Raw genomic sequence first — 288,358 nt, 5'->3', positions numbered from 1 at the left:
ACCTGCAAACTCACCTACGTAGCGCCGTAGTCAACGGGCCACAAGACCACCTCGGCGACTTATCGAAGAGATGTGATCAGGGATGGGGAGGGACGAATGTGGTGATCTGGCCTCCGGTTAGCTCTTTGGTTTTATAACATTTAAAATTCAATGTCATTCTTATGATTGTCAACGAAATGCATATACAAAATACATGCATGGCACATGCATGGTTATTATAAATTGAGTTTATTTCATGTACTTAGAATATTATACATATAGAAATAATATTCTAGGAAAGAATCCTCGTTTTCACTAGAGATGCATCAACGGATAGTTGTTTGGCCGGATACCGGATATTCGGCCTGACCATCGGCCGAATATCCGGTATCCGGTCGCCGAATATTCGGCCAGCGGCGCTTAGACCTGCATTTCGGTTTTTCAGGTGTGCATTCTGCAGGTTTGACCTATTTCCTAGTGAACGTTCGCGCGGACACATTTCTAGGTTCGAAATGAGTGCGCGTGCAAGTCAGTGGAATGTTTAAATTGTTTTAAAATAATAAACAAGTACGATTATGATCAAGACTGTTTCTTAAATGCAATTAGTTTACTCCGAAATCAAGCAATGTTACAATCCGGTATCCGGCCGGATAGTAGGTGACTATCCGGTATCCGGCCGAATATTAAAATCATGGCCGGATAGGCCGGATACCGGATAGTAACCGAATATCCGGTGCATCTCTAGTTTTCACCCGTGCGATATACCGGGTGTGGCCTGTAACACGAGCAAATAATTAAAACGTAGATTGTACTCCTCAAACGGTGATACTTTTGTTCGACAACTTTTAAAAATTATTAAGTCTTTAGACTCCCTATTTTTCATACAAAATAAATATTATCTTCAATGGACGCCATTATCACTGTGATTGACGTTGCTTGTCACGCCTTAAACATAACACAATTCGCAATACATTGCGTCTTAGAATAAACTTTAAAGTGTATTAAAAATCAAAATGCAAGTTATTTTTAAAAGTCGCTGAACTAATGTTGGTCTATAATTATGAGGAGTTCAGCCTACAGTTTAATTTTTTGCTCATATTACAGGCCACACCCGGTATATTAAAAGTTATACAAAAAGGTAAATTATATTCAAGTTTGCGGTTTAGTGGTTGGTCCCATTAGAAAAGTTGCTCGGTATCAGGGATTTACGGATGCAGATTTTTGACATCCGCGGATGCGGATTTCAAGATTTGGTAATACTTAAAAAACGTCAAATGACGAAATTACCTAGCACTTACGCCGCCTCTAAGACGTTCCTGTTACCGACTTCGTCGACATCCGCATCTGCATGAGCTCCGCATCGATTTATGCGGATGCGGATGCAGATGTTGAAAATAATGCGGATGCGAATATTCGCAACATCCCTGCTCGGTATCACCTATATATTCACGTCGTATAATATTGCAGGTCATTAAAAAAGCGGCCAAGCGCGAGTCGGACTCGCCCATGAAGGGTTCCGTAGCAGCAAGTACCTAATAATACATAATAAATTTGCGATTTACGATTTATGACGTATTCAAAAAAAACTACTTATATACTAGATCTCGTTCAAACCAATTTTCGGTGGAAGTTTGCATGGTAATCATATATATTTTTTAGTTTTATCATTCTCTTATTTTAGAAGTTACAGGGGGGGGGGGGGGGAGACACACACATTTTACCACTTTGGAAGTGTCTCTAGCGCAAACTATTCAGTTTAGAAAAAAAATGATAGAAACCTCAATATTATTTTTGAAGACCTATCCTATCTATTTTTGAGTTTCAGTTCTAACTGTTCTAAGTATGGGGAACCCCCAAAATGTATTGTTTTTTTTTCTATTTTCGTGTGAAAATCTTAATGCGGTTCACAGAATAGGTACATCTACTTACCAAGTTTCAACAGTATAGTTCTTATATATAGTTTCGGAAAAAAGTGGCTGTGACATACGGACGGACAGACAGACAGACAGACAGACATGACGAATCCATAAGGGTTCCGTTTTTTGCTTTTTGGCTACGGAACCCTAATAACCCCGTACGTAGGCAGAATAATAATATGAGCACTTTTCATAACAGTTTCGCCTCTCGCGCTGGTACGTAGTACATATAAGTCAATGAGTAAAACACACAGATCGTGTTACTATAGATTACGAGAAGTGATTTGATACATATGAAAGTAACTACAAGTGACTACAATTCATGATGGGAAGATTGTGTATTCTTCTTATTTTAAAAGTACTAATTTTCTCTCGTTGTTACTGAAACTTCACGTGTTAATACTGTTTTGCAAGATGATCCTTTGCCCTACCATGGACGTTGCGAGCCGATTACAATTCCACTCTGTCAACAGATTCAATACAATCAAACGATATTTCCGAATTCGTTAAACCACACGAATCAGAAGGATGCTGGAGCAGCAATTCATCAGTTCACCCCCTTGATAAAAGTGAATTGTTCATCAGATCTGAAGCTTTTCCTGTGTTCAATGTTTGCTCCAGTGTGCACAATTTTAGATACACCCATTCCGCCCTGCAGACACCTATGTGAATCCGCGAGGCACAATTGTGATGGATTAATGGCTAATTTTGGATTATCATGGCCCGATTACTTAGATTGCTCCAGGTTCCCTGTGGCAACAGATGAACACGTAATATGTGTGAGAGGTAACAATGCTACACATGACTCCACAGAGCACAAGCATCGCAAAGTTTACTATATATAAATCATATATTGAAAGATTTGAAAGGGACCCAGCTAAGTTATCGGGCGCAAAAGATTATGGTATTGTGTGCCCAAAATGTAGCATTTTAATGTTGGTATTAAATGGTATGATATAATAATATTTATATTTTTAACTTTTACAAATACATATAATAATAACTGGAAGTAAATAAATAAGTACATATCTTAAAAAGATAGTGTTATTTGGGTTTGATTCCATTTTCCCATTGATTTTAAGTTATAAAGGGGCCTACTGATTAAAAGTCCGTCGGACGGTATCGGTCTGTCAGTTGTTCGGAACTGTCAAAATTTTGTTCTGACAGGCCGATACCGTCCGGCGGACTGTTAATCAGTGGGCCCCTTTAGTTTACTACCTAAGGCATTTTCCCTGTTCTCAGTCTGGTGACAAACTGAATACAGTGAATACTGAGAGAATACCTATCTATCCTAATTGCACCCCAGAGTTGTCCTCCCATCTCGGTAACTAGTAACTATGGACTATTATGGTATAATTTTATATTTCATAGAAGTTTGAGAAGAAACTTGGGACAGCCTTAAGGGGGACACTTAAGGCTGTCCCAAGTTTCTTCTCAAACTTCTATGAAATTATTAGGGGTAGGGGTATATTGTAATCTTTAGATATGCACCGGATATTCGGTTACTATTCGGTATCCGGCCTATCCGGCCGTGATTTTAACATCCGGCCGGATACTGACCAACTATCCGGCCGGATTTCGGATATTAACTTTGCTTGATTTCGGAGTAAACAAATTGGATTTAAGAAACAGACGTCACCGTGATTATGATTTTCAAAATCATCCCACTCTCGAAGTTACCCCAAAACACCTTAGGGGTCATCCATTAATTACGTCACACGAATTTCTAGGTTTTTTGACCCCTCTCCCGTCCTTGTCACACTTGGTCACATTTGGCAAACCCTCCCCCCTAGTGTGACGTCACATTTTTTCTACGAAATCGCCAAATCGAATTAAGTAAGTACCTAAGTATTATTAATATTTTATCAAAATATTTTTGACGATATAAATATTAGTAATTTTATAACCCAAAACTGCTTAGGAAAGAAAATTATACGAATAAAAACGATTATCGTTTTAAAAACTTGTTATTTAAATGTACAGCGAATAAAATAATAAAATAAATTTTCGGTTACTGATGCATTTAAAGTGACGTCACAAAGTTTGTGACTCCCCCCTCCCCCATGTCACAATATGTCACATTTTCTTGACCCCCTCCCTCCCCCTAAACGTGTGATGTAATTAATGGATGACCCCTTACTAGTATTTATGTACCTATCAATTGTTTATGTACTTACTTATCTTCCCACACCCAATTGGTATATCACGCGAAGGCCATGCGCATTGAAATGGGCATTCTATTAGCTATCAGTAGCAACATTGTGTCAATTGTGTGCATTTATATATATTAACAATTTCAGTTAGGGGCTGTCCATAAATTACGTCATCGATTTTTGACGATTTTGGAACCCCCCCCCTATAATCATCCAAAAATCATGCTTCAAATGACCCCATTTCCTCCTACTTCATGCTACCGTCATCCGATGTCCAGACCCCCCCCCCCCCTAATTTGAAATGACGTAATTTATGAATAGCCCCTTATTGTGTGGTTTCTGTCATCCGCAAAGGGTCCTACGCCACGATGTTTTGACGCCAATCACCCAATTAAGATAATAAAGTCAAACGTGTATTCTTGTTTAGATAGATAAACGCGTTAACCTTTTGGACGCCAATGAATAAATATCCGCACCGCAGGTCCAACGCCAAAGACCGATTAATCGGTCACAGACCACAGAGCAACATAGACCTATTAGGTGCATATGCATAAAGTTCAAATTCAGTTTTGACACTTCGGTGACGTGGCGTCCGAGTGACACCTTTTGTGTTTGACACGGCGTAGAAAGGGTTAAGAGAAATTAAATTAATATCAAAAGCGTTATTGCGATAATGTTGTTTACGGTGTTCCTGTTAATATCTGCGAGCGTTCTTAGTAGCAACAGGTAAATAAAGTTTATTAGGTACCTACACACCAGGGTTGTTGCGAATATTCGCATCCGCATCCGCGGAACATCCGCATTATTTTCAACATCCGCATCTGCATCCGCATGATGCGGATGTCAACCAAGTCGGTAATAGGAACGTATTAGTGGCGGCGCCGGCGGCGTAAGTGCTAGGTAATTTCGTCATTAGATATAAGTAACGAAATATTCTAGATCCCGAAAAGTCGGCCTAGTTACTGTTTATTTAATAAAACGCACCTATATTCTTGCTCCCCAACACGATGGACAGACCTCATTAAGTCCATCACAGGAAATTCAGTCAACAATTGCTTCCACTCCACCAAAAACAGAGCCACATGGCGACGGATCGCAAGAGCTGCGGTGGCGCAAAAATCGACCGTGACATGACCACGACCACTCTGACAAGAGTGCACGACTAAGAAGAAGAAGAATATTCTTGCTCAAATACTAAACGTTTCGTTTATTTTAAAATAAAACATGCTAAAAATGTACTATTGACGTTTTTTAAGTACCAAATCATGATATCCGCATCCGCATCCGCATCCGAGGATGTGAGGCTCTAAATATCCGCTCCGCATCCGCATCCGCGGATGTCAAAAAATCTGCATCCGCAACATCCCTGCTACACACTTTTACTGTACCTACTTACTTTTGTTGTTTTTTCTATGTCATAAATTTATTAACATAAGTTAATTCCAAAATTGACTTTAGATTATTTTATTGCAACCAAGTTCCCAAATGGAACCACGACATACCGTGCCTCGGCCTATACTCTGTATCTTTAGGTACTTAAATAAAAGTAAACATATAATTCGTATATTTTCGGGTAGTTATAACATTTATTGATTAACCAACCAAATACAAAACCGCCTGAATCTGTCGCTGAATGACCTGACTTTAACCTACATTATTTGATCGTGTAATGTTTTTATCTACCATCAACTGGCTTATGGAGCCATTTGAGGGTAGATTTTGTTTACATTTATTTAAATAGGTACTTAAAGATACAGACCATAAGGAAAGATCAGTCATGCTCTGTAAGATAATAAAATCAAAAACAGCGTTTTACTTTATAAACAGCTGTCAGAAATACAGGTGTCATCTAGTAATGGCCAATGACAATTAGCTGTGAGGAAGTTCAAAATGAAAAAGGGGGTATAGATCTTGTCGAAGTTTTGGTTTTTTATTATTTTTAGGGTTCCGTAGCTAAATGGCAAAAAACGGAACCCTTATGGATTCGTCATGTCTGTCTGTCTGTCTGTCTGTCTGTCCGTCCGTATGTCACAGCCATTTTTTTCAGAAACTATAAGAACTATACTGTTGAAACTTGGTAAGTAGATGTATTCTGTGAACCGCATTAAGATTTTCATACAAAAATAGAAAAAAAACTAATTTTGGGAGTTCCCCATACTTAGAACTGAAACTCATTTTTTTTTCATCAAACCCATACGTGTGGGGTATCTATGGATAGGTCTTCAAAAATGATATTGAGGTTTCTAATATCATTTTTTTCTAAACTGAATAGTTTGCGCGAGAGACACTTCCAAAGTGGTTAAATGTGTGCCCCCCCCCCTAAAAAAATATATGATGTACATTACCATGCAAACTTCCACCGAAAATTGGTTCGAAGGCCGACTTTAGCGAAGGGGTGTTAGGAAAAAAAATGTAGGGGTTGGATCTAGGTAGGGCCAATCGGTAGTTAGGATAGAGTAGGATAGGGCGTAGTTTTGTGAAAGATAGCTGCCTCTTTCACCCGAGGAGGCGAGATATGTAAAGGTTTGCAACCTTTACAGCCTTTTTTAATCTGTGACTGGCTAGTCACGATATTCAAATTTAGAATATGAGCCGCTGTCAAATAGAACGCGGTGCGGAATTGGCATAGCTCTTCGAGCAACACCGGCTTCCGAAACATCGGAAGGGAGGGGCCCAAGCGATATGTCACCGTACAAATCTTTCTGCCATTTTTCGCGGGGGGAAAGGTGCACACAGTCGCACTTCTCACACACTTACATACAAAATCCAATCCGTAATGACGACACAAATACATAGAAAATGACACACGTCAAAGACAAATCTTGCAAACCTCGATCTCTTTTTGTGTACGGACGAGTGACAAGTGTCACAACATGCACACTAACACATTTTCGTTGAAGTATGTTATTGTATTCTGAGAGATGAGAAGTCGGATTTGTCGCTCGACCGATCCGCAATTTGCACTGAGCGAGCAAAATCAATAAATCCAACAATTACATCAGACTAAAATATAATAATTGTGTTTGAATGTAATTAAACGTATGATATGTAAAAAAAAATATTACATGTGAAATGTAACACTTTCTTTTTGTAAATTTGATGTCCCCGACCTCTTTTTATAACAAAAAACCGAGCAAACAGGCATTTTTGTGCAGCAGTGTTCACGCGCGCGTCTGGACTCGGTCTAGTGAAAAATCCAAGTGCAACTAGTTTTATTACCCGCGCTAGATTAGATTGACGCGCTAATCTTGTACCTCGGCAGAGGGGAAATAGTGCGAATGCCGCCTCCCTTCCGTGTTGCTCGAAGGCATAGCTACATATTAATAATCTGTGCATTCGATTAGAGGCAGCCATCGAGTGTAGATATTTAATTGTAAACTAGCTGAAAATATATATATAAAAGAAGTGATCTACTGTATTTCTATGCCCACAGCGTCCTCCCATTTAGGCCGTCCCCTTACAGTACATCAGAGAGTCATGGGTAATGGAAAAAAACTCAATTTTTAATAAGTTATTTTTTTTAGTTTTGGTGCCTTTTTAAAATAATAATAAATACCTGCCAAGCTTCGAGCAACACCGGCTTCCGACACATCGGAACTGCCAAGCAAATACCTATAGGAGGCACATCCTGGTTTTCTCGTAGTTTTTATTAACCTTGAAGTGACGGTGGCTTAAATATCAATGATAATAAATTATGGGTTTGGATATTTTAATTTGTATATATATTTTCGAAACCGAGACAAAAATTTAAGTATAAAAGGAAATAAAATAATAATATATTATTAAATACTCTGGCACAGCCACTTTGTCGGTAGAAAAAGGCGAAAAATTTATAGTTTGTAAAAGGACTGTCTAATTTCAATCATAGACAGAGAGAATCATACTATCTTTGTCTTACACTAGTACTAGCACCCAAAAGAAAAGGATGAGTATAGTTTTCCTGGTTCCTACTGACTGAAAAATAGGTTTGACCATGGTATAATAATATACTCCGCCTGGTACTCCATTCCGAGATTCGCGTATGACCTAACTGACACGCGCCTACGTCATCATGCTGTTTACAGGTTCTCAAACTTTGAAATGTGGGAGAATTTTAACCAACGGTGAAAATTATTTTAACGGCATTAATTTTAAGTTATTCATGTAGAAACATAGTAAAATAAAACAAATCTAATGTATTAAATTAAACTTTATTTATCTATACAAGACAAACGTTTAAAAAACTAATTCACAGTTACACATTAATTACCAAGCTTACGACGTGAAAAGTTTGGAAAACACTGCGACTGCTGACACTGAGCGAGAAGGAAATAACAATGGGGTTGGCAACTGTCAAAGGTTTGCCTAGATGGCGCCATCATAGCTTGCCCCTTTTTCTATGAGATTTGGCTTAAAGAGCTGGCATCCAGGGTATTAAAAAAACAAAAATTTGACACAATTCTAGGGATTGACGGGGCAAGCTATGATGGCGCCATCTGCTAAAAACTTCCACCGGCCAACCCCATTAACACGCGTTCGACAAGGAAGTTCAACAAGAATTGTCAAATGTGCACAGCGCTATCCTGTGTTGCCAGTAGTATAAACAGAATTACCCGAAAGTCTGAAATTTCTTTCGTGAATCGGAAGATATTGCTAACGAGTAATTAAAAATGACGTGTTATTGTAAAATTTAAGCTAAAATACATATAAATGAAAAAAAAAAATTATAAAGAAATATTTTAACTTATTAACCATAGGTATAATGTACCCATGTAACATGTTATGTTGAAATAAAGTGGCAATGTTATTGTGACGTAGGCCCGTGTCACTCTGGGAATGGAAGACCATGTTTTATTAGACCATGGGTTTGACCAAATATAAAAAACCGGGCAAGTGCGAGTTGGACTCGCGCACGAAGGGTTCCGTACCATAATGCAAAAAAAAAACGAACAAAAAAAACGGTCACCCATCCAAGTACTGACCACTCCCGACGTTGCTTAACTTTGGTCAAAAATCACGTTTGTTGTATGGGAGCCCCATTTAAATCTTTATTTTATTCTGTTTTTAGTAGGTATTTGTTGTTATAGCGGCAACAGAAATACATCATCTGTGAAAATTTCAACTGTCTAGCTATCACGGTTCGTGAGATACAGCCTGGTGACAGACGGACGGACGGACGGACAGCGAAGTCTTAGTAATAGGGTCCCGTTTTACCCTTTGGGTACGGAACCCTAAAAATGTAGGCGCGAAGGGTTGATCTCCTGTAGAAAATTTGAATTTCGCGCCTTTTTCTGCTGACAATTTGGGTGCGTTTAGCCCCCTCCACACTCGTGCGCGAATCACGGCGCGAAGCCGCGAACGCGAGCGTGGAGCAGGCTTTTGAGTAGGTATACTGGGTCAAGCAGATCTTGTCAGTAGAAAAAGGCGGCAAATTTGAAAAATGTAGGCGCGAAAGGATATTGTCCCATAGAAAATTTGAATTTCGCGCCTTTTTCTACTGACAAGATTTGCTTGACCATCATCTATATATTTTCTTCAACTTCTTTATCCTCTTGGGGTTCATTGTCCTCCAATGAAATTTAAATCTTAATGAAATGGAACAGAGTTGGTTTTATTTTGTTTCGTTCGATTTTAAAACAAAACAAATTCAACTCTATTTTCTAATACCGTTGATTCAAATTCGATTGTCAATTTTCCTTGTATGGTGGGCCGCTAGAGGTTATTGTCAACACCGTGTTGGATTATGTGCCGGGAACTCTATAGTGGTGATCGAGGCCTTCTCCAGCTCGATCACGGTGTGTTTCTCACCCAGCTGCACGTGGATCTTCCGCGCTTGCACCCTGTGAATACACAGTTAAGTAAGGGGTCATCCATTCATTATATCACACGTTTAGGGGGAGGGAGGGGGTCAAGAAAATGTGACATGTTGTGACAAGGGGGAGGAGGAGTGTGCCGTCACTTTAACTTCATCAGTAACCGAAAATTTATTTAAATTATTTTATTCGCTATACAGTTAAATAACAAGTTTTTGAAACGATAATCGTTTTTATTCGTTTAATTTTATTTCTTAATCAGTTTTGGGTTATAAAATTACTACCTAATATTTCTTTTATCAAAAATATTTCGATAAAATATTAAATAAATATTTGCCGATTTCGTTGAAGAAATGTGACGTCACACCAGGGGGGAGGGGTTTGCCAAACGTGACCAAGTGTGACAAGGAGGGGGGAGGGGGTAAAAAAAACCAGAAATTAGTGTGACGTAATTAATGGATCGTCCCTAAGGCTAGAGATCACTTATACATATACATACTTACCTACTAGATAGACCACATTAATGCGGTTATCTGTCAGTTATCACTCTGCTGAGAGATTCTTGGGATTAGTTGCCAAGCGGACCCCAGGCTCCCATGAGCCGTAGCAAAATGCCGGGACAACGCGAGGAAGATGATGATCACTCTGCTGAGAGCCTACCGCGACCCCCGTTCGACGTGTTGCCTCTCTGTCGCACTTGTAATTCGTACTTAAGTGTGAAAGGGAGGCAACACGTCGAACGTGGTTCGCGGAAGGCCCGCTCTCCGGTGTGCGAATGAGACAGGCCATGCAATGTAATGGCTCCTCTACACGATGGGCCAGCGCCGGCCACTCCAAGGGACGCAGCCATGCGGTAGAATGAGATAGCAATATCACTTGCTCCCTCTAACGCATAAATGCGGCCCTTGGAGTGGCCGGCGCTGGCCCATCGTGTAGAGGAGCCATAAGTATATAGCAATGTCCCGCTAGCACACCGGAGAGCCGTGCAAATCCGTATAGGTACAATGCATCCCATCTTAAGAGTTAATAGGTATCTGTAGTTTTTTTATTTTAGTTATTTATAACTATTATAAGCTATAGGTACTATAACCGAAGCGTAATCTTAATGGACTCGTGCAACTGGACTCTTTAAGAATCTAAAACTTTAAAGAAGAAGCTTTCCTTAAAAACTTACGTGTTATGAACTACAAGCACAACAGTATTCCTCGGCGTCAAGAACGCGACCTGTTCCACAGACTTCTCCAATGGTCCCTTGCTTTCCTCCACGCCCAGCCTCACGGAACCCCTCGGGATCCACTTAGAGAAGTGCCCCATGGCGTAGAACATGGGTTGCTTCACGAACTCATTGTTCTCCGGGAACACGATGATGGGGGAATCCACGAAGATCCCGGCCCAGTTGGGGCCGCCTGTCTTGTCCAGGCATAGGTTCCAGTCCATCCAGCCGACGAGTTCGTAGTTGAGATCCTGTTGTGAAATTTTATGATTAAGGTGACAGTCCATTTCCAACGACAGCTGCACTACTGTTCATTTTACTAGGGAAATTGACAATAACACCGACGCGTTCAGTACCAGTAGTGCAGCTGCGGTCAAAAATTGAATGTTACCCTTAATCGTTGATCCGTTTGTCGCAAAACGAAGGGACAATGTTTTTTTAATGTACCTAAATATAATAATGTTATCCTGCTTTTACAAAAGCAACTATCGCCTTACCTTTCCACCCAGCCCGGTTTCCTCACAAAAATCACAAGGTTTTATTTCGGCGAAAAGCGAATGGTAAATAAATGGTAAGTATTACTTAAAAAAAAGCGAATGGTAAGACTGTAATTAGACTTCAAGGGCTCTTTCACAAATCAATACCACATTTAAAGTGACATCATTCACATCATATAACGCTTGCATCATCTCTTGTAGTCTCCTATGTGGGGTTTTACGTGGCGATACAGACTGTCCTGGGGGCTTTGCCATGATGACAACCGTACATCGTCATACGCGAAACGAAAAGTAAAATTGTATCGGGACGACAAGCGCTACAAAAAGTCACGTAAGTAATTATTTTCATCAACAATTTTCATCTTGGCCAAGCCCTTTGAGCTGGTAGCAAGAATTTTCACGCAGCGTTATAAGTAGTTAGGGGAACCACGCACGCGAACGCGAAGCGAAGCGTGCGGCGCGGATGAAACAATCCTTTGATTTGATAGGTACCTAACCTTATCAACTCATAGTCCGATGTAAATTTGTATGTCCACGAATTACTATAATGTAACAATAGGCCTTATAACACTACAAAACAGACAGATAGAGAGATAATAGCGTTTCGTTTCGTTTTTCTGCAAACGATTGTAATCTTGGGTAGGCCCACAGTTATGATATGGTCGAGTCTATTTTTATGGGCAAAATGCGCCTAAGTTTTCACTCGTAACAATTGAGTTCTGGAATTTTTATTTATTCATTAGGTAATGCCGATGACGAAACACCCTAAGATTATTCAGCACTGGTAAAAGTAAGCTACGACATCCCTCCATTGACTATAATACATTCTAAAATAACATTTTAAACTCCAACTCAGAGCAATTTTAGGTACCTAAATGCAAGTACCTAAGTAAACAGTATTAAATTACCTCCAAAATGTCATGGCAGTAGCTCTGTGCTCGAGACCAGTCGCCAAGGGATACTTTTTCTTTTTGCGATAATTGACCCCCTGTAACATACAATTACGAAGTAAAGTCACCGACATAGCCCACAGGATTAGCAAGCTGAAGTGGCAATGGGCAGGCCACATTGCACGCAGAGAAGATGGCCGATGGGGTCGAAAAGTGCTCGAGTGGAGACCACGGACTAGCAAGCGCAGCGCAGGACGTCCACCCACAAGATGGACAGACGACCTTGTTAAGGTCGCCGGAAGACGCTGGATGCGGGTCGCTTCCAACCGTACGTATGGAGGTCCAAGGGGGAGGCCTATGTTCAGCAGTGGACGTCTTATGGCTGAGATGATGATGATGAAAATACAATTATACGTATTTACATAGGTACTTAATTTTTATTTTCTCTGCTGTTAGTAAATATTCGTACATGTTTGTGATTAAAATTATTTAAACCCGTTTAAGGCGAATAAACGCTCGACATGTTTTGATCCGATTTTGAGAATCTTCGACTAAGAGCACCGACTGTGTCGCCTCTACTAATCAAGCGCGCGACGTGTACCTAAATACTCTAAATAGTAAATACTGAGAGCTAGGGCCCGGATCGCACGGCTGCTCGCGACGAAAGGCGGCAGTGGTGGCGGCGACTTCACCATTCAGAGGGTGGACCTAATCTACCTACCCTCTTTGTTGTGTGCGACCTTAGAGCATTTATTATAGTAACTGGAGACGTCATGGCTGTCATTTTCTGTACAAAACAGTCTGCCGATTTTTGCGGGGAGGGGACGTCAAATGTATTGCTATTTCTACATGGTTTGTACGTAACGTACAAATAGCCATGTCAGTCCATACAAAAGTTTGCACAATTGTGTAAGTTTTTCGGCAGAGGGGTAAGCTCTTAAAAGGCAACTCCAGTTATTAAATGCTCTAAGCAGTGGCGTAGTTAGGCGTGGGCGAAGTGGGCCGTCGCCCACGGCCTCGAGCCCCAAGGGGGGCCTCGCGCGAAGCCCTTTCGGGCACAGTGAAATGAGTGAAAAAAAGGGGCTCGCAGATGTGACTTCGCCCACGGCTAGATTAATTCACGCTACGCCACTGGCTCTAAGTGTGCGACTTACTATCCGTCTTACTTACTTATACGTGAGTTTTAAAAATAATGTTAATATGTAGACGGTTAGAGTCTCACCGGAGTTTTATAGATGGAATGTTTGTGATTGTCAGGAATGAATTTATTATTATTCATATGAATTACCTTCGCAAGCTTCAGTGCCTATAATGAACTTGGTGGGGTAGTTCTTGGTGGCTATTTGAAGCAACGACGCGGGAGCGACCATGTCTCCGTACCAGTGCACGGCGATGCCGTCGATCCAATCCAACACGCTTGGGTCCGCGTTTACCATCTGTGTAGATATATTATTCAGCGATTTTATGGCGTTTCTATTTGTCCTGTTTATACCTCAGCGAATATTATTACGAGTACAAGAGATGTCGCGTAAATGTAAACGGCAGCCAGAAGACTAGGGAGGTGGGGGTTTAGTTCAAATGGATGGGGGCGGTGCGACGGCTCGAGGCACTGATGTCAACCAATTTGGGCCATTTTGAGGCACTTTTCTCCATGGAATGGTCGTTGGGACCCCCAAAACTGCTAGGGCTTCCACTCATACAACCAACTACAACTACCAAGTACCAAATGCTGCCATGGAATGTCTTCGCTTTGGACTGCAATGACGTTTTACCCGAGTGGTTAAAACGCTTGATAAATCGTGCTCGCTCGATGTGGTTCTAAAACGCCATAAAAAGATATGTGTACATAGACATACCACATTAAACCACATTGGAATAGTGTACCGCTGGTCATCCACCGTCAGTATCTTCACGTCACGGATGTCAGAGGAGTTCTTTATCGTAGGCCCCAAGTTTTTTTTTATCCACTGGCCCTGTTAAATGTAATACGGTAGGTACTTACATTACAACATCAATCATCATCGTAACTTAATAAGTCTTGTTTGGTCGTGTGTTAAGTATAAGTAGGAAAATAGCCAGTTCATCACCGTAATAGTAAATTAAGTATGTACTAAGGGCGTCCGCTAGCTGGCGCGGGTGCACAGAGCGGACGCACGCATGCGGGTGCCATTAAGTATACTTAAACTACTTAAAGGTGACAGTCCATTTCCAACGACAGCTGCACTGCCTGCACTACCATTAATTTTACTATGGAAATTGACAATAACACCGACGCGGTTCGTCTGTAGTGCAGCTGCGGTCAGAAATGGAATGTTACCATTAGGTAAAATCCGTCGCACGCGTCCGCGTTAGTTAACGTTAATCATAGTATTTTTCATTAACCCGCGCACCCACTCCATACAACCGCGCCAGCTAGCGGACGCCCTGAAGTACCTACATAAGAGCATTCACCTTAGGGGCTGTCCATAAATTACGTCATCGATTTTTGACGATTTTTGACCCCCCCCCCCCTATAATCATCCAAAAATCATGCTTCAAATGACCCCATTTCCTCCTACTTCATGCTACCGTCATCCGATGTCCAGACCCCCCCCCCCCCCCCCCTAATTTGAAATGACGTAATTTATGACAACCCCTTTAGACTAATTTACCTACTTAAAATGCTTAGTTATTAAGGGAAAATGCGGATTAACAGTGCGACATAAAATAGTAGAAAATAAATTTATTAATTTTAATTATCATTTATTTAAGGACCAACTGAGATCATTTTTGTTAGTACTTACGACTATGAATTATAAAATATTGTTAGTATTATGATATTTATGATCTTTATTCTATACAATGTCAGAGATAAATAAATGAATTGAAATTAAAAAGAAATGAAATTAAATTAAATGAGGGCGCCACTTCCTACGCAACTGTCACATTTTTGACGTAAAATGCTTAAACATGGCAACAGTGTAGTATGGATTTTTTTTAGTTCCATTTTATTTAATTTCTACTATTTTATGTCGCACTATAGCTAGGCCTGATTCTACTGAATCAATTAAAAACATGACCTTAATCCGGGAACAGAGAAACAGTCTATTTTGCGCGGGGCAAGAGAAACAGAGTGAGGATTCCCTATAAGTGTTTCTTTTGCTCCACTGTTTCTCTTATCCCACCTTACATTATTCTTCTGAGTTCAGAACGGGTATTTGGAGGTATCAAATCGAGTTAATTTTTTACCATTTTTTGGGGTGTCCAACCCAAATCTTGCATAGTGACTATCGGGTAGAAGGCATTCTGTGGCTCATTGGTTGTGGTGACAGCCCAGGTGCTTATTCCAAGCTTCTTATATTCCCGTATAAACCTAAACGAATTCATTCAATAAATTATAATAAGAATGGGGCAATTTAACACAAATCGACCTACCCCCACAATAAGCTCAATAGTAAATTTTTTTATTAAAGGAAAAATGGAAAATTTCACCACCTCCGGCAAGACTCGAACTTGCAAGCTCTTCGAACAACAGTCCATCGCAGCAACCAACTAAAACTAAGGTACGGTACGGACTACGGAGGCTTACCGAAGCGTGCGAATCTCTCTTCGTTAACTAGTTAGTTGCGTGTAGTTACACGCCTTAGAAACGCCTTGGTAAACGTCTCGGGAGTCCGCTGGATGCGGGTTGCGCAAACCCGGTCACTGTGGCGCTCTTTGGGGGAGGTCTATGTCCAGCAGTGGATGTCCTCTGGCTGATATGATGATGATGATGACACGCCTTAGGGAGGCGCTCGCAGATGATTCTGCTTGATAAAACATATTATAGCTCAATAGACGACGACATATTAATAGATAAATACATAGGAAATATCTATATCTCAGGAAGGAAAAATATTTTGGCCCTTTACGCGGTACACTTGGATTCTTCGTGTAGTCGCAGTTGACCCCTGAGACAACATGCTCTAATTGACCCTGTAAAATGCGATCTTACTTGACGATATACTCGGCGAAAGTCTGCATGAACTCCTGCTTGATCTCACTGAAGCCCGAGGGCTTCTCGTTCGTCTTCATCCACCGCGGCGGAGACCACACAGTGGCAATCATGTGGATGTCAGTCGTCGCCGCTTCTTGGATACGCTTGATCATGGGTATCTGTTCAGATATGACTGGCATTAGAGGAAATCATCATGGAAAGGGATTCAAGAGACATTGTCAAAAATGATACTAGAATTCTCTAGTGTCGCGACTCACGAAAATTGTATTTAACAACAATTTACAACTATGTAATTGAATAAATTTCGCGTTAGACCCGTCTATAAATGTGAGTTAATGTGTTCAAAACGCGAAAGTATTAAATATTATAATTTACAACTAATATTAAAAGCAAAAGTCGTAGTTCCGGATAATCTGGTTATAATATTAGCTGAAAATTGTTGAGCATTAGACTTTTCGGTCGGTGCTATCTATTGTTAAGTAGCAGTACTGATAATTCCGCTACTCGATGCTAGATGTCGACTATGAAAATAATAGTCTCTTTGGTACTAAAGCTGAAGTATGGAGTGAGCACTCTACTGCAAACCCGCAACATGGCGAAGGCTAAATAAGACCTTGTCAGGGTATTATGTTACTTTATACTTGAAGTCCTCCGGCGCGAGCGTGTAGTTGGTCAGCTCTGCGTCGTCCCACGGCAGCTCATTATACGCGTACTCGTGAGTTGAGAAATCACAGCCGCCGATGGGTACGCGCAGCATGTTGTACTCGATGCCCTTCTTGCTGAAGTATGAACTGGGAAGAAATCATTTATTCTTTATTCAAAGAAATAAGTATAAGTTTATAGCTACTTATGCCAAGACACTTATAGGTACTGAACTCAAAACAAAAACGGCCGTTTTAACTTTGGACGCATAGATTGACGAATCCAGCAACATAAAAACTAGTTTGATGTATTCAAAAGGTCGTCCTACCTGTCGTTAAATTTAAATAATCACGATTATTTAGCAGTGGCGCTGGTGTGCACGTTGATGGGCTCTTGAATTAAACATACGTATTACCAAGTATTACTAAGTTACATAGGTAGAGATTTAAAAAAAAATCTGATATATTTGTTGGTCAACTTTGAAGCGCCTCGACTGTTTCGTTTGAATTAAGTCCAGACGGGATGATCAAATCGACCGATTTGATCAGAAATGAAATTGGCGTCAATCTCCAATTTAATCACCAATTTAAGATTCATGGTGACATTCGAGCCCTCAAAGTTAAAAATGCCTCCAAACGAAAATACTAGCACATATTTAATCACACAAACGGGTCTACCGCGATATAATTTCATTGTTTTTACCTTTAATTCCGACGTTTCAGCTGAGTTGCACAGCTGGTGCAACGTCGGAATTAAAGGTAAAAACAATGAGAGAAAATACTAGCGTCACAAATTGGTATTCTTGCGTCCGCACCTCCATTTTATCGGTAATATCGGTCATAATCGGCGGCCTGATCTGATCGGACAATTTAATAATCAGATTGGCAAACAATTGTCCCGTCTGAACTGGGCTTGAGATTGAAGGCAAAGTGAATCTACTTATATATCGCCGACTACGAATACTTAGGTATCTTCTTGAGCGTAGTCAGCCGATGGCCGATCTTGAGTGAAAAATATGACATTGGGTAGTGGCTACAATTTTTGTGACGTCCTTGAATGTTCTACGTACGTCGTATCGAAATTTCAATAACTGCCTTTTTATCGCTCTTGCAAATTGGAGAGTGTAGCGAGGCAAAATAGACGAACATGTTTGATTCACGGTAGGCCCTCAGCTCTATGGGTTAGGTCACGTACTTAATCAAAAAAAGCGCTGGTGGCCTAAGTAGCGGTAAGAGCGTGCGACTTTCAATCCGGAGGTCGCGGTTACAAACCCCCGCTCGTACCAATGAGTTTTTCGGAACTTATCTACGAAATATCATTTGATATTTACCAGTTGCTTTTCGGTGAAGGAAAACATCGTGAGGAAACCTAGTTTCCCCTCCGGGTTGGAAGGTCAGATGGCAGTCGCTTTCGTAAAAACTAGTGCCTACGTCAAATCATGGGATTAGTTGTCAAGCGGACCCCGGGCTCCCATGAGTCGTGGCAGAATGCCGGGATAACGCGAGGAAGAAGAAGAAGACTTGATAAAAAAAAACCGGGCAAGTGCGAGTCGGACTCGCGCACGAAGGGTTCCGTACCATAATGCAAAAAAAACGAAAAAAAAAGCAAAAAAAAAACGGTCACCCATCCAAGTACTGACCACTCCCGACGTTGCTTAACTTTGGTCAAAAATCACGTTTGTTGTATGGGAGCCCTATTTAAATCTTTATTTTATACTGTTTTTAGTATTTGTTGTTATAGCGGCAACAGAAATACATCATCTGTGAAAATTTCAACTGTCTAGCTATCACGGTTCGTGAGATACAGCCTGGTGACAGACAGACGGACGGACGGACGGACGGACGGACGGACGGACGGACGGACGGACGGACAGCGAAGTCTTAGTAATAGGGTCCCGTTTTACCCTTTGGGTACGGAACCCTAAAAAGCGCTGGTGGCCTAGCGATAAGACTTTTACCGCCGTAAGAGCGTGCGACTTTCAATCCGGAGGTCGCGGGTTCAAACCCCGGCTGCTACCAATGAGTTTTCGGAACTTATGTACGAAATATCATTTGATATTTACCAGTTGCTTTTCCGTGAAGCAAAACATCGTGAGGAAACCGGACTAATCCCAATAAGGTCTAGTTTACCCTCCTGGTTCGAAGGTCAGATGGCAGTCGCTTTTGTAAAAACTAGTGCCTACGTAAAATCCCGTACGTAAAGACCCCAGGCTCCCATGAGTCGTGGCAAGATGCCGGGATAGCGCGAGGAAGAAGAAGAGTACTTAATCAAATGGCCTTGTAGGCGCGCAGAGAGATTGGTCCAATGGATGCCCGCAGAATCAGTGACAGCACCCCCGAAACCCTCGATGGTCTGACTCTTCCTCCTTGGATCTACCACTAGCGTGTACGAACTGTTCTTATCTAAAACAAAAAAAAAACAGATCAACAAGGATCTAACGCTAACGCCACATCCGTGATGCCCAGGCGCTTTAAAAAAAAAAACAACGGGTTGCACTCCGGGAGTGCCGACAGAAGTGAAAACTCAATGACTAGTCCAAAATGTCTGCATGTATGTATAATTGACCCATCCTTCTTTCTATTGAAAAACTTTAGTTCCGAAATTGCTGACCAGTGAGCTTAAATTTGTAGCGTTAATTGTTTAAAATTCGAATAGAAATTGTAAAGTTACCTTGCAGACCTCGCATCTAAATATATTTGGTCATGATATTTTGAGTTTTATTCACCAGTACTAGAGTTCACTTTTATTAGCGATTTCATCAAGATGTAGCTTTGTTGAATTATATTGGAGTGAGATCTGTGAGATCCTCGTATTTCAGCCCGTACAAGATTAGAACATTGAGCTTTATTGCTTAATATAAAAGTCCAGTTTTAAATAATTGACCTGATTATGATACGTTATGACTAAAGTTCTTTGGTGAATAACATTGTCCGTCACACATAACATAAAGTCACGCTAGCGCCCTGCGCCGCCTACATGAAACAGCAGGCTCAGGCATACATTTTTGCCGTGCGGTAGAAAGAGAGGAGAGACGCCTTACGCGTTACGCCTTACGCTGTCTCGAGTTTATCATTTTTTTCCCACTTCAAAAAGTGCTCAGCGCCGCTAAAGAAGTTTTCACTTCAAAAATATAGATTGGAAACTCCTTTTAAGCTTTAAAGCCTGTGCTAGGAGGTAACCGCTCTTCTCTTCCTTCTCTGGAGAATGTTAACAAAAGTGTGCTACATTTATGAGATATTTAATGTCTTTCTGTCGCACGAATACCTAAGGAAGAGCGAAAGAGAGATTACCGTTTCGTTCGCTACGGTTCCGTTTTTTTCTTTTGAGGTACGGAAGCCTAAAAATGGGGTTATCTGATGGTGGCGCGGTTAAGATACACTTTTGGTCGTTGAGCCAGACTAGTGCAATAAGTATAAATAGGCAGGGAGGACTTTATCCTGGGGGAGACTTGGTCCCCTAAATTATAAAGTTAAGTACATTAAATTCAAAATATTTAAAATGGGGCATTATCTATGAAAAGGGACCTTATTGTCGATGGCGCTTACTCCGCTCAGCGTCGCGTCGCGCGGCATTGTAATATATCGGAGGATCGTTAATAATGGCGTAGGCGCCATCGACAATAAGGTCCCTTTTCATAGATAACGTCACAAATGATCTACTCACTCCGCGTGTAGTACGAATGAAATTGTCCTTTTCGTTTCTTAAATCGCAATCCTGCCTGGAAAGTAAAATCAGGTTAATTATAAGACAGAATTGTAACATCCCTACTTATTATACTCAAACTTAACTAATTATAGAGATAATTAGGGACATTAATTATTTCGTATATAAAATACTACTACTACTACATGGCGCAGCGACCCAAACTGAGTCTTGGCCTCTGACACGAGTAAACGCCAGTTGTCTCGATCCTGCGCAATCTCCCGCCAGTTATCGGCTTGAAGATCGCGCAAGTCCGCTAACGTCACCAGCGATACCTGGGACGTCCGATCGGCCTTCGCCCTAAATACATACACATAATAAATATAGTAACGTAGGTAGTACCTCAGAGGAAGTGTAGGCGAAGTAAGAGCCGCATGGGGGCTCGTCCAGGTGAATCTCGTCACAGTAAGTTTCATTGCAGACGCACACCACAGACTTGCCCGGCATCTGGCGCGCTGCGCATGGCTTGTCATTGTCATCGTCACCTATTAAGAATAGGGTATTTGACTGTATTTAAAATAAATTATTTTACTCCATGCAATAAATAAAGCACCAGAAGATTTATAGAGAAACGTAGACAGCAGTTATTTTTAAACACACTTTATATTTTAAAACCCGTATAAAACTATAAAGAGCAGGTAATTTGATCGTGACGTCACATGCTAGTGTTTCATAATAGTTTCATATAAATTCCATAGTAGCAAATCGTTTTGACTATATATAGGGCAAACCTTGGCTTATCGGTGATACTTGGTAATTCGGTGATAATGCATTGTTATATTACGCTGAGCTCACAATGCTGAAATGTAAGCAATTAAATCGCTGCCAACCCGATTGCAAGCATCAAAACTGACAGCTGCCAACGACTTGATAGCTCGCATTTCCTCATGGTAAGAACTGTGTAAAGCAGGCCACTGACGAGCCTTCCAAATGGATGCCGTTGGATTCATCCAAATGGACGGCATCCTAATATTAAACATTGTACGTTTTTGACATTCACGGACCGATTTTGGATTGCAGCCACGCTATTTGGACTGTTGGAAGGCACGTCAGTGGCCACCTTAAGATTATAACGGAGTATCACCGAATTACCAAGTATCACCGATAAGCCAAGGTTTGCCCTACCTAGGTATATTTTTATTATGATTCCAGTAAGTGGCCCATTCCGGATATCCGGATACATAAGTGACGGCCTCCTAGCCTAGTACCTATCGGTACCTAGTGACTGTGCCTACGAAGCAGGAGGTCCCGGGTTCGAATCCTAGTAAGGGCATTTATTTGTTCCTGAGTTATGGTTGTATTCTATGTATATAAGTATATAAATATTTGTGTACTTATATTATATACAGTGTGGAAAAATAAGTCGGGCCCTGGAGGGAAACTACCTTAAATCCTTAAGTTGGCTCATTTTACTTAAAGGAGACATTCCTTTATTTTTAAACAGAAACATAACTGCATTCAAAGATTTTCTAAAACTCGGTTGCCTCGCCCGGGACTCGAACCGACTAAAAATTCCAAAAAATAAACTCTCGCTATTTTATTCTACTAGTCGATACAGTTAATGTTAATGATACATTTCTCCAAAAAACATTAGGTCTTACACTCGTCTGTCGTACAAAATATCCATAAAATCTATATTTAGTACTCAAGATATTTTAGACAAGCCAAATTGAAGAACAAAAGAAAAATCTTTGATGCAGTTTTGTTTCTTTTTAAAATAAAGGAATGTCTCCTTTAAGTAAAATGAGCCAACTTAAGGATTTAAAGTAGTTTCCCTCCAGGGACCGACTTATTTTTCCACACTGTATATCGTCGTCTAGTACCCACAACACAAGCCTTATTGAGCTTACTGTGGGAGTGGGACTAGGTCGATCTCTGTGTAAAGTTGTCCCAATAATAAAAACAAAATATATAAAGACCGGCATGAAAACCACGAGCATATAAAAAATGGTTTATTTTATCTTATACCTATTTCATGCTTACCAGCAGCGATTCCCGCTAATACCACCAGCACCAATGAGATCCCTATGACCACCATTTTGACGTGACTCCAGCCTGCTTAGCAGTGCTGGACTAACCCCATTGGACGCGCGGCACGCGGCATATTATTTGTATAGCTGCTATATTTACTAGGTAACAAAGAAATAGCTCGTCGTATACCGTAGTACAGTTAGCAGCAATAGTTGCTAAGCGGGCGAGGTGTTCAAAATGATCTTGACGCGACTTTATTGTTAACGCATTCACTGCCAGGGGGCGTGGCCTAGGAACAAACTTATATGACGCTGAACGCACATGTGCGTTGGGGGCAGTGAATGTGTTAAAGGGGCCCACTGATGATTACCAGTTCGCAGGACGATATCAGCCTGTCAGTTAAACGCAAAATTCGACAGCTCCGAACAACTGACAGGCTGATATCGTCCGGCGAACTGGTAATCTGTGGGCCCCTTAAGGCCCCCGTACATATTGGGCCAGCGTGGGCCAGTCTGGGGGACGCATTTATGCGTTAGAGGGAGCAAGTGATATTGCTATCTCATTCTACCGCATGGCTGCGTCCCTTGGACTGGCCTGCGTTGGCCCAATATGTACAGGGGCCTTTAAGAGAATAAGAGCGCGTCAGGGTAATTTTGAACACCTCACCCGCTTAAATAGCAACTTCTGTTGCTGACTGTACTTTTAGTCATTTATATTTATTTATAACAGTTATCACCTCTCTCGCTTTTGCATATACCTACGAGCTATAGAGAGACAAATAGGCAAACGAGCGAGTGTATTCACGTCAGACTCTCAAAACAATGGATGCTCGATACCGAATTATCTTCAAGTTGTTGGATCAACTGAGTAAACTTTTCAAACATGACGCAGTTTATTAAAAAAAACAATCTCTCTTCAGGGGTCTATAGTCAACTAGGAACCCAAAAGGCCTGTCCAGATGGGATGATCAAATTGAGGATTTGATTAGAAAAAAAATGAGCGTCAATCTCACCTGTAGTTAGTTTTTTTAGCATTAGAAAAAAGGTAAACAATCTTGACGACGTGTCTTTTTATTCAAAAACAGTTTTGAAAAATAAGTCACGGCATATAATGTAACAATTATACATCATATACGATTATTTAGCTACGTTATTTGGGTTTCATAAGTAATAGACTTTACTTTCAATTAAAAGACACGTCAAGATCGCGTACCGTAAAATGGGGTGAGTTGGGTGAAATTTGACTTTCAAACCTCGATAAAATTTTATTTTTACATGTGAAAACTGAATGGTGTATATAATAAGTGGTTCGGACGTTTGTATTTTAGTTTGTATTTTATTTTGGGTAGTTCCATTTCATAACTTTGACGATAAAGAGGAAAACCCACCTCACCCCGTAGTGCCTCGTATTTGGGGTGAGAGGGTTTTTCATACAAAGGTGATTTTGGAAGATTGTTGGATGATTTTTTTTATTATGAATATTACTATAGCTCATGTATAGCTCCATTTTAAATTGGAATAAGTACATTATTTTTGTAGCAGTAGCCTTAAAAACCCACCTTACACCCCTCTCAATCCTTCTCTCCCCATTCATAACCCATAGCTCCCCGCGAAACCTACTCACCCCGTTTTACGGTAGTCTTTTTCTAATGCTAAAAAACGAACTATAGCGTCCACACGTAAGTACACAATTTCATAGTGGAATCGGCGAGCCAATGCCCCTCAATTTCATTTGTGCGTTCACTTCACCTAAACTGACAATTTAATCAGATTAGGCGAAAAATTGTCACGTCTGGACTGACTATATAGTTACGCCCCTGCCACAGCGCGCGGATTTCCCAATTTTCACGCCGCCCCTGGGGGCCCTGGGGCGGCCTTTCAGAGGCCGAGGCAGAGGCGATTTTCAGAGGGCCTACCACGAACCACGTTCAGGTTTCATTATCCAGGACTAAAAGTCACATGGTTGAAATGCCTCCTATGAGAGTCACAGTGAAAGACGAGCGGCAAGGCACTGGTAACCCAGATAACTAGACACACTAATCTTTGACGAATCAGCAATTTTGTCACGTCCACCCTATCGGTCACACATGCCGTGCCCGGCGCTGCGTATTACTATCGCTATAGGTTATCACTACAGATTACTTGAGATAATTGATCGAATATTATAAGGCAAAGGTGAGATGAAGAAGTTTCATTTTGGAGTCTCCATGTGACCGCGGTGGAAAAATGTGGTGGAGGGCAGTTTTGGTTTTTAGTTTGGCGATAATAGACAATGTGAGTATTATTTTGTTATTCTTTTGGCCAGGGACGATCAATCAATCGTGCTGACATATTAGTGCGAGTGAGATGTATAGAAACTAGAAACTGAATTACAGTGGTTCCCAAAGTTAATTGGGCCGGACCCCAGCCAGACGACAAGAGTTGGGTATATGGCAATTATGTCAAATTCGGGACCCACCTCTTGTCCGTCTTCAATAGGGAGCCATATCGTCTTATATTTCAGGGCCCACTCAAATTTCGCTCGCGACCCACCAATGGGTCGCTCTCGCTACTCATAGTCTGGGAAATACTGCTGACGTAGACGTTAGCGTATATGTTGATACTGTCAGTGACTCGTGGTAGGGGTACTTAGAACCACTTACACCATTTATTAACGCGGGGTTAACCGGTTGAACCTGGAGTTACCATGGTTTACCAATACAATTTGACACTGGGTTAACCCCGAGTTAGTGGGATGGTGCACGTGGCCCAGGGTTAAGACGTTTTTGTTTTTGCAATAAGGTTATTTTGACGGACAGGGTATCTACGGAATCCCACGCTGAGCATGGCTCGACATGCTTTGGGCCGATTTTTTAGCATTTTGCATCGCACTAGCAAGTAGCAACTATAAGTAATTTTAAATACATAAGTATACTTACTAGACATACTCGTATCTACGATTTATTTTGTAAACACAAACATTTTGCTTACGTCTTTTTATTATCGAAGGTATATACTTAGGTGAGTGGCGTTCAAAAGTACATGGACAGATGTCGACCGTAATGCCTTAATATTACGGTTGAAACATCTCCATGCACTTTTGAACGCCAGTGTACATAGATCTACAATTAATACAATTTATTGGCATATTTCTATGTAATTAACACGTAAGTACCTACATATGTACATTGCATATAAATGAGCGATTCAATATGATTTCAACAAATCGTAATTAAAAAGTAGGTATGCAGTTTTTTTAAACCACGTCGGTGAAAAACTTCTGCTAGAGAAATTAAAGTTTTGTGTCATACTTAAGTGTCATTTAACCATTTTTGTTTTATGATTTTTTATGAACATAATGTAAATCATACGATTTTCTTTTAATTATAGACAGAGAACCTTTATTTAATTTTACGAACTTCGCCATGAGTCCATGATACATTGTAGATAGAGATAAAACGTATATCCCATGCAGTACATAAAAAATAAAATCGTTACAGTATCGTATATCGTATACAGTTTTCATTAACTAGAGTCGTGGAATGTATTGGGCCCCATACATTCCACGACTCTTCTCTTTCCGCACAGACTCTACCTGTCGGATTTATTCATAAACTTTTTCCTCTTGTAGTGTCAGGATGCTCGATGGGGGTGTATTGGTAACTGGTAATTAATTAATACCAAATACAGGATCTGTTAACGCGGGGGGGGACAGCGTTTACTAAACGCTGTCCCCCCCGCCCTCTCTCTCTCTCTTGGGGGATCAAATCTTTGTTCTAACTGACAGGCCTATATCGTCCGGCGGCCTGTTAGTCAATGGTCGGCTTAACAGTCCGCCGGACGGTATCGGCCTGTCAGAACATAATTTAGCCAGTTCCGAACAACTGACAGGCCGATACCGTCCGGCGGACTGTTAATCATTGGTCGGCCTCAATCAGTGGGCCCCTTTAGGTTTTTATGTTCTACGAGCCGTGCTCTATAAGAAACAATATCTGGGAGACCGAGCTTTGCTCGGAAAACATATAATTGCGATGATGCGATGAACTCTAATATGCGCGTTTTCCCAGAGATAATAAGTACCTAGCTAGAATGATGTATCGCCCCTGAAAACCCCCATATAGCAAATTTCATCGGAATCGTTGAAGCCGTTTCCGAGATCCCCGAAATAGGTATATATATAAATAAACATAATTGCTCGTATAAAGGTATAGATAGATAGATAACAGGTGACAGGTCTGCCGTGGCTGAGCATTTACTGGAGTCAGGACCAAACCACTGGACCGGAACCAGCTGAGCATAACCCTAAAATCCTTTCCACGGATCGCCATTTCTACAGTAGAAAAGTGCGGGAAGCCATTGAAATCAAAAAAAAACATTACAATTTCAATCGGGACGAGGGTTTTAAGATCTCATCCACATGGAATCCAGTCATTAGTAAATGTAAGCGGAAACGAATATCGACAGTCGATAAATCGAATATCGTTAGTGTTGTGTGTCGACAGAGTAACATCCCTATAATGCGAAAAATGATCAAACGGATAAACAAGACCAATTGCGGGTACGTCGAAGAACTCACGCGGCTAGAAGATGTTAATGTCAATTTAATAACGTATATTAAGGTCCACCGCAGGCCAATGAAAAAAAAATGGGACCGTTGCCCAGCATTGTACAAGCACAAGACAGGCTTCAAAAAGCAATTAATTAACACCAACTTTTCTTCACCAGATATCAGCACAAGATGACAACGCTACTGAAACACAGACTAAGTTGTGTTGCCCGTGTCCTCCCGGCGTCACTGGCGTCCCTATGGACGCCGCGGCGTCTACTCTTGCTCCGGGCGCCGTGGCCGTGGCGCGCGGCGCGGACGGCGTGGATGACTGCCCGTGCCGCACTCGCGACGCCGACTCCGAGGGCGCCGCATCGCTCTTCTTTCCTCACGCGGTCCGTCCTTTTGGGAATGTCGTGAGGTGAGTCACATGATACAAGGGTCTGTGCGGAAAGGGAAGAGTCGTGGAATGTATGGTGTTCTCCCGGCGTCACTGGCGTCTCTATGGACCCCGCGGCGTCTCTTGCTCCGGGAGCCGTGGCCGTGCGCGCGGCGCGGACAGCGTGGATGACTGCCCGTACCGCGCTCGCGACGCCGACTCCGAGGGCGCCGCATCGCTCTTCTTTCCTCACGCGGTCCGTGCTTTTGGGAATGTCATGAGGTGAGTCACGTGATACTAAAGTGTAATTTGATGGAACTTGCTAGAGTCAGACCAAGAAAACTCTGCAGCGGATTTGATAGCCCACGCAGTGCAAGTGTTGTTTTAAACGTCAAACTTCTATGAAATTATGACGTATAAATAACACTTGCACTGCGTGGGCTGTCAAATCCGCTGCAGACTTTTCTTGGTCCGACTCTAACTATGTAAACAAACCGCCATATTGAAATAGGCATGTTGACATGAATCGCGAATATATAACATGTTATGTTTTTACCATAGCAGGGAATATTAGAATGCTGAAAATCATATTTTGCAAGTGTAAATATGCCTAATAAATTAATTATAAATAATCAAAAGTATTTAAAATAATGCCCAGTATCACGTGACTGTAAACGCCAATCGGAGCGCGTGACTTCATGACATGAGAAACACCACAGACAAGTCGTCAAACCTGACCGTAATCCATACGACACCACCAAAGAGTTTGGATGTTCAAAAACTGTATATATTTTTTATTTCGACAATAGACATTTATTACGTACAAATAATATTATTACATGATATAAAGTATATATTTATTTGTTATTAAATAAATAAAATGTTATATAATACGATATTTCACCAAAATCTTTTTAATAATTTGGCTGAATGGAACTATCATTGGCACGTTGGCTGTCGGAAACAAAAGTATATAACTTTTAACTGCGCCCGCTATATTTGCATTCAAAATTTTAGTTGTATCATAATAATTCATCTTAAATTGTAACTGTAAGTGTTTTTGTGTGAAATCAGTTATCGTGATTCATTTTTGAAATGTTTTTATCATCGCTGAACGTAATATGTATATATATAGTGCGCAATTAACAATATCATTCAAGTCAAAATTCGTAACTGCAACGTAAGTATCATGTAACAAATATTTGTTTTATACTCTAGGGTCTTGATTGTTGTCCTTTTACACATAGGCACTGCATAAGACATGTAAAACTTGTTATTCATTATTTTAGCTTATATATTTACGTAATACTTATCTTTTAGAAAGAGAGATAAATTAAATACTACAGCTTTAATCTACGCTAGGATTTATCTGTTTGTGACGTCACGTGACAGCTTGGAGCGTTTAGGCTCCAACTTTAAACACTAAACTAATTAAGCTCTATTTAGTGTTTAAAATTAATGATTAAATTTTTTTTTGTAATAATTACGTGTCTATCTATAAAATGAATACAGTTCTAAAAAATTGTCAACATGCCTATTGTCAAAGAATGATGAATTGACTAGTGACTTTACATAGTTAGCAAGTTCCATTGACTGACACTTTAATAGAGTCTGTGCGGAAAGAGAAGAGTCGTGGAATGTATGGGGCCCAATACACTCCACGACTCTTCTCTTTCCGAACAGACTCTATAAGTATAGCTAGCCAGACATCAAGGTTGCAGCTTAAGTAGCTGCGAAAATGTTTGACCTCGCGCCTCACGTGGTATTTTCTTTTGATGAGGTAAAACATGTTAATTAATCCATTCACAGGTTGCAGCTTAGTTGAGAAAATATCTGATTTTACATCTGTTCGTATCCTTTGGGCTTTGTCATTAATCGTATGACCCCAGTATGGCCCATGATTAATATCACGATGGTTCAATGCATTTCGCTCTGGTAGCTAAGAATATATGCTCGCCAATCTCGCCATGCTTTTATAATTGTGAGTTTTAATTCATGTCATGATCTAGGCATGGGAAGAGGCTTTGTAATTCATAAACTTTAAGGCAGTGATCATGATGCTGACGAATTTTGAAAAAATAGATTTGTCCTAGCGCTTAAACAATCCTTTTTTTCCAGGCCAGACTCTAAAGAGGAATCAAAACCGCTTCTGCATCCGGAAGTCGGTCTCGCCTCATCAGTTCTGGAGACTCTTCGCGAGGCCACCGACGAAGAGTACAGAGACGCCCTCGAAAGAGATGCTGCTAGAGCAGCCGTCGACGTGCCATCACTAGCCGACCTCATCGATGGTGCACCAGAGGAAGCCAGAAACGTCGTCACAGTAATAGTAAGTCCCAGAGATATGGATGACAGTGATGCTATACCCGAAGCATCTCACGTACAAGAAACTAGATGTATACATTCCCTTTTAGGTAACCCTAGGAATTCTCTCAGTCATAGGACTCCAATTAAAGGATTGGAGGACATACTTAATCTACCTTTGCCAAGTGGCATGCTTCACCGACAACGTGACAGTGGTTTAGCTGCGAGTAATGTTCATGAAAGTGTAGTTACAGCAGACGATAATCTAAATACACTTTTGCCTGGGCTTAAGTTAAAAGCAAAACCTAATTTGCTCAGTTTAGACCCTAAAACAATAAATGAGAATATTAACAATATATTAAGTGGTGCGAACTTAGGCATTAAGGCAGGAAGTTTAAATCGTAATAATATGGATAATTCAGATGTCAGGACAGACTGGGTGAATGACCAAATCAGTAGTAAAGTTGTTGGAGAGAATAATGATATACTCACTGAGAATAATTTCAACCGTCAGTCGGATGCTCAAAATGATTTAGATTGCAACACATCTCCTTCCATTAACCGAGAAACGATAGCTGAGAAGAGCGCAAAAAATACAGGTCCGCTACAGTCTCTTTTATTTGGTCGAAATAATGATGTGAAACCTGGGTTATCTTTTCCACTTAAAAATCTGCTTAAACTAAGGGACGTGGAATTAGTTCCTTTGGATGTACTGAACAAGAAACCAAAAACAAAAATTAATATACCTAGCTTAAAATTACATCCATTGCAAAACACAGAAGCAAGAGAACCTGTAAAACTACCAACAAAACCGTCTAAAATCGCAACTGTCTTAGACAAATTAAATAAAGCCAAGACTGCCAATATACAAGTTATACCAAAAAGAAAACCGGTAACTACGGACATTTTAGACGCTGTTCCAAGTCCTTCCGATGATAACTGCGTGAGACTGAAACCAGAAACTGATACTCGTAAGTCAGTAGAAGTAGATATGGAGCAGCTGGAGGATTCACTACTAGATTCTAGTACTGAAACATCTGAAACTGGCAATGAACAGGCAGATGACTTAATAGCTAAGAGTACAGATATTTTACCTAGTAATAGCGCTGAAGATGTACAATTAAAAAGTAGTGAAACCTTTCAAGACGAAGAAGAAGTTGATGATTCAGTAGATTTTCAAATTATAGATGATACACAAACGCCAGAAAACGAGAGTGATATACAAATAATCTCTGAAGAAGATATTAGCGATGTTCCTCCTGGTTCCGTTGACTTAAGCGAAATAAACGAAGCTGAAGATAGAAGTAATTCTGAGCCAGTAACACTTCATCCACTTAAAACACTGGAGGAAATTAGGAGAAGTGTTGTACACAAATTGGAAGCTCTGCAAAAAAGTAACATAAATGCACTTGATAGCATAAAACACAATGTTGAAGAGATATCTCCTCATGGAGACTCTGTGGAAGCACAAAACCAAGATACAGGTTCTGAGGAAAACATCGACCAAATCTCTAACGTACAATCAACATCCTTATCTCCTACGTCTGGTAAATCCATCGAAGAAGAATTACAGGATACGAGTGCATCAGCGGAAGCAGTCAGTTTTCAAGATCTTCAAAATATGTCTGATTCTATTTTAATGGCCAGTGAAAATCATGAACAGAGAGCACAAGGGCAAAACGAAGAATTCCTGGAATCGAAGGAAGGTGACACCGTATCGGAAGAAGTGAATGAAAGTGACATTGATAACATCCTTGGTATGGATGGAAAAGAAACCGAGAACGAACTTAATCAGAATATTGATGAAAGCAATAAAACAGACAAAACATCATGCCCAAGCGATCTACATAAAACATCCATTCAAGTTAAGGTTGAAGATAGTAATTCTATAAATAATATAAATACTGAAAACGACTTAGAAACTTTGGCAAGTGATCCAATAATGGATATACTTCGACCGACTTCGTTAACAAGCGGACCAATTATCAATATACTTCGGCCCAATTCTAAATCCCTAGTAGAACATCTTAACGACTTCGGGACGAAATTGCGTCAAAGTATTGTGCAACCGGCGCCTTTGATAAACGCAAACGACTTCAACATATTTAGTACCCCCAGCTTCAATCTTCCAGATTTGTCTGGTTTAAATACTAATATTCCTACTTTAGATGACATTAGAACACGGGTCTCCGAAATTCTAAATGGCTTGGCTAGAACGGCGAACGACGACGATGGTTCTTCTGAATTAGACTCAGAAGATTTTGCTTCAGACGTTAATTCTGTTCAATCTGCCAGTCCGAGTTCTTCCGATCCTGTTTCTATTTTCTCACCATTGAAGCCATTAGAGGACATCAACTTAGATATCATCCAGTTAAAACCACTTCCATCATTACTTGGATCTAGTCCACGAACACCAGACCTGCCAGGGCTGAATTTGAACAGATATAAAGCTAAACTAGCAGTTCCTAAGTCATTAGATTTGAAACCATTAAATTTAGCTTCAACCTTAGGCAATAATGGTGGACTTGTTGGTACTACACTGACTATAGGGCCACAGATAAAAGAAAAGACGGGGGCACCTAAAGTGAAATCTAACAAAAACGCTCAATTTGTGTCGTCTCGTGGTGCATCAAATAGTAATCCGACCTTAGCTGACATAACTTCAACTATGCAAAATAATGCATTGAATTTATTGAATATTCCCAAAAGACCAACTTTACAATCCAGTAATATAGCAGGGAACTTAGCCGAGAGAATAAAATCTCACGCGGAAGACACTGTAAAAAGTATTCATGAAACACTTAATCCTTCTGCTTTAGCTGAAGTACACAATAATGTATTGAAAAATGCTAACAGTTTGTTAGCTTCCGGCAGAAACAACTTACAAAACACTCTACAGGCTCCTTCACACATCGATTCTGTTGTAGACAACCTTAGATCACAAACGCAAAACACGATCCAACATCTACATAACACATTAAATTCTCCCAGAGTCGTTAGTGATGTTCTAAAAAATACAAATAGTATTTTAAAATCACCGAAGAGTTCCTTGGATGCTGCAGTCGATAATCTTAAAGCTCAATCTGTTAATACTTTAAAGAATATAAAGCAAACATTAGAAACTTCTAGACTGGCTGACCTAAGTGATTCAATCCACAAAGGTACTCAACACATTCTAACGTCTTCTGCTGCTATAACTCCCACAGAAAATTTATTAGGGAACACTATGCAAGCCGTTCCTACTATAGACGAAGTAGCAGGTAATCTTAGATCTCATACTCAAAGTACATTGAGAAACATTCAACAAACTTTGAATACACCGACTCTATCTGATATTAGCACATCTATTCAGAAAAGTGCGCAGAAAGTGTTGGATTCTCCAATAACGAACAGCAGGCCACAAATCCTTAAAAGTACCTTACAGCCAAGTACTTCATTAGATACAGTCGTTGATAATATACGATCTCAAACTCAAAATACTATGAAAAATATTCAAAATTCTTTAAACGCCCCAACTCTCTCGGACATAAGTGCAACAGTACAGAAGCATGCACAAAATTTGTTAAATTTACCAGTAGCTTCTACCGGGCGAGACGCTTTCAAACAAGTATTACAACCCAGCAGCCTAATCAACTTAACACCACATGCAGAACAGGTTGCAAAAGATTTGCAGAAAACATTAAAAGCGACCCTTAAAAATAGTCCCATTAAAGACATACCACCACTTCCCCATCCAAATGACGTAATTCAGTCCTTAACCGATCATCACGCTGATATAAACGACAAGTTATATGCTATACATACGGATTTAAATGATCGGCTCGAATCAATTCACAATGAGATCACAGATCCTGCTAGACTGCGATCAATTTTGTCCCCTCCTGGTAATAGGAATTTTGAATTATTTGCTATACCGTTACCTATGAGTTCTAGGAGCAGTTTCCCGAAGCAAGCAAGACCAATATTACAAGCCAAGCAACCGGTACTTGCTTCACAAAAGAAACAGCCTAAAACAACTTCTACCGTAACAAAGTCTAGAACACAAATCGCAAAGCCAAATTCTATGCGAGACTCAAAAGGCAGAGAAAAAAGCCCCTCTAAATCCTTTAGAATGTCTTCGGCAGCGAGCTCGTCGAACCCAACTCGTATCGAACGCCCGACTCTGTCACTAACCTCTAAGAAGCCAATTAAAAGCTTGCAAGATCTAAAAAAGCCAGTCTTGCCAAAATTAAAACCTCTAACTAAAAATAAAGTTACGATTACTTTCGGTACTACGACGCAACGTCCGAGTCTTATTGGTAGATCCAAATCTCCGACGACTGTAAAACCTAAAGTATCCGGTAATAAACGTTTGAAGCCTAAGCCTCTTGTACGACAACCTACTCCATGGCATGGGAAGGGAGAGGCGAAAACCGCTCCGAAGCGATTAGGCGAACCTTTAACGTCTCCGAGCAAACCCGCTCCGACTCTCCGGACTCCTTCAAAAGCAAAATCAGCAAAACCAATTAGTAAACCAATCAAAACAGGAACGTCGCGTTTGTCCCCTGTATCAAAACTTAAATCCCAGTCTACACCAAAACCAATTATGAAAACAACTCCACGGACACTAGGTCGAGCGAGTGCCAGTAAGCTAGGTCTAAATAAGCCTAAAAGTCCTTTGCTGACAAAATTAACGGATGCATTAAAGAGTAAAGGTAAACCTCTCGGCAAGTTGAGTCAGACTCCACGAGCGAGAACTGAAGAAATGGCACCATCCGCCTCTGACCGTTTTGAAAAGGTTGTAGCTTTGGATGAACCCATGAAAGAAAATGTTTCGTACAAATGTAAGATGATGTGTGTAAAAGTTGATTTAAACGAGGAGTAGTGATGTAAAGAGATACAGAGATTTTTCAACGTATTTTCTAAATGCGCCACGGAGCCAACTGATGTATGTACCATTATTGTAATCACCAAAATTTATCAAAGCTGATAAACGAATTAAATGTTGTACCTATTTACTAACTTTGGTAAAAACTCCTATTTTGTAAGTCTAAAACATCTGTATTAAGAGTGGAAGAGATCGGAAATTTGTTTAAGTAAGATAGGTATGTAAAAAAAGGAACTTAATTTATTAATTCATGTAAGAATGTGACGTGTAAATAGAAATTTAGATTAAGTGGCAATTATTTTTATACGCTATTGTAATAAAATACAAGTAATTTATTATTCAATGTGTATTATTTCCGATACCAGTCAACATGATGATGTTTTTGATCTTCTTTGATGTTCTCGTAGGTAATTTCTTGCTGCTATCTGTTATTTGATATGGACACGGAATAATTATAAACTAAGTAGGTAATAGCTTTATGACCTGCAGACCTTGCAGGCCCCAATTGCTCCGTCATCATATTCCAAAACACTGAATCGACAAAAAATCCATAATACCTCTTTATCGAGCGTTTCTGAATTGCTATCAGAGGGCCTACCACGAACCAAGTTCGACGTGTTGCCTCCCTGTCACACTTACGTACGAGTTTACAAGTGCGACAGAGAGGCAACGCAATGCGAAATTCAAATCAGTAGTCAGTAGCGGTACCATGAGTCACTTACATATACGCCAACGTCTACGTAATTTACTTTCTATAATACATCTCGCTCCCACTTATATAATTTCAGTACGAACGAGATGCATAGAAAGTAAGTTACGTTCACGCTAGCGTTTATGACAGTGCCAAACTGGTGGTAGCCACACCTACCAATCAGATATTCCTGAAAAAGATATCGATGTCGGCTAGTAAAAAGGACGCTATTGTTTTTTTTTATAATGAGATATAGGTACCTACAGTACGGTTACCATCAGTTTGTCACTGACATAAACGCCGTCGAGAACGTAATTTACTTTCTATACATCTCGCTCGCACTCGCATATTAGTGCAAACGGGATGTATAGAAAGTAAATTACGTTCTCGACGGCGTTTATGTCAGTGACAAACTGATGGTAACCGTACAGATCAATCATGTATCGATAACGATAATACTTGCCTGAAAACAAAATGGTCTAATATTTGCCGGTACTGCGATCAGGGGGCCGTTACCGGTATAACTAAAAATCAAAATATCTCATACCTTTACCAATATTTTTTTTAAATTATAGAATAGTATTTAGAGGTGTATTCGGGTAATACTGAATGTCGGATAATTCCGAAATTCAGATGAAAATCACCCTTAATTCCATCATAATAAAAGTCTCAATTCGGAATTATCCGACAGTTTTCGACATTCGGAATTACCCGAGTAAACCTTAAGCGTAATGATTGATCACCTTAGCTAAATTAAGTGCATAAATATACGTAAACAACCGTGACACCGAAATTGAATACCGGTTTATTTGTACAAAAAATATACGGGTATTGGGTCCCTGACTGCGATAGGTTCGCATACTTACCTATTTAATATGTAGTTAAACTTAACTAACTAAAAATACCTAGAGTATTTAACAATTGAACAAGTGCGGCTATTGTTTTCGCAAAATTAAATTCGACGGTCAATGGTTATACAGCTGTTCCAAGTAGATAAGTAATCTGCGCCACGGAACCGGCAGAACGGCGGAACCCAGTTTGTTTCCGGCAGTCGGGCTGGAGAGACGTTAAAATGGTACCCGCTAAGATCACCGTGGCAGTCTTCACACTGATTACTTTGGGAATCGTCGGTACTGGTAAGAACCGTTTATGTTCTATAAAATTGAGTATTTTTAGGGTTCCGTATCAAAAAGGTAGCCTAAGGCCTCATTCGCACGAGCGGTTTTTCAACGCGCGTTAAAAATGCGTTTGAATGACACAAATGGATATATATATATATATATATATATACCTACATGTGTGTGTTTATTCACACGATGGCGGTGATGTTAAACCGTTAAGCGTGCGGACGGATTCAAGCGCTTTTTTAACGCGCGTTGAAAAAGCGCTCGTGCAATGGGGCCTTAGGGTCTCCCCAGATACATCGACGCGCATTCGGCAAAAGCTTTATTGTCTGCGCAATAAGAGCGAAAAAGCCGTCGACGCGTCGGCAGGCGCCGCGCCGGCCGTTGCGAGCAGAGCCGAACGACGACTTTTTCGCTCTTATTGCGCAGACATAAAGCTTTTTCCTATCGGTTATGCCGCGCGTCGATATATCTGGGAAGACCCTTATGGTACAACTCTGTCAGTCCGTCTGTCTGTCACATGGCTGAATATCTCGAGAACTACTTACGTTATCGATTTGATATTTGGAATACCTACCTAGTTAAAATACCTATAGACGCATTGAAAGTATTTTTTGACGCTTCCAAATTGAAGCGTCATTAAGGGGCTACCTGAGGTTTTCATAGATTTTTGACAAGTTTTGAATCGTATCTCCTTTTTTTGCACTAAGAACCGATAACCGTTTGCCTTATAATTATAAGGCAAACGGTTATCGGTTCTTAAATCTTTTATCTCCGTTTTGGTCTACGGATTTTGAAAGTAATGAATACTTACCTACTTATTTTTTTATGAAATTTTTAAACATTGTCTAAAAAAACACTTTTTTCGTATCTAGTCTGCTGTGAAGGATCTTACATTGTACGAAATCTACATATGTATTTTGGTTCGTCTGTGACGTCTCGAAATACATGTTTAGTGTTTTAATTTTAAACTAATTAACACAAAAGTTATGGCCAGAAAACCAGTTTTTTAGCCTAAAATTGTTCAACTTTGATGCCAAATATCTCGAAGGCAATGAACTTTGAAGTAAATATGGGATACTATATTACTTAAAGCCGTTGCTGTTAATACTCGTACATGATAATTGATAAGCTACAAAAAAACATTTGAAAACTATGGGATTCAGATCGAAGGTCATTGGCGTGGGGGAGCCCCTTAAGAAAGCTCATAAACATAGCTATAATGCTCCTTCGTTTTTTTTAGATTTTAATTAGGTAGGTATTTTAAGAGTTAGAAGCTTTTAAAAAATGGTAAGTACCTATGGCATTAGGCGTGAAAAAAGTTCACATGCTATTTAGGTCAACTATGGGCCATTACCTATTGATGATTATATTGTACCTACACCTAGTAAGGTGTAATAGGTGGAATAGGTATTCCATACATTGTAGGTACCTACCTATATAGTGATTCACCGACCACCGACGTGTATTCAATTCACCAGTTGAGTATGGTCGATATTACATTATTTGTTATCTAATGTACATACATGTAGGTACTTTTATTAATTATATTACAATTAATAAATTATATTAATTATCAAAGACAGACGAAAAAAATTACCCGCCGCAGTATGTATAACGTCAAAAATTAAGCTAATTCTACGGTTACTCACGTATTTTAGTCACTTAGTTCGCGCGACATGTTTCGGAGAGCCGCTAATAGGTAGTCTCCATTTTCAAGCACTAACAGTAGCGGTCACGATAATATTACGCGAGTTAAACAGTAAAGTTAGATTAGTGCTAGTATGACTCACGACAGTTTAAATTCGATTAGGTAACATCAAAAATAACATATGTACATTTTTAAATAAATAAAATTATATTATCTAATGGTATAATGAAGTTTAAAAGTTATTTTATTGCAAAATAAAATCTTATCTTATCTAATGGCTAAAAATCTTATCTAATTACCTATCTATTACCTAAGTATATCCTGCACATTTTTAAGGTTCCATAGTCTAAGATCGCCGTGTCCGTTTGTCTGTCCGTCCGCAGCTTTGCTCCGTGATCGTTAGTGCTAGAAAGCTGCCATTTGGCATAATGGATACATAAGATGATTCTCAAAATAGTGGCATCTTAACCTGTCATCGAGTTTTTGAATTGAATGTATCTTTATTTGCTCTTTTTCATATGAAACAAAAATGTAAAACAATGTTTATCGAGGCCAAGTCATTATTTTTATTTGAATTTAGAATAGAATATAATAGAATAGTTTTTTATTCGTAAACACACAGACAACAGACATACATAGAAAAAACATAGTGAAAAATAAAGTGTCACGAAATGGTCCCATCTCAGCATGTTGCTGGCGACTTCCAGCGCTGATCTTCCGATTAGACCATCAAGTGAGAAATAATCACGGAAGGTAACAGACAAAAAAATAAGTAAAGAAACATAAAATAAACCGAAAAATATTTAATACTTATATTTATAAAAAATAAAGAGTAGCCCTTTTCACTGTAACCTGTCTTGTCCAAGTTGTCCAAAAGCATCGCTCTTCCAGTTTTAGTTCTTTAGATTTTATAAGCACCAATTTATGTAAATAAAATATCATGCTATATACATAAACAATACCTTTTAAAATGTACTTTGCACAGGCCTTAAATATGTACATGTATATTTTTTACAACATTATTCACGCACGAAGTTTGTCCAAGGATATTTTCAGTGTTAACCTGTACCAACCTGTACATGCGCGGTATTGCATCTGACTCATACACAGAAAAAAACATTTAGATCATAACTATGGCAAAATATTAGGTAAGTATCAAGCTAACCACCGTAGGGTACCATTATGACCCAAGTGTCGTAGTTTCGTAGAGACAAGTGGTTAAAGGCAGAAATCTGGTTTTGTAACGGAATGTTAACTTTAACTTGTCTCGATTATTTTACGAATTTGGTATGGGGCCTAATGTAATAGTATCATTTTAATATTGTATGAATAATATGTAATTTATTAATATAAATTACTAAAAGACATAAACACGAATATAAAACTAAAACTAACTACAATTAAATTAACTAAAACTAAAAATTAAAAATACCTATCAAAATTTGGTGCCCTCGGGAGGGTGCCCAACACGCAGGCAGCGTTCCCGCGCTGGATTGCGATGGCAATTCTCTGCGCGAGAAAGCTGCCCGCGCGGGGGTCGCCCGTTGCCTCCCTCAGCCGTTTCCCGAGCGCCTTATGGAGCATCTGTGCACCTCTGCCCCACGAACCAAGCGTCTCGACGCCAAATGCGACGAATTCGTATGAAGGTTTATTCATCTATGCTAAAAGTGAGACATTCGTATTATTATCCGTTCAAGGGAAAAAATAAATAGAATGTATTTTTCACTGTAACCTGCTTAACTTTAACCTGTGTTCAATGTATAGGTTATTGTAAGTCTTGAAAATAACTTCTTCATTTTCCGTTCCCTTTTGAAAATTTGGGGTACTTGAAGTAGTAAAACATATTTTTTATTTTTAAAAGTACAAAAAATACAAAAAAAAAATTTCATTAACTTTAACCTGTCGATGCCACTTTCTTGAGAATCACTCATAAATCGTGTATGGTGACAGAACGGTAATATAAAACATACAACAACAATTTTTTTAGAGTAGGGTACCTCCCATACAGTATGACGATTATTTATGTGTTCACAGACAAACCATGTGCACCGCGGCAGATAAAGAAAAGGTCCGTAGTGTGTGTGTGCAACACGACCTACTGCGACGAGATCACACGCGAGGAGCCCGCGACCGGCAAATATGTCGCCTACACTTCTTCTGAGGTACTTTCATTAAGCCGCGGCCGACAGAGAAAAGATCCGTAGTAAGCGTCAGGACCCCTGGACCACTTGAGATATTTGATGTTTAGATAATATCAAAATACACTACCTTTTTGCTACTATTTGGTACCTAACTTCAAATAATTAGTACCTCGATTGACAGCGAAAACCCGAAGAACTAAAGTGGCCATACATTCTGACGTCAGGATGTCTGGACCATTTTTTTTTACATGGTTTGTGACAACACAACTACATGACATGTTAGTAAATATTTACTACCTTTTTAGTACCTCAACATATATTTTATTTTTATTTTTTTGGCGACCCAGAAAAAAGATACACTTTAAAAGAGAAATCTTATAATACTCATAATCTTATAGTCCCTGCCTCCCTGGTGTTCACTTAATTATACGGCAAATGATGATCATGGAATTTCCTTTTGCAGAGTTGCTCCTTTTGCCTCACAGACTGATTTGGGAAGGGGAGCCAATCGAATTTATGAAAAATTTTGACTAGAAAGGGGGGTGCCCCCCAAAATTAATAAAAAAAAAGTTTTGCTATGTGGTCAAGTTTGGTGTCATTTTCGTGTAACTCAAGGATGCTAAATTCGTTTCTGATATTTTATTTATACGGTTTCATACAGGGTGTCCCTAGCCATTGGACAAAGCCGAAATGTACATATGCATTAGGGTATTTAGAACTAGTATACAAAGTATCATAACAATCGGTGTAGCGGTTACGAAGAAATTAACAAATTACGATTTTTTTTATTTGGAGCAACCTGTATGTGTTAGTAGATCCTGAGGTAATAAATAGTATGAAACCTTCTCCGACCATTTTGATTATCTTTTTTATTTATGACATTTATAAGATTCTGACTTTTGACGAATGTCATCATTGCACCATTGCCGCACATTTTCAAAAGCACTGCCAATGATTAATACAGTATGTTTCTTTTTGTTGTCGATTATTGGAAATAACTTTTGTTTGATAATTTTTTTTTTCTTTTGTTCTAGTTTAAAAAATATTACCGCTAGAGCATTTCTTAGAAGTAACCCTACGTGGGATTTCAGAGTTTGTCCAATGGCTATACCCTGTATAAATAATTAAAAAAAAATACAAATAAAAATTTGGTATTTTTATTTTTTTCGAATAAAAGCCTGTATTTTTCTTATTTTTATATGCACACAAAAATAAAAATTTCATGAAAAAGCCCAGCAAGGCTATTTTTGTATAACGAATTTAGTAGACGTTATAAAAAGAATACATATGGCATATTTATGTTACATTAATGTGAAAAAAATAAATAAATAGTAGACCTACTTTCGACCACTCATTGAACAAGATAAGATACAACGATGTGAGCTACAGCTAATCGATTTACGGCGTTTGATGATAATGAGATCACTTTTTATTATACATAGTGAGTCCCTTACCCTTAGAACCCTTAGATCATTTTAGAAAGGAGAGCCACCTTGATTTTTGGTACGGTTGGTATGAAAGGTAGGGTGATTTGTCCCATACCTACAATCATAAATTTATGCAAGCACCCGTTTAGGTTTCTGCAATAAGTTTTGTGACATTTGCGAGTAAATCAAAAGAAAGAAATCATTTAGGTAATTAAATCTTCAAAGTACAAATTAATAATGTAGATATTGACTAATATTTAAATTCTTTTCTTCCGTATAGCTACGTCCCTTAAATCGGATTACGTTGTGCACGAGCATAAGCAATGTTAAAGAGTGTTTACAAATATATAGGTTCTAAAATCTTTAAAATACGAAATAATGTAATTATTAGTCTATTTCCCTTTTTTTTCTTTTAATTGACTCGATAATTACTTCAAACTTAATGCAGAAACCTAAACAGATGCTTTCATAAATTTATGATTATATGGGACAAATCATCCCCACCCTTTCAACCCCACCGCACCAAAAATCAAGGTGGCTCCCGTTTCTAAAATGATCGAAGGGTTCTAAGGACTCACTATGCTAAAGGGTATGTCATCATTATGAAACGCTGTAATTCTTATAGCTGTAACTCATCTTTGTATACTATTCAGTGAGCTGGTAGTCCAAAGTAAGTCTGCATTTTTTTTTTCTCTACATTTTTATAAATAAATATGCCATGTGTATACTTTTTATAACGAGAAATAGTAGAGCTTTTTCATGCAATTTTTATTTTATGTGTATATATAAAAATTAGAAAAATTTAGGCATTTATTCGGAAAAAAATAAAATGGCAAATTTTTAATTTTTTTTTTATTTATATGAAACCGTATAAATTAAATATCAGAAATGAATTTAGCATCCTTGATTTATCCGAAAAAGATACGAAACTTGAGCACATAGCAAAACTTATTTTTTTACAAATTTCGGGGGGCCTTAAGTCACCCCCCCTTAAGTCAAAAATTTGCATGAAAAATTTGGTTGGCTCCCCTTCCTAAATCAATCTGTTAGTCAAAAGGAGCAACTGCAAAAGGAAATTCCATCATCATCAATTGCCGTAAATAGCACTTTTTTGTCGTGAACGCCATGGACTATTAATATTATAATATCAAGTGCCAAGTATAAGTATGTAAACCGCGTTAAAATCACGCCAAGAAATGTGGTTTTTATTATTAAATCATGTACAAACAACAACACTCTTAACTGTATATTGTTGGACCTTATTACAAAGACATAAGGTCCACCGATGTACAGTTACCAGTGTGGGCGATGGTACTTACTTTCAATTCTAGTTAATAAAATGATTCTTTTTATTTAAGTGTATGATTTTATAGCCACAATCATAAATATATTATATTTACTTACCCCAAAAACAAATGCTATACATAGCAAAAAAAATCTAATATAAAATTTATTTTTTTAACATACTTTTTTTCTGGAATACCAAAAAGGATGGAAAAAAATATATGTTGAGGTACTAAAAAGGTAGTAAATATTTACTAGCATGTCATGTAGTTGTGTTGTCTCAAACCATGTAAAAGAAATGGTCCAGACATCCTGACGTCAGAATGTATGGCCACTTTAGTTCTTCGGGTTTTCGCTGTCAATCGAGGTACTAATTATTTGAAGTTAGGTACCAAATAGTAGCAAAAAGGTAGTGTATTTTGATATTATCTAAACATCAAATATCTCAAGTGGTCCAGGGGTCCTGACGCTTACGATCCGTAGTGTGTGTGTGCAACACGACCTACTGCGACGAGATCACACGCGAGGAGCCCGCGACCGGCAAATATGTCGCCTACACTTCTTCTGAGGTACTTTCATTAAGCCGCGGCCGACAGAGAAAAGGTCCGTAGTGTGTGTGTGCAACACGACCTACTGCGACGAGATCACACGCGAGGAGCCCGCGACCGGCAAATATGTCGCCTACACTTCTTCTGAGGTACTTTCATTAAGCCGCGGCCGACAGAGAAAAGGTCCGTAGTGTGTGTGTGCAACACGACCTACTGCGACGAGATAACACGCGAGGAGCCAGCGACCGGCAAATATGTCGCCTACACTTCCTCTGAGGTACCTACTTTCATTAAGCCGCGGCAGCCCGGCAGATAGGGAAAAGGTCCGTAGTGTGCGTGTGCAACACGACCTACTGCGACGAGACCACACGCGAGGAGCCCGCGACAGGCAAACATGCGCCTACACTTCCTCTGAGGTACTTTCATTAAGCCGCGGCCGATAGAGAAAAGGTCCGTAGTGTGTGTGTGCAACACGATCTACTGCGACGAGAACACACGTGAGGAGCCAGCGATATGTTGCCTACACTTCCTCTGAGGCACTCTCTGAGGTAATCAATCTGGGATCTTTTTAATACATCAGCAGTGATCGACACGGCCAGTGCCATACCGCGGGTTTCCGATTAAAATCTTATTCCAAAACTCTTAAAGATATTATTTAATAGAATTACTTTTTCGAACAAGATCGCTGCATTTGAATCATCTTCATTCATGTCCATATTAAGATTTTTGTTCGAAATCCCGCGGTGTGGCACCGTCCGTGCCGATCACTGTACATATGTATATCACTGGACGCACGCGACCCACTGGCACGGCGAGCGACAAATCAAACTCATTCATATATTTGGTCGAGCACAGTCGAGCATGATCGGCCTTGATTTGCCGAATAAATAATGGTACATAGGTAACTCCACTTTATCTACAGCGTTATTGGCATGGCAACAATAGCAACATATGTAAAGCAAAAAATATGTACCCATTGGTATTTCTCATGACGATGTTTCCTATAGTTGCCAGCTGTGTCAACAATGAAGTCGTTAGGTATATAACCGTCGTAATTATTGTGATGAATCAAAGTCATTCGTACAATCAATTACCTTTATTTTAATCCAAGTTCTTACTTCAACACTTTCTACATTCTTAACTTAACAATCAGTAAGCCTTCCTACTCAATGTTACCGGTTCAAGCGCCAAAGCGAGAATGCTCTTTCCACTCCATAGTAAGTTACATTTATACTTTTTCATCATTAGCAATGGCGGGTAGGAAAGAAGGGTAATTTTCGCGACTACCGACAGATTAATTAACAAATATTCGGGTAAACACAAATCACATTTGTGATCACTACCCACTGAATTAATACAGTAAAATTATACATTTTGCGTTTGCGTCAAATCCGGTAGTTCTGATTTTTTGCAGGCTTGTTTATGATGTTGGCCCAATGAATAATCCAAGTTTGTGACCTCGAGCGCCGAACGCAACTTTGTCAAAAATCGAATAAACCGCATTTTTTTTAGATTTTGGCGATTATAACCCTAAAGTACTAGTTTTTGATAGTAACTTCCAAGGGCGTTTTTAGGGCGAATTCATCACCGGCACGTTCTACAAAATATTTATTTTCCATAAAAAATGTATGAGTGCCTATTTTGAAAAAATATTTTATTTATGGAAAATAAATATTTTGTAGAACGTGGCGGTGATGAATTCCACATAAATTACTTACCTAACCCTAGCTAAGAACTGGCGTAAAATTATAAAATTTGAAAGGCTTTATCTCGGAAAATATTAGATGTACAGAGACAATTCTACTGTCTTATTGTAGCAAATTTAGTCTACTTTAAAAACGCCCTAGGAAGTTACTACCAAAAACTAGTACTTTAGGGTTATAATCGCCCAAATCTAAAAAAAAATGCGGTTTATTCGATTTTTGACAAAGTTGCGTTCGGCGCTCGAAGTCACAAACTTGGATTATTCATTGGGCCAACATCATAAACAAGTCTGCAAAAAATCAGAACTACCGGATTTGACGCAAAAGAGCCAGGTTACAAAATTCGACAAAGTTACTGGATTAAATGGCATAAGTTTAATATAACTCGCACAAAACAATTATAATTTATTCTTGAAATCTTATGAAATATCACATGATAATGCTATATCGATACCTCCAGTGTCAATGCGTGATAAGGCCCCATCGCAAAAAGAGGGATGTTATATGTTTGACGCCAATGTCTGTCTGTCTGTGGCATTGTAAGTAGCACTCCAACGGATGTACCGATTTAGATGCAGTTTTTTTTTACGTGAAAACGAGTTTCATTGCGGTGGTTCTTAGCTGTTTGATAGAAATCAATCCAGCAGTTTGAAGAGTATTAGCTCGTTTCCAAAACGATGTAGGTAAGGCATTTTTGGCATAAGTAAAATGGATTTTTTTGGCGTATAGCGTAGAGGGTTTTTAACTTCGAGCAACACCGGCTTCCGACACGTCGGAAGGTTTTTAAGTTTTTTGAATTAACTATTGTTACTTATATTGTTTCTGCTTTCATTATGACCTAAGTAACATGATGTTGCGTTTCAGGCTGGATCACGTTTCAAGAAACATGAAGGAGAGTTTAGGTCATACTACAAATGGAGTGAGTACCTATTAGAGATGCACCGGATATTCGGTAACTGTCCGGTATCCGGCCTATCCGACCATTATTTTAATATCCTGCCGGATACCGGATAGTGACCTACTATCCGGCCGGATACCGGATAGTAACCTTGCTTGATTTCGGAGTAAACAAATTGGATCTAAGAAACAGTCACGGTCATAATCGTTCCCGTTTATTATTTTAAAAGAATTTAAACATTCCACTCACTGAACCCAGAAATGAGTCCGCGCGAACGTTAACTACGAAACAGGTCAAAACATCCAAAAACACACCTGAAAAACTGAAATGTAGGTATAGTTCCGCCGGCCGAATATTCGGCGGCCGGATACCGGATGCGGCGGAATATCCGGTATCCGGCCAAACAACTATCCGTTGCACCTATATTGATTTGTTAAATGTTCGAGTCGAGTTCATAAATATGTAGGTAGGCAGGTACCTACATAATTTTGATATTTGGTACATCCTACCATGAATTATTTTTCACATACCTACACTTTTACGGCTGATGCTACATAAATTAAATTAATAAATAATTTCTTTGGACGCGCCTTTACACTCTGTCGCTTGCCAACTTGGACTGACTCAATTGGGTTAGTAAAAAGTTTATTATCTTATATACTTAACCTCCGACTTGCTTTTCAGACGAAGCAGCTTCGCATACTCTAGTGATAGATCCATCGAAGAAGAGTCAGACCATCGAAGGGTTCGGCGGCGCGGTTACCGACGCGGCCGGTATTCACTGGTCTAACTTCTCGTCTGCGCGTTTACAAGACTATTTGATCGAGTAAGTGTCATTTTTAACAAGGAGAAAACTTGGAGAAAACCCACAAATGTGTAGAAAAAACTTCGTTACGTACAACGTAGTAACCTACAGGAACTATAATATTATAAGGAACCGACACATTTATTTTTTTAACCAAGAAATGCAGCTACTGCACCGTATTGCCATACCTATCATGGAATCGGTTTCCCACCCTTATTTTCATGGTCAAAAAATAAATAAATCTTCTGTCTGCCTGTATATTTCTAAATTATGTGTATTTGCAGCAATTAAATAAACGCTTTATCTATCTATCTATCTATATATCAATCTAAATGTGTCGGTTATAGGTTCCTCTCGGTCACAGATGCAACGTTGAGGCTATATCGTCTGTCCTGCCTCTTTTGGAGTCATACCTAAGCCATTGCTTATAAAGGACTTATCCTTTGACCCTCTTCATAAAGAGCACTGAAGAGTCTGGAGATTCCTATAAATCCAATTGTTTTCTCCCAAACTAGATTCTTCACAGGGCTGCGTGGGCAAGGGGTTTCACTTCAGGGAAGGGATTAACATAATTTATCTGCAGTAGAGTATGGATACGACATCAGCAAATAATTCTATTCCTTCACTATAAAATTGCTCACGTCCTTCCTTACTCGTAGAGCTTAAGATTATATATAATATTATATTATTGGTTAATATATTAACCAATGCACACAGCTTCTTTTAAACTACTCGTTTTAACTGATCAATTCAATGTTGCTGCATCTAGATCATATTTCGGCAAGAATGGCCTCGAATACAACATGCTGCGCGTACCCATCGGTGGCAGCGACTTCTCGACGCACTACTACGCGTACAACGAGCTGCCGCTGAACGACGGACAGCTCACAAACTACACGCTCGCGCCGGAGGACCTCAACTATAAGGTCAATTTCCATTAAAATATATCATCATTCTCTTGCCCTTGTCCCATTCACTTGGGGTCGGCGCGTCCGGAGGTCCATTAAAATGCATTTTATGCAGATCCCGATGATTCAGCACATCAAGGATGTGGCAACGTCGGACATACACATCGTGGCCACGGTGTGGTCCCCGCCGAAATGGATGAAGACCAACGAGAAGCCATCCGGCCTCAGCTTCATCAAGAAAGAATACATGCAAACTTTCGCCAATTACATTGCGAAGTAAGATCTAGGTCCATTATTATAGATTTTAAATGCCCATAACCTATTTTGTATAACAGCTAATACGCGGCCAGTCACTGTAAGTGTAAAGATTTAGGGGATTTACTTCACTTATGGGTATGTACCCAAAATCTGGTCAAGATGCGCGTTAAGATGGTCTGGACCCTACCGGCTCTCTTGTCAAGAAGCCTACTGACCTTATCTAACTGTGTAACTGCAGTATCCATTAATATTATATGATCTAACTTCAGTAATAATAATAAGTAGGAGTAATAAGAGTACAATATTACATTAGGTATCTTATTTCAGATTCATACGTGAATATAAGAAGCACGACATCGACATTTGGGCAGTCACCACTACCAATGAACCTCAGAACGCGTTTTTACCATTCACGAGATTCCAAGATCTGGGTTGGACACCTGGATCAATGGTAATAAATCTTTTCGGTTTGATACCGAATCCTCTGAATCCTTTCATCATCTTCCTCGTGTTGTCCCGGTATTTTCCCACGGCTCGTGGGAATTAACCTGGGGTCCTCTTGACCACTTGAAATTTAGAACAATTAATAAATCAATACGGCCAAATCCGTTTGTAGAAAATTCCATAAACGAGTGGATTTTTCAATTGAAATTACACTATTGTTAACTTCATGAATGACGTTTGCTTTTTTAATAGTTCCATCCACGGATAACCTCAACTTAGTAGTTTAAGGTGGTTCGTCTAGTGATGATGCTCATAAAACGATCGAGGTTCTTCACACATAAGCGCTCCCGTACAAATTTAGTACGGGGGCGTGAACGATGATTGCAGTTGCCACCAGTAAGGATGACTCACGTTAGACCGGGCCGGAGCCAGGGGGGTGTCACTACGCAGTTTAGGTACATTTGGCCCGCGCGCCGCTCGGAGCGGCAGGCGTATGGCAGTGGGCTGCCGCTCGACCGCACGATACTCGTGTCACGTGGCGCTCGCGCAAAGAAGATTCATCACCGTTCGTGCGCGGTTATAAGTTTCAATTTTATTGCAGGCGGCGAGCATAGGTATAATTTTATACCTAAATCTGACTTTTGTGAAGGAGTGAATTTTCTGTATAGTTGAATCATCGAGAGCGTGGAATTGCATATGTAGTAGTATTGTTTGTTTACAGGCATTCTATATTTGAATTTTCTATTTTCTTGTACTATCAGCATACAACCACTACAAATGCAATTCCATCTTCTCGATAATTCAACTATACGGTAGTACCGTAGAGTTTCGTATCTTCGCCTGGATTTAGACACTTTTCCCAAAAAATCTCTCAATTTTGAAAGCATTTTAATCCGTTAAGACGAAACAATGATTTTTAGTACTCCCAACTATCAGTATACACCACTAAAACTTAGAATTTCATTGGTTAAGTAGGTAATAAATGGCCCCAAAGGCAATAGGCGATGTTTGGGTATTTTTCCCAATCTTCGCCTATGGCATGCCTTGCCGCTAATACTTACTTTTCTGTGACTTACACATGTTAAGTCGTATCTCCTTGGAATGTGCTAATATACTATGAACCTTAACTACACCAGACTAGGCATATTTTAAAAAAAACGGGGTAGTAGGCGAAGTTTGGTAACAGTCTGAAGTTGTTTTCATACATTTTCTATAATGAAGCTAGGGCTGCCAAAAATTAACCAACATGCCAAATAAAGGGGAGTAATGGTTTAAAAGTTTAAAAAAATATTTATTTTTAACAAAATTGTATAATTGTTGCAATATTGTTGTTATTATCGTAATTGACAGCAAATCAACCTTATTTACACAAAGTGAGACATAAAAATACCTATTTGGTACCTACTCAACATCGGTAAGAGTAGAAATAAACATTTGCATATAGCTAAACTAAAATAACCAAACGTAAGATAATATTTAATTTGGAAACAAGTAATGTCATCCACCAATGAATGTGGTACAAAAAAATTCTCAACCCTAGGGGTAGGCGAAATTTGGCAACAAGATGGACGCAAAGTACCCTCACCAATGTTTTATCCAATTGTGACTTCTAAACGTAAGCTAGCCATTAAATAATAGTTTCATATGGAAAAGAAATAGTTATAGGATATAATCATGTAAAAAATTTATCATTACCGGGTCCAAATCACCGTTTAAAACTGAAGTTAAAACACTGGTTCAAAAAAACGTGTGGTCGGTGTCACGAAAAAACCTCACTAAAGGTCAACTGTGTGAAGTTAGCCGCAGATTGTTCGAAGAATGTTGACACCCGTAAAAAATACTTTGTATTTAGCAGTTTTATGTAAGGCTTACATTAGAAACATATTGTTAATGGCAACTTATGTCAAACTAGGCGAAAATAGGTAGCACAGGCAAAGATACGAAACTCTACGGTACTATTAGTTATTCTGTGCCGGAGCTCCGTTTTCTATGGAAAGCACCACGTGATCACCGATCAGCCATTATGGAAAATGACATGTCGGACGCGTCGGCCCGGGCACGGCCCGGTCTAGCGTGAGTCATCCTTACCACTAACCTTCATCCGTCTTCGATTGGAGTTCATAGTACTTATTCGACAGTTAAAAAAATACGCTGGTGGACAACGGAATTTCCCTCAAATGGTTTTGACTGCATTGGTCAATACCTAAGTTGTGCCGGATAAGTACTTACATACTTTACTGGCTCAGTGACCCAAAAAGGCAAGATCCTATGACACAAGAGAACGCCACTCTGCCCCATTCTGCGCTACTTCACGCCAGTTGGGTATTCCGAGAGCAGATAGGTCTTTTAGGGCTTCGTCACTCCAGCGGTATCTGGGACGCCCAGACAGACGTTTTCCACCCGGGTGCCCCACATACGCTCTTCTCACAGCCAGTGGCGTAGCGTGAACTAATCTAGCCGTGGGCGAAGTCGCATCTGCGAGGCCCTTTTCTTTCACTGTGCCGAAGGCTCACAGCACGATCTCTTCCATCCTCTCCACTCGGAAGTACCTACTGAACGTTATTGGAATTTGTTAAATATTGATTATACGTTACTAGGGCCAGTGGATCATCAACAACTTGGGGCCTACGATAAAGAACTCCACTGATATTAACCACGTGAAGATTCTGACAGTGGACGACCAGAGGGTCACTCTTCCAATATGGTTTAATGTGGTAAGTGCAGTCACCACCCGGGATTGTTATGTCATTTAGGGTTCTTGCTAAATTGGAAATTCTATAGTAAGTAAGTAACGTAAGTATTGAACAACCACTTTGGATAGGACCTTAAATGGCGCAACAATCGCGGAGCTTGATGGTACATTGGAAACAATTGTAATTCGGGCAGCTGTTTCGTTTATTCATAAGAAACGTTAAACGTTTCGATCGCGACAAATTCACGAAATAACCTCCTGAAATAACTGTTGGTATACTGTGGGACAATATATTTTTAGGAAATGTTAGGCCACCGAAGATTTTGAAAAATACTTAATCTATGACCTCTCTAACTTGGACTTTATTGATCAATTTCCGTATTCTTACTAACTCTTAGTCTATCCACAAATTCCGCATTTGCTTAATTGTGTCTAAACGACTTCAAATTTGATTTAGTTACTTTATGTAGTTAAGACTATCGAAACGAAAGCTGAAATCTTGATAAGTAACACGAATAAACAAATTTTCATTTAATAAATTTCATGAAATCCGTATCAAATTTTATTTTATTTTAAAATATCTATCCTTTGGAGAATCATTCAAAGAAATATTTAAACAGACTTAAAAAATATTTAGGGACAAGAATTATATTACCTTATTTATTTTTAAAGATAATTACAAAATACCTTTTTAATCACCTCTATAACTGAAATATACTCTATTCTCACCTCTATTAATGGAACCCTCTGTAAATGAGACAGAAATTTATTTGTACCTGGCTAACTGAGAGCCGGGTAAGTGGAATACCTCTTTAAGTGGGACAAATCTGCTCGCCCCTTGAAGTCTCACTTATACAGGTTTCACTTTATATCCATGTTTGAACGAAATGCTGCTTATAGTGGGCTTGTTCGTACTTCTAGATAATAATAATCATCATCATCTTGCTCGCGTTGTCCCGGCATTTTGGCACGGCTCATGAGAGCCTTGGGTCCGCTTGGCAACTAATCCCAAGAATTGGCGTAGGTTTTACAAAAGCGACTGCTATCTGACCTTCCAACCCAGAGGGTAAACTAGGCCTTATTGGGATTAGTCCGGTTTCCTCACGATCTTGTTAACTTCTAGATAATAATGTAGAGCTAAAAATGGTACCCTCCGCTTGAACTGACAAACTTACGCTTTGTCTTTGGTTAGATTATTAATTATTATGTGTATTTCCTTGTAAATTTTTGAGGTTGTGCAATAAAGAGGATTATTATTGTATTCTGTTATGTATTATATTCTAATTGTATACCTAATATACTGTATACTAATTATTGCCCACAGATGGTACAGAAGTATCCAGAGGTATTGGGCTGGATCGACGGTATAGCTGTACACTGGTACACCGACAAGTTCACGCCAGCTTTCATACTCGAGGAAACCGTCAAGAAACACCCAGATAAATTCATCATTGCCACTGAAGCTTGCGAAGGTAATGCACACAAGGAATTTCAGAATATTCAATTACAAAGATAACTTATACAAATATTACAAAGTAATTATAGTTAAGGTGACAGTCCATTTCCAACGACAGCACTGTTCATTTTACTATGGAAATTAACAATAACACCGACGCGTTCAGTACCAGTAGTGCAGCTGCGGTCAGAAATGGAATGTTACCATTAGAGTTAGACCAAGAAAAGTCTGCAGAGATTTTGACAGCACACGCTGTGCAGTAAGGCTAAGATGGTCGGCTCTTTATCATTTTTCACCATGCCTGTCACGTTCTAACAAATATGTAGACGCGAAAGTGACGCATGGCATGACAGGTTAACAGGTGATAAAAATGCGACCATGATACCGCTTCTAGTGTTATTTTAAACGTCAAACTTCTATGAAATTATACCGTATATAATATAAATAACACTTGCACTGCGTGTGCTGTCAAAATCTCTGCAGACTTTTCTTGGTCTACCTTAGTAATAATACATTATCGTCATTTTTAAATGAATTATAACATTGAATAATAAAAACCACACAGTATTAATTTTACACATTGTCTACAGGCTCAATGCCTTGGGAGTTGGAAAAAGTATCGCTCGGAGACTGGTCACGTGCCCAGTCCTACATCCATGACATCTTGGAAGTAAGTTTATTTACTACATTATGATTATGATGATATGGGAGTTCCGTTCTGAATTGAAACATCAAAAGTACCTAACATGAGTAGGCTAACGCTTACAAAGGTAGTATAGAGTAGACCTAATATGGAAGAGTGATAGAGAGAGATAACTATACGCTACGCTACGGAGCGGAATGATTGGCATCTTGTCTACGCACCCTGGTGTCCGCTTGGTTGCGCAACTAATCGCCGCCGTTGTGGTGTCCGGGTAGCGGGGGCCTAGTCAAGATGACAATCGTTTGCGCTTTGACAACGAAACGCTTTGTCTCTCTATCACTTTCCATATAAGGGCGATAGAGAGAGATAATCAAACGATTGTCATAATGGCTTGGCCGGTCGCCGGCCGGCCGGTGAGATATATGGCCATATGAAGAGTTATCTATCTTCATAAAGTGTAGCTTGCGTACAGCTTGCGCAAGAGGTCGACTAGAGTCTGTTCGGAAAGAGAAGAGTCGTGGAATGTATTGGTCCCCATACATTCCACGATTCTTCTCTTTCCGCACAGACTCTATCCTCCTAAGGCCCAAGGTCCTACCTACAGTGCTTATTCATTTCGATGAAATTTAAATCATATTCAATTGGAACAGAGTTGCATTTGTTTTTCATTCAATTTTCAAACAAAACCAATATCAACTCTATTCCCTGCACTAAAGGTTCAAACAGTGGCAAATTCTGGATTTTTCATTTGTATGGCTGGGCCTTAGGAGGCTATATGAAACTGCGACAATACAATTAAACGAAAATGTTTTCTACAGGATCTCAACTACAACCTAGTAGGCTGGATCGACTGGAACCTGTGCCTGGACAGACAAGGCGGCCCCAACTGGGCCAAGAACTACGTGGACTCCCCCATCATCGTGTTCCCGGAGAACAATGAGTTCGTGAAACAGCCCATGTTCTACGCCATGGGGCACTTCTCCAAGTGGATCCCGAGGGGTTCCGTGAGGCTGGGCGTGGAAGAACAGAAGGGTCTGTTGGAGAAGTCGGTTGATCAGGTCGCGTTCTTGACTCCGAGGAACACTGTTGTTGTCGTTCTTCATAATACGTAAGTTTTTAGTGTTCCGTACAAAACTTTGTTCACGGAACACTTAAAATGGGATCACTTCGGTCTTGCAAATCAGTTATTTTAAATACATACAATCTTGAGATACCTACACGTATAGGTAGTCCGACAAGAAATTGTAGAAAATAAATGAGGGCGCCACATCCTACGTAACTGTCTCATCTTTGACGTAAAATGCTTAAACATAGCAACAATTTAGTAGGGAATTCTTTTAGTTGCATTTTATTTAATTTCTACTACTTATTTTATATCGCACTATAACTGACGGAGTTCGGTTCCAGCTCTAGTTATTCAAAAGTTGTTAGAGTCTTGGAAATTAAATAGTTTACTGAAAACAAAATATGTAATTTTAATATATACCTTATATGAGTCTTCTTTAGAGACATTGTACAGTAGCCATCAGATATATCGGAACGGCCAAGGTGCTCACAATAATCTGAACACGCACTCTAACGCCTTGACAATAGAGGCGTGTTCAAGGGGCTACCGCGAAAACCGAAATTCGCAAATTGCGGGGATCTTTCTCTTTTACTCCAATGAAGGCGTAATTAGAGTGACAGAGAAAGATGCCCGCAATTTGCGAACTTCGATTTTCGCGGTTATATAGCCCGGATATTTGTGAGCACCTTGGCCGCTCCGTTATATCTAATGGCGACTTTACCTAGTACTTTCTAGGAGAAATTCGAGTAAAACTTCTACTCCTCTTATTTTTGCACGTAAAGAATATTTTTAGTCTGACTGATAAGTATTAAGTATTAGTTTTCTTTTTAAGGCCTGTCCAGACGAGAACAATTTTTCGCCAATCTGATTAAATTGTCCGATCAAATCAGGTGGTGCCGACGCAAATACCAATTTGGCCACTTTCACCAATTTTAGATATATGGTGATATTTGAACGCTCTAAATTTAAAAAAATGCCCCAAATCGCGAATACTAGCATCACAAATGGTATTATTGCGTCCGCACCCCATTTCATTGGTAATATCGGTCATAATCGGTGGTTGAGTTCTGCATGCGAGCCAAATTGGCGTTTGCGTCCGCACGGCCTGATTTGATCGGACAATTTAATCAGATTGGCGAAAAATTGTCCCCGTCTGGACACGCCTTTACAATTCTGTTGTTTCTGCGCAGGGGCAACGCGCGCAACGTCCGCGTGCAGCTAGGCGAAGAACACACCGTTCTCGCTCTAGAGAAGGCTTCTGTCACCACACTGGAGTTCCCGGCTCCTTCTAATACCTCATCGTAGGACTCCGTTGCGGAGTGAAATACCTACCTATAAGAGCTCTTTCCCTCTGACGTCCAGTTTTTTGCGGGTACGGTTTTCTGCAGGATCCCGTTCTAGTGGTATACGTGCTACTATTAGTAAGATTCACACAAGCATTCTATTTGCGGGATACTGCACGCATACTACAGAAAACTGGATCCTGCAGAAAGCCGTACCCGCAAAAAACTGGACGTCAGTGGGAAGGAGCTGTAAATTTTTTCACCCCACCAACGTGACAAAAATACCTACTTACTAGAACATTACTAACAAAATCCAAGTGAACGTTATTAAATATTAATGACTTTGGCCTCTTGTGGATAAAAGCATCTTTTTCATCCATTTTTGAAGAATAAAAATACCTTTAAGAGCTAGTCTGGTGAACATTAGGTAAATTGTGATCGACTCGTGTTAACATAAATAGGTAGGCCGGAAGATAGGCCTGGAAAGAGTGAAATATTCCCAGTAACAGACATTAAATATGTTGTGGAATATGTTCGTTTTATTTGACCATCCAGATTTATAAACCTCCACGACCTCATCGAAGCGTTTTTTTAATACTATAAAATGATCGGCGATTGACTAAGGACAGACGGACGGACGGACGAACAAAGTGATTCTATAATGGTTTCGTTTTTTTTAGTTTTCCTTTAGGTACGGAACCTTAAAAATATGACAAAGATCTAGTTACGAAAGCCAAGCAGTAGTTCTAGCCATCTCGCTAGAGTACGATTCCGAAAAATGGAACGAAAAATCAGCCAAGAGCATGTCGGGCTATGCTCAGTGTAGGGTTCCGTAGTTACCGTTCTGTCAGAATAGGCTAAACGGGGGCTATTAGTAAGTATCATGTACATTACAAGCATGAGGGAGTACCTTCGCAGCGCTTTGTACGTCTTTTTACTAAGAAGAGAAGCAATAAAATAAAATACAAGCAATAATGGGGTCTCTCGTCTCTCTATGATGGCAGGAAGAGCGCAGTTGGTCGACGCAGGCGCATATCGTCGCGTCAATCGCAGCTAATGTTAGATTGTGCGCTCGGGTGACCATCTCACATTGAATAACACACCATCTGACACCGCTAGCCCGGTTAAAACTTGGTCAGATATGTTTATAATATATGCTGTAGGTACTTGGCTTTACCAGGGATGTTGCGGATGCAGATTTTCTGACATCCGCGGATGCGGATGCGGATATTTAAAGGCTCACATCCGCATTAAGCTCCGCATCGATTTAATGCGGATGCGCTGAAAATAATGCGGAAGTTCCGCGGTTGCGGATGCGGATGCGAATATTCGCAATATCCCTGGGCTCTAAGTACCAGATTAACTTTTCGTAAATTAATTTTGAACTATTGGAAACGTCTGCAAACGATGCCTTAAGGCTTAGAAATCAATTAAAAGTGACTCGTTTGAGAATATGTCAGGTCATCCCAGGATCCAGGACCATCAAAATACGTGTGACCATCACCAAGTCGCAGCTGATAGAACACCCTTAGAAAATATAGGAAACCCCAATACTGTACAAATGTTTAGCAAACAATTTAAGTGACACTAAAAAAAAGAAACCAGTACGGATATGATGGTCGTTGTATGTCTACGTGACAGCGTGATAAAACGGTGTCCGTCACTTTCCATCCCGCGTTGTTAAAAGGTGACAGTTATTTTATCAGGTGGATAAAGCCATCCATAATAGGCCAGCCTTTGTTATCCACGAATATACCAATAGAACGCCACTCTACCCACCACTACGGCTTCTCTATGAGTCATAAGTAGTAAATCGACTTACTCCTTCCTGCGCTCAAAACCGCGAATGTGCCAGATTCTGCTGAAGCCGCTATCGCAGCGAGAATTGTGACGGCAGTGAGCTTAGTCATTCATAAACGCGGTGTTTACCTTTGCACTGTCTGCGTGTGATTCATATTTGGGGTTCCGCGAAGGGAAACTAAATAAGTAGATAATGAGGTACATAATATTTACGTAACACCAAAAAAATCTCATTAAGAATTAATAAAAATATCTAACTAGAACGAAAGAAAGAAAACGCCACAACATATTATTACTGGAAAAAGAAGACACACAGACATAAAAAACATTGGACGCTGAAATAAGACCCCCACTCGGCATGATGCCGCGGCAATCCGTGGCGCTGTGCTGGTTTTCAGTGGGTAAGTACATAAACTTAAAACTATGAATTAGTGGCGTGACGACACATACGCCAACGACATAAAAAACACAAAAATTAATACAACAACAACTAAAAAAATCATTAAGTAAATGTCATCATTTTGTATCGTCGTAAAAAAAGATATTCTGGGATGAAATATGCCTAAAATATTATACTCGTTTGTATGAACGGAACCCGTTTATGTATTAAATCAAACAGTATTCAAATAGGTATGAAACTTGACCAATGATTTATTTTAAATTAAGTAAGTAGGCTACCGAATGTGTGCGTCAACCAAACATCTATTGTAATAATTGTTTGTTCATAATAATGATGACTTATGAACTTACTGTTTATTATAATGTGACAAAAGGAAAACAAACAATTAAATATTTAATGTTCTAAATCAAACTTTAATTGAATGTTTAATTGATTCGATACTTAGAAACAGATGTGGTGACAGTTATAAAACGTATTGACTCAGATGATTTGTAATCATGCATGTTTTGGATGTAGATACAGTAACTGTGGCCCTGATTAGCCTGTCTTTAAATTTGAACTTATGGGATTAAAATGATAAATCTCATATTTTGTTAGATTTCTATTTTTAATCAAAATCTATTGACTTTCTTGAAGTAATGTAACGTAATGGGTAGGGTAACAGCTTGTTAAATTCCACATATTTTCATTTTGCCTCAATGCCTGGCCTTTAGTACCAGGTGCATAGATTTCAAATTTTTTTTTTCTTAACATGGCGGTCCCCGGAAGTAAAATGATCTGGACATGAAAATGATGGGATCTGAAACATAAATAACATAATACAAATCACCTGCATATTGAAGTCGATGTGGAGGCCATTGCCTAGCACGTCTTTCTACGTTTCTACTGATATTATCCTTCTCCCGAACACTTCCTTCTATATTGCTACTCAGAGACCTAGTACTATTATTTATTCTGTGCTCAGAGAGACAGGGTAACAAACATACCTTTCTCGGCACCGCTCAACACCCTCAGCAGAAAGTGTCCTGAAAACTGATAGATGTTATAAGTATAACCCCATAAAGAGAGCACCGGACGTAATTGTCTTGTTAATCTAACACAAAGTCAACATATCCATTGTATGGACGTAAACTGATGCTCTACATACGCAAATGTGTCATATAAGAACAAACAGAATAAGAGGAAACAGCAAAACATATTATCCTACACTGTAAACAGGTAGAAGTATATATACAGGATAACCAATACCTAGGGACTCCGTGCACACTGAAGGAGGCAGTTAGCAACCTGAAGACACTCCTAGGTTTCATGGAGGAGCTGGGGTGGCTAGAGTAGTGCTACCTCGTTTTCACACAAAATAGGCACAATGGTTGTCGACTTGCGGAAAATGCCCAGTATTTTAACTAACTAACAAATGTGTCATACGTGATATATTTCACATTTGTGCAGATAATACGTTAGGAAGTGATGCAATAAGCTTGAAATGTATCAGGTATTGTTGTCATTCATTTACTTGTTTACCTTTAGGGATAGGGTCCGTCCACCAATCACAATGATCGGAGTTACAATAGACTCAATTATTGCCCTACATTAGGGCCTAATTTTCTGACATTGATATGACGAGGCTTGACACTTTGACATGTAATTTCACCGCGTTAGGTATTGGGTAAACTTCATTCGTAAATAAATAATTGTATGCTAAGCGTAACCATCTGCTGTACGAAAGTCTCAATGGAAAATTCTAGTGCCCCGGGCGACATACGAACCCGCGACTTTGGGATACCAGCCGGTCACTCTCCCAACTGAGCTACCAAGACTGGGAGACCAGCCCGGACCGGGGTCACAAGTTCGAGTCTCTCCCGGGGTCACAAGTTCGAGTCTAGCCAGTGGCAGTGAATTTCGGTCCTGCAGCATAATTTCGAAACAAGATTTTTTTTAATCAGTACCAACAAAATGCGGTCCGCTTGGTTCTGTCGTTACGTGGTCGTTATTGTTATGAGCTCAATAGCTGGTTAGGTTAGATAAGAGAACATTGTCTGCTATCTTTTGGTAAACAATCTTTGCAGATAAGCAATAGGTGGGCCAACATTGATCGCAGATCTCTACAATCCTTGTGGTCCAACAAAAATAATCGAGTAATGTTGCATTTCTCTGTTAAGAATAAATTGCAAAGCCCATTTTACCTCAGGCCCGTTTACCTTTACATAAATTGTGAGTAATAAGTTTAGCAGTTGGTCACATTGTTACAGTGTTTACGTTACGGGCGACAAACAAATAAGCCTACTAATGTTCTAAGAAACTCACATTCATGCTATTGACCGTTTAATTTAATTAAAACAGATCAACAAACACCTAGGAAACAACTAAAATAAAAACAATTTTCCAGAACTAGTTTAGCACATTCGTGGTTTTGCACGCACTCCAGTGTTGCCAGGGCTCTGGAGTCATAAGTTACGTTTCGTTTCCCTAAAAGTCACGTTTTTGCTGCTCAAGTCACATTTTTATATTATTGTATTGTATGGGTAGGTAAATCGATTTTGTTAGAAGAAATTCAGAAAATAATATATTTCACAAAAAATCTACTAACCTTTTATGATGTTTCCTCAAAAGGAAAAAACGGAACCCTTATAGGATCACTCGTGCGTCTGTCTGTCTGTCCGTCTGTCACAGCCTATTTTTACGGAAACTACTGGACCAATTAAGTTGAAATTTAGTACAAATTGGTGGAAATTAGTGACCCAAAGACGGACATGTAAGTCATGTAACGTAAACAAATGAATTTTAAGCATGGGGGCTACTTTTGGGGGCTCAATGAGAAAGTTAAAAAATTAAGATTTTCAATAACCCAAGCAAATTAGAAAAATCTGCGGAAATAATTCGTGTAATAGTTTTGAAAATTGCTTACAGGTATACCTTGTGGTGTCCAGATAAACATACTAAAAGTCCTCGAGGGTAGGGGGTGTGCTGAGAGTGCAGGGAGGGTTAAAGGTACCTTTTTTCTTCTTTTTGCTCATATCTCGAATATATGTACAAATAGCATTATAATTACTTCGGACAAAAATTTTATCATACAACAATTTCCTACAAATTTGGTTATGTTTATTTTTACTTTACGATCAATACTTTAGGAGCTTCAGGCTGTTAAAGTTAAATTAGAGCTAAAAAAAAACCGGCTTAGAGCATGTCGGACCATGCTCAGTGTAGAGTTCCGTAGTTACCCGTCTGTCAAAATAGACTATTCGCAAAAACTCTAAAACAGCTATACCGATTAGGTTCGCTATATTTTTCCTTGAAAGTCTTTACTAAGCTATGTTTTTATGATTTTTTTCATATTTTTTGGACCCATGGTTCAAAAGTTAGGGAAACTAAAGGGGAAAACACAACTTTTTTGCTTTCAGATTATTTCCGAAAATATTAAGTTGATCAAAAAATGGTTCTTGAAGACCCGTATCCGTTTTAAAAGACCTATCTAACGACATCCCGCACTATAGGGTGGAAGCGAAAAAAAATTCATCCCCACTTTAATGTAGGGCAGCCACCATAAAAAAATATATTTTTCTAGTTTCTATTATTAAATTTGGCTTGAATATATAAATTTGTTACACTGACAAAGTCGTAAAATATAAACTAGAAAAAATATTTTTTTAGGGTAACTCCCATACATTAAGTGGGGATGATTTTTTTTCTCGCTTTAACCCTATAGTGTGGGGTGTCTTGGATAGGTCTTTTAAAATGAATAAGGGTCTTTAAGGACCATTTTTGATCAACTTAATATTTTCAGAAATAATCGATCTGAAAGAAAAAAAGTTGTGTTTTCCACTTTAGTTCCCCTAGCATTTTAACCATGGCTCCAAAAAATATTTAAAAAATTGTGAAAGTAAAACTTAGTAAAAACTTTCAAGGAAAAATATAGCGAACCTAATCGGTTTAGCAGTTTTTGAGTTTTTGCAAATAGTCTATTTTGACGGACGGGTAACTACGGAACCCTACACTGAGCATTGCCGGCATGCTCTTGGCCGGTTTTTTTTTAATATTATATGAGCAGGTCGATTAGCTTGCTTATCCTAAACAATTTTTTTTTATTTATGATGAACAATTACGCAAAAAACGACGTTTTCTTAAACCGTCTATTTTTTATCTCTTATTTAACTTTAACAGCCTGTAGCTCCTAAAGTATTGATCACAGAGTAAAAATGAACATAACCAAATTTGTAGAAATTATTGTGATAAAACTTTTGTCTGAAGTAATTACAAATGCTATTCGTACAGATATTCAAGATATGAGGTTAAAAGAAATGAATCATACACAAAAAAAAAACTACTACTATCAAACTAAATGACACCGTCATGTCAAGGTAACAAGTCTCATCTTGCCACGACTATTATAATAAACATAATGGTGGATGTAACGTCAAGGTGTCAGTGCAAGTGTCAACTTGGGTGCGTTCACCGCGTTCCTAAATAATATAAATTGCAGAACTAAACTTGTCCAAAATTCGACTAGCTTAAAAGTCACAAAAATTGCCTCAAGATCGTAAGTCACGCACATGTCACACGAGAAGGCCAAAAGTCACGAAAAATGTGACTTTTGTGACCATCTGGCAACACTGACGCACTCTGAGGTCGGTTTAAATGACCGTAGAGCGACCGATCCAGTCAGTCAGTTGCGCTGGCTCGCGGTCGTCGTATTTTTCGAACGTTCTGAATTCGAATTTCGAAGACATTACGCGGTCTTCTTCGGCTGTGATCGTCGTATGTTTTAGAACGTTTTTAATTTGAATTTCGAAGACGTTTGACCGGTTGTAAGAATGAAGATGTATTGGGGATTGTTGGTGGTGGCTCTGTGTGGTGGTGCGGCGGCTCATACGATGCACTTGGGGAAATGTCCCGTCGTCGAGCCTATGCCAGGATTTGAAATGAACAAGGTCAGTTAAGTACCTAGTAGCTAAGTAAAACATAAGTTTATGCATAGTTTATGTAAACTTTTGTGCTAAAAATGATAAGACATATTTATAGAAGGTAAATAAAACATGGATGACTTACAATTGTTACTTAGGGGTCATCCATTAATTACGTCACACGTTTAGGGGGAGGGAGGGGGTCCAGAAAATGTGACATATTGTGACATGGGGGAGGGGGGAGACACAAACTTTGTGACGTCACTTTAACTTCATCAGTAACCGAATTTTTTTTTTGATTATTTTATTCGCTGTACATTTAAATAACAAGTTTTTAAAACGATAATCGTTTTTATTCTTTTAATTTTCTTTCCTAAGCAGTTTTGGGTCATAAAATTACTAATATTTATATCGTCAAAAATATTTTGATAAAATATTAATAATACTTAGGTACTTACTTAATTCGATTTGGCGATTTCGTAGAAAAAATGTGACGTCACACTAGGGGGGAGGGGTTTGCCAAATGTGACCAAATGTGACAAGGGGGGGGGGGAGGGGTCAAAAAACCTAGAAATTCGTGTGACGTAATTAATGGATGACCCCATTATGCTGATTTTAATAACTATGTGTTAAAACGATAGTTACTTAACCCTGTGCTTTGTTCATTAAAGAGAATATAATACCTATATAACTCAATTAACTGGTGTATTCTACATATGTATAAGTGAATAAAATTTTATGATAAACTGCCGCTCTGCACCGTTAAAATAAACTGGGTACTTAGGTATATTTACCTTTACCTACTTATTCTTAGAAATCGAGAACAACAAACCTACCTACTTTATCAGAGAGTGAATGTCAATGACACGGTAAATATACCAATCTACAAAAGTCAATAGGTATCTATTGTGTGGTAAATGTAAAACACTAACAAAAAACTTTAACTGGGTTATACACAATTTATAAGTTTTATAACAAATACGTTCGCGCCTTTCCTGTAGACATTGCAAAGCTAATTTTTACGCGGCACCTTTACAAGTGGGAATTAATTTTTTTTTCAAATAAGAAAAACGGGATATCTATTAAGTATGTACCAGAGTCGTTAACTTTTCATTTATTGTATTGTCCACAGAAGTAGCCTTTTTCTAAAATGTGTTTGACCGAACTATTGGGTCACAGTTCACAGAACTTCACGAGAATCGGTTAAAACGTGCAGGGCTATAACCGCGAAAATCGAAGTTCGCAAATTGCGGGCATTTTTCTCTGTCACTCTAATTACGCCTTCATTGGAGTAAAAGAGAAAGATCCCCGCAATTTGCGAAATTCGGTTTTCGCGGTAGCCCCTCAGGAGAACAACCGGACATTCGAAAGCATTAGTTTTCAAGCTGATAACGGAGTTCTTCCCTCCGCTCGGTCAATTAAAAATAAAAATGGTTGTCGTAAAGTCGGTTTACGGACGATAATTTTGCGTGATAACGTCATAAGAAAATGTGGGCGTAACGTTACCATGGAGATCTGTCCACAACGTGACACTTTTTCGTGCATGCTACCGGTGTTCATCGATTTATAAGACGTTATCACGTCAATAAAAAACTCCCTTTAGGTCAGGATCGAGTCTGCAAACCAAGCCTCGCATGCGGCTTTGCGGCTCTTTAACTCGTCACCCATTAATACTTCATTTAAGGATTTTAAGGTACCTATAACGACCACTCAAAATAACATTCATAATTCTAATGAAGATTACTCTTCAAAAGTTTATCGACCCGACATTAAATATCGAAATTAGTAAAGCATCTAAAAACAAATTCGATGGTGAAAGTCTTTTAAGACAGTCGTCATTATTTTATCTTCGAGTAGGTAGTCAACTGGTTAGTACTTTATCTTCACTTAACAGTTTCCAAGAACGTTAAAGTTATTTAAGACGAAGTTAACGGCACCGATGTGAGTCATCCTTTATCTGGACCAAAGTGACACTGAGGTCAAGTTTGCTTTGTGTGTTATCATTTATCATTATAGACGTCTCTATCTGTCGATTCATCTTTTATTCAGAACAGTTTGAATTTAGACGTGTCTTATTGATCGGGTGCATAAAGAATGCATTGTCTGAGCTAAAATAACATACATTTCTAAGCTCTTATACGAGCTTAGATAATAACGTGGGTCATGTCATCATGTCACATGAGGTAGGTTCACTTTATTCCGTTTTCAACTTGTTTTGAAAAACGTGGAAATAGAGCAAAACCTATTTTTGACTCAAAAACTATAATTTACCCAATTACCCGCAAACGGACTACTAGGCGTCGCTCGTCTTTCCCCTAACCCTCACTCTCATGTAGATCGTTTCGTAAATATTCGAACTGTTTCAACCTCGGGTTTCAACCGCACCCTGTTACAACGTATCCAGCCTCCCCAACGTGTTCAGTTCAGCTTCGTATAATGTCACAAGTTTTCCTCGCGGGCTGTTTAAAGAACAATACAATAACAAACGATCGCTGATATCTTTAACCTTTGACTCAAGTAGTTTCCAAGATGTAGTTTATCTATGAATGGAAAACGATAATAATATTATTTTATCAGCAAACTACTAGTTACTCGGTGGAACAAAAACATCAGAAGGAAAAAAATTACAAGTTTGCGCATCAGGATAGATCTACTTGTCAAAAATGAGTATATTTGGCATTCATGGCGCAGATAATCGTACGAGGACGTTTCTTTTATTTTTTGCCATTTTATAGGTATATTGTGACCTTTTTTGCCACTTTTGTGTTATTTCTAGCCAAGATCGCGAGCCCTTTTCATCCTTATAAGAGAAAAAAAAGTATCTTAATATTTCCATACATTTTTCAAACTTTCCTTTTTGTTATCGCCATACTAAGTGTATGGGGAAATGGTAACACAATAGGAAAAAAACTCTGGGACATTTTTTTATCCCATTAGGATCGAAAGAGCTCGTGATTCTGAGTAGAAATAACACAAAAGTGGCAAAAAAAGGTAACAATAAATAAAAATGGCAAAAAATAAAAGAATAGCTCACCAAATTTCGTTTTTATCGTTCACTGACCTTCTTGTGTATGTAAGTATGTCATAGATACTTTTTGCATATCGTCAATATTAGCTGATATTAGTAATATTAGTTGATGACTCATTCTTGGTTAAGTACATACATATTTCTGAGTAGGTATGCTTGTCATCGCACTTATCTCTATAAAAAGAGCATACTGCCATCTTAAAGGCCGGCAACGCACTTACAACCCTTCTGGTGTTGGGGGTGTCCATGGGCGGCGGTAATCGCTTACCATCAGGTAATGCGTCTGTCGTTTGCGTCCTATATCATAAAATAAAATGCTTCGACGGTGGAAAACAGGGGCACGGCCTGCATGATGGTAACACCACAGCTACACGTAGGTCTTATGTGCATAAGACGAAGCAACGAAGAGAAGCATTCCTGTTATAACAGTTAGGTACATAAACTTTATTGCACAAAAGCGAACTTAAGGCCATAAAAGGCATTCATTACCATTTAACCAGTCTCTATCAGTCAATTAGTATAACTTGGTTTAACTTTGTATACACATATATATATATATATATATATATATATATATATATACACTTTTTCCTATTTTTTAACTTTTTGGTGAGGGAAAATTTAATTCTCAACAATGATGGTCGCCCTACAGGACCTAATTAATAAACATAAAACCTCTTTAACCGTAATGACATTTTGACTACGAAGAAAATAAACTGTCAAACTTGAGTGAGATACGAGTTTTCAAAAGTAACCAGACCGAGATGACAGTAATGACATTCAATTTGACACAGAATATCGGTAGTTTAGTATTCTAATTTTAGGGTGACCATGCATGTCGTAAAAAAATTAATAACTTTTTTTTTCAACACGACTAGAAAATTAACGTTAACCTCACTAATACTGATACGAAAGTGTTGCTTATAATCTACGAAATGTGCAGTATAAGTCCTGCTCACGTCTCCTGAATCACCCTGTATATATAACTATAGTTCCTCATAATAGCCAACACCATATTGCTAATAATACCTATAAGCAGCATAGACTTATAAGTATATTTACTTCGTAAAGACGGTCAGACTACGAAGTGGGCCAGTTCGTTGGTGCGCAAATGGCGTTGAGTGCACATTTTCGTTTGTGCGCATATTCGCTCGGCATTATAAGAGGCGATTGTGCGGCACTTACACACTACACCAGCGGTCGGCAACAAGCGGCTCTCACTTGCGGCCCGCGAGGCCCCCTGGCTATTTTGTATGTAGGTAATATTGTCAAAAAACAATGTCTGATAAAGTCACACATATTAACAAAAGTGCGGCCCGCGTAATCTTCCTTAACTATCTACTATGTGGCCCTTGGCTGCTAAACGTTTGCCGACCGCCTGCACTACACAATCGAAATCAAAGTCATTTTTCTCTTCGAAATATCATTGTCATTCATTTCCTTTCCTCGCCACATTGGCGTTCGTGTGTGTTATAACTTGCTCGTAATGAATACAAACAGCAACACTCCTAACTGTACATCGGTGGACCTTATTATAAAAGGCATAAGGTCCACCGATGTACAGTTAACAGTGTGGGCGATGGTACAGTCGACGTCAAAGATATGTTTACACTTTTGCACGTTGCCTTTGTAATAAGGCGAAAAATGTAAACATATCTTTGACGTCGACTGTACCATTGTTTCATTCGCAAAGCGCATTGTTTGTGTTTGAACCAATGTTATTTAGGATCAAATTTAATAGAGTCAGACCGAGAAAAGTCTGCAGCGATTTTGATAGCCCACGCAGTGCAAGTGTTATGTACACGTCATAATAACATAGAAGTTTGACGTTTTAAATGACACTTGCACTGCGAGGGCTATCAAAATCGCTGCAAACTTTTCTCGGTCTGACTCTAGAGCTCAGACTCCTTTAAACATTAAAAAGACACGTTCATAAAGACACGGTCGTCTCTTTATTAACGTGTCTTTTTAATGTTTAGGTAGTTGTTTTATCCGAAAACATCAGGATTGGATTTTTGCTAAGGGTAAGCAACTATCAATGGGTCAAGCTTCGACTTACTAATAATAAGGTCTCCACGGTAATAGGTATAGGTTACCTACACGAGTACACTACCTAATATCTCAGAGGAAATCCCATCCCTTTATTATATAATCTATATACCTACTCAACATAATTTGAAAAATACTTACCTGTATGTACATATTTTACTGGAACTTGGACCATAGTTATTAGTTGCGGACTAAAAAGTTACCTGATTTTACGGTATGCTTGTTTGCCATCAACGTAGAAAAAATCCGCGAAAAAGACAGAAAATGACTTGTCTCTCGTTTCAGCTCCTCGGTGTGTGGTACGTCATCCAGAAGACCTCGACCGGCTCGAGCTGCATCACATACAATTTCACCAGGACCTCGGAGCCTGGCACTTACGAGATCGAGCAGGTCTCGCAGCATCTCGTGCTGGGGCTGACGCCGTTGAAGCATGACTACAGGTTAGTTTTAGTCCTGACTCCATCACATTATATTACTATGCCGCTTTCCCAAAAGAAGCTGACTTAGGTATTAACATTGACAGTGACAGAACTGCCCAACACACAAACTAATAGAGTTAGACCAAGAAAAGCCTGCAGCGATTTTGATAGCCCACACAGTGCAAGTGTTATTTTAAACGTCAAACTTCTATGAAATAGTGACGTGTAAATAACACTTGCACTGCGTGGGCTATCAAAATCGCTGCAGACTTGCCTTGGTTTGACTCTACTTTATTTGACACAAAACAACTATGGCCTATAAAAAGTTAATATAGGGAAGGTTTTAGGAGATAGCGCTAAAGAAGATACGCTTTGCACATAAATTTTCGTATATTGACCCGACTAATACTGTTACTAGTAGTCTGTTCGGAAAGAGAAGGGTCGTGGAATGTATTGGGCTCCATACATTCCACGACTCTTCTCTTTCCGCACAGACGCGCATATTCGCACAGTGACAAGACAACCGGCATCATGGGCGGGACAGTATTTTTATTATGTTTTATTTCCAAGCCACCTCCTTCCCGCCATTAACCAACCATTAACACACCGCCGTATTCCACTGCATAGCCCCGGTCTTTCCTACAATAGATGTTGCATTGCTGCAAATACCCAGGGAAAACGAACTAACGAGATATAATAATTATTTTCAGATACACTGGCGTGCTCACCGTGCCCGACCCTGCGGTGCCAGCGCGGATGAAAGTGCGCTTCCCTCTCAGTAAGTGCTGTGTTGTTTGTATTGATTATATCACTAAGAAGTTTTTGCAAGAATTTCATTTTTTGTACAAGCTTTTCTCGCTGACTGCAGGTACTTTTCTCAACTCAGTTTCAGCAATTAACTTAATATTGTTTGCAGGCGTGGCCGGCTCCGCGAGCTACGTGGTTCTCGCGACGGACTACGATACGTACGCCGCCATATTCACATGCCAGAGCATATTGTTCGGCCACCGACGGTCCGCCACCATCCTCTCGCGCACCAAGGAGCTGGACAGGATCTACGTTGATAAGGTTAGTGTAATGTTATACCTATACTCCTATACCCATTACATGTGTTACCAACGTACAACTGGACCAAATCATCCGTCATAGCCTCCAAAATGACCCAGATAATCTCCAAAAGTAACTCACCACGTTATATGCGAGTTTGATAACGACTAGAATTTGAACACTTCCCTTCGTATCTATTCTCGCCCTCAGGGGTGGCATTAGGCGTAGGCGACGTCGTGGGTCACCGCCTACACGGTCTCGCGGTCCGAGGTCCGAGTGGCCTCGCGCGAGTGGTTTATTCATAATTCGGCCACCAGAGGGCCTCGCAAAATGTACCTTTCCCACCTTAAATTTTGGTCTCGCGCCGCCACTGCTCACCATTGACCTAATAGTCTAACTTCGACAATTAAATATCACAAATACAATCTCAAGGCGCAGCCGATAAACCATTTCTTAAATAATTTACCTTGTCCACAGTTGCGCACCAAACTGTCCTCTTTCAACGTGAGTCCGTACGACCTGTCCATCATCTCGCAGTCCAACTGCCCGAAGCACGTCAACGGGACGACGGAAGGCGTCAACATCAACATCGAGCCTGACACGTTCTCGTCGCATAACATCGGAGAAGCTGTGCGGAAGACCGGCGGCGTCATAGGTAACATATAACCCTTGTTAGTCACCATCACCTTGAAGAAGAACTGCCCGAAGCACGTCAACGGGACGACGAAAGGCGTCAACATCAACATCGAGCCTGACACGTTCGTTCGTTTAAAATAAAGGGTTATATCTTACTCTCATCTAGCATAAGCCCAGAAAATATCAACGGTGCGACTGTAGGCGTCATTAAGATCAAATGTGACACGTTCTCATCTTACGTTGGCGAGGCAGTGCGAAAGACCGGCGGAATCATAGGTAAAATATCTCTTGTCACCTTGTCAGTCACCATCATCTTGAAAGCAAAATGAACTGAACTGAGTTATATCTTACCATCATCTTGCAAAACTGACCGAAATTTATCAACGGTGTGATTGAAGGCGTCAACATCAAACCTGAAACCTGACAGGCACCAGTAGGTAGTAGTAGGTACCTACTTACAACCTAAAACAGCCGAGTCTGTTTCTAAGAAATAATAGCCTACCACCTAAGCTTAACGTGATAATCATATTTAAGTAGGTAACCCACTCTTTTGGTGTGATCCATTTCCGTCAAGCTGTATTAAATACAATAGGAGTCTACATCTGTTCTTTGTCTAAATGTTCACCTTGAAAGCTCATTCGATTTTAAACTCTATTGCCCTAACAAGATGTATGATTCCTAGTAGATACTGGTAAACCAGTTTCACCAGACACTACCGCAATAACCAATTCAATCCTCTTGCGCTTTGTCTCATGTGCTCAGACTTATTTACATTGTGAATCACACCGTACCAAATGCATGGACACTTTACTATTGTGACTCGTCACGCACGAAACTACAAATCTAAGCGTGATTTAAAGTATTTCCGGCTTTGTACAATCTTCATTTCCATATTTGGTAGATAATTAATGATGTTCAGCAGTCCTATTATGGATGGCTTGATCCACGTGACAAAATATCCTTCACTTTTTAACAGAGCGCGATTGAAAGTGACGGATACGGATACCATTTTATCACGCTGTCAGGTAGAAAAGAACAACCATCATATCCGTACGGCAGTCTAGTCTATAGCGTAACATCCGACATAGGTTCCATTAAATTAAATTCAGTAGCCTTAGGGCAGCACACCAAATGCTACGACAAGTATGTTGTTTTGCGATGCTTCATTCTAAAGCATAAGTACTTAAATACTTACCTAGATTTATTAGCATGGTAATACATAATATAAGACTTGCTGTCAGAGTCGCTCTACCTGAGTCCAGTGATCCTAGAAAATAAAGGTCAGACTTCCTCATCCTTAAGATATTTTTTACCGTTTCAGCCGACGGCGTAGAATACGTAGTGGAAGCCGGCAAGAAGGTGTACCACAAGGTGGCGAGCAGCAAGGAGGATTTGACCGAGCCACCCGCCGGCGGCGCGAGGAATTATGACGCCGACGCCGAGTGGATGCCATGAAGACACAAGTTACTAATAAGCAACAAAAAGTTTCTAAATTTTAGAATCTTAAATATAGTTGGTCAAGCAGATCTTGTCAGTAGAAAAAGGCGGCAAATTTGAAAAATGTAAGCGCGAAGGGATATCGTCTCATAGAAAATTTGAATTTCGCGCCTTTTTCTACTGACAAGATTTGTTTGACCGTCTATAAATGACGTTCTAAAATTTAAAAAAAAAAAAAAACAGTTGGAAAATTTTTATAAAACTTCTATTTTCAAATGTCTGTTACTGGGGCAATCCAGAAAAGGGTAGCGTAGTCAGCAGCAGAAGTTGCTTAAGCGGGCAAGGTGTTCAAAATGATCTTTCCGCGACTTTATTATTAAGTGAATAAGAGCGTGTCAAGGTAATTTTGAACACCTCGCCCGCTTAGCAACTTCTGCTACTGACTACCTATTTTTACGTATTGGTACCAACGTGACGCTTTTTTTAAAGCTTCTGATATGTCTACGAACCCTGTTAAGAAAACCGAGCATGTGTCATACATAGTTTTAACTAAATACTCAATATTTTAATTTTTAAGCCATTCAGATGTGCCTCATACATTGTACCTATACCTATCCTCCTAAGGCTATATACCTACTTCTTCAGTTCAATGAAATTTCAATCATACTCAATTAGAACAGAGTCGCTTTTGCATTGTTTCGTTCAATTTTCAAACAAGGCAAAATCAACTCCTTTTCTTACACTGTAGGTTCAAATTTCAGTGGCAAATTTTGGAGTTTCAATTTGTATGCGCCTTAGGAGAATATTTAAATGAACATAAGGTGAATGTGGAGAAGACCGGCACAGTCGCTCAGAGTCAGAAAGGAAGAGCTTCACTCTTGCTCTACCGACCTTCCGTAAGTGGAGGATGTGTACAAACGCAAGAGGACTATTAAAATAGGTTTTATATAGTATTTATAATTTTATACCTTTTGTCTATTCGTCACTTTATTATATTGTTTTTAGTTGTCAGTAAATGCTTGACCGGCCCCAATTTCACATCGGTGACAGGTGCGACGAATTGTAAAATCACTGTTGCTGACGTCACAGGCATCCATGGGCTACGATTACCACTTACCATCGGGCGGGCCGTACTCCTGTTTGCCACCATCATTGTATTATTTAAAAAAACTTTATTATATCGGATAAAAACAGATATTTCTCCTGCGAGGTTTCTGACAATTGTCAAAGATTTAGAAGAATTGTAGGTAATTCTTGACAGGTAATGAGTTATATGTCGGAATTTCGTGACAATTGTAGTGTTTCTTGTGACAATTGTCAGAAACCTCGCAGGAGAAATATCTGTTTTTATCCGATATAATAAAGTTTTTTTTAATAATACAATGATGGTGGCAAACAGGAATACGGCCCGCCCGATGGTAAGCGGTAACCGTAGCCCATGGATGCCTGTGACGTCAGCAACAGTGATTTTACAATTCGTCGCACCTGTCACGTTGGTGAAACAGGGGCCTGAATGCCGGCTTTTTCGTTTCTCTCTCCGCATATTAGCTATGGAATGGTTAATGTCCTCAATTCATTGTAGACGGTCTTCGCCACATTGGCCTTACTGTTGTTTACCTTACGGTACTGAGACCAAAGAACCACGTGGGAAATAAGCAGTATCAAGAATATCACAGAATACATATTTAACTAGTGACATTATTTTTATACTATTTTTTGTGAAGAATAAAGAGTGAAATGTAATTGGCGTTTTTTTCAGTGTGAGATAGAAGTATAGAACTGTTTCAGTCGGATAGAGTAATCGTCTCGTATAGTCGCCATCAGATATATCGGAGCGGCCGAGTTGCTCAAAAATATCTGAACACGCACTCTTAACGCCTTAACAAAAAAAACCGGGCAAGTGCGAGTCGGACTCGCGCACGAAGGGTTCCGTACCATAATGCAAAAAAAAAAACGAAAAAAAAAAAGCAAAAAAAAAACGGTCACCCATCCAAGTACTGACCACTCCCAACGTTGCTTAACTTTGGTCAAAAATCACGTTTGTTGTATGGGAGCCCCATTTAAATCTTTATTTTATTCTGTTTTTAGTATTTGTTGTTATAGCGGCAACAGAAATACATCATCTGTGAAAATTTCAACTGTCTAGCTATCACGGTTCGTGAGATACAGCCTGGTGACAGACGGACGGACGGACGGACGGACAGCGAAGTCTTAGTAATAGGGTCCCGTTTTACCCTTTGGGTACGGAACCCTAAAAAAGGGATTGATATTTGTGACGTGCCCCATACTACTACATACATACTATTCCGACATTTTATCCTTTTTAGGGTTCCGTACCCAAAGGGTAAAACGGGACCCTATTACTAAGACTTCGCTGTCCGTCCGTCCGTCCGTCTCTCACCAGGCTGTATCTCACGAACCGTGATAGCTAGACAGTTGAAATTTTCACAGATGATGTATTTCTGTTGCCGCTATAACAACAAATACTAAAAACAGAATAAAATAAAGATTTAAATGGGGCTCCCATACAACAAACGTGAGTTTTGACCAAAGTTAAGCAACGTCGGGAGTGGTCAGTACTTGGATGGGTGACCGTTTTTTTTTTTGCTTTTTTTTTGTTTTTTTTTATATGGTACGGAACCCTTCGTGCGCGAGTCCGACTCGCACTTGACCGATTTTTTTTTGTTTGCCTGCACACACATGCCCCACTGCTGGGCAAAGGCCTCCCGTCTCCCTTTCCAATCCTCCGTGTTGAGCAAGATCCCGCCAATCCAATTTTATCCTTACATTAAAACAAATAAATCCTGAATAAATAAAACACTCTGTAACTTACTTAAACAAGCTGTATTTCATTTAATACATTCCGTTATTATCGAACTCTTCATAAAACACTTCCAGATATTATTTCCAATACCTATCATAAACAAAAATGCTTAGTCTTAAGTCAACACAAGAAATGGCATTGTTTGACTTCATGAATGAAGCTTGAATTTGAAATAAGAACTCTATAGTACTTACATTAGGGTTCATATCCCAAAAAATGTTTTGCATCATATTATTATCTAATAATATCCGACAACATCATCATAATAATGTCGGACCAAGATATATCTATATCTTTTGACTCTAGAAGTTCTAGAACTAGCAACCGTAGAAAAATGCATAATAAATAAATAGTATTTAAGGTAAATGAACTAGTGCTCGACATGCTAATGCCCAATAGATGACACCTTGCTGTCACCTCTATTGACAATGACTTAAGTTTCAAGATGTCATGTACGGGGACCGCGTCGAGCACCAGTACGTTTACCTTATGTATAAACAATATTTAAGACGATCAAATGCAAAAACACTGGAACAATTTAATTTTAAACAAACAACACTGGCATGAGTACACTGAAGTAACCGTTTATAAACCTTATTTAGACGACTTAAGGTCTCGTTTCGTATAACCCCTGGAAGAAATGGGTCAAGCGCCTATTAAAATTAACCACACGATTTTTTAATCAGACATATATATCTGTTAGTCAATCTAAATGAAGGTTTGACGATACGACGTGCGCGTTGTAATGTATGAATCTTCTTCTTTCACCGCATGCGTAGCAGTTGGAGGTCCCTTACTAAGAGCCAGTTGCGCCAACCACAGTTAACAGACTGATCAATGTCACGTTGCAGAGATCTAGGAAATTTGGCGAACGCTTTAACGGTGACAGACGGTTTAGTGCAACCGACCCTAAGAGTCACAACGCAGTTAAAGTTAGTCTAAGCTAACACTGCATCGATTTACAGCGTTTTCACACAGCTTGGGTACGGCGAAAGCTGTTATATCAATATAATTTTGCGATTTTTTGGTGTATTAAGGTTATAAATAATCTAATATATCCACGTGTCAGTGTGTATGTGGTACTTTAAACATCAAATGTCCTATGAAAATATTACATATATCACTGTAAAATCGGTGCAGAGTTACCCCCTTATTCATAAAACTTTACGGGCCTGATTTAGTAAAATTATGTTTTATCCTTTTCTCACAAATACATAAGTCAAAATTACAGATAAAGACAAACGATTCATAGCTAATTCAGGCCAGTAAAGACTAGTGACCTTTATAGTGGTATCTAAGGAGTGCAGCGCTCGAGGAAGCGCGGGTAGAGGCAGACCTCGCGGATGTGGTAGCGGTCGAGCAGCCAGCACAGGAAGCGCTCCAGCCCCAGCCCGTAGCCCCCGTGCGGCGTCGAGCCGAACTTGCGCTGGTCCGTGTACCAGTAGTAGGGGGAGGGGTCGATGCCCTCCCGCTTGTAGCCTGCGGACAAGTGTATTTATTAATAAATTAAAAGTGGAAGAATTCACTGTCTCGGGCGAGGCTCGAACTCGCGACTCTGGATCACTAGCCCATCGCTCTGCCAACTGAGCTGAGACTTCACTCGAGGACAGCAAATATTTCCACCATATGCGCCTTAGGGCACCTAGCGACATCTACCATAAGAGTTACACATATTACACATCTGAAACGGCTACTGGATTTCCAAGTCTTCCATGAGCTTGTAATTTGTAATACAAGTGGAAGTCCCGTTCTAACAAAAGCTGTCAAAAAGTGACATCCGCTTGTATTACAAGTTACAAACTTTTGAAAACGGCCCCTGGTCGTAGTTCCCCTCATGGGGCCGCCAACGATCTTGCCGATGCCGGGCACGAACACGTGTAGCGCAGCTATAGTTCGTTTTTTTGTAGCATTAGAAAGAAGGTAAACAATCTTGACGTGTCTTTTTATTAAAACATAAGTCACGGCAAATATGTAACAATTGTAAATCATATACGATTATTTACATTCTTTTGCTTTCATAAGTAATAGTTACTGAATTTTAAAAAGCGTTTTTCAATAAAAAGACACGTCAAGATAGTTTACCTTTCATCTAATGCTAAAAAAACGAACTATAGAACGTGAACTCACCTTCCATGAGCTGGTCGTAGTCCCAGGACCTCATGGAGCCGCCGACGATCTCCCCCACGCCCGGCATGAGCACGTCCACGGACTCCGTGAGGCGCGGGTCGTCGGCGCAGCGCTGCATGTAGAACGACTTGATCTCGGCGGGGAAGCTGTGCAGTAGTATGGGGACGCCGATCGCGTCGGTCATCTTGCGCTCGGGCTGCTCGGGGATGTCCTGCGGATGATAAGTTTTAGTTTATAACAAAGATTTATGGATTTTATAAGATGTAAGAGATGAAAAATCTTGCTATCGGGTTTGACAGCTGCAAATGATGGAGATGTACGTTCGTCTTAAGAAGCACATACGTCATACATTTTGTGTATGCTTACCCCCTTATTCATAAACGTCTACTAAAGTTGACAAGCCGGTAATAATTGTTTGTCCCTTTCCGACGTATTGGTATGATTAAAAGGGATAAACGATTATTATCGGCTTGTCAACTTTAGTAGACGTTTATGAATAGGGGCTTAATGTACAGAGCAGTGCGCATAGCTGTGAAATTCGAAGCACGAATGTCTTTAGAATACGGTTCATCATCATCATCATCATTTCAGCCTATATACGTCCCACTGCTGGGCACAGGCCTCCTCTCATGCGCGAGAGGGCTTGGGCTATAGTCCCCACGCTAGCCCAATGCGGATTGGGGACTTCACATACACCTTTGAAAGTCTTCGCAGATGTATGCAGGTTTCCTCACGATGTTTTCCTTCACCGAAAAGCTAGTGGTAAATATCAAATGATATTTCGTACATAAGTTCCGAAAAACTCATTGGTACGAGCCAGGATTTGAACCCGCGACCTCCGGATTGAAAGTCGGACGTCATATCCACTCGGCTACCACCGCTAGAATACGGTTAATGAATTCATATGAATACTGAGTGTTTTTTTTTTGGAAATGTAAGTATTTAACATGGCTTTTAGTATGGAAAATGTATACCTACACATAGATGTATTGTCACAAATCAAATAATGTTTAAATATCTAAAAGTATTTTGATTGAAGAGTAGAATCCCCGATTTTCGTAACAGAAATTTAAGATCAAATAATTATTACTGGTACTTATAAATGAAGATTTATTCAAAAGTTATTAACTTCAGCTGGAAACTTTGTCGATTTCTACACTTCAAATACGCTGCCATGAATATGCAAGCAGATTACATTAGGTCACTATTACAGATAATCTAGCCGTAAGGCCAAGCGTGGCGATTACGGCATTCAACCCCCATGGAAAAGGTAACCGATGTAGCCCTCCGAATCGCTAAACTTAAGTGGCAGTGGGCAGGGCACATTGACCTTGAGTGGCGACCACGTACCGGAAGGCGCAGCGTGGGTAAACCCCCCATAAGGTGGACTGACGACCTGGTAAAGGTCGCGAGAGTCCGCTGGATGCGGGTGGCGCAAGACCGGTCATTATCGCAGTCTTTGGGGGAGGCCTATGTCCAACAGTGGACGTCCTCTGGCTGATATGATGATGATGATGATGATAGCCGTAAGGAACTTACATCTCCGAACTCGTAGAAGGAGCCATCGTCCTTGGTGATGTTGTTCTCTTTGAGGTACTCCAGCGCCTCCGTGTACGCCATCCTCATGAACGGCCTCTTGGGCCTCTGTAATATAATAGTTATTTGTTTTACAAGGGGGCAAAGTTGTTGTTGTTTAACCGCTCGTGCTGATATTGATACCAGAGCAAGCGAAAGATTCCAAAATTGAACCACGAACGTAGCGAGTGTTTGGAAAAATGGAATCTTGAGCGTTGCGAGGGTTTCAAAGCACGAGGGTTAAACAAAATTTGCCCCCGAGTGAAACACAACATTTTTCACCACACCAACCCGAAGCATATATTAAATGTAAAATATCAAACAAAATCAAACCAAATCAAATTCAAATGAATGTTATTAAATATTTATCATCCAAAATCATCATTTAAAAGTCAATTTTACCAGCAAACATAAGAAAACAACTCAAATTTTGCATATGATTACTTTGCCTCACATGTGAATTACTGATAGCAAAGTGCAACTTTGCTATCCGTTTTTGAAAGTAAGCCTTTCCGAGCTGGTGTGGTGAAAAATAATATACACGTTGGTATTCAGATGAAATTACGCAGTACGCACATCCACCCTTAAATGATCTGGCGTCTGGCTATAATTATCTTAGCCGCTTTTTAGGGTCAATTTGGAGTTAGAAAAATATCACGAATGACCACGATGGCCGAGGGGGGATCCGATAAGACATCACGTGTAAATCTTTGTACTTTTTAGGGGGGAAAAGAACAAAGCGAAATTCAAGGAGTGCATGTAAAATTGCCCCTTGGGCAAACGTGGTGGGACTATAGCCCAATCGTGCATGACGCCTGTGCCCGACATTAAGATGTATCAGCTATTTTTGAAGTGAAAACTTCTTTAGCGGCGCTGTGCACTTTTTGTGATGGGGAAAAAATGTTAAACTCGCGACAGGTCACGTGACCGTAAGATCCGTAAGACGTAAGACGGACACGTGACCTGATCGAAAAACTGTTAACAGTGTCATTGAGTTTTCACTTCTGCCGGCACTCCCGAAGTGCAACCCGTTGTTTTTTTATTATTGAGCTGTGTGTGTGTGTGTGTGTGTGTGTGTGTGTGTGTGTGTGTGTGTGTGTGTGTGTGTGTGACTGACCTTGAAGTTGGGGTTGAGCTCGTGGACGAGTTGCGCGTCGGGCGAGGCAAGCACGCGGTCGACTACATCGACCACCAAGTCCTCCAGACGGTCCAACAAGTCCTCGAATGTGATGAACGGGCATTCTGCTTCCACGTGGCTGTATCTGTGTCACGATAACGATGCTGTTATTTATAATACAATACAATATAATACAAATCCTCGTTATTGCACAACCTCAAAAAACATTTACAGAGAGATACACATAATACATGAGTATTAGGAAATATTAGGAGTTACACAACAACTTTGTCCCCTTGTGCAACAAATAGCTATTTTGGCTTAAATTATTTATAGCTACTCAGCAAGATATCGTCTAGTGCCGGACTGCTCTGCGCGGTAAGACTGCGCAACGCAGTACACATCTCCTAACGCCGGCAGGCACGTTTCCAGGTACAGTAGCGAACTTTGAAATTATTTATACTTACTCAGCAAGATGACGTCTAGTGCGAGACTGCTCTGTGCGGTAAGAGTGCGCGATGCAGTACACATCTCATAACGCCGGCAGGCAAGTTTCCAGGTACAGTAGCGAACTTTGAAATTATTTATACTTACTCAGCAATATGACGTCTAGTGCGAGACTGCTCCACGCGGTAAGATTGCGCAATGCAGTACACGTCTCCTAACGCCGGCAGGCAAGTTTCCAGGTACAGTAGCGAACTTTGAAATTATTTATACTTACTCAGCAAGATGGCGTCTAGTGCGAGACTGCTCTGCGCGGTAAGACTGCGCGATGCAGTACACGTCTCCTAACGCCGGCAGGCAAGTTTCCAGGTACAATTGCGAGCTCTGAGTTAGGTATGCTTCCTCGCTGCAACAAGAAACAAATATTATTTATAAGGTCTTTAGACACATTTAACTATGGACCTGTTTAAAAAATAAGGTTTACAGTCTGTTTTAAGTCAAACCATTTAGTTATTCTCGTTTTACAGATTTTCGTTACTTATCACGTACCGTAAACAGTTGGTAAAGTATTTGCACGGTGGATTTCTAATAGGTTAATTCTAGTTCAATATTTTTTTCATAATACAAATCAGTCGTACGCATCTAAGGATTCAACCAATGTGTAGTCAACAATCAGAATAGTAACTTCTTATCTTACCAACCATATCAAGTGGAGTAGAAATGGTCACAGAAGGCGTAAGTGACCGAACCTTCGATGCCATTTCCGTGATCACGTGATGAAATGATCACGGAAGGCGGCGAGACTCTTCGTTGTGATCTCCGTATATAGTATTTGATATACTCGTATCCTACACCACCACCACCAAAACACAACCCCAGAAATCCTACACCAGAGCAGGTGACGCCGCAACAGAAAACTGCGTCACAAAAATATTTTTTTAGTATTTAAGATTTTTATTATTGTATATATACTCGTATGTATCTATGGGCCTTAGTAGCCTGAAAATAAATGCTTTGATTGATTGATCGATGTAATATAATATAACTTACCCGAAATAGCTGAACTTGAACAGCGTGCTGCCTCCCTCACACTGGGTCTGCACCAGCGTCGGTGGTGTGACCTCCGTGTAGTGGCGCGCGTAGAAATGATCGCGGAAGGCCCGTGTGACAGCCGCGCGGGCACGGAGAATCTTCGATGTGTTTTCACCGCGTATCATTATATGCCTGAAATTATTTATTTAAATTAGTAACCTTATTTATTTTTATAATTATAAAATTGTATATGATCGAATGTGTAATCTTCTTATTCCTGTAATTTATTTCGTGCACTACCTGTTTTAAAAGTTTTCTATTCTTTATATCCTGCTACCCCAAGGTTGTCTGGAAGAGATCGCTTACAGCGATAAGACCGCCTGTTGCTACCTTTATTTACACTGTAAATCTGTTTTTGTATTTTTTTCTTTGTGGTGCAATAAAGTGTATTTACTTACTTACTTACTTATTAAGGTGCAGTTCAGCCAGCAGTTTTTAAAAAATCGTAGCGCTTTTAGAGATCATAATATGGTTGCCAATTTAGGTGTAATGAAATCAATGCAATTTTACAGGGCTAGGTCCAGGGACACAGCATTTATAATAAGCAATATTCAGGGTTACCTGTTATCAAGCTGCACATCAACAAGGGCCTCTTCGTTGAGGATGGCATCTGCTCCGCCTGGAGGTGCTAGGCCCACCAGCTCCCAGTAGTCAGCTGTCAACTCATGCCCGCCCGGTGCCTGTGGGTAGAACAGTTTAATTTATTGGGCGTTGACAACAGTTATTCACACTATGAACATACAATGAGGTACAAACACTGATAAGATAATTATCAGACTCACTGCCAGACAACCGGTCAAGTGCGAGTCGGACTCGTGCAGGAAAGGTTCCGTACCATTACGCAAAAAACTACAAAAAGAATCACGTTTGTTGTATGACTTGTATGGGAGCCCCACTTAAATATTTATTTTATTTCGTTTTTAGTATTTGCTGTTATCTTCAACGGCAACAGAAGTGGCGGTGGACTGGCCACATCATCAGAGAATGGTACCCAAGGGGGCACAAAAGGAAGAGAGGAAGGCCTACTCTTCGATGGTCAGACGACTTTAAAAGGATAGGTGAAGTGGACTGGCCCTGGAAAGCAAGAGACCGCGGTAACTGGAAGGACTTGGAAGAGGCCTATGTCGGAGGACAAGCTGAAGTTGTCGATGGAAACTAGAAAATAGTAAATAGTAATACAATAATTGTATAGTGATAAGGTATATTTTTTACTGTGTGGATCATACCATATCCACACAGTAAAACAGGCCATCCAAAAATATAAAGAGTTCCGCAAGGCATTGTTTATAGCGTTTATAGATTACTCTAAAGCGTTTGATAGCCAAATCACACTAACATATGGACAAGCTTGAAACAACAGGGAGTTCACAACATGTATGTAGACATCATCAAGAACATTTATACTATTATCAAAAGTAGAATCAGGCTAGAATTGACCGGTGAAAAATTCCCGATACAACAAGGTGTCAGGCAAGGTGACCCACTATTTCCGAAGCTATTCTCTGCTGTCCTGGAACATATTTTCACCAAACTTGACTGGGATCACCGAGGTTTGAACATAAATGGCACATGCTTTAAGGTTTGCCGATGACATAGTCCTGTTTGAAGAAGACCCAAAAGAACTCGAATGCATGCTCAGAGAGCTAGCAAAAAGGAGCAAGGAAGTGGGCCTGGAACTCAACTCAAGTAAGACCAAGTTGATGACAAATTCAGACAAAACAGAAATTTTAGTTAACGGGTGCATATTGGACTTGGTCGAGGACTATGTTTATCTAGGCCAAATAATCTCCTTCAAAGACCAAATGGACAAAGAGATTGAAAAAACAATAGCTTCTGGCTGGAGCAAATACTGGTCTCTCAAAGAGATCATGAAGAGCAACCTAACCTAGGTATATGGATAAAAAGCAAAACTTTCAACACATGTGTCCTGCCATGTCTAACCTACGGCTGTGTAACTTGGTCCCTTTCTATAAAACAAAGAGACACACTTGCGAAGTGCCAGAGAGCTATGGAGAGGAGTATGTTGGGGGTTAAATTAAAGGATAAATGTCGCAGTGCCGACATAAGAAAAAGAACCAAAGTTAGAGACATCCTCCCCCACATAGAATTGCAGAAATGGAGGTGGGCAGGCCACACTGTAAGGTGTAAGATCGGAAAATGGAGCTAAAGAATCCATATGTGGCACCCAAGAGACGGGTCAAGATCTAGAGGCTCACAACTCAAACGATGGGAGGATAAAATAATAACTACTGTAGGACCATTCTGGACAAGACTGGCCAGGCAGAGGAAATACTGGAAAGAGTTGGAGGAGGCCTTTGCCAACAGGCACAATGAACTACAAGACTTCATTTAAAAATCAATCCAAGCAAACAGTTCAAAGTTCAGAAGAAGAGGCTATACAAATACAAAATTAAGTGGGTACCTTTGCACTATGTTTCTCTTATCTTCTTAGTCGGTTCCTCAAGGCTGAGGGTCGTGACCATCAGGAGTGCAGTTCCTCACCACCGCTCTCCAAACCCCCCTGTCTTGGGCCAGCTGTATTGACCCCTGGATGTTGACGCCCGTAGCGTCGCGTATGGCATCAGACCACCGAGTTGGAGCCCTGCCTCTACTCCTTCTCCATTCGACGCACCCAACCAGAACGAGCTTTTCAAAGCTGGACGGGTCTTGGCGGGCCACATGGCCAAAGAAGGTCAACATTCTCTGGAAGCATGTAGTTGAAAGCCGGGTGGTAATATGTAGCTCTTCGAGAATAGACGCGTTGGTGCGGCGTTGCGTCCAGGATATGCCCAACATTTTGCGCCAGCACCACATCTGGAATGCGTCTATTTTTGCTCTCACACGTGGCTTCCATACCCATGTCTCAGAGGCGTAAAGGAATATGGAGAAGATAAGGGTGCGCATAAGTCGGACTTTCGTGTGGCGGTATATATTCCTGTTTCTCCAAATCTTCTCCAAGCGCTTCACTGCTGCTTTTGCGATTTGTGACCTTCTTATGACCTCCTTCATGCAATCTCCGTTACTGGATATCTGCGAGCCCAAGTAGACAAAGTCTTCCACCAAGTCCAGGTCACGCAGTTCCCCCGTCCTCTGCATCTGCCCAGCTCTGTCGATGAACATCAGCTTTGTCTTCTTCCGGTTGATATAGAGGCCGTATTGCGCACTGAATAATTCGACCCTGTTCAGAAATGTGGCGAGTTCTGTCTCATTGGCGCCTATTATGGTCGTGTCATCGGCGAATCGCAAGTTACTGATTAGGTGACCACCAACACGGATACCACCCTGCCAACTTTCCAGCACTCTGCGCATTATGTGTTCGCCGACCAAGTTAAATAATTGCGGGGATAGTATGCAACCCTGTCTAACGCCTCGCCCGGATTTAAAGGGATTGGACTCCATGTCTTCCAGCCGGACACGAGATTGGCCGTCGAGGTATAGGTTTTGCACCAAAAAAGACAGATGTTCAGGAATACCCATTTCCTTTAGGACATCAAACATCTTCTGCCAGTCTATGCAATCAAACGCTTTGGCGTAATCGATGAAGCATAGGGCCATGGGTATGTTGAATTCTCTGGCCTTCTGAATTAACTGTCTGATATTTAAGATCTGCTCTCTTGTGCCTCTTCCCTTGACAAGGCCCGCTTGCTCTATTGCTATTTGTCCACTTATATAGTATTCCAGGCGCTTGTTCAGTATGTGCAATAGAACTTTACCAGCATGGGAGATAAGAGAGATAGTTCGGTAGTTCTCACATTTACGGGTAGAGCCTTTCTTATGAAGAGGGACGACAATGGAATCTGCCCAATCTTCAGGCCACTGGCCCGTGCGCCAGACTTTCTGGCAGACAGCGTGTAGTATTTGGATGCCTTCATCTCCAATCAGCTTAATAAGCTGCGCTGTAACCCGATCGCCGCCGCTAGCTCTTTCTTTTAGTTTGAGAACCGCATTTTCGACCTCGCAGAGGAGTATGTCGGGCTCTCTACAATTGTAGTCAAGCCTCTCCCGTACATTATCGTGCTCGGTTGCAGAGTAAAGCTGTTGGCAGTATTCTCTCCATCTCTCAAGTACAAGGTCCCTATCCATAATCATATTTCCCTTTTCGTCCTCTATAGTCCATGTTTTGGATTTGAATTCCTTGGCAAGCATTTTTACCTTCTGAAACATGTCCTTAGTATGAGCGGTATTTGCATGCCTTTCCAGATCGCTGCATATGCCGTCTATGTAGTCATTGCGGTCTTTTCTACATTGACGCTGCACACTGGCATGAAGTTGAGCGTAGTGTTCGCGGTCTATATTAGAGTCCAGACCTCGGGCTTTTATACTATTCCTTAGCTCTATGGTTGTCCAGGTTTCGTCGCTCATCCAGTGAGACTTAGGTCTGCTGTGCGCAGTACGTGTGGTTATCGCTTCAGCTGTTTTGATAACGACGCTCTTAAGCTGTTGCCATGTAGCTTCCGCGGAGTCAAATGGATCCAGTTGCACTTGGCTGAGATTCTGCCGCATAAGATCTTGAAACGGGCGTTCCTCGCACTTAGCAAGCTTTATGACCTTCTTTGCCTTAGTTTGTTTTATTGCCTTCAGCCGGACCCTAAAAGTGGCCTCCAATAGTTGGTGGTCGCTTCCACAGTCCGCACCGGGACGCGTTTTGGCTGAAAGTATGGAAGATTTCCATCTCTTGCTAATAAGCACGAAGTCGATTTGGTTGCGGTGACCGCTAGGTGATTGCCAGGTGTACAGTCGGCGTGGATGCTGCTGGTACCAGGTGTTCATGATCGAGAGGCCATTTTCAGCACAGAAGTCCAGCAACATTTGACCTCGTTCGTTTCGAACCCCTAACCCGAACTTTCCAACAATCTCTCTAAGGTCATCGTCCCTTGTCGTGTCACCAATCTTCGCATTAAAATCTTAAAAATTATATATCTAATTTCTTAACTAAGTGAATCGGCAACCGGTTTTCGTCTCTTCCTTTTTACATCTTGTCTTTCGACATAGGCCTCCTCTAAACCTTTCCATTCTATCCTGTCTTTTGCAGTTCGTCTCCATGTAGGGCCAGCTATCTATCTTATGTGTGAGAGGAGTACGTTGGGGGTTAAATTAAAGGATAAATGTCGCAGTGACGACATAAGAAAAAGAACCAAAGACATCCTCACCCACATAGACTTGCAGAAATGCAGGTGGGCAGGCCACACTGTAAGGTGTAAGATCGAAAAATGGAGCCAAAGAATCCTTATGTGGCACCCAAGAGACGGGTCAAGATCTAGAGGCCCACAACTCAAACGATGGGAGGATGAAATAATAACTACTGTAGGACCATTCTGGACAAGACTGGCCAGGCAGAGGAAATACTGGAAAGAGTTGGAGGAGGCCTTTGCCAACAGGCACATTGAACTTCATTTAAAAATCAATCCAAGCAAAAGCAAACAGTTCAAAGTTCAGAAGAAGAGGCTATACAAACAAAATACAAAGAAAGGTTTATTTTTTAAGTAGATACTCGTAGAGTATTAATGTTACAAAACTTCAGTATTAAAGGCTATTTTTATTTTATTTATTTGCTGTTATAGCGGCAACAGAAATACATCTGTAAAAATTTCAACTGTTACAGCCTGGTGACAGACAGACGGACAGCGGAGTCTTAGTAATAGTATCCCGTTTTTACCCTTTGGGTACGGACCCTGAAAATGATCAACACAGTAGTGGACGCCGAGAGCTCACTAGGCTGTTGCAAGTTTCATCAAACATCCTGTTACTTTTATTTGCTTTTATTACGGTACTCACAGTTTTTCCCTCAGGCAACACCTCCAATGAGCCATAGATAATTACTGAAGACTCAGTTGACAACACCAAAGCGTTGGTGGTCTGGCAGAGGAGGCCATGGAGTACACATTGCAAGTAGCCCGTGCCATCACGGAGTGTGAGGAAAATCAGGGATTTGCCTTGTCTTCGTAACCGGTGCACCCAGCCACGGACACAGATACGCTTCCCACGATGCTCAGGAGCTGAAGCGAGAAATACAAATAAATGACTCTTTCATATATGTTAGGTGTGCAATAAAGAGTATTGTATTGTATTGTATAGATGATAATCAGACGGCGAGGGTGAGCTATTTAACTTATAATTTGACATTTCTTAAGTCATATTAATCATTACACAATGAAATGTTATGCAACTTGTTATAAACTAGGGGATTCCCCACTATTGAACTTCCATTTTGTTTATAAGGACATTAGTGCAATATGACATAATGCACTATATTGCATCATGCAACTAAGGACATATGTTGTTTACCTTATGCTATCATAACATAACCTGTATTGCACCACATTTTCCAATTCAAACTCAAACAAATCAACTACATAGTTGTTACTACTTTGAAACAAAATCATAATTATCACATCTTGAACTGTCAAACAAAAAATGTACTGCCTAATTAATTATGTATGAGTCACATATGTTACTGTATTCAGCTTTGACTAGCATCACTAGCAGTATGCAATATGTAATTTTTTCAATGTAGATAGGTAGTAATAATTTAGAATAAATAAAAACTCGAAAAAGTGAACTTACTCTCATAAATCTTGACAGTTGTTGCGTTCGGCAAGTTCGGATCGTTCTTAATGACAATTTTCTTTGCTTCTTCCAAGTTCTGCAATCTCTTCTCATTGGTTTCCTCCTCAAGCTTAGCCTTATCCGCTGCCTTGTGGGCTTCTCTTACCCAGATCTTCTGAATTTTCTTAAGTTGAGACTTGGCAGCTACATCGTAAATTTTCCCTTCCTCTTTAGAGTCAACGTAGATCGTTGGAAAAGGCTCCTTCCCCGCTTTACGCATTGCCTGAAGGATCGTTTTAAACGGCTTTTCTTCAGTACCATTTCCAGTTTCATCATTACCTCTCTTATCCGACGTGAAAATCTCCTCTGTAAAATAATTTTAATTACAAATTTTGCATACGTGTGTCACCGTGCACTTAGGTTATATGCTAAATATTACTTACTTAAGGATAACTTTTCAATACCCGCCTGAGCCATTGTAAAAATTATTATATTGGACTATTTTATCTGATCAACAGTGCCTTACAATATAATCAATTGAGAAATAAATGCGGTGTGCCGCATTACACCGCACCGCGAATCGAATAACCACAGAAACAGAAAGTATGGGCATAGAGTCATCACGGACCTAGAGAGTAAACCGGACAGAGTACATTAGCCAAAAAGTGTGTCCACATGAGAAGTCAAGGTGGGCCGTTGCATCTCTTTCTAATTAGGGTGACCATAAGTCATATGTATGTGGGATATTAGGATAACATTGAATATATAGTTTGGCCAGGATCTTTTCTTATTCGTGCATAGTTATAGAGAATCATATTGTATTTTCGCTGTACTAGTATTATGGCCTGAAAAGGGATGGATATAGTTTTTTTTCTCTTCTGTAAAACGCTTCACACAACCTTAGGCACTTAATTTAGTTGTTCTAAAAGCTGTTGCTAATAGGCGCACTGGACCACGAACATGGTGGATCGTCAGGAATGTGGTCCGCCGTAACGTCTGTCAAGAACACGGGTATGAGTGACAGATATGGTGACAGAACCAGAGGGTCTACCGCGAACCAAGTTCGACGTGTTGCCTCTCTGTCACACTTACGTACGAATTTACAAGTGCGACAGAGAGACAAAATGTCGAAAGTGGTTTGGGGTAGGCCCTCAGGGCAGTGGGGGATTTACAGTATTTGCCGTCCTAGGCCCCAGGCCCTGTAGCAAGCACTAGACGCCCCTTTCTCAGCACCCATCATATAGACTGCCACCCTAGGCCCGGGCCTACTCGGCCTTAGAGCAAATCCGCCACTGCCTCAGGGTCGCGTGGATCCGCTACGCCCGTTTGTTATAGTTTTTAACTAGGACGCTTGTCACTGGAGCATAAATTAAATTAAAAAAATAAATATCATTTATTATCAGGCGACTAAGGCCCATAGATACATACCTTACAAACTAACATACGTACAATAGTAAAAATCTTACTTCAAGCTAAAAATTATTTCGGCGTCACCGAAAACCATAAACACCGAAGTTCGCAAATTGCGAGCATCTTTCGCTGTCACTGTAATTACTCCTTTAGCCCCCATTCTCACGGGAGCTTTTTCAACGCGCGTTAAAAAAGCGCTTGAATCTGTCTGCACTCTAAATTCGATTTAACGACCAAGGCTTAAAGTCGAAAATCCAACAACGTTTGATAAAAAGCGCCACCGCTGTCGTGTGAATACATACATGGTTATCCATTTGTGTCATTCAAACGCTTTTTTAACGCGCGTTGAAAAAGCTGCCGTGCGAACGGGGCCTTATAGGAGTAAAAGAGAAAGAGGCCCGTAATTTGCGAACTTCGGTGTTCACGAGTCGTGAAATGTAAAGAAACTAGTGATGTGCCGTTCCCTGTAAATTTTCCAAAGAGGGTAAGCCCTCATTCGCACGAGCGCTTTTTCAACGCGCGTTAAAAAAGCGCGTTAGAATGAAACAAATGGAAACATGTGTATTTGTTCACACGATGGCGGTGGCGCTTTTTATCAAGCCTTGTTTTTTTTTCGACTTTAAGCGTTGGTCGTTACATCGAATTTAGCGTGTGAACGGATTCAACCCCTTTCGTAAAGCCCCCTCCAGACTATGCGCGTGAATCGCGGGCGAAGCCGCGAACGCGAGTGTGGAGTAGATTTTCGCAGACAGCGAAATCGACTACACACTCGCGTTCGCGGCTTCGCCCGCGATTCACGCGGATAGTCTGGAGGGGGCTTTACGCGCGTTGAAAAAGCGCTCGTGCTTATGGGGGCTAAATTCCCAGTAACGTTTCTGGTATCGTCCCAAAAGTCAGTAAATTACGATAAACTTCTATTTTTCTTTTATTATCTATGTGTTTTTTTATTATTATAACAATTTATAAATGTGTCTGTAATGTTTAAGGACTTTGGATTTCAATTTTTGCAATTATTTATTCTGTATTGGCTCTCATTTCACCAATTTAAACATGCCGAAATAAATACATACCTATTTATGAAAACTTACGTTTAAGTACGTAATAAGAATTGTGTAAAACCATAAAGGAAGTGGTAAAACTGGTTCTCATCGTGCCGACATCATGGTCACCCTAATGAGTTTGACAATGTCAACTTGTATTTTTATCGTAAAATGTAATAATTGTGGCTTCCTTGTGAAACGATATTACACAATTAGAAATTATTTCACTCCCACAACCTTTAACGCAACATTTCTTCACCATTTTTAAGAAATTTTCACGAAATTTTGCATTCACGTGTTTTGTAAATATGTCATCAGGTTAGGGATACCAATTAATATTCAAGCTTACTACTACAATATCTACCATATCAAAATTAGTGTTTTTTATTGTTGTGCACATGCTTAGTTAAATCAGTTAATAATATTGACATCATAATTATTTACAAATTTCCTAAAAGATATCAGAACCGTACTCTGAATATAGCACTTAAATAATATAAGAAGGTATTTAATTTTAGTAGTATATTGATATAAATACTACCACAATGGTATATTTTTAACATTGGCAACATGTGCGAGTGAGACACCGCGGCCCACCTTTGCTATCTCAAGTGGACCGTTTTCTCTGTACTGGTACGAACGTCTTTTTGGCTCTGTGATAAGGTTCAATTTAGTATGGCAAAAAAAGTGACAGTTCACTCCTTCTTATAACTCCATGAGAGTCATAGACTGTTTGAGTTTGACATTGACACTGACAGTGACACGAACACACGAATGTTCACGTTGCAGACAAAAAAAGGATTAAAAACATTATTGAATTTTTAAAAATCTATCTTTAAATAAGATTAATGTTATAATTATGTAGACAACTATTGTATATTAAAACATATTTGAATTGTGTAGCAATCTTAATAAAAACTGGAACGGACCGATTCCCAAGAAGATTGCATTTTTTTTTATGCTGGTCACATTTATAGAGACATTTTCGGAAATGGATTTGAATGAAAAAAAATCGGGCAAGTGCGAGTCGGACTCGCGCACGAAGGGTTCCGTACCATATAAAAAAAAACAAAAAAAAAGCAAAAAAAAAACGGTCACCCATCCAAGTACTGACCACTCCCGACGTTGCTTAACTTTGGTCAAAAATCACGTTTGTTGTATGGGAGCCCCATTTAAATCTTTATTTTATTCTGTTTTTAGTATTTGTTGTTATAGCGACAACAGAAATACATCATCTGTGAAAATTTCAACTGTCTAGCTATCACGGTTCGTGAGATACAGCCTGGTGACAGACGGACGGACGGACGGACGGACGGACGGACGGACGGACGGACGGACGGACGGACAGCGAAGTCTTAGTAATAGGGTCCCGTTTTACCCTTTGGGTACGGAACCCTAATAGGGTCCCGTTTTACCCTTTGGGTACGGAACCCTAAAAACTGAAGTAACTGAACTGATTTATTGCATATTTTTTCACTTTTTTCCAAATAAATTATTAAACAACAGTTCTCTTAGTGGAAAAGTGTAACGGTGGTGTATTTACTGTATGTCCTTTTCATTTAATGCAAGTGTAGTGTTTATAATGTGGTATAGTGTTGTATTGGATTAATATCGTGACTATAATGAACTAAGACAATGATTGCTTACACAGATTATTATATCGGTAGTGTAAGTATTAAATCTTTACAATTTGCTACTAGATAAACCAATAATTATGTTGAGCAGATAAAATAGGTGAATGTTTAATGGATAAGTTTAGAGTTAGACGAAGCTAACTCTGCAGCGAACGAAAAAAAATTGCTTTTGAAAATCAGTAGATTTGTAACAAACCACAGAAAAAAGTATTGATACTTGTAATTACGGTAATCGGTTAATGTAATTGTAAATTACTTACCACTTTATTATTGTAGATGACGCTTTTTTCATGTTTTTGTGAACTTAACTTACTGCTATAACTTTACCTTGAAACGTAATTTTTGAGTGTTTTAACAACTTCACGTTTTTTTAGTGACTCCAGGTCTGGTTCTTTTTATCTTCCAGGTACTTATGACCAAGGCGGCCAAGACTTTTATGAACATCGCATCATTGACTGGGAGACGTGCGAGTGCGATGTAAGTGATAGTTTTTTCATGATACTTTATTTACCTACCTTACTATAAGTACCTGCTTATGTAGTATTTATTTTTGAAAGAGTTTTAAACGAATTTTCGTTTTTCCTCGCGTTCGTTTTGTTTTTATTGGCAATTAGGTCGTTTCAAAAGAACTGGCAAAGAATGCCTACGAAATAATTGCCAGTTTCATAGATGTTTCGTGCCAGCTCTTATGAAACTACTTTGACCTGGGTATCACTGCCACACTTTATACATAAAAAGTGAATACCTTTAAAATGATAATACATAATATTAGATATCAAAACTAGAAGGTAGCAGCTTCAAAAGAACTGGCAAAGAATGCCTACGAAATAACTGCCGGTTTCATAGATATTTCGTGCCAGCTCTTATGAAACTAATCGTACCTATAATTTTTTTCAATTCTAATATGTAGGATGGTTAGTATAACTACGTACATAATTAGGTATTACTTACTTATATTTTGTATAGGTGTACCCTTTCATAACTATATACCATGACGCCATAAAAATGTGTAATAACTAAAAAATGTACCATGGATTGCAAGACATAAATAAAAATTTAGGTACCACAACAGTCATTCGTATTTGCGTTGTTATTTGCACTAACAAAATTGAGATATGTTTCAAAAGAACTGGCAAATAATGCCTATGAAATAACTACCAGTTTCATAGATGTTTTATGCCAGCTCTTATGAAAATATTTGCCACGCCATCGCCATAGATAGTAAGTACATATTTACGTTTATTTCTTTACAAAATGTGCGACTTTGGGAAAATGAAGGCCTGATGATAGTTTTTTTAGAAGAGAACTTAAAGGAAGTATCTTTTTTAGAGATTTTAGGGTTTTTAAGTCAACTAGGGAACCTTTAATACAAATATGTACTTACTAAGTTTCTTTCTATGTCCTGTCCGCGTCCTTCCATACGCCGCTTAGCTTAGTGACCGTTAGTACAGTCGTCGTCAGATAAATCGAAACGGCCAAGGTGATCAAAAATATCAGACCATGCACTTTAACGTCTTGTTGAGGCTTTGTTTAGATATTTGTAAACAAATTGGCCGCTTCGATATCTATATATGGTGGAGACTGTACCTACCTACTAGAAAGCTGTAATTAATGTAATTAGGCATAGGTATTTTTTGTCAATCACGCTAATAAATAAAATGAAAAGTGTTTTGTATTTTGAGTTTTAGGTACGTATGTCTGAAGGTACGGAACCCTACATGATGCGTAGTCCATCAATCGCTATCTCAGTTCTTTTCTTTATATAATTGTACTTACACCTATTGTTAAAAAAAAACAACACACATTTTTATTTCAAACTTGTCACATTTAATACCTTATCCACAACCAAAACATATTATGACTTTGTGTATTTTAGATTGAAAACTGCAGTATACGCGGTATACACATTTAGACTGTCATGAAGACATCAGCATTCAGTAGATATGTTTCACAAATATTTTTATTTTCAAACTCCTGAAGAACCTCGTCGTCTAGATATTGGTTGACGATGGCCGCTACGCGTAAGTCATCAGTGGCGTGGGCAAGCGGTGCGCGTAAGTCGTGTATCGCGAGCGGAAGACGCGTGTAGCGCTGGAGTGGATGCGGGGAGGCGGAGACTGCAGTTGGCGAGCGTAGCAACACTACGCGGGATTGGAGCGCGCGTGGCGTCGCTTGTATGCGCGCTCTAGCGTTACGCGCCTGCGTCACGCGCGCGTACGCAGCCTCGATCAGCGCTCGCGCATACTGAGCTGAATACGTAACGCGTCCGCGCAGGACGCTGACGCTTACATCCACCTTCTCTCGCCAAGTGCTAGCATTGCGTAGCGCGGTCGCCAGTTGCGTAGAGGCGCTACCCATGAGCGCGCACATATGCCGCGCCACTGTGTCCTGTAACACTTGCTCTGAGTCCTCGCCAGCACACGCCGTATTGATCTGTTCTTCTAACGCGGTCAAGAAGTCCTCCGGACCACCGCCCAAGCAAAATACTGTACCCGTCATACCTACAATCAGAATAATAAACTAAATGACAAATCCTATTGACTATGTAAACTTTCGTAGTACCTTTTAAGCAGGGGTACGGCCTGATAGTAAACGGATTCAGCAGCAACGACATAGATATTGGAACAATAAGGCTTAGTTATCCTGGGTTGGATTATAATATCTTGAGATTACGTATACCCAAGCGGGTCTCAAGCTCCGTTTGCCTACCATATCAGACAGGTTAGCATGGCTTGTATTCTCGCGCGATTCCATACTTAAAGTCGCGCTAGGCATGGTCTAATAAAACATGGTCTTCCATTCCCAGAGTGACACGGGCCTACGTCACAATAACATTGCCACATTATTTCAACATAACATGTTACATGGGTACATTATACCTGGGTCATTCCATAATAAACGCTACCAAGGGTTCAAAAATGAAAATTAGTTTAAGAAGTCAACACTAACCTATTTCCATAGAAAACATACCAAACCTTCATGTCAGAAAAAAAAACCGAAAAAAAAAACAATTTTTACATGTTTTTCATGTACTTGATCGCAACGTTTAAATGATAGGCGTAAAACTAATTTTATACAGCGATATTGGCAAGACTAATTAAAAAGAAAGTAACTGTAAACTGTTACAAATTTCCCGCAGTTATTTCAGGTAAAATATCGTAATTTTATAATTTGTCTTTATAAATATTAAAAAGCATGGATTAATCGGTTTTTAGAAGAGTATTCTAGACTGTGGTCTCAAAGTAACACCCGAAACGAAAAAGAGATAAAAGTATGTGTAACTTTTCCCGTAATTAACTATAGCCAAACATGTTTTGCCAAAGAAAGGCTATGATGTGAACCTATACAAATGTGTAATAGTTGTTGTTTTAGCGTCTGCTTTAGTCGTATGTTTTAAAGTTTGAAGTTGTGTAACACCCGAAACGTGTTGATCGTCCGCCTGTCCGTCCCCGGCTTTTCTCCGTGATGGTTAGTGCTAGAAAGCTGCAATTTGTCATGGATACATAAATCAATCATGGCGACAAAGTAGTAACACAAAAATTACAAAAAAAAAATTTTTTAGGTCTGCTCCTGTACAAAATATTTTTAATTTTTTTGCGACTTTAATCCTGTGACGTGGGGTGTCGTTGGATAGATCTTTCAAAATGAATAGGTGTCACCATCGACCATTTTTTGATTAACTGAATATTTTCGGTAATATTCGCATCGAAAGAAAAATAATTATGATATTTTCGAGAAACAGTTTTTATTGTTAAGATTAATGTATTTTATAATAATTCAGCATTTATTACTTATGTTTTTAATCGAATTTATTAAAAAGACAATAATTTCAATAAAATGAGCCATCATTTCGTATAAATCTGTCTTAATTTCGTACTCGTAACACCCGAAACGAACCATGAGTAACACCCGAAACAGGTAATTTATTTTATTAAAATTAATTGAAAAGTGATACTAAGTGTTACTTCGGTGTTTCAGTAGACTATACTAACTATTATTACTTGACATAAATAAAACTGGAGGTTACTTGACAAAATTCGCTAAATTATGCATTTTGGTACTGATGGTCAGAAGGTATAGGCCAATTCCCGTAACGCCCGAAACAGCTACTTTTTAGTGATTCTCTCGTTATTGCTCTTATACTTTAATTATGTGTATACGGGAAAAGAAAATATTATCAAAGTAGTAGATGAATCAATAGTTATAACCTCCTAGTTCCTGTTACAATATCGAATAAAGCCTTATTTTAAGAGTTCAAGTGTAACACCCGAAACGGTGGAATGACCCACCTATGGTTAATAAGTTAAAATATTTCTTTATAATTTTATAATTTTCATTTATATGTATTTTAGCTTAAATTTTACAATAACACGTCATTTTTAATTACTCGTTAGCAATATCTTCCGATTCACGAAAGAAATTTCAGACTTTCGGGTAATTCTGTTTATACTACTGGCAACACAGGATAGCGCTGTGCACATTTGACAATTCGGATCTAGATAACTTCATGCCCTGACCGTCATCCTTGTCGAACGCGTGTTAATTGTTATTTCCTTCTCGCTCAGTGTCAGCAGTCGCAGTGTTTTCCAAACTTTTCACGTCGTAAGCTTGGTAATTAATGTGTAACTGTGAATTAGTTTTTTAAACGTTTGTCTTGTATAGATAAATAAAGTTTAATTTAATACATTAGATTTGTTTTATTTTATATGTTTCTACATGAATAACTTAAAATTAATGCCGTTAAAATAATTTTCACCGTTGGTTAAAATTCTCCCACATTTCAAAGTTTGAGAACCTGTAAACAGCATGATGACGTAGGCGCGTGTCAGTTAGGTCATACGCGAATCTCGGAATGGAGTACCAGGCGGAGTATATTATTATACCATGGCGCTAGGTGTATTAAAACTTATTTAGGTATACTGGGTACTACTTATTCAGGGTTTCAAGTTATTACTTCATACATAATATATCTTATGTGTAACCTGTCTTTTTCTTTACCTTGATCTTCCAGTATAGCTGCCATCTCTAGTGCCGTTAGTACTCCCATTTCGTAGCCCAGGAGGTAAAATCTCTTGTGTTTGTTCATCTTTTTTAACATAATCTGCAAATTAATAAATATAATTATTTGAAATTTATGTTGTCTCTCCCTTCTGATTCTGACTGACTCCATACATCTAGCGCGACTTCAAGTATAAGTCACGAGCGGGAAGTCGAAAACGCAAGTCATACTAGCCGGTCTAATAATTACATCTTACATACTATTAGAAGTATTAGAACAAATTAAATTATTTTCAGAAAATTTGTTTTTATTTAAAGTAGAAACACTACTATATAAATTATAAACTGAAATAAATGTCATATACTAAGAAAAAGTGACCAAGGCCTCCAGTGCCTCAGGCTGGAATCGAACCAGCGTCCTCTGCTATCGCGGCAGGTACGTGTACCTACATTTATTTCAGTTTATTATTACATTTTGTCAATTACCTATACAATACTTACTTGTTTAGGTATATACATACATATAGTTTCTCCACTTGAATATAACTTACGATTATTGTATGGGTACCTTCACATATCTCGCTGTCAATTCTTCGTTAGACTCCCCAGGTCTATCGAGACCAGGCTGTAGCACGAACGCCTGCAGCTTCAGTCGCTCGCACATCAGCCGGTAGCGATGGTGATGCCCTTCTAGGCCAGGAATCACGCACAAGAATGGCATGGTTGCTTGGTTATCCAGCTCGTCATCCCTCTGAGATTAAATAAAGGCAATTTTAAATTTGCATTTTGAATCGCCTGTTAAACCTTTGAACGCTTTATGTCATAAACAAAAACGTATGTTAGGTAAGTGTTAGGTAGGAATGTATAACTGACCAATTGACTGGAGTGTGAATGCGTGGGAGGTGCCATCATCTCAACAGTGGCCAGTAGTTCATCCGGGTCGACATATGTGAATAGAGCATCGAGACCTTGTTTGGGTGGATATTCGCATTCCTTTGACATTTCCTCGATGTCTCTTAATCTGCCAAATGTTAGATTCTTAAAGCCATAATACGTTTTACGACCTGGGGCCTATTTCAATACGATGACAATTTTTCGTAACGACGGTGCCTAATAACGTCAGTATTTAGGTACCTACTTGTTGCATCAGCAATGTTCGGTGAATTGTCACTATCTGGTGACAAATGTCAACAACAGGGCCTGATATGAGAGATATTACCACATGTGTACTACCTAATATTAATTATTTGTGTTGATTTTAGACAAACTATATTTATTGTCGTACATCTTGGTTATCTGGTTATATTCTACTTTATCATAAACTAGAAGTAACGTAGTATTGAGCGGCGGGTTTTAAAAATCTGTTTTATTATGTTCGTGTTATGGTAGAAAATCGTATATCTTTAAAATATCAGAACATCATTCAAACCTAAAGAAACTGTACCTACCTAGATATATAAATACATTCAAACTAAAACTCAACTTAACCTTTAACATAACCTTTGACTTACTTTTCTACAGTCATAAAAGGTATTTTGTCGTCATCGATACAAACATTATAAGTGTCCCTTAAAAAGATAGATACTGCTCGTGTTTTTTCTGACGAAATTCCTAAATCTTGCAATGTTGCAACACTACCATCGCCACCGAATGTGTCTATCGATATGGGAATACCTGTAAACCAATATTTATGTAAGGTTAGATGGGGTAAGATAAACACTGGGGCAAGAGAAACACTTGTATGAAATCCTCATACAGTTTCTCTTGCTCCAAGCAAAATCAATTACGTTTCTCTTATCCCATATGACCTCAGGTAAATGTAAAATCGGATAAGGAAGGTCCCGAGAACTGTCCACGATAAGATAGGTCAGGGGTTAAAACTGGATAAAATTCTCAATGATTTTAATCGATCCGATCCGAACTTGACGCTTTTCAGAAACAAATACATCGGAGTATTTGAAAAAAATTGAATCTTCATGCAAGTTTCTATAATAATTATAGAGATAAGTATGACATAACAACAAACTTCTCCAAAGGGACTCTACGTGTTGGATCTGTATCCCCACACACGCCTATCAAATGACCGGGATGTATTTACCCGTGAGTATTAAAGAAATATATATATGTATATTCCTTATAAATGCAATAATCGGATTTCAATATTATTAATTCAAATTCAATAAAGTCCTGTTTTTAAGTGCTTACCAGATATCGCTGCAATTTGGTGTAGGAGAGTTTTGCTTGCTGTAACTTGAGTGTGAGCAAATATAGCACTTTGTTGTGAACATAGACCTCGTTCCACGGCATTTGTTATTTGCCGTGCATCTGTCAATTCCTGCAGTAAAAGTAAAAGTTTTATTAAACTAGCAATACATTTCTAAAGGTATTCCAATGTGTGGTCCATGACGACAGAAAGAACGGAAATTCTAAGAAGGTTTTCGTTTATATATTATTATGTCGGAGTAAAATCCGCCAAATCATGAAATTCCTAGGCAATGGCGGCGTTTCATGATATGCCTAGGAATTATATGATCTAGCGGATTGGACGATCGGTCACCGACATGTAAATGTGTCCCTGACGTTGTTGTCACAAGCCACACTTTGTAAAAAGCGATAGTTGCTGATGCACCTAACCTGTGGTATATTAAGCATCATTGCCGGCAATCGTTGGCTCGCTCTTGATAGACATACACGTTGGCCCACAAAGTTGTTGATGCCAACGACAGCAAAATACCTGAAATTATTAATGGGCGCGATACACAATAACAAAATAATTAAGTGCTAGCACTAAACTACAGCAGCTCATCAAATGGGCAGCGGTCCGAATAACTTACAATAACATTTTTCAGTTCAGCAAATAACAATCTATGCAGCTGGAAAACAATGATTAAAACGGTATTTTGATCTCAAGTGCATACATCATTTTACTCTATGTAAATCTAAACAGAGTGACGTAATTTCCTATAGACCGAGCACTATCTCGGGACTTCGTATTCTTGCTTAATTATGTACTGTATAATAGTTATATAGCACAACTACATATGTTGTAGAATAACTTTATAATACTTACTTCATTGTTGGACAAGTTTTTCTAGCCGCTAGATCCAAATTATCTACCAAAGTTTCATACATTTTCTGTTTTTGTTTGTTGAGAGTCTTAGTTATCAGCACAAATATGCCCTCTACTGGACCCATGCGCCAGCTTTCACTCAACAAATTACTTATATCCTTACTGTTTGTAAGTTCTTCTGTGGATATTTGTATTTTGACGCCTAAATTCTCCCAAGTCCTGTAAATGTTTCACTCTATAGTTCGTTTTTTTTAGCATTAGAAAAAGGTAAACAATCTTGACGTGTCTTTTTATAGAAAAACACTTTTGAAAAATAAGTCACGGCAAATATGTAACAATTATGAATCATATTAAACATATAGGTACGATTATTTACATTAATTTGCTTTCATAAGTTATAGTTACAGATTTTTAAAAAGCGTTTTTCAATTAAAAGACACGTCAAGATTGCAAACGGAATATAGGATTTCATTGTGTTACGAGTATACGGATCTGCTCAAGTAAAATTCTGTAAGTAAATACAATCTTTACTTCAATAAGTGGCTTGATAGATGGGTTGGTAAGTGCAAATGCAAAGTTCTGGCACCGCGTTTTATCAGCCTTGCGCCTAGCCGAATCGCTGGTCCTTCTTCATCGCTTATCAACATTTGAGAATGGTCAGGTGTGCAGACAAGTCTGTAAACAAATTAAATACTCTAAATAGTCAGATCTCTCTACAACTACATAATTCCCTACCATTAAGACTGTTCTCTCAATTTTTTCATGTTTATTTGGAGTTAGTGTTGTCCCTACCTCGGACATTCCGGTTGAGGAAGTGCGGGCTGCAAGCGTAGGAGTATTCTTCCACGATGACGACTGGCGGCTAGCAAACGGAATGCACGGGTCGCCTCTTCTGGCATAAAGGACACGCGTGGTAGTGGGCGTACATACCCATCCTTGATACCCATCGCTACCATATCTTGTAGCTTCTGTAAATTAATTGGTTCGTGTTATTTATATCAGGCTTTCATTTAATAATATGTGTGCAACAAATATTTTGATATCGAGTTAAAATTTTGTCACCTGTATTTTTTGCAGTTGTTAACCATCATATATGAGGTGACAACCAAAACTCACTAATTACCACAAGTTCAGAGCCATATTGAATCGTATGGTGGTACCAAAACAAAGTTTGTTTTTGTTTAGTTATTTTTTTGCAATTAGTGAGGTTTGAATGCCCTCTTCCGATATAAGAAATTAATATGGCTAGATTTTGTTACAAAATTCCTTTACTTTCTCGTTCGTTAGCTTTGCGTGCCAAGTGGCTAAGTAGGTACAGTAGGTACGGAAAGATTCACATAAAATCGTTAAAAGTTAATAAAGTATAATTCTATGTGAGCGCCTTCAGCTATTAAAATGTTTCGACATATTTATCATTAATTAAAACCTATTAACATTAACACCCACCTTCCATTCGTCTTTATTTGGAGATTCAAATATAGATGCGAAGTCGATGCTTATATACGATCGTGCTCCCACCATGTAGCTCATTCCAAACATGTAGTTTTCCTGACTTTTAAGTGGGCTCGTGTCTAAAGTATAACCCGAAGGTGCGCAGCATTTCAGAAAAGCCTTGTAACATAGTTAAAAATTGTAACATAAGTAATTAATAATTTGTTTACACCTGATCTTGACAAATTATTTTTCACCTCACCAGCTCAAAAATGCTCTTTTTATTCATCAAAACCTGATAAAAAAGTTGCAATTTATCCACAAGAGTGGTAGTCATTTGATCAAAATTGTAGTTGCTGGTAGAATTAACTATTAAGTTATGATTCTGAATGATAGATTTTAAATTTTAATAGCGTTCATTTGTAAGTAATGTTTTACAGCTAATATTTTCCTCGTGTTTGTAAAAACACCTTCTTGCCTTGGAACCCTCGTAACGCTCAAGACTCGCTACGCTCGTGGTTCTATTTCGGGATCTTTCGTTCACGCGGGCATCTATACATATTAACACGAAGGTCTCAAAAAGAACACCCTTGTAACACCATCTTTTAGTATTTTTTTCTTGTACTTACAGAATTTTTTGGACTTTAGAATGACGATGAGGTTTGAAATGAGGATTTTTTTCAGTCTTCCCCATTAAAGGGTTAAACAACAACTTTGCCTTGTATAGCAAAAAAAAATTACCGTTTTAATTTCACCCTGTCCACACGTTATTACGACATTGCATCCTCTTCCGTTAGTGTGGCTTAGCACTAAGTCTGAAAAGTTTTTATCCCGGGAACATCCGATATGATCCTCTGAAATTAGGTATGAAAGATTACTACAGGTGTATCTTAATTTTTAAATGAACCATCATTCTTCGAGTAACAAATCGGAATCTATATACCAGCGGTCGGCAACCTTTTAGCAGCCAAGGGCCACATGGTAGTTAACGAACTTGATGCGGGCCGCACTTTGTTAATATTTATGACTTTTTCAGACATTGTCGTTTGTCAATATTACATACAAAAAAGCTCGCGAGCCGCCTGTTGCCGACCGCTGCTATATACAATGTGTCTCCTACCATGGGGCTAGATAGAATTGAGCATTGCATTAAAGCCCCATGATGGGAGACAGCCTACTTAGGGTACCTTTTAGTTGTGGATATAATTTCTGCAGATACTGTTTCTTTTTTATATCACTGACGGCGACAAAAACTTCACATTTCATATGTAATGCGATGGATATGATGGCTTGTCCCAAACCACCAGCGCCACCATGGACGACGATACTTGATCCTTGTTGCAGCTCACTTTTAATAAACTGAAGAAAAAAAGTGTCATGCTGAATAGGGCTTGCAATATCGGATGGTTTCCAATTCCGGAACAGATTTTCGATATTGGCTTCCAATTCCGGAATTCCGGAACTGGTTCCGGAATTAGGATTGTTCATTTTTTTTTAATGTTCTATTTCGAAAACCATTTCGAGATATGAGGTTTTCAAACAGTTTCCGACATTTGCTGCGATATAATAATTGAGGTTTGAAGATATTTCAACAAATATCCTTATGACCTTAGTTTGACCTTTCTCGTTGGCTGAATGTAAAGTCATCGCATAATAAAAGTTATCGGACCATAGTAAATCAATCCGTCACTCACGTAATTGTCAAAGTTATCATTGTCATAATGAAATTTTTCAGTTAAACCGCTGCGCTGGTTTGTTATGATTTGATTTATAATTGATACCTAAACAGTAGTTTTCGTTGCTTAATATATCAAAGACCATGTTCCTACGTGTGGGAATGATTCACAAAAATAATTGTTCGAATCCGCGAAGACCTACGACGTGAAACATGGTGCCGTGAATTGAACTTGGAATACCTACCTACTTACACACAGTATTGCTGTGAGGATCACGTCGATGTAAGCATAAAATTAATATTATTTTACTACAATTATTTAAAAGCTCACATTGTAGGTAGGGTCGCGGGGACCTATGTGTTTTCTGTGGTAATGTAGCCAGAGTATATAAAGGCAAACCGTTAAACAGAGATGGTGCCTACTAGAAAGAAACACTATACAAGAATACATAGTCATACTCAAAATTCAGCCTGAAACTGCTTTAAAAAGATATAATTTCTAATTTCCAGGTACATGTTGCAGTTCAAGCTGCTGATATCATGGTGGACAAGACTTAAGTTAATAGTTGTGAATAATAAAACATGTTTTTGTTTACCTACTTTTTTATTAATTTAGGAAATATATGTATATATGTTTCCCAAAAAAAAGTAACTATACATATATGTATGTTCATCATGTTCTGCACGAGCAGCTGACAATGATGGCTTCTTGTTGACGAACCAGAAGAGAAGTGTATGGTTTGTTATTTACTCTGTTCCCAGGCATTATTTACTGTCGTAAAGTATTATGACGATTAATATGACGTTCGTTTCGATACAAAATGCTCAACTTTGTTCAGGGCCCAAGTGCCTTAACAAAATCAATCTCCTTCGTACATTACGTATCCCACAGCCGTATCTAAATAGGAATCACATGATGACCTGAAATTATAGGATATAATTAGCAAAATTGGCATGTACCTAATATAGTACAATATCCAAACAATGGTGACAAGCCGGTAGAACCCACTGGGTGCTAAGCTACCTTAGCAATGGACGCTTATAACGATTTTATGAATCCAATCATCTTACGAATCGAATCAGTTAAAAAATATATGATGTAACTTACATTTGTATTTTTGCTCCCCTGATTTCAGCCAAGTTATGGTTAGAGTTGGATGCTATATGGATACATACTCCAATAAAACTAAGTTATATTATATAACTTAGGCAGATTTCTGGAATCAGCTTTCACAAATTTATAGCGTAGGTATTTTGAAATTATTGATTTAGGGATTCAAAATAAACGAGTTTTCCAGACGATATTATTTATAGAAACGCGTGACACTGACATTGTAGACAGGTGACATTACAATCAATTGACAATTACAACTATTTTTTTAATGTTTGTTATTGCTTGTGCTTTATCAAATCAGCCACTACATGTAATTTACGAGAAGTCGTATCTCATATTTTCAATAAATTATAAATATTCAACCGAGCCGTGAATTAATAAATCATTCAAATTGGTATCTTAAATTAACCTATATTTTCAGAAAATAAAATAAAAATGGGGGTCTAAAAAAAATGAACAATCCTAATTAGAGTTTATAATATTTTTATTCGATTTTTTTTAGTAAATATCAACAAAAAATGTGAAATTCTGATACTTTACGTTTATTAAAGTTAGTATTGTTTAAGAGAAATTTAATTTGAAGTACATTTTTTTTTCACCTTTTATTTTACCACCTTATTAAAATTGTTACTTTTATTCACTTGTATGATACTGGGTATTTATTTGGGGAAACTATAGTCGCTAGCAAACCATTCGATGCATAATTTTATAAAATAAGTAGTTAAATATAATAGCTTCCTACTCTTCCTAATTATTGCTGTATGGTCTCGCATTTTTAACTTTTTATTTGTTTTGCCGCGTTGACAAAAACACGAAGTTATGGCTGAATAGTTCTGCGTCCAACTTTCAGTCCAGAGGTTACTTAATAAATAGGTAATTCGTTGTTGTAAATTGAATTTTTAATAAGCATAAAACTCGCTTAAAATGTAATACTTGTTAAGCTTAAATTTTATTACAAATTAATTATCGTTATCGCAAAGCTCGCTTAAAATGTATTGTACCTAAATGGGTTTTTATCTCTGCATGGAGTGAGCACTGGCAATGGAGCTTACTTAATTCTCTGTGGTTGTGGCTACTGAACTTACTAGGCAATAAAACGCGTGCGCGTAAGACAGTGGCACGGTGGCTGCGTCCTCTAGGCTCCAATGGTCTGGCACCGGCCACATCAGTTCAGGATGCGCCAACACGCGGTCACTCACTGCGCCCCCTCGGATCACACCGATTACACGCTCTCCGCTACAACATATTTATTTGTTTCACTTTTTTTAAGACAATATCCAAATATAAGAAATATTTTTCTGTCCCAGCTGCGCCAACAATTTAGCAAGAGTTGGACAGCCAGTTATTACACGATGCAGTTTTATGTAAACGAAACGAAATAAATGTCATATATAAAGGAAAAATTACCAAGGCCTCTAGTTCCCAGGGCTATATGTAGTATAAATTGTGGCTTTGCATAAGAGAAGGGTCCTTATGCACATGGAGCATAATGACTCTTCTCTGATGGAAAACTACAATTATTGGATACTGTTAGAGTTAAGTCATTTAAAGTGTATAATTAAAATATTTACGTTTCAGTCGTCCCACTGAAATCCATTCCATAGTAGCTCTCGCTCGTATTGTTTACTTCAAATGGTATTTCACCGTAAGCTCGCTTGGCATCATTAATATTGAGTCCGGCAAAATGTACCTAAATAAATGCAGAATTTGATTTCAAATAGATTCTCATGACCAGATGACAATCGTTGACAGGGAACGCCAATCGAAACTTTAATAATGTATGGAAATAGTCAGCGACTTTTTGTAGTACCTACCTGTCATCCCGATACATTTAAGTGTTTTGTTTGGCGTTTGTCGATGTACACTGGCTTTCAAAAGTGCATGGATGGTTTCAACCGTAATATTAAGGCATTACGGTCGACATCTATCCATGCACTTTTGTACGCCACTGTACATACGATTGTTCATCTTAACTAGGCCCCCCAGAGCAGACGCATTTGTGAAGCAGAATTTAAAACCCTATACCTTGACCGGAACACCAGAACCCTTGCATCCACTCGTTTCAATCCAGCGAAGAGATTCTAAGTCACCAATTTTTGCGCTGTTCAAGGATATACCACAATTGCTGCTTACTTTTTGCTGAAGTGACTCATAGTACTCTCCTCCCCACTCATCCTGATATAAACAATATAATTAGTTTGGTAAAAATAAGTAGTACACTCACCTGCAATAATATTATGCTACACAATGAAGGCCGCAAAAATATCTGACAAGATCTTAATTGTAGAGCCATCAGAGCGTGTCACATATTTTTGCGGCCTTCGAAGAGTAACATATTGCAGGTGACTACCATTAATGATTTAAGGATTTTAATGTACTACGGTCTTGTATAACTAATAAGATATCTCGACTAGTTATTATGTTCTAAATTACGCTTACTTACATGATTAATTATATTAAAAGCTAAATCCAATTCCGGCAGTGTATCTATATGTAGATTCTCGGATGTATTTTTGAATGTAAGTAGGAATATTTGGTTGCGTTCTGATTCGCTCCTCCACTGTTTTACCAAATCTTTTAGTCCCGATATCATAGGATATGGTGTGAGCACAATCATTCTCTGGCGCAGCGGAAGATTCGTTCTTGCAGTTTGTAACATTGCAAGATCCGAGGCAGTCCTGACAGTGAATGTACTAGTTCCAGAAGTCAATGTTATTGGCCTCCACTTTACTAATTCTAGACGACTTTTCTTAGAACTGTGAGCCGAAACAACACTATATAATGCCGAGGGTCGTATACAACATGTTTCTTCCAAGTCTTCAGCATTGATAACAAAACCATTGCGGTGAAACAGGCGGTATAAAATTTGACATAACTAAAACAGAAAAGCACAATCGTGTGTAAACGACTTATAACTCAAGTACCTATTTAAAAAAGAGTTATCAAGTTATGCATACGTATCCAGAACTTACATTATCATCCCTGGATAAATTACTGACTACAACCAAATCAGTTTCTTTTACTAAATTGTCCAAAACTTCACTCTTATCCATATGGCTTAGGTTTACAGCAATCCCGGGAATATCTTTTAAAGTAGTATTTATTTCTTGAAATACATAATCGTCTCCTCTTTTATCGTAAATTTTGACAACATTAATAATATCTTTGCCAATATTTTCGCTAACAATCTGTATAAACACTTGGAGAATATTGTGTACCTGTAACATAACGTGATTTTTCTATAATATTTTATCCAATTGCGTCCATTCTAAGTAAAGTACCGTAGACCGGGGTGACTTTGGAAATTTGGGGTTACTTTGATAGATTTAAAACGGTCATAGAATTACCATTATTCATTATTTACTGAAAATGTTCCTGTAAGTAGTTAAATTACTATATATTCATATTCACCTACTGTAAAAAATCTCGCATAAATATATATTATGGCTTAAAAACTAGAATTTTAAAGTCGCCCCTGCATTTGAAAGTCACCCGGTCAATGGTACCTATTTTATACTTGCCTTTAAGTCACGCACTGATTGAAACCGTGGCACAAAGTTCAACGCTTTCAATGCCAGCTTGTTTTCATCAGCAGGCATAATTTCACGGAATCGTATACCTTCCAGTAATATGCCCTCGCAACTAAAACCAACAACAACATATATTTGGCGCAGGTCCCTTATAATTTTTGTCTGGAACCAAAATAAATTGTAATTTATTTTTACCTAGTGCTGTCTTGAACTGCGCAAATATTCGTTTTCATAACGTTTAAATCGTTTATTTGTATGTTTTTCTGATTCAAGTGTCTTTTAATGTCAATGGAAATCTTCCTTATGTAGGCTGGTTGAGAGATGCCCTCATGAGGTTGTCTGAGGACATTGAGTTGCAGCATGCCGTCTATGAGTGTCACCCAGTTGCCTTCCCACAATAGGTATCCCTCGGTAAATGTAGAGTTCGCACTGGAAATGCTTTGAAACTCGCCCCTATAAAAATCGAGCAATTTATTAAAGCAACGCATAAATGATCATGAGCAAGGTCATCGCACTGATTCGTTCTCACATAATTGTCTTACGATATCTTAATGAAAAGAATACCACACTAAAATATTGAATGATGAAACTCACGCATATCTGTAGTGTCTTTCGAACAATATATTGTAAACATCGTCAGTCGTTAACTCTAAAACTTCTTTAGTTTTTTCGTCATGGTTGAATCCTCTAGAAACGTTACTCGATACTCTGTTAACATAACCAGTAGCAACTTTTGAACAGTCGTCAGTCACCTGAAAAAAAAACCATTTAAATGATCCGATATTTAGATTTAACAATCTGTGATCTGTGACAAAATATTATGTATTTGGTTAGATAGGAAGCATTAAAATTACCCTTTGTATTAAACCTAGATAATGACAATTATACTTAAAGTATTATTGTAAGTTCTAAACTAAGTGATAAAGATGACAGAACAACAATAATTTGCGCAACTGCTGCTGTTAGATCAGCTGTTGTAGATATAATTTTATTCATTTTAAACACAACTATAATTCAAAATGTAAAAATAAACCTTATAGAGTCCAGTCGTATTTAATATAAATATTATCTATCACATTTGGTGTAGTACCTAGTTATTTGTGGATATTATTATCACGCTGCACGAATTTTTCTTATATATTCCTTCATATCATTCATATTATTTATTGCAAACATGGTATTCATACAGTTCTTAAAAATGTCTAATGGACTCTGGCAAGGACATAGCAAATTATAATATGTATTGTACTTGCCTCGAACAATCCTGTCCCCCAGTTCAGCGTGACGCTAAGACGCAGTTGCCGTGAGTCGTGCATAAGCGGCTGGGCGAACAAGTGAACGTCGCGAAACTGCACTGATAACTGCTTACGAGCCACGCCCAGGGACATCGCCATTGTGTCCCATACCGCTACCAGAGCGCCCGCGAACGGATACACGGTTTTACCTTAAGAATAGCACTTATAATATGGTATGTTTTAAATAATCCAAGCTCTGGATAGCTCTAAAACAAAGCTAAATAATACACATGCATTTGTACAAACTCTGCATTTCTTTAGATATAGGTTCTGTTAGAACTGTTCGAAGTCAAGTTTTTTTCTATTCGCGTACAATTGGCACTTCCTACCTTGTATGACATGACCTTGCAAATAGTTATTTTCCCTGTCATGGAGAGAAATAACAAACTTGCATGCGGCTGCTTCCTTTCTGCTGGCACTGACGTACAATGGCAAAAACCTATAAAAAAGTGACTACGTTTTTTTAAGATCAATAAGTAATAAATTAATAATATGTATATATATATATATATATATATATATATATATATACTTAAAAAGCTTCTTACCATGTTTCATTATGGGCCCACTCTACCAAATGCGATAAATGGGGGGTACCGGTAGACACAGGAAAGTCAATTTTGGGATATAGTACACGAATATTTGGGTAATATCCTTCCATGTACAGCCTAGAAAATAAAAAAATGCAATAACAAATTGAACAGGTTGTAAATACCTTTTTGTGAACATATTGTTTTTTTTTTCTTACTGTCCAATGGCTTCCAGGAGGACTTGTGCATTGTCAGCGTGACCACGTCGTGTGAGAGCCACGTTAACACAAGAAGATGGCAGGGATCGCTTGAGAATAGCTTGAAGAAGCCCGTGAGGTGCCACCTCCACCAGTACTGCGTTTTGCGGTATCAGTCGTGACGTCTCTTCAAACAGCACTGGATTCTGAAAGTCAAGTATGGCAATAAAAAAAGTATGGCAATAAAAAAGGATATCATGATTATAGATATTAATACCTACCAGAAGGTTATTAGTATGGTATTCGGCCGAAGAATACTTCGCAGCTTCTTCGTTCCACCTTTCTTGAGGCACTGAAGTGGAAACCCAGCGCGGGCTGCGGAGTTTGGGAGTGCTGATGACTTCAGTCAAATATTTACGGAGGGCCGGTCCTACAATGATATTTTTTTGAGATGATTGACTATGGTTGTGATGACTGAAGGTTACAAAGACCAAGCAAAACTAAGAGAGAGATCGAAATATATTGGGACAAATACCTGCTTCAGCAATATACCGGGAATGGTACGCAATGTTGGAACAAGGGACTTCCTTCGCGAATATACCCTTAGCAGTCAACTGTGCGACAAACTCGGTCATCGCCACGGACGGGCCCGAAATTGTGCAGGAGTCCGGCCCATTGTGACAGGCTACCTCAATCTCCGGTGGACACATCTTTGAGACCTGTTCATATTAGCATAAGGTTAAAACAGGCCGAAGATCTTATAAACTCTCTTTTGCAAACAAGTAGCTATTTTATACAGGATACCATTGTTAGTTATTAGTAACAATGAGGGCAATTTTGAATGTAGTTTTTGGGAAAAATGTGATGTATAATTATAAGATCTATATTGGTGTATTTGATATCAATGGCATCTTGTGTCGGTCAGCCAGAAATCCGCTTTTAGTAATATGGATTATCTTTGTAGTAACTCTACTAGTTTACTTTAAACGCGGAAAAACCAACATAAATAGTGGAATTTCAGATGTCAAAACAAACGTGGTTTGATGTATAAACTAGTCAAATTCGTGGAAAATAAAGGAGTTGCGCGAGGATACATACTTTTTCGAATCCAATACCAACGGCTGCCATAGAACCGCGAATGAATGGGGTCTGCACAGAAACCAGACCTCGAGAGTACGCCGATAAGATCATTTCTTCAGCCGTCAAACAACCGTCTGCATACGCACATCCTAGCTCACCCACACTATGACCTGCAATTTGACAACATAATTACATTTTGGCTCACGACCGTATGTGCAGGAGAAATAACAATTTATAATGATACGTACCAATTATTTTATCTGGAACCAATCCTAATTCATGCAGGATATCAGTCAAGCCTATTTGGATGGCAGCTATTCCGACAAATGAGTTCAGTATGTTGTCGTAGATGGATTTGTCAGGTGAGGTAATTATGTGGACAATGTCAACGCCTTTTGGTTCCAATACTTTACGGCAGCTGGGGATTAACATTCAAATGTTCCAAATTGGTAAAAAGTGGTTTTCTTTATTAGCAAGGTTATATTTAAATGATAAACAACTTTTACCGTTCTATAGCATCGCTAAATATCGGTATGCGCATGAGTGCCTTGCCCATCCCAGTCCACTGTGAGCCCATTCCGCTGTAAACGAACCACAGAGGTCGGTCGCTAGCATCACAGTAGCTAGCTTTTTCACACAGGCTCATTGTTTTCATGTCTTTATCTGTACCTGCAGAATTACTTATCAACATCAGTAATTGGACAAAGGAAGTGGCAAAATTATATTGAATTATACAGAACAAGAAATGTAAAAAGAATTAAAAAACTTGCAGGAGGAAAAAAATTTAGATGCCACGAATATTCGGCAATTATTCGGTATTTGGCCTATTTGGCCACTTTGCCGAATATTCGGTATTCGGCCGAATGTTCATGCTATTCGGTCATATACCGAATATCTGTTGTACCTACCTAAAATGAAATATTACACAATAAAAATAACATTAAAATTCGCTTAGCTGCTCAGAGCATGGCAGAGGAGTTAAATTAAAATAAGGACGTAAAAAGATAATTATGTTGGAACAAATTACCTAAAATAACAAATCCTCTGCCCACATGCCCGCTTATCCTAGAAGAATGAATATTATGTAACAATGCTAGTTCTTCAGGGTCAATTGGCCGGGATTTCAAATCATCGATAATGCTTCTTACAGCTACATCCTGTCTTGCAGAAATTGTAACTAATCGAGGAAAGCTACATTGATAACGAGTCGGATCCTGAAACCACGGTTTAAAAACAGACATGATTCTTTAATTTTAAAGCTTCAACGTTTAAAGTTATTGTAAAGTCAGAAAATTACCTTTTGCTTAAAATGACCATGTAAAAGAACATGGGAATTAATACCAGTCACCGACATCCCATTAACGCCAACATACGTGCGTTTGAAGTGTTGGTGGTCAGTCAAGATCCGCATACGTCCTTTTTGTATTGCTTCTACATCATTCCGAGGGGTTGTGCAGTGAAGATTGCCAGCTATTTCACCCGTGTGATATCCCAGTAGGACCTATTTAAAATTATAACTAGGTAGAGGTACATTCGAATGCAATTAATACGAAGCCAAATCCTAGTGATTATTGCGTACCTTTGTAATTGCAGTTATGCCAGAAGCCGCTTCACAGTAGCCCAAGTTAGACATAACGCTACCAACTAGTAGTGGTTCAGATCTATTCCCACAGAAAACTTTATCAAAAGCCTCCAGTTCTACCTTATCAGCTTCTGTATCACCTGCAAGTATGAATTGCTGATAATTACGACTTATCCTCTAACCGTCCCCGAATCACAACTTGCAAGACAAAAGCAATTTTGATTTGTCATAACAAAGAATCAAAATGCAATGGAACGATGGCCTTTTTATTATTGAATTTTTATTATTGGTTATTGAATTAAATTTAAACTTATTGAAAACAGTTTAGGTAAATAACTGACTTAGATTAAAAACGATGTAAAAGTTTATTAAATACGTATCACATGAAGAAGAACGAAAATAATTACTTACCTGATCCAAAACCTTCAATGTATTCAACTTCATTAGGCAATATTTTTGCTTCTTCATAGAATTCTTTTAGGAATCCGGACATGCTGACGGGGTTTCGATAAAAACCATACTTAGGGCCTGTATCAGTTTCTACCATCTCGAGAAATTTGTTTTTAACATGTACCACATCAGCGTATATTCTAAAATATGAATTAAATTGTGAATAAATAATACTATCCATCTTTAGAACAAGTGTATTTTTCTATTACATATTTATACAGGGTGGCTAAAAAATAATTGCATTCCCGTTGCCAAGGAGATTTTGGGATTATACTGAGCAACTTTTACTATGGGACCAACCCCGAAATCGCGATAAAATAATTACTTACCCTCCCATAGAAAATGGACCAGCCAAAATGTATGAAACAGCCAATTTTTTTTCCTTATTTCGGTGTTGGTCCCATAGTAAAAGTTGCTCAGTATAATCCCAAACCCTCCCTGGCAATGGAAATGCAGTTATTTTTTATCCATCCTATATAGCACGTAGTCAACTTACCTTAAGGCATCTTTAGCTTTTTGTAAAAACAGTACGTTAATAGCTTCAGATCTAGCGCAACCATCCGCGTTCTGATCATATGATTTTGTTTTTCCATCTTTGCAGAGGCTTATAATCCTGAAAATTAAACGGAAGTTTTTAAATTTATAATAATAATTAAAGCAATTGAAAACGGTAATGAAAAAATGCAAAGGAATATACCTTCCATAATGCATAGAGCTTTGTGGGTGTAAGCACAAATTGGATCCTCCGACAATGGCTGCTTCACAGTCCCCTCTGGTCATAGCCAAGTACGCCTGTTCAAGAGCTACAGTTGAACTGCAGCAACCGGCGTCTATTGATTGAGATGGTCCTTTTGCATTCAGCCAGTACGACACTCGATTGGCAAACATGGATTTGTTACACCTATTTAAATCATTGAAAACCTATTACGATCTAGTTTTTTAAATCAAGTTATCGGCATCGGAATTTACAGAAGTCAATTACCCAGCTATACCAAAACCAGTTCTTGACGAAGCAACGTAGAAACAAGCTTTTTCTGTTTCCGAAAAACAAGAGCCGATGAACACGCCGATTTTTTTCCCAGAAAGATGCTCTGGACTTACTCCTGTCAATATAAAAGAAAACTATTACCACTAAACTTATGACCTCTTAACTATTAATAAGTAACCTTTTTACAAGCTTTTACTTAGGTTAACCCGTCCCTTTGTCTATCCGTGTTACAGACACACAAATCTTGCAAGTTAAATTTGACCCACTCCCGGTTTTCAATGAAGCTGAAAATTTGCATATACATGTACGGTGACAATGCAATATTATAATGGTACCATTGAGCTGATCTCATGATAGAGATAGGAGGAAGGAGCAGGCCATTGAAATTCTGTAATACACCGCATCACCGCAACCTAATTGTGTTTGGGGTTGTTAGAATTGTTTTGATGAGTATTAGTTGCATATGGAAAGAAAAGTACAGTCAGCGATAAAAGCTTCTATCAAAAACCGGCCAAGTGCGAGTCGGACTCGCGTTTCTAGGGTTCCGTACATAAGCCCGACTCACGCTTGGCTGCACATTTGTAATAGGTTTTCCTGTCATCTAATATAGGTAAAGAACTATTTTGTGTATTTTTTTCAAAATTTTAGATCCAGTAGTTTCGGAGATAAATGGGGAGGAATGGTCATTTTTTAGCTATTTTCTTAAATACCTTCGAAACTATGTATTTTTAAATTATAAAAAAATATGTCCATCTTTGGGTCACTAATTTACATATGTGTACCAAATTTCAACTTAATTGGTCCAGTAGTTTCCGAGAAAATAGCCTGTGACAGACGGACAGACCGACAGACGCACGAGTGATCTTATAAGGGTTCCGTTTTTTTCCTTTTGAGGTACGGAACCCTAAAAATTAAATTATTGTCAAAAAACTTATTTAGCAACTAAATACAAATAATCTCTGACCTGAATCGTAAATAGCTTGATAAGCTTGTTCCAGAATCTTTCGTGCCATTGGATCCGTACTTGTACTGAGCCTATAATGGACTTTGAAAAATTGGGCATCGAAACGATCAATCTTAGGAACAGTCCCGACAAACGGTGGCACTTCAGGGTGATCAAATTTCCACCGGGGCTCTCCTGCCGTAACAGGATTATCCTACGGAATGAAAGTGGCTTTTAGGTAATGGCTCCTCTACACGATGGCCCAGATGGCCATGCGATGGTTGGAACGCAACTACACGATGGCGACATTCAGTTGTGATCTATCCGGTTTCCAAGATGGACGTGGAAGCATTAGCCGTTGCAGCAATTTATCTATACGCCACGTACCAATATTTTCTAAAAGTACCTAATTAAAAAAAAAACAACGGGGTACACTCCGGGAGTGCCGACAGAAGTGAAAACTCAATGACTAGTCCAAAATGTCTGCAGCACTATCTATGTATAATTGACCCATCCTCCTTTCTATTGAAAAACTTTAGTTCCGAAATTGCTGGCCAGTGAGCTTAAATTTGTAGCGTTAATTCGAATAGAAATTGTAAAGTTACCTTGCAGACCTCGCATCTAAATATTATTTGGTCATGATATTTTGAGTTTTATTCACCAGTACTAGAGTTCACTTTTACTAGCGATTTCATCAAGATGTAGCTTTATTGAATTATATTTGAGTGATATAAAGTTAGAATGTAACTGAGATCTTCGTATTTCAGCCCGTACAAGATTAGAACATTGAGCTTTATTGCTTAATATAAAAGTCTAGTTTTAAATAATTGACCTGATTATGATACGTTATGACTAAATAAAGTTCTTTGGTGAATAACATTGTCCGTGACACATGACGTCAGCGTTACGTTACGTTACGCGTTACGCTGAATCGAGTTTATCATTTTTTCCCCACCTCAAAAAGTGCTCAGCGCCGCTAAAGAAGTTTTCACTTCAAAAATGGCGTAGAAGCTGCAGGAGTTTTTTGATGATACCTACTTCCCGAAAAAAAATGAAAGTTAGATTTTTTAAATATCTTTTTGTATTTAATGTTACCCATCATAGTGGGCCATCGTGTAGAGGAACCATAAAACATTAGTCTGTTCGAGAAACTGAAAACGGTGAAAAATAGAGATAATACTCCTAACAATACGTGTGATACCTCATTAGATTCGTCATGATGCCTAGAAAAATGTATTCGAAGCGTGTATTAGCACACATAAAATATCAAAGTTTATAAGCAAAAAAAGGGGGAAAACAGTAGATATTTTTTATTTCCCCAATATCTCAAAAAGTATTCATATTTAAGAAACGATAATTAATATTATTAAAGAGGAGGATATTTCCAATAAAACATTCTATACTTGCAGAACTGTATCTCCATTATTTATAATTTTTATTCAACGCTGAACACAGCCCTCCGCGCCTCATTTCCGGGAAACCCGCGCGGCGTGAAAAAGCGATTACTTAACATTAAATATAATTTTAAGGGTATTCAATATACATAGAAAAATTAAAAAAAAAATGGTGTATTTAAAACATGTCATCAAATGTACTACTTCTTCCTTCTTTCTTTATTGAAAACGAAAAAAAAATTATAAATAACTATCGTAATATTTTGTCGCTTTCTAGAGCCCTTTTCATATAACTTAATAAGGTCACATTATAAAAGTTTTAATAACATAGAAAATAGTCATAAATCGAGGTAAAATTGTAAAACTTAAAACAAAATTATAACCAAAGTATTAAATTTTTTAGTACTTTTATAACGTGATCTTATTAAGCATGTATATGAGAAGAGCTCTAGAAGGCGACAAAATTTTACGATAGTTATTTATACCTTTTTTTTCGTTTTCAATAAAGTTCGAGAAAATTTTGTTAATTAACAATTGCCTAACTTGTTGAAAAAAAAACTTTAAGATAAATTTCTACAAGTAGTACATTTGATGACATGTTTTAAATACACCATTTTTTTTTCTATGTATATTTAATACCTTTAAAATTATATTTAATGTTACGTAATCGCTTTTTCACGCCACACGCGATTCCCGAAAATGAGGCGCGGAGGGCTGTGTTCAGCGTTGAATAAAAAGTATAAATAATGGAGATACAGTTCTGCAAGTATGGAATGTTTTATTGGAAATATCCTCCTCTTTAATAATATTAATTTTGGTTTCTTAAATTTGAATACTTTTTGAGATATTGGGGAAATAAAAAATATCTACTGTTTTCCCCCTTTTTTTGCTTATAACGTTTGATATTTTTTGTGTGCATTATACACGCTTCGAATACATTTTTTTAGGCATCATGACGAATCCAATGAGGTATCACACGTATTTTTAGAGTTAGACCAAGAAAAGTCTGCAGCGATTTTGATAGCCCACGCAGTGCAAGTGTTATTTTAAACTTCAAACTTCTATCAAATTATGACGTGTAAATAACACTTGCACTGCGTGGGCTATCAAAATCGCTGCAGCCTTTTCTTGGTCTAACTCTAGGAGTATTATCTCTATTTATCACCGTTTTCAGTTTCTCGAACAGACTAATATACTAACTGCTAAACATACCTCAATTTTAAAAATATGACAACCTACTCTTATCTTGGGAATTATTGGATAGTTACAACAAAAGGAATTCGTTGTAAAATATTTAATGTGTAGGTATATGTATACGTTTGCAATTTGGCAAATTTTGGAAGCCTACATAGAACTATAACATAACATAACGTCAAGGTTTGGACCAGCCTGTATAGTAGAACGAGGCGAATCAGATCACAGGGCAAATCAGATCAGACTAAAAGTCGCGAATCGAATTGATAACAATAACATAATTGTATAAGTCTGTTGAATATGTTGGATAATAATGGATATAGTATAAATCACGTATGTATTTACCTTTTTATAAAGTATGTCTGCTAGGTCTTTGATATGATGCGACTGTGGATAGAGGCCAGAGATACCAGATATTACGACCCTGTCCTTGTCCATTGTTCCCACAGCGGTTTCTGGCTTACGTTCTTGAGGAGAGGGCACCATATTATCTGTGTAGATATGTTTTAAAAGCACTTTTATACATTACTATAATATAATAGCATAGCAGCACTTATACTTTAGTATAAAAAAGCTAGCGATACATATAGTCGAGAGACGTAGTCGTAGTCACTGGCGAACATTTGAAACAGCAGTATATTTTCATTTTGAATTGATACCTAAATTATTCTGAAATACGATAAAACCCGAACGATACGGCCATCCGTCGCAAGTTTTGTTCTCTTCTAATTCTTGGTTTTACGCCTCTTCTTAACTGAAGTTAACTGGTTCACGTCCATAGTATCACACATTATTTAGTTACTTTGTAATTGCAAGTGAAACAAATTTTTTTTCGATCTTCTTCCTGCCCTTTTCCCACCCCACATTATGTGGGGTCGGCACAAAATGTTTTTTTTTCTTCCATTCTCTATCTTTCGTCACGCCAGGAGAGGATATAAGAAAGAAAGGAGTGAGCGCCTCATATCCTCTTTCACACAATCCATCCAACGTTTTTTCTGTCTACTGCGGGTGCACTCGGTTCATCAACAGTTATCCCTAACATTCTTTGTAATAATAAAATAAAATATTTTTCAGCTTAAAATTACATACCTTACACTTCAGTATCGTATTCACACAAGATTGAAAGTAAACGATTTACACGTTCCTTACTCTCTTTTATATTCCCGCATAATGTCTGCTAATACTCGTATTATGATAATTTTATGTACTGTTGGTTTGTTGCAATCAGGAAGAATTGTATTTTTTATTGTAGGAATAATATTTTACCCTGTAATGTCATAGCTCTGTAGTGTAAAAGCTTGAATTTTGAATATTTTAGTATTGATTCGTCGAGAAATGTGAGCTATTGTTAATTTCCCTACAAAAAATTATTGTAATTAATCAAAATACGTAATATTCAAACGCCCGGCATTTCCGCTGTCGCAGTTTATTCAAAGAAATAAAAATATGCCTGGATATCATTATTATATCAATTATCATTTTTGTCTTTTACCGCATACGCATTTTTTTGAATAATTGCTGATTATAATAGTTTTTAAATCAAACCCATCGAATGCGATTTTTTACAAATAAGCAAACGTCATTATTTTATTGATTGTAAACAACACTCTGTAAAATGCTATATCAAACTGAATTAAATAACTAATTAAAAAAAAATACTTTGATTGTTTACAAAATTTTATTTGTCTTATTACTTCCAATAATTTAATACTGAAGTCAAGTAAATTCGCTCTATGGAATATGTTTTACAATAACTTTCTTTTGTTAAAGTGAAGTGTCATGATTGTATCAACACGTGAATTAAGGTAAGGCGGGGTAAGACTAACTAGTTTATTTTACTCGGGGCAAGACAAACATTATCAGGATTCCATACAAGTGATAGTCTTACCCCGGGACGAACCAGGAAAATTACCTATAAGTCATTCCTTTCTTTTGGGTGCTAGTATTAGCGTAAGACAAATACAGTATGATTTTCTCTATGTTTGAAATGAGACAGTTACTGGGCCAAACTAAATTTATATATTATATGTAGGTATTGAATTCATTGTCGCCGGCCTGTCACAAGGATACTAAATTTGAGACCAACCGAACGAAAGTGTTCCTAACTTAACTTCCAAGATTTGACCCATAGAAACCTATTATTATAAATAAATAACATAATATAATTTCCCTTTTAGATTTTTTTTTCAGTACGGGTATCATGGTCGCATTTTTATCACCTGTCATATCATGCATCACCTTTGCACTTTCATATTTGTTAGAACGTGATAGGCATGGTCACATATATGATAAAAAGGCGACCATCTTATCCCTCCAGAACTTAATTACTTTCTAGTAGGTACTAAGTGTAGCTCGGAAGCTAAGCCACGAACAGACAGACGGACGGGCATTCGTTGTTGAGTAGGTAAGGGATCATTAAAAATGTTTGTCTTTAACCTAATACATACTACATAAATATTTAAAGAGCGCATACAATGTTGAGTACCTATGGAAAAACAACTTGCGTTTTATGTAATACATTAGCGGTAGTCGGGTTACATTTAGGTCAGCGAATTAATTAGAATGCATTAATCGTTGTAGTTATATTGTCTCATGGCATTTACTTCTTTTATGCATGAACGCTACTACACGCGTAGAAATTATTTATCTTTTGGTTGTTTTATTTTTATTGCTAACCCAGTTTTATATTAGAGGGATTTAACTTGAACCCGTTTTACAGATTATATGTATAATAAGTTCTTCATAAGCAACTTATAATGTAGATACTTATTAATATATCTTCTAGACTTAAATAGCTAAAATAAAAATATTACTTAGTATTTGCTAATTAATTTATTTATTTAGTCTAGTTCTATATTGCAATATTTATAAACTCATATAAATTATATTTTTATCATAATATAATATTTATTTTTTAAGCACAAGTTCTATTTAATAAATCGGATAGAAATATAAAAGAGCAGGTATTATAATTTTAGGATAAAATAAATCAATCAATATAAAATAAAATTAAAAACTACATAAAGCTACAACAGCTACACCTATAAATTATAAATAAAACACGACAAGGATATTACCAAAATTTATTTAACCTTTAACATCAGTAGGTACCTAAAATCACCCATTATAAAAATTACAATACATTTATCAATATAATAGTTATAACAAAAACAATCATCAACAATATAAATTTCTAAACTACTTGTGAAATGAACTTCATATTAAGGTGATCGTTTATCGTGTACGAATCGCAATGATTGCGGTTTTCGAACGCTTCCAAGGCGGCGGGGTCCAAATATTTGTTAATGATAGTACTGCACTGCAAATTCTTTGGGGCTAGCGAAAGACTACTTTGTATTTCATGAACAGAAATAGGTTGTTTTGAAAATCTTGCCATTGACTGTTGGTTAAAAGGACATCGTAGATCAGCTCGTAAAATAACAATTTTAGAACGCAACATATGTGGTCTAGCTCTATGATTTCTGGTCAACTCGATACGGTTGTACGCAGCTTTTAAATAGGTTCTTATGAATTGAGAAGTGTAAGGAGCTTGACCACGACACGTTTTAACACACAGTTCTACTTTACTCTGCCAGGTTTTAGCCTCTTGTAATTGATCTGCAAGTTTTGGAACGTGATGACCTGTCATTAGAGATGACAAATGTGCCAAAACTGTATCCTGTAGTTTATGGTCTGACATTCCCTTTAAATTGATTTCCAATGCGGTTTGAATGTCTTCGGGAGTTCCGCCAAGGCAGTAGACGGTGCCCGATAAACCTGCAAGAATATTTATGTTATAATTTGTCAGTTTTTTTTCTGTGTCCGACTCTCTGATCGTCTGTATCTCTATACCCTTAATCTTAATTCAGTAAATCCTGTTTTTCCTAGAAATCCTGCATTTTTTTGCTACTTAGTCATAACAAGTTTTTCAGGATTGTACATGCTTTCTTACCTACCACTAAACTGACGTTCAGGATTTTAATGTCTAAAATAAATTTACAACTTTACGTTATATGATTAATAATGATTGTTATTTGGAAGATTTGTCGATTGAATTTTTGGAAGTAATTCAAAATGGCGGAGCCACACATTTATTCAGTATTAAGATATGCAAAGACTTGCGAGACCTATAGCTCACAGGGCCTACTAGATATATTGCTACACCACACACGGACAAAATTAATACAACGTTAATTGCATAATGGTATTACTTACCATAGCTTTCTAATATAACTGCCATCTCCAATGCTACTAACACTCCCATTTCATACCCTAATAAGTAGAAAGTTTCCTTGTTTTTCAATCTGTGCACGATTACCTAAAAATATAAAAGATTTTTAACACTCGTTATCGTCCAAAGGGATTAATTAGGAAATACATTTATTAGGTACCTACATCGTGAAGAATTATACCACCGCGAACAAAACTTGTTGAAAAAAAAAAACAACGGTTTGCACTCCGGGAGTGCCGACAGAAGTGAAAACTCAATGACTAGTCCAAAATGACTGCAGCACTATGTATAATTGACCCATCCTCCTTTCTATTGAAAAACTTTAGTTCCGAAATTGCTGGCCAGTGAGCTTAAAAATGTAGCGTTAATTGTTTAAAATTCGAATAGAAATTGTAAAGTTACCTTGCAGACCTCGCATCTAAATACATTTGGTCATGATATTTTGAGTTTTATTCACCAGTACTAGAGTTAACTTTTATTAGCGATTTCATCAAGATGTAGCTTTATTGAATTATATTGGAGTGATATAAAGTTATGTAACTGTGAGATCCTCGTATTTCAGCCAGTACAAGATTAGAATATTGAGCTTTATTGCTTAATATAAAAGTCCAGTTTTAAATAACTGACCTGATTATGATACGTTATGACTAAAGTTCTTTGGTGAATAACATTGTCCGTGACACATGACGTCACCGTTCGTTACGTGTCTGAATCGAGTTTATCATTTTTTCCCCACCTCAAAAAGTGCTCAGCGCCGCTAAAGAAGTTTTCACTTCAAAGAAAGTATCCCGTATGTAATACTTTTGTTTGCTTCCTGTTGTGTCAAAGAGTAATAAACTTCCATATACATCTGTTAGACCACACAAAATTACGCATTTACTAGAAATATTAGTAAATAACTAGGGGTAGACTATTACTTACATTAACTAGTTTCTGTGCCAATTCTGGGACGTTAGTGTACGTGTCATCGATACTTGGATTAAGGACGGCCGCTGGCATTTTCAGTCTTTCGCACAATACATTAAACCTGTCATGGTAACCTTCGACACCTGGGACTATGCACAGGTAGGGATTGATAGTATCGATGTCACCTGGGCCCTGGAGAAAAATAAAAGAAAAATAGTTCTGAAGTAACAAATAATAAACCCAATACCTCCTGTCGTGCATATAAGGCAGCGATGTGATCTTTTTTATTTTTTTATTTTTTTATAAAATATACATGGTAAACCATATATTATGATGTTAGCATAGCCAAGTAGCCCAACTCAACAAAATTATTAACATACATATTAACTTATCCTAAACAAAATTAACCGTCACATATGTCATAATGTCAGAAGCGAGCGTTGTGATGTCTTGAATTGTTATTTTGTTGCATTCCTGAAATATCCACTCTAAATCTAACTTACCGGTCCTAGGCTCGGCAGAAGAGTGGTCATAAGCACAAATTCTGCTGATGTCACAAGTTCGTCCGCTTCAATTGCGTTAAAATATGCTCCTAGTCCAAGTTCTTCTTTGCTGGTATCCGTAAAATGCTCTTGAAGGCTTATTAACCTAGGAATGGTAATAATAATGTAGTTACAATTACTCTAAGAGTTCTGTATTATTAATTATTAAGGGCCAACGGGAGTGGTCATTTCTCCATACAAACGTACTCCTCGTTTTCCTCCGTGGTTTTTGAAGCTAGAGCAATGATCTTTTCAACACAGATTAATATTGTCAATATCTGTGTCGGACCGTTTTGCTTTTTTTGATATTTTTGTTTTTTAAGGCGCTCTGAGCCCTTCAAAAATGGCCAAAATGGCCTAATTGACTATGCCGCAATGAGAGGCGTGGCATTCAAAACTGATATCAATTAGCCAAAAAAGCAAAACGGTCCGACACAGATAATTTCATAATCATTTAGATTTCCAAATTTGGTTACGATTGGTTAAGTTTTGGACTCGATTTTTGAGATTTTTACGCAGGATTTTTCGCCTTGTCCTTATCGCACTACTTTTAGGTGCCGCTTCCGTTAGCGAGACGGGTATATTTACCTAAAATATTTAAAACTCAGCTCCTGTTTCGTCTTAAAGTCTCATAAGAAATTTAGATTTTCTTTTAGAATTTACATTTTGGTCTTCTACAAATGACGACAAATACCTCCCAAATAAATACAGATGAAACTGTATTATTAATTATTTCTTCTTATTTCCTTTGTGACACTCGTGGTTTGTATAAGTATGTTATCAAAACAAATAGTACGTACTTTTTAATTGTCATTCCTGGAAGAGATTCCGTCGGTAAAACAATGTTAAATTTTTCTTCGAGTAAATGGCACAGTTCCTGTGCTCGTCCTTGGTCAAGGCCCACTTGCTCTAAAGTTGAGCGCTGATCCGTTGCACTTGTAATCCTGATACCTAAGAACCAAAGTGGGGGACTTATTTTAAGAAGAAGTATTTATTACCAACTGATAATAAATACTTCTGCGGGCTCAGCACGGTTCCATTTTTATCGACTATCACTATGCGCGTCCCTTTCGCACTTACATACTTGTTAGAACGTGACAGGCATGGTGACAAGGGATAAAAACGCGACCGTGCTAAGCCGCCTGATGATATAGCGTGTGTGAGAATTAACTGTCAGGGTCTTATTAGATTGAGCTTGTCATTGTCACGTTTGCCACTTGCATTTTTATAGATCAGTTCGCTTTGTAGAGGAAAGCGACTATGCACAGAGAACCCGCCCAACGTTAAGCAATGTGTTAAGGGGCCCACAGTTAACAGTTCACCGGACGATATCAGCCTGTCAGTTGTTTGCGATTCACTTACAGGCTGGTATCGTCCGGCGAACTGGTAATAAGTAATTGATTTAATTATTTCGTGTAAAAAATTAGAAAACGTGAAGTTTACATAAGTAAGTTAGGCTATAAAAAAGAAAACTGTAGTCAGACGTTACCTGGTAAAAGAGCTACTTCCTCGAGTAAAGCGCGTTGTGGCCCTGTTTGTGCGTAACCAAAAACAACAGGATGTTTACTACACAGAGCTTTTTCAATTATTTCAACGGCAACTTGCAATTTTAGCTTTCGGTCAGCTGCAATTTTATGACTTGTGTGTCCAATTTCGTCAAACTAAAATGCAGAATAAATGATTTGAAACCAGTAATTATTGATGAGCAGGACACTGTTCTGTTCGTCCAAAGAAATACTTGCCTTATCCATATTTTGTAACTGTAATGAGAGTGATGGCAGGCCATAGAATGCTCGGTCTACACATATTTCTTGCGCAAAGTGATGCCGTTCACTTATTACTGTAAAATATCTATAAAAGTATACCATTAATAAATATAGTTTACGAAAATCCATCGATGTATTTATTTACTATTTAGTTAGATACTAACCTCATAAAAGGAAATAGTTCTCTTGACACCGTATCTAAAGATTTAATAATAGATTTCTTCGTTGTTGATTGGTCACTGCGTGTTATGAAGAACAGAGATTCAACTGCCCCAATTTCGTTGCTGTCTTGCAAGAATTTAGTCAATTCCTCATTTTTCCAAATATCATTAAATACGGTGTCTACATGTATACCTTGTTCGCGCCATACACTGCGAAAATTGTTGAAATTGTAACTTATTTGTAGATAGGTACTTAGCATCCTGGATTTTATAGTATTTGTACTATATTGAATACGACTGTAAATATAATCTGTACTCACTAAACGAAACTTTTAACCTAGCTCTTTAAATCTCTTAGGGCCACTTGCACCATTCACTAACCCGGAGTTAAACCAGATAAACCGGGAGTTACCATGGTTACCAGTACAATTTGACACTGACTTAACGGTTTAACCGGTTAACCCCGGGTTAGTGGGATGGTGCAAGTGGCGCTTAAGCTCTTAAATTAGCTCCAGTGAAGGTTCCGGGAAAATCCTGATATTTTGTAGTCGTTCAATTGATACAAGGTAAAAACATCACTGATGAGGGATAATAATTATCATCTCTGTCAACTAGTGCTTACGTTTTTTTAAGATTGATGTAACCCGAGGGTCGCGGCAGATACAAGCGTAGCTTTTTAGCTCCACGACTAATTAGTCTGTCCGCTACATGCAAGCTCAGCACGTCTTCATCGCTTATTAGCAACTGCTGGTGGTCGTGTGAGCAAATAAGCCTGAAAGAGATGGTCGCCTGTTAAGTTGACTTTTTTGTAGTATTATAACGTCTTAATTACCCTTTCAATACCCCCTGAGACCCAGAACAACTGGTTTTGTTTTTGAAACCCTTAGTTATTCAATAAAAGTTCAAAATAGATTGCGGAACATGTACAAAAATGTGTACGCAGGATCTCAGGGGGTTAAAATTGATTGCTAAATCAAGTAGCCCGTAGGTATAATAATATGATGATGATTTTACATTATTGTATTTTGCCCAACAAAGCGCTCCATAAATTATAAATTTTGTGTGTTCAAATGTACAGTTATACCTAGATTGCGCTAATGAAGTAACAGGAACATCCTTGTCAGCAATACGAATCAGCACCCGGCCGCGATGACTGCTTGCCGCCACCAGTCTAAAGGCGCGTGATACTTCTTGAGGCGAATATGTCTCGCGAGATAGCGGGCGGACGTATCCTTCCGATATGCCCTTGGCCACCAATAAATGCAGTTTCTTAAAAAAAAAAGGTTAGGTACTCCTTAAAATCAAACTACAGAATTGTAGGTAAGTAGTGCATAATTGTTTCCATCATATTTTCTCGGAAACGTTCGTATTTGTCATGCGTTCGTAAGTTTCCATGAAAAAACGATGGAAAATAATTATATACTACATCTGTTACAGTTAAATTGATATAAGGATTTGAAAGATGTGTTGTACCTTCAACTGTCCCATATTACGGCTTTCAAAGATTTCCATAACATCAACCGGCACGTATGACCTTGCTTTGGTCATATTAAACATCCCATAAGTGAAGTTATCTCGTGTGTGTATTTGAACAGTATCAAGAGTTGTCCCGAAAGAACTGCAGCAACTTAGAGATGCCTATCGAATAATAAATTAAATTAATAAATATAAATAAAGTATGTTTGTATGTTTCTCTCTATTTTGAAGTTACATACATTTTTGAGTTGCCCTTTTAAATTGTTAATGACAATATGACATCCTCTTCCACCAGTTGCATTTAAAATCATATCAGAGAAAGAACCATCACGAGAATTCCCGATATTACTTGCTGAAAATCATTAACACATGAAAATCCTCAAGAAAAAATTAAACTAAAATTGATATAATTTGACATATATTATGACAGACATAGTATTATACCTTTGAGTTCTGGGAACAGCTGTTTCAAAAACTTCTTTTTGCTAATATCACTTACGGTCGTGAAGACCTCACAACGTTTGGCTAGAGCTATGGAGATAGCTGCCTGTCCGAGTGCGCCTGCGCCGCCGTGTATCAACACCCGCATCCCTTCGCGTATTTCCGTTTTCATAGTCTAAATCATACAAAAAATACGTTATTAGTTATCGATAGTTCGAAAAGTGTATACATGTTTATGAATTTTATGATACTGATTTTGTATTAACAGTATAAGTGTCTTGGCATCCTGCAGCTGTAAACTTATACCTAGTGTTTGTCTGAATAAAGAATAAAATAATTAGAATGCACATGTGTCTTTGTATACAATAGTAATGCTATCCTCGTGGATAGCAGGCATGGTCAGGTCATCCTAACTATAATACATATATAAGGCTACTCACAAGGCAATAAAAAGCTTGAAGATAAGGCAACGGAACTGTAGCTGCGTCTTCTAAATCCCAATGATCGGGTACCGGCCATAATAATTCCAGCTGAGCGGTCACTTGATTGCATATAGATCCATCCCGCGCTATCCCAAACACACGTTCTCCCCTAAAATGTTAATAAAACGACATATTGATTTGTTATGAACATTCATAAAGTTTATTTCTACTTAAAAAAAACTCAAATACCTATACCTGTTTGTTATTCCACTGAAGTCAAGTCCATATCCATCATTTTCATTACTGAGAGGGATTTCTGCTCGAGCCCTTTTGGCATCATAAGTATTGACAGCTGCATAATACACCTATATAGAAAGAAAGTAACTATAAATATGTTTATTAAACATATCATCATAAGTGGTTTTGTATGTATGTATACCTTGACAGAAACTCCCCCGCTAACTTCAGGAACATCCACCCAATTTAGAGAATCTAGTTTGCCGGTTTTTGTACTTCTTAATGCTACTGGGTGCTTTGAAGTAACATTTGCTGGCAAAGGAATGTAGTATTCTCCACCCCACTGGCCCTTTTAAGAAATGAAAAGCATTATTTTGTGAATTGTATCTATAGGTAAGTTTGTAATTTGATATGGCATTTTTACTTATTTTTAACTTACATGGTTTAAAATATTGTAGGTCAAGTCAAAGTTCGGCAAATTATCTAGCTCTGGATCGGATACTACCGTATCTTTATGATTGACAATAGCAACATTGATATTGCGGTTGCAAAGTTTCTTCTGTTGTTTTATTATTTCTTTCATGCCTAATGGTGGAGGATTAGACGCAAGAACAAAGAGTTTATTTTGAGGTGGTAAGTGTGAGCATGTAGCTTGTAAGAAGTCAATTTCCGAGGAATTGCGTACGGTTAAAACTGTACTTGAAGTGCTCTGTGATGGTCTCCAAAGAGCTAATTCTATTTTGTTTTGTCCTTGGCCTCTCACACATACTGGTCTATAGACGGCTGCTGGATAGAGATACTCAGTCTCAACCCCAATGCTCACAATGAAGGTGTTTGCTGGTAGGCAGTTAAACAGGACGTCAAATATCTTAAAATAATAAGAATAAAATCGTTATTTATTTATTTATAAATAGTTTCTATTTTAAACTTAAGGTACATGTTTGACATTTAAAGCAATGAACGCATTATTAAACTATTATTAAGATTTATGTTTAGCTTTAGTTCGACTTCGCTGATGGAGTTCCTTAAATTGACTTGATTTTTCACGTTGAAACATTATTTTTACAAAAGTAATGTTTTACTTACTTGTTTAACCGAAATAAGATCGTTTACTATTAGGACATCGGGTTTTTGACTAAATTTTTTTGCTGATAACATTTCAGTTCTCTGCACTCGCGTTAATTCATGTTTTATTTCCGGAGGACCGATTAGTAAATCTTGAATAGAATCAATTATTGATGGTTTGTTCCAAACAATATCCAATATGTTTATAGTCTTATCATGCAAATTTTCCTTGATAATTTGCATAAAAATATATAATGTTGTGATGATCTGGAAAACCATAATAAGTAGAGTGAGACCTAGAAAAGTCTGCAGCGATTTTGATAGCCCACGCAGTGCAAATGTTATTTATACGTCAAAATTTGATAGAACTTTGACGTTTAAAATAACACTTGCACTGCGTGGGCTATCAAAACCGCTGCAGACTTTTCTTGGTCTAACTCTAGGAAAATATATACATGTAAAGTGATATTTAAAATAAATATATCGTTGAAAATTGAAACCTTACATCAGCATCATCTCGCAGAAAGAATGGAAAGAATTGCAATGCTTTAAGATCAGCAGCCTGTCGCATGATGTATGGTTTATCCATGTACGTAATTTTTTCCATTATGATGCCGTCACACCTGCAATTTTACGTATTTGGTTTATAAAGAAATAGTTGTAAAAAACTAGCGGTTTCCTTTATTTTATTTCTTATAAAGAAAATATCTTACCGCGTTACTCCTTGCAACTCATAGATTTTCACATCGATGCAATTTGGTTCATCAAAAGATCGAGATTTTTGAAGAGATTTTATGTGTGGGCTTATGTTTATAGTTTTTATACGTGTTGGTTGGGAAATGGCAGAATGTGACCGTCTGAGTGCATTTAATTGGAAAAGGCCATCGATAAGAGTTACCCAGTTATTGTTCCAAATCAGTTCGGCTTGTTGAAATGATAAGTCGGTTTTAACTATGCTTCGGAATTCCTCTCTGAAATAAAAACAGGATTCGTTAATAGTCTTTATGGAAACGCGCAAAAATATCTCCTAATTAATGTACTTACTTGTAGTCATATCCTTTTTCATGAAGTAACTTATAAACGTCATGTGATGTTAATGTCAAATAATCTTTTTCAGTTAATTCTAAATCAATGACTGTATGGGCAAGAGAAACGATATACCCTTCTGCAATCAAACCATATTCATAAAATACCTGAAAATATAATACTTTGTGTCAAGAACTGACCAATAACAAAATACCAATGGATTGGTTTGACAACGGATAGACGTACCTCAAAGCGCCCAGTACCTTTCTGCAAAGCCACAGTTAATTGAAGAGCTTCCACATCTGTTACACACGGTTGTACATGTAAATGTATGTTGCTTAGTTTCACTGGAACGGTACGTCGTGGCTTGGACAAGGACATTGATAAAGTGTCCCAAACTAACACCAGAGCTGCAGCAAACGGGAATGTTCTTGTTCCTAGAAAAGTTTAAGTATAAATATTTCCCGTTTGCAACAAGGTTCTACAACCACTTTTCGGCTCTGTCTTCTTTAACTTCTTTTATTATCACAAGTCTCAATTTGTAACACAATGATTGTACCCATAAACGATTTTTTTAAATATATATCTTTGTCTGAGTCCCCACAACACAAGCCTTCTTGAGCTTACCGTGGGGCTTAGTCAATTTGTGTAAAAATGTCCTATAATATTTATTTTTTGAAGTGAAAACTTCTTTAGCGGCGCTGTGCACTTTTTATGATGGGGAAAAAATGTTAAACTCGCGACAGGTCACGTGATCGACAGATTCGACATCGACAGATTGAAAATTCGTAAGACGGAAAAGTGTCCTGATCGAAAAACTGTTACAATGTCATTGACTTTTCACTTCTGCCGGCACTCCCGGAGTGCAACCCGTTGTTTTTTCTTTTTTTTTTCATTTATAATCCCTCTACAATTATGCTTATTATTGATTAATGGGTACATACCCTCAATGACATGTCCGGCTAAATAGGTATATTCATCGTCATGAGTCGTGATTATAGGTTTATATACTGATGAATATGCACGATCCACAGGAACAAAAAGACACAATTTCCTTAAAAAATACAATGGCATTAAGTACAACTAAGGATTTAATAACTTGTTTATTTAATTACGCATGTGTAGGTATTTACTAGCTTTTTATTTATGGGACGTTCTAATGTCTAGAAATTATTCAACATGCAAAGATTTCAAAACAATAAACAAGGTATTTGGAATATTTATAATATCTTTAATTCGCCAATTTAATAAAACGTAATGTCTTTATTTACCAATGATCAGCATATACCCATTCTATCAAATGAGACAGAGAGGGAGTTTCTGTAGACACCGGAAATTCTACTTGAGGATATAAAGCCGCAATGTTGGCGTTATAGCCATTCATATACAAACTGAAAATAATAAGCATTATTATCACACGAATATTAAGTTACTTACAGAATCTTTAGGAGTTTTACATTAAAGATGTAATGCATAATTGTTTTCCATCGTATTTTCTCGGAAACGCTCGTATTTGTCATGCTACTTCAGTCAACGTCAGTACTTTTTGTACCGAGACTGACTGAAATAGCAAGACAAGTTCGTACGTTTGCGTAAGAAAACGATGGAAAATAATTATGCACTACATCTTTGTTACAGATGTTTAATAAACAAACATACTTTCCGATAGCTTCAAGAAGAAACAAAATGTTATCAGAGTGTCCTCGTTGCGTTAGAGGTACATGTTTACAGCTGACCGGTAAAGATCTCTTGAGGATTGCTTGTAAAAGTCCATGAGGAGCAATTTCCACCACCACGGCATTGCTTGGTATTAAGCGAGCAGTCTCTTCAAACAACACTGGACTCTGCAAAATATTGCAATATTTAATTATTGTGTTAGCATAATTGTTTTCATACACTCTAAAAAACTTGTCAAACCTCCGTGTGCTAGCAACCCTAGGAAACACTTCTTCCCGAATCGTGTGGTAAATGTATGGAACTCTCTACCAGAAACTGGTCTTAGTGCACCGTCGTCAAAAATAGATTGGATACACATTTGAGAACTTAAAAAAGTGCAAAATACAAGTGCTTCGATATACACGCATCAGCTGGACGAGCTGCTAGTGTATCAAATAAAATAATAAATACAAATATTAGAAATATGACGGAAAAATTAAATCTTTAAAATTTAATTTCTCCATTCGCACCAGTAAGTTGTTCGTGTGATATTCAGCTGAAGAATACTTGGCAGCATCCTCATGCCATCTGTTTTGTGGTACCGACGTGGAAACCCAACGTTCACTTCGGAGTTTGGGGGTTTTTATGGTCTCACTCAGGTAATGCAAAAGCCCAGGACCTGAAATCACAAGCATATTAATTTATTACATGCGAAGCATTTTAAGAATACATTGTACTATGAATGATACGAGTAGGTAGTAGGTACCTGCTTTAGCAATGTATCGTGAATGGTACGCGATGTTAGAACATGGAACTTCCTTCGCGAATATTCCTTTGGCTGTCAATTGAGCAACGAATTCGCGCATTACAATGGCTGGTCCTGAGATGGTACTGGATTCGGGTCCATTGTGGCACGCCACTTCGATCTCGGGAGGTAACATAGTTAAAATCTAAAAGACAACAAGTGTTAGAGAAATATACATAAATATCGTTTAATAAGTCTTTAGTGAAGATGTTACAAGTACAGGTCTGGGGAAATTCAGTACAAAATCACTTTCTACTCAATCAGCTTAGGAATAGTTTGATTTGCAGTAAGTGTGGCCGCTTATTTACTTAGTAAGATATTTAGACGCCTTAGAACTCATTAATGAATTTAGTAGCTAATAGTTAATACTTAATAGTGATTAGAATCCGTTCAGTTTACCTTTTCGTAACCAAGACCAACAGCAGCCATTGAGCCCACGATAAAAGACGTTTCCAGAGACACACGTCCTCTACTATACGCGGCTAAAATCATCTCTTCGGCTGTTAGACAACCGTCGGCGTAGGCACACCCTAGTTCTCCGACACTGTGGCCTAGAAATACATAATTACGAGTATAAACATTCGTTCTCTAATGTTGCGTTTACTAATAATAAAGCCACAGCATAGTTACCTATTATTTTAGCAGGAACAATACCAATCGAAGTCAAAACATCAGTAAGACCTATTTGAACGGCAGCGATTCCAACGAAGGAATGCAGGATGTTATCATAGATGTCTTCTTCAGGAGACGCCAGTATACGAATGATATCCACGCCTTTAGGTTCGAGAACTTTTCGGCAGCTGAAAAGAACATAAACAACAAACTATAAACTTTTTGAATTTATAGTAAATGCTTTGTTAATAGGAGAGGTGATATATAATGACTAGCTGTGCCCGCGGCTCCGCCCGCGTGTAATTCGGTCTGTGTCAGTAAGCGGCTAATTTCTAATCCTAATTTCTCTCCCTCTCCCCTGGAGGCGGAACTTGAAGTAAAGTTGACAGATACAGATATGCTAGAGGACTGAAGTCCAGATAAAATATTTTACAATTAGGTACCACTAAATAAAACTACACTCCAAAATCAATAGTTTTATTCGCCCTTATTCAAATTTTACACGTGATTTAAACTTAGAAAATATAACCAAACGGAGTGGTCATTAATTTAACAGGCGTTCCCCTCTGTCGAAAATATGCGGCCAATGGTCAACCGACGTTTATCTGACATGACTTTTTTTTTTTTTTTATAAATATTGTTATGTTCCTGGAAACGCGGCGCTATCGGTATACACGTTGTTTCCGGGTGTGTAATTGTTCTAGTCGGGATATGGTGTTTGTGTTTGTGAAGTGTAGTATGTGTATGTGTGTGTGTGTGTGTAGCGTGAAGTGATTTGAAACGGAAGAGATTGAGAAATGAAGAAATGAACAAATGAGTGTTTTCGTTTTAAGTGCCGTTGAAAGATTTTAAATTGTTAACAATATATTCTATGAAATCGTTGAAGCATTTTGTGGTAGATTCTTTTGTAAGTATGGCCTGTAAGTTATATGGGTCGATGTTAAGGTTTTGACAGGTGATTAGAAGGTTGTGGCGTCTTGGAGAGAATCTTGGACAGTTATATATTAAGTGGTTGAGTGTCTGTGGTATGTCGGTATTTGGGTCGCATGGACATTTATTGTCAGTGATTATCTTAAATCTGTGTAAATATGTCTTGTGGTAGCCGTGATTGCTTAAGAATTGGGTTATGGCAAAGGTAGGTCTGGTCTTTTCCAGATACTGCATGAGGTCATCGTGGGTGGGAAATTGTTTACGTTACGTAGGTACACATTTGATGTGCCCCTCCCCCGCAAAAAACTCCAGACTATTTTGTACCGAAAATTATAGACATGGCGTCTCCGTTGGTTATATTCTCTAAGGATTTAAACGACAGAGTAGTAGGTGAATATCGGACGATACAGTAAGGTATACGCGCGCGAGCGAAAACGAAGCGGCCTGCCTGGCTAGAGCGCCACTTACCGTGGTCTTCTTCAGACTCCTGAGGAAGACCACGTGCCCCTTGTAACCTCAATGCGTTGCGAAACTTACGCGAATGATTCGATTTTTTTCGGGAAGGCATGGTAAATGCCACAGTCTAATAAAACATGGTCTTCTATTCCCAGAGTGACACAGGCCTACGTCACAATAACATGGCCGCTATATATAGCGCTATCGCATATTATCATATAGCGCTGTCGCATGATGACGTAGGCTTGTGTCAGTTAGGTGACCTAGAAAAGACGGGAATGGAGTACCAGGCGGAGTATATTATTATACCATGGTAAATGCGTATAAAATGCGAGTCCCAAATCGTTTGACTCCGCAAACGACCAGTGCCGGATTAAGATATTTTGATGCCCTAAGTATTTATAGACCATGGTGGCCCCTCTCCCTAGGGTCATCAAGATTACATTGATTTTTTTTGGTAAATTGAGTGACGTTCATTGCTGCATTTCAGCTGAGAATGGAAATCAGTCACATCATTTTATCACGAAAATTGACAGTGCCGCAGCAGTAACGTTGCAACAGATTATCTAATGCTGCTGCAGTCGCCACCCGAATGTCACCTTTATCATAAACATCTTAGAATGTTAGTGAAAACGCGAGCGAAGCGAGCGCGAAAATGTTTCGATATAAAAAACGCATTTTGATAGACAGTTGTACATTTTTACTTTTAGTATAGAAATCAGTCACATCATTTTATCACGAAAATTGACAGTGCCGCAGCAGTAACGTTGCAGCAGAGTACCTAATGCTGCTGCAGTCGCCACCCCAATGTCACCTTTATCATATCTCAGAAAATTATTGAAAACGCGAGCGAAGCGAGCGCGAAATTTTTTCGATATAAAAACGCAATTTGATAGACAGTTGTTCATTTTTACTTTGAGTATGGAAATCAGTCACATCATTTTATCACGAAAATTTACAGTGCTGCAGCAGTAACGTTGCAACAGAGTAATGCTGCTGCAGATCCGCACCCGAATGTCACCTTTATCATATCTTAGAAAGTTATTCAAAAACGCGAGCGAAGCGAGCGCGACAATTTTTCGATATAAAAAAACGCAATTCGATAGACAGTTGTACATTTTTACTTTTAGTATGGAAATCAGTCACATAATTTTATCACGAAAATTGACAGTGCCGCAGCAGTAACGTTGCAACAGTGTACATAATGCTGCTGCAGTCGCCACCCGAATGTCACCTTTATCATAAACATCTTAGAATGTTATTGAAAACGCGAGCGGTGCGAGCGCGAAAATTTTTCGATATAAAAAAATGCAATTTGATAGACAGTTGTACATTTTTACTTTTAGTACGGAAATCAGTCACATCGTTTTATCACGAAAATTTACAGTGCCGCAGCAGTAACGTTGTAACAGAGTAGCTAATGCTGCTGCAGTCGCCACCCGAATGTCACCTTTATCATATCTTAGAAAGGTATTGAAAACGCGAGCGAAGCGAGCGCGACAATTTTTCGATATAAAAAACGCAATTCGATAGACAGTTGTACATTTGTTACTTTTAGTATGGAAATCAGTCACATCATTTTATCACGAAATTTGAATGTCACCTTTATCATATGTTAGAATTTTATTGAAAACGCGAGCGAAGCGAGCACGAAAATTTTTCGATATAAAAAACGCATTTTGATAGACAGTTGTACATTTTTACTTTTAGTATGGAAATCAGTCACATCATTTTATCACGAAAATTGACAGTGCCGCAGCAGTAACGTTGCAACAGAGTACCTAATGCTGCTGCAGGCACCACCTGAATGTCACCTTTATCATAAGCATCTTAGAATGTTATTGATAACGCGAGCGAAGCGAGCGCGAAAATTTTTCGATAATTTTATTCTGCTTAAACGGATTAATCCGGCACTGCAAATGACGGAGGTCAATGTTTTTTCAAAGTACCCACCTTCGTGGCCATTATTAAGTGCTTAAGGAGGCGATGCGTATGAATATGGATTTGATATGGATGCGATATAATTACGATTTGGTATAATTCATGACAGAGAAAATAAATCATTTTATGCAATTATACGCGTGTTGATATGTGTGTTTATTTTACCACTACGTAACTATGTAAACCCATTTTTAGTTTTCTTGGTTACTTAATGTTTACTCAGCTCCCCAAAAGATGGCACTTTGCAATGAGGGGCAATTAATTTACTGTCGTTTAATTTTGTTGTATTATTAAACCAACACAATTATTCAATTAAATTTGTTGATATCCGTACGATTGATTGAAATTTTAGAAGAGGGTTCTTCTAAACTTAGAGTTAATTTGGCAAAATCCTTCCTCGGTGGCTTATTTATGTCACATCGTATTAAATTCAGCGCCATCTGTTAGTTTACCAGGGTACTCTAAAGTGTTAGCACATATTTGAAAAAAGTTTGCCCCTCCTTCCTAAGTAGCGCCATACGATTCAGGGGCAAACTTAAGTCAATCGAGTGTTGTGGCTACCCCCCCGTTTAGGGGTTGAATTTTTATAGCCTATAACCTGGCCGGGGATGTTCTCGACAGATTAGTAAAGTTTTCATCAAAATCCGTTCAGCCGTTTTCACGTGATGCGCGTTCAAATAAACAGACAAACAGATAAACAGATAAACAGACAAACAGACAAAAATTCTAAAAACTGTTGGAACGTGTTCTGTTATCAATTCTAAGTATCCCCAGCCAACTTTTTTTCAAATATCTTCCATGTACAGACTTTCGACCCTCTTCAGCTTTATTATATGTATAGATTTATTATATGTATAGATAGATGATAATAACAGTAACTGTGAGCTACTGACCGTTCGATAGCAGCTGCGAAGACCGGTATGCGCATAAGCTGCGCGCCCATGCCGACCCACTGAGAGCCCATACCGCTGTAGACGAACCACAGTGGCCGCTGCGCGTCGTCATAGTAGTCTGCTTTTTCACGGAGCGCTATTGTCTCGTTTTCTGCATTTGTTGCTGTAATTAGTTAGGTTTTTGATGAATGTTCCACCATAACGTCGATATTATCAACCCTTCGACTCCACACCTAACGTGGGCGGCGCATCATCATCACGAATCTTGTCGGAATGCACGAAGGTTGATATTGGGCTGTAGCCGCGCGCGTCAGTTGGCGGTCAAAGGGTTAAGCAGATTTTGACGTACTAATCGATTCGCTGTTATTAGTGTCTGTTCGGAAAGAGAAAAGTCGTGGAATATATTGGGCCCCATACATTCCACGACTCTTTCCGCACAGACTCTACCCGAGTGGTAAATTCTACCTTTTTAAGTTTTTTGTTGGCAATACTGAAAATTTACTTTACTCTTGGTCTATTTTTTGAGGCACAATTTGTTTCGTTATGATGTGTTTGTTACGAACGCTGGCAGTTTGAAAATTGTATGTCGATCGTTATTATAATTTTAACCAGAGACAATTTTCACGTTAGAATTCAATACGACTATCCATGGTCTAATAAAACATGGTCTTCCATTCCCAGAGTGACACGGGCCTACGTCACAATAACATTGCCACTTTATTTCAACATAACATGTTACATGGGTACATTATACCTATGGTTAATAAGTTAAAATATTTCTTTATAATTTTATAATTTTCATTTATATGTATTTTAGCTTAAATTTTACAATAACACGTCATTTTTAATTACTCGTTAGCAATATCTTCCGATTCACGAAAGAAATTTCAGACTTTCGGGTAATTCTGTTTATACTACTGGCAACACAGGATAGCGCTGTGCACATTTGACAATTCGGATCTAGATAACTTCATGCCCTGACCGTCATCCTTGTCGAACGCGTGTTAATTGTTATTTCCTTCTCGCTCAGTGTCAGCAGTCGCAGTGTTTTCCAAACTTTTCACGTCGTAAGCTTGGTAATTAATGTGTAACTGTGAATTAGTTTTTTAAACGTTTGTCTTGTATAGATAAATAAAGTTTAATTTAATACATTAGATTTGTTTTATTTTACTATGTTTCTACATGAATAACTTAAAATTAATGCCGTTAAAATAATTTTCACCGTTGGTTAAAATTCTCCCACATTTCAAAGTTTGAGAACCTGTAAACAGCATGATGACGTAGGCGCGTGTCAGTTAGGTCATACGCGAATCTCGGAATGGAGTACCAGGCGGAGTATATTATTATACCATGCGACTATCAATGTGCCCTCATGCAGTCGACAGCAAAGTTAGGTATACCACGCTTCTAGTATAAGCTTATAATGAAGCCCACTTCTCGTACGACTGTTTGTAGTTTAGCTTTAGAGATTTTATAAATGGACATAATTTAGGGTAAAGGAGAAAATAGAATACTTACAAAATATTCCGAATCCTCGTGCCAAGTGTCCATTGATACGGTATTTGTGAATATTGTGAAACAAAGCAATTTCCTCTGCATCAATTTTATGTGATTTGAAATTATCAATTAACTTTTGTACAGCAGATTCTATGCGACCCGACATAGTAACCAAGTATGGTATCTCCGATTGATAACGCGAAAGATCCTGGAATAGTAAAACACAAAAGGAAGGTGTGATGACGCATGTTGAATTTTATAACAAAATCCAGTTAAATAGAAAATTTACTTATAAAAATAATGTTAATGATAAAATATTCCAAGACCTGAAGTTTTTATTAACTTCCAAAAATGAAAAAATAACGGTACCACTGGTACCTTATAAAAATACCATTAGGTACAGTCCTCTCGAGCTACTGCGCCCGAAATGGGCTACTTCGATGTAACATAACGACAATAATTCATTGCATGTAAGAAAATAATTGTTACTAAACTTTAGTTAAATACAATATTGGTACCATCGCCCACTGTACATCGGTGGACCTTATGCCTTTTGTAAGGTCCACCGTTGTACAGTTAGGAGTGTTGCTGTTTGTACCTTGGGTCTGTAATGTCCTGCAAGCAGAACATGTCCATTGACCCCTGTGACCGACAGACCGTTGACGGCGGCGTAGGTCCGGCGGAACCGCTGATGTTCAGCCGGTATGCGTATGCGACCGTCTTTTATAGCCTCTATGTCTTGTCGCGGAGACTCGCAATGCAAGTTTGCAGCTAACTCGCCTCTTTGATATGCCAGTAATATCTGCAAATAAAACTTATTACGAACCGTCGTCTAAAAGCCAGCGTATTACTGATAATCATACAGGGTCATAATGATATGGGTTTTGGGTGTGGGAATGTTCTAAACTAGCCAAAAAATAGGTAAAAATAAAAACTGTAAAAACAAAAACTATTTTAATTTTAACTTTTCTAAGCACAGTTGGAGCTTACTACCTATTTTTAATTCATAGTTTGGTAAATATTTAATAATAAACAGAGTTATAAATACACGAAATCGTTCCCGCACACTAAACGCCCGATGTATGCTGATAATTTATTATTATGCTACGAACAATTAAAATGATATGTTTAAGCTAGTTTAATGTCAAAAATTTTCAACACTGAATGTAGATACATGCAATACCGTTAAATAGATATCAGATTCGTGTACTTACTTCACAGAATAAGTAGTGTGGTTAGAAAGCGCACACGTAGCTAAAGTGGATACAAAACTAATCGACACGATGCGTTGCATCTCAGGAACCATCAAGTCGACACCCACACCCTGGCTGCCAACTCTGTGCAATATAGCTCCGCCACATCTGCGTAGGAGGCAAGCGCTATCGAGAGAGGCTGAGAAAATCAGATCAAATAGCTCTTTACCAATCCACCGAGAGTTCTGCTGCCCACCACATCAGCGCTTGAAGTCCCGACGCCATCCTTATGCTCAGAATGTGCAAGGTTTTGACGTATCTGAAGCCTAGGAAAATGAATGGTGCGCCGCAAATGTAGACTCGAGAGTTGTTAACCCAGCACATCGACTTGCCGGTTTTGATCTTCCTAGACAGCAATGGTGTCGCTTGAATAGACTTAGCGTTCCGTTGGACACGGCCGATGCAACTACCTCTTACACAGGTGGGGGTGGAAGGACTCAGCCTTGTGTGAATGTGATGAAGAGGCCCAAACTATGGAACACATTATCCAGCGCTGCCCTCTGCATTCATACTCTGGACCACCGGAAGACCTCCTTCATCTCACAACCCATGCAGCCGCATGGCTGAACACACTGAATGTTGACATCTGACTTAATAATTGTTTTGGTTGTAATTTTAATTGTTAATTTATTGCCTATATTATGTACTTGTGCCTAGGGCTTGCAAATATTCGAAACTTCCAGGTATTCGAATATTCGACTTTTACTGACGAGATATTCGAATATTCGAATAATTATTCGATTATTTAAAAAAAAATAAGAAAAGGAACGAAAAATCGGTTTATTATATTATACGTTTATAAAAGCAAGTAAGTACCTAAAACGCAAAAATTAGACATTTTCAATATTTCTTGATAAAACTTTTTATTATAAATGCGTCGTTGCGTGAATTAATATAACTTTAACCATCCAAACACGTATGTAAGAGAGAAAACATTTTAGTAGGTAATCACTAATCATTTTCTGATTTAAATTAACTTCTTGTCGTTAAGAAGCCTGTAAAATGGCCTTTAATTCCATTGTATTTTGAATCTTTATTGACTTTATTAGTCTTGGCAAGTTTAGTTTTGATTCCTAATGGTCGGCTGTTATATAATAAGTTATATAATTGGTATTGGAATATTTAAGGGAAAAAGTTGGCTGACTACGGGGTGGATTATTCGTTAGCTAAAGGTGCATGGTTAGATTACCTAGTTCGGTAGGTTTGGTATGATCAAATTTGTGAATTGCGATAAAGGGCAAGGTTTAGACTTCGAATATTCGCTTAAGGTACGCTTTTACTCAATAAACAAAATGATCCTTTATCTTAAAACTTACGTAAAGTTACTTGTACCTAGAAAAAGCATTAGCCGCACCGTAATAAAACATACTTTTTGATTTCGTTTCCTTTTGAAATTGAGTTAGGTTCTTAGGTTTAACTGTATTCACGAAGCCTATTGAGAGGAATACAGTAAAAACATTATTTCCTTCGCATTTGGGTACCTACGGTTCCTCATTCACTGTTAATACCCGGCAAAATACACAGAAACTGTAACTATAACGGATGAAAATAGATTTTACCTAGTAATAAAAAATATTCGAATATTCGAAACCTGAGCGGCCGAATATTCGAATATCAAAACAGGTCGAATATTCGACATATTCGAATATTCGAATATTCGAATTGCAAGCCCTACTTGTGCCATACGACTAAATAAGAATAAGTAATAGTACTACCGTAGAGAAATGACACTTCCTACAAAACCGAAGTTTGACAGCGATTCAGGGTCGAATCATATTTCCCTTTCTAACTTACGGCACTATACCTTTCGACTATTTAGGATTGTCAAAATTCAAGTAATTATCTTATCTGATGTGATGGCCGTGCACGCAAAGGGACGTCAAGTTGTGTCAACCCTAATAATTGCTCGGAGCAATGCTGAGCCGAACGGAGCCGAGTTTTCCCGAAGTCAGGAGTGTCTCCCCACTGCTTACTTTTAATATAGCTGATGATCCGGACGCGGCTTCTGTATAACCAATATTGGACATGACACTGCCCAGCAGCAAGGGGTTTGAGCGATCCTTACAAAATACTTCTTCTATTGCCTGTAATTCCGATTTGTCAGCTTCCGGTACGGCTGAAAGAAGTTACAAATAAATAATCATGATCAATAATCAGGACCGGGACAAGTGGCGTACTAGAAGAGAGGCCTATGCTCAGCAGTGGGCGATAAGCGGCTGATATGATGATGATGAATGATATAGGATGTAAAGATTGTAAAGGTTAACAAAGTTAGTTTACTCGTCGTCTCGATAGCTGCATGCAGTGGCGTGGCTAGGCGTGAGCGAATGGGGCCCTCGCCCACGGGCTCGCACTTAGGGGGGCCTCGCAAAGCCAACCTTTTTATTACCTTAGGAATACACATTGAAAAGGGCCTCGCAGATGTGGTTTCGCCCACGGCTAGATTTGTTCACGATACGTCACTCACGGAATCATCGAATTGGCCCTACGGAAGACCAGTGCTGGTTGCCAAGCTGGCATTATGCTCAGCTGGGTCCCTTTCGTGATGCACACTTAATTTTTATTTTATTCTGCCTTTTGTTGTCTGTGAATATTACGAATAAATGTTTCTTATTAATTTTAAAGCTGTAAAAGGTTTACCTGCGCCGAATCCTTCCACATATTCTACTAAAGATGGTGGAATCCCAGCTTCGGTGTAAAAGTCTCGAAGAAACTTTGCAAGGCATTTGGGATCTCTTTCGAAGCCGTATTTATTCATATATTCCTTGTTCTCCACTACACCATATTGAGTTTTTGCATAACAAAGCGAAGCGTAAACTCTAGAATGAAAAATAAATATATATATAGGCAGTAGGACCTCATGGAAATCCTTACAACGAAGATTGTTTGTATCTTTCGTCTATACATGTATAGTTTTATTTTTTTATTCGTTTGGAACAGGCGTAGATATTAAACAAGCTTTGTATTGAAAAAATGTTATATCAACTAACCTTTTGCTGTCTTTATACTTTTGTAAAATAAAAACATTTATAGCTTCAGAGGACGACTGTCCATCCGCATTGTCGCCATAACACTTCATTTTCCCGTCTTTGTTGTAGGGTACAATTCTGTAATGCATTTACAGTATTACTTTTATTATTTATTTTTTAATAATTATTATCAGTAATCTTCACAGAGTAAATACAAATTACACACTTAACCCGACAGCGCGACGCAAAGGAGGGTAATGTGTTTATCAATATGTTCCTTTGTGACAATCTATAAACAAAACGCGTTGGCAGTTTTTGATGATTATTACGTACGTTACGATTTGTCTTCATTGACCACCAGATATGTTGAAAAAAAAATGTCGAGGTAGGTACCTAAGGTATTAGGTACCTATTATGTCGAGTGGGGTATTAATCATAATAATCATAATCATAATCATTTATTGCATCCATGGTTTACAAAGGTGTTAAAAAAATTTAATTGGGTAAATTATTTTATCCATAACGATCTAAAGTTGGTTAACAGCCATTCTCATTTATATAAGTACCTGTTAGGTATTTTATACGCTGTCAGGTTTGCTTTATATATATTCAATGTAAAATGTTTCTATTTCCATAAACAACATACGATTATTTTATTATATTTCTTTATAACTTTTTGGAATAGTTTCCAAAAACATTTTGTTTTGAGATATTTAATGAATCAACTAACCTTTGATAGTGGATTAAAGTATGAGGATGCAATAATACTTTGCTGGCCCCGACGACAGCGGCGTCACACACGCCCGTCGCTATGTCATTGTAGGCCTTCTCGAACACCGACAGTGAGCTGCAGCATGATGCGTCCACTACCATTGAGGGCCCTTCCCCATTCAGCCAGTATGATACACGGTTGGCTAACATTGCACGGTTGCATCTGTCAAGGAACATCAGTTATTATTATTGAATTATTTAAGACAGCCGAAGTCGAACCCTATGTTTTAGGTCAGCGGTCGGCAACCTTTTAGCAGCCAGGTATACACCCACTTGCCAGAATTTCATTTGCCATAATTTCATTTGCCATAATAGTCAACAGCCATTATATTGTTTCCCATAATTACATATGCAATACTTATTGTTTACTATATTAGTCACGTGCCAGAAACTTTGTTTCCCATAAAATCAATTTAAATAATATCATTTGTCATCATCATTGTAAGCCATAATTATCACTAGCCATAATATAATTTTTTTACAGAAACCAAATGCTACTAGAAAAATGGGTTAGGTTAGGTTTGAACTGCGACCCTTACAGAAAAGTAATGCTACTGGAAAAGTGGGTTAGGCTAGGTTTGAACTGCGACCCTTACAGAAACCAAATGCTACTAGAAAAATGGGTTAGGTTAGGTTAGAACTGCGACCCTTACAGAAAAGAAATGCTATTGGAAAAGTGGGTTAGGTTAGGTTTGAACTGCACCCCACACAGAAAATAAATGCTACTAGAAAAGTAGGTTAGGTTAGGTTTAAACTGCTACCCTTACAGAAAAGAAATGCTATCAGAAAAATGGGTTAGGTTAGGTTTGAACTGCGACCCTTACAGAAAAGAAATACTACTGGAAAAGTGGGTTAGGTTAGGTTTGAACTGCACCCCACACAGAAAATAAATGCTACTAGAAAAGTAGGTTAGGTTAGGTTTGAATTGCGACCCTTACAGAAACCAAATGCTACTAGAAAAATGGGTTAGGTTAGGTTTGAACTGCGACCCTTACAGAAAAGAAATACTACTGGAAAAGTGGGTTAGGTGAGGTTTAAATATTCTATTAAATAATATTATTACAATTAATAATATGGACAACAACACGTATGGCACTCGTACGTTCTGGAATCTAATAATCGGGTAAACAAAGAGTATGTCATATCATTTTTATGGTAAACAAACAATTCGGGCAAATGAAATTCGGGCAAATAAAATTCGGGCATATGAGTATTATTTTATATAATTTTCGGACAAACAATAGACAACCTAGCAGCCAAGGGCCACATAGCCCACATAGTAGTTGAGGAAATTGACGCGGGCCGCACTTGTGTGACTTTATCAGACATTGTCGTTTGACAATATTACATACAAAATAGCCAGGGGGGCTCGCGGGCCGCAAGTGAGAGGTTCACGGGCCGCATGCCAACCGCTGTTTTAGGTAAACAAGTATCGGCCTTAGACCACAAGAGAAACTTAGATTTTTAGCGTTCCGTACCCAAAGGGTAAAAACGGGACCCTATTACTAAGACTCCACTGTCCGTCTGTCTGTCCGTTTGTCTGTATGTCACTCGGCTGTATCTCATGAACCGTGATAGCAAGGCAGTTGAAATTTTCACAGATGATGTCTTTTTGTTGCCTCTATAACAACAAATACTAAAAACAGAATAAAATAAATATTTAGGTGGACTCCTATACAACAAACGTGATTTTTTTGCGTAAATGGTACGGAACCCTTCGTGCGCGAGTCCGACTCGCTCTTGGCCGGTCTTTATTGATCTACAATGAGATCAATATTTATTAGATTAAGAATAAAAATACGGAAGTAAGTACGTCCATCAATTCGATGGCTCGGAAATGCTAGGGAGATATAGGGCTGATTTAGACGGCGCGCGAACTCGCATGCGATTTTAGTTACATTGCGGACTGTTGGTTACTTCCAATTCAAGCGACCGATCAAAACCCGCGATGGTATGAAATGATTCGTATGATTCTTGCATCGTCTAAATTAGCCCTTATACAGGAGTGTAGGCTTTACAAGCTGAAATAAATGACGCAAGCTGAGTATTAACTGGGTAAATACTTACCCTAAAATTCCTAAGCCAATTTCACCGTATGCACAGCCTTTCTCTGATTCGGTAGCGCCGACGCCGATATACACTCCCACGCGTTGTGAACTCAATTCTGCTGGACTTATTCCTGGAGTAAATGAAATAAACATTATTTGTTATTAGGGAACTAAGAAACAACATAGAACCAGGGGGCGTAGCCGAATTACATTCGCTCCGTATCGATTCGATATCTACGATCGCGAGCGACTGGTCGATAATGTTTACAATAACCTAGCCAAGAGGCAATCTTTTTAGTTAACGCTTTTTCTACGCGCCAAGTCGATAAAAAATGGTTTTAGTCTGTGGTTCTCGTTCAAAACCGTCAAGAAACGTCATCTGTCAGCTGTCAAGAGTGTCAAGTGAACAGCGAATCTAATTTTGGAGAAAATAATTGTTTTATCAGTAAGTAAATGAAATATTTTGGTATTTGTTTAACTTAGTTAATCACAATTTCGTAATAAAATAACTCTATATAGTGTAATTTTTGAAGAGTGCGTTATAATTGCATATAATTTTGACCTAAAGTTTAACAATTTCAGACAGCCGTCGTCCGTGCCGGCTCCGGGCTCCGCGGGCTATTCTTACACGCGGAGAAGTCCTTACCAAGTTGGCACGTACAGTCAGAGCTGCCGCTGCAATCACGCCTTCATGGCAGTTACCAGTGCTAAGGACGTGCACTGCTGGCTTACTTGACCAGAAGAGACAATACTTTAAGCGTTAGTAATGATTCAAACCGTGAAGTGAAAGTGTGGCTAGGTTTGCCCGAATCAGTTTAACCTCAGCGATCTCATTTACTTCATAGACTTCAAACATTTTCGAAATTAACAAAAGTCAAGCGGACATTGAATACATAGATGTTATGCATTAGATAAAAGCTGCCTGTGAAACCAAAACTAATAAATATATTGTTACTTAATATTATTTTTTAATTACCTACTGTCTCTGCTTTTTGTTTACTCAGTAGTACCTAAGTGACCGAGGTGTTAAAAATGAATTAAACACATCTTTATTATTTAGTCAATGGAAATTTGGGAAGGTAATCTCACCCGCTAAGCTACTGGCTGTTCATATTAATTAACCTTTCGTGTGCTCCTGTCAAAAATTTGTCATTTATATATCAATCATAATTAATGCATTTTTAAGTTGAATATAGGTAAGTACATGGGAGCAGATCTGCTCCTAAGCATACCAAAGGTTAAGGTGGTAACCACCATAACCACTCACTCCAATAAATGAAACAATGATTGGGTCAAAAAGTAAATTTATTTTACTGAATATCTATTAATGAAAGATGCAGCAGGTATTTTTTGCCGGCAACATAAAATCAGTAGCCAAGCATTCTTTTCTTGTTTGTACATATGTACAGTGTTTTAAAATAGTAAAACAACACTCAATACATTTTTGTGGTTGTACATGTGTCATAGTTTCTTCCCTTGACCCTGGCTTTGGAGGACCATAATGTATTGGTTCATATGCCAAGGCTGCAATGAATATCCAAGTCACCTGAAACAAAATTAATGCTTAGTTTTTCAACAAACTCGGTAACATTTGGTTATAATACTTATTCTCTACCAGTCATTATTAAGAATTAAATAAAATTATATTATAGGTATGTTGACAAAAAAAAACTAAATGTTTTTGTGTATAACACCTGTTAAGATTATTTTTATATAGTGTGTAGGTACAGTCAGCTGCAGAGAAAAGGTACCACCACTACATAGAAGTTGGTATGCAGGGGTGGTACCTTTTCTCTGCAGTTGACTGTACCTGCCTGCCCAAGGAAGTCATATACTTAATACAATAATATGTTTCATAATATGAAAAAAGTTTCATTAATATGGTTGATAATTGTTATATGTATGACAACAGCCGGTCTGGCCTAGTGGGTAGTGACTAGTGACCCTGCCGGTTAAGCTGATATTAATCCTGAGTTTGAATCCCCGATAAGAAAATTTGTTTGTGTAATGAGCACAGATACCTGATGATGTACCTGAGTCATGGGTGTTGTCTATCTATTTAAGTATAGTTTGTCAAAGGACTGTCTCATTTCAAACAAAGACAGAGAGAATCATACTAGCTTTGTCTTATTCTAGTACTAGCACCCAAAAGATAAGTATGAGTATAGTTTTCCTGGTTCTTACTGACTGACAAATTGGTTTGACCATCTATAAATAGTTATCTAAGAACCCACAATACAAGGCTTTTTGAGCTTACTGTACAGTCCGACAAGAAATTGTAGAAATTAAAAAGTGGCAACACTGTAGTCTCGTCCCTTTCAAATCAATTTAAGAAAATGGGATGACACTACAATATTGCTAGTCGGTAGTGACCTTGCCTATAAAGGTGATGGTTCTGCATCCCGGGAAGGGCATTTATTTGTGTGAAGAACATTTGTTCCCGAGTCTTTATCTATATTTGTAAAGCCTTCACCTACATACCTTTGCCTTTACACATTCAATTCACTTTCCTATTGAAGAACAAGTGCTTGCCAGTGTGCATATGGGTACCAAATTTAATCTACACCGTTCATTGGTTTATATTTGAAGACGTAACAGGAACACATAAGAAGTTATTTTAGGATCAATAACATATTTTATATACTTATTAGTAGGTATAGTAGGGATAAGTTATTGACTCACTCTTACCTTGTAGGGACGTTGTTTCATGTTGCATTTGTGGGTGCATAATCCATTTTTCCATGACACTGTAACTATAGGTAGGTATTCAGCGCCTCGGTCACATTGGATCCTTTGGGTAAAATGCTGCGTACGGCCCACAATCCTTTGATCTGACCCCGTAGCATAAATGCTAAGAGCACCAGCTAAGAGCAGTCCTTTCCTAAGCAGTTTCAATAGAGGCGATTTTTCAGACGGTGCCTGCGTCTACGCGAGACTTCCGCGCTGTTCGCCGCCCACAATGTTAAAGTGTGCTTTTTACTACAAAATTTAATTTACAAACACTATTATACGGCATTTTCTTGTGCTTCGTTAAGTTATCTGCAACGGGATAGCTCTCGCTACGTGTCGACACCTAGGAGGCGATAACGAATCCATTTCGCTTGTCAAAAGTGTCACTTGGCTAGACAATGTATGGCAGATATCGAATTCCGGTAACGACGAATGTTTTGCGTTTCGTTACAACATTGCAACTTGGCTAACATTTTTGTATTCGTTAATATTTTTCGACAGACTCATCTACGGTACCTGTCATTCCCATACATTTTTTATCGATTCGTTAGCGATATCTTTTTTCGAAATGCGTTTCGGCTAGGCCCCCAGTACCGTCTTTACCATAAGGGCACACGGGGCCCGTGCCCGGGGCCCCCATCCTCAGGGGGCTCCGAAGGAAAGACAGTAACAGTATATTTGATTATTACCCATAATAATTCTAATTCGCTTTACTTTCCAAAAGGGCCCCAAATTCTTATGTGCCCATGGGCCCCAGCATAGTTTAAGACGGCCCTGCATAGAACTAATACATAGGTACATCCTTCGGGACGAATCTGGAATTAGTTGGTATTGATAGTATCTTCAAGATCAAGTTTGTACTATCTTAATTATATTCATTTGTAACAGTAAATTGTGACGAGGTAGTGTCAACATCGTTCACATTTCATTATGGTTTTAAGACTTAGATTTAGATGTTGCTACCGATAGACTGTAGGTATACACCGGTTCTTTGACTTTATTGAGGCGATATGCCTAAACAAAATGTTTTCATATAACTAACAGGATATTCAAAGTATCTTACAGATTAAATAAATAATGAGAAGTAAAACAACTGATTCATTTGATATAAGTGCAGATAGGTATATAGATAAATAGAGTTCTTTATTTCATTATAAAAAGTACCTATAGTATAAAGCATCAATGTCAAAATTATGTTTCTCTTCTCATTATCATCGTCCAAATATTACATAATAATAATAAAATGTCTCTCCCAATAATTGCCATACACATAGAAATTAATTTCATGTTACATGCAGAATTTTCGGCACACAGTGCAACAGCCTACTCACCAGCATCAAAAATGGCCTGGTAAGTGTTCTCGAGCACTTTCCTCGCCATGGCGTCAAGCGTGTTGCCCATGCGGTAGTGCACCATGAAGAACTGCGCATCGAACCGGTCCAGGCCCGGGATGCGACCGTAATATTCGTGCAACTCGGGATGATCGAAATGCCATCGAGGTTCGTATTTTTTCACTAGGTTCTCCTATATCATCAAAATTAAAATTACACTGATAGTACATAAATCGTCTAAAATCACAATTAGTTAAATAAGAAAATCAGTTGAAACATTGTCTACTCATTTTTAATGTGTTTAAAAGTACTTTTACAGTACATATGGTCCTATTTACCCGCACTAGTGCGTAAAATAGCATTTTCGTGCGTATGTCAATAGTTTAAAGGGCCATGTGTACTGTAAAACGTTGTACGATACACGTGCGAATAGGTAATTCGCAACTCGTGTTGATTTAAAACACTCCCTTCGGTCGTGTTTCAATTTATCGCCACCCGTTGCGAATTTCCTAGTTTTCGCACTTGATCTGCAGTTGTATTTGCCTGTCATGCCTATTGATACTCCTAGTGTAGTCGATAAAATCAATGACGATCTGGAACGGATAATTCAGTGGTCCAGCCGAAATAGTCTGGTTTTAAACCCTCTCAAGTCAAAATTCATAATAGTAGGCTCTGATAAGCAAAGACGTGAGATTATCAATTGTAACCCTGTTATTAAAATCGGCACGGACAGTATTGATCAGGTCACAGAAGCTAAAAACCTAGGCATTCTTATGGACGGGAAACTAAAGTTCCATAACCATGTGATAGATATTTCGAGAATCTGTTTTTATCGACTTAAAATACTATACCAAGTTCGTAAATATTTGTCAACTGATGTTAGAATTGCTCTTTGTGAATCTCTAGTCTTATCAAAACTGAATTATGCAGATACGGTTATAGGAAGATGCCTTCTATACAAAACAAAAAAGCTCATACAGCGAGTGCAGAACGCATGTGCTTGATTTTGTTTCGTTATACCGCCCAGAACTCACATAACACCTTACCTTAATAACAGCGGGCTGATGAACATGGAGTCACGTCGTTCTTTGCATTTCGCATGTATGCTATTTGGCATTATTAAGTCATTGACACCCCAATATTCATCTAAAAAATTGCAATTTTCTCAGCGGCATGTTAGAGAAGCTACTCGTCTTATCTGCCCACGGCACAATACAACTGCATTTCGTGGTAGTTTTAGATATTCTGCCACGAAATGCTGGAACAACATACCGCCGCCCATAAGAAATTCTCACTCTATTTTATCTTTCAAAGTAAAATACAAAAAGGATATTTCGAATTTGCAGAAATCTGCTCAAAGTTAGATCAGGCGTAAGTGCCAAGTTTATTATTTTCAGTGAATAGTTTAATTCAATACTAGATAAATTCTAAGTCTTACAAATATGTTATTAAATAAGCCGTACATCATATTATACTTAATAGGTCAAATTGAAGTAATATTTATTTGTGATTTTTGTTCTGATCTCAATTTAGTTTAACCAATATTAGTTACGTGCTGACGCGATCGCTTGGACAGGCTCCAATTTCACCACGGTGACAGGTGCGACAATTGTAAAACATCACTGTTGCTGACGTCACAGGCATCCATGGACTACGGTTACCGCTTACCATCGGGCGGGCCGTATTCCTGTTTGCCACCATCATTGTTTTATTTAAAAAAACTTTATTATATCGAAAAAAACAGATATTTCTCTTGCTAAGTTTATGACAATTGTCACAAGAAACACTACAATTGTCACGAAATTCCGACATATAACTCATTACCTGTCAAGAATTACCTACAATTCTTCTAAATCTTGACAATTGTCAGAAACTTCGCAAAAGAAATATCTGTTTTTTCCGATATAATAAAGTTTTTTTAAATAATACAATGATGGTGGCAAACAGGAATACGGCCCGCCCGATGGTAAGTGGTAACCGTAGCCCATGGATGCCTGTGACGTCAGCAACAGTGATTTTACAATTGTCGCACCTGTCACCGTGGTGAAATTGGGGCCAGGTCTCCACGGAAGACCAGCGTCAAGATACCTGAAAGGTAACTTGTCATCAAGCTGAGGGGAGACCTATTCATTGACGTTTATGTTTTTACTTATAAAAGTGTTGTATTAATTTTAAACAATACTGTACGCGTCCTGAATAAATTTATTTTCTTTCTTTCTTTCTTTCTTTCTTTCTTTCTATCGTAATATACTATAAGTCATTTGGCGGTTCATGGATTTATGACATTTTTTGACCATTGACCGATACCCTGGAGTCAACACGAGATGGAGGCAATTATTATACCTTATTATACAGCTTCTCCGCAAATTCCTGGACATTGAGACAGCCGGGCAGCAGGCCCGACATGCCGGTGATGACAACGGACTCTGGTGCCGGTGGAGCGTCGCCCGGGCCCGGCGCTGCGACCAGCTCGATTGTGGGTTCTTGCGGTACGGGCGCCATTGTCTGTCAGTTGAGTCTAGGGCCAATTTGCACAATAAGAGACAAGAGTTGAGAAGAAAAGGCCATAGTCGGTTTTCCATAGTAAGTTGGCCCTTAAGTCAATTTGATTCGGGTTTTTTTTGTGAGTACCTCTTATGGTGAAGGATATTTTTGCTGAGTATCAACATCCTACTAGTGACAGTTTTTGACTTATGATTTTATTATTTTTTTTCTTTAATGTATTGTTTTTCGGGATGTATTCAAGCGATTTGCTTAATTTTTTTAAATAGTGTTCTTTATTTAGGTATGCATCGATACTCAAAAAACGAATACCAGTTGTTATATAAAAAAAACCGGGCAAGTGCGAGTCGGACTCGCGCACGAAGGGTTCCGTACCATAATGCAAAAAAAGAAAACGAAAAAAAAAGCAAAAAAAAAACGGTCACCCATCCAAGTACTGACCACTCCCGACGTTGCTTAACTTTGGTCAAAAATCACGTTTGTTGTATGGGAGCCCCATTTAAATCTTTATTTTATTCTGTTTTTAGTATTTGTTGTTATAGCGACAACAGAAATACATCATCTGTGAAAATTTCAACTGTCTAGCTATCACGGTTCGTGAGATACAGCCTGGTGACAGACGGACGGACGGACGGACGGACGGACGGACAGCGAAGTCTTAGTAATAGGGTCCCGTTTTACCCTTTGGATACGGAACCCTAAAAAGGAAAAAAAAGTAAAACAAAAATAAAACATTTTTTTATGTCGTGGTGAAGTAGTGACACCTCAAATTTTTTTTTTCTAGTTGTAGGCCAGACATTGGCCTACTACTTGCCAAAATATCAAAATTTTCCAAACGGTACTTCCTGTCAAAAATTAGCAATGTGTGTGGTCGAGTTCTGTTCTCAATCGGTGTTTTTCAATGTAGTAACTATGTAGTGTTGTAGGTACCAACTTGAAAAAATCTACAGGAATGAAATCCACAAATTCCTTTGAAGTTGCATTAAATAATTAATAAAAAACTTACCGAACAGAGGTGATCGTTTCCAGGAAATGCTGTGAACGAACTCTAAAGCGCAACTACGCTCCGTATTGTTTTTTATATCGAAATTTATAATGAGATCCGTATATGGGTCAGAGTGCAAATAATGAATGTTCGGTGAATTGTATGTTAATAAGTAATTAACGGTAGCTGTGAAAGTTATTTAATTCATTTTACTTAACTAGTTTTACCCCCCACTGATAACACTGGACTGTGGAAGAGTTTCATCATTGAGTAAAAAAATTGAAACTCTTTTTTCAATTCCGGTCCAGTGGGAACGGATAATGTCTATAATATGCTCGAACGATTTCATTCAAATGTCGGTGTTTACCTTTTAATAGTGCCTGTTTTTCTAGTTTTGCGTTAAAATAAAATCAATGAAATAAAAAAAAAAAACACTAAAAAAATTACATACCGACTGACTGAATGACTGACTTAATAATAATAATTGTTTTGGCATTGATTTGGTAAAGATGCATAATAATTATTAAAAAAACCGGGCAAGTGCGAGTCGGACTCGCGCACGAAGGGTTCCGTACCATAATGCAAAAAACGGCAAAAAAAAAACGGTCACCCATCCAAGTACTGACCCCGCCTGACGTTGCTTAACTTCGGTCAAAAATCACGTTTCTTGTATGGGAGCCCCACTTAAATCTTTATTTTATTCTGTTTTTAGTATTTGTTGTCATAGCGGCAACAGAAATACATCATCTGTGAAAATTTCAACTGTCTAGCTATCACGGTTCGTGAGATACAGCCTGGTGACAGACGGACGGACGGACGGACAGCGGAGTCTTAGTAATAGGGTCCCGTTTTACCCTTTGGGTACGGAACCCTAAAAAATCGTCTAAATCGAGTGGAACTCGCATCTCAAGGGTTCCGTAAAGAACATCATACAATTTTACATAAAGTACCTATTTAGTTTCGTAAGATTGTCCCACTCTTGACACTCTTGACCTTATAGGTTTTCTATAGACAAAAAACAATGACAAAAAATTAAATCAACAAATAAATGAAAATCTGCCTAATTAGAACTTACCTTTGAAGGGTGTTCATAAAAAAAGGATATCTTCCTCTGTACTACGGGAGTAGCCTCATACAGAAAGTATTGGGATAAATAAATAAGGTAAATAAAACAAACAACGAAATTATAGCGTATAAAAATAGAAAAGTGTTTAATAAATTAAATATATAAAATCAAACTATTCTGCAAATGTTTTCGATAGCTTCTCTATTACGATCTTAGTCCTTTCCGTCAAATACTGGTCAACTTGCCCAAGGATTTTCACGAAATGCAACATTTTCTGGACACCTTTCTTGAACTGCTCCATCTTTTCGGCGCTCGTTGGTTCTTCGTAAGAATCCCTGTATGTTTTGAAGATCATCGGTGATCCTAACACTGGTGGTTTTATCGGCTTATTAAGTGCTAAGTCTAGTCGTGGAACTTTTATTGCCGGGATTCTTAGTTTTGGTCTGTTGATTCTGGACAAACCTAGCTTTGGTATGTAGCCCTTAGGCGGGGCTATGGCTATGGGCGATTGTGTATCACCATATCCTTCTTGGTCCATGTCATCTTGATCCGCCACGATGAATCTGCCGTCTTGTACTGCCTTTGGGATGGCATTGTGGATGAGGTCGCAGAATGAGTTGACGTCAAAAGTCCCCTTGTTCTGTGCTAATTTACTTCTTGAGATAGAATGGAGGATCGATGAGTCCTGAAATTATGAAAATAACTTATTACTCTTTTTTAGGGTTCCGTACCCAAAGGGTAAAACGGGACCCTATTACTAAGACTCCGCTGTCCGTCCGTCCGTCCGTCTGTCCGTCCGTCCGTCCGTCTGTCACCAGGTTGTATCTCACGAACCGTGATAGCTAGACAGTTGAAATTTTCACAGATGATGTATTTCTGTGGCCGCTATAACAACAAATACTAAAAACAGAATAAAATGGGGCATTATCTATGAAAAGGGACCTTATTGTCGATGGCGCTTACGCCGCACAGCGTCGCGCGGCATTGTATTTATATCGGAGCATCGTTAATAATGGCGTAAGCGCCATCGACAATAAGGTCCCTTTTCATAGATAACGTCACAAATAAAGATTTAAGTGGGGCTCTCATACAACAAACGTGACTTTTGACCGAAGTTAAGCAACGTCGGGCGAGGTCAGTACTTGGATGGGTGACCGTTTTTTTTTTGCCGTTTTTTGCATTATGGTACGGAACCCTTCGTGCGCGAGTCCGACTCGCACTTGCCCGGTTTTATTTCTTTATCAGTAAGTACGCTTAGATATTTCTGAGGAGAAAAAAACCTAGTATAGTTAAGTAAGCGATAACTTTTCATAAAGTAAGTTTTCTTTTTAACGTCAGTACAAATTACTTTCATCAAAACGGGATATAAATGTAATTAATAACGGTATGTCGGTAAGTCTTTTTCCTAGATTCGATTTCGTTCAGTATTTATTTATTTTAGTTTTAAATAATAACATGTTTGTGTTTTACTTACACTTTCATGTAATCCACAATTAATGGTAACCCGTAGAGGCGACGGCGCTCCGCCTACCACCTGAAACACCCAACAACACGTATTATAACTACTGCAACTAAATATTATTTGTCACAAACGGTATTCGCAAAATGTCGACAAAGCAGTTCGCTATTTTCTACCTACACTTCGATAAATAAACAAAACATATATTAACCTCCAATAAAGCAATAACAACCGCTATTCGATACATTTCCAAACCTACACTCGGCTCATGTTAGTCTGAGGGACGGCACGTTTTCACATCTCGACGCATCGTCAGCAAATCGGAGGCTGTTCTTACGCGACCCACTTCATGTACTCACACAAGGTCAATTACACAACTGACAGAATCATTACAAATCATTACATTTATATCTCCTGTGTCTTATCGACTTTACGTGTCTCCTTTCCAAGTGGTCCTCGTTAAATGTGTAGTAGATTTGTCGACGATGCAGTGGATAACGCGGAGTTGTTATGCCGGTAGTCTTTTGTTTTATTTGATTGCCAAGTTTTACTTTGAGAATGAACTTAGGAAGGCATCCCTTTGTGAAGCTGGTGGTGGTCATCGCGCTCGTTGCGACTGTGACAGAGGTTGGTACCTGCCGTTATTTAATTCGTTTTAATTACATGAAATTTGTAAGCCATTTGGAATAATAGAATACACGTCATGAGATGTGAGACTACTAATATGGTCGTAATTAACGAATATTAAAAAGGGTCTATTCCGGAAATCTCACATTTCGGCAGGTTAAAGCTCGAAGTTATTACTATGAGATGTTATTATGACTCAATATAATTTATATCTGTTTATACTGCTCGAGTAGTAACAACTATTTATAAATAGTAAAAATTGGCAGAAAGCTTGGCACATGTTGTGTAAAAGAAATCGCTTATACCTAATTTTAAATCCTCAACCCCAACCCAACCAATCCCCTTTCGCCAACAAACTGTCATGCAGTTTGGCGAAAAAATATATCTAATGAATATTGCTGTGTATTTTGTATTGATTAAATAAATTAAAATTAATAAAAAAAATGCCCTGTTGAAATATCTTTTTTTTTTTTAAAAGAAAATTGATTGATAGTTACTTACGTATAGTCATTTGTGTATAATTAAATACTAAATTGAAACGTTTATCTTACTTACTATTCTCTCTGAAAATATGTTATGGAGACGCATCCCGCCTTTTTTTACGTCATTTTAGCCTAGTCGGTAGTGACCTTGCATATAAGCAGGAGGTCTCGGGTTCGAATCCCGGTCAGGATATTTATTTGTGCGTTTATCACGAATATTTGTTTCCGAGTTATGGATGTATGTATCTAAGTATATTTCTTGTCGCCTAGTACTCAAAGTATGTGTAAGATAATTCTCTTCTTTTTAGAATAATACTAATAATCAGAATAGCCTGTTTATAGTTATTTAATGCCTTTTTTTCAGGGCAGTCGTCTAGTACGGGCTTCGCTGCTTAAGCCGGAGACTTGGGACTGTTTCACCAGCAGGGCCGAGGACCGGCCCTTCGCCTATCCGCTCATCGCGCAACTGGTGAAGATCAAAGACATGGCAGTGCGCGGGTTTAAGAGTATCATGGACTTCGCTAAGGACTACAAACTCGAGTGAAAAAACTTGCTGACTGCAAACACCAGAACGCCTAGTGTAAATTTCATTCGATAGCGTTACGTGACGTACGCGTTTGGACTTTGAACAGCGCGCCAAGCGAGACGTTTTGGAAACTCAAAATCCCATACTAAAAGTTCTGCCGATTAAAAGTGAACACCTGAGACGAATAAACTCAACATACCTACAGTCACAATCAGATATATCAGAGCAGCCAAGGTGCTCAAAAATATCTGAACACGCACTCTGACGCCTTCACAATAGAGGCGTGTTTAGATATTTGTGAGCAACTTGGCCGCTCCGATATATCTGATGGCGACTGTACCTACGGCAGTGTTGTTTGGAAATTGGCGGACCACTGTGTTTTCAGAGACCGTGGTGTCAAACCACCGATTTTTTATGGGAATATTTTCGATCTCTACATAGTGCAGTGATATCCAGGATTAGATGGGTAAATTGATAACATTTTGAAAATATATACGTAAAAATTGTAAACGAGTAAAATAATGATTTTTGTAAAGGATTTTTACTACAACTTAATCTTAGTTTATAAACACCCACAAACGTTAGTCTATATAACATTTGAAGGAAAGGTACAGTGATATTTAGAATAAGATTAAGACAGTCTATAGGCTGTACCTTTCCGTCAAATGTTATTGATATAATATTGTGAAGGCGGGTCTAAATGGCGTCTTCAGATCTGGCAAATGCGCCCTTGTTCCCTTTAGTAGTAGCAGTAGTAATCACTTTAGTGTACACAACACAGGTTTAGATTACGCGCCTAGTTAGCGCAAGTCATGCAAGGCTAGTACAAATCGCGCAATGTAAAGCAGACGCAGCACCAGAACGGCGCATTCGTTAGATCTGAATTATCTGGATGCGTTATATTGTATGTAATAGCAAACATTGATTTGTAATTGGGCGTACCTATAAGAAATTGTGTTGATATTAATTTATACTTTTTATACCCTTAGCAACAACGATGTAATGATGCATGCTTTATTTAAATGTAGGTACTTTTTAGGTATAAACCATTGGAATGCTGTAGGTAGGTACTAATAAAATAAATAAAACAATGATATCGTGTTACCTAATAACGAAAGAGTCGTGTGTATTCGATAAAAAGTACATAGTACATTATTATTTTAAAAATGAAAAATAATATGTTTCGTTTAATGTAGGTATATTTGATTGATGTTAATTGGACACGTTATGCGCCGATATTATAATAAAGTTATTATGTTAGTTTAGGTTAACATGACCCTTTTGTTATTTAATTTTAAATGTTATTATAAAATAAAATTAAAAGAAAAAGGCGAACAATTTATTGTACCATCCATCCCTGTATTTATTCTTATAATGGTTTATAAAACATTATACGATATTCGTTATCACGAGTAAAACATTAAATAGGAATTAAATAGGTATTCTAATATATTTATTACTGGTCATCCTGAAACTTGGCCTATAGGTAATCTTAATTTGTTTTTGCTATAAGTCACTTTCATTATAATCTATAATATTAGTATAATTGTAGGCTTGGTCCACAAATCCGCCAAAGAAGCTTTTGATCCCATATCGCTGTTTTCCCAAGTAAAGACACATTATAACAAACTAAAAGGTCGCCGTAGAATTGACTTACGTCGGAATATCCCTGCAAAAATAATTATTTTAATCTAACCTCGTTCAAAACAACCTACTTAAATAAGTAATAGTTTCTTAAATCTATAATATTCAGGAGTAGTCAAATAACCTTTAATTTTTAGATCTAGAAGATCTTTAGAAATGTTTCTTCTTATTCCTTTATCTGTTAGCGGCAGTTTCACGGTACCTAATGTTTTCTCCAGTGGAGATTTCCCGAGAATTGGTAATTTAAGCGGGCGAAATGGTGACAATGTTGGCAATCTCGGAGCTCTGAGCAACGGCGGTGGCAGGAACGGCAACAAAGTAGGCACAGGCATTATAGGTGGTATAACAGGAAGGAGTGGCAAACGGGGGATCACGGGAGGTATCAAATGAGGTAGCAAAAGTGGTGGAAAACCAGGCAGTCGAGGAAGCGAAGGTATTAATGGAGACCTTTTCAATTTAGAGGTCTTCAAAAGTTTAGGCGGAGGTTTTGCTGGTAACTTTGGAAAGGGTTTTGGAGGTAAAGATGCTAAACAAGGAAGTTTCGGTGATTTTGGCACAGGATTTAGTAAAGTTGGTATACCGGGAAGTTTTGGTAATCCGGGATTAACATTAATGATGACTGGCGAGTGGTGTGATACTTTTCGAACTACCAAGGGTCCAGGTCCAGACCTCTTTAAGTCACCAGCGATAAGACCAAGGTTGATGCCCTGTGATGTATGAATCTGAAAAAATAATTAGAGAAAGTATAATAAATGGAACCAAGCATGTTTAAGTACTGGCCCCGATGCAGTGGGGTTTAAATCCAGTGAAAAACAAATATTTTATTTATTATAATATTTTTTATAAGTAAACAAATTAAAAGACTCAGTAATGGGACCCATAATAATAACGTTTAATCTTGTTTATTTTGATCGTACTAAATAATAATTATAAAATTACATGAGACTTTAAAATCTTTAAATGATGAAAAAATGGACTTTAAAAAAATATATCGAAATCAAATTTGTATGCGTCACTTCTGCATGCAAAAGCTCAAAAAAATTGCTAGTACACAGGCAGAGCAGTGTTGCTTCACTTGCTTCACTTAGTAATAGCTCTTTCTACATGTGTTATAAATTCCTACCCGAAATAATTTGAAAAAGTAAATGTTTCTTTTTTCCGCTTCGTTAATTGGTATTTTTTGTAACATTTAAATGTTGTTATTGTAAAATATTTCCATATAAAATTAATCTACAATAGTATGAATCTTAAACATTATAGATTTTTTATGTAAAACATTATTTTTGTACAAATAGGAGAACCTCATAATGCTGCTGCGTCATAACAACATAAATATGCTGACAAGATGATGAACATATGCATCGGGGCTAGTAGTACCTACTTTATCGCGGTAAATCTGATCAAATATTATGAAAATAACTGTGACTTGTGATAGTTAAACAAACTAATACTTACGAACATAAATAATATGCTCAGTTGTATTAATAATTTACAAATCCTTCGTGCGTGAAGTCTGGTAACCTCCATTTCTGTATATGACAAAAACAAACCGGACTTGCTTTATAAATATTATAATTTTCTTTTCAAAAGATTACGTTTGTTTATTATCAGATCTGTTTTCGATAAAACACGTTACACAACAACAAAGGAGTTTATTGTGCAAACGTATTCATTGGCATATTGTATTTTCGGCGTCATCCCATTGTTAAGAAAGTACATTATATTATTAAATTCCGATTTTTGTTCACCATTACTTTTGTTTTTACATATTTGACTGCCCAACTTCGATCGAAAAAGTTAAAAGTCACGAACCCGCCGCCTAAAAACCGCTCCGATACAATTGAACTTATTTAAAACGTATTTAAAACGACATGAAAGGGATGAATATTAACGCAACATAAATCTATGTGTGATAGTAGATACCAGTTTTCGTTGCTAAAAATGTATAGTATACAAATAACAAGAGCGAGAGGTTTGTAGGTACTATGTAAAACTTTTACTCGCTCTAATTTCTTTGTATTACAATTTTGGCGACGGCTAGGTTCATGTCATGTGACTCTTAGGGCCACTTGCACCATCCCTCTAACCCGGGGCTAACCATTCCACATTAGGGTCATAATATGGGCGTAGTAAACTAATAGGCAGGTCAAGACAGAATAGCCGAAAGGAGCATAATTCAGAAAGAATAGACGTATTGTTATATCACCTCTCTATTTCGAAATTATTTATCAACTGTCTGTAACTCGAAGAAATTAATAAGGCCGTACTTTATACGTTATATTTACTTCCCTAATACGAATTTTTCATTCATTTTACCCCTGTAACTCGAAACCTCTTTAAGACGAAATAAAACCTATAAGAACCTCTCTAAGTCCATACTCTCAATAAGACAAAAACTCGTTAACAAGAACTTTTTCGCGTTTCCCTTCAGATCGAGGTTCCACTGTACTTAAGACGACTCGTTCAATTCGTACCTTCGTTCAGATTATACTTTATTTTTCCTCAAAATTTACAAACAGTACCCATAAGAGTATCATTGAGCGAAAATGTACAAAAAACCTAAATGTGGAATGTTACCGAGTGCAATATAGATATGGGTATTTGTTGTATGAATCCGAGACAAGAAGTCTACAACTTCATGTGTTATTCAACAATCGAGTACTTACACAATAACACCTAGCTTATTACTTCATCGGATTTTATAACTTGTTCATTTATATCAACACGTTCGATCTTATCATAGGAGAAATTGAGCAACTGTTCCCAGGATCGAAGGCCTATCGATACAGCCGCTATCACATTGCTACTATCGCATCAATATACGAAACCACCTTAGCGTATCTTTATATACGATTCTGAGGTAAGCATTTATTCATAAATATTTTCGGTTTGTGTTGGAGAAGTACCAAAAATGGGGGGGCACTTTTTTTGGTCCTCCCTAGGGATATTTCTTCTGGCCACGAGCCATATAGAGGCTTGCTGTAGCGAGAAGGGGTTGTGTCTGGTAAATAGTGAATAAGTACATAGTTTTAAATTCTTTACATTAAAAGGGGTCTAACGGAAAATTATAGTTATTATATTGAATTTTTACACGTTTTAATCAAGGGCAAATGCAATAAAATAATTCACACGGACACTAGACGATATTTGCGAGGGTAGATCTAAAAAAAGGTTAAAGTTGGCGCGATAGAAAAAAAACACGAAAAATGTCTAACTTTCATTTATTTTCATCGCAAATTTCGCGCGGCGCGCCATTATTATTGTTCCTTTCTAATTTTCTGGCATTACGCCCTTCTTAAGAAACATTAAAATAATCGTTGCTACAAAGAAAAACTCTTTTATTCATGATATGTTTGTGAATTGTTATTATTTGTTGGTGTTTGTTATTGTTAGCGACATTAAATTTTGACTTGTTTATTTCAGCTTGAAACACTAAAAGATTTGAAGGAATGCAAGAAGAACGCTTTGGCGTCGTAAGTACTCCGATGCGTATAAATCTGTAAAATAAAGTAAAACTAATGATTTCACAAAACTTTATTTAAATATATTTTGTTTACAGGTTATTCAAGCCGAAGAAGCTTCTTTTAGGTATGTAACATATTATTTTGATAAAAATTACGTTACGTTATTAAATAATGCATCTTAGGTAGTTTTTTGTTACTTAATTAATAGATTCTGTGATTAGTTTCTCTTCAGTCTAAGTTATCCTAAATATTTATTTACAAAGATACACTTGCTCAATCAAAATTAGACGTAATTGCGTGTATTTTCATACAGCATTCGACAAAACCTAATTATAATCACATTTCAGATGACTGCCTTGATGGGCCACCGACTATTCTGTTGATGCCGGCCAACGCGCCGCCACCACCAGTGTCACCGCTTCTCTATGCTTCGGCCCCACCGCCGTGTTTACCTCCACCTCTTCTATTTCCTCCGCCGCCTCCGCCGTCAATTGTTTTACCCGCGCCGCCCCCTTGTGCGGCTCTGCCGGCGTTACCACCACCGCCTGTATACCTGCAGGCGCCGGCTCCTCCACCTCTTCTACTGCCTCCCCCGCCTCCGCCACTCGTTCTACCCGCGCCCCCATGTGCGCCTCCGCCATTAGTCCTCCCGGCGCCGTCTCTTCCACCGTGCTTACTCCCACCGCCGCCTCAAGTTGTCTACGCGGCACCCCCACCCCCGCCCCCGCCTCCGCCGCAGCCGTTGTTGTTGCAGGCACCGCCATCACCGCCTCCACAACTCCTAATGGCTCCACCACCGCCGCCTCAACAGGTCTTGCTGCAAGCTCCTCCGCCGCCTCCACCGCAGATAGTGTACCAGAAGCCTGCTGCGCCACCAGCTCCTTTACTGCTGCAGGCGCCGCCTCCTCAGTACGCGCCGCTTCCTCAGTACGCGCCGGCTCCATTAGCGCTGCCGCCTCCGGTTTGTCCGCCGCCACTATTTCTCCCTGCTCCCGCGCCGCCGCCGATGTACTTGTCAGCTCCTCCGCCGCCACCGGCGTACTACCCCGCGCCGGCGCCGCCGTGCAGCTGCGCGCCGCCGCCGCAGCCCATCCCCGTGAAGAGCTTCATCGTGGCTCCGCCGATTCCATGCTCTCTCGAGCCCAAGCCGCTGCCGCCGTGCAAGTGCAAATGCAAATACTTTTAATACTTTTCTATAGTTTTAATCCTATTTATTACAATAAACACAATTTTCATAAATTTACAATGGCGTTTACACTTGATTTTAGGTTAGACCTTCTGAATTACCTCTAAGTATTCCTTAAGGGGACTTGGCCACGCCCCAACTATCGTTTCATCAATGATGCACGCGATACGATGCCTTTGTTCAGTAGGTACTCCTATATACAAAATTGCAATTTTATTGTAGAATAGTTATTCGGTTTTCAATGATTTCATATCTAAGATATTTCTTCTTCTTCTTTGTCGTCACACTCTTGTCAGAGTGGTCGTGGTCGTCATATCAGGGCCAACAACGACCACTCCGACAAGATATTTAGGTAGTCTGTGATTAATTTGCGGACTACAAAATATAAGTACTAACCTAAAACAAACGTAAATTTGAATAATATTTAGTTAAGTTATAAATAATGTAAACAAGTACACGGAATATAAATAAGTATTATAGAAAGTCATACATAAGCTACATAATTTTAAACTCTTGTGTTTCTAACAGTACAAAATGGCATCATAAATTAATATTGCCATTTCGACTGCTTTAGGCATATTTATTAGATATTAGGACACAAATGTAAGCGATAGCTTTCTTGGGCACACCGTCATCATGATAATACCAGCGGTTGCTGCGTTTTTCAAGTATAAAATAGTTAGCAGTATCATAGTTTTAACATGTGGAAATGAATTTGGTTCGTATATAAGTGTTGGTCCAATCATGACGCATTTTGTTCCTATTTTTTACCATAGAGAAATAAATGATTTGTAAGGAATTATACTGCTTACCATCAGGCGGGCCGTATGCCCGTTTGCCAACGACGTGGTATAAAAAAAAACAACGAGTTGCACTCCGGGAGTGCCGACAGAAGTGAAAACTCAATGAATAGTCCAAAATGTCTGCAGCACTATGTATAATTGACCAATCCTCCTTTCTATAGAAAAACTTTAGTTCCGAAAGTGCTGGTCAGTGAGCTTGTTTAAAATTCGAAATTCAAATTTGTAGTGTTAATTGTTTAAAATTCGAATAGAAATTGTAAAGTTACCTTGCAGACCTGGCTCCAATTTCACCACGGTGACAGGTGCGACAATTGTAAAACATCACTGTTGCTGACGTCACAGGCATCCATGGGCTACGGTTACCGCTTACCATTGGGCGGGCCGTATTCCTGTTTGCCACCATCATTGTTTTATTAAAAAAAACTTTATTATATCGGAAAAAAACAGATATTTCTCTTGCTAAGTTTATGACAATTGTCACAAGAAACACTACAATTGTCACGAAATTCCGACATATAACGCATTACCTGTCAAGAATTACCTACAATTCTTCTAAATCTTGACAATTGTCAGAAACTTCGCAAAAGAAATATCTGTTTCTTTCCGGTATAATAAAGTTTTTTTTAATAAAACAATGACGGTGGCAAACAGGAATACGGCCCGCCCGATGGTAAGTGGTAACCGTAGCCCATGGATGCCTGTGACGTCAGCAACAGTGATTTTACAATTGTCGCACCTGTCACCGTGGTGAAATTGGGGCCTGGCATCTAAATATATTTGGTCATGATATTTTGGGTTTTATCCACCAGTACTAGAGTTCACTTTTATTAGCGATTTCGTCAAGATGTAGCTTTATTGAATTATATTTGAGTGATATAAAGTTAGAATGTAACTGTGAGATCCTCGTATTTTAACCCGTACAAGATTAGAACCTTTTTCATGTAATGTCATAGAGTTTTTCTTTATTGATTTAAATGCCATCTAAATGAGTGGCCATCTAAACCTTACGGTCACGTGATCGCCTTACGCTGTCTCAAGGTTATCATTTTTTCCCCACCTCAAAAAGTGCCCAGCGCCGCTAAAGAAGTTTTCACTTCAAAAACTCGCTATGAGTTTTACTCGGCATTAAACTCTAGCGACTGCGTCAACTTAAACGCACACTGCTAGCACATCGCGCTAGCACAATGGTAATTATACAATTTATACTTTAAAAAAATTTTGGACTTTCATGGATTCAACTTAAAATAAGTAGGTAAAGGTCAAGTTCAGAACTTGAATACCGAACAAATGTGTATTTTCTGGCGCTTATGGAAATTTGATAACAATACTTGAACTAAGTAAACATTTACTTGTATCTTAATTAGTTTACGCAGTCGCTTGCGAAATTGTGTCAGTCACAAACTCGTGGTAAGGATACTAAACTTATTCCAATCGCAGAGCAAATTCGCCTGGTGCGGCAGCTGTCACTTCTAGGCATGCGAGGTACGGCGTCCTGCGATCCTGGTATTCTGAATAACGAGCATAACAGTCTGCAAGGGGTCTTGTATTTCATTCGACCTAATGACACCTTATTGGATGAGGTGGGTGACCGTTGACGCAGGTAATAGGGTATTAGACTACTATATAGTAACAGCACCAGTCATGGGACATTTAAGAGGAAATTTGGAGTATTTATGATATTTCCCTTATACATGTAAATGGTCTACCGCTTAGCGTGTTAAAAGATGAAAGTCCTATCCGTCTTTCATGTTTTAGGCATGTTGTATCAAAGATACTGCAAGGAGTTTCCACATACTTAACAAATTGAAACTATGTTTTTTTTCTCCAGTCATGGACACCAAAGCTCCAGTAATGGGCCCCCGGTAATGGACGTGGATCCAGTAATGGGCCCCCTATAATGGACATTGCTCTATCAGTATAAAACAAAGACATATGTAACTTCGTATAAGACGAATAAAGTCTAAGGAAAAAACGTGCCTCGGAATTCAAGCAAAAGTCATTCTCGAATAGATGGCGCACACGCCTTTAGCCTATCCTCGGCTAGATGGCGTGACGACACCGTTTCATATTTAACAATTTTAACACATAGATATCAGTGAATGAACAGGGATCAAAATGATATAAAAATAATAAAATCATTTATCCATATATATACATTTTTTGATAACTTTATACGATTTCATTTTGAGTTTTAGTAGTGTGTCGATAGATGGCAGTAAATTTACAGTGACTACAAAATTTACAATGACAGGACCCCTCTATACTATCTATTCTTTTTGGTATAAAATATTGAAATGGGGAATAAGTTATGGCAAAAAAATAAATTTTTGGTATAAGCTTTTATCGCTGAATGTATTTTTCTTTCCACAATTATTATTGTATTAGATCCATCGAGACAATTCTAATATACCCAAACAAAATTAGTTAGGGTTTATTGCGATGAAGTTCCCATGGCCACCTCCTGTCTCCATCATCAGATCAGGTCCATGTTATCATAATATTGCATTATCATCCGATTTGCATACTTAATTACGTACTTCCACAAAATTTCAACTGAATCGGAAATCGAAAAGTGGCTCAAATTCACCTACCAAGATTTGACCCACACTAACTAACAGGGCAAGTTAAATAAAAGTTTGGAAAAACGATATTCATTTATCCGAAGTCTGAGAATACCTCCTGGTTGACATATTTCGTAACTACATTTTACTTCTGTATTCTTTAAACATTATATTATGGCATGGCAAGCATCATTATGTCAATTGTCCCATCATAGGAGGTATGCAGTTTTACAGCTCCTATAATGGGATTGGGCCAAATACCACTATTTTTTTACATCTGTGGCGTCACAAGATAGTGTGTTGTATACCTTATCTCATGGCAATTAACAAAACACATTCTAGTTTTCATCAAGTATTAATTAATAAAAATTTAATAAATTAACTCACCTCTCTTAGCGAAGTTGTTAAGAATTTTTAGTGATATTATTTTTCAGTGGTACGACAACTTTTGGGTTGACGCACATTTCTTAAATAATAACCGAATTTAATAAAAATTTAAACATAAACAGCTCTAGGACTCTTATTTATGATATATATCCAGTGTTTATAAACTACTTTTAGATACTTATTTTAGAGGAATTGTGGTTTTTTGTCCCATTACTGGTTCCACGTCCATTATAGGGTATATTACTATACTTACTCTGTATCTTTAGGTATTTAAATAAAAGTAAACAAAATCTACCCTCAAATGGCTTCTCAAGCCAATTGAGGGTAGATGAAAACATTACATGATAAAATAATGTAGGTTAAAGTCAGGTCATTCAGTGACTGATCCAGGCGGTTTTGTATTTGGTTGGTTAACCAATATATGTTATAACTACCCGAAAATGTACAAATTGATTGTTTACTATTATTTAAATACCTAAAGATACAGACTATAGTCAAATCAGTTTCGTTTTTCGAACTGTCAACACGATTTGCTACTATGGAATTTATATGAAACACTAGCATGTGACGTAACGGATCTATATCTGAATCCCTAAAGTATTTTCTCCTATATTTGCATTCCCTAATATTGTTTGTCATAATGATCAGTTGTCCTAACACTCGTATACCCTAATTTTGGTTTCCCTATTATCGAATGGCCGATTTTTTTTTGTCCTAATATGTTTTTTCCGTAATGGCACTTTCCATATTGAGTATTTATCCTAATGTAAGATGTGTGTGTGTGTGTGTGTATGTTTGTGTGTTATGTTGTAGCATAATTCATTTTTTGCCTAATTATTGTTAGGCTTAAAAATTATATATCCTAACCATCATGTTACCTAATTTTACTTAGCCTATCGTTGCTTGAACTAACACTCTTATGTCCTAATTTTGATTTCCCTATTTCATTTCGTTTTGTGGCAGCAGTTCGTTTTTGCGAGGATCACAGTTCTAACCTAACCTAACCCACTTTTGTGGCAACAGTTTGTTTTTGCAAGGATCGCAGTTCTAACCTAACCTAACCCCTTTTTCTGGCAGCAGTTCATTTTTGCGAGGATCACAGATCTAACCTAACCTAACCCACTTTTGTGGCAACAGTTCGTTTTTGCAAGGATCGCAGTTCTAACCTAACCTAACCCACTTTTGTGGCAGCAGTTCGTTTTTGCGAGGATCACAGTTCTAACCTAAACTAACCCACTTTTGTGGCAACAGTTCATTTTTGCAAGGATCGCAGTTCTAACCTAACCTAACCCACTTTTGTGGCAACAGTTCGTTTTTGCAAGGATCGCAGTTCTAACCTAACCTAACCCACTTTTGTGGCAACAGTTCGTTTTTGCAAGGATCGCAGTTCTAACCTAACCTAACCCACTTTTGTGGCAGTAGTTCGTTTTTGCGAGGGTCACAGTTCTAACCTAACCTAACCCACTTTTGTGGCAACAGTTCGTTACCATTCATTATGGAAAGTAATTGTTATGATAATTGATCAATAGAAAAATTACCGGTTATGACAATTGATCATTAGGGCAATAGCCATTAGGTCAAAACAGTTAGAGCATGTTATTTTATGCCAAACATTGTTAGGGATTTCGAAGAATATGGTAAAAAACATTAGGGATCTTGATAGTTATGGTACAAATGCTTAGGACAAATGAGTCTTAGGCTAACCATTACATTATGGAAAATAATCGTTATGACAATTGATCGTTAGGGCATGTGCCCATTAGGACAAACCAGTTAGGGCAAGTGACTTTAGGACAAACGTTGTTAGGGATTCAGAAGGACACCCTGACGTAACGATCAAATTACCTACTATCTATAGTTTTATACGGGGTTTAAAATAGAAATTTTGTCTAAAAATAACTGCTGTCTACGTTTCTCTAATAAATCTTCTGGTGCTTTATTTCTTGCATGGTGTAAAATAATTTATTTTAAATAGAGTCAAATACCCTATCTCTATCATAGTCTTTTTGAAATACCTATGGTGTTAAAAATATTTTATTGACCTCGTAACTATGCTTGTTAATATAATCTAAACGTAAAATGGTATTAACTTGTATAAATGCATTTTGACGACCGGTCTGGCCTACATAGTCGGTAGTGACCTTGCCTATGAAGCTTATGGTTCTGGGTTCAAATCCCGGTAAATTTATTTGTGTGACGAGCACTGACTATATTTGTTCCTGAGTCATGGGTGTTTTCTATGTATTTAAGTTTTTGTATATTATATAATATCGTTGTCTGAGTGCCCACAACGCAGGCCTTCATGAGCTTACATTATTACATTTTATATTTATTTATAAATACGTAGTCTAGTAAGTCCACCATTACAATGAATCTGGATACTGGTTTATTTTTGAATTTCTCAAACAGACAAGCAGAAAGCATTTCGCGATGTGGTATAAATGGCTCATTGTAGGAAATGAGGTCCCGTCGCGCTTAAACCACAGGATACGATACGATGCCGACATCGCCCTCCTAGATCCTCAGCAATTTGGAGCTATTGATGGTAAGAGAGCCCACACTAGCGTCTTCTAAGCGTCGTCTTCAAGTCAACTCTATGGCTACTGTACGACTCAGCGTTGGCGCAACTGCGCAACGACGCCATTTTCCATAGCGCTGACTAGATGCCGACGCTCGAAAGACGCTAGCATGGGGTGGCCCTTAGGAACCGAATCCAATACTGAAGACGCAAACTTTTTGGGAAGGGTTTGGGAATAGTTTGTGTGCTTTAAATATAACAATCTTAAGTATGTATTTAAAAACTAGACTAAAGTATTTATTCTAATTCCATTAAAACTTATTGAAGACAGATGCATTCTTCGAGCAACACCGGCTTCCGACACATCGGAAGGGAGGGGCCCAAGCGATATCTTACCGTACAAATCTTTCTGCCATTTTTCGCGGGGGGAAAGGTGCACAGAGTCGCACTTCTCACACACTTACATACAAAATCCAATCTGTAATGACGACACAAATACATAGAAAATGGCACACGTCAAAGACAAATCTTGCAAACCTCGGATCTCTTTTTGTGTACGGACGAGTCACAAGTGTCACAACATACACCTAACACATTTTCGTTGAAGAACTTTATTGAGAGATGAGAAGTCGGATTTGTCGCTCGACCGATCCGCAATTTGTACTGGGCGAGCAAAATCGATAAATCCAACAATTGCATGAGACTAAAATATAATAATTGTGTTTAAATGTAATTAAACGTATGATGTGTAAAAAAAATATTACATGTGAAATGTAACACCTTCCTTTTGTAAATTAGATGTCCCCGACCTCTTTTTACAACAAAAAACCGAGCAATTAGGCATTTTTTCTGCTGCTGTGTTCACGCGCGCGTCTGGACTCGGTCTAGTGAAAAATCCGAGCGCAACTAGTTTTATTACCCGCGCTAGATCAGTTGATCTTGTACCTAGGCAGAGGGGAAATAGTGCGAATGCCGCCTCCCTTCCGTGTTGCTCGAAGGATGCATTCAAAGGAGAACCAAAAATTACTTTCGATTGGCTCTTTCTGGGTCTGTTACCGCACTACCATCATTTTTGGAGGGTAGCTTAGGCCAATAAGCGGAAGTCTCGTATACAAATATGAACGATTCAGCATATTGGATAGTCGAGATATTACCACTGTACGAAGCCTCCCGGTTTGCGAATCCTCCCCGCCTTCCCCTATTATGGTAGCCAAAACACATGCTAAATACCTGTCTATCATTTTCATCAGCGGCCGACAACACTTCAGTGGCATACCACGAGTCAATATTCTTTGAAGACGTTCACGTACATCTCCGAGATGGAGCGTCTCGGCACCCTTGGGCGGTGTGGACCCCGGCTGGTTTCCAGCCCCTGTATGAGCTTGAACGTATTCGACGACGTCACGATTTGAAACGGTACCCTATGAGGATAGCTACGCCGGTGCGTTTTTTTTACACTAACATTCTGTGGCCCTAGTGATAAGGGTAGGCAGCAGAGAGCTGGTCTCGGGCAGCGCAGGTGTAAAAGGGTGTAAGTTCCTAGTAACACTTATGCCCTTTTACATCTAAGCTGCGCAAGACTTGTACCTACCCCTTTTAACTAGTAATTTAGTTTTAAACTTTTATATAAGATTAAAACTGAGGCAAAGATTTACCTAATAGACCGATGATATTTCAATTCCATGCGTTATTGAATATAATTTATTGTCACACTTGTACTAATACTTACCAAAATCGCATAATCTGACAGATGGATTTTACCCGAATTTGAAGTTAAGCGACTCACTTAATGGTGCAGTGACATGCCCAATTTAAGATAAATGAAATATGTATATGAATAATTGGATATGCATTTGCATTTATCACTTCAACATATTATATTATTTGTATATGACATTCAGATTGGTTACTACGACGACTCCTATAATGGTACGTTTGCTGATTATGTTGTGGACAACTCGAAGCCAGGGCGCGATTCTGCCATCCGCTGCGGATATGGGGCCTCCTCGCTCATCTTTGAATGGCTTCAGGCTGAGTAATACACATATGACATACATTTAAACTGTTTGAAACATACTAACATTAAAAAAATTAACAAAATAAACAGGGAATATATACAAATAAAGGTTATTTACAGTCTTTACATATAAAGTTACAAATGGTATGCAAAATATACATTCGTTTCTCATTGACAAGAGCAGAACTATCAACATATAAACAAAAGACGCGCGCTGGTAGCGGCATCCGTGCCGGCTAGGCTGCCAGCACGCACGCAGCACAAAGGTTGGTAGGTTCCGTCGCCTACACTACTATTTATAGACGGTCAAGCAAATCTTGTCAGTAGAAAAAGGCGCGAAATTCAAATTTTCTATGAGACGATAACCCTTCGCGCCTACATTTTTCAAATTTGCCGCCTTTTTCTACTGACAAGATCTGCTTGACCAACTTTATTTTCCAGAGAAGTTTTAGCACCAATGGAGCAGTGGAGCACGGATGCTGGCAACACTAGTATGTTCACGCGGCTTTCCCAAGGGACAGCGGAGATCAGCGGCTCGATCCTGAGGATGCAGGTCGTCCGGCTGTCGAAACTTGACTACGTCATACCCTTATGGCCTTTTAAGTAAGTATTAGCACAGAATAAATATTAGTACCAATTTTCAAGAAATTGAGATATTGAAAACATAGGTACCTTAAAAGTGTCTTAAATTACTGGCAAAATTTTGTTTGGTTTGAATTTGCCATCAATAAATAATCAATAGATAAGATAATTACTTGAATTTTGACAACCCTAATTACCCGAAAGGGATAGTGCCATAGATTAGAAAGGGACAGCTTGATTCGTCCCTGAACCGCGTCAAACTTCGGTTTTGTAGGAAGTTTCCTTTCTGTGCGGTAGTAGTAAGGGGTCATCCATTAATTACGTCACACGAATTTCAAGGTTTTTTGACCCCCCCCCCCTTCCTTGTCACACTTGGTTACATTTGGAAAACTCCTCCCCCCCGGTGTGACGTCACATTTTTTCAAAGAAATCGACAAATCGAATAAAGTATTATTAATTCATACTCAAAATATTATAATATAAATAAATAAATAAATATTAAGGACATTTTTACACAAATTGACTAAGCCCCACGGTAAGCTTAAGAAAGCTTGTGTTGTGGGTACTCAGACAACGATATATATAATATGTAAATACTTAAATACATAGAAAACAACCATGACTCAGGAACAAATATCTGTATCATCATACAAATAAATGCCCTTACCAGGACTCGAACCCGGGACCATCGGCTTCATAGGCAGGGTTACTACCCACTAGGCCAAACCGGTCGTCAAATATATTAGTAATTTTATAACCCTTAACTGAATATGAAAGAAAATTAAACTAATAACAACGATTATCGTTCCAAAAACTTGTTATTTAACTGTACAGCGAATAAAATAATTTGATGGACGGACGGTTACTGATGAAATTAAAGTGACGTCACAAAGTTTGTGACTCCCCCCTCCCCTTTGTCACAACACGTCACATTTTCTTGATCCACTCCCCCTCCCTAAACGTGTGATGTAATAAATAGATGACCCCTAAATTACGGCTGTCCATAAATTACGTCATCGTTTTTTGACGATTTTTGACCCCCCCCCCCCCCCTAAAATCATCCAAAAATCATGCTTCGAATGACCCCGTTTCCTCCTACGTCATGCTACTATCATCCGATGTCCAGACCCCCCTCCCCTAATTTGAAATGACGTAATTTATGAATAGCCCCTAAGTATTACTTATACTCTGCTTATACTGTGACATTACGCAGGGTGGGCTTTACATACATAGCGGAGCGAGAGAGCAGCAGCAACATGTTTGTGATCCCGTTCACGGGCACGACGTGGGCGGCGTGTGCGATGGTCACGCTCGTGCTGGCGCTGGCGCAGCGCGTGACTGCCAAGGCGGAGTCCGAGAAGGAGGGCGCCTTTGTTGCTGTTATGGCCACGTGGCTACAGCAAGGTAACACAACCGTGAAACTCGATATTAAGGTATTTTGTGCAAAAGGTACATAATAATGGTTCTTAAAATTCAAGGGCCGAAGTTACAAAACGAAACGAAGTTGAGTTTTGTAAAGACAAAAAAAAACTTGATGCTCCCTTAGCGTCACCTTCTTGCTTGTTCTATTGTCCCTCTCTGTGCGTAGAATACGGGTGAACATAACATTGGTCATAGGTCGCAAGATAATTAAAACTTAACAAACGCATACAGATGCCAGTGCAGTCCCGGAGGGTGCTTCCGGCCGCCTAACCTTCATGGTTCTCTCCGTGTGCTCTATGCTGGTGTACGCGTACTATTCGTCAGCCATCGTGTCTGCCCTCATGAGTGCCGGGAGCAGCGGGCCGACGACGCTGCGGGCGCTCGGCGACTCGGGCTACCGCCTCGCCTCTGAAGACTACGACTGGATACGGACTCATATGTTTGATGTTAGTGTTAAGATTGTACCTATTACACACACCAATTTTTAGAGTTGTGTAGTCAAAATGTAAAAAAACTGGCCAAGTGCGAGTCGGACTCGCGCACGAAGGGTTCCGTACCATTATCAAAAAATCACGTTTGTTGTATGGGAGCCCCACTTAAATAAACATTTTATTCCGTTTTTAGTATTTGGTGTGGTAGCGGCAACAGAAATACATCGCCTGTAAAAATTTCAACTTCCTAGGTATCACGGTTCATGAGATACAGCCCGGTGACAGACCGGCAGACAGACGGACGGACAGTGGAGTCTTAGTAATAGGGGACAAAAGTTTAAGAACTTTGATTGCGACGGAGACCATTGCCTTACTGATCTGATAGAAAAATCTGTCCGTATATCCTTAGCTCTACATCAAATTAATCTGATCGTAGTCGTGGACTCGTTAATTTATATTGAATACATCATTAAACAGGTTTATATTCCAACTTGGCCTGAGATGGAGTACCTGAAGCGGAAGAAGCTGCAGAACATGGCGAACTTCTACATGGACTGGCAATCAGGAATGCAGCTGGTCAAGTCCGGTACCACGGCCTACCATGCCGAGTACAACCACGTGTACTCGCTCATGAGTGTCCTCAGCGACGACCAGGTCTGCAAGCTGCAGTACGTGGACACTGTGCCGCCGGTGAGCAACCGTTGTCATCTCTGTCGTAATGACTTAGTGTCGGGGTCAAGTACACGCTCATGAGTGTCTTCAGCAGCAGCACACCTTATTTTCATGTCTTAGAGGCATGTAAATATATTTTTGCGACGTTAGCCTGTAAAGGTTTTTGTGAACTCGACTGTACCATTTACTTTTTTTCTAAAAACCATCAACTTTTAGGTTATTTCTACTCAGAACCACGAGGTCCCTTTTTTCTGAAAACACTTTTAATTTATCTTGCAGGTAATGACTTGGCTGATAACAACAAGCCGTGGACAGTGGACAAACATACTCCGCATTGGAGGTGACTGGCTTCTGGAGACAGGGCTGGCCAAACGAATGCTGTCCCGTTGGCAACTCAAACCCCCTCCTTGTCGGGCGGCCCTGCTCGCCGAGCAAGTCAGTTACGGCGACGTGGCACCCCTGCTTATACTAACAGTTGTTGGCTTTTTAGCTTCCGTTGCTGTGTTGTTTCTAGAAAGGGCTGTGGCTAAATGGCAGTCGAAGAAGAAAGATAAGTCTAGTGATGAAACTCAAGAGGAAGAAACTATTAATTCAGTAATATAACTATGTAGATAACACTTTGGCGCCCCTAATCATAATTACAAACTTTATACTTTGTAGCGTCTCTGTTGCTGTATTGTTTCTAGAAAGAGCTGAAGCTAATTTAATCATAATGCTAGTAATGATAAAAATCTAGAGGAACAAATTATTGATCCAGTAATATAACGATGACATTTTAAAGTTAGCTGGAGTATAGCCGTGCTTTTTAACGCTTTGGTTTTTACCAAAGACATATGTAACTCCGTATAAGATGAATAAAGTCTAAGAAAAAAACGTGCCTTGGAAATCAAGAAAAAGTTATTCTCGGATAGATGGCGCACACACCTTTGGCCTATGGTCGGCTAGATGGCGTTGACGACACCGTTTTATATTTAACAATTTTAACACTTAGGTATCAGTGAATGAACATGGGTCAAAATGATATAAAAATAATAAAATCATTTATCCATATATATAATTTTTTTCGATAGATTTATACGTTTTCATTTTGAGTTTTAGTCGTGTGTCGATAGATGGCAGTAAATTTACTGTGACTACAAAATTTACTATGACAGGACCCCTCTATACTATCTATTCTCTTTGGTTTTTACCATAACTTGATTATATACAAACATGCAGCTGTTCTAGTAATTTAGTATGCAATAAAACTCTTAAAATAGGTATTAAACAGTTGTTTTTTTACAAATCAAATACTATTTGGCTCTAATTGGACACTGGACCTACATCCACACGACAAATTCACCTCATTTACCATTTCTACAATTTTCTCAAACTATGACACTAAATAAAGGCGGCAAATAAAAAAACCGGACAAGTGCGAGTCGGACTCGCCCACCGAGGGTTCCATACTTTTTAGTATTTGTTGATAGCCAGAATGTAGCTGCCAGCAGGAGTACCCTCCACCGCAACCTTGTCCCCATAGACCTGCGCCGTCGACGCCTCCGCTATAAAGCGGCAACAGAAATACATCATCTGTGAAAACTTATTTTAATTATCACGGTTCATGAGATACAGCCTAGTGACAGACAGACGGGCAGACCGACAGATGGACAGTGGAGTCTAAGTGATAGGGTCCCGTTTTTACCCCTTGGGTACGCCCTAAAAAGCCAAACTCAACCTTCCGCGCCTTTAATATTAAAATTTCGAACCATTTCTGATGATGGAAATGGCTGCTCTGACTAGGTGTAAGTATGTACTATGTACCATTTACCAGTCTTTAATACTTCTCATGCGAATTTCTGTTGTATTTCACCGATAAGTATGAATGGAAAAATGAACTTACACTTATCAAACTTTACATAACCAAACGTGCGACAGGCTCCCTCACCAAATCTTAATTATTATCAAATCTTGTCTTATCACTGTATCAATTCAAACGCCTTACTTCCTATCTTAGTGCCTGAGATCACGTCTCCGACTATATTAGTCAATAACCTCTATTTATAACCAAAGAACGCTGATCGACGGAAACAATGTGACAGATGAACTTGAGAGAGTTAACATAATAATTAAATAAATATGATTCTGTTCCTGATAGGGCTAAGTACGTTTAGCATAGGACTAAGCCATGCGTCGAGTTGTCATAGCTTACAGCAATCGCAGGTGAGTTTTTTATTTAATTATAATTTGTAGCATCGAACTGTTTATAAAAAAATAAAACAGATTAAATTTCAATTATGTTAACGGACCAGTCAGCTTAGTATGTTGTCGCGCGCGACTCCGTATGTCAAGCGCGACTTCATGTATAACGGCTCGGCCACGACATTGAGTGACTTGCGACAGCGGCAGAGACAACCATAGGTGGGAAAGAAAGGTCCGATCGCTGTGTCTCGCTCCAACCTATGGTTATCGCTACCCCCGTCGCAAGTGGCCCAATATCGTGGCCGAGCCGTAAGGACGCGCAACAACGCAAGCCATGCTAAGCGGTCAGACCAAGAAGACTAAGAAGAAGAATCTTAGTAGGCCCTCTCGGGTAATTGAGATGACGGTCCATAAGTTACGTGGTTCAATTCCAAGTCTAGCTCGTAAGGATACTCCAATTGTCATGTGTGAGTTTCAAGCTTTGAATCAATAGTTCTATAGAATTGTCCTATTTACAAGATGAATATGTAAAATTTTAATCAATCGCCTTTTTAATAATTGTCATGTGTTTCAGCTGGCATCCCTCAATGAGCGAATGAATCAGATGATCAACGCGCTATACCGTAAGTAACAATTAAATACCTAATTCAGCAAACGTTTGGAATGCTTAGTAATTTAAACTGTTTTGCTTTACAGCATTCTCCAAGGCCAAGTCGTCTGGGGCATCGTATCAAAGTTCAACACCCGCGCCGCCCAGTGAATATTCAACAGTATCTCCCTACGACCCGTCTTGCTACCAGTACTCACCCTCAGGGTACCAAGCGCCCTCACAGGGGTACCAAGCGCCGTCGCCACAGGTCATCTACATGTCACAGCCGCAGTCTTCGTCAACAGTAGCCATATCTCCGCCTTCACCTGGAAACCCACCTACAGTTACGATATCCACTACTCGGTCATGCTACCCTTCATATGAACAGGAGTACGCGTATGAAGCACCTAAATATCCGCCCCAGTATTATGAGTACTCGTATCCTCAGTACGCGCCGCCGCCGCCGTACTCAGCCTCGCAGTACACACAGACAGAATGTAGTTGCCAGCAGGAGTACCCTCCACCGCAACCTTGTCCCCATAGATCTGCGCCGTCGACGCCTCCGCAACCAGAATATCAAAACTGTCCTCCAGCGCCTCCGTGCTCGCCCCCACCGCCATATCAGCCCACTAACTACCCGCCGGCACCGTCATCTCCATACACGCCGCCACCATCATCCCCGTACACGCCGCCATACGCGCCGCCGACGCCGGCGTGTTACCCACCAGCGCCACAATCATACACGCCGCAGTCTTACCCACCCCCACCACAGTCTTACCCACCGCCACCACAGTCTTACCCACCACCGCCGTACACCTACGGACCGCCCGCATACCCACAAAACAACTTACAGTACCCACCCGCTCCAACAAATCCTCGAGACCTCATTCAGATGCCACAGTTTTAAGTGACTTAGTTTAAATAATTTATTTCATGTTTTATACTAAAACTCTAATAAATGCTGAGACTTGATAATAACCTACTGTATTATTTAAAATCCACCTGTATAATTCCATTGTTTACATTAGGCCTAAATTTTAGCCTCGATACAATATTATTTCTGCACGTAACTGTACATTAAATATTGATAGACTAGCAAAACAGATTGGAATGCAAAATACACGATTACTACCTGTAGGTACGACTTTTTCTGATGAAACTAATATCCTAATCTCTAAGGACCCATAGTCACCAGTACAATTTGACTCTGGTTTAACGATTTTAACCGCTTAACCCCGTGTTACTGGGATGGTGCAAGTGATGCTTTTACGGCCTGGCCACGACATTGCGCGACTGGCTTCGGCTAAGGCGAAAACCATATGTTCCCACATTCCCACGTTCCCACGAAAGGTACGATCGCCGTGCCTCGCTCTAACCTATGGTTGTCGCCTTAGCCGAAGTCAGTCGCGCAATGTCGTGGCCAGGCCGACTATGCATTTGTAGAGTGACGTCCCGTTCCCATCTGTCATTCTGTACGGAAACCGAATGAAAATTCGGAACGTGTGCGGCCAGGGTAACACACGCCCTGTGAGATTGAGAGAATAGCTGCCCTTATTTATCTGTATTAAGAGTCACACGAACCTTGTAATTTGAAAAGTTTCATGTAATTTAAGCACGTCGTTTCAAAATGAGAGCAGAACTTCGATTGTACGGCAGGTGCTTTAAAAGAAGGGCCATTTTATATTTCATAAAAATTGCAATCAATATCTTCTTCGCTATAGGTTTGACATCTCAAAACCGATTGCAAGTGTGATGGGTATACCTTTCTACCCGGTACAGCTCGCGGAGGTCTTTTAGAATATAATATTTTATTTAGCTTTGTAGTTTATTAATTAATTTTAGATAATATTTAAGTTATTTTTTGTATGATTGAATATACCATTAATAACAAATTATGACATCTCAAAACCCATTGCAAGTTAACCCTAAAGACGATCCATTGCCGTATCGTAGGTCTATTATTTTAATGACAATTTATTGTTAGGCATAATGTTCGGATTTTCTCTCAAAAGGTAAAAAAATGTCGTTTGATACCTACGGGAGCAAAAGTGTAGGTAGGTACTTTTCATTTCATTTTCATTTGTCCCGGGTTTTTTCTTGTGAAGTACATAACGATACATATATACCGCATTTGCATAAAAATACACCTAACTAAATGCGAAATTTCTGATTTTGCAAATAAGTCTCTTTATTTATCCGAAATTAAAAGTAGTAAGCAAATAACTAAATAATAGTGTCAATGTCAACAAAATGCTCGTTTGTATACGCACATAGAGTGAAATAAATAAGGGTACAGTCGTCATCACATATAGGTACATAAACAGCTAAAATGCTCACAACTTTCTGACTATCATGCCACTCTTGTCTAGGCGTACTACATAAACCCGCCGTTCGCTTCAAGTTGGCCGTTACCTCCCGGCTCGCTTCCCCGCACCATGCTCTCTGAAGCCTTATCCATTCGGCTACCACAACTTTTATTACTTACATTTCATACGGTCACAAAAAATATTAAATAAAGTACGGATTAAAAATAAAGTAAGGATTGAAAAATAAAGTTAGTACCTACAGGTACCTACTTATGAAATTACTAGTAATTGTACCTGTGCTGTAAAGACATTATGTAACGGCCGCCGACGGCCAACTCGGAAGTGTACGGGTAGTAGACTGTGCAGATATTTTTGAGCACTTTGGCAGCCCCATACATCTGGTGGCCCCTACAATTACGATTAGGTACATGTAGTGTTAAGTATTTACTTTTTATCTCTCAGGTAAGCTACGTAGGTGTAATAGTGACCAAGTAACGCTAATACGGTACCTATGATTTAAGAATCTGCACTAGAATAAGGGATGACTCACGCTAGACCGGGCCGGGGCCGGGCCGGAGCTTCCAGCGCTTCGTTTTCTATGGAAAGCACCACGTGATCACCGATCAGCCGTCATAGAAAATGACATGTGGGACGCCTCGGCCCGGGTATCTTTCGCAAACAGTTGTTGTTAATGTAATGAATTGTAACAATTACAAAATGTGATACAACTTATATGCAATGTCTAATCAGACATTGTAATACTGGCCCTGTAACAGCGACAATAAGTTTCCTAATTTGATGATAAACAATGCTTATATATTGGGTTTGAATTAGGTCCTAATAACACTCCAATATGACGCCGTGCTGTTTATTTCTAATCTTGCTGATACAGGTAAGGAATAAAACCAGGTCGTTTTGTATACAATATTTCATAAAAGTGGTTTTTATTGCTTTCAAGTGTAGTTATAATCTTAACATTTACATAGACCACACCATTACAGCACTCTTAGAGAACTTTCATTGTCTCTTACTTTTGACCTATTACTCTATTGCTCACAGCATACTCTATTACTTGCATGTACAGTTAGCTTCTAATAGTCCTGAATAGAATTCATTCACCTGCCCTCACGATATCTTTGGCCCTAGTTTGGTCTAGATAGTAGTATGCGGTGGATACTAAAGTACCTATAATGATTGCACAATACCGCATAATTTGCCCCAGTACATCGTGCACAAACCCGTCATTACCTAAATTAATTTCGAAATACTTAATGTATTTAAATTCGAGCACCTACAATGCAATGTCTATTACTTTTCAGGGTTCATTCACATTTGCGAACTGCGATGAACCTGACAGCGACTCCCGTGAAATTCTCAACCAGAAACCGGAATTTGAAGATAATGTTGTTAAAGACTTCAGCGACGCAAACAAAGACTGGCTCGACATGTTCCTAGAATCGACCCCATCAGGACTCTACCCATCCAGCTCTGCTGCTATAATGGCACATGCCACCATATCTGACAAGTCTCCCGAAGAACAACTTGAAGTTATGAAAGATATAATTCACCAAATAACAGAAGCCATAGAACATGAAATGACAAATCTTCTTTCAGATGCTATAGCTCATTGTGAAAAGGACGAGGGACATACCAAAAAGAAGCGATCAATCGAAACCCCGATGGACAGCAGCCAACTAGTTATGCGGCTTTTAAAGCACATTAAGTCAAATAACGAATATCAGAACATTGCAATTGAAAAGATGATGACGGCTCAAGAGATTGCTGATAAATATGGCGTCAAATATAACCCTGACGAAGATGTTCTAGCTGATCTTGCGGCTTTCTCATCCAAACAGTCTGAAGAACTGGCGTCAATTTTGGGTGATGAAAACGCTAAAGAAGAAATCGAATTTGTGCCGTTGGAAAACGAGGAAAATAAAGAAAACGTTCCTGAAAACAACACGTATTACGTATACGCAACGCACGTTCCTGAAGAAGAGATTCATTCGCAATTTAACTCTTACCCTCCTCACGAGTACATGCCTGAGAGACTTCAATTCATGCCCCAACCTCAGGCACCTCAGCAGCACTACAAACATCCTCACCACAGCCATCACTACTTTCCCGAAACCCAAATACCTGCACCTCCACACCATGCGCCTGCCCCTCAAAGACCTTACCATGAAGCAGCTTACCCTAGAGAATACCATCCCTGTGGCCCTATGGAGCCTATTACTACTACAACGACTATAGTGCTTCCGTACGAGGAACCAATAGCACCCGAACCCGAGTTAGTAGGGCAGGTTTTCGAAGAAACAGTTTCTAATAAAGTTTTCATTGAAGCGGGCGAAGAACCAGGTTCGACGGATGTCAATCACGTCATGACATACACTGTTTCAGAAAAATCGCACTTTAAGACGCCTGAGATTGAAAAGTTGCCACAGCAGATGCAGTATTACTTCTTTCTGATGAATTAATTTAATTGTAGAGCTACGCTGTATGCTAAAGTTATTATTTAAATGTGTGTGGTGACCGATGTGTTTCTTTGTCTTAAGTTTTGGGTCTGTATTAGAAAAAGTTCTTACATAGATGGAAAAATAACACACAAACTTAACTTATCTCACATATTTAATAAATACATTACAATCTTAAACAATAAGTACATCGATAAAATAACTCTGAACCTTTTGGTACTTACATATTTTTGGTTCATTTTGACTGGTTTGCACTCGTCAATCTCCATTTGGAAACAAAAAAGAATACATTATTCATATTAAACACGTAGTAGTATTTGGTAACTTAAATTATCTATCAAGAAACGCCTAGCATTAAAATAATAAAATTACGACACTATACTTACACAACTTACTATTACAAGTTTGACTATCACAAAGAAAAAGGCACTGATTACTATAAATCTACGTGTACATGTATGTTGTACAAGATTTTATATCTTTGGTGAGTGATATTTAATTTCAGTACCATTTCTCACCTTGTCACAGTGACATAAGGTCCCCATTCCCTAGCGACTTTCATATTGATTGTCACTGTGACAAGGTGCGAAATGGTACTGATATTAAATTCTTTGACTGTACATTTTATGTAGGTAATTATTCTTATTTACCTAAATACTTGGTTTATTATCAAACTGCACAACGGGACTTAATCGCAAACTTAAGCTTAAGCGGGAGAAGACTCCGAGACCACGGGGACAACGCCGTCCTCGAAACGTTGGAGGTAAATCTTAAAACTTAAATACGCGATTAAGTCCCGTTGTGCAGTTTGATAATGTTTAATAATCGTGAAAGTTTAAATCAGTGTACTTGGTTTATTTTTCAGTGGCGAACTAATGATTCTGGTAACCCGTTAAAGTATATGAAACAATTCCTTAAAATTACCATTGCCATTTATGTAAAATTTACTCAACGACTCTAAACTTCGAACACGAAAATATGAAACATATGTGTTTTTTATTTATTTAATTTACTGGGAAGCCCACTGCAATACGTGCTACTTATGGTTTTCATTGTCTTACCTAAGTACCTAGCATGTCTTGTGCAAATTAGTTGAACAAGTAAAATAACGGTTTGATTTATTTCGATAAAGTTTACCATGTGGACCGTTACGGTTATGATGTATTTAAAAGCTGTTGGGCATTGAAGTAATTTTTGTCATTCTGATAAAGGATTGTAGGCCTTAGGTACTAATTTAAAATTCAAAGTGAACTTAAGTCCAACTTTAGATTTGCGTCGGATCAGCAGTGAGCTTTAGCGCCAAACTAAACCAGTTTGTAAAAACGGCTATTTAGATGAGAATCCATGTTCTTGTCTTGTATGTAAGGTGCGTCCGCAACGCGTCGAATGTAGACGTTACGCGGTTACCTATGCGCGTAGTACGCGCTGTAAGCGCCGTTGTGTGCCGTGTGGGGCTGGTACCTGGAAATTTATAATAACAATTTAAGTAAAAAATATAGGTGTGTAAAACAAAACTGTTTATTATACTTTTTATAAACTATTTTCCCAATCTCTCCAGGGGCCCGAGTGATAATATGTAAGTTCTGACCGCACGGGGTGCGCGTGGGCATAGAGCGGGCCCGCACGCGCTGGGCTCGGCGGAGTACGGCTGAGCTCGGCGGAGTACGGCTGAGCTAACTGCGGTATAGAGAAAAAATTACATAGAGTGCTCACTCCATACCAAAAAGACTATTAGTTTTAGTGCCAAAAAGACTATTATTTTCGTAGTCGCCATCTAGCATTGAGTAGCGGAATTATCAGTACTGCTACTTGACAATAGATGTAGCACCAACCGAAAAGTCTAATGCTCTACATTTTTCAGCTAATATTATAACCGGATTAACCGGAACTCTATTTTCAACTCATTCTGCTTTTAATATTAGTTGTAAATCGTTGATCAATACAATTTTCGTGAGTCGCGCTACTAGAGAATTCTAGTATTCGAGTAGCGGTACTGATAATTCCGCTACTCGATGCTAGATGTCGACTGCTAAAATAATGGTCCATAGATATAATAATATACAGAGATACCTTCCAAGCGAGCTGTCACTGGGACCACTTTTGTTTAGTGTACGATTAACAATGTGGCCCACCTTGCTGTAGCCATGTCGATAAAGTCATATCGATAAACTATCGACATTTCTTGCAATTTTAATTTTACTTCAAAGGTTTAATGATACCTAAAATGAACAAAAACGCTTTTATTCTTTATTGTGATTATCAGATCACAATTTTATAGTCACGCCCCAGCAGGGAACCAAGGGAAAGTTCAGATATTTAATTAAAATACATAAATACCTACTAAAATAGGTGTTCCGCAATAATTGAATTATTTTATTATATTATAATATATTCATTATCCATTAGCATTTCAATTAAGTTTATGTTTAACGAAGATATTGAACTTATTGAAGCTTCAATTAATCGCTATTGCGTTCCGGTGGTTAGCGTTTATCGATATATAACATGATTAAAATCGACTTTTCACATCCCTAAAAGAGCACACATATACGTTTTTACGCACACATACACAACCTGGGTCTACCTAAAAAGGGGACACCTGGATTTGAAGTCCATCTTGTCAACAGTATGGTTGTCCTTTTTTGACAAACGGCATTTTTAAAAGAGCAAGGTGAGAGAAATGATACTAGTTGCTGCGCCGTCAAAGAGAACAGAAAGCGTTGGGGCCTTGTAATGGTCGTTTTGGTACCTAAACTGATGTATGGAGTGAGCACTCTATTCTTACTATATTGCTCTATGACTGCGGGCAGGGCTCAGGGGCCGCCGACCGACGCTGGGTGCCGCGGGGTTGGCTTTGCTCAGACTGAGATACTGTTACTGACCGCACGGGGTGTGCGTGGGCATAGAGCGGGCCGCATGCGCTGGGCTCGGCGGCGTACGGCTGCGCTAACTGCGGGCAGGGCTCAGGGGCTGCCTCTCGCCGACGCGGGGTGCCGCGGGGTTGACTTTGCTCAGGAGGACTGAAAAAAAATAATAAGCTGAGTTAAAAAAATACAGGAAAAACGTGAAAAAAACTAGGTACTTGTTACCGAGTGAAACACAAAATGTTTTTACAAAAAATGAAATTCAAATGAACGCTATTATATAATTATAATTTTAAATCATCACTTTCACCGACCAAAATAAGGAAATCTCAAAATTTGCATCTATAATTACTGTGCCTCTCCTGTGGATAAAATGCAACTTTCTCATCAGTAGTGTAGTAAATAAAGGTAGTGGGCCCCGCAGTAATTCCTCAGCCAGAAAAAACTTTACAGTATGATAAAGTATCAATAAATAAAAAGTATTGTATAAATTTCCAAAGAATAATAATAATAGAATTAAAGTAAATACCTACAGTCTTAAATCGTTAATATCTTTTTACGGAAAAATGCTCCGTTCAAACTTTCTTCACAAGACATATTCATGTAACGTATTGCAACAATATATGAAATATCAAAAAAATATCCCAGCAGAAATACCAGTATTAAGAAAATAAAATTTTTTTGGCGTGTCTTGGACCGGAAAATTGCTCAGTCTAATTTTTTCACTGGAATGCCATTTTATTGCCGTTTTATACCTACAAAATGAAAATCTAAAAATTTTCCACTCCCAGTTTTTAATAGTTCTATAATACATACATTTCGATACGCATTTTTTTTGGATTTTTTTATCCACTGCGCCAAATTATATTCTAAGATCATATAAGAAGAAAAAAATGACAGAGCAATTTTCCGATGAAAATGAGCGTCAAAAAAAGGAAGTATCATAAAAAAATATTCTCATGTTTGACAAAACTTTTAGATTTTTTTCTAGTATCACATACTGATACAAATAACTTATTTTGTAAAATAATTTTGGACTGAGGAATTACTCGGTTCAATATATAATCAGATTTGTGTTTTTACCTAACTTAGGAGTGTTTTTTTTTGGATATTTATAATGTTAGTCTCGGCTCATACTATACAATAACCAAGCTAAATTTCATCGACTGAGAAATTAATGCATGGGTCTCCATACAACAACTTGCTTCATTTACTACACTACAGTTTTTAAACAACAGAGAGAGGCTTTAACGAGCTAGTGTGGAGAAAAATAACAAAACGTATTACGATGACTGGTGACCGCCCAGTAGGCGGGTCCTATTACAATATCGCGTTAATCTTTATTTTGACAGCGAACGACAAATGGCATTCATACGTTACTTAACTCCCTAGAACCCCAAAGGTGACATTATTAATCGATCCTACTAGGAAGCGAGCAAAAAATATTTTATATTACTAAAGTTTTAAAGTTTTTGTGATGTTTGCGCACATGGCGATTCGCGTTTTTTCTTTCGAATAAAATTAATGACTTGCTTGTTTACTTTAGCGAGGATTGTTTATACAAATTAAGATTTTGCTAGAATAGGTTGTTTTTAAATACTTAGTTTAATACTAATTAGAGGCGGGAAATGAGGACGTGTGAAATAAACTGTCTGGATAGCATGTTTATTCATACATATTTCATAGTTCTGTCATAATTAAATTATGTATGGTAACTCTTATGGTATGGGTTCGATTTGGGGGTATAAGTTTACAAATGAATTATATTAGCATTGTTTTAATATTGTAAATTGAAATATATGTTCTGGTAAGTAAAAAAAATCTCGGATCTACGGTCGAATTGTGTACCTACAGGCTGTGTACCTTATCTTATCTTATCTTATTGTTTTCGGGGGCCCTTGCGGATACACTTCGACCCATAGGGATCTTTTGTGCAGTTACCCCCTAGAAGAGATCCGTCAACTACTCAAGAGCTTTTCCCACCATATCCATGTGTCGGATGATGGAGCTCATGGGTAGCGTTTTAAAGTCCTTTGGTTCCAGGTATCCTGCTCCAAAGTCCTTCATTCTTTGTCTGGCGAGGGCGTGACATTCACACATTAAGTGTCTTACTGTCTCTTCCTCTTCGCTACACATACGACAATCGGTGTTGTCAGAGTGTCCCATCTTGGCCAGAAATCCTTTGACCCCGTAATGGCCAGTAAACACCCCCACAGGCTATGTACCAGAGATGTACGAGGATGCTCGTTGCGAAGTATATATGGCTGATAATTGCATAACTTTGTGGTTTCATACATATCAGTTTTTCACACTCAGGACTGGAAGCGACATCGTATAGGAAATCTCTCTCTTCTTCCTAGTAGGCAACTAATGCCGAAAATTGGCGTTGTGTAGGCACAAACTAATTTTTACAGACTGCCATCTGACTTTCCAACTCAGATGGGGAACTAGGCCTTATTAGCATTAGTCCAGTTTCCTCACGATGTTTTCCTTTAACGAATAGCGACTGTTAAATATCAAATGATATATCGTACGTAAGTTCCGAAAAACTCATTAGTACGAGCCCGACCTCCAGATTTAAAAACGCACGCTCTTACAGCTAGGCTCCAGGAATCTATTTGAAGTTTTTCCAGTGAGTCCGTCTTTACGAAAAACAACACCGAAAACAATGTTTCAACGACTATCGGCCCGATTCGAACTTTAAGATACGTCAGTTAATAGATCTAGAAACGATATGGATTAGATATGTCAGTCAGTGTCAAATGTGACGTTTGTTCAAAGAATAACGTCACTTTTGACACTGATACATCTAATCCATATCGTTTCTAGATCTATTAACTGACGTATCTTAAAGTTCGAATCGGGCAGTATGAAACAACTCGTGGAACTTCTGATTGGTCATTGGTGGTCTCATGAAAACGGAACGATCGCTCAGTGATTTATGAGTGAGGTCGGCCAATGCAACGCGGCAGTAAATCGCTTCGTAAACAGAGCTGCAACGTGCGCGGGCGTCGCCGAGTGATCCTCGGTTTGTTATAAACAGTGACGGAGTTAGGCTACAGAATGCATACATACAGAATACATAATTATGTACATCTTTTTCTCTAACAAAATTGTTTAAGAGGATAGTGGACGATGGCTTTCCCATACAAACGTACATAGTTCCCATTTTCCTTGGTAAATATGGACATTTTGCAGAATACTTTTACACTATTTGATTAGTCCAGCCTATGCCCCTTCGTTTAACTTTTTTCGATTTTAATAGGAATGATAAGATAATTCCATACAATTTTTTTTAAAGCTCCTAACTTTTATAATATTTCAAAAACCGAAAAAATTACAGCAAATGCGCATAATGTAAACGTAGTGCTCGACATGCTAATGCCTAATAGATGACACCTTGCTGTCACCTCTATTGACAATCACTTAAGTTTCAAGATAACATGTACGGGGACCGCGTCGAGCACCAGTACGTTTACCTTAGCTATGGTCAAATATACATTAGATTGTGTAAAAATATTGTTAAAAATGCTAATACCCAGGGAGGAAAATGGGGACGTTTTTATAGAAATGCGGCCGTAGTCCACTATCCTCTTAATGCATACTTACTGCCCGATGCCCATACCTAATACATAGCCACGCCACACCGCACTGACCGTTTACCTAACCGCAGTTTATGTGCACATAAATCTTGCGCGCGCGCCGCATTGGACGGGGAACAGACACAAACAACTCGCCGCCAAAATACGTTTGCATCTTATGTAAGTACATATCAAGACGTATCTGTACCTACAAAATATTTATTTACATACATATATAATTATATAGGTACATACTGCGAAACGTACGTACCTATGATGATGATGATGATGATACTGCGAAACTGCAGCGAAAATCTTTATTATTATAAAACTAAGCAAACCTCTGTTAAATTGTATCACTTTCTAGCAAACGCGAATGTTAAAATGACAAATAAAATAGGGACATAGTTTATCAAGGGGATCTTGATAAACGTTTATGAATAACGGCATTAATTTTTTTAAATTTATGTAGCTTTCGAGTTTCGTGCTTAGGTTTTCTCGTCGCGTAGGCTAGAAAAAAACTGTTGCAAAAACAAAAAAAGATAATTTCAATTATCTACTGTGTTAACAAAAATAATTTTGTGTTAGGTATACCTATTAGAGATGCCCCGAATAGTGAATTTGGCCGAATACCGAATACCGAATATTCGGCCCCCCTCTCGGCCGAATACCGAATATTCGGCATGACATGCGAACATTTTGAGTCACAATTATTATGAAAACTATTCGTCAACAAAGCACAACGTTTGATAAGATAATATATTTTTATGTTAAACAGAATCAATTAATGTAGTTAGAGTCAATCAAATCAGACCCATGATAGAAAAAATATATTTTGGAATAACAAATGCTCAAAAACGTGCCTTCGTATTTAACTACTTTCCAAGAATACATTTAAAATAGAAAATATACCTAGTTTTTGGTATTTTTTTTGTGTAATTTTTCTTTTTTGGCAGGTGCAGCAGATATTTGGTATTCGGCCGAATAGTAGGCAACATTCGGCCGAATACCGAATATTCGGCGTAGTGGCCGAATAGGCCGAATACCGAATATTTCCCGAATATTCGTGGCATCTCTAATCATATATATAAAATTGAAAAACCAGAACGGGATAAAAAACGAGCGAAGAAGAGAGATGGCGCCTGACAAATTTCTAAAAATGTTTTTGACACGTACCTATTTCGAATACAACGCACCTATGATAAGAAAAAACTGTTTAAATCTATTATCTACATATGAGAATAAAACTAGAACATAAAAACTATCGCTTTCGATGCGTATTTAATTTACAATAAGGAAAAGAAATTTTCATAACAATCTTCATTTTACGACTTCGACCATTTCTCGGGAACTCTCGGTTGCTTTCGTTTGGCGGTGCTACAGATTAGACCAAATAATCCGTAAGTTAAAGTAAACTAAATTATGTTTGTCATGTTGGTATACAGGTGTTTCTGAGTTTTTTTACACGAAGTAAAATAAAAAGTGCTGCCAACCTCAACCTTAGTCTATTAGCCCATACGAGTGAATTATGCCATTTATGACATATCAATCAAATTAATATTATCGTATGATTATCGTGTTAATAATTTGTATTTTATTGTTTTAAATTTCTTTATGAGTTATTACAATTCAGATTGATTTTCATGGCTCGGCAAACATTGTCATTCGTCCAGGGAAAGGGCTGCCGAGATGAGCCAAAAATACAAAGTTATAGAATGGGAGACGAGCGTACTTGGGACAACAAAATGGGAGACGCTTCCCGATGGCGAGAGCTATCGCAAGATCGCAAGAAACATGACGTGATCTGGTATCGGAGGCCAGGTGAGTCCTTTGGATCGTTGCGTCACCTTAGCCGTAGTAATGTTAAGATCCAGAAAGGGAAATGGGGACTACCTACGTTTGTATGAAAAGGCGATTTATGGGTGGTGGTCGTCCATATTCGTGGCTTAAAGCGGAAAATAAGTAATCTAATGAACGTTTTTGCAACTAGGCTTACAACAATAAGTAATAATTTTATGTTAAAACAAGTTTTAAATAAATACCTACGTACGTTATAAGAAATTTTCGAATTAAGTTATCCAAATAACGGCTACCTACTTGACAAATAAGAAATCCTTATCACAGTTATAAACCCTGGCAGGGATACATAATAATGTCGGTATTTAACTAAACATAAGACAAACTCTTTATTTCATTTACGCGAGCGGAGCTGCGGGCCCGTCTTGTACCTATATATATTTACAAAATAACACATAAAACTTTTCATAAATTAAAATTTTATTTTCATTCACATCAATGGTTTCCAGTTGTGACATCCGCAATCACAAATTCGAAATTAACTCGGTCTTTCAAAACTACATAATTTTATTTAGTGCGTCCTCTAATGAGTTTTTATTTTGTCGGGAACGGGAAACGCTGCTGTCCGCCATTACTGTCACTCGTAACTCTTTACTCTATGGCCGAGTCGTAAAAGTAAATTGTCACCGGCTGTTGAAAACCACCTCCGTGCCTCATGTACTCGTAATAAAACATCTCATTCGTGTCTACGGCTTGATTAATTGCCAGTGTTGTGACATGGCCCATACAACCATTTCCAGTCGCCGTTACGACGCGGTGTTGACACATCTTGTGTCGACACCATCTGTTTCGGTCACAATTCCAGTCGCAGAGTCGTCGCCGTGTCGACACAGTTACCAGAAATGGGGAAGGGTCGACACATGACACAAAGTGACATAAAGTGTGGTCGCCGTGTGCACACATTGTTTCGGGTTTGCGACTACTTTATGCCAAAATCATTCGTTCATTCGTTCATTTTGTTCCTGTCAAATGGAAACTGTCAGATGGAAAAATACTTAAATAAAAATAAGTGACATTAATACGCCATCTCTTAAACGGATTACAAGACGTAATTATATATTGTTTGCATTTATATTACAATATGACTTAAATTATTATGGGGAATTAAACTGCTCGAGTGATTTGATAAACTAAGTGTAATATAATCAACGCGCCACCACATTGTTTTAGTTTAGCCGGAAATGAAATTGTTTACTTCTCAGTGCCTGTGTTCATAACTATATTATTTGAAGCATTTTTAGTACTTCGATGCGTATACTATACTTAAATAACAGAAATAACGCTTTACATACTACGAAACTTGTTAATTATGATGTATAAATATGGTTCAAGGCTGAGAAATATTGCAGTCACAAATGTTTCGACTTTGTGTCGACTCTGTGTTGACACATGACACGCGCTGTCAAAAGTAATAACAAAGTTACTGGTATGTTACTGGATTTGCAAAATGGCTCCTTGTGTTGATTTGTTTTCAGATATTCTCAAAGTGTAAAAATGCCGTGGTCAGAGATGGGCATTAATCGATTAACTGTTTATTCGACTAATTAATGGAATAAAAAAAGTTAATTCTCAAATTTTAATCGCGATTAGTTTAGTCGACCTAACATAGATTGAAATTGAATTAATCTGAATATTAATCGAATAAATTATCGATTAAATCTCGATTGAAAGTTGACAGGGGGCCATTTTTGTACGTAAAAATAATAGAAATGTCTTGCATGCAGATGGTAGCAAAACACTTTGTCATAAAAGTCGAGATGGGTGTCGATATATAGGTTTTAGGGAGTGCCGATTTCGAAAATAATGACCATTTTGGAATCCGAAATGGCGGCCATGCACTGTGTCATAAAAGTCGTCATGGATGTCGTTTTATACGTTTTAGGGGGCCCCAATTTTGAAAAAGATGACCATTTTGGAATCCAAAATGGCGGCCATGCACTATGCCATAAAAGTCGTCATGGGTGTCGTTTTATAGGTTTTAGGGGGCGCAGATTTCGAAAATGATAACCATTTTGGATTCCAAGATGGCGGCCATGCACTATGTCATAAAAGTCGTCATGGATGTCGTTTTATAGGTTTTAGGGGGCCCCGATTTAGAAAATGATGACCATTTTGAAATCCAAAATGGCGGCCATGCACTATGTCATAAAAGTCGTCATGGGTGTCGTTTTATAGGTTTTGGGGGGCGCAGATTTAGAAAATGATAACCATTTTGTATTCCAAAATGGCGGCCATGCACTATGTCATAAAAGTCGTCATGGGTGTCGTTTTATAGGTTTTAGGGGGCGCAGATTTCGAAAATGATGACCATTTTGGATTCCAAGATGGCGGCCATGCACTATGTCATAAAAGTCGTCATGTATGTCGTTTTATAGGTTTTAGGGGGCCCCGCTTTCGAAAATGATGACCATTTTGGAATCCAAAATGGCGGCCATGCACTGTCATAAAAGTCGTCATGGGTGTCGTTTTATAGGTTTTGGGGGGCGCAGATTTCGAAAATGATGACTATTTTGGATTCCACTTTTATGACAAAATACGTAGCCGCCATCTTGGATTATAAAATGATCATCGTTTTCGAATTCTGCACTCCCTAAAACCTATAAATCGACATCCGTGACGACGCAAGTTATCTTTATTTTCAGATCTAACAAATTGCTACAGAATACAAAGGACAAAAAAGAAGCGAGGAGGTAATGAAACATGCAAAAATACAGATGATTCCTCGACGCAATTGGGTGATTCTTAAATTGTGTCCAGATTTTTTTTGTCATAAAAGTTTATATTTTTCACATATTACTAAATCTATGGCAAAAGTTATAATATTGCAATGGATTCCATCGCATGTAGGTATAAGTGGCAATGAGACAGCTGATGCATTAGCAAAACAGGCATGCAGCGATGGCATTGAATTTCACTTGAAACATTATATGGGGGCAATAATGACTGTTTACATTTAGTCAAATTAAAGTGTCGCGAATTGTGGAAGGAATATTTCGACGAGAGATCTAGGGACAAAGGTATTTGGTATAAGACAATACAGCCACAACCCTTTAATTCTCCTTGGATTGATAATAGTGTGTTGTGTAGGCAGGATCTAGTTTTATTATTGAGATTGCGCTCTGGACACATTCCATTGAATAAGTTCGCCTACCTCATGCGTAAAGTGAATTCGGAATTATGCACCTTATGTAATCGCGTCGAGGATGTGTATCATATTTTAATGGAGTGTGTCCGAAATGAGCGACTTAGAAGACAGATATTTCATGACAATGACAGTTCCATTGGGTTATGTAATACCTACCTTTCGAACCCCATGTCTGAGGTTGTTGAAAAGGTACTAAATATTGTTAAGTGCGGTCTGAGGGACAGAAATGTGTGATGTAATTAAACTAGATATAGCTATTTACTTTCTTTTAACTTTGTTAATTAAGTCTGTTTTTTATGGGGTGACATATTCGTTCAATCGAAAAAGCCCCTTAATAAAGGAAAAAAAAAAAAGTTCCGTGACATTTCGACCTTGTAATTTTTTAAGTAAATGTTTTTGTTTATCTATGAGGATCTCACTAGAATAGTATAATCAAGGTATGTTTATATTTGATGAATGAAATAGTAACGCAAAAAAAAAATATATTTGTGTCTTATATTCCTGCCGAAGACTTTTATTTTACCTTTTCCTTCTACACAAGTTTGGCCAAGTAATAAGAATTTAGGGCACTCAATTTTATTTTCACTTCTACAACAGTAAAGCTACGAGGCCATGTTTTGGTATCGTTTTCGTATAAATTCGCAGTACCAAATTTAGTTAAGGTATCACATTGACACCATTCCGAAGTAAAAACATATAAACTTATTAAAATACTTTCTTTTAAACTCCTCTTCACGCTTAAACTGCTGAACAGTTTTAATTTAAATTTGGTACACATATATTTTGAGTCCCGAGACAGGATATAATAAGTTATCTCAAAAATCACCCTTTAAAGGTGTGAAATGAGGTGTAGGGGGGAATTCAGAATTGACTTCTTGAAGTTAATACTGTTTAAGTTTAGGTTTGAAGTCATGTTTTTATCATTTTTAACTAAATCAAAGATGTAGACCATCCCAAATTTCATATAAATCGGTTCAGCGGTTATTGATTTCCCGTACAAATTTCCACGCCACTTTTCACACCTTCAAAAGATGATTTTGGTTATAAGATCTATCCTATGTCCTGTTCCGGGACGCAAACTATTTCTATACCAAATTTCAACGAAATCGGTTCAGCGGTTAAGCGTCAAGAAGAGTTTCAAAAAAACCGGCCAAGTGCGAGTCGGACTCGCGTATTAAGGGTTCCGTACATTAGGTCCGACTCGCGCTTGACTGCACATTTCTAATAGGTTTTCCTGTCATCTATAGGTAAAGAACTATTTTGTGTATTCAGACGGACATACATACAGACGCACGAGTGATCCTATAAGGGTTCCGTTTTTTCCTTTTGAGGTACGGAACCCTAAAAAGATTTATTTTTATTTTGTGGAATGGTGTCAATGTGATATCTTAAATGGATTCAGCACCCCAGATTTATACGAAAACGATACCAAACACGGCCTAGCACCTTCACTGATATAGATATATCAAGATAAAATTGAGAGCCCTAAATAAACTTTCAAGAGCGGATATCTCAAAAACTATTCAACATATCGAAAAAATTGACGGAATTAACTTGTAACAAATTAAATTACCTTTCATTTTGTATAAGTGGCCATGTCGCTGAGATGCATAGTTTCCGAGATATAATCGAAAAACGGGAAAATGGGACCTTCAAAGCCCCCTCTCTCCCCCCCGCTCAAGGGCTACGGCCGGGGACTTTTGATATGTTCACCTCCTAACTTGTCAAACCGAGTTACGGAGTCAAAAATTGTGTTCCGAGCATTTCCCTCTACAACTTTTGGAGCATTCGTTGCCTGACCTAAGTAGCTTATTGAATTTCTTTAAAAACTTTTCTGTAAAAGGTTGACGGGTGTTGGGTGTTTATATGGTTTCGGTCGATTATTATCATTTGCATTGCCCATGATGACTTACTAGAATTACGAGCACACGAGACACTAATAGTAGTTTGACAAACCTTGGTTTTCAAGAGGTATTTTATATTGACATTTGCTGTCACAAATTTGCTGTCAGATTTAGTCGCAAACCGCACGCAAAGTGCACACAAATGTGTCGACACCTTGTTACGGAAAAGTGTAGACACGGCGACGACACTTTGTTTCGAAACAATTCTAGACACATTGTGTGGACTCTGTTACGACACATCTGACATTTAGTTACCACTTTGTGATTCTGCGACTGGAATGGTTATATGGGGGGGGATGTTCTGAAAAATGTGGTTTCGTTTATTTGATCGTAAAAGTGATTTGAGTGTTGTGATTGCACTTACCAGTCGTCGGGGTCGCAGTCCCGGAATCCTTTGGCGAACGGGTTGCTGGCTATTTTCAGTTGTGTTATCTACAACGAGAATAATTGTTGCAAATTAATGAAGTTCCGAAGTGAAGTACAGTCAGTGTTTTACACGTGTCATACATAAATATGGAAGCCGAGATAACTTGTAATACGTAGTTGAATAACAAAACGTCATGACAGTTTTTTTTGAGGAAGTAATTTTTAGGCTGTAGTCCGCGACGAATGGCGCCGTATTAGCAAGATCATCACTCATCGAGATTCACAATGATGACCACGACCACTCTGGCAAGAGTGTACCGACTAAAAACAAGAGAATTTTTAGGGGAGTTAACTTGATAGGTATTATTGTTTGTGGGTTTGAGGTAACAAGTCGAGAGCTGCGCGAAAATGCGTTATGTGTAAAATATAAAATAACCTGGATTATTTTGAAGCAATTGGCCCTTAAGCCTGGACTTAAGGAGGACCTACCACGAAAAACGAAAATTTCGTTATCACACTATCGCTCTTGCAAATTTGAGTGGCAGAGAGGCAGATAAAGAAATGTAGATTTTCGTTTTTCGATGTAGGCCCCTAGGGTCTTTCCCCAGCAGGACACAAGACAGGCCATAAAAACTTACCCGATGGTTCTGGTAGGCTGTGACGGCGGTAAATCCCGTCTCAGGGAACACAAATGTCCGGTACGGAACGGTACCCGGCGTGCCCTGCCCCTCACCCGGTAGGTACACCACGTGGAGACGCGGCTGGTACCGGTGCATGGAGTTCAGGATTATCTGTTCGAATAAATTTAGTTTAAAATAAATAATATAGACAAACCTCTTTAAGAGGTCAATTTAATTGTATAGATATTTATGTAGAAAATGTATTTTATTGTATTTTCTGATGTATCTATTTGCAGAAAATTGGCCAGCGTATAGGTAGATCACTAATCACAGAGTAACCTACATAGTACAGATGTTCCAGTAGTATCGGACGATAAAAAAAATTACATAATAAATACATTTACATATTTCAGACAGAGCCCATACAATTTTTTTTGTTAATCTTAAAAAAAAGAATGTTAGTTAATACAAAAGTTGTAGCTACACAACAAGGCCATAGCTGGCATAGCTGCAGAGATAGCTGACCCCCTCTGCATAGGATTTTGTAGGGGGGGTCAACTATGTCTGCAGCTGACTGTATATCGCTCCTTGAGAAACATAACGTCATTATCCAAAAAATGGGGTTTTTGAGTTAATAACGCCATCTAGCTCGTATGATCGTAACGCACGCAATACGAAGACACGTATCGCTCTAGCTCTATTAGAACCGCCAGAGGGCGCTAATGTCGTTATGGCGAATAGAGGGAATAGGTGCCTGTCTCATAGGAACAATGTCATTAAAGGGAAGTAAATTGTATTTTTTTGCTTAGTGACGGTTTTCTATGAGATTCAATGGTAAGTACGTCAATTAGTGTATCTATACGTACTATGTCACTTTAAACTTATAATATGGCATCAAAATAAAAGCTCAATTTAAAGCAATATCGTACTTTTCCCTTTAAGGACACTTGTATTTTTGAATTTAATAGAATAGAATAACGTTTTGAAATAAGTAAAGTGACATTATACCTATAATTACGGTTTTGCTTAAAACTTAAAGCCATAATGCTGACTAAAAATAAAAACGTACTGTTCTTTTACTTTAAGTGACATTGTGATTTTAAGAAGCTGACAGAAGTTTTAGCAGGTCGATCGTCATTATCTGTGTAGTGTCAATATGCTAGCTTAGTTTACCATAGCGACAGTTGGCATGCTTAAGTGAAAAATGTCGTTTTAAGCTTAAAGCCACTACAACTGGTACAGAACGCTTATAACGGTGTGGTTAATGAATGTCACTCGTTGTTTAATGTCACTGTGTTGTATTTTTTCTATAAGGTTCATAATAGAGTTGTATTATGGGTACGAGACGATTATTTATAATTAGATAGATATAGCCACATTACGAGCCCTATTGATCTAACTGTGGAACTAGGTTGGTATGTGTAAGATTCCCATATTTATTAATTATAATATAATATTATTTATGTGTTGTGTGATACTTTTTCATTCATCAAAATTAGCAAGTTATTTTTGTGATGTCTGTTATGTTCCAATTTTATTTCTGACAAGGTGACACAAAACACACATTAATTATTATTATCACTAGGTAGGTACTTACCTATTAATTACCCATAAAACTATTGTTCTCTTACAGTAGAAAATGTCTCAATGTGTCTTGAATGACAAAAAAGTTTAAAGCTATTTTAATAAAGTTAATACTACTGTTTTAGTTGAAACTGTTAATAAAGTTAATACTTATGATGATGAAGAATTCGAACCTCCTTCAGAAGAGCTAGTTCTAATAACGTAATGTGTCGCTTGTGAGTTTTTTGTTGTTTTTCCGGGTTGGTTTAATTTTGCTACTGGCTGTTTCTAAAGTATTTATAATGTTGTTATTTTGAATTTGAACTTCTGAATGTGTATTTGTGGTATCTCTTCTTGTAAGGTGTCAAAATTACTTCGTAATTCTAAGTTAAACTGATCGTGGTTACAAATAAGAGTGTGTTTCTGTTTAGGTGTTTTGCCTATTTATTAATTAATTGCTTGCGGTGGATTTAAGTCTTAAACTTTATTTTTGCTCTCACGGGTCTGTGATTGGAACTAAATTTAAACCTATTGATGTACCTAATAATACCTAATACATAAATAAATAGCTAATTAAACTTTTGTCACATGAAAATATTATTATATAAGTAGTCAATTTCGTGTGTGATATTCCGCCAGGCGAAGTCCAGGTCCAGCGACTTTGAAGTTTTTTTGAGAAAGAAGGAATTACTTATCAACGTTCATGTTTCGACCAAAGGCAAATGGAATAGACCTAGAACTACGGTCGTTTCTGCTGCCAAGGCCATATGTGGTCCAACTATGTATGTGTGCTTGATCTGACTTCATCAAGGACTATGGTCCATGTTTTCTGCTTTTCATCAGTAGATTTATTTAGAGGGTTATAATCTCGTAATACTCTTCAATCTTATCATCGCAATGTGTAGATGTTGATGCGTAGGCTTTGATTGCGGTTAAGGTAGGTATATAGCTTTGGGATTTGGGATTTGCTTAACGTCAACACAGCCACCTTGTCGGAGTAATTTGATAATCCGACAATGTTGTCCTGCCACTTCTTTTTGACGACAAATCGTGTGGGTATCTTCCGCCGGGTAGTTTCAAAGTAGTGCCAATAACAGAAAAGCTAAAGGAAAAACGTCTAAGGTGGTACGGTCATGTACAGAGGCGTCCTGTAGACTACATGGTTAAGGTAGCGCTCGATATTTCAACGACGAAGCGAGGACGTCGAAGACCACCTGCCACCTGGCTGACGATGGTTCAGCGAAACCTGAAAGACCTCAATATAGACGCCGACGTTGCACTCAATCGTTCAGAATGGAGGAAAAGAACAGGGAAGGCCGACCCCAAGTAAATGAGAACAAGGCCTAGCAGGATGATGATGACGTGGGTATCTTCCGCCCCACATAGGGGTATTTCACTAAAAAAGCTGGCCATTAGTAGAATGTATCAAAACGTAGAATCCCGGGAAAAGGGTAGCCGAATTCCTTAGGGGTCATCCATTAATTACGTCACACGTTTAGGGGGAGGGAGGGGGTCAAGAAAATGTGACATGTTGTGACATGGGGGAGGGGGGAGTCACAAACATTGTGATGTCACTTTAACTACATCAGTAACCGAAAATTAATTTATATTTTTTTATTCGCTGTACAGTTAAATAATGAGATTTTGGATGTAACTTTCGTTGTGTTACAAAATTACTAATATTTATACATACTTATATCAAACTTATTTTTTTAATAAAAAAATTATGCCGTGTTAATATTGTCGAATTCGTTGAAAACAAAATTGCCTAAAATGTTACGTCACACCAGGGGGGGGAGGGGTTTGCAAAATGTGACCAAGTGTGACAAGGAGGGGGGGAGGGGTAAAAAAACCTAGAAATTCGTGTGACGTAATTAATGGATGATCCCTTAGTCATATAATTCATAGATACTAGAACAATATTTATTTTTCGCTGCGTGTGGTGGGTATTTGTCAAATCGGTGTCATTTAACCGCTCTTACTAAAAGACATCTACGAAAGCGGAAATTCGATAATAAATATTACAATTGTTATGCGTTGTTTAGACAACAAATAAGGTGATATTTTAAAATGTCTGTTCGGGAAATGGATTCACCAGGTATGCTTAATTTAATTTGTTTATTATTATTTTCTTACTAAGGGTTATATACATTTAATATCAAATTTCAGTAAGTACTCTCTTGCACTATGAATTTACGAATTTGACTTGAACTCAAAAGGCAGAAAGTTGTTCTATTGGGCTATATTGGGCTAAATTTGTAGTTCTATTCGACAGGACATTTAATTCTCTAGCAATTTTATTTAAAATTAGGGTGCCCAGAAGTGCCCATTAACGAATTACGAGAATTTTTACACTGAGGGATATTACCAAACAAAGTTTCTTTTTGCGGTCGGGAAAAATAATTTTCTGATTTATCATGGCAGGTCCTTCTGGTGTGAGAGTAGTGACCAGAGAATACATTTTTCGTATGATGAAAAACTGTAACGAACCCCAATTTCTACAAAAACTTGATGCAGTCATGAATAAAATTACTAGTTCTGCCACATTCCCACAAGACCAGAAAGATAAGTTTCTCCTCAAGTTTGCTGTTCATACATGTTACCAATCAAAAAATATCAACAGACGTTAACAAATGCAGAAAAAGATATTATGAATACCAGGAAACTAAAAATACAGAAAGAATTTAGGGAACAATTGGGACTCGTAGTTGATATTCCTAAACAGGGCTTTGCAACCAGCAACGACGGGAACACCAGCAGACGATTTTTTTCAAATGCAGAGATTTCTTCCAACATCACGGAGATCGATTTAAACTTGATACAGAAGTTTGCTACAATTCTCGAAGTAATATCGAGAGGCCAAAAAATAGATTTAAATAAATTTGAGACATATTGCGACGACACGGCCAAGCTCTATGTTCAATTGTATCCTTGGAAGCCAATTACCCCAACCGTGCACAAAATTTTACTGCATGGTCCTGTTGTAATGAAACATGCCCTTCTCCCTATAGGAAATTTGTCCGAAGAGGCAGCCGAGGCCAGAAATAAGCACTTCCGAGAATTTAGGAAGAGCTTTTCAAGGAAGTTCTCGAGAGAGCAGTGCAATTTGGACGTCTTAAATCGGCTGCTACTTACGTCAGATCCGTTTTTGAGCAGCATTAGGCCTAAGCCTCTAAAATCAGCGAAACCATTTAGCCTTGCTGCTAGGGACATGATGCTTGGCCCAAACATAGACGCAAACGCGATGTCAGATGACTTATCATCAGATTCAACAGGTGAAAGTGATGAAGGGTCGTCTGATTGATCAGATAGTATCTGTTTATCAAATAATTAAAACTTGAAGAATGTTTTATTCTGCTATTGACCGGTATATAAACGATACAACACTACACAAACCGGCAAATGTATAAAAGTTGTATAAAATAAATTAAAATAGCATATTTGGATTCACACAATAGAACTCCTGATACAAATGTACATAAATCATTTTGGCCAGCTTTTCTAGTGAAATACCCCTATGTGCGCCCGGGGATTCTTAGCCCCACTTTTACAGGGTACCTAGCGCCGTAACGAGGAGTCGTACATGTCGAATGAGATTGGGCCATAAGCCCACCATGCTGGTTCAGTGCGGGTTGGTGGATCGCCAGAGGCTTGTTTGGTATTCCACAGGGTGACCACGTGCAGGAGAGGCTGGTCTGGGGTCCGTTACATGACATTCGGCCCCCTTACATCGCATCCCCCAATTATTATCCTCCCCTTTGTTTATTTACTTTGGTAATTTTTGATCGTAAAAATATAGCCAAACAAAACAAGCTAAGAATACTCTAGTTTTAAAGAAAAACTAGTTTTATTTGCTAATTTTTTAAGACTGAAAGCCGCTTACTTTAGTAAATATTAATTAACATCCATGTAAAATGATTCTATTTGCGCTTTTTCTTTGAAATAAACGTTAAGTTATATCAAATAACTGGATATAGTGTCACTGTTCCATAAATTGAATCAATATTGCGAAGTCGTCATGTGACATTAAGCAAAACTAAACGGAATAGTGACATTACAATTTTCTTTTAATTGAATTATCTTAGAAATTAAACAAAAAAAACACAGTTTACTCAAATGACTCACAAGATTAGTTTAAAATCTAACAAAATATAGCAAAAAACTCTTTCTTTTATCTCTAGTACGGCAGTTTTAGACGTTTGAAGATTTCGAAAATTTTGAAGCTCTGTACCCAAAAAACACGTTTTTCGCTTAATGACACTGTGTTTCTCAAGGAGCGATATGTGACGTTATCTATGAAAAGGGACCTTATTGTTGATGGCGCTTACGTCATTATTAACGAGGCTCCGATATAAATACAATGCCGCGCGACGCTATTCGGTGTAAGCGCCATCGACAATAAGGTCACTTTTCATAGATAATGCCTCATATGTCACGCACACTTGATATTCAAATGTGGAAACCTGATTCATAACTGTAGCATAACTTACATGCCCGTTGTCGTCCAGCTGGTTGTTAGTGAGCTTCAGTTTATCGAAAGACACGAGTTGGCGCATCCAGTGCGCGCCGGGCGCGGGCGAGTCCGGGTGCACGTGGATGCGCGGCGGCGACACCGGGTCCGCTTTACCCGCCACTACCCAGCTTGAGCTGCACAAATATCATGTTATGTAGGTACAGGTAAACTAGGGTTTGAATCGGGGGCATTGATCTTCGATTTTTTTGATTATAAGTATGTATAATAAAAGTATAAGGAAATGGTTTCTAAACGCTTTCATCGTGTGTTTCTGTTTAGGTTACCAACCATAATATTATCATAAAACTAGACGTGCACGAGCAACTTTTCTTTGTCTTTGTCACACTTACTTACTTTGTCATACTACCCATAGATTTGATGTGAGAGATAAAATAGTTGCGTAGACAAAAGTTTCCCGTGCGCGCCTAGCATAAAAGACGAAACGGGAGCTGAGCTAAAAGTCAATATTGAGATTTCAAGCTGAATATACCCGTCGCTCTGACGGGGCGTGAGAGACTGTATTTGTGTGTGTAATGCACGCACACAGATGCGTACGCTTGCACCCGCGCGCGCCTCATTGCCGACAATTTGCAATGTTATTTTTCGTGCGTTACTGCCACGAGGCGTTCACTTATTACTTACTGTGTTGCGATTGAATTTTTTGACCCGGCTTACGTTTACGGAACTCGATAATCTTTCTACTACTGTGACTTGGCTTTGTTTACTTGACTTTGCTGATCAGCTTATTGTTTTGGACTCCGTGAGTTGTGGTTACCTATTGGACCGCACGCAATTCATCTACCTTTATTCAAGTAATTAAGCGTAATTAGCCGAAACCTTTATAAGAGTGTAATTCATAAGAAGTACATAAGATATAATTTATGTACTGGTTTGCTGTTAGCTTTTAATTGTATCACTTTACATATATGTTACTCAAATAACTAACACGGTTACACTGTTGTAAGAACATTATTTTTCAGGTAGGCCTTATTATACCTACTATAGGCCTTATTACCTCCTAGTACCTTAGTAGTACTAGTACTACTTACTACGGAAATTGATTCAAAGACTCAAGACTGACTTAAGTGGCAGTAGGGTGTAGGGTTTTTTCTAGGCTTAATGAGTTCGCTGAAGCTTATTTTTTATACTTAGCGCACAGAACCACTAGTTTAACAGTATCAGCTCAAACCACATGTCACCATTTTGTCCTTTACGTAACAAACTCAGGGGCCCAGAATATCCGATGTACCTATCAAATCAAGGTTCTGTACCAAATAAGGCCCGGTTATTATAGTTCGTTATTTTTTAGCATTAGAAAGAAGGTAAACAATCATGACGTGTCTTTTTATTAATAATTATTGAAAAACGCTTTCAAAAATTAGTTTATATTACTTATGAAAGCAAAAGAATATAAAAAAGTATATGATTAATACATACATACATACATACATACAATCACGCCTATTTCCCGGAGGTGTAGGCAGAGACCACGGATTTCCACTTGCTACGATCCTGACATACCACTTTCGCTTCCTTCACATTCATAACATTCCTCATACACGCTCGCCGGTTTAGGGTGCTCTTGCTCATTAATATGATTAATATGATTTATAATTCTAACATATTTGCTATGACTTATTTTTCAATGGTAATTTTTAATAAGACATGTCAAAATCTGTTACCTTAATGCAAAAACTAGGGTTCCGTACATAAGTCCGACTCACGCTTGACTGCACATTTCTAATAGGTTTTCCTGTCATCTATAGGTAAAGAACTATTTTGTGTATTTTTCAATATTTTAGACCCAGTAGTTTCGGAGATAAAAGGGGGTGAATGGTCATTTTTTGGCTGTTTTCTTAAATAAATTCGAACCTATGTATTTTAAAATTATAAAAAAAACATTTCCATCTTTAGGTCACTAATTTACATATGTGTACCAAATTTCAACTTAATTGGTCCAGTAGTTTCCGAGAAAATAGGCTGTGACAGACGGACAGACAGACAGACGCACGAGTGATCCTATAAGGGTTCCGTTTTTTCCTTTTGAGGTACGGAACCCTAAAAACGAACTTTAAGCGTGCTAACTTTCAAAATTTCATTTTTTATAAGATAGTATAAGTAGATGGGCAAAAATTTTGCGTCCATGTCCACCAGTGAGTAAGTGATTGAGATACCTAAACATTTAACTTTATAATGTAAAATGATATAATTTACTAACCTACTCGTTTAATTTCAGGTAGGTTGAATAAGGAACCAAGTAACCATGGGGAGGAGCAGTATTTACTAACATTTTCTTTTTGGGTCTTCAGAGTGTATCGTTTCCTTTTTTTTGCACATATTACACTTAAATATATATTCTCTGTGTAAACCCTTACGTCTTTCAATGACAAAGGCAAGATCAGCAAATGTACAATTTGTATGATCGTGCCTGATATTTGAGATCACAGAAAATAAATATTTTAAATCCACTATTCTGCGACCTTCTAAAATTTTGTTTTATCATGATTCATGATCAAAAAGCTCGGATTCAATAGTCATATCAAACGTCGATTATGCAGTTGATGATGAGCTTGCATTTTCTACCATTGGTGCTGCAAATGCATCAACCGGTGGCGATAAACTTTGCCCTCTTGTAAAACAAATTACTATTGTGATTGTGTCCAGCAAAAGGCCAAAATTCGGTTTACTTTCCTGTTTAAAATATTGCTAATTTATTCATATTTCAGATTAGGTACATAGGTAACTGTCTGAATGTTACAATGCCAGCTGGCAAATTCTATCACATTTGTTTGTTTGGTAGTCATGGTAACATTCACTTACATTGATATCCTTATTAAGATCTGTATCTTATTATCCAGACCTTAAAATATGGCCACCGTTGCCCTTTAAAAAAATACTGTTTAAATAATTGGCTACTCAAACAATGCTTCTATAGTATAAATAATGACTACACAAAAATGGGTAGTATTGTATATAATGCACGAAATAAGGCCCGATTCTTAAGCGGGTTTAAATTTTGAGGCCATGTCCGCTAATACTATAGACAAAATATCAAGTTTAATAAACACAAAAAAAAAAAACATTGATGGGCCTTATTTTATAATTTAGGCCTTACTTTGTAATTTAAAGTAGAGTTAGGCTAAGAAAAATCTATAGCGATTTATAGAACACGCAGTGCAAGTATTATTTCAAACGTCGCTTCTATGAAATTATGACATATAAATAACACTTGCGTGTGCTATCAAAATTGCTGTAGACTTTTCTTGGTCTGACTCTAAAATATTCTTTATTACACCACAAACATAAAAACAAATTTAAAAAAAACCGGCGAAGTGCAAGTCGGACTCGCACACGAAGGGTTCCGTACCATTATTTATAAAAACGGTCACCCATCCAAGTACTGACCCCGCCCGACGTTGCTTAACTTCGGTCAAAAATCACGTTTGTTGTATGGGAGGCCCCACTAAAATTTTTATTTTATCCTGTTTTTAGTATTTGTTGTTATAGCGGCAACAGAAATAAATCATCTGTGAAAATTTCAACTGTCTAGCTATCACGGTTCGTGAGATACAGCCTGGTGACAGACGGACGGACGGACAGCGGAATCTTAGTAATAGGGTACCGTGTTTTACCCTTTGGGTACGGAACCCTAAAACCGATTTACAATGTAGATAAAGGTAGCAACAGGCGGTCTTATCGCTGTTAGTTCTTATTCTTCGTTTGTTTAGCATTAGAGTGAAGGTGACGTGTCTTTTTTAAGCATGCAATCGTATAATTATTTAGCTTTTTTTGTAATAGTTATGTACTTAGTGGTTAATATTAGTATTTACTATTTTTTTTTTCAATAATGCTTAAAAACGAAGTATAGACATGACAACCAAATATTAACGCCATTGTAGGGCAGGATATACAGAACATGAATCATTTGTACTGTCACGCTCCGTGATTGTTGAGCCATTTAGGGTTCTAGCTAAATTGGACATTCCATAGAGCACGAGTAAGTATGGAACAACCAATTCAGCTAGGACCCTAAATTGCTCGACAATTACGAAGCGTGCCTGTAGGTACCTAAAAATTTTGTTAACCCATTTTAACCATGCAATAAAATATTTTTGATTTTGATTTCTAATTTCAAATATTAGAATCAAAAAGTTCATAATAGATTGTATATCATAACTACAAAAATGTGTTCCCTACTCTCAACCCAAAACCCCTTGTATCTTAGGATCTAGATATTTCCACACAAGACGGTTTATCGATAACTTCTTACATCACTAGATTATCGACATTAAATGTCGACTATTGCCCATCACTTTTCTGGCTGTGTACGTATTTAGAAACTTGACTCCGCCCCTAAAATTAGTGCGATAGGGACAACTGCAGCTGAGGCGAAAAATCCTGCGTAAAAATGACAAAAATCGAGGTTTCGTAGTCCTCTTTTTCCTCCCCCAAAACTTAACCAATCGTAACCAAATTTGGAAATCTAAATGATTATGAAATTATCTGTGTCGGACCGTTTTGCTTTTTTGGCTTGTTGATATCAGTTTTGAATACCACGCCTCTCATTGCGGCATAGTCTATTAGGCCATTTTGGCCGTTTTTGAAGGGCTCTAGCGCCTTAAAAAACAAAAATATCAAAAAAAGCAAAACGGTCCGACACAGATATTGACAATATTAATCTGTGTTGAAAAAATCATTGCTCTAGCTTCAAAAACCACGGAGGAAAACGAGGACTACGTTTGTATGGAGGAATGACCACTCCTGTTGCGTTCAGAAATCAACTCCCTATTTCTCAAAAATCGATGATACTTACATTTTAAACTTAATCTGTTCTAATCAACTAAAACGAGATTTATTTACCTATTCAAGTTCATAATTATCACCCATAACAAACCGCCATATTTAAATTGTCTCTGAATGATGAATTTACTAGTGACTTTTGTTTACATAGTTAGCAAGTTCCATAGAATGACACTTTAGACGTTGTTGTGTTTGCAATTGTTGAAATTATTTTTAAATAAAAAGTACAAAGTACAAACCTGTGAAACGCATATCGGTATCTCTTATCGTCAAGCGGCACGAAGTCCACAAGCAGAAGGTAATCCGCGTTAGGCAGCAGCCCGGAAAGCCTCGCCTGTACAAATATGAAAGAGTTCAGATACTAATACCAGTAATACCTATTAGGTATACTTACAAAAAAATCTGCCGACTCTAAAGGGGCCCACAGATTTACCTTTATTTTATTACCATATTTACCTTTTATTTTGATTTTAAATTTAAATGTTGACTTTGGTTTTTATATTATTTTAAATACTGATCTCAATATTTTGACATGGAAATCGGCTTTGTTTTTAATATTAATTGTAATTTTAATTTAAATTTTTAATTTATATTCTCGATCTCAATTTTAATTTTAAACGTATTTCTAAATTTAATTCGACATGTGAATAAGTTTTTGTTTTAATTTTCAATTATAATTGTATATATAATTTTAAGTTTAATTTTAATTTTTATCTCAATAATTTTAACTTTATAATTCTAATTTTATTTAACATGTAAATTGGCTTTATGAATAAATGAGTATGAGTATGATTAATAATTCGCCGGACGATATCAGCCTGTCAGTTAAACGCAAAAGGTGACAGTTCCAAACAACTTACAAGCTGATATCGTCCGGCGAACTGGTAATCTGTTGGCCCCTTATTAAGTAATTAAAGCTTACAAGATAAACAAGATCTGTAGTACAGTTTAGAGGCTCATGCAAAGTTGTTAAATATGATACTATTCATAATTAACAATAGTGCATACCTATCTGCTTTTAGGGGAAGCGCTTTGTATAGCAGTAAGTACATTATGTGGTCGCTATGAGTCACCATCTGGCTAAGGGTTAGTACAGCGAGCTGCAAATCTCATTCATAATACCAGGGTGTACAATTTGGAGGAAACATACGACGGTCGGCCTTGGTGACATTCATATCGGTGATGACGGAAAAGTGCAGAATATTATGACGTTAAAGTACCTTAATGCAGGGAACATGCTACGGCCGGCCTTGGTGACTATCATCTCGGTGCCGAGCTCGTGGAAGCGACGCCAGAGTGCAAACAGCTCAAGGGTCGCCGAACATCGCGCTACTGCCGGGTGGAGCGCTACTCTGGCACTCACGGGCTAACAAAATGACGGAAAAGTGCAGGATATCACAACGGTAAGTATTAAAGTACCTGCAATGCAGGGAACATGCGACGGCCGGCCTTGGTGACTATCATCTCGGTGCCGAGCTCGTGGAAGCTACGCCAGAGTGCAGACAGCTCAAGTGTCGCCGAACATCGCGCTACTGCCGGGTGGAGCGCTGCGCTTGCGCCGCCGGCGCCCACGAACTGGTAATGAAAAATTTTGAGGGTCGATAAAAACAAAAGATTACAATTTTAAATAATGGATGAATTTTAAATGAAGATCACCATATAAGTTTTTTTTTAATGTGGAAAATCCACAAATCCTTGCTATCTGTTGGGCCTAGTCCAAAAGAATTATGGTTTACAAGAATAATTGATACTTTTAAAGGTTTCTGTACAGTCCGCGTAGCCAAGATGCCAATCGCTTACGCTCCGTAACGATCGAAACGCAACTGTCACTGTCGCACTAATATGGAAGAGTGATAGAGAGACATAAAGCTTTTCGTTGTAGAAGCGATAGCGGTTGTAACCTTGGCTAGGCCGGCAGTAAAATCGCACTCACTAGGCGTGGTGGCGGCTGAGGCGGGGGCGGCGCCAGCGCCCCGTGGTCCCGGCAGGTGCTCTCGCTTAACGCCTGCAGCGGCGAATATGTGCTTCGCGGACATACTGAGTTCTGGGGCAAATATTATAACATTCATAACTATAAGTAAATCGTAATACAAGAAAATGTGACGTTACCATCTAAATGTACCACTATGTCGGTTTTCGATAAAGTTGATTTCAAATTGAACCTATATGGAAATGGCACCTTATTGACAACTGACAATATAGAATACTAGCTTCTACCCGCGACTTCGCCTGCGTGGGATGATGATGATTGGTGAAAACTATTCTATATCCTTCCTCGGGCTTCTAATTATCTCCATACCTACCAAATTTCATCAAAATCAGTTTAGCGGTTTAATCGTGAAGAAGTAACAGACGGACATACATACAGAGTTAATTTCGCATTTATAATATGAAGTAGGGATAAATAAAGGATGCACAGACGTCAACATTGTCGATTTCGACAGCCCTTTGCGTCCTGCAGGGGCCGCAGGTACAGACCAACCCCTATTTTCTGTGGCCGCAGGTCAAGCGAAGCGAGTATCAAATACGGTCATGCGGCTCATGCGGGCGCGAGACACGCGGTGCCCAATTGTTTGCGTTGCTAAGTCACAATGTCTTCTGCGTAACCTTTATTTGATGAAGGGAAGAGACACGACAGAAGAATAGAGGATACATAATTACATACAATTCCAAAAATCCTTCTGCGAACGTAATCTTACAGTTTTACAAATTACTTGATCCTTGCTTACTTACTAGAACTTTACTTGAATTTCTATGCAATATTCGATATATTGTTATCTATAGCAGAGTACATACAATGAATTCAGTTGATCGACCCGATGGTACCTACCATGCAAGTTCTTCTAAATGGGGCTTTAGTAACTTATACTCAGCACTTGGTCCTTCGACCCGGATAATTAATTTAGAACAAAATGTGTAAGTACCTAATACGCTGAACGAGCTGTACTGCGCGCATTCTTAGATTCATGAAATCACTGTATGTCAAATCTTTATTTCTTCTTACAATTATTTATATAATAGAAAAGACAGGTATTTTACGGACTCACCTCCCTTACCGAATTGTGCAGGGGCGGCAAAGTCGGCTCGAGTTCTCTTGCTCGGTCTAGAGGCGGCAAGTTGAACGCCCCGCGGGGACACTGCCCATTTGGAATTATACCTATGGACAAACAAAAAAATGTTAGATACCTACTCTTATATATGTACCGTAGAAGTTTAAAACTTTGCCCATTCAACATAACTTTGCCCACCGCGTCATAGTTCAGTAAAAGCGAAATAACTTAAAAGTGGTTACAGGTACAGTTTCTTCAGAAAGTGTATGTGTATTTCGCTTTAACTGAACTGTGAGGCCGTGGGCAAAGTTATGTTAAAGATTTAGATTAGATTTAGATTTATTTATTTAATAATATTAAATTTCAATATAAATTATTTTGCACTAATCTTCACTAAGTGGTGTTATATTTTTACGGTAACGGTTATTATTTAACATTTTGACTTGACTGTAATAGTATCCTGTAGGTACTAATCTGTCAGTAAAGTGAAGAAACCTTAGAGTTTTGTGGCCCTAATTGAAAATATTGAAATATACTGACGACCGGTCTGGCCTAGTGGGTAGTGACCCTGCCTATGAAGCCGATGGTCCCGGGTTCGAATCCTGGTAAGGGCATTTATTTGTATGATGATACAGATATTTGTTCCTGAGTCATGGTTGTTTTCTATGTATTTAAGTATTTATATATTATATTATATATATCGTTGTCTGAGTACCCACAACACAAGCTTTCTTGAGCTTACCGTGGGGCTTAGTCAATTTGTGTAAAAATTTAATGTCCTTAATATTTATTTATTTATTTATACTTATAAATACTGTACGGTACCACCACAATTTTCCATATTATACAATGTCGATTAGATTATATTTCAAGCAGATCGAATAACTGTATTGTGTTGTTCGGAGTACCCAAGTATAGGTACTTAAAATTAGTCAGCACAACGAGTTATATAAGAAACCTAAAGTAACAAACACTAGGGCCGCAATGAAACTAATTTATTATAGTCAACATAACACGTTCATCACTTTCTATGTCTGTATCTTTAGGTATTTAAATAAAAGTAAACAATTTTGTAAATTTTCGGGTAGTTATAACATTTATTGGTTAACCAACCGCCTGAATCACTCGACTTGACTTTAACCTACGTACATTATTTGATCATGTAATGTTTTTATCTACCCTCAACTGGCTTAAGAAGCCATTTGAGGGTAGATTTTGTTTACTTTTAAATATACAAAGTATACTAATAGTGCTTCTAAGGCAATAAATATGCTGATACATATTGCAACTGTTCGTTTACTATTACATATTACAACTATTAAACAATGACGTAACCTTGTCGTGACCTACATATTTAATCGAATAAGAAATCATGAGTGAGAAATGGTAATAGTTAAATAATTATGGCATTGTTAATTTTAGTCACATGTATTTTTATGCCGTGTATTCCAAATAGGTATGTTATATGCAGATAGCTTTGTTTGCATCGACTTGGCAGTGATAATGCACATAGTTATATCCCACAGGAGTGTCACACTAGACGTAACACTACTCGGCATGAAAATTTAGTGATGCCTAGTTAATTGACTACGAATCGATAAGAAATAAACTTTAGGTACTTATACATATGTAGTAACTCCTATTTGCATACATTAATGTAAAATCTACCTGTTTATTTTGCATATAAAACTGACACCACTAACCTCATTTTCACACCGTCGACAATTTCAAACGCGTTAAACACAACCCACTTGCACCATAAACAAAAAACATTTCGAAAAAAGTTTATATTTGTATTTATTACGCTCGTAAGTTCATAAAAACCGTAAAACGTCTTGCCGTGCCGACCGCGGACATCTCACTCAACTAATTGCTGTAATGGTCGGATGGCGGGAAACTCGAAATTCAAAATGGCGGCTATAATTTCAACGGAAGATGTCAAGCGGGCATTATAAATTAAGACGGGCGATGAAAACTATACGCGTAGAGGCGACAATGATCGCGTTTTATTTTAAGGATTGGTTTAATTTTGTTTACGGACTGTTTTACTTTGGAACTGAATGTTAGCGGCTACTTGTGAGCAATTGACGTTTTCCCCGGCTTAACTTACGATGAAATAAGTAAATGGTCCTTCGAACCGGATTTTAATTTCAAAATAGGTATGTAGCATGTCCACTTATCACCCATACTGTCATTTAGGTGCTTATTGTAAGCGTCATGCGCATCGCCACCCATAAATAATTTAATTACTATATAACTATGCCTATTTAAACATAGGTTGGTAGGTTCTAGTTTTACTAAACTTGTAATTCAAAGTACAAAGTACCACTCTAATTGTATATATCTCAACGGGTGACCTGAATATATGTACATTCAAAACGATCAACAAAATTAAGCAATGATTAAACAAAATAGTGTTCATCAGCAAATACCTCTTGCATTTAGACCATTAGGTACAACAAATACTATTGAATATGCAATATACGAAATTTTAATTCATATTTAGACTATTTTCGCCACATGATTATTTACTGTGGGTATCAATTTCAGCTACTTATCAAAAGAACGTAACCAAGAAATCATCATTTATTTGCAACATCGCGGCGCTACCATGTAGTCGGAAACAATAAATTTTTAACATTCACGGGGAGTAAGGCATAATTGTCACATTATGAGTTATTTCTGGCACATATCCCTAATGTGTCACATTCGCGAGTAAATCAGGAGATTGTATTTTTGTTTCAAAACGTTACAACGGCAATTTGTGACAATTTATTAGTAAATAATTTGAGTTAAATATGAAATGAATGGAATGGTGAACGAAATATGATGGAATTATTTAGTTCTGACAGAATTTGAGTGGAAGATTTCTAGTCATCATAGGGAAATGTACTACTTTACCGCGCATAGAGTCTGTATGGAAAGAGAAGAGTCGTGGAATAAGTAAAGGGAACCAATACATTCTATGACTCTAGTAATAGCAAGTGGTATTAGAATTCATTCCCGCGTATTAAATTCTACATTCAAACTGGTTTCCCGATGTCACCATGTTATCATTTTTTTTTTCTGATCGAGGAAAGTGAAGGGGATTGAATTCAGCTTGGCCAAAAATGCGTTCGTGTGTCTGTCCGGATGTTCACTTCTACAAGTCGTAGGTGCGTACCTGCGCATTTTTCAACCGATTCTCGTGAAATGTAGCTCCTTATAAAGATTTTATTAGACGATTCTGTTCTAAGAAGTTTTTCAAAATGGCGGAGCCATGGGGACTTGCAAGGTCTACTTACAGCCCACAGAACCCCTTGTATGTAACAATTGTCAGAACCAAGTAAACTGAATTTGTAATACTAATATGGGACAGCATACATTGCATGATGTAGAAAGAATGTCAGGGGTGTCAAACGCACGGGCGCACTAATTGGGCTAATCTATCCAGGAGCATGCGCGGTCGCATCGGGTTGCAGTGATTTGTAGGCCGAGGGGCACGGCCAGATTATTGATAGTTTTTTTAGGTATAGGAAGTTTGGAGGTAAACTATCGCCGCCGGGTTTTCCTAGGATATATTTTGTCGAAACGCTATGAAGTATGAATATAATTATAAAGTTTTGAACCTTTCCATTCCATGTTTTTTAGGGTTGCGTACCCATATATTAAAAATGAGACCCTATTACTAAGACTCCACTGTCCGTTTGTCTGTCACCAGGCTGTATCTCATGAACCGTGATAGCTAGACAGTTTAAATTTTCACAGATGATGTATTTCTGTTGCCGCTATAATAACAAATACTAAAAAGTACGGAACCCTCGGTGGGCGAGTCCGACTCGCACTTGTCCGGTTTTTATTGTATTGTTTCCACGCCTTAGGGAGGCGCATAGGTCTGTTGGTTAAGTTAAGAGCGATCGAACCAGTGTTCCGAAAGTTGCAAGTTTGAGTATTGCCCGAAGCGATTAATTTTTCCTTTAATACAATAATTCGTAGTATCGCTCGCAGATAAAAAAAAAAACCTCCTTGATAAAAATTAGTTACGAATTATTTAAAAAATAGAACTGTTAACCCAATTAAATCAGGGTAAAAAAATAACCTAACCTAACTTGACCATAACTTAAAAAAAATAAGGATATCATAATCTATACATATAAAATTTTTGAATTAACTGAAATGACAACAGGTATCCCAATTATGTTGAAAGTGAATTATGACCACTACAAATATGGCTAAACGCCGCTCAAGTCGGATATCATCCCTCGGTTTGATTTACGCGGGTCGACACTTCCCGCCCCGACTTATAACTTTATCCGTTACGACTGGTATGGAAGGATATTTGTTTATTGCATCATTTTAAATTTCTACATTCATATTATATCTTGGTCGTTTTTCAATAAGGCACTTGTAGAAGCTGTGACAAAAAAAGATCACATCAGTTACCAATTAAATAGCAATAAACAGTTAAAACGGTCGATCCTGAACTACTTACCACCAAAGAATTTGATTCTGTGCCATTTTGTAATACAAACAATATGACAGCTACTATCTCTCATATTATTATCACTGTGATGTGACTCTATATGTACCAGTTCGTACCTTGTCACGGTCACAATCAATATGGAAGAAATATTTTTTTACCGTGTTGATTCCTTGAACTACTTTCACTAACAACCGATTTTACATACTGCGTGATGGTTCACCCTTCCAGGCCGTCTGAACACAGTAATATACATATATGAAATTGAAATGCTAATATAAACGTCATATTTTTAAATCATCATTGGCCACATCTATGGCAAATGATTGTTGCACCGTCGGGTAGGATTAGGTGTTGTGGAGAGTTTGATTGCAACTTCTGCGATGACTGAAAATCATAATAGGTAGGTACCAGAGCGGCATCGTCTGCCACAGCAATCACAAACATGATGAGAGTCTGGAGGAGGAGGTCTGGCATCGCGGAGTCTTTTCATTCTCCAACCATGCAGTCCTTGTCATATTTGTCTACACCCGCTTTGAGATCTGCAGTATCTGCACTCTGTCACTGCAAAGCACCCGCACTCTGTCTGCAAGCTGTCTGTGCTGCATCTCGTCTGCCAAGGTGTTTCGGCAGGAAAAGCCTTGGCAGACATGAGGGTTCATACCTACCGACTGGAATTGGTTTCATGGTGGTATCAGATGGGTTAATTTAGGCGTCCCGATGGTCACCTTTGAGAGCGTCTGCCAAGCACTTCCGGCGAACAAGATACTGGCGCTTTTCTGTGTCTACATGTAAATTTCTAACTGCTGCCATAACTATTATTTCGGTATCAGATGGGTTAAATCAGCCCCCCTTTTTCGCACCGGAAGTGGCCTTCTTTTTCGTACTTTCGGCAAGTTCCGCCGTGGCAGACTATCGAATTCGGACTTAGCATCACTTTTATGGGAAACCATTGTGAATTTCATCGTGGTATCAAGTCGGTTAGAAATTTTGCGGCCGGCTCTTCTACTATATGTACCTAAATACTGATGAACTGTATATCTAACTGTTGACATGTAAAATATTACTTTTTACTATCTAAAGTCTAAGCAGAATAAGCTTGGTTCGACTCTACCAAGAGCTGGAAAAATATATACTTAGATAAGAGTCGGTCTCCACACCGCACGACCGGTTTAATGAAGAGCTCCAAAAGACAATATTTTCGGCGCGCACGCATACGATTTATTTGTTTGACATTCAGTGGAATTTACTTGTATAAATAAATATAATATATTGAAACAAATTTTCCTGCGCTCAGCTTTCACTCACATTTATTATTCCGCCCTAACTTAATTTAATTGCTTAAAATAGTTTGTGTTCTTGTATAACAGGCAGTGGCGGCGACTCCATACAACCCGATTCCCACCGGCTTGCCTAACATTTCGTGCTACATATACCAAACTTATTATCCATAACGAAAACACTACGTAGTACTTGGTAGTACTAAAGCTTTGTAATAGATTTTTCAACCAATCATAGCGGGCGCGGGAAGTGTAGCTTCTCGAGTCTAAACTTCACTATTCATTGATGAGCCACCACCACAGATACGAAAATTCACGCACACACGCATAAACTCCGCTATTCGAGTCCGCGTCTAAGAGCTCAAAAATAACTCGGTCCTGCGTCGAGTTATTTATTTGAATAAAAACCTTAAATATAAGGTAATAAGGTTTATATTGGAGTGTGTACTGTGTAGTGTTTCCACAATTTTTTCTTGCCTCATTTGAAATAAAAACCTTAATTCAAGTCAATAAGGTTTATATTGGAGTGTGTAATTTTCCACAATTTTGTGGAAATTGCTTCTTTTGAAAATATAAACCATAATTCAAGGCAATAAGGTTAAAATTGGAGTGTGTAATGTTTTCCACAATTCTTTAATGTTGCCATATAAAATATTAATTGAATGTTAATGTGGAAAATGTTATCGTATTTCGCAGCTATTAATATCATATTTTGTGGAAACCTTGAAAATACAGATAACTTTTATTACTGAGCCCAAGAATCTTATGTAGTTTCAAATTGAGTTATTTATTAACGGAGGTTTCTTCAAATAAAGTCCTGTTTCTAGATCTAGCTTTTTTAATTCGTGGATGAAAAAGAACATCATGGCAACATTCATACGCCATTCCCGGTGTTTTACAAACATTTGTTATTGGAAAATTATATGTGATTTAGTTACTGTTGTGCATAAATTGATATTTAAAACTTACTTAACCAGTGAAATTTAGTTTTGCTAGTATTTTGTGTGTAAGTAAGTGTTGTGTATTGTTCGCAGTGCAGGTGTATTTAAGGTCAGTTCGTGTTTTTTAAGAATAGGTATTTTTACGTAGCCCATTTTGATTGTTGTGTTGTAAATTGTTTGCTAAATGAGTCAACACGTTTACCACGCTATCTTTTGAGATTAATTAGTGATGACAAGTACGGCAAAGGTTATATTAGGTATATACTACTAGGGGCTACACTAACTGCAACGGTTCGCGTCCAAGGTCACATCTAGCGCAGAAGAAGTACCTAATGTTAGGTTAGGTAGGTGTTTTTTTTTTACTACGGGTTACCTAGCAAAAATTCTCACGCGCCGCTACTGATAACAGGTGATTAGAGAATCATGTTTCTGGAGAAATTTATGATTTTATTATTAGTTGCTACTTAAAGTGAGACCAAGAAAAGTCTGCAACTATTTTGGTACCTAACACTCGCAGTGCCAGTGTTATTATTTTAACCTCATAATTTCATAGACGTTTAGATAGAGTTTGACGTTTAAAATAACACTTGCACTGCGTATGCTATCAAAATCGTTGCAGACTTTTCTTGGTCTAACTCTAGTACATATCTAATCTACGTCAAAACACGAAAAGAGGGATATTCTTTAGAACGGAATGAAATTAGAGTCCGGGATTTGATTTTCCGAAGTGACATTTTGCGAGCGGTTCTTTACTAGTTAGGGCGAGCGAAGCGAGCCCTATCACTATTCGACAAACTATGCATTCTTGTGGTACACTTTACGGAAAAACTATCGCACTGATAGGTTTGAAATTTAACATAGTAATTTAAATTCATGTCTAGATGTGTTATCAAACATAAAAATATCATTTTATAAACCTAAAAAAATAAAATAAAGTAATAACACTTTGTATTACTACTAGCGCCATCTGTTAGAAAAATTATGAATTAAAATTCGTGCTAATAATGTACTATGGGCTAACAACGATGAATACAAAAAACCGGGCAAGTGCGAGTCGGACTCGCGCACGAAGGGTTCCGTACCATAATGCAAAAAACGGCAAAAAAAAAACGGTCACCCATCCAAGTACTGACCCCGCCCGACGTTGCTTAACTTCGGTCAAAAATCACGTTGGTTGTATGGGAGCCCCACTTAAATCTTTATTTTATTCTGTTTTTAGTATTTGTTGTTATAGCGGCAACAGAAATAAGTACATCATCTGTGAAAATTTCAACTGTCTAGCTATCACGGTTCGTGAGATACAGCCTGGTGACAGACGGACGGACGGACGGACGGACGGACAGCGGAGTCTTAGTAATAGGGTCCCGTTTTACCCTTTGGATACGGAGCCCTAAAAAGGGTTAAAATTTTGAATTCTGACTAGGGATGTACCGACTAGTCGCCGACTAGTCGGGAAAGCCGACTATCCGGCCACATTTGTAGTCGGCGATTAGTCGGCGACTTGTCGGCAAAAATGGCCGATTAGTCGGCACTTTATTAGTGAAAGAAAAACAGAAAAAAAAAGAAATCAACACATCAACAGTCAATATTTAACATATGTTTTACGTTTATTTTACTAAAATACCTATTCAGGGTCCATACGAAAACTTTTGTTCATATAATTGACCATTTTATCGTTATCGTATGTTGGTGTTTTCCTCTACAGGTAAATCTCAACTGATTCTCGTGTAATTTCATGTGCAAGTTCGATAGTTACATGTTTTTATTATTATTCAGTTTTTGTTTTTTTTTAATGGTGGAGCCATGAGGAACTATTAATGTTATTGCAAAATTTGGAGACTTAGTCGGGGCACGTTGCTCGTAAAGACGCTGACCACAGGGGATAGGTTCTTAACTGGCGACTACGTACGGGATATAGAGCCTTGGAAATACCTCCTACAAGCTGTACGTCTGCTCAGGATTGCAAAATAAAAGAACTAAAGACAGAAATTGAACGAGGATTCTTGTGATAGGTCTTTGAACCTGTAGAGAACACCTTTTAGCCAAGCTAAATTATTATGAATAGCGCAACCAAAGGAGCAAAACTATTGTTTATCACCTGAACTTATACGAAACTAATGATCTGGCTGACTAGCCGACTAGTCGGCCGACTAATCGGCCATTCGAGCGCCGATTAGTCGGCTAGTCGGCCAAATCAATAGTCGGTACATCACTAATTCTGACCCATCTCGCTCTTCGCTCGGTTTGATTCCTAATTTAGCAATTAATTTTCAGTGAATACTGGAACATTCAAGTTGTAATCCGTGGATAATGTCGTTGGTTATGCATTAAGTTAATTTTAATTCTACTACTAAATGTAACACTGTATTGTATAGCTGTTTGTTATCCCTAAAATGAATAAAATTCAATCTTGCTGTACATTCACTGCGGAGGTCAATTTACTCGTATGTTCTGTTCTGTGACGCCGACTGATCAGTCATGTTGTGTTAAGCGGTATCCAGAGGGGACTGATCAAATCGGTTGATTTGATCAGAAATGAAATTAACGTCAATCTCCAATTTTAGATTTATGGTGATATTAGAGCCCTCTAAATTGAAAAAATGCCCCAGAACGAAAATACTGGCCACACAAATTGGTATTCTTGCGTCCGCACCTCATTTTATGGGTATTATCGGCCATTAATGAATTATCGGTGTTTGAATTCTGCGAGCCAAAATTGGCGTTTGCGTCCGCACCTCCTGATTCGATCGGGCAATTGAATCAGATTGGCGAAAAATTTACTAATCTGGATACGCCTTTAGCAAACTTAAATCGGGTATTTTCAGTTCGAGAAACAGTAGTAAGAATAAGAATAAGAATAAGAATAATTTATTAAGAAAACCTTATTGCTAATGTTACAGTGATAATGAGTAATGTTAGTGTTTCTATTGCTTGGAACTGCCAAAATTATAAATAAAGATAAGCATATTAGGCCTTATGTATCGGACCTAATTCACTTAAGTTTGTTAATACAAATATAACAAACGGACTACAACCCGACTGCAACTTGTATGGAAACTGCACGCCAATTGCAACGTCGGCGTGCAGTTCAACAAAATGACCCAGAACACTGGCAGTACCTAGTGCAACTCAGGTTTGGTGCAACATAGGCACACTCTGTTTTAGTAATTCGATACGTCTTGTCATCAAGACACTTGGGAGAGCAGTTGGTACGATAGAGCTGATGCTGAACCCTGGTTGAACCTAGCGGAACTCAGGTTTGGTGCAATATAGACACACACTGGGTTGGACATCCGACTCGTCTTGATGAGCACTTAAGAGAGTTGTACCCAAGATAGAGCTGATGCTGAACCCTGGCTGTACCTAGTGGAACTCAGGTTTGGTGCAACATAGGCACACGCTGTTTTAGTCATTCGACACGTCTTGATGAGCATTTCGGAGAGCAGCAGTACCCAAGATAGAGCTCATGAGTTGATGCTAAACCCTGGCTGTACCTATATAGTAGAACTCAGGTTTGGTGCAACATAGATAGTATAGACACACGCTGTTTTGGACATCCGACTCGTCATGATCAGCTATCTTGGGTACTATACTCAATAGTACCCAAGATAGCTGATGCTGAACTCTGGCAGTACCTAGTGGAGCTCGGGTTCTATACAATATAGGCACACGCTGTTTTTGAGCACTTAGGAGATACTCAAGATAGAGCTGTAGCTGAACCCTGGCAGTATTTAGTGGAACTCACGTTTGTTGCAACATAGGCACACGCTGTTTTGGTCATCTCACTCGTCTTGATGTGCACTTAAGAGAGCAATTTATACGTAAGTTTATGTGCGGAGCAGCATGATTACCGCCAGTAGGTGTCCAGACGGGATAGTTTTACTCTCAATTGTGTGGTGTGGACGCATAAATAAATTCAAGGACGTTGGCTCGACGGCCCAATATTATGTAGGAAAGCCAGTTGGCTTCCTTACAAAAAGTAAGTACTGGGCGACCGTGTAGGATGTAATAAGCACCTATGAAATTGTATATTACGTGTGGATGATATTGACAATTTGATTTTGTCGTCTGGACACGTTTTTTTATGGACAAAGTAGAAGCGGTAACAGACAGGCGTACCGGACAGCGACCGGGGTCGAATTAGTAGATATATTTCTTTCTTGCTCTCACTTATAGCTACGTCCTTAACGGACTTATTACGTACCTGCTCGATCGAACATGGAACAAGCCTCGGACTGGATCAAAGTTGCGGTCCGGTACGTTTAAGTAGAAAACCTCCGCGAGCCCTTACAAAGCTCTGCTTTTTGCTAGTAGGTACTAGCGATCCGCCTCGGCTTCGCACGGGTTACACAAAACCTTAACAAATTATGTATACACCTAAACCTTCCTCTATGATAGGTGAAAACCGCATGAAAATCCGTTTAGTAGTTTTTGAGTTTATCGTGAACATACAAACACACAAACAGACGCGGCGAGGGACTTTGTTTTATAAGGTGTAGTGATGTGCGGTAATCATTTGCTATACCAAATACCTATTGAATACCCAACGTACTGATATTAACTTTGTAGCAATGATACGACTATAATTCTGAGTTATATAAATCATTGCTTTGTAGCCGTCTATAAATTTGACATAAGTTTACATAATCGTTATAGTAACACCGTAACATTATTAACATATGACGGAATTTGCCCAAGAGCTAACACGTTTACGCTATTCTATAATTTATCTGTCTAGTTATAAGCCGCATGATCCCTTGTAAAATCCAATGGACTTGTGTTATATTGACTTTAAAGTGCACACGTATCATCACAGCATCTGCAGTAATGCACTCTGTGTTGTGATTGCTGATTGAGCACTGCCAAGTTGGCAACCCGAGCTATTCTAGTACGCCCACTGGATCCTTGGCCAAACTGAGTCTTGCGTTACATTTTGTATCTGTGCCTTGGCCGGTGTTTGACACGGGGAAAATTATGAGTGTAATGTCAATCGTGATTGAGTTATTACATTCGTACCACATTAATAAAAGTAAAGCGATAGCTGGACTTTACAATGGGCCACGTGGGTAACCTGGTAGAGATGTGCAAAACGCTTCACTGAGTTGAAAATATTGATTCATATCTTTCGCTCGCGGTGATATGTATCACTCGCTATTCGCTCAGTGATTCTGTAAGCTATATTGTTCACGAGTGAGTAGAGAGAGATGTCAATCAATCAGATACACACAGCCATAAGTGCGACCAAGATGGAGAATCACGCGATACGATCCCGCCATGTTTTCCCGACACCCTCCGAATTCTTCTGAACCGCTCCGAAACCTATTCGCATCATCGTCTCACTCGCTCACTCGCTCGTCACGCTCGGCCGGCTCATTCATATCATGAGTGGGAAAGAGCGAGCAAGGAACACTGAGATGAGACAGATGAGTTACTGAGCGAAATGAGCGAGTTGAATCTGCACTGAGTTGAAGAGTGAGTTCAGTCAAATGATACAGTTCATTTAAATCACTCACTCGTGAACGACGCATGTCTAGAACCTGGCCATTACAGAATGGAAACGCGCACGCCTTTCCTACATAATCAATGAGCCCTAACAAAAGAAAGTAAAAATAAATATTTTGACTATGACATAGTCAAAATATTCATGTTAAGGTAACCCTTTAAACCAGTATATTAACATCCATCGGTATTGGTACGGTCGCGGTCCGTCGGTTTCGCTAATGATGATTTGTGTTTCGGGGCTCGTTAGGCGCTACCGAGCTGTGCGCCCACGCTCCATTTGGACCACACAAAACTTACTAATTACTGTGTATAATAAATACTAGTAATACTAGTATTTATTTCTATTTGCGTACGAGTATTCTTAATACAATAGCCAATTTTAACACAAATGAGTAATTTTACCACGCCGCTTTTAATTAGGTTATATTTTTGTTTGTTTTTATTTTATTTTTATCAGTAACATAGATTTATAAGTTTTGCTGTAGGTACCTTGTACTAACAATAATATGGATTTTTATATTCGAAATTAAAATATTGAATTGAATTCAATTGAATTAGAAGTGATAAGTTATGAAAATAGACTGATAAATGCATGTCAGTGTTGAATTCATATCGTACTGATGTTTGAATAAAAAAAACGCCATTGTCACAAACTTTACACATCTCAAAAAAAATCTTAATAGGTCGGGTCGTTTTCAGAATGACGAATTGGCTGTATTTGATATTTCCATGTACATATTACATTATGTAACATATTACTGTAGGTGCATATTACATTATTTATATTAGATTGGTAGAGATGGTCTGTCTGTACCCCCAGTGTACATTTCATCCAATAGCGTGACGTGACGTAAGCGTTTGCATAAGTGTAATTTTGTATTGGATTTTGAGTTTCCAAAACGTCCCGCTTGGCGCGCCGTTCAAAATCCCATACAAAAATAGACATAATGCATACGCGAACGCTCGACACGCTATCGAATTAAAGGGTTCTGTACCTATTTGTATCCGATATTAATTATTGAATGGCCCGAGTGGCGGTATGAAAGCCAAGCCAAAGCAGGATCTAGTAATGGAATAAAGTTTATTTGCTCTGCGATAAAGTAACGCTAACACACTGATGTGTTCTAGGAACCGCAGACAGGGTGTCGCGGTCTTGCATTGTTGTGACTGCTGATTGACTTATGCTTGCTTGTCCCGCTATTCTCGGCGTGATACAGACTGCGTTTTATTGATGGGCCTAGCTGTAACTCTAGTTACTATTGATTATGTCTATAGCAGCTTAGATAAGGGATCGTCGTATTACATTCATATTTACCTACCTAATGTTCAAATTTTAATAATACCGTGTGTTTTAATAATAGGTACTGATAGGTATCAATCAACCAATAATGATCTTTAGCCGCAAAAGGACAATTAGGCAAAAATATATGAGACCTTTTAATACTTTAGCAAATTATTATCTAGCAAATCAATTTTGTCACCCAAACAAGTGCGAGTCGGGATCTCGCTACAAAATGCGGGTTGGCATCTAAAGTGGAATGAAATCGTTTATTGCTCGTAGGTATCAAATTTGTGATCGCACTTTATGTTTTTAGGGTTCCGTACCTCAAAAGGAAAAAACGGAACCCTTATAGGATCACTCCTGCGTCTGTCTGTCTGTCCGTCTGTCACAGCCCATTTTCCCCAAAAGTACTGGACCAATTAAGTTGAAACTTGGTACACATATGTAAATTCTTGACCCAAAGACGGACATCTTATATTCTTTATAAAATGTAGCCAGTGTATGTATTGCAAGTCCAGTTAACCAAAGACACTAAAAATCCACTTGAAAGTCTCGAAACCCTCAAACATTCCAGTGTCACGAAATGATTCACTGCACTTAGCCTGTTTACAAATAGACAATACAGCGGGGGATGGTCCTTTGATCACGTGTCGGGATTGCTCGCGAGCGCGGCTAACAAGCGATAGACGGCCAGGGGTCACACTAAATATAGTGAAAGAGGGATTATTACATTTTCATTACTGTGTGCACTGAAGGACAAAGGTCTATATTGTTCCCTCGAGAGGTATAGCTTTTTTAAAATTATGACGCTAAATCATACGAACCAAATAGGTTATAAGTAAAATACTTGTTTAAAGTCTAGGTATACATGAGTTTTACTGTGGTACTTAGGCATGTGTTTGTTTTAGAGAAAGCATAGATTTGGTTAGGTACTTGATTCAATCACGCAAAATTTCTCAAGTTTGCTAACCAAATGTAGAATGATCAAGGCCCATGGATCTCATCCATTTACACTCAACATTGATAGAGTCTGTGCGGAAAGAGAAGGGTCGTGAAATATTTAGGGAACCAATACATTATATGATTCTTCTCTTTCCGCACAGATTCTATAGGTAACATATCTTGTTTTGTATAAATAAACTTTTTAATTTTTAACTAGTTTTTAAGACAGTGCTACGCCCTTGCAGGGTGACCATGTACCAAACCTATATGTAACACCTTTTGTATTCATGGATTTTCGCATGAAATAAATGAAATGAGGTAGCTCAAATAGAAGACAATATAATCAACGTGAGGAGCAATTAGAGTGTTCTAAAATAGCGGGTGAATTGTAACAAGAGGAGCGGGTGTCGCTTCCTCGCCTATAAATCCGCATTGATTGAGCGCTATAAATCCACGCGGCGCCCGCGCCGGTACCGCACCGTTGCTTGCAGGGCTGCATAAGAGCTATTTCCCAGTTAGGGCTCGCGGTCTCGCCCGGGTTTCGTGTACCCGTCGCCGGGGCCCCGTTCTCGTGTTACACGAAACCGGATTTGTGGCCCGTTCGGAACGGGTAATTAGGATCTGTGTAATTAAGGTCCGTGTACCGTGTTACCCGTGTGTCCGGATCCACGGATATTAACTATACTTACAAGAGAGCGGCCCGTTAATGACGTCGAGTGACGATCGGACGCGTTCTTTATAATACGTACATAACGACAATCACAAGCAAAACAAAAAAAAAAAAAACCAGAACAGCAACAATGAATCCGGAGCCGAACGCACTACACGGGCTCGGACTTTGACGGGTTCGTGTAGTTCGGACGCATAAAACCGCCGGGGTACGGATATCAGGAGCCCTTAGGCGGTTTTCTGTGCCTATTTCCCACTGACGTTCACTTTTTTGCGGGACCTATGGTTTACTGCAGGACCCCGTTTTAGTAGTATACAAGTACACCCCGCGGCCCAACATTGTGGATGTAGGATCGGACATCGGATATCGGATCAGACAATGTGAAAACGCTCTAGGGGTAAGAGTACACAAACCCTTAGCGCTAGTTGTAAGTATATTACCTAAAGGTGATGGACTAGTTAACTTGAAGTACTATGGCTATGGAAAGAAAACAGATTACCAGTTCGCCTGACGATATCAGCCTGTCAGTTAATCGCAAAAGGTGACTGTTCCGAACAACTGACAGGCTGATATCGTCCGGCGAACTGGTAATCTGTGGGTCCCTGAAAAGGTGATAAGAATACAATTTAATGCCTAACTAAGGGCAGTTTGTTGAAGAATTTTATGTGTAGGTAATAAATGGTTCTATTAGTTAAATTGCTGCATTCTTCAGGAAATTAAGTGAAACTGGCAACCCTCAATAAGCTTCTAGACGACTCATTAGTACTCTGTACTTAATGTATCGTTTGAAGCGATTTTTTTTTATTATTATGAATGGGCTTATACTCATGGCCACAGACTAGCCGAGGCGTAGATGATGATGATGATGACGATGTTGTCACATTTCGGTTACATTAGGCAGCAACCGTTCGTTATGAGTTTATTGCTCGAAGGTGCTCGAAGTATGCTCATTAGCTTTCTTTTTTGAAGTCAAATACTTAAATATTTGCGTATACAGGATATGTAGTAAAAATTTAAATATATAACACCTTCCAAAGGATTTGTGAAAAAAAATACTGACAGTCAGCAGTCTGATGCAATGTTTAAGCTCTAACGCGATACAATACACAGAAAGGTTACAAGTCTCCTTAAAGTGTTTTAAGTCCCCTGTCAGCCCTGCGGTAGGGCGCCACGTGTTTGCGCTACACGTTTGATTTACTGCACTACAAATCGCAGCCGAGCCCTCAACTCACAAGTCTCACAACAAATGCATTATTATAACTTATGACAGATCGAAAACGACACGGCTATTTACAGATTAATTAATTTGTTGAGTTTTGCTTCTTTATTTGCTTGGTTTGATAATAAAATTAATAAATGTAAATAAATATCTATACTCTGTATCTTTAGGTACATATATTTTAATGAAAGTAAACAAAATCTACCCTCAAATGGCTCCTTAAGCCAGTTGAGGGTAGATGAAAACATTACATGATCAAATAATGTAGGTTAAAGTCAAGTCGTTCAGTGACTGATCCAGGCCGTTTTGTATTTGGTTGTTGTAACTACCCGAAAATTTACAAATTGTATGTTTACTTTTATTTAAATACCTAAAGATACAGACTATATACGTACTTCTTTAGCAAAAATTAACAATAGTTTAAGCTTTTTTTTAGTAAAAATCCTTCAGTGTTTTCAAAGTAAGATAAGGTACCTAATTATAAACTTAGGCTCTTTGGCGGGAGATCAGAAGAATTTAAACTGTTTTCATACATTATTTTCTACATTAATCCAAAGCCACAAAGCGTCATAAAGTTTTATTCGTCCTCGTTTTTATGCACCGTTGACTTTTCAACGGCTCGTAACTATCACAGCGAATTTATTGCTCACACAAAACTCGCACTGTTGAGAAACGAGCATAAAAGGTCACATGTCCATCGCAAATTGACAGCTATTAACAACCTTATAACAATGTGATAAAAGCTAGATTACAGTGGTTTAATCATTGTAGCCGTCTGCGCATCTGTTTGCGATGAGTCCTTATGAGAACGATTTTTGTTTACGTAAACCGTTAAAGGGAAGAATTAAGCTGTCAGGTTTTATTTAGGTTTTTTAACCAGGGACTAACCAGGACAACACATTACTCAAAATCAGAAGTTGGTAATAGCTACCTTATTAGAATCTGATGGCTCCTCTTCACGTTGGGCCAACGCCAACGCCAACGAGGGACGCATTTATGCGTTAGAGGGAGCAAGTGATATTGCTATCTCATTCTACCGCATGGCTGCGTCCCTCGTTGGCGTTGGAGTTGGCCCAACGTGAAGAGGAGCCTTGACAGTATTCTCCTCATGCAGGATGATTTGGTTGAAACAGCTAGCTAACAACTAAAATATGGATAGGCATAGGTACAATACTAAGTTGTTTGGAAATTTAAAAACAGTTTTTGTCATTGCAGTAATTAGTAGTTCGGTAGAAACAAAATAATTATCATTCAATAAATAAATAGGTCCCATATTTTTATTTCCCAGTACCTATAAGAGTAGAGTCAAATATTTTGTAACAAAAACGACTTGAACCTTGGATAGAACCTAAATATCCCTAAGATGTGTGTTTTTCATAAACACTTAATTCTAAGCTAATAAAATGTAGTCAAGTTCCTAATGCTCAAAATTTTAAACTTCATCATATAATACCTATTTAAAAAAAATTCCCCGATGCGCGAACGCATCCACTTCTCTAAATCATCGCTCGTACTTCAAAGCTCTAATCCGCTTATTACAAACGTTTCAAAATTAAAATAAGAACAACAAACAAAAGACGGCCACCAACGGTTTATTTAGCTTCGCCCGTTACTCATATAGACGTTTATCTCAATCCCATATTGAATTTTATTTCAGCCACGCATTGATATGCTTTAAAAACAAACAATTTTGAAATTAGAACAGTTTTGGACTTATGAAAACAATGAAAGCTGAACGCGATTTTACATGGATTAGATGTCAAAATATTTATGTTGATTTGACCACTCTTTTAGAAATACTTTTTCAGATTTTGTAACAGTTAAATGTTTTTATTCGAATAATTATGTTTATGAGAAAATACTTTTGAAGTAAAACTTATCAAGCGGGGATTATAAACTGTCACATTTAGGGGCATCACATACCTATGAGCTGATACAACTGTAAACTACTATTGTTGATTGAGTTTTTTTTTATTCGTTTTTCGTTTATTTTTATAAGGGTAGGCACATCACACAGCAGCAAATAGGGTATTTGACTGTATTTAAAATACTATGTAAATAATTTTACATCATGCAAGAAATAAAGCGCCATAAGATTAATTAGAGAAACGTAGACAGCAGTTATATTTAGACACAATTTCGATTTTAAGACCCGTATAAAACTATATAGAGTAGGTAATTTGATTGTGACGTCACATGCTACTGTCTCATATAAATTCCATAGTAGCAATATCGTTTTGACAGTTCGAAAAAAGAAACTGATTTGACTTAGTAGTCAAATATCCTATTTACAGTGGAAGCGTGCTGGGCCCATAACCTGTTAAATCTGGGCTTAAAGGAAACTATGATTAGTCCATATGAAGATGTATATTGTCTAGAGAATTAGGCACTGATTACAAATTTAGTATGATTAGCAGGAAGGTCGAAACCTTCGAGCAACACGGAAGGGAGGCGGCATTCGCACTATTTCCCCTCTGCCGAGGTACAAGATTAGCGCGTCAATCTAATCTAGCGCGGGTAATAAAACTAGTTGCACTTGGATTTTTCACTAGACCGAGTACAGACGCGCGCGTGAACACTGCTGCACTAAAATGCCTGTTTGCTCGGTTTTTTGTTATAAAAAGAGGTCGGGGACATCAAATTTACAAAAAGAAAGTGTTACATTTCACATGTAATATTTTTTTTTACATATCATACGTTTAATTACATTCAAACACAATTATTATATTTTAGTCTCATGTAATTGTTGGATTTATCGATTTTGCTCGCTCAGTACAAATTGCGGATCGGTCGAGCGACAAATCCGACTTCTCATCTCTCAGAATACAATAACATACTTCAACGAAAATGTGTTAGTGTGCGTGTTGTGACACTTGTCACTCGTCCGCACACAAAAAGAGATCGAGGTTTGCAAGATTTGTCTTTGACGTGTGTCATTTTCAATGTATTTGTGTCGTCATTACAGATTGGATTTTGTATGTAAGTGTGTGAGAAGTGCGACTGTGTGCACCTTTCCCCCCGCGAAAAATGGCAGAAAGATTTGTACGGTGAGATATCGCTTGGATATGTCGGAAGCCTGTGTTGCTCGAAGGTCGAAACGAATGTGTCGGCATCACGCACGCGAACAAAAGCTGTATATTTATTCAAACATTTAAACTTGTTCCACGTGCGTTTATGCAGTAACCTATAAAACAAGATTCTTTCAGTTTACGAAGACACTTTCCAACAATTTTTGTGCGTGATATGCCTTATTAGTTCTTGATACCTCTTTTTAACTAAAAAGTAACTAAAAAATTAGTTCTTTCTCAACTAGTACGACATTTTAACGTTAATAATTTGATGCATAATAAGCAGTTTGGTTTTACACGGGGTCGCTCAACAACCGATGCCGGTGTTGAGCTAATTAAGCATATTTTCGATGCCTGGGAGGAGTCACGAGATGCTTTAGGTGTCTTCTGTGATTTATCTAAGGCCTTCGACTGTGTTTGTCATGAAACATTAATCAGGAAACTTCATTATTACGGAGTTAGAGGATCGGCACTGAATTTACTTAAGTCCTACTTAAATGGTAGAATACAAAGGGTCGATGTGAATGGACAGCGATCACCTGGGTCATTGGTCTCTATGGGTGTACCACAGGGGTCAATATTGGGGCCTTTCCTGTTCCTTATCTACATAAATGACTTGCCATTCCTTGTTAAGACCCACCATGATATAGTATTGTTTGCAGACGACACCTCACTTATTTTCAAAGTCAAACGACAGCAACAAGCTTACAATGATGTAAACAATGCCATTTCAAAAGTAGTAAATTGGTTCAATGTTAATAATTTATTGTTAAATGAGAAAAAGACTAAATGTATTAAGTTTGTCACTAGTAGTAACGTAAGGCATGTGCAAACAAGTGTCATTGTGAAGGATGAGGAATTGGAATTAGTTGATAGTACAGTTTTTCTTGGTATAACTTTAGATTCTAAACTCCAGTGGGGTCCCCATATTGCTACTCTTTCGAATAGACTGAGCTCTGCAGCTTTAAAGCAGAGATAAATACCATTTTTGTTCTGCAGAAGAGGGCTATTCGAGCAATATACAAAATGAACCATAGAGACTCACTTAGAGATAAATTTAAGGAAATTGACATAATGACAGTGCACTGTCAATACATTTATGAGAATATTCTGTATGTACATAAAAATATTGTAAATTTTAGGAAAAATTGTGAAATTCATAATATTAATACTAGAAATAAACATAAGCTCGCAGTGCCCTTCACTCGGCTCCATAAAATTAAAAAAATCATTCATGGGTAATTGTGTAAGATTTTATAATAAACTTCCAAACCATATTACTGAATTATCTATTAATAAATTTAAGAATTATGTAAAGCGTAAACTTATTTCTAAAGCTTATTATACCACACAAGACTACATGAATGATATTACAACGTGGGATTAATTGTTATTCTAAATGATTATTTATTTATTAGGTATATTTGATTAATGATGAGGAAATGGATATTCCGATGTAATACTATCTACTTCTTTTGTTACTTATGCTTTTTTTGACATTTAGATTTTATTCTAGAAATTCTAGACTAGTATTTTTTTATACAATCTTTTTAATGTTTGACGATCCTTTTGTGAAATTTTTAGTGTTAAATTTGATATGTATAATAATCCAATTTTATTATGGAATAATATTAACATCAATAAATTGCTCTGATAATTAGATTAAGATTAATTACGATTCATAAGAGCTTGTTGCTAGGCCTACATGAATAAAGTATATTTTGATTTTTTTTTTTTTTTTTTAAGCACCCACCAAACTCATTGTCATATAAAATGTTGCCAAGACGAAATCTTAAGGCTCACACTGTCAAAAACCCGGCAAAATCCAACGCCCGCCCACAACACGGTCTTTGAACCGTCTAAATCTAAAAGGTCACATGTCTCTGCGAGTTTTATAATGACATACGACATGTTTCTACTACGATAGCTGCTGTTTGTTTAACGAAGCTTGTAATATGTACATACCTACACGCTTTTTGTTGTATCATATTTTCTTGAACACTTAAAATAGATGCTTAGGCGTGAGAATTTTTAATGGAACGCTGTAAGTAATTGGTTACTTATTTTAAGTAGGTAAGGTAAGTGATACTGTATTTATTAGTCTTACCTATTAGTCATTCATCTTATAAATATTTGATCTGAATTAAGTATTACAATGATTTGCATTTTCTTGCTTATAACGTTTCTAAATCTTAACGTAATTGTGAAAGTTTAATAAACTTTAGTTTATTCATAAGTATACTAAATGACTCCTATGGCAGACACATATTATTTTCGCAAACATGCTACTATTGCTACTATCATCGGACTAAGCATCATGTATTTAATACCCGTCCTAAGTATTAGGTATGTACCTACACTACAGAATTATTGAAACACTTCTATAGGTAGTAATAAAAAAAACATACAACCGAAATGATAAGTTGAAGTTGATAACCTCCTCTTTTGAGATTTGGAAGTCAGTTAAAAATGTCATTGATCAAATTGAAACTACTAATCGCTAACATTGCCAAGCTGTAACATCCCTCTAATGTTCCCATCGTGTAACTGCATTCCCAACGGCCGTGTTCCAAATTCAAACACGAGATTCCAAACGAATCGTTCCCGTCAAATGGTGTTATTAAAAACGAAAACAGGGTGCAAGCGAGTCGACTTTCAGACAAACCAATATCACTCACACTCTCAAGTTGTTAAAGATTTTGAAGTTGCAGTTATGCTGGTTTTTTTTAGCGCTCGACTCAGCAAGTTTAGGGAATGCACAGCAAGCAGATATGTCCGACAGCGTACCTCCACTCGATGACGGACTGATCGCTCTAATCGACTCCGCTCGAACCAGAGAGAAATCTTTTTTTTTTTTCAATTCTATTTTTGAACGTTTCAAGATTGCAACTTTTTGCGTTCTTAAAAAGTTTTGTCGTAATGAATAATGGTACAAAATGTGACGATAAGATAAGGCCACGTGTAAAAGTGATGAAGTCTGCAACGTCGTTTTTTGTATGCATTTTGAATGGGTTCCGGGTAGGAGAGTGGATACACTCGTTTAAGCCAGTTGGCATAGACAAGTAAAAAAATTTCTAGACCACAATTATTGGGGTTAAATATAAATAAGGTAAACGTACTAGTGCTCGACATGCTGCTAGTGCCCAATAGATGACACCTTGCTGTCACCTCTATTGACAATGACTTAAGTTTCAAGATGACATGTACTGAGTACGTTTACCTTAACTATTCTTCCCAAGTCTATCTTGTTGAAATTTATAAAATATTTTTTTCATGAAAATTTACTTGAATTTTGGTTAATGACTTCTAAAACAGCTCTTTCCGTAAGGTCGGATGTGGGTGGCCCTACAATGAGACAGCTAAAATTGAGAATGCTGCCCAATAACGTTTCTGAAATAGTTTACAGATATGTAGTTGAATTTTGTTACTTATAACTTATAAATATAAGTTATCTCGTTACGTGTAAAACGAAATAATTATTGGAAATGAAATGATAACTTGATTGATAACAATTGTTACATTTTACATGTAATTTTTTTACATACTAATTATTTGTCTAGTATACCGGGTGTGGCCTGTAACATGAGCAAATAATTAAAACATAGATTGTACTCCTCAAACGGTGACACTTTTGTTCAACAACTTTTAAATATTATGAAGTATTTAGACTCCCTGTTTTTCATACAAAATAAATATTATCTTCAATGGACGCCATCGCCACGCCATATCATTGTGATTGACGTTGCTTGTCACGCCTTAAACATGACAAAATTCGCAATACATTGCATCTTAGAATAAACTTTACAGTGTATTAAAAATCAAACCACTATAGTTATTTTTAAAAGTCGCTGAACAAATGCTGGTTAGTATGAGGAGTACAGCCTACAGTTTATTTTTTGCACATATTACAGGCCACACCCGGTATAAATGTACATTGGCGATATTTTGAGATTTGTTACGTGAAATTCTCAGATGTGCAATAAAATGTAATGATTAGCCTACTTTGTTAGTGAACAATCTATCCTATGGAAGGACAATCTTTCGCGCATACATTTTTAAAACTTGCCGCCTTTTGTACTGACGGAAATGGCTTGCCAAACTAAAATTTATAAGAACAATACGATTGTTACTATTAGTCTATTTAATGCGGTTTATGAATAGTGTTAGACCACGAAAAGTCTGCAGAGATTTTGACAGCAAAGTGTTATTTACTTATACGTCATAATTTCATAGAAGTTTGACGTTTAAAATAACACGTTACCTGCACTGCGTGTGCTGTTTAAATCTCTGCAGACTTTTCTTGGTTTAACTCCATCTTGATGGTCACGCGTCGTGATCAATTGCTTTGTTTTTTGCTCATTAATATTGTTTAAAGTGTAATATCGATAGCCTATTATACAGTAAACTAATGTGGTAGTGTGCAGTGAATGGAGAATTAATTTTGAAGCACGTTTAACCATCATTTTGAAGTCAACGGCCGGTTGTCCACGTGCTTCTTGTAAAGTCCGCTATCGCTTTACAAGAGATAAATCACCGTACACTGTCTTGTACTAACCGTACAATTTCAATCGTATTACCCTGCTACTACGACCTTGACACTGGCGAAATAGCCCCAATGGGCTGAAGCCATAATTTTAAAAGAATGAATGAGAACTCTAAAGATTCCGGTGCTTAATTTCAGCCCGTGTGAGATGTGGGATGCGCCAAAATGTGGTAGAACTCCACTAGAGAAAAAATTACGACTTCTACAGGGCCTAAAATCCTGCAAGACTAGTAATGAATCAATCTTCAGGAAAAGAGCGTACTCCCATCTTAAAAGCCGGGAACGCACTTACCCGGGCGGGACGAGGGTAATTGCTTCTAGGCGATTAGTCTGCTCGTGTATCTCTTAAAAAAAACAATAAACTAAAATTGCTAAACCAACATGTAAACTCCGGTTGACGGCCGCCTAATGAGTTAATATAAAGTAATTAGACACTGTCAGTTATCCTGGCATCTTTACAAATTGCACGAATCCCTCGCAGTCAAGTGTCGTTTAAAATGACACTTTAGCTTCATGCAAAATGATTCAGGCGACGGGGCGATTTAGATGCCACTCGAGTTTTTTTAGGGTTCCGTACCCAAAGGGTAAAAACGGGACCCTATTACTAAAGCCCCCCATTCACACTCCTACCTTGTAGTCCGCCTCGCAGGACTACGGCGTAGGATATAGCTCACACACCATCCTACGTTGTAGTTCGCCTTGCAGGACTACGGAGCAAGAAATAGCTCACACACGGTACTGTTTTGCCGTCCATCACCAGTACTGCTTCGTTTCTCACAAGTGTCGGTCTACTTACTCTTGAAAATGTTACGTGCAATTAAAAAAAAGAAAATAGCTCTTCTGCTATGTATTTTCTTGTTATTGGATAAAAATAAAAAGAGTGTGGGAAAAGAAACTGCTAAAAAATCGCCAGAGAGCGTCATATTTCTTAAGTATTGGTAATAATTGTTGCAATGCCTATTCCTCCATTGTTTGTTAGAGTGATTGGGTGATTTCTGGTCCCAAAAACAGCGATTTTCTTTATAAATTAAAAAAAAAATTGCGCGCACTGTTGTCATACGTCAAACACGGTAGTCCGCAACGTAGGACGACAACCCACACACAATCCTACGCGGCGGACTACAGCGGTGGGCGGGGCTTGCAGGATTTGTAGGACCCAAGAGGCATCCTACTTGGGTGTTGTAGGACGGCACGTAGTCCGCGACCCCCATACACAATCCTACCCGATGAGGCGGACTACGAGGCGGACTACAAGGTAGGAGTGCGAATGGGGGGCTTAATACTCCGCTGCCCATATGTCCGTCCGTCCGTCCGTCCGTCCGCCCGTCTGTCTCTCACCAGGCTGTAACTGATGACCCGTAATAGCTAGAATGTTGACATTTTCACAGATGATGTATTTCTGTTGCCGCTATAACAACAAATACTAAAAAGTACGGATCCCTCGATAGGCGAGTCTGACTCGCAGTTGTCCGGTTTTTTGTTTGTATCAAGTTTTATGAGCAGTTATTTTTTTATAGACAGTTGTTAAATCATCCTTTTTCCGAGTGCTCAATAATGTCTTCTCATAAAATATTTTACGCATGCGCCTGACAGATAGTGACAAAATGTGTGTAGACGCAGATGTTCCGCTATAGGGGTTATTAGATCTATTAATTTTCGGGACTTTTTCTGCTAAAATGGAAAGAGAAAGATTCAGGTTTTTTCCCTGTCCCTCTTTACAGCAAGATAGCAGAAAGTTTACGGCGCATTCAACGGTGGACGTAATAAAATAACCACTTAATCTGATGACATGTTCCGCGGTGTGTGAAATTTCGCCATATTTGTCGAAATATCATTTCCTAAATATCGCCAGTGATACCTTATTACGAAAATATCATGGCGAAGTGTAGTGTTCGGTTAGTGAATAAAATCAGGCGTTGCTTTGCGGAAATCCATATTATTTAAAACCAAAATACAGTCAAACCTGTATAAGCGAAAGCTCAAGGGCTCAAGGGGCCAGAATATTTTTCTCGCTCATGGAGGTTTTTCTCTAATCCGATTTTCTCAGTCTTAGAGGTAAGGGATCGGAGATTTCTCGCTTAGGCAGGTTTGAAAAATAAGTCAGTAAGTCACATGTTCTATTACTAAAATTACATATTCAATAGGTACAGGTAATATTTATGGAAACCAAATTTACTTTTCGTGTGTATTTTCGTAATTTCCCGTTCTCGAAAGAGATTGCAATTTTTATCGTTAACACTTACTTTTCATTTAGACATTCCTACCAACCATTCTACACAATCAATACGTAGGGAATGAGCAAGTTTGATCGAAAATATCGGTTCACGACGCACATTTGTTTTTCTCAAAAGTATCAAAAACAATGACCTATGAGACAAACCCTTTTTTTTACCATAAAAAATGGTCAGATGCACCACGTTCGCGTTAGTTCCATGAAAATTAGAAAGTATCAAAAATAACGGAATAATAATTACACTCAGGATTCTCCCTTATAGAGGCCAAGGGAGAGACACTCTCTGATACAGAGGTTCAAACGGGACAAACTACTCTCTCTTAAACGACCGGTCTGGCCTAGTGGGTAGTGACCCTGCTTATGAAGCCGATGATCCCAGGTTCGAATCCTGGTAAGGGCTTTTATTTGTATGATGATACAGATATTTCTTCCTGAGTCATGGTTGTTTTCTATGTATTTAAGTATTTATATACATATTATATATATATATCGTTGTCTGAGTACCCACAACACAAGCCTTCTTGAGCTTACCGTGGGGCTTAGTCAATTTGTGTAAAACATGTCCTTATAATATTTTATTTATTTATATTTTATTTAATATTTATTTTTAAAGAAGTTTGTATCTTTCGCTAATCGAGGTAATCTACAGCAAAAATGACGGGACCTTATAATTACTCTCGCTAATAGAGGTTTCTCGTTTATCCAGTTCTATCTTATCCAGGTTTGACTGTATTACTTTGCTAATCCGCGATTTGCTTTGCTTTTCGCGGATTAGCAATTTGGTTTTAATTGAAGTGTTTGCACTAAAATTTTAAACATCGTAGGCATCGTAGCCACAGTCAACTGGTCATTCATAGATAAATATTATCACAACTCGTTTAAGTGTGTAGGTATTCGTTCTTACATCATAGTCTATTATTCCCAGTTAGCTATTTATTCCTAGTTACTCAAATAAAATCAAATAATAAGTTTCAGGCCAATGGTGTGGTATCGTTGTCGGCGCTCTTCAATAAGGTTTTATATCGCGTAATATCTCATTGCCGTAAATGGCACTAATTTTTGTGTAAAGTTCCTTCATTTTTGACGACCGGTCTGGCCTAGGGGCTATTCATAAATTACGTCATTTCAAATTGGGGGGGGGGGGGTCTGGACATCGGATGACGGTAGCATGAAGTAGGAGGAAATGGGGTCATTTGAAGCATGATTTTTGGATGATTATAGGGGGGGGGGTCCAAAATCGTCAAAAATCGATGACGTAATTTATGGACAGCCCCCTAGTGGGTAGTGACCCTGCCTAGTGCCTATGAAGCCGATGGTCCCGGGTTCGAATCCCGGTAAGGGCATTTATTTGTGTGATGACACATTTATTTGTTCCTGAGTCATGGTTGTTTCTATGTATTTAAGTATTATATATTATACATATATATCGTTGTCTGAGTACCCACAACACAAGCCTTCTTGAGCTTACCGTGGTGCTTAGTCAATTTGTGTGAAAAAGTCCTATCATATTTATTTATTTATTTTATTTATTTAGTAAACTAAAATTTCGATAAATTGGATCGTAAGCACGATGAAAATGCATTTTAGGCATATTACTTTTAAGCCTCTCGAAGACAACATTAGATAGCTATGATAAAATAAAAAACACGCGTAAATTAACTACCTATATATAGTCTGTACCTTTAGGTATTTAGATAAAAGTAAACAAACAATTTGTACATTTTCGGGTAGTGATAACATTTATAGGTTACCCAACCAAATACAAAACCGCTTGGATCTGTCACTGAACGACCTGGCTCCAATTTCACCACGGTGACAGGTGCGACAATTGTAAAACATCACTGTTGCTGACGTCACAGGCATCCATGGGCTACGGTTACCGCTTACCATCGGGCGGGCCGTATTCCTGTTTGCCACCATCATTGTTTTATTAAAAAAAACTTTATTATATCGGAAAAAAACAGATATTTCTCTTGCTAAGTTTATGACAATTGTCACAAGAAACACTACAATTGTCACGAAATTCCGACATATAACTCATTACCTGTCAAGAATTACCTACAATTCTTCTAAATCTTGACAATTGTCAGAAACCTCGCAAAAGAAATATCAGTTTTTTTCCGATATAATAAAGATTTTTTAAATAATACAATGATGGTGGCGAACAGGAATACGGCCCGCCCGATGGTAAGTGATAACCGTAGCCCATAGATGCCTGTGACGTCAGCAACAGTGATTTTACAATTGTCGCACCTGTCACCGTGGTGAAATTGGGGCCTGACTTTAACCTACATTTTTTTGATCATGTAATGTTTTCATGTAAGTACCCTCAACTGACTTAAGGAGCTATTTGAGGGTAGATTTTGTTTACTTTTATTTAAATACCTAAAGATACAGACTATAGGTATTATTCCCTCTCAAAAACTACAAAAATTAGAATTCTCCAGTCAACTGAAGTGAAAAAAACGCGGGGTCACATGTCAATGGGGATTGATGACCGTCGGGGTGGGCGTTTTTTCTGGTAATTAGCCACCCGAAAAAACGCCACTTAAGAATACAACACAATGTTTAAAAACAATTTCGTGTTCAATATTTGAGCTATTTGTAATGAAATGATATACAATGTCAAGTTCAATAACTAATTAAAAGCGGGCCAGGTGTTCAAAATGATCTTGACACGACTTAATTGTTAAGAGAATAAGAGCGTGTCAAGGTAATTTTGAACACCTCGCCCGCTTATAACAACTTCTGCTGCAGCTGACTTTACTCAGAAATAGTGACGTGTTTTAGAAAAAATATCCTGACATAAAAAAGGGTAATTTATTGATTTTAACCTAATTCTAAAGCGTTTTGAAACCTTTGAAAATTATTTTGTTCATAAATGTCTGCGTTTGTGTATCGAAGTATTAAAAAGCATGACTCACGTTAGACCGGGCCATGTCCGGGCCGTAGCTTCCGGCGCTTCATTTTCTATGTAAAGCATCACGTGATCACCTGTCATCTGTCATAGAAAAGTATGCGACGGTAGCTCCGGCCCGGACACGGCCCGGTCGGCCCGGTACGTGAGTCATCCTAAAGGAAGTTTTTTGTTTAATGATTTTAGATGTTTTTAATTTCGAGAAGGAAGAATAAAATCTTATAAGTAAATTATTTATCACCGCTTCTTTTTATCCATGGGCCACCCTATAAAGAAAATTATCAACATTTCAGCGCGAGCCGAGCGCTTGTAGCTATGGTCGTCGCCGACAGCGACCAATATGTTTATAGGAGTCAAAAGCGCATCATGTATGCGCTTTCAAGGCAAGCAAGGGCGGAGGAGCCTATCACCTCAGAACCCCGTCCGTTGTGGAGGTTGCCTTGGGCCCAAAGATGGTGATCTTATTGCTCACAAATATCTGAACACGCCTCTATTGTCAAGGTGTCACGGCTCGGCCACGACATCGAGCGACTTACGACGGCGGGAGCGATAACCATAGGTTGGAGCGAAAGGTCCGATCGCTGTGTCACGGTCCAACCTATGGTTATCGCTCCCGCCGTCGCAAGTCGCTCGATGTCGTGGCCGAGCCGTCAGGGTGCGTGTTCAGATAATTCTGAGCACGTCGGCCGCGCTGATAAATCTGATGGTGACTGTACAAGAGTAGGTCGAGTATCTTGGGGATGTGGGACTACAGCGCACGACGTCAGCCGTCCGTCGTCGCCGCAGCGCCGCGCTGACGGACAGATTGTTATGAATGAACCGCGCGGGAACGCTTAGCCGTGACTCTTTTTTATGGAATCTCACACACATGAATTCATGATCCTAATTGATGGTCTGAATATACAGAATGATTCATGAGACGTGAGCAGGACTAATCCTGCACACTCAGTAACTGATAATTGATCGATCGTCGTATTTAGGTGAAACAACCACACTTTTTCCTATTTTTTTACTTTTTGGTGAGGGCAAATTTAATTCTCGACAATCGTGGTCACCCTACAAGACCTAATTAATAAACATAAAACCTCTTTAACCGTAATGACAGCATTTTGATTACGAAGAAAATAAACTGTCAGACTTGAGTGAGATACGAGTTTTCAAAAGTAACCAGACCGTGATGACAGTGATGACATTCAATTTGACACAGAATATCGGTAGTTTAGTATTCTAATTTTAGGGTGACCATGCATGTCGTAAATAAATTAATATCTATTTTTTTCAACACGACTACAAAATTAACGTTAACCTCACTAATACTGATACGAAACAGTTGCTTATAATTTAGGAAATGCACTGTGTTAGCCCTGCTCACGTCTCCTGAATCACCCTGTATAATGGTTCTTGAATATTCTAGATATAGCCGGTCAAACAACTTAGTAGAAAAAGGCGCGAAATACTAATTTTCTATGGGACGATAACCATTGGCGCCTACATATTTTAAATTGGCCGCTTTTTAGGGTTCCGTACCAAAAAGGTACAAAAGGAACCCTTATGGTGCGACTCTGTCCGACCTTCCGTCCGTCTGTCTGTCACATCGCTAAATATCTCGAGAACTACTTAAGCTATCGATTTGAAATTTGGAATAGACAAGAACAACGCTAACTCAAACACATTGAAAGTGTTATTTCTACTGACGGATATGGCTTGACAGACTTTATATAGCTATTTGTCAAAGGCCTATGGTCCCTAATGGCCTAACGTGTGTCGGATGTCGGATCTCTAAGTATAGGTTAGGTTTGTGGGTTAAAAGGCATAAAAACCTGCACCCGGAAGTTTATCTAATTTTTATAATTGAAATATAATTATTTTAACGGATTATATCGCGTTTAATGAATTTAAAATACTTCGCAACTTTTCCTGACAAGGGTTCGAAAGTATTCGAAACGTCGCGTCGGGGCCTATCTGTCTGTGGCATCGTGGCTATCCAACGGAAGGGCCGATTTCGATGCGGTTTCTTTACATGATAGTGAGTTTTCTTACGGTGGTTCTTAGCTAATATGTTTCATAGAAATCGATCCAGCAATTTGAAGAGTATCAGCTCTTTTCCAAAATAATATAAGGCTGTTTTGGCACAAAATGGATTTTGTTTGCATAATATGACTAGCGTAGGGTTTTTTTTAATTTTTTAATCTAAATAATCTAAATTTTATCTTATTTAACTACTAACTAAATTCAAACATATTCAATCAGAATCCGATAAAATATTATTGGTACAATAGTACCTACATTGACATATACCATAAGGTCCATAAGCATACAGTTCTAATGTCGCTTACGGTTCACAGAAGCTAAGGTCGCAAGACTCGCAAGTGGGAAAGCGGTCTACGGCGTAGAGGTCCAGTCGTAGCCGTAGCGCTTTAAATCGTAGCAAACAAAACTGATTCTTCAATTACTTATTATTGTCCTGTAACTTTCATTTAAATGTAAGTACAAATCATTACAGTAAAATGATCTAGATTTGTGTAATGTATTTAAATTTCGCATATTTTAGGTATATCTATATCTTCGAGTTGCGGGCAATCTATGTAATATAATCCATAAAAATCACTCAAATTTGAAAAATTGTTTGACCAAATGTTGTTGTATGGACTGAGAAATGATACTTAGATAACTTAGATAATATGCACCTAACCACACCTTAACTATAGTCACTACGGTATTTTACTTAAAGCAATTACACCTGTAAAAATGCTGGCCGCGTATTTTAAGCTACTCGGGCGACTTGAAAATATGCAATATGTATCACTGTCACAATAATAAAGTTTAAGAGGATCACGTTTGGTTCTCAAGCCAGGGGCTAAATTGCCTTCAAGGTTGGAAAGTTTATGTAATTCGTAGTTTTACCATTTAAGGAAGTGAAGTTTTTACAACTAAAATAAGATTTAAAGCCGCGCCAACTTTCCACAGCTACCTAAAACTAACTGCAAAGCCGAAGCACTATCACTTTCAACTTAGGAACCGTAAACGACTGTCACTTAGGTAATAAGAGCAAGGCTAAAGCACTACACTAGTTCACTGACCGTCGATCTGCCTCTGCTGCCACTCAACGCGCCACTCCTGTCCCTCCATCACAACATTCGACCGATTATTTTTTCAACGCGACACAATAAATCAGTTTTCTGCGCGTTAATCTGAGCGCGCACGCAGGCGGCGGTGCGCGCGAGTTGAACGCTTCTGTCGTCGGCGCGCGCGCCGCCCCGGCACGCCCATCACACCCTTATGCGTAAAAAAGACCCATCTACATCTCCCCTATCCTTGAAAAATTATCCGTATCCTGTAGCTATTAAGGCTTATTTTTCAAATGCGTGAAAGGGAAAGATGGTCCAGTTTGGTAAATTTGGGTAGCGCCGCCTACAATCGCTTATTTATCGTTATGGACACGGCTATGTACTGCGCGCGTTACCTGAGTTTGTGTTGTTGTAATTTGTTGTAATGTGAGGAATCAATTCTGGATTTATTAGGTGTGAATAACTTAGATGTAACGTCTTTATTCAGAGGTTAGGGACTTAGCTGTAACTTGTAATTTTTTCTGACATAAAAATAAAATGTCTGTTGAAAAATACAATTATCGTAACAAAGATAAACTTGTCAAAAGCTCTGATAGAAAAAGTTACCTAAATACCTCTACCTACTAAACACAATTAATCGCAATTTTGTACTATCTTTAATTGTTAATTGAAAGTACCTACCCTAAAAAAATACTATCAAAATTTATACTTACAGTTTAGTCATGTTTTTAAAAAAACACATGTATATTATTTTGCTCGTATTCGAAATGAAAAGTAGAGTGTTTAACTCGGGTGAAAGGCATCATTTCAGCCTCGGACTATTGGCGCTCTCACTGCGTTCGAGCGCCTAACTACCTCGGCAGAAATGAGTGCCTTTCATCCCTTGGTTAACAATCTACTATATACTAGGTATAAGTATATAGAGTTCTTTCAAATTGTTCACATCAGGAAGCCCGCACAACGGTAGTCGATCTCCATGTGATTTGCACGTTTTATTAATAACAAGCTTTGTGCCCGCGACTTCGTCTGTGTGGAATGATGTCAATGACGATAATTTCTTAAACTCTATGTCCTTCCCCGGGCCTTAAACGATCTCCATACCAAATTTCATCTTAATCGGTTCAACTGTTTAAGCGTGAAGAGGTAACAAACATAATAGATTAGCTCAGGACCGGGACAAGCGGCGTACTAGAAGAGAGGCCTATACTCAGCACGGGCGATAAAGGGCTGACATGATGATGATGATGAATATTAGAGGGATTTCAAAAAAGCCTTACGAAAATGTTCAACTTATTACACTTAGAACGCAAAATTCATTTTTCTATTTTATTAGAGGATCATCCTGTAGGTAAGGTAGATGCATGTATTTTTACGCGCTACGCGAACGGAGTGGCTCCATCAGCACCTAAACGTGTAAGCTGCAGGCGAGCGGCGTAAACAAAGAGAATATAGTGCTACAGGCCGCAGGTAACTATTTACAGGGAGCAGGGAGGGAGGTGCAGTGGAGCAATAATTTATAGCATAGAGAAATAATTAAGACGAAACAGGAGCTGAGTTTTAAATATTTTAGGTAAATATACCCGTCTCGCTAACGGAAGCGGCACCTAAAAGTAGTGCGATAAGGACAAGGCGAAAAATCCTGCGTAAAAATCTCAAAAATCGAGGTTTCGTACTCCTCTGTTTCCTCCTCCAAAACTTAACCAATCGTAACCAAATTTGGAAATCTAAATGATTATGAAATTATCTGTGTCGGACCGTTTTGCTTTTTTGGCTAATTGATATCAGTTTTGAATGCCACGCCTCTCATTGCGGCATAGTCAATTAGGCCATATTGGCCATTTTTGAAGGGCTCTAGCGCCTTAAAAAACAAAAATATCAAAAAAAGCAAAACGGTCCGACAAAGATATTGACAATATTAATCTGTGTTGAAAAAATCATTGCTCTAGCTTCAAAAACCACGGAGGAAAACGAGGAGTACGTTTGTATGGAGGAATGACCACTCCCGTTGGCTCTTAAGTATTAGGTGAGCTTAGGGTCAAATGGTTGGCTAACCCTGGAACGCGCAAGTGGCCCTTAGCGCCACTTGCACCATTCCTATGGTGCAAGTAGGCCTTAGAGTGCTCACCTCCATGGGGTCCCTTTGTTTCCCATAAAGTTTTAAGTCATAATGTATTGTTTGTCATATTATCATTAGTCCTAAAACTGATACCGTTAACTTTTCAGGATTTTCGTAAGGTTATCCGTGGGTTAGTTTTCGTAAGGTTATCCGTGGGTTAGGTAATACTATAGATAGGTTAGGTTAGATTTGTTTTATGGCAATCCTGAAAAGTGACGCGTTTCTGAACCAAATAAATTATGACTAACGAAAATGCGGGCAAACAATACATTATGACTTAAAACTTTTGGGAAGCAATAGAGACCCCCTTAGAGTGCTCACTCCGTACATTATGTAGAAAAACTCACTTTTAATAAGTTATAAGCGATGAACTTTGCTCACGTTAGACCGGGCCGTGTCTGGGCCGGAGCTTCCGGCGCTTACTTTTCTATGACAGGTGATCACGTGATGTTTTCCTTAGATAACGATGCCCCGGAAGCTCCGGCCCGGTCCAACGTGAGTCATCCTCTATTTGTAATAAAATTTAAGATTAATAAGTATTAAGTAAATAATGTTGTAAAAGAGTTAACTTTTAATAATACGTTTTGACATTTATTATCTCATAGTTATGAAGATGTGAGCTATATAGGTACCTGAAGCACTACCACCAGTTTTAACACTGACATAATCACTCACGTTTAAGTAACTTACTTTCTATGCATCTCGCTCGTACTCGCATATTAGTGCAAGCGAGATGTATAGAAAGTAATTTACGTAGACGCGAGTTAATCTGTCAATGTCAAAACTGGTGGTAGCCGTACTTGGCCCCAATTTCACCACGGTGACAGGTGCGACAATTGTAAAATCACTGTTGCTGACGTCACAGGCATCCATGGGCTACGGTTACCACTTACCATCGGGCGGGCCGTATTCCTGTTTGCCACCATCATTGTATTATTTAAAAAAAAATTATTATATCGGAAAAAAACAGATATTTCTTTTGCGTAGTTTCTGACAATTGTCAAGATTTAGAAGAATTGTAGGTAATTCTTGACAGGTAATGAGTTATATGTCGGAATTTCGTGACAATTGTAGTGTTTCTTGTGACAATTGTCATAAACTTAGCAAGAGAAATATCTGTTTTTTTCCGATATAATAAAGTTTTTTTTTAATAAAACAATGATGGTGGCAAACAGGAATACGGCCCGCCCGATGGTAAGCGGTAACCGTAGCCCATGGATGCTTGTGACGTCAGCAACAGTGATATTTTACAATTGTCGCACCTGTCACCGTGGTGAAATTGGAGCCTGGTCGTAGTAGGTAGAGGTGGTAAAGCGTTTGGGTACTTTCCTCTACTTAAAATAAATTATTTCACACTGCGCACGACATAAAGCACCAGATAATTATTAGAAAGACAGAGATAGCAGTTATTTTTAACCACAATTTCTATTTAATAAATCGGATAGAAATATAAAAAGTAGATGAGTTGACCGTGACGCCACTTACACGTTTTCATATAAATTCCATATTAGCAAATCGTTTTGAGAGTTTAAAAAAAGAAGCTGATTTGACTAGTAGGAAAGTCTAATTGTGCATAAATAGGTACCGTGAAATGGGGTGAGTAGGGTCAAAACTGAAATTCAAACCTCGATAACATTTTATTTTTACATATGAAAACGGACGTTTGTATTTTAGTTTTTATTTTATTTTGGGTAAGTAGTTCCATTTCATAACTTTGACTATAAAGAGGAAAATCCACCTCACCCCGTAGTGCCTCGTATTTGGGGTGAGAGGGGTTTTCATACAAAGGTGATTTTGGAAGATTGTTCGATCGTTTTTTTGAAGTGAAAACTTCTTTAGCGGCGCTGAGCACTTTTTGAGGTGGGGAAAAAATGATAAACTCGGGACAGCGTAACGCGTAACGCGAAGGCGTCTCTCCTCTTTTTCTACCGCACGGCGAAAATGTATGCCTGAGCCTGCTGTTTCATGTAGGCGGCGCAGGGCACTTGCGTGACTTATGTCATGTGTGATGTGACGGACAATGTTATTCACCAAAGAACTTTAGTCATAACGTATCATAATCAGGTCAATTATTTAAAACTGGACTTTTATATTAAGCAATAAAGCTCAATGTTCTAATCTTGTACGGGCTGAAATACGAGGATCTCACAGTTACATTCTAACTTTATATCACTCCAATATAATTCAATAATTCAATAAAGTCTCATCTTGATGAAATCGCTAATAAAAGTGAACTCTAGTACTGGTGAATAAAACTCAAAATATCATGACCAAATATATTTAGATGCGAGGTCTGCAAGGTAACTTTACAATTTCTATTCGAATTTTAAACAATTAACGCTACAAATTTAAGTTCACTGGCCAGCAATTTCGGAACTAATGTTTTTCAATAGAAAGGAGGATGGGTCAATAATACATAGTGCTGCAAACATTTTAGACTAGTTATTGAGTTTTTTGTTTATTATGCGTATTACTATAGCTCCGTTTTAAATTGGAATACATTATTTTTGTAGCAGTAGCCTTAAAATCCCTTCTCACCCCCCTCTCAAACCTTCTGTCCCCATTCATAACCCACCTCTCCCCGCGAAACCTACTCACCCCGTTTTACGGTACCAATGCGGTAAATAATGAGATTGTGGGTCACATAATAGTACCTAGATACGAAATATTAAGTTAGGTAATTAACAAAGGACGACTCACGTTAGATCGGCCCGGTACCGAGCCGGGGCGTCCGACACTTCGTTTCCTATAGCATCATGAATATCATGATCACCGATCACCCGTCATAGAAAACGAAGTATAGGCCCCGTGCATGAACTATAGGGGGCAGCATGGGAGCCGTCAGATTTTTGGCGCCCGTCGTAAATGTGTCGTTTATGCTTCCGATATAGCCTACAAGATGGCAGAAGCTACTATGCACAAGGAAACGTATACCGACGAGAACGGTATTAGATGGTAGCACTTGCTTTGGCAATGTACTTACTACATGTGCACATATGTTTCCGATTCGGGCCACAAGATGGCAGACCCTCCAACGCGCATGGTCCCTATAGGACGCCCCGGGCCGGTCTAACGTGACTCATCCTCAAAGGTTTTTCATACTTGAAATAGCTTCTGACTGCGATTTCTTCTGCGTGGAACTTAGAGAATATAACCAAACGGAGTGGTCATTAACAGGCGTTCCCCTCTGTCGAAAATAGGCGGCCAATGGTCAACCACATGTATGAACTGACGTTTATCTGACATGACGTACCTATACATTTGATGTGCCCCTCCCCCGCAAAAAACGGCAGACTATTTTGTACCGAAAATTATAGACATGGCGTCTCCGTTGGTTATATCCTCTAAGGCGTGGAATGATGATGATTTATCAAACCTACTTACTTATACAGAATAAGGGAAATATATTATATAAATTCCACTTGTTTTAATGACGGGTGTTTTTTATTAATATATTATTAACCTCCAATTGTAAAATAAGATGATATATTAATTACTGGGTACAGAACGTGGGTTTACAGGTATGATAGGTAGGTAGGTAGGTACTCAATTTTCTTTACCTATGTACCTATATCAAATTTCGAAATGTAAGTACTTGGTACAGAAGACTCACTCTCTAACAAAACGCGTCTGTTACGATCAGGACAGATATAGCCGCTAGGTGGCGACAGACGCGCGGCTTATGGCTTTCCCCAAAATTGGGGCGGAACGGATGTACTTTTAGCTACCTGTAGCAAAACGAGGAAATTGCGGAGTGAGCCACGCCTGGTAATACCTAGAAGTAGGTTCCTACCTAAATTTCTTTTCAATTCAATTCATCTTTATTCCAGATAACAAAAGATCCATATTACATTAAAATTAAAAAACCTACTTAGCTTGGCTTTTGAATTACTACCTACATAATTATCATGACTCCATCTCCACTATAATCAATTAAGATTACAGTTTAATAAAGTGAAGCACGGTAGGTACATGAAAACCTTTTGGTTACTTTTAAAGGATTACCTTCCCCTACGCAAGTAGGTACCTACTCCTGAAATTATAATAATTATAATTTCAAAAAACAATACGCAGAAGATTTAAAACTATGCATTTTTAAGGGCGTCGCTCTCCCGATCCTCTTATTCGTTCGCGCTGTACTAAACTTAGATGCGAGCGAGCGAGACGGGGCAGTATGGGCGGGGCCCCGGCGCAGACGCATCGTCCCACACGCGCGTTCGAAGAAAATCTTTTGTAAAACGAAACAAAACAAATCACTAGCTAATAGATGCTTAATGAATCACTCGAAGGCAAAATATCTCATCACGAACAAAAAAAGAACGGTTAGTTGTTACCTTTTCGTTATAAAGATCCGTGGGCAACTGAGCATGCCTAAACTGCCATTTAAATGATCACAACAAACTCACATTTTCTTTTTTTACAGACCTACATTTTGACATGTCGTTATTTTTGACATAGTCGGGAAGCCTCTGACAGCTTTATACTTATCAATACATAAGCGAAACATCTCGATCGTAATGAGGGGGTCGCGTCATTAAATAGTTTGAAAAACACTGATCTAAGTAATAAGTACTAATCTATGTTATGCGTTGTACAGTCAGCCACAGGAGAGGTAGGGAAGAATGTTTTGGAAATTACATAAAATACGTTTACACCACACCAGCTCCTTTAAGGTGACAGTCCATTTTCAACGACAGCAGCACTACTGTTCATTTTACTATGGAAATTAACAATAACACCGACGCGTTCAGTACCAGTAGTGCAGCTGCGGTCAGAAATGGAATGTTACCCTTAGGCTCTCTTTATTCTTCAAAAATTTATGAGAAAGTTGCATCTTGTGTCGACACCGTCTGTTTCGGTCACAATTCCAGTCGCAGAGTCGTCGCTGTGTCGACACTGTTACCAGAAATGGGGAAGGGTCGACACATACATATTTACACACAAAGTGTCGTCGCCGTGTGCACACATTGTTACCAGTTTGCGACTACTTTATCCCAAAATCATTCGTTCATTCGTTCATTTTGTTCCTGTCAAATGGAAACTGTCAGATGGAAAAATACTTAAATAAAAATAAGTGACATTAATACGCCATCTCTAAAACGGATTACAAGACGTAATTATTTATTGTTTGCATTTATATTACAATAGGACTTAAATTACTATGGGGAATTAAACTGATCGAGTGATTTGATAAACTAAGTGTAATATAATCAACGCGCAACCACATTGTTTTAGTTTAGCCGGCAATGAAATTGTTTACTTCTCAGTTCCTGTGTTCATAACTATATTATTTGAAGCATTTTTAGTACTTCGATGCGTATACTATACTTAAATAACAGAAATAACGCTTTACATACTACGAAACTTGTTAATTATGATGTATAAATATGGTTTAAGGCTGAGAAATATTGCAGTCACAAAGTAGTTGCAATGTTTCGACTTTGTGTCGACTCTGTGTTGACACATGACACGCGCTGTCAAAAGTAATAACAAAGTTACTGGTATGTTACTGGATTTGCAAAATGGCTCCTTGTGTTGATTTGTTTTCAGATATTCTCAAAGTGTAAAAATGCCGTGGTCAGAGATGGGCATTAATCGTAATTATTTAATGTTTGCATTTATATTACAATAGGACTTAAATTACTATGGGGAATTAAACTGATCGAGTGATTTGATAAACTAAGTGTAATATAATCAACGCGCAACCACATTGTTTTAGTTTAGCCGGCAATGAAATTGTTTACTTCTCAGTGCCTGTGTTCATAACTATATTATTTGATGCATTTTTAGTACTTCGATGCGTATACTATACTTAAATAACAGAAATAACGCTTTACATACTACTAAACTTGTTAATTATGATGTAAAAATATGGTTTAAGGCTGAGAAATATACCAGTCAAAAAGTAGTCGCAATGTTTCGACTTTGTGTCGACTCTGTGTAGACACATGACACGCGCTGTCAAAAGTAGTAACAAAGTTACTGGATTTGCAAAATGGCTCCTTGTGTTCATTCGTTTTCAGATATTCTCAAAGTGTAAGTAAGATCCATGCCGTGGTCAGAGATGGGCATTAATCGATTAACTGTTTATTCGACTAATTAATGGAATTAAAAAAGTTAATCCTCAAATTTTAATCGCGATTAATTTAGTCGACCTAACATAGATTGAAATTGAATTAATCTGAATATTAATCGAATAAATTATCGATTAAATCTCGATTGAAAGTTGACAGGGGGTCATTTTTGTACGTAAAAATAATAGAAATGTCTTGCGTGCGGTAGCCAAACACTTTGTCATAAAAGTCGAGATGGGTGTCGATTTATAGGTTTTAGGGAGTGCCGGTTTCGAAAATGATGACCATTTTGGAATCCAAGATGGCGGCTACGCATTTTATGACAAAAGTCGACATGGATCAACATCCATGACGGCTTATATGACAAAGTGCACGGCAGACATCTTGGAATCCAAAATGGTCATCATTTTCGAATCCTGCACTCCCTAAAACCTATAAATCGACATCCGTGACGACGCAAGTTATCTTTATTTTCAGATCTAACAAATTGCTACAGAATACAAAGAACAAAAAAAGAAGCAAGGAGGTAATGAAACAAGCAAAAATACCTACAGATGATTTCTCGACGCAATTGGGTGATTCTTAAATTGTGTCCAAATTTTTTTGTCATAAAAGTTTTTATTTTTCACATATAGCTCTCACAAGTTCCGTGACATTTCGACCTTGTAAATATTTAGATGTTTTTGTTTATCTATGAGGATCTCACTAGAATAATATAATCAAGGTATGTTTATGTTTGATGATTGAAATAGTAACTCAAAACAATTATATTTGTGTCTTATATTCCTGCCGAAGACTTTTATTTTTCCTTTTCCTTCTACACAAGTTAGGCCAAGTAATAAGAATTTAGGGCTCTCAATTTTATCTTGACTTCTACATCAGTAAAGCTACGAGGCCATGTTTGGTATCGTTTTCGTATAAATTCGCAGTACCAAATTTAGTTATGGTATCACATTGACACCATTCCGAAGTAAAACATATAAACTTATTAAAATACTTTCTTTTAAACTCCTCTTCACGCTTAAACTGCTGAACAGATTCAATTTAAATTTGGTACACAGATATTTTGAGTCCCGAGACAGGACATAATAAGTTTTCTCAAAAATCATCATTTAAAGGTGTGAAATGTGGTGTAGGGGGGAATTCAGAATTGAATTCTTGAAGTTAATACTGCTTAAGTTTAGGTTTGAAGTCATGTTTTTATCATTTTCAAGACCATCCCAAATTTCATATAAATCGGTTCAGCGGTTATTGATTTCCCGTACAAATTTCCACGCCACTATTCACACCTTCAAAAGATGATTTTGGTTATAAGAACTATCCCAGGACATATGTCCTGTTCCGGGACGCAAACTATGTATTTCTATACCAAATTTTAACGAAATCGGTTCAGCGGTTAAGCGTCAAGAGGAGTTTAAAAAAAACCGGCCAAGTGCGAGTCGGACTCGCGTATTAAGGGTTCCGTACATTAAGTCCGACTCGCGCTTGACTGCACATTTCTAATAGGTTTTCCTGTCATCTATAGTTAAAGAACTATTTTGTGTATTTTTTTTTTCAAAATTTAAGACCTAGTAGTTTCGGAGATAAAGGGGGGGATGGTAATTTTTTGGGTATAAAATTAATTTGTTTACGTTACATGTCCGTCTTTGGGTCCCTAATTTTCATATATGTACTAAATTTCAACTTAATTGGTCCAGTAGTTTCCGAGAAAATAGGCTGTGACAGACGGGCAGACATACAGACGCACGAGTAATCCTATAAGGGTTCCGTTTTTTCCTTTTAAGGTACGGAACCCTAAAAAGTTTTTTTTTTTAAATTTTGTGGAATGGTGTCAATGTGATACCATAAATGGATTCAGCACCCCATATTTATACGAAAACGATACCAAACACGGCCTAATAGCACCTTCACTGATGTAGATATATCATAAAAGTTTGACGGGTGTTGGGTGTTTATATGGTTTTGGTCGATTATTATCATTTGCATCGCCCATGATGACTTACTAGAATTACGAGCACATGAGACACTAATAGTAGTTTGACAAACCTTGGTTTTTAAGAGGTATTTTATATTGACATTTGCTGTCACAAATTTGCTGTCAGATTTGGTCACAAACCGCACGCAAAGTGCACACAATGTGTCGACACCTTGTTATGGAAAAGTGTACACACGGCGACGGCACTTAGTTTCGAAACAATTCTAGACACATTGTGTGCACTCTGTTACGACACATCTGACATTTAGTTACCACTTTGATGATTCTGCGACCGGAATGGTTATATGGGTGATTTTTATCCACAAGAGTGGTAAAGAAATTTGATGCAAAGTGTGATTTGTTTCCTCGAATTGACTTTTAAGTGATGATTATTGAATGATAAGTATTTAACGTCAGCGTAAACATACCTAAATCAATCAAATCAAAAGGCAAAGCTCTGCGTAGGTGGCACCTTTGTGGCACATACAGTAAACAAACCACATTGACACATCATACGTCACGTCAATCACATGGCCTACCGCGAAACAAGAAATTCGAAATTTCGTTATCTAATCTCTCTATCACTCTTGCATATTCGAGCGATAAAGACGCAGATAACTAAATTTCGATTTTGCGTTTACCGGTAGGCCCTTGTTAACAAAACGCCTTGATGAATCAATTTTATTGTCTGTGAAAACTTGTCAAAAAACAGTTTAAGGCACAGTATGTATAAGTTAGTCTATGAATTTACTGAGTCGGTAGTGCTGCACTCTGGCGGCAGAAGACTGCCGTAATATCCCCTATTGGAACCAAATTTGTCGTCAGCAACCAAATTTCAAACAATTGACTGTTTCCTATTTCTACAAAAACGATTGGCATCGACTGAAAACTGTAGATTTCATTAGGATAAGACTACCTACCGCAAAAACCGAAATTCGCAAATTGTCTTTTTTTCTTTCTCTTTTACTCCAATGAAGGTGTAATAAGAGTGACAGAGTAAGATGCCCGTAATTTGCGAACTTCGATTTTCGCGGTTATAGGCCTGGTTGGAATGTTATTTCGTTCATTCATAAGTTCCACAACCTCATTGTTAACGAGACTGAACCTTAGGTTTCGAACTTTTGAAGCTACATTCTAAAACACCTGATATTTCTTTGAATATTTCATACTTGCTCAAAAACGCACATAAAACTTTCTCACACCAAAATACTTATAATTTAAAAACCGCTCCTTCTTCGCTTTATTTACGTATGCGCAGGCGACGACAGCGCTAACGACGCCATCTTCCGCCGCATCTGTCTGTCCGCGCCCGCGCCGGATGCAGGCCGACAGGGTTGCCAGCTTTATGCCATTTCCACGGACATGTCGAGACGACAAGACATAAAGAGAAGAGACGGGAGCGTCTTTAAAAACTGGATGAAAGTCAGTTAAAAGCAAAGTTAGATCATTCCAAAAGAAGCAGCACTATCGAATGTTGAGTCAGGCAATGTTACGAGTACTCCCTCCTTTGGACCATGTTTGGACCACTCGAAGCGCAGGCATATAAAAATTACGATTTAAAGATATATGTATGTAAATATTCGTGTTAATGTTTTCTTTTTAAAAAGTACGTAACTCATAAAATAAACTTCATTAAAAATAACTTTTTATATACATATAACGCTTTACGGCATAAACAAAAACGTCACTTACACGCCAACGTCATCACGGGCGCAAGCGAGCTAATGTAAACCTTACTTGACAATGTGAAGGTTTACTTTGACGCGTACGCCATAACACGTATAGTCTCCGAGCGTATAGTTGTCCATGGCGCTGTGGGCATGACTAGTTAGTTACGACGCCTTTAGGTGTTCTTGGCGTTCAAAAGGTTAATGTTCAGAGTCAATCAGTCAATGAAGCTTGACGTTACTCTACAAAAAAGGCTTTCCTTTTGCTGTAAGTAATTTTATGGAGTTTAGTTATCTACAAGATGCTAGAAACTCTCCACCGACATTGAAGTGATAAAGTGTGGCAATGCCACTATAAAGTCATATTTCCATTGGAAATTCCCACACTCTGTCGGTGCAAATTCTCTCTAGAATTGATCCTAGTCCGACTCTAGTTTGCAGGAATAGTTTTAAAACCATGGTCACCCTCCGTGCACTACGCTTTCTCTGTAAACAACGCTACTGTTTACGGCTCGTCGTAAACTAAACCATCTAGCTTGTGAAACGGTTATCTAAATTCGTGGTTCAAGTGCCTGCTTCCGAGAAGACGGTCCCAATAACAATGTATAAGTGCTGTCAATATCGGGCTGTAGGTAATTTAGGTATCAGAGAGCCTACCGCGAACTACGTTACGTTCGACGTGTTGCCTATTTGTCGCTCTTGTAAATTCGTACGTGAGAGTGACAGCGAGGCAACACGTCGAAGTGGTTCGCGGTAGGCCTTCAGTGACTGCGGGCGTCCGTAGAACACGAATCCCATGCATTTGCTTGCCTAAAGGATGACTCACGTTAAACCGGGCCGGGTTCGAGCCGGAGCTTTCGGTGCTTCGTTTTCTATGGAAAGCATCACGTGATCACGGTCATTTGTCATAGAAAATTAAGCGCCGGAAGCTCGGGCCCTGAACCGGCCCGGTCTAACGTGAGTCATCCTATATTGTCACACAGAAGGAAATCTCATTAAAAAGCTGCGGCTGCCAACGAATAGTGCAGTCCCGAATGTGCATTGGACTTGCGTGAAACAACTGAGAGTTTACCTCGACCGAAAACCGAGATTTTGTTAGGTACTAATCAGTGTCTCTAAGCTTTGACTTGAATAAATTCAAGGAATGTCAATAAACTTTCTATATCAAGTGCGTTGGTAGCCTAATAGTGATAGGCTGATAGGCAATTTCATTTTAACTTGTACTTTAAAGCGCGACATATGTCGTGTTTCAGTAACGTCTAACCGTTACATTCCTGACAAAATGTATGCGATTTGACATTGACAGTCAGTTTTGTATAACGATTACTAACCAGCCGTTAATGGTACACAGTTAAATGAAAAGCCCTGATAGGACGTACGACTTTCAATCCGGGGTTCGCTCGTACCTATCTAATCTAATCAGTTTCTCGGAAATTATGTAAGAAAATGTCATGTGATTTAATATTTCCCATTTGCACTTCAATAAATGAAAACACTAATCCATAATTACATATTTCCGCGAAGAATTTCAAAAGGTATAGGGGAGTCCCAACCCGGTTTTGGCCAGCGTGGAGAGTACCTATGCCTAATTCTCCTCGTTCATTAGAAGAGACCTCTGTGCCCAGCAGTGGGACATACACTGAATTATTATATTATGTCTGCATCTAAATGGTCAACGGTATTTTTATCAGCAAATATATCGCGTTATAAACCTTTCGTCGGGATTCAGGTGAACGGCCGGCGCTCGCGTCGTTCACAAGATGGCGGCCATATTTCCGTCATCGGCCCGTCTGATGCGCGCCAGAATAAGATTATTGGAAATTTGACACACACGCGCAACGAGGTAAATTTGACTTGTCATATTGATGACTCTTGACATGTCGCGATCTTAGGGTCTGATCGATTGTCTGAATGCGTTTCTCTCAACTCAGCGCGTTAAAAAATATTCACAGGGAAGATCAATTTGGCTACCCTTTTTTTATGAGCGGAACTTAAAACTTTCTGTCAAAATGGCGGAGTGTTACATTTTGAAAGAAATTAAAAAACTGAATCGACAAAAAAACTAATCATTCGAATATGGTCAGAAAATTTCACGAGAATCGGTTAAGAATTCCGACCTGTAGAGGAGAACATTCGGATCTTCGAAAGCATTTTTGCCCCAGCTGAAACGGACACCTTTGTTAACGCTCGGTCAATAAAATTGCACTCAAATCAGTTCATCCGCTTCGGAGACACGGTGCTACAGCCTACACTAACATAGAATTAGGTACGCACACAGATACGCATCCTGAACTGAATCACACCCTTTTTTGCGTGGGGGGTTAAAAGGAGAAGCTCTTTAACTTAGAGTTTAACTTTTAAGTTAACTTCGGTGTCACATTACATCTGCCGTAGGTTTAAGTACAGTCAACTGTAAAAATATGGGTGTACAAACCATCTCAAAAATATGTCCCATAACTCTTATGTCAGTGAATGAAGACCTATGGGACATATTTTTGAGTAAGTTGTCTACACCCATACTTTTACAGTTGACTGTACCATACGATAAACAAATAGAAAATCACAAAGAAAGGCTCTGTCACGAACTAACATTAAAACAACTCGAATCCAACCTGCGCTTTATGATCGACGCAGCTAGACGGGTTTTATGTGAAAAGATCAACCGATGACGCATATAAGTGGGCCTTGTGCCTATTTGCGTACGGTACAAATAGAATACACTATTTTTCCAAGACGAGGGTAGTGTTGAAAAGTGGTTTTACGTGATCGTCGCATATATCCGTTGGCGCGGGCAATCATATTGCACAGAAATAACAACAAGTTCAATGCATTTGCCGACTATCCTTCTGACGACCAATGTCATATACTTACTTACCTAAGTCACAGAATAATTAATACTACTACCGTACAGAAAGGAAACTTCCTACTAAAACGAAGTTTGACAGCGGTTCAGGGTCGAATCTTGCTGTCCCTTTCTAATATATGGCACTATCCCTTTCGGCTATTTAGGGTTGTCATAAATCAAGTGATTATCTTATCTGTGGTCGTGCACGCAAAAGGAAGTCAAGTGGTGCCAACCCTAATAATTGCTCGGAGCAATGCTGAGCCGAGCGGAGCCGAGTTTGACCGAAGTCAGGAGTTTCGCACCCCTGCCTAAGTTACCTATGTACTAGCATAGCATAGAGGAATATAAGTAAAAAAAGAAAGGTAACTCCATACATCAGTTTTCTTACTAAAACGCGAGTTATTTCGTAGTCGACATCTAACGCCAAGTATTGGAAGACGTTAGCTGTCGACTACGAAATAATTTGCGTTTTGGTAAGAAAACTGATGTATGGAGTTACCACTCTTTCTTTACTTATATTACTCTATGGTACTAGTAGTACACTCAGCCTCAATATTAGACGATGAAACAACGAACCAAAAGACGCCAACCTGGAATAGGTAGGTACCTACTTTTCCAAATAGATATTTTTGAATCTACATCGTCTACAATACGTTGTATATTCTAAATGATATAATTCGATAACAAGTCACGACTAAAATAGTTGTGAATCGTGACATCTATGATCTATGTCATCTATTGGTTCGTGGTTGGTTCATTGGTTCACTTTTTCACTAGACTTTCAGTGGCCACCTAGGGGCGTTTCATGACAACATTACATTACGCTACTCGGACGTTGTCACTAGATGGCATTATATTACAACGTGCGTTAAACTTTACTACTCTTTTCAAATTTATTTATATAATAATATTGTAAAATATTTCATAAAAAAATGTGTACTTTCATTAGCAATAAAATGTATTTTTATATTTTAGTTTATGTCTTTCATCCGTTATTTATTTAAATTTTCGTCTGGCAACAAAACTTGTTTTCGCGAGAAAACTTGTGAGGAAGCATTCGGAATGAGTATTTTGATTGCGAAATTGTCATTTAAATAGATAAGAAACCGTGATTCAGTGAATTGTTTCAGTGGTGTTATTGTATACAGATTAATAAAAGGGAAAACAAAATCCAAGTGGAGCTGTTAAAGAGACTGCTAGCCATGGCGGGCCCGTCCGACGGGGATCCCGACGGATGGGTCGAGTTCTGTGAGCGTCAGGCCAAAGCTGCCGCTCCGGAATTCGCCAAGGCAGCGTATTGGAAATACGTCCAGAGTAGTACCACAGACCCCACCTCCCGACCCAGCGTATCCCACAAAGATCTTCTAAAGAAATTTGTTGACAGTTTTTCCGACCAGTTCGAGATAGAAATTGGTAAACTAAAAGCGCAACACAAGGTCCCAAACGGGACGCACACAGGTCACGATGAAAGCGATTATTCGGAGGACACTGACTCGCCCAAGACACAGCACAAGCCATTCTTCAGAAGATTATCATTTAAAGGTCTGAGAAGAGGGAAGGGTCTTTTCCACAAACAGCATTCGGACGAGGTTGAATTATCGTCTAATTTGAACAAACAGAGTAAGACTAAGCTAGCCAAAATAGTTGTAGAATGTAGGAAAGAAGGTTTGGTTAATTATTTAACTCCTGAAAGCTTGGAGCAGCCCTCAGGTCCGCAAAAATGGGAGAAGTGCAGACTAGCTCTAGTGAAGACTGTAGGGGGTTATATGTTGGAATTCTACTCCCCGCCGAAAGCTCAGAAGCCCAGGAGTGGGGTGTTCTGTTTTCTCATATCAGAGGCGAGAGAAACTACAGCTTTAGAAATGCCGGACCATGAAAATACTTTTGTATTGAAGGTAAAGAATATGACATACTGTCTGACTTTATTATTCATTCTTTAACAATTCTTGCATGATGCAATCTTTTACCAAGTACTTGTAATGATTCAAAATTATTTTGTGACATTTTCAACCAAAAGGTACCATGCTGTTGGTTGTCGATAAGGTTGATTTCAAATTGAAGCTATATGGAAATAGCTCCTTATTGAAAACTAGCCCTTTTGGTTGAAAATAGCACATTTCTTCAACCAATTGCTCATGAAACAGTAATTCATATTGAAAGCCGAGTGAAAATGTTCTGGATGAAAATAAAAATTAAAGCTTAATTCTCTGCCAGATGTGGAATAAGGAACTCCATGTATAGTGTAATATTTTTGTTTTTCATAATTGCAGACATTGGAATTTACAAGCTCTTCAATGAAATATTAAATTTCACACTGAATATTTAAACTATAATTCATACAACCTTGGGCCGATTGCATAACAAACTACAACTAATATTACAAGCGGAACTCCTTATTTAATAAGTGAAGTTAGAAAAGGAGTTCCGCTTGTAATATTAGTTGTAGTTTGTTATGCAATCGGCCCCTTGTCATAAATTCATGCTAATATTGGTAAAAGTGATAACAACTTAAATATTTTGCAAACAGATGAGTAATTCCTCTTTATTACATAATTGTTATAACAAGTGTTACATACTTATAGTATGCAAAATTGCAAACCAAATGGTAGGTAAGCAACATTTAATTATTGTTGAAAGTAATACCTATAATATCCATTCAACAGCGCAGAAATGTTGCCAGCATCTACAGCACCATTCCGCAGGGGAAAGTTATTTATTTTAAGATTAGTTTTTAAGTTTTATAGGTTAGTTATTTCATTATGTTTTATTTATAGGTATGTTTTTTAAGTTTATTCGAATATTATAATTATGATATCCATTCTATTACATTTATTTTTTAACCCTTGTTGGCATACATTATATTATATGGCATACATTTTCTAATGCAAAATTTTGAGGGCTTACACCTGGTGACTTGAATCAGGTTTTTTTTTCCAATGGTTACTGTTAAAGTATAAATAACATAAAATAAAAAGCCCTTTATTCATTGTAACGTGTTTACATAAAAAATTTAAAATAAAACTATGACTTATAATATGTGTTGTTACTAATGAATCCCTAGTGGGTAAAGGCCTCCTCCATTGCTACCCATTTGTCCCTGTCTTGTGCTGTCGCCATCCAGTCTGTGCCGGCTGTTCTTTTTAAGTCTTCCTCCCAACGCATTTGTGGTCTGCCCCGGCCTCTTTTGCCAAGTGGACCTCTCCATTTGGTGACTATTAATGTCCATCTCTTATCTGTAAGCCTTGCTGTGTGGCCTGCCCACTTCCATTTTAGTCTTTTTGCATAGCTCAAGGCATCTGTTGCTCCTGTTTTTTCTCTTATTTTTGAGTGTCTTATTTTATCTATTTTTCTCGTTAAAGTATATAAGAGATTTAAAAAAAATTATCATTTAAGTAAGACAGTTAACCATAACCATCTATAAACAATTCAATAACACATGGTTATTAGTCTGATGTGAATTTGGATGACGTTCCAGTATATGAGTGTGACAGCACTATGTGCGTGTAGAGTGATGTCCTGCTCGCACACTAGAGTGACGTGCGAATTTGCATTTGGTCTTAACAGACCACCTTAGAAGATCTTTTTCTCCACTCAACTTGATTGAAATTTTCAATCGCGTGTTAGGGCGCATCCAGATCGCACAAGCATATTACATAGTAATGTATATTAAGCTTAGTCGCATATTCGTCGGATCTGGAAGCACCCTTACACAATGCATCAAAGTTTTGCTCAGCCTGAAATAACCTAAATATAAATTCTTCACAGGCCGACAACAACATGGAGTATGTAATAGAAGCTGCAGACGTAGACGATATGAAGTCCTGGCTAGCCACAATCAAGTACTGCATGCGGTCAGCGCCAACAACGCAACCACCACCTGACGCGCTACCCGGCCTACCTGAGCCGGCGCCACCTGATCTGCCACCAAGAAGAGATCTACCTGCCAGCACTAGTAACGCTGACTTAACTACTGATACTCCTGAAGAGGCTGAATTAGGTAAAACAATGAAATATTTAAGTAACTAACTACCTGACACTACCCGGCCTACCTGAGCCGGCGCCGCCTGATCTGCCGCCGAGAAGAGATCTACCTGCCAGCACTAGTAATGCTGACTTAACTACTGATACTCCTGAAGAGGCTGAATTAGGTAAAACTATGAAATATTTAAGTAACTAACTACCTGACACTATACCCAGCCTACCTGAGCCGGCGCCGCCTGATCTGCCGCCGAGAAGAGATCTACCTGCCAGCACTAGTAATGCTGACTTAACTACTGATACTCCTGAAGAGGCTGAATTAGGTAAAACTATGAAATATTTAAGTAACTAACTACCTGACACTACCCGGCCTACCTGAGCCGGCGCCGCCTGATCTGCCGCCGAGAAGAGATCTACCTGCCAGCACTAGTAATATTGACTTAACTACTGATACTCCTGAAGAGGCTGAATTAGGTAAAACTATGAAATATTTAAGTAACTAACTACCTGACACTACCTAGGCTACCTGAGCCGGCGCTGCCTGTTCTGCCGCCGAGAAGAGATCTACCTGCCAGCACTAGTAATGCTGACTTAACTACTGATACTCCTGAAGAGGCTGAATTAGGTAAAGCTATGAAATATTTAAGTAACTAACTACCTGACACTACCCGGCCTACCTGAGCCGGCGCGCCGCCTGATCTGCCGCCGAGAAGAGATCTACCTGCCAGCACTAGTAATGCTGACTTAACTACTGATACTCCTGAAGAGGCTGAATCAGGTAAAACTATGAAATATTTAAGTATTTAACTACCTGACACTACCCGGCCTACCTGAGCCGGCGCCGCCTGATCTGCCGCCGAGAAGAGATCTACCTGCCAGCACTAGTAATGCTGACTTAACTACTGATACTACTGAAGGGGCTGATTTAGGTAAAACTATGAAATATTTAAGTAACTAACTACCTGACACTACCCGGCCTACCTGAGCCGGCGCCGCCTAATCTGCCGCCGAGAAGAGATCTACCTGCCAGCACTAGTAATGCTGACTTAACTACTGATACTCCTGAAGAGGCTGAATTAGGTAAAACTATGAAATATTTAAGTAACTAACTACCTGACACTACCCGGCCTACCTGAGCCGGCGCCGCCTGATCTGCCGCCGAGAAGAGATCTACCTGCCAGCACTAGTAATGCTGACTTAACTACTGATACTCCTGAAGAGGCTGAATTAGGTAAAACTATGAAATATTTAAGTAACTAACTACCTGACACTACCCGGCCTACCTGAGCCGGCGCCGCCTGATCTGCCGCCGAGAAGAGATCTACCTGCCAGCACTAGTAATGCTGACTTAACTACTGATACTCCTGAAGAGGCTGAATTAGGTAAAATATTACATTAATATGTTTTATCATTATTATTGTTCTTAATAATAAACGAACTTGAACTTTGCATTACTTTAATGCACTCGCCGTATAGACATTGGATAAAAAAATGGATAATTTAATTCTATAAACAAATATTTGGTCAGGTGACAAGCAAAACTCACTAATTACCACCACAAGTTCATAGCCATAGTGAACCATAATTAGTACTTACATAAGGTTGATTTTTGTTTAATATTTTTTTTAGTAATTAGTGAGTTTTACTTGTCACCTGACAATTTGAAAAACTTTATTGATTGGCCTAAAGAGGATTCGCCACAATGACGTATATCTCAGGACCGGCACTAAAAATGGTACTAGTTCAGTGCTGTCACTCACGAATTCGAGCCAATCGTGCAGTCTAACGCAACTAGTTGCGCCTAATCGCGCGCGTGATGCGAACTCATCAACCTATCGCGTTGTAGCGGTGTCACACCGCTGTACTGGCCCCATTCTTATTGCCGTCGATATACGTCAATCATTCGCCACTATTTTTTTACTAAATCTTATACCTATCACGCTTAACTTAATATCTTGTTTGGCAGGTTCAATAGCAGAAGAGGCGTGCACAGCGCGCGTCTCTCTAGCGGAATGGCCGTGGTTCCACGGCACGCTGGCGCGCGCGGCGGCGGCGGCCTGCGTGCTCGCCGGGGGCTCCAACGCGCACGGCTGCTACTTGGTGCGCCAGTCCGAGACCAGGCAGGGGGAATATGTGCTTACGTTTAATTTCCAGGTATGTTATATATTATGATTTATGACACTAAAGAGGCGCTACGAATATTCTTTCGTCATCATCATCATTCTAGCCTTCAGTCGCCCACTGCTGAGCATAGGCCTCTCTTCGTGTACGCCACTTATCCCGGTCCTGGGCTAGTCTCATTCAAAAGTGCCCTGCGATTTTCCGAATGTCATCCACCCAACGAGCCAACGGACGCCAGGCGCTTCTTTCATCCGAAAGCGGCCACCAATCCATCAACATTTTGGTCCACCTGCCATCACTGCCTAGCAACATGTCCCGCCAACTCCATTTAAGCTTGGTGATGACGTCACCCACATCATATTCTTTATATTCTGCTAACTGCTGTACTATGGCCCACACTGTTAACTGTACATCGGTGGACCTTATGCCTTTTGGAATAAGGTCCACCAATGTACAGTTAGGAGTGTTGCTGTTTGTACTGTATTACCTGTTCACTTCAAGTTGGCCATAATTGACCGTAGCGTTAGCGAAGGCCTCCGTTTTAACTCGGGCATTTTGCTTTGGTATGTTCTCTACATGCAGATCGCAAGTCTTAACCGATTTTCGTGACATTTTGTGGCCAGATTCTATGATTAAATAAAATATTTTAGTTGATCCAGATTTTGAAAAATTTTCTAAATGCAGAATTTGGCTTAAAGGACTTAAGCGCCAATAGCGTCTATGGCGCTTAAGGCCATTGTGAGTTCACTGTGATAAGGACTCAACGAAGAAAGTATTTTTCACTTGTACATTTTCTAAGCTTAACGCGAGTACCATATGATGAAATTATAAATTGTCTTTGATTTTCCTTAACATTTTAATTAGGTAAAGTACAAACACTCCCGACAATTTGCGACGAGTTGTTACATTTTATTCCCGACAATTGAGGCGAGTTATTCATCCGAAGTTAGGATTGGAACTGGCGTGCGCGGGCGCGCTGGGTTACACACATCTTAGGCACTAATTACTTATACACTTACACATAACACCACACATAACATTGTTTGTTAGTGTAATAATTAAAATCAAATAAATGATTTATCTATCTATCTAACACGCGAGGTCTACAGCTCACAATCAGCAAAAAAAATGGCCCCACAAAAGCTTTGCCCAAACATATTTCTTTGGCATTGGGCGTCCATATTATATGTCAATGTTTATAAGTATAGTTTACCTTTTTATATTCATTCAATCACCAATTATATGTAGGTATCTCTCTTTGACCCTATGGTTGACTGGTAGGCAATGCTATATGGCATTAAGTCCGCCATTTGTACATTGTTGTATATATTTTGTGCAATAAAGTTTAAAGAAAAACCGGGCAAGTGCGAGTCGGACTCGCGTTCGAAGGATTCCGTACCATAATACAAAAAAAAAAAAAAAAAACAAAAAAAAAAGCAAAAAAAAACGGTCAACCATCCAAGTACTGACCACTCCCGACGTTGCTTAACTTTGGTCAAAAATCACGTTTGTTGTATGGGAGCCCCATTTAAATCTTTATTTTATTCTGTTTTTAGTATTTGTTGTTATAGCGGCAACAGAAATACATCATCTGTGAAAATTTCAACTGTCTAGCTATCACGGTTCGTGAGATACAGCCTGGTGACAGACGGACGGACGGACGGACGGACGGACGGACAGCGAAGTCTTAGTAATAGGGTCCCGTTTTACCCTTTGGGTACGGAACCCTAAAAATATACCTTGTTCCAGGGCCGCGCCAAACACCTGCGCATGACGCTCAGCGAGACCGGCCAGTGCCGGGTCCAGCACCTCTGGTTCCCCAACGTCCACGACATGCTGGAACACTTCAGGGCTCACCCCATCCCGCTGGAGTCCGGCGGCGCGGCCGACGTGACGCTCACGGAGTACGTGGTCAGCGCCGTCGGCGACAACCGACAAGTGAGCATTACTAGTATATAGGGCCGTCGTGTTGGTTACTACAGATCGGCCGGTGCCGGGTCCAGCACCTCTGGTTCCCCAACGTCCACGACATGCTGGAACACATCAGGGCGCACCCCATCCCTCTGGAGTCCGGCGGCGCGGCCGACGTGACGCTCACGGAGTACGTGGTCAGCGCCGTCGGCGACAACCGACAAGTGAGCATTACTAGTATATAGGGCCGTCGTGTTGGTTAGGTACACCACAGACAAGACATCCTCCAGACTGAGCATACTCTGCCACAAATATACGGTAGTTTTACTCCATTTTCGAGTCAAAGTGTCTTTGTGTGACGCCCGTGTCTTTGAACGGACCAATCACGGCACGGGGACTCGCTCACCTCGTCCCCCGCACCTCAGTATTTTTGGCAGCATTGGTTTCATGAAATAATTGCTCTAAACTCCGTCTAGAGGATTCCTAGTCTATGGTTACTACAGATGTAGTGCATAATTATTTTCCATCGTATTTTCACGGACACGTGCGAACGTGTCTATCTCAGTCAGTCTCGGTACAAAAAGTACTGAGGTTGACTGTACGACAAATACGAACGTTTCCGAGAAAATACGATTAAAAACAATTATGCACTACATCTGTAAAGAGTCGAGACATTGGCACGGTCGCCATGTAATGGTAAAAGTCATAGCATGTTCTGTTGTAACTATTTTATTTGAGTAGAATTATTCAGTTGAAGTTGACGATATTGTAGCTGATTGTAAGTTTTTTCCAATATCTATATATGCCAATCGTCGTTATTTTATGTTAGGGAAGGTCTTCTAAGACCATTTTCGTATAGCAGCAAAGAATCAGATAGCTGCCCTCAGTGCCCCATAAAAAATACAATCTGTATAACCTTACATTATTGTAATTTTCTTTTGTTTACCGCCTTACAAAGTTTATGGAATGAAGTTAGAGTTAGACCAAGAAAAGTCTGCAGCGATTTTGGTAGCCCACGCAGTGCAAGTGTTATTTTAAACGTCAAACTTCTATTAAATTATGACGTATAAATAACGCTTGCACTGCGTGGGCTATCAAAATCGCTGCAGACTTTTCTTAGTCTAACTCTAGCATAGCACAATAGGAAAAAAACTTTCGGAAATTGTGGGTTATTCCCACTAGTTACCACCAAGTTCTTACCAGTGGTAACTACTGGGAATTTTTTTCCCACCTTTTACCACTGGTAACTACTGGGAAAAAAATTCCCACTAGTTACCACCAACTCGGCTTGGTGGTAACTACTATATATGTGGTGGCGTCAGGTATTTACAGTTAATAAGATAAATTTAGTCCGGATAATAAGTTAATTTATACTTAACTGCAATGTGACTCTTCTATTTTAGTTTTTACACTTATACCGGTAAAACAGTTTTAATATTTTTGATCATCTATAAAGCAGTTTACTGAATCACTAATTGACACATAATTATTTATTACAGCACGCTACATTTATACTATACTATTTATACTGTTTTTATTAGTATTGAATTCTAACAATATTTTGGTGGTAACTACTGGGAAAAAATATTCCCACCTTTTACCAGTGGTAACTACTGGGAATAAAAATTCCCAGTAGTTATTTTTTTTCCCAGTAGTTACCAGTGGTAAAAGGTGGGAAAAAAATTCCCAGTAGTTACCACTGGTAAGAACTTGGTGGTAACTAGTGGGAATAACCCGAAATTATTTTAGGGCCGAAATAGCTCGTTCTAAGTAGAAATAGCATGATTCCTAGTACATAATAATTATGTATAGTCTGTACTCTACGACCAGACCGCGTAGGCAACATGCCAATCGCTTACGCTCCGTAGCGAACGAAACGCAACTGTCACTGTTGCACTAATATGTAAGTAAGAGTATGTAAGAGTGATAGAGAGACACAAAGCGTTTCGTTGTCGTAGCGCATGCGACTGTCCCTTGGCTAGGCCGGCTGGTGCGGTGTAAAATGATTTAGCTTTATCCGTCAATTTACCTTTGCGTTTTTAGGAACATATAAAATTAAACAGGAATTTTATGTTTAAGAATAAGGTAATAACCAAAAGTCACATTTAGGGGTTACACCTTGCTCAAATAAAAAAAAAACAAATAAAATGCTTATGTGTGTTTTAAGTATATAAATAATAGCATATGTCCGAGTCACGAGAGTTTTACTCTTCGAGAAGCTATTAGTTATTACAGACTGAATAAAGGGGCCCACTGATTAACAGTCCGCCGGACGGTATCGGCCTGTCAGTTAGAACAAAATTTTGACAGTTCTGAACAACTGACAGGCCGATACCGTCCGGCGGACTGTTAATCAGTGGGCCCCTTAACTAACTTTGAATAGGTTTGATTCAATAGTCATTATGCATTTTAATATACATTCTTGTAGTTATAATTTTAGTGGATTCCTAATTCGCCATTTTAATGACTTAAAAAAACATGTTAAAGTAAGGACGATAAGCACCAAGAACGTCGTACATTGACCCGCCTGTTATCTCTTTCGCACACGCGTAATTAATATTGCTGTCTCGTCCATGATGCCGTGGGAGCGGGACAGCAACGTAGTTACCGTCAAATGGGGGAAAAATAGACATGTCTGTAGCGATACTCGCAACAACTATACTCTGTATCTATAGGTATTTAAATAAAAGTAAACAAAATCTACCCTCAAATGGCTCCTTATGCCAGTTGAGGGTACTTACATGAAAACATTACATGATCAAATAATGTAGGTTAAATTTAAGTCAGGTCGTTCAGTGACTGATCCAGGCGGATTTGTAATTGGTCGGTTAACCAATAAATGTTATAACTACCCGAAAATGTACAAATTGTTTGTTTACTTTTATTAAAATACATCAAGAAACAGACTAGATGCGACATTGCGTCTAGACGTACTGGGTACCAAGGTACTAATGTATAAATAACCTAGGCAATTTTTTTTATATTTACCTTTAAATTTCGTTTCGTTTTTATTTCATCAACACACATCACATTCATCTCAAATGACCCCATTTTACGGTACTCTAGTATGTTATAGAATATCGTACGCATAAAGGCAAAATTGTACAATGTACTTATGTATGTAATTTTGGTTCAATCTTTAAGTGACTTGAATTTTATATGTTGTACAAATCGTACTCGTACGTATTATGAATTTTTTTTCAAATAAGATCTGAGACTGTATCTTATTATGTTAAAAAACATATTTTAGTTAAGTATAAAGGTTCTAGGTACATTTCAATCAAAAAAAAACTTATGTATACCATCAAACTTTGAATAATTATTATTTAAGTTTAAAGTAGACGTCGCTTTTTATGCATTTTATTTATTGAGACGTTTGTAAATTCGTATTTATACTATCGTGTTTAAGATGTAATCAGTAATTTAGGAAATAATTAGAACATAATTAGGTAAGTTGAAATCACAAAATATGTACTACAGTTAAAATGTGGATAGTAACAGTTTCGAATGTTTTGTGAAACAATCATCAAAGCTTATATTGCTTAATATATATTTTTAACCCAGTGAGTTTTCAGTTACGCTTGTGTAGTAAGGCTGCCTTTCCAATGACGCGGAGATAAGAGACGTGCAGGAACCAACCAATAGAGAAACGACCAATGCTATTGGTTGATTCTTTCACGTCTCGTCTCTGTGTTAAGGGAGCTTTAATCTTGCAGAAAAGTAGAATAGTTCAAAAAGTGCCCTAGGGTCTCCAACTAAGAACAATACATATCATTTTTATTGTATGTACTTTTCGCTACTTATATTATTTATTATAGAGTCAAATCGTACGACATCAATTGACAGAGTAATAAAATTACAACACGATCCAAACTCTATATTTAAGCTGTCGTTCCACTGCCTTCCAGCGGAGCGGAGAAGAGAACCAGTGCTATTGGTTGAATCCCGAACATTTCCTCTCATTTCCGCCTCAGTGGAAAGCAGGTGGAAAGATAGCCTTAGAATGTCATTGATGACTATATTACGTAAATGACGTAACATATTTCAATGACGTCACATAAGCGCATTTTATTTATATTATAAGTAGAGATAGAAGGAAGGTAAATGTCGAATTAGTGCAATGCTTTGTGTATTTTGTTATTTTTATTGCTTTTTGTGTTGTCGACTATGTATTGTTTTCTTGCCAGATGTTTTCTTTGTATTTAAGTAACGAAGCTTAAATCATTCTTTAAAAGAATATAGCTTTTTCATTTCACATATATATCACAGAATGGATTTTGTCTTACATGTAGATTACTAATTATTTTAGACTAACTCTATTTTTGTTTATTATCTTTTAAGATGTACAAATTGAACTCATGTTCTTCCAAGCTTTAATCGTAATTCTCTTGGTTGTAAATTTTATTATTAAACTTTTTATGTGGAATGGCTTTTTTGTTTTTATTTGCAGTTTTTTTTTCGTTGTGTATGTGTTTGGTGACGTTTTGAACGTACTTTGTTTTTGGTAAGTGTTTTTTTATTTTATTTTTATATTTGCTTTCTAGTGACAATAGTTTTGCTAAAGCGCTTCACACACCTTACTTTATTCAAAATCCTAAAAGTGTAACCGCGTTTACAGATGTGCATAAGTAATTGTTTTCCATCGTATTTTCTCGGAAACGTTCGTATTTGTCATGCTACTTCAGTCAACGTCAGTACTTTTTGTACCGAGACTGACTGAAGTAGCAAGACAAGTTCATACGTTTCCGTGAAAATACGATGGAAAACACCTAATTATGCACTATCTACATCTGTAGTAAGAGTCTTACTGAACTATAGACCGACCGCTTAACTCAGTCCTCGCCTGCGCGGTGCGGGGGCGACGGGGCGGGGCGACAAAGGGTGGCGGGGAAGGTGCGGGCGCCGAACGCCTGCCGCTCGCACCTTCCCCGCCACCCTTAGGGCTGATGTAGACGGCGCGTGAACTCGTATGCGATTTTAGTTACATTGCGGACTGTTGGGTACGTATAATTCAACCGACCGATTAAAAACCCGCAATGGTATGAAACTCGCACGAGAGTTCTCGCATCGTCTAAATCGGGCTTTAGTCGTCCCGCCCCGTCGACGCCGTACCGCGCAGGCGAGGACTGAGTTAAACGGTCGGCCTAAGTATAACCAGGAACATTTTTTAGCAAGTTAGGATGCCCCTTAGTACGACTGAATTAAGTGTGCAAAGCGTACTGTACCCCTAGTGTTAATTTCATTCGATAGCGTGAGTGTTGAGTTTCCAAAACGTCCCGCTTGGCGCGCTGTTCAAAATCCCATACAAAAATAGACATAACGCGAACGCTCGTCATGCTATCGAATGAGATTTACACTAGAAGTTCTGATAACAAAATATGAGTGTTTGCATTATTGATTATTTACTTTGAACAGTTAGCTGCAAAAATATCCACACTACTAACATCGGTAGAAATATTTTGATGACAATTTTTTATAAAAATGATTGAGCCCGTTGAATTTGCAGAAAATATTAATATTTGGGAACCACCCTAAATTGATTTCACACAAATTTTATATATTATTCTGATGTTGCCAAATATATTTTACTGCAAATTTTAATGACTCAAAATAGAATCAATTTCAAGATATTTGCAGCTGATTGTATAATAAGTATATTATATTATATTGCTCGTGAATTGCGCTTGGACGTGAATAATTAAATACTAATTCTATTTGTTTTGATTGTGTAATGGGCCTCTACAAACGTTTATGATATATCGGCCCAACATAGTATGATGAGCGATAGTTAGAATGAGACAACGGATCCCAGTCGACTTGTCGGAAGCGTTCTTGAGCAAACGTGACCGACATGATTAGAACTTTTCGTTTCACGCGGTTTTCAACCGATTACAATATTTTTATTGATAATTTAGAAATATAATATTACTTTTTTTTTTCACATCTTATTCTATAAATTAAGGGATCATTATTCAGTTTTGATTTTGATACACGAACGCAAACATTTGTTATAATTATCAGCCGCAGTAAAAAAATTAACAGCTGGGGCCAACCTATAGTCGACTTATTGATTAGGGCCAATTGCTAAATAATTATTAAAACCAAAGACATAAAAAAAAAATCTTATCAGCCAATCTGTTTTCAGCTGGGCGTAACGCACGGGAGTGACGTAAGGATGCGCCGGGCGGAGCTTGAAGCCCTGCTGGTCGCCAGCGGAGCGCCGCACGACCGCGCCGTAGACAACCAATATAGCTTCGTGTAAAATTCGGATAGAGAAGTATTATAACTCCGTTTCTACACTCAATGTATACTCCGGGGTTGCTATTCTCTAAGGGTCTACCCGAACCGCGTTCGACGTGTTGCCTCCCTGTCACGCTTACGTAAGAATTTACAAGTGCGACAGAAGACACGGCACGGCTACAAGACACGTGTAGGTATTATTATAATAGCATGTCGTCGATAAACAGTCGCCGGAGCGGCCTGAGATTTCAACTAAGTTGTCGTAAGGCTGCCTTTCCACTGAGGCGGAGTCGAAAAAAATTGCGAAAAAGTATGACAAGGGGTTATATGTTAGTCAATAAAATTAAATGGTGCACAAATATAGAACAAAATATGCTTTATGTGTCGAAATAGTTGTCTGTTTTTTTTTGTATTAAGTAATTGGTTTATAAAATAGCCCGAACTGACAGTACTTTAAAACAGTTTTTGCAGGACATGTACATAATATATACTTGTAATGAAATTAAACTAAAAATAGTTTTACATGATAATTTATAGAGACATAAATGAAACAATATACATACTTTCATAATTCATAAAGTTTGATTAAAATCAAAAGCAGTAAGTAGGTATGTACCTATATGTTACTTAAATGTCAGTTATATTTGTGTATATTCGTATATATTATGTTACATAACATTTTGCGTATTTATAATTTGGACTGAGTATATTTTATTTTCCTGCCGCTGAATTTATTAAAGCTTCAGAAATAGTTAATTATAGAAGTATTATGAAGTCTTAGAAAACAGGTTTTTGTATAATTATTAATTAGTTGCAATGCAATTCTAACGATTATGTTCATTTTGTGCAATATTGTGTGTGTGTTATTTATTCAATGTATGCTTAATAGTATAATTGTCTTATTAAACTTATATTATTATATAAGTTTTAATTGATAAGGCTTAGCCAAATATATAATAATTTTATTGGTATTAATGTAATTTGCTATGTATGTTAAAATAATTTATACTTGTACAATCACCTCCAATAATATGTTACTCTTCCAAGGCCGCAAAAATATGTGACACATTACAATACAATACAAATACTCTTTATTGCACACCTCAATAAAAGAAAACAATACAAAAGAATACAGAAATACAAGCAACAGGCGGTCTTATCGCTAAAAAGCGATCTCTTCCATATAACACATTCTTATGGTTCTACAAATAAGATCGTGTCAGATATTTTTCCGGCCTTCGAAGAATAAAATTTTATTGCAGGTGACTGTACTATGTTTACATTGTATGTTTATGTACCTATATGTATAGGTTATATAATAACATTATTGCAGGTGACTGTACTATGTTTACATTGTATGTTTATGTACCTATATGTATAGGTTATATAATAACATTATTGCAGGTGACTGTACTATGTTTACATTGTATGTTTATGTACCTATATGTATAGGTTATATAATAACATTATTGCAGGTGACTGTACTATGTTTACATTGTATGTTTATGTACCTATATGTATAGGAGTACAATATTATATGGGGCAATTCTTATCTATGTTTAATGTTATAATGTTTCAGTATGCTAAATGGTTTGTTGGCTTATTAGTAACCATTGAAAACTGATTATTTAAGAGCCCATCAACGTGCACACTAGCGCCACTGCTAAATAAGCGTGATTATTTAAATTTAACGAAAGGTATTTAAAAAAGGGGGCCGCTACGTACTGTATTTTGTATTTAAGTACCTTTTGAATACATCAAACTAGTTTTTATTTTTTATGTTGCTGGATTCGTCAATCTATGAACTCAAAACAAAAACGGCTTTTTAACTGTGGACGCATAGATTGACGAATCCAGCAACATAAAAACTAGTTTGATGTATTCAAAAGGTACTTAAATACGTACAAAATACAGTAGGTACGTAGCGGCCCTCTTTTTTGAATACCTATATTTAAGTCAAATAATCACGAATATTTAGCAGTGGCGCTAGTGTGCACGTTGATGGGCTCTTAATAACAATCCGTAGTGAACTGGGTAGGCCTTATTTTTCTGCCGAGGAAAATACACGAGTATAGAAGAAATAAAAAAGAATTATAAACTAATAAAGGATATGGCACGAAAAACATATTATTTTCAGAAAATCATAATTAAAAAAAAACAGCGGCCCTTAGCAAAAATAAGAAATACCAAGAAATAAGGGCCACTCTGAGCAAAGCTAAATAATTGGCCAAGAGCATGTCGGGCCATGCTAAGTGTAGGGTTTCGTAGTTACCTTTCTGTCAAAATAGGCCAAACGGGGGCTATTAGTAAGTCATTCATTCAATCATTATAACCATAAGGGAGAGAGTACCTTTGCAGCGCTTTGGCCTCGGACAGACAGACATGGCGAAACTAACTATAAGGGTTTCTAGGTGACAAAGCAACCCTAAAAAGTGGAAATCTGCAAGTCTTGCCTCCATATTGGATATTGTATAACGATATTATTGCAACAGTTTGCCATATATTTTCATTATTTAATGTCTTTTCGACGACAATATCACATATAAACTGAAAAGGACTCAAAAGTATACCTTAAATATTATTATCATCATAGTCTCAATATTATCAACGATATTTCTAATACTAACCTATACTGGTAAGAAACGAAGTTTCTGCCAGTCTGCAAGGTCTAGTCATTTTAGGATACCTACAGGAATTAGTATAATATCATCACTTCATTGTGACTCATGTAATTATTGGTAAATTGTGTAAATATAGCTATTGGTAAAGCATCGAAAGTTTGGACCGGACATTAACCCTTTCAAAGCCTATTCATTGCCACATTGGTAATTGAGCGTTTCTATTATTTTTTGCCATTTTTATATATATATTGTGACCTTTTTGCCACTTTTGTGTTATTTCTAGTCAGGATCGCGAGTCCTTTTCATCCTTACAGGAGAATAAAAGTGTCCTACAATTTCCATACATTTTTCAAACTTTCCTTTTTGTTACCGCCATACATACCTAGTATATGGGGATAGTAAAAAACTCTGGGACATTTTTTATTCCATTAGGATCAAAAGAGCTCGTGATTCTGACTAGAAATAACACAAAAGTGGCAAAAAAGGTCACAATATATAAAAATGGCAAAAAATAAAAGATACGCTCAATTATGTCGATTTTGGCACTATCTGTAGACGACTTTAGGCGATGTTTAAACAGTTAAAAAAAGCAGGTGGGTAAATGCAACACTCAATGTTTAGTTAGAAGTAAGTTTATGTTATGTATAAAAAAAAAATAGAAAATTAAACATCTTTGACGCCTAATCATGAATAGGGAATATTAGGCAAAGCTCTGCGTAGATGGCGCCTTTGTGGCACACACAGTAAACAAACCACATTGACACATGGCCTACCGCGAAACAAGAAAATCGAAATTTCGTTATCTAATCTCTCTATCACTCTTGCATATTCGAGCGATAAAGAGGCAGATAACTAAATTTCGATTTTCGCGTTTACCGGTAGGCCCTTGATAACAAACCGCCTTGATGCATCAATGTCATATTTTATTGTCTGTGAAAACTTGTCAAAAAACAGTTTAAGGCACAGTATTTATAAGTTAGTCTATGAATTTACTGAGTCGGTAGTGCTGCACTCTGGCGGCAGAACATTGCAGTAATATCCCCTATTGAATTTAGTGTCGTTTGGTGTTTTTCTGTGCAGTTTTTTTCCCAGGCCAGACGTTACAGCGTAATGTGAGTTGTTTAAATAGGATAAAACAAAATAACGAATATTAATTTGTGGATGCATTTTGCAGAAATTGTAGAATCGTCAAGAACGCAACTAAAAATGCGAGTACATTTGGATAGCGAAATATAATTTTTAACAATTTCAAAGTCTCCGTACAGTATTATGATTTTGAAGAAAAATGATGGCACGGGATCATGGGATAATGTTTTCTACGTTAGCACACTTAATCCCGCAGCCACATTTACCCGTATTACCTACTTACATTTTTTTTTTCAAAATTTGTGGATGCCGATTATAAACCAATTAAAAAGTTAAGGGGCCCACTGATTAATAGTCCGCCGGATCTAGGGTTACCAAATGACAGGAATTTTCCTGACATGTCAGGAATTTTGGCCTTTTGTCAGGAATGGGGACGGAACACGAAAATGTCAGGAATTTTGAATTTTTTGACTTTTTTATAAAGTCCGGCGGACTGTTAATCAGTGGGCCCCTTTAGAGAAGGTCTTCTTAAACTTATTTTCACGTAGCAGCACATGATTTGGAAGATGACCCTTTTAAAAATCTACCCTTAAATAATTTTAAATTTCTTCTTTACAATAATATTTCTGCTAGATGCACCATTTATTAAAAAATAAATGTTATTGGAATTGAAAGTATAAGTTAACTTATTAACATTACTAATAATGTTAACGAATTTGTTGGGAAAAATATCGAAATTAAACTATTTAATTAAGGAACTGTTTGACAATTTGAAATAAATAAAAGTCTGAATGTAAGACTCCGATAAAATAAAATACGATAATTTGCTTCAATAAGGTGGGCTATATTATTTAAAGTTGTAAGTATTACACTTTTTTTATTTGGGTATTTTTTATATAACTTTCTACTCAGAATCTCGAGCCCTTTTAATCTTAATAGGAGGATAACACTGTCCCAAAATTTCCATACATTTTTTTATTCCCTCCATTCCGTTGCCGCCATACAATCTCTATGAAAAATGGTAACGGATTGGAATTAATTAAATCTTGGCACACATTTTTTCCATATTGGGATCGAAAAAGCTCGTGATTCTGAGTAGAAATATAGATTTCAAATAAAATGGCCCCTGGTAACGCTCAGAGAACATTTATATAAATAGCTGATGGAAATATACATACTAAACGTAATATACATTCCTTATGTAAGTGCATGTCATTTTTAGTAAATGAAATATAATTATATTTTGCAAAATTTGTTTTATTTTTTATATAAACTGCTATTTTCCATACAGCATACAGCTTGGAACAACTTTGCCAACTCGGTATTCAAAGAATGAGGGTAACCTCGCCAATCTCAGCGCAGATGGCGCTGCCATCGTTTTAAAATACGTCATTATCATTAATATTACAAATTTAAAATTTGTGGGTTTATAACCTCACTCAAGTGGCTAAATCGGGTTATTCCCACTAGTTGTTATCAGTGGTAACAACTCAGATTATTTTTCTTACCCGTACCCAGTGGTAACAACTGAGAAAAAAAATCCCAGTAGTTACCACCAAAGTTACAGTTTGGTCAACTCAGATCTACAAGTTCAGTCGTCCAGTAAGGGCACTATATAGAACTCAGAGAACATCTGTCGCTGGTCCTCTTTTTCCAGTTTTAACTGCAGCAACAGGAGACCATTGGAGCTACACCTTACCACCACCTGGAATAAAATAAACATCTATATATATTATATTTATTTATTTAGGATCACCAACAGACAACACATCATGAAAAAATAATCTGTAGCTTACATAACATTAAAGGTAGACGTCCAATTATAGGTAACCACAGTATATTATAGGAGAGGGGTCTCTTTTTTACCTGAGGGCCATGCCCCTCAAAAACTTTCGCGCGGGCCACCGTCGCGTCGGTTTTTGCGCCGGGGGAGGATGTCTGGTAAAAGTCGTCTTTCAGTCTGCTCGCAACGGTCGGCGCCTGCCGACGCGTCGACGGCTTTTTTGCTCTGGCTGGACCCTTGGGATCCTTTTTTTAATACTACGTGAACTACGTCGTGAAACAAGCATACGGCCCGCTTGTCGTAAGCACTTAAGCAGTCTCCGTTGCCTATGTACGCCTGCAACTCCAGAGAAGTTACATGCTACTCCAACTCGGCACTCTCGTTGAGCTCAGGCAACCTTACTCACCGGCAGGAAAACTACACTACGAGTAGGGTCTCCTCACCTTAGTAGAGATGGCGAGGGCCTTCATGATGAGCCGGATGTGGTGCAGCTGGTATTTCAGCGTGACGGCTTCTTCGCAACTGAAGCTCTGCACCATCTCGGAGGACTTGGGCATGTCGATACAGGATCTGTCCTGAAAATATTTATTTTGTAAATCTGTACTAACGAAGTCATTATTTTATGATAAAGGTTCGACGTAAGGGGCGCGCTGCAATGCCAAGCGCGTTGGCCGCCCAGAGGGCCTACCGCGAACCACGTTTGACGTGTTGCCTCTCTGTCGCACTTGTACTTTCGTACAAAAGTGTCACAGGAAGGCAATACGTCGAACGTGGTTCGCGGTAGGCCCTCTGTTACTTAAGCTGTCGTACGAAGGGAGCTGCGGACGCTCCAAAGCCGGGCGCCTTCGGCGCCCTTATTGATGGAGTCGGGCATAGTTCGACGTGAGGCGCGCGAAGCCCGCTCCAATGCCGCCGCAAAAACTCCATGTAATAAATTTTATATCCCGGTCTTCCCCACATTGAACTTAACCACAGAATAAATAATAAGTAGTACTGTACAGCAGGTTCACTCTAACAAAACGCGTCTATTAGTTCTGTTACGACAGATATGACCGCTAGGTGGCGCAAGCGCGAGCAGGCGTCCGTTCCGTAGCGGTGCGCGGCAACTACTATTGCTAGACATCAAAATTGGTGTGGGCCGTATGTATACCTCATTTCAAACGCCATGGCCCAATTCCACTTGAGGCCTTCACTAGGCGTAACAATGCGAGTAGTGACAACCAAGATACCTTAATGCTTTACGCATACCACCCGGCGCGGGGACGGGCCGGGATGGTTATGTGGGACTCCCTGTTGTGGGCTAATGAGACCCCAGGTTTACCCACTAAAACCCCTCTGTTGCCGCCTCGCTGCTATACGGCGAGGTCCCAGGAACGCCGAAGTACTCTTCCGCAACCTCGCCAGACAACCAAGATACCTGGCCTAACCTTTTTTGCGGCGTACAAAATAAAAACAAAAGATACCCGGTTTTACTTCACTGTAGGCTGTAGGTAATACCACCACTGTCAGGCGTGGCTCACTCCGCGATTTCGTCGCTTTGCTACAGGTAGCTAAAAGTACATCCGTTCCACACCAATTTTGGTGGCTAGCCATAAGCCGCGCGTGGCGCTGTCGCCACCTAGCGGCCATATCTATCCGGATCGTAAAATACGCGTTTTGTTAGAGAGTGAGTCTTCTGTACCTAGTAATACTATTATTTATTCTGTGGTGGCATGTAAAATTACCTGCATTCCATATGTAACAATGCTGACATTCGGATGCTCCGGCGAGAGCTGAAGCTCCATAATATCACAGGAGCGCTCCAAGTCAGCCAGCAGGCCCAGGAACGCGGGCGCCTTCAACACCAACTTGGCCACTTCTGACGAATCTTCGTCACGAAGCTCCAGCACTGAGTCTGCAGTCTGGGTTGATATCTCGCAGTCCGTCATTACATTCGTTAGGGATTGTGGCTGTAAACTAATTTAAGTATTTAGCCTCCTAACACCCAGCCAAACACAAATGAAAAACCCGTTTGCCACTTAAATTTGATTTGTTTGAAAATTTTATGAAACAAAAGAATTAAAAATATGTATGGAATTTGTTTTTCGCTTCTAACTGTTACAATAATCAAAAAATTATGTTAGTTGAGGACGATGTATTGTTATCTATGAGTATTGAGTTATAGAGGTTATCTATAGAGGGGGTCAAGAAAATGTGACATGTTGTGACAGGGGGGGGGGGGGGGGGAGTCACTAGCTTTGTGACGTCACTTTAACTTATTTAAATTATTTCTGTACAGTTAAATAACAATTTTTTCAAACGATAGTCATTTTTATTCGTTTAATTTCCTTTCCTAATCAGTTTTGGGTTATAAAATTAAAAAATATTTTGATAAAATATTAATAATAGGTACAACCTACTTAATTCGATTTGTTGATTTCGTTGAAACATATGACGTCACACTAGGGGGGGGGTTTGCCAAATGTGACTATGTGTAACAATGGGGGGGAGGGGTCAAAAAGCGGCCAAGTGCGAGTCGGACTCGCCCTGAAGGGTTCCGTAGCAGCAAAAAGAATAGATAGTATAGAGGGGTCCTGTCATTGTAAATTTTGTAGTCACTGTAAATTTACTGCCATCTATCGACACACGACTAAAACTCAAAATGAAAACGAGTAAAGTTTTCAAAAAATGTATATGTCGTAGTCAGATCGTATAATCCGCCGTATTACATTACGGCTAGCCGTTATCAAAAACAGGGGCGTTTTGAAATGCGGCGGTTCGACGATTAGCCGGATTGTAATTGCGATACGTTCTTCAATAAGGCGGCCAACGTTTAGCCGCATCGTACTACTATTTTAGATTGTAGAGTGACCAGTTCTTTCGGTCGCCTACGTAACCGGAGTTTGACAATGTTTGCAATTTAATTTATTTTTACCATGGTCCCACCGCACTACATGTGTTTCTTTTCCAAAACATTTCCTTCACAACTTAAATAGACGGAGCCCCGCAAGCGGGGCTCCTATTTCTGGGCGGTTTGCCCTTCGGGCATCTGAAGCTACCTAACGAACCTAACCTACTTACCTACCTACGCTTTTTTCCCCAAAGTGTAATGTTTTCAGGGACGTCTCACTAAATCAATAGGTAGGTAGGTTAGGTTCGTTAGGTAGCTTCAGATGCCCGAAGGGCAAACCGCTCAGAAATAGGAGCCCCGCGAAGCGGGGCTCCGTCTAGTTAAGTTGCGAAAGAAATGTTTTTTGAAAAGAAACAGTCCGACGAACTCCAGATTTGATGGACACCCCAGCGTTTGTCAGGCAGCGCCACGGGTGTTAAAAATGGGAACTAAAAACTGTCAAAGCGGCGGCTAATGACTCGCTGTATTACATTACGGCTAGCCGTGTTGAAGAACGTATGGCGCCGAATACATTCCGGCGGATTCTCATTCAGCCGCATTCAATCCGGCTAATCGTTAAACCGCCGCATTTCAAAACGCCCCTGTTTTTGAAAACGGCTAGCCGTAATGTAATACGGCGGATTATACGATCCGACTGCGACATATATATATGGATAAATTATTTTATTATTTTTATATCATTTTGATCCATGTTCATTCACTGATATCTATGTGTTAAAATTGTTAAATATGAAACGGTGTCGTCACGCCATCTAGCCGAGGATATGCTAAAGGTGTGTGCGCCATCTATTCGAGAATGACTTTTACTTGAATTCCGAGGCACGTTTTTTCCTTAGACTTTATTCGTCTTATACGAAGTTACATATGTCTTTGGTAGCAGCAAGTAAGATAATAAAATTGCGGTTTACGATTTATGACGTATTAAAAAAAAACTACTAACTAGATCTCGTTCAAACCAATTTTCGGTGGAAGTTTGCATGGTAATGTACATCATATATTTTTTAGAAGGTAAAGGGGGGGGGGGGGGGACACATTTTACCACTTTGGAAGTGTCTCTCGCGCAAACTATTCAGTTTAGAAAAAAATGATATTAGAAACCTCAATATCATTTTAGAAGACCTATCCATAGATACCCCACACGTATGGGTTTGATGAAAAGATTTTTTTTGAGTTTCAGTTCTAAGTATGGGGAACCCCCAAAATTTATTGTTTATTTTTTTCTATTTTTGTGTGAAAATCTTAATGCGGTTCACAGAATACATCTACTTACCAAGTTTCAACAGTATAGTTCTTATAGTTTCGGAAAAAAGTGGCTGTGACATACGGACGGAGAGACACGACAGACAGACAGACAGACATGACGAATCCATAAAGGTTTCATTAAGGGTTTTTTTGCCACTTGGCTACGGAACCCCAAAAACCTAGAAATTCGTGTGATGTAATTAATGGATGACCCCTAAGTAAGTATATCGTCGCCCAGTACCCATAGTACAAGTTTTCCTTAGTTTGGGGGTAGGTATATCTGTGTCAGATGGTCCCCAAAATATATAAAAAAAATTACTTACACAAGTAGAAGAGGATATCCTTCCCCTCTGTAATACATTTTCAGACTAGATTCTTCTCCTGACCCAAAGATATTGAGACACTCTGCTAACACTGCTATACTTATCTGAAATAAACACAATATAAATTTAATAGGTGACCCTCGCGCGGGCAGCTTTCTCGCGCAAAGATTGGCCATAGCAATCCAGCGCGGGAACGCTGCCTGCGTGATGGGCACCTTACCAAGGGCGCAAAGTTTAGATAAATATTTTTAGTTTTTAGCTTTAGTTTTTAGTTGTACTTAATTTTAGTTTTGTATTCATTTTATAACACTTATTTTACAATAAATGAGTTTTCCCCCAATTTAATATATTTATAATTATAACCATAGACAAAGGAATAATAAGACAATAAATTAGTGCAAAATGTTGCAAATTTCACAACTATTTACAGTAAATGGCGCCATAGGTTTTGTCTAATGTTAAAGATTGACCAACTAGCGCCAACTAGTTACTGTTCAACTAGCGCCATCAACTTCATAAGTAAGTGATTACATTGATTATGTACGAAATATCATTTGATATTTACTATTTGTTTTTCGGTGAAGGAAAACATCGTGTGGAAACCGGAATAATCCCAATAAGGCCTAGTTTACCCTCTGCGTTGGAAGGTCAGATGACAGTCACTTTCGTAAAAACTAGTGCCAATGCTAATTCTTGGGATTAGTTGTCCAGCGGACCCCGGGCTCCCATGAGCTGTGGCAAAAATGCCAGGACAACGCGAGGAAGGAGAAGAAGAAGAATAATAAATTGCAATATAAATTATTCTAATGTCATAATTTCACATAATGTGAACTTATGTAAAAAGTAATGAAATAAACGCATTTGTATTTATTTGTATTTGTAATGTTTACTCACTTTAAACATGACATCAACATCACTTCGTACATGGTATTCCGTGAAGTTGTCTGCCGGGACATAAGCGGAGGCTTGCACGCACTTTCCTTCCTCAACAGTTAACTTTAGTCCTTCCGCGAGGGCACAGAATACTGCAGACTGTTAACAGAGAAAATAACAATTGAGATTCATTTATTTAAATACTTAATACAAACAGCAACACTCCTAACTGTACATCGGTCGACCTTATTACAAAAGGCATAAAGGTCCACCAATGTACAGTTAACAGTGTGGGGATGGTACAATGTAATAGACATTGGGCATGTGATGTAATATTCAATCAAATTATAAAAATTAAAGCCTTATGTATCATTAGTTTGTGCAAAACAACTACAAAATTTCCATAAGATTTTTAGATATAGTAGGTTCTTTGCTATGGCCCCCTAATTAATATTAAGTACCTCTTTATATGTTTAAAAAGTCTTATTAACATACAGAACAATATTAAATATCTGTATCTGAAATGTGTGCTTGTTAAATACTATGAATAAAATCACAAACCTCTTGAAACTGAATAGCTTTCAGCAAGCTGCAGAGTGTTTTGCCGGAGTCCATAGATGCCGTAAAATAATACTGGCTCATATCATCATCCATCTTGCTCGTCCAACTCAAACAATGACTTCAATAACATCAAATACTGATCCGCAGTTACCTCATGTGGGACGGTTTTACCCAATATGCTAGCTATTCTAGCCGCTAAAATGTGTTTGCAAGTTACTTGAAGTTTCTTCTCTATTACTTGGTGTTTGAAGGCTCTGCATGGGCAAAAATTTATACGTGGAAACACTCTGTACACTCGATCGTTATCGCCGTTTATTTCAATCAAAACTCGAAGTTTATTAGCCGTTGTATATGCAACCAGTGTAGGGTATTTTTCCAGGATATCTAAGGCTCTTCGCAAAATAACTCCGTATACTGAGTGTAGAACTAGCAGATCTGTGTCTGAAACTGGAGAAGCGAATTATTAGCCGCTACAATAAGATTTATAGTATTGTAGTAGTTTAGATACTGTGGTGGAACACACGTAGAAAAGATACAGACATACATACATACGCTGCTAAAATAATAACTCTTCTCAACTGAAGGGTTGAATATTATATCTATGCTTTACATAGTAGAAAAAACGAAGTTTTATTGCAAGAGTAACCTTCAAAAAAAATAATGATGACTTACATTGCTTGATATCTGATTGACTAATTCGACTTTCAATTTCTCTCAGTGTATGTTCAGCTACTATAGGAATATTCGATTTGCTGTTCATTCTATTATAAACCTAGATTATTTTAATTACACAGCTAGCAAAAACATAAACAACAAAAGTTCTCCGGTGCCCACTGCCATCGCAACCCATTCGCGCCCGTCGCCGTCAACCGTCAATAAACTAAACGTCAAATATTCTTGAAAATTGGGCGGGAAATCACAGATAACAAAAAATTTTTTTTTTTTTTAACAATTATGGCCTGGATGCGAGTCCTTTAAGCCAAGTCTTTATTTTACTTTTGTTCGAACACTTCATTTAAAGAGTTAAATGGCAGAGAATGCACTAGTAATTTTATCAAAACACACTTCACTTTAAATCTTCAACACTGTATTTTTGATATACTTGTATAATGGAACGTAACTGTCAACGTTTTTAAGAATATCAGTGAGGCGGCGGGGGACATTATTATCAAACACTTCACTTAATTCACTTGCAAGGATGAGTCTTTCAAACGCAAACACTTGGCATTTAAATATAAGGTGTTCAACATCTGCAACGCTACCATTCTGGCAGTGAGGACATGTACCATCGGCTATAATCGAAAATCTGGCTAAGTGCGCTGGTGCACAGTTGTGACCAAACCTCAATCTATTGATGGTGGTAATAAAGCTACGACTTCCCATCTTTATCTTCTCATACCAAGGCTTTCCAGGTAAGTCGGTTTGAATACTAGCGTACCATCTTCCTTTTGTCTCTCTATCTTTGGTCCATAAATCTATCCACATCTTAGCGACAACAGTCTTAACAGAAGCTTGACAATCAGTTAGTGGAATTCTAGTACTACATCTTACATCTAATTCATTAATACCTAAATAAGCAGCTTTGTCTGCAACTTCATTCCCTGTTATACCAGTATGGGATGGAATCCACATAAAATTAATATTTACATTATTATTTTTCAATTGTAATAACATCTTTTTAATTCTGTACAAAATAAAATTATCTTTATAATGCAATTGATTATTCTGTAATCCATAAATTAAGCTAAGTGAATCAGTGAAAATAAAGAAATGCTTATATTCTGACACTCTTATTATAACTTTCAGGGCTTCAAATACAGCATATGCTTCAGCCGTAAATATCGAACATAAATCATGCAACCTAAAGCTTTGTACAAATTTAGTCTGAGGATCATACACTGCACTTCGGACATGAGACTCTGCTTTACTACCATCTGTGTATAATTTGTAAAAATTGGGAATTTGTGACAAGAAATGTAGAAAATCAGTATTATTATTGATAGATTTTGTGCATACTGTAATGTTTAAAAGTTTACTATTAAAGCTATCTTCATAACATGGCCAAATTTCATTTTTATATATATTACTAAACTTAGCTTCCACCTGTAAGAGTAATGCTGTTAACTTGGGAATTCTGGGATGACCCTTTATTCTTCTTATTATACTTTGATTATTTTTAGCATATATCTTAATTAAATATCTATAAGCTAACAACACCCATCTGACAGGTAAAGGCATTGTTTTAGTCTCTACTTCCATTGCTCTTATTGGGGTTGAACACATTGCCCCTGATATTATTCGCATTGCCTTATTTTGAATTATTTGTAACTTATGTGTGTGATCAGTATTCATATGTACAAGAAAACTATAATCAAAGTGACTTCTGACTAGGGTTTTGTACAGTAAGGACAGTACTTTAGGGTCTGCACCCCAAGATATACCGGCAAGACATCTCATAACATTTAAACCTTTAACAGAATTAGAAATTATGTGTTTAACATGTAGGTCAAAATTTAAATGATTATCTATGACTACACCTAGAAACTTATGAGAAGGGACTTCTCTAATAATCTCATTATTATATACAATATTTACATTTGTAGTGTCTTTGCTCAATATTAATAACTTGCTTTTGTCAGGATTTATCTTTAAGTGTAAATAATTATTGTAATAAACATGAAGTTCATTTAGCGCATTATTAATGTGAGCTTTAGCTACATCTAGATTAGAATTAATAGAATATATTACAAGATCATCTGCAAATTGCAGTATATTAACATTAGAACTATTTACAAATGAGTTTATCTCGCTAGTATACAAATTATACAGTAAAGGAGACAGCGTTGCTCCTTGCATTGTGCCTTTGAAAACTTGTCGTGGTCCATGTAATATGTTATTAAATTTTACATATAGCTCTCTATCATCTAAGAAATTAAATATCCAATTGCATAATTTCCCAGGGATATTAATATTAGATAGAACTTTTACTAGTATTGTAGGATCAACATTGTCAAATGCTCCTTGTACATCTAAGAATATACAAACAGCATTTGACTTGTTATAGTTAGCTAATTTTAAATCCGATATAAGAGATATGAAGCTGTCAGAACAGCTTCTACCTCGTCGAAAGCCGTTTTGAAATGGAGGCAATATGTTGTTTGCCTCGACATACCAATCAAGTCTAGTCTTTATCATATTCTCAAAAACCTTACCAATACATGATGATAGAGAAATTGGTCTATAAGAATTGGCCTCACTAGGAGGTTTGTCTGGTTTTAAAATAGGTATTACACATTGTGTTTTCCAAGATTGAGGTATTTTCCCATGTACCCAAAGTAGATTCATAATTCTTAGCAAAACTTTTTGACCATTAACATGCAGCTTCTTTAAAAGCAGGTATGGTATATCATCTAAGCCTGGGGTAGTATTTTTCCTAGATTGCAGACTTACAACGAATTCCTCCCAAGTAAAAGGTTCAATAAGGTACTTAGACTCATTATTATCATTGTTACTTTCAAATAAACTTTCTATAGAGCTAGAATCGTTACTACAACCTTGGGTTAGTTTAGTTATAAATGGTTCTATAAATTCATCATTTTTAATTATCTGCTTAGATTTTAATCCCTTAAAACGTTTAATATTATTCCATATTAACCCAATAGGTGTACATCGATTTAAAGAAGCACAAAAACTACGCCAACTACTAGTTCTTTCCTCTGCTATTGTGCGTTTTTTAAGAGCAACAAGTTTCTTGTACGTAATATAGTTTTCTAAAGATGGATTCGCCCTGTAATATTTTAATGCCTCATAGGCTTTAATGACACTATCCTCACATTTTTTATTCCACCAAGGAACCGGCGGTCTGCTAATAAAGTTTGTATTTTTAGTAAGTTTTGGGATACATTGTATTTTTAATAGGTGGAGTTCAGAACTAAATTTGTCATATAATTGTATAGGATCATTCTCATTTAAAGGAAAATTCGAGAATACCTCTTCTGAAAGCTCTTTATATTTATTCCAGTCAGCTTTAGTATATATAAATTTATCTATTGGATCACTTATTTGATATTTTTCAAGAGAGGTCAATATACTGACTATAGTCGGGTAGTGATAGCTGCCCATAGGGTCATCGTGGACTTGCCACTCGCACAGAGGTGCTACACTTGCACTGCACAAGCTAACATCGATCGCTGAAGGATTTCGATTGGGGTAAGTAACTGTAGTTGGGTTTCCGTCATTTAAGATACATAAGTCTAAGTCACTTATAATATCGAACAGGGTGTTACCTCGAGATTGGTTAGTAGCGCAACCAAACGCTGTATGATGTGCATTGAAGTCTCCTGATATTATTATAGGTGTTGGTAATTTTTCTATTATATTTTTAAGTCTATTTAGTCTTATGTGTGGACGATTCGGAGGACAGTACACACATAAAACTGATAAAGGCCCGCGTTCAGTCACTATTGAGACTGCTACATTTTGAATACTTTCATAAAAGTTAGTCTGTATAAAAGTATGTTTATATATATTTTTAACAAGTATAGCAACTCCGCCATGTCCATTTTTACCATATTTGCAGTAAATATTATAATTAGGTATTCTAAAAGCAGTAGTTGGTTTTAACCAGGTTTCATTAAGAAGACAAACATCAATATTATTTAGTTTTAAAAAGTTAATTAGCAACGGTTTTTTATTTGAAAGAGATTGAATATTGAATTGAGCAATACGAATGTGTGTAGGATCCATTATTTAATGTTTTTAATAAGCATATCTTTAATAGAACTATTAGTGATTGGGTTGGAATCAGTCTTGTTGGCTAATTCTATGAGAGTGTTAACCAGTGCATTCATTAAATCTGTATTCTGTAACAATTCTTTTTTGATGTCAAATTTCGGGATTTCTGCTGGTGTAGAAGGAACAGTCTTTTGCGATTGTGTTTTTGGTGATTTTTCAGGTCTTACAGTTTTGTTTTTGTCAAGTATCGCCGGAAACTCGACTTTTCTCGTTTCAGCCTCAGAAGCATATGTGATGTTTGTCTTCTTTTCCATTATTTTTTTAAGTTTTACAGGACAAGCTTTTGAAATTGCCAAGTGAGGTCCGCTACAATTGGCACAACATAACTCATTCGGTTTGTCACACTCCTTATAGAAGTGGTCGCCCGAGCAAATGGAGCAACGCTGTTTTCCGTTACATACTTTAGCTGCATGATTAAATTTAAAGCATTTGAAACACTGCAGTAGTGGAGGCACATATTCAAAGATTCTGTACGAGAATAAATCGTACTGTACATTGTCCGGTAGTACATGCGACAAGAACGTAATGCTCACTGTCTGTAAGGGAACACGATCCTGTCCGACTTTTTTGGTGAAGCGGCGAACCGCTATGATCTCATAAATAGAGCTCAACTTTGTGTATAAATCCTTGTTAGAGATATTGACTGGCACAAATCTGATTATCCCAGTTTTTTCGATTTGGGTCGCTGGTATGTACGCCTTCATGTTATTTTGGGTCAAAAATGCAGTGTTGTTTAGAAAATTGTTTGCATTATTATATTGCTTGAAAACAACTGCAATTTTGTTAGCGTTTACGCGCTGTATAGCCGTTACACCTTTAATGCCATTTGTGAATATGTGGTTGAGAAATATTGGACTTTTATTTCCCAATCTGTCCTTTGCGTCCACATGCTCGACAAAAACTTTAAATTCTAGTTTTCCCGAGTTCTCAGGGTATAGTCTTTTGTAGTCCGGTTTAAAGTACGGTAAATAAGCACTATTAGATTGCTCACCCCCACCGCCATC

At 38.3% G+C, this 288,358-nt stretch overlaps 16 protein-coding genes and 1 long non-coding RNA gene across 18 annotated transcripts; 9 read left to right on the top strand and 8 right to left on the bottom strand.

Moving 5' to 3' along the window:
• Positions 1-9,752: 9,752 nt before the first annotated feature.
• On the bottom strand, positions 9,753-22,798 carry LOC134800337 (putative glucosylceramidase 3). The gene is made up of 12 exons (XM_063772838.1): positions 22,744-22,798; positions 21,103-21,245; positions 20,722-20,776; positions 19,322-19,460; positions 17,051-17,207; positions 16,414-16,574; positions 15,669-15,792; positions 14,297-14,413; positions 13,729-13,876; positions 12,459-12,538; positions 11,015-11,304; positions 9,753-9,867 (listed from the first exon to the last, which is right to left on the bottom strand). Exons 1-12 carry the CDS (start codon positions 22,796-22,798, stop codon positions 9,753-9,755), a joined length of 1,584 nt encoding a protein of 527 aa, XP_063628908.1.
• Positions 22,799-24,813: 2,015 nt separating this feature from the next.
• Positions 24,814-34,818, top strand: LOC134800116 (uncharacterized). Its single transcript, XM_063772589.1, has 3 exons — positions 24,814-25,004; positions 27,435-27,676; positions 29,753-34,818. Exons 1-3 carry the CDS (start codon positions 24,957-24,959, stop codon positions 34,797-34,799), a joined length of 5,337 nt encoding a protein of 1,778 aa, XP_063628659.1. The 5' UTR covers positions 24,814-24,956; the 3' UTR covers positions 34,800-34,818.
• A 12,143-nt stretch (positions 34,819-46,961) lies between these two features.
• Positions 46,962-56,347, top strand: LOC134800068 (lysosomal acid glucosylceramidase-like). Its single transcript, XM_063772532.1, has 9 exons — positions 46,962-47,095; positions 47,844-48,000; positions 48,098-48,258; positions 48,568-48,691; positions 51,282-51,398; positions 52,701-52,848; positions 53,423-53,502; positions 54,294-54,583; positions 55,732-56,347. Exons 2-9 carry the CDS (start codon positions 47,878-47,880, stop codon positions 55,844-55,846), a joined length of 1,158 nt encoding a protein of 385 aa, XP_063628602.1. The 5' UTR covers positions 46,962-47,095; positions 47,844-47,877; the 3' UTR covers positions 55,847-56,347.
• Positions 56,348-62,702: 6,355 nt separating this feature from the next.
• On the top strand, positions 62,703-73,281 carry LOC134800030 (apolipoprotein D-like). Its single transcript, XM_063772465.1, has 6 exons — positions 62,703-62,949; positions 68,285-68,439; positions 69,129-69,196; positions 69,335-69,486; positions 69,943-70,120; positions 71,423-73,281. Exons 1-6 carry the CDS (start codon positions 62,833-62,835, stop codon positions 71,554-71,556), a joined length of 804 nt encoding a protein of 267 aa, XP_063628535.1. The 5' UTR covers positions 62,703-62,832; the 3' UTR covers positions 71,557-73,281.
• A 1,082-nt stretch (positions 73,282-74,363) lies between these two features.
• Positions 74,364-87,857, bottom strand: LOC134800052 (asparagine--tRNA ligase, cytoplasmic). Its single transcript, XM_063772509.1, has 10 exons — positions 87,707-87,857; positions 87,282-87,629; positions 86,493-86,713; positions 81,279-81,397; positions 80,676-80,849; positions 79,903-80,031; positions 79,182-79,326; positions 78,029-78,133; positions 76,490-76,700; positions 74,364-75,841 (listed from the first exon to the last, which is right to left on the bottom strand). The coding sequence occupies exons 1-10, from the start codon at positions 87,738-87,740 to the stop codon at positions 75,657-75,659; spliced, it is 1,671 nt and encodes a 556-aa protein (XP_063628579.1). The 5' UTR covers positions 87,741-87,857; the 3' UTR covers positions 74,364-75,656.
• Positions 87,858-93,167: 5,310 nt separating this feature from the next.
• Positions 93,168-117,929, bottom strand: LOC134800029 (fatty acid synthase-like). The gene is made up of 38 exons (XM_063772464.1): positions 117,908-117,929; positions 117,164-117,309; positions 114,252-114,444; positions 113,282-113,402; positions 112,997-113,200; positions 112,796-112,912; positions 112,261-112,439; positions 111,847-111,989; positions 111,565-111,768; positions 111,295-111,481; positions 110,774-110,936; positions 110,516-110,685; positions 110,286-110,437; positions 109,723-109,906; positions 109,469-109,617; positions 109,209-109,393; positions 109,009-109,128; positions 108,790-108,899; positions 108,419-108,609; positions 107,760-107,917; positions 107,361-107,618; positions 107,157-107,277; positions 105,661-105,804; positions 105,207-105,325; positions 104,721-104,871; positions 102,034-102,205; positions 101,588-101,700; positions 100,862-101,026; positions 100,208-100,383; positions 99,947-100,090; positions 99,416-99,634; positions 98,980-99,079; positions 98,551-98,680; positions 97,857-98,019; positions 97,219-97,366; positions 96,914-97,096; positions 96,346-96,448; positions 93,168-93,848 (listed from the first exon to the last, which is right to left on the bottom strand). The coding sequence occupies exons 2-38, from the start codon at positions 117,302-117,304 to the stop codon at positions 93,256-93,258; spliced, it is 6,273 nt and encodes a 2,090-aa protein (XP_063628534.1). The 5' UTR covers positions 117,305-117,309; positions 117,908-117,929; the 3' UTR covers positions 93,168-93,255.
• Positions 117,930-120,011: 2,082 nt separating this feature from the next.
• On the bottom strand, positions 120,012-151,485 carry LOC134800373 (fatty acid synthase-like). Its single transcript, XM_063772873.1, has 33 exons — positions 151,327-151,485; positions 148,984-149,176; positions 144,942-145,053; positions 142,834-143,037; positions 142,125-142,241; positions 141,775-141,953; positions 141,108-141,250; positions 138,480-138,683; positions 137,903-138,089; positions 136,385-136,547; positions 132,183-132,352; positions 131,952-132,103; positions 131,514-131,697; positions 131,278-131,426; positions 130,751-130,935; positions 130,363-130,482; positions 130,036-130,145; positions 129,338-129,528; positions 129,110-129,258; positions 128,571-128,688; positions 128,087-128,332; positions 127,203-127,349; positions 127,019-127,128; positions 126,782-126,932; positions 126,345-126,516; positions 126,140-126,252; positions 125,898-126,062; positions 125,509-125,693; positions 125,047-125,196; positions 122,459-122,603; positions 121,971-122,147; positions 121,034-121,136; positions 120,012-120,595 (listed from the first exon to the last, which is right to left on the bottom strand). The coding sequence occupies exons 1-33, from the start codon at positions 151,483-151,485 to the stop codon at positions 120,012-120,014; spliced, it is 5,637 nt and encodes a 1,878-aa protein (XP_063628943.1).
• A 2,169-nt stretch (positions 151,486-153,654) lies between these two features.
• Positions 153,655-155,378, bottom strand: LOC134800094 (uncharacterized). The gene is made up of 3 exons (XM_063772570.1): positions 155,207-155,378; positions 155,011-155,070; positions 153,655-154,221 (listed from the first exon to the last, which is right to left on the bottom strand). Exons 1-3 carry the CDS (start codon positions 155,240-155,242, stop codon positions 153,709-153,711), a joined length of 609 nt encoding a protein of 202 aa, XP_063628640.1. The 5' UTR covers positions 155,243-155,378; the 3' UTR covers positions 153,655-153,708.
• A 2,941-nt stretch (positions 155,379-158,319) lies between these two features.
• Positions 158,320-159,897, bottom strand: LOC134800026 (uncharacterized). The gene is made up of 2 exons (XM_063772463.1): positions 159,730-159,897; positions 158,320-158,996 (listed from the first exon to the last, which is right to left on the bottom strand). Exons 1-2 carry the CDS (start codon positions 159,799-159,801, stop codon positions 158,346-158,348), a joined length of 723 nt encoding a protein of 240 aa, XP_063628533.1. The 5' UTR covers positions 159,802-159,897; the 3' UTR covers positions 158,320-158,345.
• A 1,234-nt stretch (positions 159,898-161,131) lies between these two features.
• LOC134800118 (uncharacterized) lies at positions 161,132-162,984 on the top strand. Its single transcript, XM_063772591.1, has 4 exons — positions 161,132-161,278; positions 161,698-161,747; positions 161,834-161,852; positions 162,079-162,984. Exons 1-4 carry the CDS (start codon positions 161,186-161,188, stop codon positions 162,922-162,924), a joined length of 1,008 nt encoding a protein of 335 aa, XP_063628661.1. The 5' UTR covers positions 161,132-161,185; the 3' UTR covers positions 162,925-162,984.
• Positions 162,985-163,488: 504 nt separating this feature from the next.
• Positions 163,489-174,957, top strand: LOC134800050 (uncharacterized). The gene is made up of 10 exons (XM_063772505.1): positions 163,489-163,642; positions 165,165-165,307; positions 169,085-169,220; positions 170,444-170,634; positions 171,095-171,228; positions 171,652-171,813; positions 173,006-173,196; positions 173,446-173,660; positions 174,123-174,335; positions 174,597-174,957. The coding sequence occupies exons 1-10, from the start codon at positions 163,561-163,563 to the stop codon at positions 174,918-174,920; spliced, it is 1,791 nt and encodes a 596-aa protein (XP_063628575.1). The 5' UTR covers positions 163,489-163,560; the 3' UTR covers positions 174,921-174,957.
• A 1,411-nt stretch (positions 174,958-176,368) lies between these two features.
• LOC134800025 (uncharacterized) lies at positions 176,369-178,057 on the top strand. The gene is made up of 3 exons (XM_063772462.1): positions 176,369-176,519; positions 177,073-177,121; positions 177,195-178,057. Exons 1-3 carry the CDS (start codon positions 176,436-176,438, stop codon positions 177,992-177,994), a joined length of 933 nt encoding a protein of 310 aa, XP_063628532.1. The 5' UTR covers positions 176,369-176,435; the 3' UTR covers positions 177,995-178,057.
• Positions 178,058-180,177: 2,120 nt separating this feature from the next.
• On the top strand, positions 180,178-181,927 carry LOC134800066 (uncharacterized). Its single transcript, XM_063772528.1, has 2 exons — positions 180,178-180,285; positions 180,713-181,927. Exons 1-2 carry the CDS (start codon positions 180,247-180,249, stop codon positions 181,868-181,870), a joined length of 1,197 nt encoding a protein of 398 aa, XP_063628598.1. The 5' UTR covers positions 180,178-180,246; the 3' UTR covers positions 181,871-181,927.
• Positions 181,928-182,655: 728 nt separating this feature from the next.
• LOC134800071 (T-box transcription factor TBX1-like) lies at positions 182,656-242,519 on the bottom strand. Its single transcript, XM_063772535.1, has 10 exons — positions 242,267-242,519; positions 210,128-210,237; positions 209,014-209,124; positions 208,500-208,655; positions 207,320-207,414; positions 202,258-202,414; positions 196,223-196,375; positions 195,583-195,650; positions 184,750-184,887; positions 182,656-183,328 (listed from the first exon to the last, which is right to left on the bottom strand). Exons 1-10 carry the CDS (start codon positions 242,313-242,315, stop codon positions 183,271-183,273), a joined length of 1,095 nt encoding a protein of 364 aa, XP_063628605.1. The 5' UTR covers positions 242,316-242,519; the 3' UTR covers positions 182,656-183,270.
• A 15,534-nt stretch (positions 242,520-258,053) lies between these two features.
• On the top strand, positions 258,054-271,253 carry LOC134800024 (SH2B adapter protein 1). Its single transcript, XM_063772461.1, has 5 exons — positions 258,054-258,826; positions 260,697-260,928; positions 262,876-263,063; positions 264,780-264,968; positions 271,087-271,253. The coding sequence occupies exons 1-5, from the start codon at positions 258,134-258,136 to the stop codon at positions 271,201-271,203; spliced, it is 1,419 nt and encodes a 472-aa protein (XP_063628531.1). The 5' UTR covers positions 258,054-258,133; the 3' UTR covers positions 271,204-271,253.
• Positions 271,254-276,337: 5,084 nt separating this feature from the next.
• On the bottom strand, positions 276,338-282,797 carry LOC134800085 (cell cycle checkpoint protein RAD1). Of its 2 annotated transcripts, XM_063772557.1 has the most exons (6): positions 282,561-282,797; positions 282,021-282,158; positions 281,127-281,230; positions 278,396-278,627; positions 277,115-277,246; positions 276,340-276,593 (listed from the first exon to the last, which is right to left on the bottom strand). In XM_063772557.1, exons 1-6 carry the CDS (start codon positions 282,651-282,653, stop codon positions 276,480-276,482), a joined length of 813 nt encoding a protein of 270 aa, XP_063628627.1. In that variant the 5' UTR covers positions 282,654-282,797; the 3' UTR covers positions 276,340-276,479. The 2 variants fall into 2 exon arrangements, with proteins under 2 accessions (XP_063628628.1, XP_063628627.1); XM_063772558.1 differs by lacking the exon at positions 282,021-282,158 and having other exon boundaries at positions 276,338-276,593.
• Positions 282,798-283,500: 703 nt separating this feature from the next.
• LOC134800023 (uncharacterized) lies at positions 283,501-284,626 on the top strand. Its single transcript, XR_010145499.1, has 2 exons — positions 283,501-283,972; positions 284,367-284,626. It is a non-coding gene; the product is annotated as an uncharacterized LOC134800023 (long non-coding RNA).
• The last annotated feature ends 3,732 nt before the right edge of the window (positions 284,627-288,358 follow it).

Source organism: Cydia splendana, chromosome 19 (genome assembly GCF_910591565.1).
Source record: "Cydia splendana chromosome 19, ilCydSple1.2, whole genome shotgun sequence".
Lineage (NCBI taxonomy): Eukaryota > Metazoa > Arthropoda > Insecta > Lepidoptera > Tortricidae > Cydia > Cydia splendana.
Note: the sequence above shows the minus strand (reverse complement) of the source record. Positions and strands in the feature narration are given on the sequence as shown.

What these genes read in the sequence shown, in the direction of transcription:
- LOC134800337 (XM_063772838.1), bottom strand. Translation starts at nt 22,798, where the DNA reads ATGGTGGTCATAGGGATCTCATTGGTGCTGGTGGTATTAGCGGGAATC. An exon ending in TCATTCGTACTACACGCGGA is followed by an intron (nt 19,461 to 20,721) that starts GTGAGTAGATCA and finishes TTTTTGTTTTAG; the next exon opens with ATAAGAACAGTTCGTACACG. An exon ending in GTGCTTGTAGTTCATAACAC is followed by an intron (nt 9,868 to 11,014) that starts GTAAGTTTTTAA and finishes GTGTATTCACAG; the next exon opens with GGTGCAAGCGCGGAAGATCC.
- LOC134800116 (XM_063772589.1), top strand. Translation starts at nt 24,957, where the DNA reads ATGTGGTGGAGGGCAGTTTTGGTTTTTAGTTTGGCGATAATAGACAAT. An exon ending in GTTTGGCGATAATAGACAAT is followed by an intron (nt 25,005 to 27,434) that starts GTGAGTATTATT and finishes TTTCTTCACCAG; the next exon opens with ATATCAGCACAAGATGACAA. An exon ending in CCTTTTGGGAATGTCGTGAG is followed by an intron (nt 27,677 to 29,752) that starts GTGAGTCACATG and finishes CTTTTTTTCCAG; the next exon opens with GCCAGACTCTAAAGAGGAAT.
- LOC134800068 (XM_063772532.1), top strand. Translation starts at nt 47,878, where the DNA reads ATGCTGCGCGTACCCATCGGTGGCAGCGACTTCTCGACGCACTACTAC. An exon ending in TTCGCCAATTACATTGCGAA is followed by an intron (nt 48,259 to 48,567) that starts GTAAGATCTAGG and finishes ATCTTATTTCAG; the next exon opens with ATTCATACGTGAATATAAGA. An exon ending in GTTGGACACCTGGATCAATG is followed by an intron (nt 48,692 to 51,281) that starts GTAATAAATCTT and finishes ATACGTTACTAG; the next exon opens with GGCCAGTGGATCATCAACAA.
- LOC134800030 (XM_063772465.1), top strand. Translation starts at nt 62,833, where the DNA reads ATGAAGATGTATTGGGGATTGTTGGTGGTGGCTCTGTGTGGTGGTGCG. An exon ending in CAGGATTTGAAATGAACAAG is followed by an intron (nt 62,950 to 68,284) that starts GTCAGTTAAGTA and finishes CTCTCGTTTCAG; the next exon opens with CTCCTCGGTGTGTGGTACGT. An exon ending in GAAAGTGCGCTTCCCTCTCA is followed by an intron (nt 69,197 to 69,334) that starts GTAAGTGCTGTG and finishes TATTGTTTGCAG; the next exon opens with GCGTGGCCGGCTCCGCGAGC.
- LOC134800052 (XM_063772509.1), bottom strand. Translation starts at nt 87,740, where the DNA reads ATGGCTCAGGCGGGTATTGAAAAGTTATCCTTAA. An exon ending in AGCTCAACCCCAACTTCAAG is followed by an intron (nt 78,134 to 79,181) that starts GTCAGTCACACA and finishes ATTATATTACAG; the next exon opens with AGGCCCAAGAGGCCGTTCAT. An exon ending in CTACGACCAGCTCATGGAAG is followed by an intron (nt 75,842 to 76,489) that starts GTGAGTTCACGT and finishes ACTTGTCCGCAG; the next exon opens with GCTACAAGCGGGAGGGCATC.
- LOC134800029 (XM_063772464.1), bottom strand. Translation starts at nt 117,304, where the DNA reads ATGGTGCCCTCTCCTCAAGAACGTAAGCCAGAAACCGCTGTGGGAACA. An exon ending in ACTGGTTTTGGTATAGCTGG is followed by an intron (nt 113,201 to 113,281) that starts GTAATTGACTTC and finishes TGATTTAAATAG; the next exon opens with GTGTAACAAATCCATGTTTG. An exon ending in CCGGTATATTGCTGAAGCAG is followed by an intron (nt 109,618 to 109,722) that starts GTATTTGTCCCA and finishes ATATCATTGTAG; the next exon opens with GACCGGCCCTCCGTAAATAT.
- LOC134800373 (XM_063772873.1), bottom strand. Translation starts at nt 151,485, where the DNA reads ATGGCGCCCGTACCGCAAGAACCCACAATCGAGCTGGTCGCAGCGCCG. An exon ending in ACTTTAATCCACTATCAAAG is followed by an intron (nt 142,242 to 142,833) that starts GTTAGTTGATTC and finishes AATGCATTACAG; the next exon opens with AATTGTACCCTACAACAAAG. An exon ending in GATCATCAGCTATATTAAAA is followed by an intron (nt 138,684 to 141,107) that starts GTAAGCAGTGGG and finishes TTTTATTTGCAG; the next exon opens with ATATTACTGGCATATCAAAG.
- LOC134800094 (XM_063772570.1), bottom strand. Translation starts at nt 155,242, where the DNA reads ATGTATCGAATAGCGGTTGTTATTGCTTTATTGGAG. An exon ending in TTGTTATTGCTTTATTGGAG is followed by an intron (nt 155,071 to 155,206) that starts GTTAATATATGT and finishes TGGGTGTTTCAG; the next exon opens with GTGGTAGGCGGAGCGCCGTC. An exon ending in ATTGTGGATTACATGAAAGT is followed by an intron (nt 154,222 to 155,010) that starts GTAAGTAAAACA and finishes TCATAATTTCAG; the next exon opens with GACTCATCGATCCTCCATTC.
- LOC134800026 (XM_063772463.1), bottom strand. Translation starts at nt 159,801, where the DNA reads ATGGAGGTTACCAGACTTCACGCACGAAGGATTTGTAAATTATTAATA. An exon ending in TGAGCATATTATTTATGTTC is followed by an intron (nt 158,997 to 159,729) that starts GTAAGTATTAGT and finishes TTATTTTTTCAG; the next exon opens with ATTCATACATCACAGGGCAT.
- LOC134800118 (XM_063772591.1), top strand. Translation starts at nt 161,186, where the DNA reads ATGGGGGGGCACTTTTTTTGGTCCTCCCTAGGGATATTTCTTCTGGCC. An exon ending in GCGAGAAGGGGTTGTGTCTG is followed by an intron (nt 161,279 to 161,697) that starts GTAAATAGTGAA and finishes TGTTTATTTCAG; the next exon opens with CTTGAAACACTAAAAGATTT.
- LOC134800050 (XM_063772505.1), top strand. Translation starts at nt 163,561, where the DNA reads ATGATAATACCAGCGGTTGCTGCGTTTTTCAAGTATAAAATAGTTAGC. An exon ending in CTATGAGGATAGCTACGCCG is followed by an intron (nt 170,635 to 171,094) that starts GTGCGTTTTTTT and finishes TATGACATTCAG; the next exon opens with ATTGGTTACTACGACGACTC. An exon ending in ACGTGGACACTGTGCCGCCG is followed by an intron (nt 174,336 to 174,596) that starts GTGAGCAACCGT and finishes TTTATCTTGCAG; the next exon opens with GTAATGACTTGGCTGATAAC.
- LOC134800025 (XM_063772462.1), top strand. Translation starts at nt 176,436, where the DNA reads ATGATTCTGTTCCTGATAGGGCTAAGTACGTTTAGCATAGGACTAAGC. An exon ending in ATAGCTTACAGCAATCGCAG is followed by an intron (nt 176,520 to 177,072) that starts GTGAGTTTTTTA and finishes CATGTGTTTCAG; the next exon opens with CTGGCATCCCTCAATGAGCG. An exon ending in GATGATCAACGCGCTATACC is followed by an intron (nt 177,122 to 177,194) that starts GTAAGTAACAAT and finishes TTTGCTTTACAG; the next exon opens with CATTCTCCAAGGCCAAGTCG.
- LOC134800066 (XM_063772528.1), top strand. Translation starts at nt 180,247, where the DNA reads ATGACGCCGTGCTGTTTATTTCTAATCTTGCTGATACAG. An exon ending in TTCTAATCTTGCTGATACAG is followed by an intron (nt 180,286 to 180,712) that starts GTAAGGAATAAA and finishes ATTACTTTTCAG; the next exon opens with GGTTCATTCACATTTGCGAA.
- LOC134800071 (XM_063772535.1), bottom strand. Translation starts at nt 242,315, where the DNA reads ATGGAGGGACAGGAGTGGCGCGTTGAGTGGCAGCAGAGGCAGATCGAC. An exon ending in AGCTGGACGACAACGGGCAT is followed by an intron (nt 196,376 to 202,257) that starts GTAAGTTATGCT and finishes TTATTCGAACAG; the next exon opens with ATAATCCTGAACTCCATGCA. An exon ending in GCCCACGCACACCCCGTGCG is followed by an intron (nt 183,329 to 184,749) that starts GTCAGTAACAGT and finishes ATAAATTTCCAG; the next exon opens with GTACCAGCCCCACACGGCAC.
- LOC134800024 (XM_063772461.1), top strand. Translation starts at nt 258,134, where the DNA reads ATGGCGGGCCCGTCCGACGGGGATCCCGACGGATGGGTCGAGTTCTGT. An exon ending in AAAATACTTTTGTATTGAAG is followed by an intron (nt 258,827 to 260,696) that starts GTAAAGAATATG and finishes AATTCTTCACAG; the next exon opens with GCCGACAACAACATGGAGTA. An exon ending in TCCTGAAGAGGCTGAATTAG is followed by an intron (nt 260,929 to 262,875) that starts GTAAAACAATGA and finishes CTTGTTTGGCAG; the next exon opens with GTTCAATAGCAGAAGAGGCG.
- LOC134800085 (XM_063772557.1), bottom strand. Translation starts at nt 282,653, where the DNA reads ATGGATGATGATATGAGCCAGTATTATTTTACGGCATCTATGGACTCC. An exon ending in AAGCTATTCAGTTTCAAGAG is followed by an intron (nt 282,159 to 282,560) that starts GTTTGTGATTTT and finishes CTCTGTTAACAG; the next exon opens with TCTGCAGTATTCTGTGCCCT. An exon ending in TTGTTACATATGGAATGCAG is followed by an intron (nt 277,247 to 278,395) that starts GTAATTTTACAT and finishes AAATATTTTCAG; the next exon opens with GACAGATCCTGTATCGACAT.